The sequence below is a fragment of the Biomphalaria glabrata genome, chromosome 2 (genome assembly GCF_947242115.1).
Source record: "Biomphalaria glabrata chromosome 2, xgBioGlab47.1, whole genome shotgun sequence".
Taxonomy (NCBI): domain Eukaryota; kingdom Metazoa; phylum Mollusca; class Gastropoda; family Planorbidae; genus Biomphalaria; species Biomphalaria glabrata.
In genome coordinates, this window is record NC_074712.1 from 7987106 (window position 1) to 8223704 (window position 236599).

Genomic DNA, 236599 nt, shown 5'->3' on the forward strand with positions numbered 1-236599 from the left:
CGCACACAGAACCAAACCTCGAGGGCGTGACAGGAGCGCCCGGTAAAAATCATCCCTCGTCACGGCCTGCCAAACGAAGGCGACAAGGCAGTCTAGACAGAGTCGACCTCCTTCGGGACCCGTTCCCTTGTCACCGGAACCACACGACCCTCTTTCAAGAGAGTGTACACACCCACACACAAATGACACAAACAAACAACACACACACACACACATACGTGCACACTCCTGCTAATGGGGGAAAATGGACATGGACAGAAGTCGGAGACGGATATTAGACCAACAAGGTCGACACGGGACTTTGGTTTGCATAGATAAAATGAAGTTTAACCCAGAATAATATCCAGGGGTGGTAATTCAAAAGTGAAAATAGCAGAAGACTAAATCAGGTGATAACATAGGATATAGCTGTTCCCTGTTGACAAAGCTTAAATCTGTCTGTCCACAACGAATCTTGCACACGTTTTTTCCCCCACTTCCCATTCTCGGATCAAGTTGAATCTTTGCACAATTATTCATCGTCGATGACATGAATCAGTGAAGAAAATATATATATTTCTTTAATCAATTAGTGTTTAAAAAAAATGTTGTTTTGTTGTTTAAAAAGGGAGATGACTCTAGCAGCATTGCAGTATGGATATATATATATATATATATATATATATATATATATATATATATATATATATATATATATATATATATATATGGCAGTAATTATGCGGTTCTTTCTCTTATCTAGGCTTTGTTTTTTTGTGTGTGTTTTTTTTAGACCTTTGGGCAGATGATATAAAGCTCTTTCTATGATTTTATGGTCTAGAAGTGTACCCACTACAACGACCAACCATTTTTTTAAATTACTTTCGCAACTAATGCCCTGTATGCGTTGCAGCCGGTTCCGCCCTTAAGAAGTCTAAAATTCCCGAAATTAAAAATTCCGTCATTCGAGACGAATTGGTTCAGAAGCCTGGAACTCAACCTTTCAGCCACTTACGTCCATGAATATTTATAATGTCCTTGCAAGGCCGGATTTACACTTGTCAAGGCCCTAAGCTATTAGAGATATGGGTCTCTCTATATAAGTCGTCTTAATATTGAATGTCAGTACCAAATATTTTTTATTTTAAATTATTTTAAGGATTAAACTGATATATAATTAACAAGCATATAAATCTTCATATATGGCGGGGAAACAAACTATAAATTGCTAGCTTTTTTGGGGTATTCGGTGTATAAAATAACGGACAATGATGATAAGCTTTTTTTTTAAGTTATAATTTTTCATTATTATTTTCTTTTTACACTTTTTAGCCCAAATTTTCTAAGCTCTTTATTTGTAGCTTCATTTCGTTTGTTTTTAGTTGGCAACATTTCAATTCAATTGAGCGTCCTTGACATTGTCTAGTTGCTCGTGAGCATCTTCAATAGCTCGAGTACATTGATCAATCTTTAACTTGAAACTATTATTAGTCATAGGAAACTCACTTGGACTATTTTTTTTTGTCTTGGAGTGGGGGTGGGGGTCGTGCAATATGCTTGATTGACTGTCGTTTGGTTATCTGGGTGGTCCCGGGTACATACCTTGCCCGCTCCCATCCCCAGTCGTCCTGCCTGAGGTTTGGACTAGGAAGTAAGTAGATTGTCCTGAACTCAGAAGGAATATCCGAAGTGTGTAAAACTTCGTACGTTTACAATAGTTAGTGTAAATTATACGTAAATCTTGCACTGGGTCTCTGAAAGTTCTCGAATGCACACTAGTGCGCACCACATTGCATTTCTTGGCACTTATTGAATCTCGGGCTCACGGTGCACTCGCACGAAGTCACACATTTGTCCTATTGTCCGGGTAATAGGAACACTTGAAATTGACGACAAAAAGTCTAGCCTTGACTCACTCCACGATGGACCCGCTATTAGGGACACAAAGCTTTTTTTTAAAAATAAATGGGGAGAGGGGGTTTCGCTTAACCGCCGTGCTATAATCAAATACAAATTTATGGGCTGGTTCGTAAAATAGGGGCTGAAGTGAGTGTGTGTGCGTGGATAACAACGGGTACGGTCGATACGACGCAGGGCGCTGGACACTTGAATGGCTTGAAAGGCGTCTAGGGGGGTTTAAAGCACGGGTTACAATTAAGGGGGGAACGAACGTCGTGGCGCTGGAGTGACTTTCATGCCGACAGATTTTTGTCACCCAACGAGGACGCCCCGTGAGTGGCCAGTGATGCTTTGTCCATAAGAAAAGGGAAGCCACCCAAAAAGAAGAATGGGTTTAGACATATTGAATGATAAGAAGTTAGAAATATGTGCATAAGATTTGGGCAATGGTTTTTAAAGTCAAAGCCAAGTATCAGTTTTAGAATGACAAATTCAAACTTTGCAATGGACTTGACAAATCGCTTTACATTGTAAGCACTATCTTTAACATTGAAACGTAGCCTACCAAGTCTTACTCTTTCTCCCCTAACTGACGATACCAGCGTTGATTCCACCAGAATGTGGTAAATAATTACGGAGAGAAAGAGTTAACGCATTAATAAATAAGCACACAAACACCAACATGAAGTATGAAGAGCCATCTCCACTTTGCAATTAAAATATTTTTTTATAACAACAGCATATCGAGAATGTAACCAAAATAATACAGCATATTACACAAACTCTTAATTACAGCAAAATTTGTTGTCGTTTTTTACAGCTATATTGGAGGCGCGGTGGTTGAGGGGTAAAGCGCTTGGCTTCCGAAACGGGGGTCCCGGATTCGAATCCTGGTGAAGACTGGTACCTGACCTAAATTGGGCTAAACCAAAGGCGGTTGGTCGTTGTGCTGCCCACATGACACCCTCGATAACCGTGGGTCACATAAACAGATGACCTTAACATCTTCTTCCCTATAGCTCGTGGGGTCTAAAAAGTAAACTTTACTAACGGTCATATTGCACAAATCTTGAAATTTGGACACGGTTTAAAAATCTGTTCAGTGAAGCATATTGCACTGAGACTTTAAAATTCGGACAAGTTCAGAAATCTGTACGATGAAGCGTCTGTCATACAGACTTAATGACACAAGAAGAAGTTTTGAAAATGTCTACAGTAAAGAAGATTCCACAGTGACCATGTGAGACAAGATTCGGTTACGAAAAGTGAACAAATATCAATCTGAGTCTTTAAGCCAAAATTAGCTCCGATGAATAAAATCTAAACAAGTATGAGTCTTTAAACCAAAGTAGCTCCAATAGATAAAATTTAAACAAGTATCGATATGAGTCTTTAAGCCAAAACTAGCTCCGATGGATAAAATCTAAACATGCATCGATGTGAGTCTTTAAGCCAACCAAAAAAACTAACTCTAATGAATAGAAAGTGGTGTCAAGAAAGGTGGCTAGACAACCTGAAGCACAAGATCTACTTCCTAAATGAATTCACCAATACATCATGACCTGAAAGAGTGACTAAGGTGTCTGTCTGAACGCCAAGAAGTCAGATATTAAATCAGTGTGTGTGTGTGTGTTTGAGAGAGAAAGGGAGAGAACGACAACTGCAGAGAGAGAGAGAGAGACATAGAAAGAGAGAGACAGAGAGAGAGAGAGAGAGAGAGAGACTGCAAGCGGACACTGTCACAATACTATGATATACATCTTTATAATAACTGTATTGTTTTCTATATTTATTTATGAATGAAAAAAAAACAAACTAAATACGTATTATGACGTCATAAAATTGAGCAGACTATTTGTTGCAGGGGGAGGTAAACAAAGACATTTTTTTTTTACCTTGAAAACAAAGTCGCCAAAACAGGAGATAAACCTTTGGCTTTTTAATTTTATGGCCGCCATATTTGAGCGCGCCAGCTACCTTAGTAACATCACGGTAAGAGAGTCCCGGGTGGAAAAGGGAGACAATTAATATCTCCGGACTTGGGGATTAAGAGAACAGACGTCAAGGCGCGCGCTTTGTGCGCGGGTGATGAAAGTGTCTAAGGAAAGGGGTTATGGGAAGTGCTGTGTGTGTGTGTGGTGGGGGTTGAAGGGATCTATTTGTCAGACCCAACACCTTATGACCGACTTACAGAGACAGGCCTGCAAACAGTCACACTCAAGGACAAACAAAAAGACACATTTTTCACCAACTGTGGTACTTTCAGTGAGCGGGTTGTTGCAATTATTCTTTCCTTAGCGTAGCAATTATAAAGATTTTTTTCCACCGGTTACACCCGCTATTCAGACAACGATTTATCATCGACTTTTTTTTTTAAATCAATATTCCGACACGCCCTAAAATAGCGAGATTGGATTCAAACACCTCTGGTTAGATGAGTAGAATATTGGCTACCGACCAAACAATCGCCGGGAAATTAGTACTAAAGTATTATACCAATCAAACTATCTTAGCGATCAAAATATTGTACCAATCAAAGTTTCCAAACAAAGTATCGTACCAATCTAAATATCTCACCTATCAAATAATCGTACAAAACGAAGTATCGTACTTATCAAAGGATCGTAGCAATCAAAGCACTGTATCAATCAAAGTGACGTACTAATTAAGAATCTTACCAATCAAGTATCGAGCCAAAGTATCGTACCACTCAAATGATAATTAATTTTTTTAATGCATTTATTTATTTTTTTTAAATGTGAATATGTGTATGTGACTTCCTGTGTTTCCTCGCGGTATCACCAAATATTGAAATGAAAATGAGTAGATAAACAATAAGGAGTGGGATTACAATGCCAATGGACGTCCGCAGTGTGTGTATGTGTAGGCGTGGGTCATTACATATAAAAGTAGTTTTTAAAACCGAGCCTACGTTCCACTTTATTGTTAAAGCTGGCATTAAATCATAGGAATGAAATTATGTTTCTTTTTAACTCACACACATATCGATCTATGATTATTGATACTTTTTTCAATCATCCTACAACTCCAATATAGTATCGAAGCATCTCCGGGTTAATTTCCTGCACTTACTTGCAGTGTTGTTAATTCAGAGTTTTTCCCCTTAGATCTGGGTTTCTTTTACTTTTGGAAAGCGCGCCGAGCAAACAGTGGCAACAGTGAAAGTGGTACCGGAAAATAGACTTGTGAAGACAAGACAACAATGCCAAATCTAGATCTTCAACTCCTAGCCAGATAAAGCTAATCTTTCTATGAAGCTAGGGGTGCCCTGAAGATTAGCTGAACACAATCCCACTGGACATGAAGGCGGCAAGTTACTTCCAAAACTGAAAGTGGGCGGAGAGAGGGCGGGAAATTGACTTTTCATATCAGACGAGTTTGCAGATTGTTCAACACACGATATGTTTTGTTCATTTTTAAAACGTTTTGACTTTTGTCTAAATTTTCGGCGAAAAAAAATTGTGTATGATCTTTGGGTTAAACCAAAGAAAAGTATAGCTATGACTTCGATTACCTTTTTCAGGAAAGTGTAGGTCAGTGTGAAATGCTCTTTTTAGCCCAAATGCCAACAACTGAATATATCATCATTATATCAAAGAGCTTCCGTCACGAGTCCTAGAACCGGTAGAACAAAGAAATGTGCGGTATTTCCTCAAACCAAGTAGACCCAACTATGACCTACATATTTTGTCACACTTAAAGCAAACTAAGTAATTATCTGTCCGAGGGGGGGGGGTGAGTTATGTGTGTAAAATGTATGTATCAGGTGTATAATGGCTGTTTAACGCTAGTTCGAAGACTTTTTTTTTTAATATGAAACAAAACAAAGGATAGCCACGTCGCAGCTCTGATGTCACGTACTGTGACGTGGCAACGAGTGGTCTAAACTGCCCACGGGTTACGCGCCGCAGGTCAGTGCTCAGGCCTCCTGAAACGATTGGTTTCGTATGAGATTTTAGATTTAATTTCATACTTAAGACAGACTCACAGCACCAACATGGCGGGGAAAAAAAATGGACATTTAAAAAAAAAAAAACTTCAGAAGAAAAAGAAACTCAGAAGAAAATGAAATGACTAACGGCCCGACTAGACTTTCTAAATTTCCCGCCATTTTCTTGCCCCTGGCTCAGAACGAGTGAAGCCCCGTCTGGCCCAGCTTGTGCGGAGGATTTCTTTCCCCTTGGCGCTACGTGAGGAGGAGCGGCACTGGAGGATTATGGGAGGCCAGGACGAAGACTTTAGTTTAGTTGAAGCTGTCTCCTAGATTGTAGTCTGTGTGTGTGTGTGTGGGTGTGTGTGTGGGTCTGTGTGCGCGAGTTTGGACGTTATGTGAATGGGGCAGCAGGGCAGAAGAGTGGTTTAAACAAAAAAAAAAAAAAGGTCTAAAGGGATACTTCATCCATCACGCTGTGTATTCTCACACTCCTTGTGTGTCCAGTGGTTCATTACATGTATACGTGATGGTCTTGGCCGGGGTGGCTGAGTGGTAAAGCGCTTAGCCTTCTAGGGTTTGAGTCCCGGTGAAGACTGTCATTTTGAGCTTCGCGGATTTTTAGGACGCCCCTGAGTCCACCCAATTCTAAAACACGCTTTTGTTTCATCTCGGTCTTCCTTCTCTGGTATTAATGTAATACTCAAAATTGTTCGGTCGTACGCGTCCATCTTGCCTAGTGATCAAACCGGAAGTCTTCTGAACACTTTGCAACTTACACCGAATTAAAATGCAACGAGCACATATAAACATCTTCAGGAGGAGTGTAGAGCGTGAGGCAGGAGCGAGGGGAGAGAGAGAGAGAAAGAGAGAGAGAGAGAGATTATTTCTATGTGAAGAGATGTAAATTTATTGGACGGAAAGTTGGACGGACGATATTCCGGAGCGGTGATAGGAGACGGAGAAAAGCGGACAAATAGTAGTGTGTGTGGGTGTGTATCGTGTGTGTGTGTGTGTGGGGGGTAAATGTGTGGGAGAAGAGAACAGGACATTGTAAGATCGGTCCAGTAAGACTAGATCCCAGAATTTGTACACACGTGTAGGACCTATACTGCATTTCAGTTATCAACAACTCTAACAAAAATCAAGAACTATAAATGTATCTGTACACCCTTCCTCCCCTCCACACACACACACACCCACACACATTTAACGCATTAACAAGTGATATAATTCAACTATTTCCACGCAGCCTAATGGTATAAGTGTCCAGCCTTTGTCTCTTCAAAGTCTATGTAGAAATGGGACCAGAAGAACAGGCCTATATCTTTTAACTTAAAATAAGTTTAAAACGAATCTACGCCTCTAAGTGTGTATGTGTCTCGGGTCTTGTGTGTAAACAAGATGGCCGAAGCACGATGTTAGCAGACGACAAAAATGTCATAGGGATTAAATTAGCAGTGTGATGTACAGCGTGAGAGTTGTAGTTTATTTTTATTGTCTCCCTTTGTTGGGTTATGGAACGTAGTTTAAAGGCAAAGATTAGTTTTGTAGGTTAGGGGTTAGGGTGCGAAACAAAAATGGTTCAGAAGTGAGAAATCTAAAAAAAAAACAAAAAACTAGAATTTGATTAAACCAAGTAAACGAAAGAAAATACATACATTTGAATCTTTTAGTTGGCAACGGTTATCTTACAATATGGCGTTCTTAGCATTTTTTTAATGTCTAATTATTTTAAAATTTCTCCCCATCTTAGACTTTTCATTTTCAAACATTTTTTTTTCATAGGCTATATTAGATCGCCTCCACATTTCACCATATTGGGTTCTCTTCTTTTTTTGTTTTGTCTCTGCGTTTTTAATGTAAATCGGATATTGAAAATCAAAATTTAATACCAGGAGGAGATCACCACGTCTAACTCAAGCAGGATAGTCTCCCATGCAAAATAAAAACTAAATACATTTTTTTAGTAACATTACGATGCTAGCAAGCGAGAAAAAAAAAACAAGGTTACAAAGACAGTTTGTGTGGAAACACAAACTCAAAATCGGCCCCCCGAAGTGGTCCACTCAGGCAGGTAACAAGGCAGGTTTCAATATTTTCAGAAAGAACATCAGAATGAAATTCTATCAAAGACAAATGGTAGAGAAAATTTAGAAAGAAGGTTGATAGATCTTGTGTGGTGCCCCAGCGGTCCAGCAGACCAAAGGATAGGTGAAAGTGAATGTGAAGTTGGATGTGAACCTGGCCTAATTGATGTCTTATAATGAATATCTAACTGATCTAATTGTTTTGTAAAGGGTCAATCTTATTCAAATCCTCAAGAAAAAATTATTTCCGTAAAAAATAGTTAAGTGTACTATTTCCATAGTGTAGCACTGCAATTCACGAGATAATATGAAAACCTACTTATTAATGTTGTTTTAATTTATGTGCAACTTATATGCATAGTAAATTTTTTTTTCTCTTTAAAAAAAAAAGACAACCTTTTTATGTGTAAATGTAGTAGTTAGTTCACAGAACTTACTTAAATTTGCAATACAAATGTAATAAAAAAAATTTGGCAAAAATCTAACATAATTTGCATAAATATGTTAGATAAATGATTGAAGTATGTGCCCCCTTCTAAAGAGCCTCCTATGTTTGTTACTATTAATAGTGAATAGTTGTAAAAGTGGTGTATTTTTATGAAAAAACTGCTTGCATACGTGATTTAAAAAATTAGATTTTTCGCTTTCAGAAAAGAAAAAAGTAGCCGTTGCATCAGAACTGTGAATGGTCTAAAATATTATGGTGTCAGATTTTCAATATCTTTTCTAGTTTACGAGATCTAAGCGGGACGGACGGACGGACTGATGGACAGACATTCCACACCAAACTAATAGCGTCTTTTCCCCTTTCGGGGGTCGCTAAAAATACTTCAGAAAAAAAAAAGACAATTCCTAGTTTATGAAACAGTTTCTTAAGAGCGACTATTTTTACTCTTAATAACTAATGAATGATAGATGTCAACAAAAATGGAACATGTTTGGTACCCCCATCCGATGACCCCCCCCCCACACACACACACACACGCGTCAATTAATTTATTAAACACTTTAATGAATAGGATGGAAATTCGGAAATACCCGATGACGTCGCCTGTTCAAATTTTAATAATTTTTTTATACATATAATGGTAAAACCAGAGTTTTCCAGCGTCGCTACCAGGTCAGTTTCATAAAGGATCTAAGGATTCGGGAAAGTTATCACGTTATTCACGTTATTCAGAAACGGACTAAACCTTTAATTTGTGGACTTGGTTCTATTTGAGTTTGATGATGAACACAATAAAGGAACATTCTTCGTCCCATATGCTAGGACAAATTTGTACAAATGCTCCTTCTTCCCTAGTGCTATTAGAACATGGAATGGGTTGCCTGAGCTAGCCAGGAAAACCAGTGCCTTGGCAGAGTTTAAGCCATTGGTTAATATGCATGACTGAATGCATGACGCGTAGGACGTAATCATCTTCTTCTTTGAAGTAACGTCTTTATTATATAAGATAAGATAAGATAATCTCATTTCCTGCGAACTCGAAGATGGCCGTGAAGTCCGATTCTGCGTTTTGAAAAGTTGCACTCAAGACGTGTGTCATATTGATTGGGTCTATTGCACTGTTGTCTGCTTCAAGTCTTTAAGCTAATTTTTTTTTCCTCAGTTATCTTCCTTTGCCTCTTGGCCCGAAACGCGATACTGACGGCACCGTGCCATGAGGAGTCATCAAGGGCTAGGATTTCCCAGCCATATGTGTCGCTATCTTATTCCTTTATTATATCACATTATATTTATACTAAGTTTATATCTTTGCTTATACTATTACTTTACTACGTTTAACTCTTGACTTATATTATATCTGTACTAAGGTTATATCTTTACTTAAATTATACCTGTACCAAGGTTATATCTCTGTATTTAAGTATAAGACCTACAAAACAAACTACAGCAATTATCACCGAACAGTTTGCTCTTGAAACCCTGAATTCTTTTTTTTTTTTTTTTCAATCTGATGTAAGGACACGATTAGGAATTAGGCGCGAAAAGATTCTAGTATCATTAAAGGGAGAAGAGTATGGCCTAGCGACAATGACGTGACAATCAGGTAGTTCCGGTTTTCTTCTCAGTCACGTGGGTGTGTTGTTTACATTAATGACCTCATTGAATTCATTGTAATTTAAACATGAAAATAGTCTAGAGCTATACATCTTTAAGTAATAAAAAGTATGTTATAATAATTCACTAATTTTTAAGGTTATTTAGTAGGACTACTAGATCTAGGATAGCACTAAATCTAGATCTACATCTTATCCTAGGAAGATATTGCCATTATTGCCATGTATAAGACCACAGTCACGTGACTTTTTTTTATAAAGTAGGTCAGAGATTCGGAACTACCTCATTGAAAAACATGGCTAGAATTTGATGTGTAACGAAACACAGGAGACTTTTGGCGGCTTAGCGAGACGCAGGTTTTAGTTTCTGAAGGTTTACGGACGTAGATATTAAGTATAAGTATTAAATATTAAGTATAACGCCCTACAACAATTCCCTTTGTTACGTATCAAACATATTCGACATTGTTCCTCAGCTCTTTTTTTTTGTGTGCATTTTTGGCATTTCGCCTGTTCTTTGATTATTTGAGTGTTACCTCCCTTTGAGGCGCCTAACACTTTGAACATCAACATCCAGCTTTAGCAACTGAGTAGAAGAATGGATACCGTAACAGCCAACGAGAAGTCAACGGCTAGCCTGGAAAAAAAAAGCCGTTTTGTTTTTCCACACGTGATCAACCGTTCTCCGTTGTTAATTAATCTACCACCACCGCCCTCACTCCCTCCCTCCTCTCCTTTTAGACATGTTCGCCTGTCAGGGCCTGAACGCTAACCGCTCGCTGTAAGGAGACACCTGTTGGCCGGGCCACCACAGGACGGCGACATTACACCGACCCAGTTATCGAACTTTTTTTTTTTTCTTATCGTGTTGGACTATTTTTCTTTGCCCAGGAACATGTGCGTGTTCACAGGCCGCTTTGCCGTTGCTGTGTTCCCATGCCAAAAGCGCGTGCGTGTGGATGTGTATATCTGCACGCGGTACGTGTGTTTATAACTTGTTTTTTTTTTTTTTTTTTTGTAATTCTTAAGCACTGTTTCAACCGGGGGGGGGGGGGGCACGGAACGAGTTTACGATCGAACATCGTCATTCGCGTATGTAGTGGGGGAGGGTAACTCGGTCTTATTGACCAGTGAGGGGCAACGTAAGAAGCAAGGGGCGTTTTGAGAAGTTAGGGGCGATGTAAGAAGTAAGGGGCGTTTTGAGAAGTTAGGGGCGATGTAAGAAGCAAGGGGCGTTTTATGAAGTTAGGGGCAATGTAAGAAGCAAGGGGCGTTTTGAGAAGTTAGGGGCGATGTAAGAAGCAAGGGGCGTTTTGAGAAGTTAGGGGCAATGTAAGAAGTAAGGGATGTTTTGAGAAGTTAGGGGCAATGTAAGAAGTAAGTGGTGTTTTGAGAAGTTAGGAGCAATGTAAGAAGTAAGTGGTGTTTTGAGAAGTTAGGGGCAATGTAAGAAGTAAGGGATGTTTTGAGAAGTTAGGGGCAATGTAAGAAGTAAGTGGTGTTTTGAGAAGTTAGGGGCAATGTAAGAAGCAAGTGGTGTTTTGAGAAGTTAGGGGCAATGTAAGAAGTAAGTGGTGTTTTGAGAAGTTAGGGGCAATGTAAGAAGTAAGGGATGTTTTGAGAAGTTAGGGGCAATGTAAGAAGTAAGTGGTGTTTTGAGAAGTTAGGGGCGATGTATAAGTAAGTGGTGTTTTGAGAAGTTAGGGGCAATGTAAGAAGTAAGGGGCGTTTTGAGAAGTTAGGGGCAATGTAAGAAGTAAGTGGTGTTTTGAGAAGTTAGGGGCAATGTAAGAAGTAAGTGGTGTTTTGAGAAGTTAGGGGCAATGTAAGAAGTAAGTGGTGTTTTGAGAAGTTAGGGGCAATGTAAGAAGTAAGGGGCGTTTTGAGAAGTTAGGGGCAATGTAAGAAGTAAAGGGCGTTTTGAGAAGTTAGGGGCGATGTAAGAAGTAAGTGGTGTTTTGAGAAGTTAGGGGCAATGTAAGAAGTAAGTGGTGTTTTGAGAAGTTAGGGGCGATGTAAGAAGCAAGGGGCGTTTTGAGAAGTTAGGGGCAATGTAAGAAGTAAGGGGCGTTTTGAGAAGTTAGGGGCAATGTAAGAAGTAAGTGGTGTTTTGAGAAGTTAGGGGCAATGTAAGAAGTAAGTGGTGTTTTGAGAAGTTAGGGGCAATGTAAGAAATAAGGGATGTTTTGAGAAGTTAGGGGCAATGTAAGAAGTAAGTGGTGTTTTGAGAAGTTAGGGGCAATGTAAGAAGTAAGTGGTGTTTTGAAAAGTTAGGGGCAATGTAAGAAGTAAGGGGCGTTTTGAGAAGTTAGGGGCAATGTAAGAAGTAAGTGGTGTTTTGAGAAGTTAGGGGCAATGTAAGAAGTAAGTGGTGTTTTGAGAAGTTAGGGGCAATGTAAGAAGTAAGTGGTGTTTTGAGAAGTTAGGGGCAATGTAAGAAGTAAGGGGCGTTTTGAGAAGTTAGGGGCAATGTAAGAAGCAAGGGGCGTTTTGAGAAGTTAGGGGCAATGTAAGAAGTAAGTGGTGTTTTGAGAAGTTAGGGGCAATGTAAGAAGTAAGGGGCGTTTTGAGAAGTTAGGGGCAATGTAAGAAGTAAGTGGTGTTTTGAGAAGTTAGGGGCGATGTAAGAAGTAACTGGTGTTTTGAGAAGTTAGGGGCAATGTAAGAAGTAAGTGGTGTTTTGAGAAGTTAGGGGCAATGTAAGAAGTAAGTGGTGTTTTGAGAAGTTAGGGGCAATGTAAGAAGTAAGTGGTGTTTTGAGAAGTTAGGGGCAATGTAAGAAGTAAGTGGTGTTTTGAGAAGTTAGAAGCAATGTAAGAAGTAAGTGGTGTTTTGAGAAGTTAGGGGCAATGTAAGAAGCAAGGGGCGTTTTGAGAAGTTAGGGGCGATGTAAGAAGTAAGTGGTGTTTTGAGAAGTTAGGGGCAATGTAAGAAGTAAGGGGTGTTTTGAGAAGTTAGGGGCAATGTAAGAAGCAAGGGGCGTTTTGAGAAGTTAGGGGCGATGTAAGAAGTAAGTGGTGTTTTGAGAAGTTAGGGGCAATGTAAGAAGTAAGGGGTGTTTTGAGAAGTTAGGGGCAATGTAAGAAGCAAGGGGCGTTTTGAGAAGTTAGGGGCAATGTAAGAAGCAAGGGGCGTTTTGAGAAGTTAGGGGCAATGTAAGAAGTAAGTGGTGTTTTGAGAAGTTAGGGGCAATGTAAGAAGTAAGGGGGTGTTTTGAGAAGTTAGGGGCAATGTAAGAAGTAAGTGGTGTTTTGAGAAGTTAGGTGCAATGTAAGAAGTAAGTGGTGTTTTGAAAAGTTAGGGGCAATGTAAGAAGTAAGGGGCGTTTTGAGAAGTTAGGGGCAATGTAAGAAGTAAGTGGTGTTTTGAGAAGTTAGGGGCAATGTAAGAAGTAAGTGGTGTTTTGAGAAGTTAGGGGCAATGTAAGAAGTAAGGGGTGTTTTGAGAAGTTAGGGGCAATGTAAGAAGTAAGGGGCGTTTTGAGAAGTTAGGGGCAATGTAAGAAGCAAGGGGCGTTTTGAGAAGTTAGGGGCAATGTAAGAAGTAAGTGGTGTTTTGAGAAGTTAGGGGCAATGTAAGAAGTAAGGGGCGTTTTGAGAAGTTAGGGGCAATGTAAGAAGTAAGTGGTGTTTTGAGAAGTTAGGGGCGATGTAAGAAGTAACTGGTGTTTTGAGAAGTTAGGGGCAATGTAAGAAGTAACTGGTGTTTTGAGAAGTTAGGGGCAATGTAAGAAGTAAGTTTTGTTTTGAGAAGTTAGGGGCAATGTAAGAAGTAAGTGGTGTTTTGAGAAGTTAGGGGCAATGTAAGAAGTAAGTGGTGTTTTGAGAAGTTAGAAGCAATGTAAGAAGTAATTGGTGTTTTGAGAAGTTAGGGGCAATGTAAGAAGCAAGGGGCGTTTTGAGAAGTTAGGGGCGATGTAAGAAGTAAGTGGTGTTTTGAGAAGTTAGGGGCAATGTAAGAAGAAAGAGGTGTTTTGAGAAGTTAGGGGCAATGTAAGAAGCAAGGGGCGTTTTGAGAAGTTAGGGGCAATGTAAGAAGCAAGGGGCGTTTTGAGAAGTTAGGGGCAATGTAAGAAGTAAGTGGTGTTTTGAGAAGTTAGGGGCAATGTAAGAAGCAAGGGGCGTTTTGAGAAGTTAGGGGCAATGTAAGAAGCAAGGGGCGTTTTAAGAAGTTAGGGGCGATGTAAGAAGTAAGTGGTGTTTTGAGAAGTTAGGGGCAATGTAAGAAGTAAGTGGTGTTTTGAGAAGTTAGGGGCAATGTAAGAAGTAAGTGGTGTTTTGAGAAGTTAGGGGCAATGTAAGAAGTAAGTGGTGTTTTGAGAAGTTAGGGGCAATGTAAGAAGTAAGGGGCGTTTTGAGAAGTTAGGGGCAATGTAAGAAGTAAGTGGTGTTTTTAGAAGTTAGGGGCAATGTAAGAAGTAAGTGGTGTTTTGAGAAGTTAGGGGCAATGTAAGAAGTAAGTGGTGTTTTGAGAAGTTAGGGGCAATGTAAGAAGTAAGTGGTGTTTTGAGAAGTTAGAAGCAATGTAAGAAGTAAGTGGTGTTTTGAGAAGTTAGGGGCAATGTAAGAAGCAAGGGGCGTTTTGAGAAGTTAGGGGCGATGTAAGAAGTAAGTGGTGTTTTGAGAAGTTAGGGGCAATGTAAGAAGTAAGGGGTGTTTTGAGAAGTTAGGGGCAATGTAAGAAGCAAGGGGCGTTTTGAGAAGTTAGGGGCAATGTAAGAAGCAAGGGGCGTTTTATGAAGTTAGGGGCAATGTAAGAAGCAAGGGGCGTTTTGAGAAGTTAGGGGCGATGTAAGAAGCAAGGGGCGTTTTGAGAAGTTAGGGGCAATGTAAGAAGTAAGGGATGTTTTGAGAAGTTAGGGGCAATGTAAGAAGTAAGTGGTGTTTTGAGAAGTTAGGAGCAATGTAAGAAGTAAGTGGTGTTTTGAGAAGTTAGGGGCAATGTAAGAAGTAAGGGATGTTTTGAGAAGTTAGGGGCAATGTAAGAAGTAAGTGGTGTTTTGAGAAGTTAGGGGCAATGTAAGAAGCAAGTGGTGTTTTGAGAAGTTAGGGGCAATGTAAGAAGTAAGTGGTGTTTTGAGAAGTTAGGGGCAATGTAAGAAGTAAGGGATGTTTTGAGAAGTTAGGGGCAATGTAAGAAGTAAGTGGTGTTTTGAGAAGTTAGGGGCGATGTAAGAAGTAAGTGGTGTTTTGAGAAGTTAGGGGCAATGTAAGAAGTAAGTGGTGTTTTGAGAAGTTAGGGGCAATGTAAGAAGTAAGGGGCGTTTTGAGAAGTTAGGGGCAATGTAAGAAGTAAGTGGTGTTTTGAGAAGTTAGGGGCGATGTAAGAAGTAACTGGTGTTTTGAGAAGTTAGGGGCAATGTAAGAAGTAAGTGGTGTTTTGAGAAGTTAGGGGCAATGTAAGAAGTAAGTGGTGTTTTGAGAAGTTAGGGGCAATGTAAGAAGTAAGTGGTGTTTTGAGAAGTTAGGGGCAATGTAAGAAGTAAGTGGTGTTTTGAGAAGTTAGAAGCAATGTAAGAAGTAAGTGGTGTTTTGAGAAGTTAGGGGCAATGTAAGAAGCAAGGGGCGTTTTGAGAAGTTAGGGGCGATGTAAGAAGTAAGTGGTGTTTTGAGAAGTTAGGGGCAATGTAAGAAGTAAGGGGTGTTTTGAGAAGTTAGGGGCAATGTAAGAAGCAAGGGGCGTTTTGAGAAGTTAGGGGCGATGTAAGAAGTAAGTGGTGTTTTGAGAAGTTAGGGGCAATGTAAGAAGTAAGGGGTGTTTTGAGAAGTTAGGGGCAATGTAAGAAGCAAGGGGCGTTTTGAGAAGTTAGGGGCAATGTAAGAAGCAAGGGGCGTTTTGAGAAGTTAGGGGCAATGTAAGAAGTAAGTGGTGTTTTGAGAAGTTAGGGGCAATGTAAGAAGTAAGGGGGTGTTTTGAGAAGTTAGGGGCAATGTAAGAAGTAAGTGGTGTTTTGAGAAGTTAGGTGCAATGTAAGAAGTAAGTGGTGTTTTGAAAAGTTAGGGGCAATGTAAGAAGTAAGGGGCGTTTTGAGAAGTTAGGGGCAATGTAAGAAGTAAGTGGTGTTTTGAGAAGTTAGGGGCAATGTAAGAAGTAAGTGGTGTTTTGAGAAGTTAGGGGCAATGTAAGAAGTAAGGGGTGTTTTAAGAAGTTAGGGGCAATGTAAGAAGTAAGGGGCGTTTTGAGAAGTTAGGGGCAATGTAAGAAGCAAGGGGCGTTTTGAGAAGTTAGGGGCAATGTAAGAAGTAAGTGGTGTTTTGAGAAGTTAGGGGCAATGTAAGAAGTAAGGGGCGTTTTGAGAAGTTAGGGGCAATGTAAGAAGTAAGTGGTGTTTTGAGAAGTTAGGGGCGATGTAAGAAGTAACTGGTGTTTTGAGAAGTTAGGGGCAATGTAAGAAGTAACTGGTGTTTTGAGAAGTTAGGGGCAATGTAAGAAGTAAGTGGTGTTTTGAGAAGTTAGGGGCAATGTAAGAAGTAAGTGGTGTTTTGAGAAGTTAGGGGCAATGTAAGAAGTAAGTGGTGTTTTGAGAAGTTAGAAGCAATGTAAGAAGTAATTGGTGTTTTGAGAAGTTAGGGGCAATGTAAGAAGCAAGGGGCGTTTTGAGAAGTTAGGGGCGATGTAAGAAGTAAGTGGTGTTTTGAGAAGTTAGGGGCAATGTAAGAAGTAAGGGGTGTTTTGAGAAGTTAGGGGCAATGTAAGAAGCAAGGGGCGTTTTGAGAAGTTAGGGGCAATGTAAGAAGCAAGGGGCGTTTTGAGAAGTTAGGGGCAATGTAAGAAGTAAGTGGTGTTTTGAGAAGTTAGGGGCAATGTAAGAAGCAAGGGGCGTTTTGAGAAGTTAGGGGCAATGTAAGAAGCAAGGGGCGTTTTAAGAAGTTAGGGGCGATGTAAGAAGTAAGTGGTGTTTTGAGAAGTTAGGGGCAATGTAAGAAGTAAGTGGTGTTTTGAGAAGTTAGGGGCAATGTAAGAAGTAAGTGGTGTTTTGAGAAGTTAGGGGCAATGTAAGAAGTAAGTGGTGTTTTGAGAAGTTAGGGGCAATGTAAGAAGTAATGGGCGTTTTGAGAAGTTAGGGGCAATGTAAGAAGTAAGTGGTGTTTTTAGAAGTTAGGGGCAATGTAAGAAGTAAGTGGTGTTTTGAGAAGTTAGGGGCAATGTAAGAAGTAAGTGGTGTTTTGAGAAGTTAGGGGCAATGTAAGAAGTAAGTGGTGTTTTGAGAAGTTAGAAGCAATGTAAGAAGTAAGTGGTGTTTTGAGAAGTTAGGGGCAATGTAAGAAGCAAGGGGCGTTTTGAGAAGTTAGGGGCGATGTAAGAAGTAAGTGGTGTTTTGAGAAGTTAGGGGCAATGTAAGAAGTAAGGGGTGTTTTGAGAAGTTAGGGGCAATGTAAGAAGCAAGGGGCGTTTTGAGAAGTTAGGGGCAATGTAAGAAGCAAGGGGCGTTTTGAGAAGTTAGGGGCAATGTAAGAAGTAAGTGGTGTTTTGAGAAGTTAGGGGCAATGTAAGAAGCAAGGGGCGTTTTGAGAAGTTAGGGGCAATGTAAGAAGCAAGGGGCGTTTTGAGAAGTTAGGGGCGATGTAAGAAGTAAGTGGTGTTTTGAGAAGTTAGGGGCAATGTAAGAAGTAAGTGGTGTTTTGAGAAGTTAGGGGCAATGTAAGAAGTAAGTGGTGTTTTGAGAAGTTAGGGGCAATGTAAGAAGTAAGTGGTGTTTTGAGAAGTTAGGGGCAATGTAAGAAGTAAGGGGCGTTTTGAGAAGTTAGGGGCGATGTAAGAAGTAAGTGGTGTTTTGAGAAGTTAGGGGCAATGTAAGAAGTAAGTGGTGTTTTGAGAAGTTAGGGGCAATGTAAGAAGTAAGGGGTGTTTTGAGAAGTTAGGGGCGATGTAAGAAGTAAGTGGTGTTTTGAGAAGTTAGGGGCAATGTAAGAAGTAAGGGGGTGTTTTGAGAAGTTAGGGGCGATGTAAGAAGTAAGGGGTGTTTTGAGAAGTTAGGGGCAATGTAAGAAGTAAGTGGTGTTTTGAGAAGTTAGGGGCGATGTAAGAAGTAAGGGGTGTTTTGAGAAGTTAGGGGCAATGTAAGAAGTAAGTGGTGTTTTGAGAAGTTAGGGGCAATGTAAGAAGTAAGTGGTGTTTTGAGAAGTTAGGGGCAATGTAAGAAGTAAGTGGTGTTTTGAGAAGTTAGGGGCAATGTAAGAAGTAAGGGGGTGTTTTGAGAAGTTAGGGGCAATGTAAGAAGTAAGTGGTGTTTTGAGAAGTTAGGGGCGATGTAAGAAGTAAGTGGTGTTTTGAGAAGTTAGGGGCAATGTAAGAAGTAAGGGGGTGTTTTGAGAAGTTAGGGGCAATGTAAGAAGTAAGTGGTGTTTTGAGAAGTTAGGGGCAATGTAAGAAGTAAGTGGTGTTTTGAGAAGTTAGGGGCGATGTAAGAAGTAAGTGGTGTTTTGAGAAGTTAGGGGCAATGTAAGAAGTAAGGGGGTGTTTTGAGAAGTTAGGGGCGATGTAAGAAGTAAGGGGTGTTTTGAGAAGTTAGGGGCAATGTAAGAAGTAAGTGGTGTTTTGAGAAGTTAGGGGCAATGTAAGAAGTAAGGGGGTGTTTTGAGAAGTTAGGGGCAATGTAAGAAGTAAGTGGTGTTTTGAGAAGTTAGGTGCAATGTAAGAAGTAAGTGGTGTTTTGAGAAGTTAGGGGCGATGTAAGAAGTAAGGGGGTGTTTTGAGAAGTTAGGGGCAATGTAAGAAGTAAGTGGTGTTTTGAGAAGTTAGGGGCAATGTAAGAAGTAAGTGGTGTTTTGAGAAGTTAGGGGCAATGTAAGAAGTAAGGGGGTGTTTTGAGAAGTTAGGGGCAATGTAAGAAGTAAGTGGTGTTTTGAGAAGTTAGGGGCGATGTAAGAAGTAAGTGGTGTTTTGAGAAGTTAGGGGCAATGTAAGAAGTAAGGGGGTGTTTTGAGAAGTTAGGGGCAATGTAAGAAGTAAGTAGTGTTTTGAGAAGTTAGGGGCAATGTAAGAAGTAAGTGGTGTTTTGAGAAGTTAGGGGCAATGTAAGAAGTAAGTGGTTTTTTGAGAAGTTAGGGGCAATGTAAGAAGTAAGGGGGTGTTTTGAGAAGTTAGGGGCGATGTAAGAAGTAAGGGGTGTTTTGAGAAGTTAGGGGCAATGTAAAAAGTAAGGGGGTGTTTTGAGAAGTTAGGGGCGATGTAAGAAGTAAGTGGTGTTTTGAGAAGTTAGGGGCAATGTAAGAAGTAAGTGGTGTTTTGAGAAGTTAGAAGCAATGTAAGAAGTAAGTGGTGTTTTGAGAAGTTAGGGGCAATGTAAGAAGCAAGGGGCGTTTTGAGAAGTTAGGGGCGATGTAAGAAGTAAGTGGTGTTTTGAGAAGTTAGGGGCAATGTAAGAAGTAAGGGGTGTTTTGAGAAGTTAGGGGCAATGTAAGAAGTAAGGGGCGTTTTGAGAAGTTAGGGGCAATGTAAGAAGCAAGGGGCGTTTTGAGAAGTTAGGGGCAATGTAAGAAGTAAGTGGTGTTTTGAGAAGTTAGGGGCAATGTAAGAAGTAAGGGGCGTTTTGAGAAGTTAGGGGCAATGTAAGAAGTAAGTGGTGTTTTAAGAAGTTAGGGGCGATGTAAGAAGTAACTGGTGTTTTGAGAAGTTAGGGGCAATGTAAGAAGTAAGTGGTGTTTTTAGAAGTTAGGGGCAATGTAAGAAGTAAGTGGTGTTTTGAGAAGTTAGGGGCAATGTAAGAAGTAAGTGGTGTTTTGAGAAGTTAGGGGCAATGTAAGAAGTAAGTGGTGTTTTGAGAAGTTAGAAGCAATGTAAGAAGTAAGTGGTGTTTTGAGAAGTTAGGGGCAATGTAAGAAGCAAGGGGCGTTTTGAGAAGTTAGGGGCGATGTAAGAAGTAAGTGGTGTTTTGAGAAGTTAGGGGCAATGTAAGAAGTAAGGGGTGTTTTGAGAAGTTAGGGGCAATGTAAGAAGCAAGGGGCGTTTTGAGAAGTTAGGGGCAATGTAAGAAGCAAGGGGCGTTTTGAGAAGTTAGGGGCAATGTAAGAAGTAAGTGGTGTTTTGAGAAGTTAGGGGCAATGTAAGAAGCAAGGGGCGTTTTGAGAAGTTAGGGGCAATGTAAGAAGTAAGTGGTGTTTTGAGAAGTTAGGGGCAATGTAAGAAGTAAGGGGGTGTTTTGAGAAGTTAGGGGCGATGTAAGAAGTAAGGGGTGTTTTGAGAAGCTAGGGGCAATGTAAAAAGTAAGGGGGTGTTTTGAGAAGTTAGGGGCGATGTAAGAAGTAAGTGGTGTTTTGAGAAGTTAGGGGCAATGTAAGAAGTAAGTGGTGTTTTGAGAAGTTAGAAGCAATGTAAGAAGTAAGTTTTGTTTTGAGAAGTTAGGGGCAATGTAAGAAGCAAGGTGCGTTTTGAGAAGTTAGGGGCAATGTAAGAAGTAAGTGGTGTTTTGAGAAGTTAGAAGCAATGTAAGAAGTAAGTTTTGTTTTGAGAAGTTAGGGGCAATGTAAGAAGCAAGGTGCGTTTTGAGAAGTTAGGGGCGATGTAAGAAGTAAGTGGTGTTTTGAGAAGTTAGGGGCAATGTAAGAAGTAAGTGGTGTTTTGAGAAGTTAGGGGCAATGTAAGAAGCAAGGTGCGTTTTGAGAAGTTAGGGGCAATGTAAGAAGTAAGTGGTGTTTTGAGAAGTTAGGGGCAATGTAAGAAGTAAGGGGGCGATTTGAGAAGTAAGGGGCAAGAAATTAAGAAATGATGGGCTCATATGATCTACATATTATTGATGACTGCATGGCCAAGTGGAAAGCACTTTGAATTGTCACTACGATCTTAAGTTCGAACACTGCTTGTCGTGATCTAGGGACTTATGATTGTCAATGTTGTCTTGCATCATTGCTGTTACATGTCTTGACTAGGACTTTCAACAGATCATTATTTCTTTAAAAAAAAAATCTCTCAATTTGGAAAAAAAATTATTTATTTAATAACGAATCACTCATTTTGTAACCGAATCACTCATTTTGTAGCGAATCAGTCATCGCTCATTTTGCAGTGGACAAAATCAACGCATAAATAAAAATCGTCTCTTGTCGACCATGTGTTCAACTTGTGACAGAAAGCAAGGTGCCCGGCGTACGGAATGGGGAGGAGGGAAGGGGTGGGGGGAGCGCAGTGAAAACGAGAGAAACAAGGTCGGTCATTGTTAAGAGAACATCGATATTTAAATATCGATACCGAGCTGTTGATGTGTGTGTATGGGGGGGGGGGCATAATTTTATAGTATGGGTTTCTTATAATAGAACATACAACGAAATATCGATACTGAGCTGTAGATGGTGGGGGGCATAATGTAATAGTATCGATTCTATATAATAGAATATACAATGAAATATCGATATCGCAACAGTGGTTGAGGGGGAAACATCGTTGGTATAGGCGTAGATACGTAAACTAAAAGTTCCCTTGCGATCTATAGTGCAGATTCTGTGGCCCCCGAGGGTGTCATGTGGCCAGCACAACGACCAACCACCTTTACTTTTTCCCCAACTAATATCAGAGACCCATTAAAGTTGGCTGGACTCAGAGTCGCCCTAAAAATCCTGAAATTCGAAATCCGAGTCATCACTAGGATTCGAACCAGGAAACGCAGTTTGGAAGCCAAGCGCTTTACCACTAAACTACTATGCATAGGAGTAGCATCAATAAATGGGTGACGGGCTGCGTTGTTTTCCCAAACCTCATTTCGGCTCCTCGCTCACCGGGTATTGCTGTCGCAGAAATTTTGAATAACTTCATCACAAGTCATTCTTCTTTCCAATAAAACATAAATAAGAGTCTGAAGCTTTAGTGCTGAAACAAATGATGAAATGTAAATACAACTCACTTCTCAGTATCAGGGTAATTATTGGGAGAAGAAGTTAGAGAAAATTTGGTGAAACCTTGACAAGCCATGAGGAGGAATCGAAATGGTCAACTCAGATGTGTGCCGTTAAGTTGGTCGCTGCTAGTGGTCGCTGCTAGTCGCTGCTAGTGGTCGCTGCTAGTCGCTGCTAGTGGTCGCTGCTAGTCGCTGCTAGTGGTCGCTGTTAGTGGTCGCTGCTAGTCGCTGCTAGTGGTCGCTGCTAGTCGCTGCTAGTGGTCGCTGCTAGTGGTCGCTGCTAGTCGCTGCTAGTCGCTTCTAGTGGTCGCTGCTAGTCGCTGCTAGTGGTCGCTGCTAGTCGCTGCTAGTCGCTTCTAGTGGTCGCTGCTAGTCGCTGCTAGTGGTCGCTGCTAGTGGTCGCTGCTAGTCGCTGCTAGTCGCTGCTAGTGGTCGCTGCTAGTGGTCGCTGCTAGTCGCTGCTAGTCGCTTCTAGTGGTCGCTGCTAGTGGTGGTCGCTGCTAGGCGTATTCTGTACGCTGGATACACTAACAAATCCCGCTTACATTGGCATTGTCCCCATTTATAAATATTGACTATGAAAAAGCATAGGAAAAAAAAAAGGATTTTAAACAATTATCTCTTGTTCTCATCTAGTGCGAGAAGTGCTTAGTTTTTCGAAGCACATGGTTAGAATATCGTAGTGTTTATTAATAATCAGTGAGCTTGGGCTTTTGCTAATATATAATAATAATAATAATAATAATAATATAACGTTCTACCCATTTCCTGTGTCTGACTAGCTCTCGCAACCACCATAATAAAGCTAATCATCTCCCTCCCCTTGTCAAAAAAAAAAAGTAGCCCAACTCCCCAGCTCCTCCTTGACGACCAGCCTTCTGCCCTAACGCCACCCCTGCCTGGGTAGACGTGTTTTGTAGCCATTTTACTGACCCATCTCCTTGTCATCGCCATTTCCGTCGCTGCGACATCGCGAGCGAAGAACGTGTTCACCGCGTGAACTTTGCCATCGATCTGGGCCACTGGAGAGATCGCGCCAAAAAAAAAAACGGGAAAAAAAAAGTAGACCTTATCGAACGATTGTAGAGACTGAGTGAGGATGGAGCGGGGGCAAGTGGGTGGGAACAAAAAAAAAATACAAGCAAGACCAAAATTAAGGTTAATTTGGTCGCAATTTTCCAACCTGGCCCTGCATGGTGGCTGGCAATTAACCAAACTGGTCTCTCAATGAATTGAAAAAAAAGATGAAGGGAAGGGGTGGGGGGTCCAGAAATGAGAGAAAAAAAAAGCTGGATGACGTAAGAGTAAATGAGGATTTCAAAATGGCGGAACATAAGAAATCAAAAGATAAAGATCCATGAGGGTGAAAGGGGTGGGCAGGTGGAGGAATACGGCACACGAGAAAGGGAACCTACTGAGATACAAATATATATATATATATATATATATATATATGTATTTGGTCCCTCCAACCACTTTAACGTATAGACATTAGTAGATTTTTGGACAAATAGAAAATATTGGTTGAACTAAAAACACATGTACCGGAAGCTCTAAATTGGAACCAGTGAAATCTGCCCATGTGGAGTATCACCAGAGAATGCCGACCACGTCCTCCAAAACAGCTCTCTTTACCAAGAGGCCCGTATAAGACACTGGCCCCAAAACACCCCCAATAGAAAGAAAACTATATGGAGAGCTCCCTGATTTGGAAACCGCTGCGCAGTTCATCTCATGTATTGGTCTAGTCATCTGAACACTCCAACATAACAATGAGAACTTAGAAGAAGAGGAAGGTTGAACTAAAGTCTAAATGCTTCTCAGATTATAGATAAGAGATAAGATAAGATAATTTTTATTCGTCCAATCAAATGGAAATTCAGTTTGATTACAGTTGACCATCTCTTTGTACTTATGTACCTCTTCCTAACGAAACAAAAAAAAAACGTTAGTTCCCTCTCCAGCCAAAAGGTTGCCTGAATAAGCCAAGAAAGACAAGGACTTAGTAGAGACTTCGTCACTGATTATAATGCATGACTTTAGATTGACAAATGAAACTTTACTTGTTCGTTTCCCTTCTGTGAGCCCTCGGGGGGGGGGGGGGGGGTCTATAAGGACCACTTTGGGAAACACTGGTCTAGAGCTCTAGATGAAACTGTTGGGGAGGGGCCAAAATATCCTCCTGGCCAAATAATTAGTGAAAGTACAAATCCATCTGAAATTCTGACAAAATGAAATTCGCATTCGCATAGAAAACTAGGCCATAAATTAAATTGTATGTAAAATGCATTAAAAATTTCGGAAGATCATCTACATTTGACCCCCCCCCCCTTTTTTTTTCCCCCGCAGGACCCCGAGGATTGTAGCGGGCTGGGTATGAACCAAGGACCATCGAGACTACCTGAACGACAGTCCAGCGCACATACCGCACGACCAGACAGCCATCCTTATTTATATCAGACAAAATACGGCCGAGCCCCCTCCCAGACCCACCCCCCTTCCGTTATACAACAACGTTGGCACCAGGTCTACACTGTGAGGTAGTTGCCATCCTCCTGAGACGATTGGTTGATGGATATCATGTTGACCCCAAAAATATTTTTAAAAAAATGCTTATCATGTTCTGGGTGGATCACAATAATATCTCGATCAGGGGCGTCATCTGGGCAGCTGCCTTCTAGAATGACTTGTCCGTTTTGTTGCTTCCTCTTAGAAAACAGCACACTTTTTTTTCCTTGGCACAGTCTGCAAAAGAGCTCACAGCTCAGCAGCAATAAAGCTGGCTAGAAGAAGAAGTTGCTTCCTCTAGAAGCAAGGGGATGGCGGCGGACAGGTTTGGAACGCCAGACCATTGAGACTACAGTCCGAAGCGAATACTTCTTTTACAGCTAGACTTTTCAACTTACACAAGACACATTTGTTAGGTGGCAGTCTTTTTCTTTCAATAGTTTGGGGGAGGAGAGGAACTGTAGGGCTACAATAGAACAATCCACCGAATTAAACCAATACAACCTCCTCCCCCCCTTAAGCTATCCCCCTCATTTCTCCCATTGCCTCTAACGAAAAGTTTGTACCCATTGATTCATTTCTCCATTAACTAGGAATTTGATTTTTTTTTTCGTTGTTCCACTCACGAATGAAAAAAAAAACAACAACACTACGTTTTACTCAAATGGGGGGGCCGCTGGCGCCCCCCCCCCTCCACCTCCCACTCCATCTCGACGTTTCTCTCCGCTAATATAAAATAAAACCCCCACTCGCAAACCGTTTGAACCCCGGGGACACGACATTCTTGGTGGGGGGTGTTTCCTTCTCCCGTCCTGGATCATTGTCCCTCGCCGCCTTATTTGCATGCGTTTCCGCGTGGGTGATAGTTCTGAAAGCGAGTCGGGGGACAAAAGCTCAGGGCCCGCATCAATAATGCGCCCTACACTTGTCTCCCGCCGCCCCCTTTCTCTTTTTTTTTTTATATTTTTACTCTAGCCCTCGGTCTGGATTCGGCCCGCTTTTGTCGCGTTTATCTCCCATTTGCACGACCGTCCATTCAGACTGATCCGGTGTCCCCATCGATCTGTGGGGCCGACCGAAGCGAAGGTTGATTGCTTTCACCCTCCCCTCTCTACTTAGCCGTCAATTTCCCCACCCCCTCCTCTCTTTCCGCGCTTCCCCCCTCCCCCTTCATCCTCCGAGCGCACTCATTTCGCCTTTCTTATTAGACGCGGGGCGCTACGATAGAAAGTTCTCCCCCCCCCCCCTCCCAATCCAGTCAGTCTTAATCTCTCTCTCTCCTCCCCCCCCCCCCCACTTCAGCCACAACTTCTACATATTTTTTTTTTTAATTTAAAAAGGTGCCTTCCCAAAACTGGTTCCTGTCGGGTCCAGAGTGAGAGAAGCGCAAGCATGCGTGACACTAGCGGGCAGCTCCCAACGGATCCTCTGCAAATACTTCTTTTTCAATGTTTTTTTTTTCTTCTGTCTCTCTCTGTCTCTCCCCCCCCCCCCTCTCTCTCTCTCCCATTCGGCTCGTCGCCTACAGTGTATAGCAAGGACTTGTTTTCACTCCCCCCCCCCTAAACTTTTGGGATTCCACTCTCCGTCTTCTTTACTTTGGATCCGAAAAAATTGGGCCGGGCTGGGGGGGGGGGGGAGGGTATGACCGGAGGCGAAGAATGTGTGTGTGTGTGTGTAAGTGGAGAGGCTAAGAATTGACGCCTCTTTTTATAATTAAGCTCTTCAAAATAAAAGTGTGCGGAAGGGACAGACAACACAAAATATATAAAAGGTGGTGGGGTGGAAGGCTGAAGGTGGGTCGAAGCTATGTCATAAGTTTTTTTTTTTCTTTTGTCGTTTTTTTTTTTTTTCCTAAGACTGTACGGGTGATGATAGTACTGGGTCTGTGCGTCTGTGAGTGGTGCAACGCGATTGTTCTGATGACATGGTAGGGCACGGAGAAAAGGTCTGGCGAAAGTTGATCCTCCCCCCCCATCCCACCCCCCTTTATCTCCTGTACCATCGACACTACTGCGCCGTGAAGCTGTTTCTCAAAAGTCTTTTCCCACAGAGCATTAAGTAGTTGGTTGCTTAGGATTAAATACAGCTAGACGACATCAATGTAGGCTACCTCCTAGGACCTTGTTTACCTCTCAGGACTTTGTTTACCTCCTAGGACCTTGTTTACCTCTCAGGACTTTGTTTACCTCTCAGGACTTTGTTTACCCCCAAGGATCTTGTTTGCCTCCTAGGACCTTGTTTGCCTCCTAGGACCTTGTTTACCTCTCAGGACCTTGTTTACCTCTCAGGACTTTGTTTGCCTCTCAGTACTTTGTTTACCTCTCAGGACTTTGTTTACCTCCTAGGACCTTGTTTACCTCTCAGGACTTTGTTTACCTCTCAGGACTTTATTTACCTCTCAGGACTTTGTTTACCTCTCAGGACTTTGTTTACCCCTAAGGACCTTGTTTACCTCCTAGACCTTGTTTGCCTCCTAGGACCTTGTTTACCACTCAGGACTTTGTTTACCCCCAAGGATCTTGTTTGCCTCCTAGGACCTTGTTTGCCTCCTAGGACCTTGTTTACCTCTCAGGACTTTGTTTACCCCCAAGGACCTTGTTTACCTCTCAGGACTTTGTTTACCCCCAAGGACCTTGTTTACCTCTTAGGACTTTGTTTACCCCTAAGGACCTTGTTTGCCTCCTAGGACCTTGTTTACCTCCAAGAACCTTGTTAACCTCTCAGGACTTTGTTTACCCCCAAGGACTTCAGGACTTTGTTTATTTGTTTGGTGTATTTTTGACGAAAACTGCTTGCATAGTTGATTTTACAGAATCTAAATTAAATTTTTCGCTTTTTTGGTAAACAAAAATAAGCAGCCGTTGCATCCGAGCATTGAAAGATTTAAAATATCATGATATCGGATTTTCATTACATTTTCTAGTTTTTGAGATCTAAACGGGACGGACAGACAGACAGACCACACAAAACTAATAGCGGCTATTCCCCTTTCGAGGGCCCCTAAAATAAACAACAGCGTACTCAGATCTAGCGGAAAATACCTAGCTCTGGAATCGCTTGAGTGACGGTCCATCGCTTACGGCTAGTCAGATTGAGTTCTGGTCCGTGACGCTAATCCATAGAGTTACGGTCGGCTGCCTTCTCTCAGGCAAAGGTGGGAGCACCAGGCCCGTAAAAATAAATTATCAAGGTGCGCGCGGGCTAGGTAATTAGTGCCGAGAGAGTTATCGAACTTGCCTTATTTTTCAGAGCTGGATAATGAATAGTCACTAGAGCTTTCTTTAAACCCAGAAACAACATTTCCATCTGTGTTCACTTCTTTTAAACCAAATAAAAAAAAAGTTTATTTAAATAAAAAAATTATTTCCCAGAGTACGGCAAATGTCCCTAATATCCAAATGTCTCTACCAGTGTACTTCCCCCCTCCCCCAACAGTCCCCTATACGTGACGACATAATCGATGTGGCCAATAAATCATCACCACCATATAAAGCACCGTGGTCACGTGAGTGAACGTCTCGGGTCGACCGGTCCAGTTGGCACCCTCAACACGCACGCAAAAATATTCACTTTTTTTTTTTTTATTTACCTACACACGTCCGCTAAAATTGGACTGGACGCTTTTTTAAATATTTTTTTTTTTTACTCTTCGTGAGCGGATATGACGTCAACAAATCTATGTCCAATGAAAACATTTCAATGAGTGCATTGTTTTTTAAAGTTATGGAGTTGGAATCAGAGCCGGAGATAAGCATTGAAGACATTGCAGCTGACTGAGCCTCACCCTCAAAACGGGGCTTCCGCTAACTAAAAGAACAATATAATTGAATTTAAAAAAAAAAAAAAAACTTATGTAAGGGAAAGCATTCCACATTTTCAACTATCTCTCAGTAATGTAGAATTTATTTCCGTTTTCCCAATATCGAACAAAAAATAATTAATTACATATTATTAATTGACTACTTGGGCAATTTTTGTAATTGGTTCATGTTTCGTTAGGCTAAAAAATAAATGTGTAAAGTTTCAGCCTGATCCGAGAATGGGTGTGGGAGAATTAACGTGTACAATCATCTAAGGGGACAAAACCCCAAATATTTAGCAATATCTCTTAATACTAAAGGATTCATTTCCCTTTTTGATATCAAACAAAATAATTAATGACCATGGATTAATTGGGTAATTGGCAAAGTTTCTTTTTATTGATTCGTGATTTGTAAGGTACAATAAATAACTGTGTTAAGTTTAAACTAGATCCTAGAATGGGTGTGGAAAAAATAAAAGAGTTTGAAAATGTGTACCAGACAGACAGACTGACAGAGTGAGTTGATAGAAGCTTTGTAGACAAAATAAAAACGTGAAAAATAGGTGAATCAAAAATCAAATTGCATTAATAAGCTTTTATTCCAATGTGTCATTACCTGAATATAAATTAGGTAAACTTTCAGTGGGAGGCGCGGTGGCTGAGCAGTAAAGCGCTGAACTTCCGAACCGGATGTCTCGGGTTCGAATCCTGGTGAAGACTGGGATTTTTACTTTCGGGACCTTCGGGCGCCTCTGAGTCCACCCTGCTCTAATGGGTACCTGACATTAGTAAAGGCGGTTGGTCGTTGTGCTGGCCACATGACACACTCGTTAACCGTAGGTCACAGAAACAGATGACCTTTACATCATCAGCTACATAGATAGCAAGGTCTGAAAAGGGAACTTTACTTACTTCTTTCAGTAACTCTAAACAGGGACTCTGTTTACTTACATCCCAGTGTGATAGACACATTTTAGTCACTAGTTTAATAATGAGGCAGATCTATAGTCAGCCAAAACCATCTCTTGTATCAGAAACTGAACGAGAAACTGAAACGGAAATAGCTGATTTCCCAAACGATTTGTAATGTGATTACCACGGCCATAAATTTGGATAACGCATTTGTCTGGCTTAGAATTGATTTGAACTTAAATTCAAGCGGTCACTTCGACATAAAACTTCCCCCTATAAAACGTCTGCTTCCTGAGTGTGATATTGTAATAAACTTGATATGAAAAACATTCACCTGCGGATAATGACATGGCTTTTGTTTTCCCGTTAAGGCTTATTTGGTTTTAAAGTTGGCACGTAATCTCTTGTTAATTGTGAGCATTTTTAAGCTAAAATATTTTTGGGGGTGGACTTTTTACTGAAACATGCCAGATTTAGTATTCAAAAGAATATATATAATTTGAGTCATCTAATAAAAGGATTTCGTGAGCTGTTAGAATGCTTTTCAATCTTTAAAATGTTCAAGGTTCTGGTGTAAATAGAAAAAAAAGCCTATAAGTACAATTCCTTTTGGATAACAGATATATATACTTATATACTATGTGAAATACTAATCATCAAGCAAGTGCCGGATATTATTAAGTGGACGCCCCTGCCTTCTGCGAGTTTCAATGTAGATCCGCCTAACAACAGCAAAAAAAAAAAAAAAAAAACCCACTTCATATTTATGAAGAAAGAAAAAGAGTATCTGTGAAGCGTGGTCGAGAGGCTAACTACACTTGAACTTGGATTGGCTTGGCTACCTATAATGGGGGGCTCGAGGTTCGACACCCGACTCGAGCAGAGTTGTGTTTACTGAGCGCCTAAAGGCAGCACGGAATACCTTCTCCCAGATACCCCCTGGTGTATGTCGAAGGCGCCGCCTATACCCACTGGTCCATAAATGAGATTTGACCATAGCGCTCTGAGCATGCTATAAGCATGAAAGTAGCGCTATATAAAATAAAAAAAAAAAATTTATTTACTTGTATATTTTATTCTCATTTTCCATATATTTTTGGATCTACTATACATAATTCGTTCAAAATTTGGAGACCCCCCTTCCCCTGTTCTGCTATGACTACGTTTCGCACCACTAGAGACAATGTAAAGCGCACCGTGTGAAACTTGAAATGAACGCAAAGCAAACAATCAGAAGTAGAGAAGAGTATTGATAGAGAGCAAAGCAGACGATCAGAAGAAGAGAGGAGTATTGATAGAGAGCAAAGCAGACGATCAGAAGTAGAGAAGAGTATTGATAGAGAGCAAAGCAGACGATCAGAAGTAGAGAAGAGTATTGATAGAAAGCAAAGCAGACGATCAGAAGTAGAGAAGAGTACTGATAGAAAGCAAAGCAGACGATCAGAAGTACAGAAGAGTATGGATAGAAAGCAAAGCAGACGATCAGAAGTAGAGAAGAGTATTGATAGAAAGCAAAGCAGACGATCAGAAGTAGTGAAGAGTATGGATAGAAAGCACAGCAGACGATCAGGAGTAGAGAAGAGTATGGATAGAAAGCACAGCAGACGATCAGAAGTAGAGAAGAGTATGGATAGAAAGCAAAGCAGACGATCAGAAGTAGAGAAGACTATGGATAGAAAGCAAAGCAGACGATCAGAAGTAGAGAAGAGTATGGATAGAAAGCAAAGCAGACGATCAGAAGTAGAGAAGAGTATGGATAGAAAGCAAAGCAGACGATCAGAAGTAGAGAAGAGTATGGATAGAAAGCAAAGCAGACGATCAGAAGTAGAGAAGAGTATGGATAGAAAGCAAAGCAGACGATCAGAAGTAGAGAAGGGTATGGATAGAAAGCAAAGCAGACGATCAGAAGTACAGAAGAGTATTGATATAAAGGTAAACCACTGTGCAGATAGGCGCTATTATAGGGAAAGCGAGTTGGAGGATGTTGTCTAAAGCATTATTAAGGATGAGGTTGTACATGAGAGGCTGTCTGAAAGCTGTTCACATGGGACTTTTTACATGTTGTTTAAGGATAATGCTGTCTCTAAACTGTTTCAGTCACATGTTCTTTAGGAACTGGCTAAGAAAAAAACACACGAAAGAATGGTGCGCGTACTTTCATATGAAATGTCGCCACGACCATATTTAGATTGAACTACTTTACTTTATAGACTGGGCCAATTATCACGACGCCTGGTACCCGTATTCCGAAACAATAATCCCCCAACCGTGGTGCTCCCCTCGGGTAGTTTCCCGTGTTCTAACCTTAGGTGTGAGGTCTAACTGTAGCTCAAGGCCTCTTTCTACAGAATCTGTTTGGAGAAGGGAATTTTTTTTCTGTACTCCTCTCCTCCTTATTACCCCCCACCCCCTTTTTTTTTTCTTCTTCCCACTCTCAACTGCGAGGCTCAAATTTTAGCACCCTTGACAAGACGAGGTGGATGCACTGGAGCGCATGGCGAGAAAGGGAAAAAGGGAGTTGTGTATGTGTGCGTGTCAAGGGGAAAAGGAATAAAAATGAGTGAGAGAGAGAAGAGAGAGAGGAAGAATTGAGTGAGATTATAAAGAATAGGAGAGAGAGAGAGAGGCAAAAAAAAAAAAAAAAGAAGCCCTTAGAAGGGGGAAAAACTCCGACTTGAGGTGCATTGGTGCAGAATAATTGTCTTTCACGGCTTTCACGCCTGCTGCCTTGAGTTTCTGCCCCGTAGTTGCTTCCCTTCTCGCCGTCCCGCCGTTTTTTTTTTCCCCTCTCCACAGCGAGTGTTCTTTTAGCCACAAGTTAGACAGAGTGTGTGCGCGCAAGTGTGTGTGTGTGTGAACGTTTCAAGAGAGAGAGAGAGAGAGAGAGGCAGGGTAGAGAAATGAACGAGACGGAACAGAGAAGAGAGAAAAAAAAAAGGCGGACCGCCTAGGTTGCACAGCTGTGAAACAGAGAGACTAAAGAAAAAAAAAAATAAGGTGGGGTGGGAGGTTGGGGGGTGGTTCTGGACAGAGGCCAAAAAAGTATTACATTCTTACGCGGAGTCGCGATTCATTCGAGGGAAATTTATTCGGCGCCCCTCTTACATTTTTTTTGTCACCCGTCCGCCCTAACTTCAATCTTCCGTTTTACCACCCTCCCTCAATCCCTATCCCTCCCCCCCCTTTAGCCATTCATTCACTCCGGGATCTGATGCCATAGTCTACAATAACTTCATGTACACGTTCATTTCTCTCTCTCTCTCTCTCTTTCTTTCTCTCTCTTTCTCCCGATCAATTACAGCCACTGCGACCTAGAAGGAGTTAACAAAAAACAACAAAAAAAAAAACATCAGAAAAAGAGAATAGGTCGATTTCATAATACGACTTGACGCTAGAACACTTCTCCACCCCGCCCCAGCTTTTTTCTCCACATTTAAAAAATATGTTGTTTTTTTCTGACACCATTAGGAAAAGTGGCTACTGCGTAGGCCTATAAGGTAAAAAGGCACAAACTTAGATTTTCTCAAAGCAAAAACTTAGATTGTCTCAAAACACAAATCTAGATTGCCTCAAAGTAAAAAACTGGATTATCTCAAGTAAAAAAACAAAACGGATTGTCTAAAAGCAAAAACCTAGATTGATTCAAAGGCAGCTAAAACCTAGATTACTGTGCAAAGATTAAGACTGTACCAAGAGGTAAATCGAATATTGTCTCAGACACAAAGTCTAAAGTTACAAACAGATCTCTGCCTATCACGACCAATCGATATAGCAGGCCTCGACAGTGGCCTGCGAAGTCACGACTTGTGGGCCATTTAGACCTACAGCTCGGCTCAACGTTACAGGTTTTGACGTCAGACCTATGACGTGGCAACGACCTTTGGGTCTCCACTGCCCACAGGTGGATACGTCAGACCTCGGACGTGGCAACGAGCTATTGGTATCCACTGACCATAGGTCATGACGCTACACCTGTGACGTGGCAACGATGTATTGGTACGGCGCCTTCGACATAGGGGTCACGGAGGTCACGATTGGTATCCACTGACCACAGGTCGTGGCGTCAGACCGTTTACGTGGCAACGATCTATTGGTCTCCACTGCCCTATACTATAGACATAAAGTCAATGACATTGTTGTTTATTTGGCTCGAATGAGACAGAGCTACTTCCCTTTATTCTGCCGCATTAATTAAGGCGTATCGTTTTTGTTATTTTCAGGTGGGCACAGTACTGATCTAGAGAGTAAAGCTACTCGTTCACACTGTGTTGTCCATGGGCCAGAAGATGTAAATACCATCTAGTTCTGTAGCGTCGATTCACGAGAGTGTCATGCGGTCAGCATAACGACTTTTACTTTCCTCATCAGATGTCAGGTACCCATTACAGTTGCCTGGATTCATGGGCGTCCTTAACATCACACATGAAATGTGTGTGTGTGTGTCTTAACTTTTTTTTTTTTCAATTTTCTTTCAATTTGAACAAAAGAACAAAATGAAATGATAGCCGTGGAGGCTGTGGTTAAGGCCCTAAGCCCTAAATGAGGTCACTCGTCGAGTCATGTGAAGATCATGTCGCTAGTGGACATTTGGTGTATGGGGAGGGGGGAGGTGGGGGTGCTTTAAGTTGGAGTACCACGTCCTAGTTCTCAATGTCCACTTACGACATTGTCAGCCAGAAGTTAAGACAGTCATCGGCTGACGATTCAATCTACTGTTACGATGATCGCGGGTTTGAATCCTGCCAACCGCCATTCCCCTGTGAATTTCTCAAGTCAAGTCAAGTTCTGCTCCTGAATGACCTAGCTGACCTAAGAGCAATGGGCATAGTGACATCGCTGGTAAAGTAATGCAGGGATTAGATTCCCGGATGTACAAGATTGAGCTTGTCAAAAAAAGAAAGAGGTTATGTCCAACATTGCCATGGTAACATGGTGCGTTTGTGAGAGAGAGACAGAGAGAGAGACAGAAGAGAGAGACAGAGAGAAAGAGAGAGACAGACAGAGAGGGAGAGAGACAGAGAAATGCAGAGAGAGAGAGACAGAGAGAGAAACAGAGAGAAAGACAGCTAGAGAGACAGCGTGAGACATTCAGGGACAGACAGACAGACAGAGAGACCAAAGGATGACAAAAAACACTTAATTTTATGAAACTGACAATCTGACGGAGAATCTCGTTGTCAACACTTTTGACAAAATCACTGTCGTCTATCACTTTCTCTTGATCTCTTTCTCTCTCTCCCATTGTCTCTCTCTCTCTCTCTCTCTTTCTTTATCATACACATAAACTGTTCGCTGCCCATTCCTATTATATTTGTAATAGTGTGTTGTTCGGAGGCGCGGTGGCTGAGCAGTAAAGCGCTTGACTTCTGAACCGGGGGTCCCTGGTTCGAATCCTGGTGAAGACTGGGATTTTAAATTTCGGGATCTTTGGGCGCCTCTGAGTCCACCCAGCTCTGATGGGTACCTGACATTGGTTGGGGAAAGGTAAAGGCGGTTGGTCGTTGTGCTGGTCACATGACACCCATTTCAACCGTAGGCCACAGAAACAGATCATCTATACATCATCTGCCCTATAGACCACGGTATCTGGAAATTTAGGCACCGGATAATTAGGCACCGGATATTTAGGCACCGGAAATTTAGGCACCCGGAAATTTAGGCACCCGGATATTTAGGCACCCGGAAATTTAGGCACCCGGATAATTAGGCACCCGGAAATTTAGGCACCGGATAATTAGGCATTTTTTGACAAGGCGGAAAATTAGGCACCGGATAATTAGGCACTCTTTAATTAGCGACCTTAATTTTGAAAGTAGTTTTAAAATGTTAACGTATATGTTATCCTTAGGCTATGGGCTATTGGTGACGTTATCAAAAAAATAGCAACTATAACGATTCTAACTGAATTTTCATGATATAAAAGAAAAACTGACAAAACGAGGAAAAAATGACAATCGTGAGAATGTGTGGAAAAAATGACTGCGGATTAATAGTCATTATAAAATATAGACCTCACAGGATTCAGGGAAGGGGATGTAGAGTTGATTCTCTTCTCATTGCTTCCTGACCTTAGCCCTTCCCCCTCTACGCACTCCCACTAAAGGAGAGGATTTGTGGCGGGTAGATGTTGAACTAGGTCGTGAAAATGACGCAATGAGTCTCAAGGCTACACACTGGAGTACAGGGCAGGGTACAGCATTGAACATAACTGCTAAAATGGAAGTCTGGAGAAAATTGTCTTCTTATAGTGGGAATGGAAATGAGCAGGGTGGATTTGCGCGCGTTATTTATAGGAATTAAATATGTTGATAAACTAAAGTAGTATATATATTTTATAATAGCATTAATATCTATTATCAACACTCCTTCTTTTATATTGTTAATGGGTAACCCCTTTAGGAAGATCTATTGTGGGAGTGTATAGGTGTGTTACGTCCTTCAAATGTGGTCATTAACTTTTATTGAATGTATAGTTATGTAATATAATATTTATATAAATAGCAATGGAAATCGCAAAACGGCTAGAAATTACGATAAAATATAATGTTTTGAAAATTTTAAAAAAAGTTTATGGAGAAGACAGATGAGTTAAAAATTTAAATATCATTTTTTTTTGGAATATTGGTCTCTTATTAATACTTATTCTGCTTATAGAAGATTGTTGATGTTCCAATTGAACCCCGCCTTCTCTATCATAAACCAAATATATTTACTACAATTTTCGAGAAGGTATGATTCCTCCATTCCTTTTGTGTTCAGTACCTTATACAATTAATTTTTTCTTCAGAATAAAAAAAAAAAAAACGACAAAAAAAGGTTTCATACACTCATTATTAAACACACACACACACACACACACACACATATTAAAAACAACAACAAAAAAAAACAAAACCACTCGTCTCCCTAACTTTCAAAACTGCCAATGAAATATAACTATCTTCATTTCCCTTATATTATTATTTTTATTACTGTTCTTATTATTATGATGGTTTTAACAGAAATGTGTCTACCAAAGTTTTTGGAAGGCCTCTAAAATATAATCCCCAGACTTCCATTTGAACACCTTTGTGTTTCCATACCCTTTAGTCCAGTGTGTAGCCTTCAGATTCACTACGTAACTTTTACGACTAAGTTTACATCTACCTGGGAGAAATCCTCTCATTTAAGTGAGAGTGTGTGCGCCCCCCCCCCCGCCCCGCCCATCCCATTTTAAGAGTACGACCCCTCCTTTTCAACAAGCAGAGGGTGATTGCGATTATATTTATCACCAACACTCCCCGACATTATAAACATATTTTATAATACTTTTTAATCCTAAGTATTTACATTAGTAACTAAATATTTACACAATTTGCATAATCATCAATTAAAAAAAACTCACCAGTCAACCTTAGGGGTTGGTGATGGACGGAAGCAATGAGCGGTAAATCCTCTCTACCTCCCCTCCCCTGAATGCTGTGATGTCTATATTATATAATGACGCAGGAGTCTTTTTTTTTCCACACATTCTCATGATTGTCATTTTCCCCATTTTGTCAGCTTTTCTTTAGTTAGAATCGTTATGGTCGCTATTTTTTTGATAACGTCACCGATAGCCCATAGCCTAAGGATAACATATACGTTAACATTTTAAAACTACTTTCAAAATTAAGGTCGCTAATTAAAGAGTGCCTAATTATCCGGTGCCTAATTTTCCGCCTTGTCAAAAAATGCCTAATTATCCGGTGCCTAAATTTCCGGGTGCCTAATTATCCGGGTGCCTAAATTTCCGGGTGCCTAAATATCCGGGTGCCTAAATTTCCGGGTGCCTAAATATCCGGTGCCTAAATATCCGTAAATACGCGGTGCCTAAATATCCGGTGCCTAAATTTCCTAAAATCATAGACCACAAGGTCTGAAAGGGGAACTTTACTTTTACTTTTTAGTGTGTTGTTCTCTCTTTTGTTAAGCAACCTTTTTGGATGTCCTGTCAAAGGTCGCGCAAATACAAAAAGGGTGAAGTGTTGAAAAAATCTATAGGGAATTGTGTATACATCTACAACGGCAGGACTAGGGCTAACTACTTTAATGGGAGACAACGGTGGACTACATTAGGTGAAACAACGGACAGTTCTGGCCAGGAAACAAACCACAGACCCTCCGTACTGGTCAACTCTGCAAAACATCAATACAGAAGGTCAACAGATTGACTACACTACCATCTCCCCCCCCCCCCCCCCAAAAAAAATGTGTTATTTAATATTAAAAATGTAGGACATGTTGTTGCATCTGAAACATGTATGCATTATTCATCTTTTACAACGCGTTCGTGAAGATGTGACTGTGGCTTAGGTTGATGTTTTAATTTTATTGTATGGCTGCTCTCTCTATTTTCTTTTTGTGTGTGTGTCTTTCTATCTCCAGGTCTCGCGGAGTTAACAACTCCCCCCCTTTCACCCATTGTCCCCCTACTCCTCCTTATATAAACTTGAAACTTTTACCAGCACGCTCAGACATTGGGGGGGGGGGGGCGTTGTTGTTCTTGGGGGGGGGGGGGGGTGTAGGGCTACATGAATGATGTGTGTGTCGTCGCCTGGTCCCACAGTTCGGGTCACATAGATACAGCGCTATATCAAAATCTAAGCTTAATAAAGACAAGTCAAAAGCACAAAACTTCTATAGCCCCCCTCCCCAACCCCGCCTGCCCCATTCCCCCTCCTTTTTTTTTACCACTTCCACATTTCACGTCAAGCGCCCCCCCCCCCCCCACACTAACACGTGTTAAAGATAAATTTGATCTACGTGCCAACGTTCAGCCCCCCCCCCCCTGCTCCTCCCCACCCCCCCAACGAAACTGACGCCACCACTGCAACAACTGCTGCCTAGAATTTCCCCCCTAGCATGCTTTTCAACATGTGTGTAATTGACGCCCCGCACCCTTGGCGGGGGTGGGCATTCGAGGGTAAAGGGGGGGGGGGTTCCATGTCACGCTTACAGCACTGCACACGGGTGGAACACCATTAAGTAGATAATTAGTCTGTGTCACGGTACACTATAGAGCACTGTATCGGACAGGTTCACCCGATATCATTTGGGCAAATCTTTTTTATTTAATGTGGTACATACATAGGCGGAGCATCAAATTATGACTGAAACCTTTTTTTTTTTTTTTTTTAATGATCTGCAGACGACACTGTGAAAAAAATAGGTTATTGTTGAAACCCAGAAGAGCACAGTGCTGGAGATTCTGTGAAAAAATAGGTTTAGGTTCAAACCCAGAAAAAACAACATTACACGACACTGAAGCCATAGGTTATTTTTTAAACCCAGAAGATCACAGAAAACGACACTGAAGCCATAGGTTACGTTTAAATTTAAACCTAGATGAGCACAGTGCGAATGACTGTAAAATTTAAGCTCGGTTTAAACCCAGAAGAATACATTGTTCACACACACAGTAGCCTAAGTTTAAACCCAGAGAAAATGAAATGAAAAAACACGTCTTAATTTTTTCAAATGGCTAGCGAGTAGATGCGGCGATCGTGGGACCTGGGTTCAAAGCTTGTATATATATATATATATTTAACAGTAGGTAGGATAACTAGGTATCTAGTGTGTCGTCCATCAAAATTGTTTGTCAATTTAAACTGTCCCAAACATCTTTTTCTTGACCATTTGTAGGTGTTTTATAAAACTTCTAGGAGGCGCGGTGGCTGAGCTGTAAAGCGCTTGGCTTCCGAACTGGGGGACAGGGGTTCGAATCCTGGTGAAGACATGGATTTTTAACTTCGGTATCTTCGGGCGCCTCTGAGTCTACCCAGCTCTAATGGGTACCTGGCATTATTTTAGGGAAAAGTAAAGGAGGTTGGTCGTTGTGCTGGTAACATGGCACCCTCGTTAACCGTGGGCCACAGAAAACAGATGACCTTTACATCATCTGACCTGTAGACCACAAGGTGTGAAAGGGGAACTTTACTACTACTTTACTTATAAAACTTCTAAGACTCTGGGACTGCGTGCAATTTAATTAAGATGATTACTTTATGTATTTATGTTTTTCAAGCTCCTATACCAGGGGTTATCAACCTGTGGATCGAGACCCCCTTGGGGGTCGATTGACGATTTGCCAGGGGTCGCCTAAGACCATCGAAAAAAAATGGATTGTTATTGTCTATTCTTCTGTTGCTGTGTGTATGTGCGGGGAGGGGGGGGGGGTCGCGGCAGAGTGGGGATTGTAAAAAGGGGTCGCCGAGCCTAAAAGGTTGAGAACCGCTGTCCTATACGATATTTTGTTTTGTTCAAGTCCAGAAGTTTATTGTTTCGCTTACGTGCTATCCTTCTGCATCATCGATTTTTGTTTTTAAATATTCGACACTTGACACCCAGACATGACTTTCCTAGGTTTTTCGTCTCTACTTTGACCCTAACCGGAAAGAAATTCGTGAGCGGCACGCTGGCCAATGTAAGGTACGTGCCTCTTGATAGTATTAGAAACAGCACACACATCGTCAGAGAATCTAGTAAAGTATAACAAAAAACTTTAAAAAAATAAAAACGATGCTTATATTAAGTGTATCAATTAGTTTGGATCAGTCATGTAATTAAATTTGTAATAAGCCTCAGACGACAATGTATAAAAGGAAATAATTAAGCTTATACCACCACTTCAGTCAAGTACTATTTCTTTCCCTTGTTTCAGATACCAAACATAGTAATTTATTACAAATGGTTAATTAACTGATTGGTTATAATTTTTTTTTTTTGATTCTTGTGTTGTCATGTAAAAGAAATAATTGTGTAAAATTTCAGCTTGATCCGAGATTGGGTGTCGGAGAAATAACGTGTACAAACTTTTGGCCAGACAGACACACAGACAGAGTGGGTTGATATAAACTTTGTAAAACATATTTACGACATAAAACGGAAGTATTGACCCCATTATAAGCATCTGAGTATGCTCTGAACATGTCATGTGGGTGACTGGAAATTTAGGCAATTGGTAATTAAGGCACTGGGCATTAAGGAAATATGGGCACCCTGTTTTTTCCTCCAATTTGTTAGCTTTTCTTTTGTATCAGGAAAATGCTGTTAGAAACCGTTATAGTTAGTATTTTTGATAACGCCGCTAACAGCACATGACCTGAGGATAAAATATACGTTACCATTTTAAAATTATTTGTAAAATTAAGGTCGCTATTAAAAGGGTGCCTAATTTTACGCCTGGTCCAAAAAGTTCCCAAATCCCGGGTAACTAAATGGCGCAGTGGTTGATAGGCAAAGCGCTTGGCTTCTGAACCGGGGGTCCTGACTTTTAATTTCGGGATCTTTGGGCGCCTCAGAGTCCACATAGTTCTAATGGATAACCGTGGACCACAGAAACAGACGACCTTTACATCATCTACCCTATAGATCGCATGGCCTGAAAGGGGAACATAAGTAAAACTTACGGCTAGTTTAGCAGGTATAGATGATATAATAATAGAGCTTTGCTATGGTAGAGATTTGATCTAAGCTTTGCTGTTTTTTCTCTTTAATTTGTTTTAGTCCTATGCGAGGCACACAACTATCAGAGGCTGCCTAGTTTGCCTATGCCTAAGGCCGGCCCTGCCCATGTGTACCTATATACTATATAAATTCTATATCATTTAAAATATACTTTTTTTTTTGTTTCTAGATATTTTGTCTTCGGAGAAAACACAAAATAGTCACAACTCTGCTTCTCCCGAGCCAAGAACGACTATTCAATGAAGAAACAAAAAGGGGGAGAGCACCAGGAACACGACGAACGAAAGCCACGACGAGAACGAGGGGCTTGAATAGCAGCGCGGGCCCGGTACGAACAAACACACAGGCAGACACAGGAGCAGACTACACGGAGTAAGGTTCTGCTCCTGGTGCATTTTTCGTCGGGCAAATTTTCCCCTTCTTCAGCACTTACAGGGCTATCATTAATCTACGGAAACCTTGTTGAGTTATATTTGATAACTTTTGTTTTTCTAAACTAGTGAAGAAAGGCAGCCTACATATGTGTAATAAAAACAACAAATAGTGTATAAAATGTTGCGAAAATATCACTGATAATCCCTTCACATCATAAACAACAAGCTACTAATGTAAATTATGCGCTAATTTAAACATTATACCACATTCCCGTATTATCATTGAAGTAGGTGTGAATAGACATCTTAGACATTTTCGAGTGTCTGAATATGCCTACAAGATTATTAACCGATTATTGAATATTAAAGTGGGCACCCCTCCTTGACCTGTTGCGTCAAAATTTCACAATGGACACTGTTTAAGAGACTAATGATTTGTATTTCCATTTTATGAACTATGATCATGGCAGAATCGATTAATAAAGTATAAAAGTTGTTACATCGATACACATAACTATAATATAATTATTTGTAATAAACAACAACAAAGTTATCTATTTCCACAGCGCAAGCAGGAAAGGACATTGAAAAATCCATGTGACATTTTTTTATAACTGTCGTAAACGGATTAATAATAATAATAATGATCATAATAATAATAATGGCTTTTATATAGCGCTACTTTCATGCTTATAGCATGCTCAGAGCGCTATGGTCCAATCTCATTTGTGGACCAGTGGGGTATCTGGGAGGTTTTTCCGTGATGCCTTTAGGCGCTCAGTAAACACAACTCTGCTCGAGTCGGGTGTCGAACCTCGAGCCCCCATCATAGGTAGCATCACACTTGGCCTCTCGACCACGCTTCTCACGATTAATTATTTTAAAATCAGTAGTAAGGTATAAAACGGTAACATTCTCATTCCACTTTCGTCAAAATGTTTGACTATTATGACCATTCGGAGCACCGTAACTTTATTTTTTTTTTCTTCTCTTTCGCCCATTTCCCCTCCCCTAACCCATTCATTCCTGAGATCCAGGTCTCCCCCACGTCTAGCCCACGGCGTGAAGGCCGATTTTTACGGCACACTATCAGCTAACGATCATATTTACGGAGACGGTGGCGAGGTCTCGGCTGTGGAACACCGCGAGGAAAACCTCACGCACTGAAACTAGGGCTTTGGCAAAGGCGGCTTAGGCTCCACACTCCCGAGCGGAAGTTTGAACGCGATGACGACTGCTGCAGGCGAGGGATAACAACATGCTTTCAATGTGGAAGCTAAACAGGGAATGGGCCGGCCCTAGCTAGACGATGACCTCCTTATTAATGACAATCTAATTACTTGTGAAATGTATTTTACTGTTCCGCTTTTACCGGGACACTGTCGCGGAGGTGACGTGGGCCACGATCTGTGGCTAAAAGTGAGGCGGTTCTCTGTTTCGATGGACTACCGGTTAACGAGGGTGTCATGTAGCCAGCACAATAACCACGTCTTAGTGACAGTCGCCTTTAATCACCTGAAATTAATGGATCTATCAGGTTGTGTAAACTCAGGGGAATCTTAATTAAAAATGCCAGTCGTCACCGGGATTTGAATCCAAGACTGCTTGGTTCGGAAGTCGTGCTCTACCACCACGATCATTGTAGTTAAGTGACAAAACTCGATTCTTGATATATATATAATGTTGAAAAGTAAGATGTACATCAAACACTTTTCAACAATGAGAAATTTATTATTGCAAAGATAATGTGTGCTAAATAAAGGCCATGAGGATAAAAAAATAAATAAACTCTTTTTAAGTTTGTTATTGTTTGCATAAATAAACATTGCTGTCATGTACAAACTTATCCGTTATGGTTTAACGCTTATGGGCTCAATATTTTTTTTTCAAAGATATGCAGACATTCTATGTTTTTTTTTTAGACCTTGATATTATCTGTAACCATCAAAGTTTAATCCTATTCCAGTCATTTCTTTTTACAACCGATATAACTAGTCTACTTAAAGTTTTAAAACACCACAATGTGTAATAGCCAGGAACATATCTAGCCAGGGACATGTCTAGCCAGGGACATGTCAAGCCAAGGACATATCTAGCCAGGGACATATCTAGCCAGGGACATATCTAGCCAAGGACATATCTAGCCAGGGACATGTCTAGCCAGGGACATGTCTAGCCAGGGACATATCTAGCCAGGAACATATCTAGCCAGGGACATGTCTAGCCAGGGACATATCTAGCCAAGGACATATCTAGCCAGGGACATATCTAGTCAGGGACATATCTAGCCAAGGACATATCTAGCCAGGGACATGTCTAGCCAGGGACATGTCTAGCCAGGGACATATCTAGCCAGGAACATATCTAGCCAGGGACATGTCTAGCCAGGGACATATCTAATATTAAATTCCTGATGAAATTCCAATGTGTTTATTCCCCACCCCCTTCTTTTTTTTTTTTCATTTTATTTTCTCAAAGTTTAAGTCCTACAGAAAAAAAAATTACTCCATGGGTTATGTTATATTCAGTCAAGACAGTAATGACATCTACCTCACAGTAACTTGACATCTACATGATAGTAAATGGACATCTCCATAAATATTGAAATGCTTGATCTTTCTATACATTTTAGGTTGATATATAGTGTACAAGCACAGGTCTACATGAGAAGAACTTTGTCAAAGAATCTTACTGGTAGTTTCAGAAATCTAGTCAGTCCAAAATTACCGGTGCCTAAATTTTCAGTGCCTGAATTACCAGAAGATAAGCGTTCTGAAAGTTTCCATGGCACAGCGCCTGTCAGTTTTGATGATCTCATCTCGAAAATCTCTTTAAATAAGTGTAATAATCTCTAACTCAAACTACATTACTATGACGTCATTAAATAAACAGCTTAACTTTTTAAAAAAATATTACAGGGTTTCGTTGTGTATAAAGTTAGCAGTGTACAGTTAGGATAGAGTTTTGGTTCTGAGTTTGTAAAAACTATTTTGTTGATGGGAGACTTGAGTAACTTCTTGGCGTTCCGCGATTCTTGCACTGCATTAGTTAGCACAAACTGCTATGTTTAGTGTGTTGATTGGAATCAGTGAACATATGAAAGTAGAAGCATGCGTATGCCCTTTGTAGGACAATGGGAACCCCCCCCCCCCCTGACAGACAGACAGACAGACACACACGCAGGCGCGCACGCTATTCGGAGGAGAGAAACCTAATATCAATTTGACTTTATGTAAATAATGTATTTATGAATGTTTGGGAATGTCAGGACATGACTGTTACAAGTTACAAGGGCTCTTAATACTACGATTGATAGAAATGATGACTTTGAAGATATGACTGATAGAATTGGACTGAGAAGGAGTTAACAGAAAAGCAAATTTACAAGTTATGACTGAGATAAAAAGAAAGTTTTTAAACCTGGGTACTATAGTAGCTGAGTTTTTTTTTTTTTTTTTGGGGGGGGGGTTAAAAAAATATAACAGTATCTAATCATTGTCCGTCTCCGTCATGGACATACTGAGGACCACTGAGGGCCATACTTTTTTTCAAGTGGCTGAGGTGGAAGGGCTTTGTATTCCCCCCCTTGGGTGTCATTAAAATTGGGGAAAAATGAATTGATCTAAAAGATTGCAAGTTATTTATCAAAAATATTTTTGTACCACTTTCTTGTTTGTTGTCTGTTTTGTTGTTTTTTGTGTGCATTCCAACAACTTCTCTCCCTCGGATAACTATGTTGTGTGTTTTGTTGTTTTTTGTGTGCATTCCAACAACTTCTCTCCCTCGGATAACTATAACAACACTTCCTGTTTCAGGCACTTCTGGACTAAAAATTTATGTGAAATTATTATATAAAACTAGTCGAACGGCGGAGTAGCATACGCCGCTATTTTGCAGGGCCAACCTTAGACCACTGCAACCAATGCGACCGCAGTGGGCCCAGCACTTTTATGGGACCCGCACTAATTTTAGGTGTGTAAATTATTAAATTAAACCATTTTATAACTTATAACAGATTTCCCGCGGCCTCCTGTCGATTTAACAGGAGGTCCTGGAAATCTCCTGAAATTGCAAAATATACGAAAAAGTCCTGGAAATATCAGGAAATTATTAAAATCTTTTGAAAACTCATACCAATATTCTGAAATATACAGACGAAAATTGTCTTTTTTTTTTCACTCTTAAATTACCTAGGATAACTCCTTCCGTCCGAGTTGCCAAAATAAAAGAATGATCTTTCCGTTGTGTCCAAACTCTTGAGCGTGCTCTGTCGCTTCGATAGTTACTACAGAGTATGTTACTCCCCCCCCCCCTTTTTTTTTTTAACTTGAGGTAGAAATAAAAATAAAAAAGTGATATTGCAACGGTCCTGCCCTGCTATGTTGTGACTACGTGTTCTCTCCCCCCTCCCCCTTTCTTGTTTTCTCGTGGACTATCCGCAGAGTGATCTTTCCTTTACTCCTTACTACTCGTTGAAACTGTTGAGGGAAGAAGAGAGTTATATATATCAAATGTGACTGAAATCTTGGATCAGAAAGTCGTCCTCTAGAAGTAGCACCAGAAATGACCCAAAGTTGGACTAAACTACAGCAGAAACCTTGCGTCTAAGACGTCACTGAAACCTTGGCTTTGGACTTCGATCCAAACGGGTGATGATATGGCATCCGTTACGAGGGGCGGGAAGGAGAGAGAGAGAAAAAAAAAGACGCAAGGGGGGGTGGGCGTGGCTGAAGCAGGAACAAAGGGATGGGCGGAATCGCCGAGAGGATTGGAGGGAGGGGGGTTGAGGGGGTGGTGGGGGAAGGAAGGAATTAAGAAGGAAAGGGGAGAGTCCGGAGAGAGAGAGAGAGAGAAGAGAAAAAAAAGAAGGCGAGAGAAGTGCGGGGTGGAGGTGGGCGTTCAGCTTAGGAGAGACTGCACGCACAGGGCGATAGACGACGAGGGAAACGGAGAGAGAGACAGAAAGAAAGAAGAGAGAGAGAGATTGTGGTGAGGCACTACGCTGCGGATGCTGTTGACAGGATATTCCCTTGAGCTCCGCCGGCTGATTGGGGCTAATGAAGGCCTATGCCGGTCGTTTTCATCCCAGGCCTCGACCGGTCCTCGGTTCGATTCGAGTGTCCCCGCAGTTCGTGCTTGACTGATAGCCCGCGGCATCTCACGCGATTGGGCTACACTGGAACGAACGGATAATAGAAGGGATGGAGAGACGGACGAAGGGAGAACGAGAGACAAAAATAGAAAAAAGTGAATACAAGAGTGGATTTTTTTCCCCCCTGTTCAACTTTTGCTTTGGAGCACAACACAGACAAATTTAACGTGCCCTGGACCTCGTTAAACCGCCAGCTTAAAAGTTTATACATTCTCTCACCTTTATAACGAATATGAGTTCTGGTTAAAAGCAGACGTCGACATTACATACTGACTCGTTAAGCCGCCAGGCGTTGTCAACTTTTCTCGCCCGATATTGTTGTAATCAATTTTAATCTCATGAATATCTACTTTAGGCGAGTGGCGGCAGAGTGGGGCAGAGTGGCGGCAGAGTGGGGCAGAGTGGCGGCAGAGTGGGGCAGAGTGTAGTGGCGGCAGAGTGGCGGCAGAGTGTGGAGTCGAAAAGTCGAACATATTTACAGTAAGGAACAACTTTGTGTTTTAAGCGACGCTCCAAATGATGCCCGGGCGCCCAGGAGCATTGCTGATGCATAAGAGACAAAAGGAAAAAGGAGAATGCAAGGGACTTGGGTTCAAGCCTATCACTTTGGTTTGAATTGTTTATACAGTTGGCGATATGAAATACATTTTCGTGCTTGGACAGACTTAATAGAATGTTTGATTCTTGGGCTTAATGCTTTGATACTATAAGGTAGTAGTATGCAGAGGCGACCTTAGGGGGTGGCGAGTGGGGCAACAGCACCTTAGGGGGTGGCGAGTGGGGCAACAGCGCCTTAGGGGGTGGCGAGTGGGGTAACAGCGCCTTTGGGGGTGGCGAGTGGGGCAACAGCGCCTTTGGGGGTGGCGAGTGGGGCAACAGCGCCTTTGGGGGTGGCGAGTGGGGCAACAGCGCCTTTGGGGGTGGCGAGTGGGGCAACAGCGCCTTAGGGGGTGGCGAGTGGGGCAACAGCGCCTTAGGGTGTGGCGAGTGGGGCAACAGCGCCTTAGGCTGTGGCGAGTGGGGCAACAGCGCCTTTGGGGGTGGCGAGTGGGGCAACAGCGCCTTTGGGGGTGGCGAGTGGGGCAACAGCGCCTTTGGGGGTGGCGAGTGGGGCAACAGCGCCTTTGGGGGTGGCGAGTGGGGCAACAGCGCCTTTGGGGGTGGCGAGTGGGGCAACAGCGCCTTTGGGGGTGGCGAGTGGGGCAACAGCGCCTTTGGGGGTGGCGAGTGGGGCAACAGCGCCTTAGGGGGTGGCGAGTGGGGCAACAGCGCCTTAGGGGGTGGCGAGTGGGGCAACAGCGCCTTAGGGTGTGGCGAGTGGGGCAACAGCGCCTTAGGGGGTGGCATGTGGGGCAACAGCGCCTTAGGGGGTGGCGAGTGGGGCAACAGCGCCTTAGATAAGGAGAATTTCTTTTCACCGTGTGTCCATTGTACACATATTCGTGCACTGAGATGACACTCGCCCATGGCCCGCGCGCTGCTAAGGCCGCCTCTACTAGTAGGGCACATAGATCTATAGCATATTGAGTCTAGAGGCTAATATCTTCGATGAACATGGCCACAACGGTTTAAGTCCAAACGTCCAAGTCTCCCTATATGTATACATTAGTGACCCCGATCATCATTTCAAAAGTGAATCACGTTTTCTTTCAGACCTTGAGAAGTATAGGGCAGCGTAAATTACTCTGTAAAGAACTTTTCTAAGGCCTATGCTTAACGAGGGTGTCGTGAGGTCAGCACAAAGACCAGCTGCCTCCCCCCCCCCCCCCCCAATTTTCAAAGCTATTGTCAAGGACCCATTTGAGTAGCCGGAACTCGTCCTAAGAGTACCGATGTTTAAAATCCCAATCTTCACGGAGACTCGAACTGAAACCGCGAAGCTTTCTGGTTTAGGCGCCAGTTACTCGCCTTCTCCTGTCAGTGACAGCAGTTCCGCTGGACCCAATATCTGAAGGTAGAAGTTTGACAGGTGGTTAGAGGCTATTTGAGTCGCATGCCATTCGAAGCATTTCGTGAGTAATTGAGAGTTTTTAACTACTTGACTTCCGGTAAAAAAACAACTTTAACTGACCTATACAAGTTGAAAATAACTAAGGATTACAGAGAGAAAGAGAGAGATAGAGAGAGATTTTAAGTCAATAGGTCAGATGAAGTAGGTTAACCAGAGATGATTTTGTTTTTACGATGGCGTTGTGGGACCAGACCAACAACAAAATGCCTAAACTTTTCGTCAGCAATGGAATGTTTTATGACAACAAAAACTGGGTCAGCGCGTGGACAGACTGTTCTCCCTGAAAAAAACAAGAACACATAATAGGTATATATACATATAGTATAAAATAGATCTAATTGGAGACACTAGATTTCTCGTATCTAAGCCTACATACTTATATAAAACAATAACAATATTTACAAAATAATAATAACAACAAATTCCTTCGCTTACTTCAAAACCAACAGATCAAATTAGTGAAATTAAAATGCCAGTTAAAAAAAATGTCTATCAACATTTGTACAACAAATTAACAGCCGACATCGTAGCTTGTCCATCAGATTTGTTGACTCTCTGATGTCTTGCTAGGGAATGGTGTAAGAACGACAACTCCGCATCAGGGGGCATACCAAGGATTCAAGAGTTACGTCCAGTCACAGTGGACGATATTGACTTGTGTTTCTAGAGAGGTAGCGAACTACTGCGCAATGTTAGAGGAACTTTTTCTGTTCAGTAGTGTACATACTAGTGTACCATGTGCGTAGTCGGGGGTGGTGGTTGAACCGAATTGAAATCCCCCCCGCGGAGGGTGGGGCGGGGTGAAATTTAATGAATGTTTTTTTTGCTTCGATTTTGTTTGTTTTAGGCGAGATTTTAATACTAAACCATCATTTGCCCCAGCGCAGCCATATATAATTAATTATATATATATACACTATAAACTATAAACACTATAACCGACCTCTCTTAGCACGCATCTAAGCGGTTGTTACACATGTCTAATATACTGTTCTTATAAACACATAATTTAAAGGCGTCCTTAAAATGGTACCCTCTGTATTTTACTTGGGTAATATTTTGTATTATTAAAAAGTTATACTTTTATTTGATTAATAAAGCCTCCTCCTAAATTTAACATTTATACGATTATGTCACTTTGAACTAAGCTTTTGTCTCAGAGCAAGGGAGTTGTGTTGGGTCAGAAGTTCCCGGATGAAAGTCACTTAAGAATGTACACACACACAAAACAACAAACTATCTACACCTTTTGGCAATCTGGATGGTCACGTGGTAGTCAAGCTCCCCCCCCCCCCAGAGCTGCCGATTCTGAGGTCATCGTCTCGTCCCCTTGTCGAAGCTTAGCTTTTATTCGCCATGATGTCCACCATTTTAATCTCATTAATAATCTTGTCCTTTAGTGCTACCATTATGGCACAGAGGTTTATGCGTCAAATCAAAAAACATGCTTTATGTATTTGTATTGTGTTTTGTATGTTGGGTTTTTTGGCTCATCGGCACAATGCTACATGCATTTTGAATATATAACATATGTCAAATGTAAGGTACGCAATATGTAACATGTAGCAAATATAACATGTATGTAATTTACAAAGGAAAAGCCAAGCATCTATTTCAGACCTTGTGATATATGGGACAAATGATGTAAAGGTCATCTGTGACTTTGACCGATGGTTAACGAGGGTGTTATGTTGTCAGCACAACGACCAATCACCCTTACTTTCTCCAACTAAGATTAGTTATCAATTAAAATTGGGTTGAGTCAGGGATGATTTAAAAATTCCGAAATTCAAAGTCTCAGCTTAACCAGGATTCGAACCCGAGACTCCTCGGTTTGGAAGCCAAGCTTGACCACTCAGCCAACCCGCTAAGCCCTCCGCGTATAACATATAACATAACATATATAACATACAACTTATAACATATAACATATAACATATAACATATAACTTATAACATACAACTTATAACATATAACATATAACTTATAACATATAATATATAACTTATGACATATAACTTATAACATATAACTTATAACATATAATATATAACTTATAACATATAACTTATAACATAACGCAAGATGTATGTAATGCATGTAATATAAAGGCATGTAATATGTAGCACATATAATATGTAACACTTATAATGTGTCATCATCCATCCCAGAGGTGCTACAGCCCATGGAGGGTCCTGGCCTGCTCTAGCACATCTCTCCCATTCTAATCTTTACGTCTCGAGGCTCGGGCTTTTAGTTGTTATAGATCTGCCTCTACGTCATCAAGCCTCATGTAACACGTGTAACATGTAACGTTAGTAGTATGTACAGCATGTGATATCTTACGCAATATGTAGCGAAATTTGCATCACATGTAATATGTAACACAAGTAATATGTAACGCATGCAAAATGTAACGCATGTAATATGTAGATAACATGAAATGACTTCATTCAGAGTCTAATGAAAGAGAGCAGATAGGTTCTCAGGTTCATAGGTTCTCAGGTTCTCAGGTTCATAGGTTCATAGTTTCATAGGTTCTCAGGTTCATAGGTTCTCGGGTTCATAGGTTCTCAGGTTCATAGGTTCTCAGGTTCATAGGTTCTCAGGTTCATAGGTTCTCAGGTTCTCAGGTTCATAGGTTCATAGTTTCATAGGTTCTCAGGTTCATAGGTTCTCGGGTTCATAGGTTCTCAGGTTCATAGGTTCTCAGGTTCATAGGTTCTCAGGTTCTCAGGTTCTCAGGTTCATAGGTTCTCAGGTTCATAGGTTCTCAGGTTCATAGGTTCTCAGGTTCATAGGTTCAATCATGAAATCGAAACTCGTGTTTAGTGAACTCGTTTCTATACATCGAACACGATGTTATCTTGAACTGATCCGTTTGTTCTAGTGAGGTAAATGTTCATAGACACCCCTCTCCCTCAGGTAAATGTTCATAGACACCCCTCTCTCTTTCAAAACGCCCCTCTTTCCTCCATTAGCAGCTTCCTCTTTCCTCTTTCACTGATTTTTACTTTTTTTTTTTTACTCACCAAGCTCTCGTACTCAGATCTTTTATACTAAAGAGTGAGACTTTTTTTTTTTTATCTTTCTCTCTCCCCTCCCCCCTCCTCTCTTTCTCTCTCCTTCCTATTTTCGGGTGATCGATTCTACACTCGCTAGAGATTAGCCTCCGGATTCTTTCTTTTCTGGTTTTTTTTTTAATCCTCCCTCTCGTTTGGTGTGTGTGAGAGGGGAGAAAGATCGTGCGCGCGTGAGTATATGTGTGTGAGTGTGTCTCACGAGACTTCATGGTTTAAATTTTTAATGGCCAGTTTTTACCCAGAACTCTGTGTGGGCTCTCTTTTTTTTCTCTTTTTGTCTCTTTCTCTCTCTCTCTCTCTCTTTTCTCTTTTTGTTCAATAAAATTGAATGTCGGAAAATAGAGGTTGGTGCTGTTTTGTTGGTAGAGCGTTAACTGTTGTCTTCGTAAAGCTATATTTCAATATGGCATCTACTTACATCTACTAGACTAGTAACTAGAGTCCTAGATGTGGTTACTCGGTTCTTACCAGTTGTTAAAATGTTTTACATGTTTCGGATGTTTTACATGTTTCGGATGTTTTACATGTTTCATATGTTTTACATGTTTCATATGTTTTACATGTTTCGGTTGTTTTACATGTTTCGGTTGTTTTACATGTTTCGGTTGTTTTACATGTTTCATATGTTTTACATGTTTCGAATGTTGTACATGTTTCATATGTTTTACATGTTTCGAATGTTTTACATGTTTCATATGTTTTACATGTTTCGAATACTTTACATGTTTCGGTTATTTTACATGTTTCATATGTTTTACATGTTTCTGGTGTTTTACATGTTTCTGGTGTTTTACATGTTTCATATGTTTTACATGTTTCATATGTTTTACATGTTTCATATGTTTTACATGTTTCACATGTTTTACATGTTTCGAATGTTTTACATGTTTCATATGTTTTACATGTTTCGAATGTTTTACATGTTTCGGTTGTTTTAAATGTTTCATATGTTTTACATGTTTCATATGTTTTACATGTTTCATGTTTTACATGTTTCGAATGTTTTACATGTTTCATATGTTTTACATGTTTCGAATGTTTTACATGTTTCGGTTGTTTTACATGTTTCATATGTTTTACATGTTTCTAGTGTTTTACATGTTTCATATGTTTTACATGTTTCGAATGTTTTACATGTTTCGGATGTTTTACATGTTTCGGATGTTTTACATGTTTCATATGTTTTACATGTTTCGAATGTTTTACATGTTTTATATGTTTTACATGTTTCGAATGTTTTACATGTTTCGGTTGTTTTACATGTTTCGGTTGTTTTACATGTTTCATATGTTTTACATGTTTCGAATGTTTTACATGTTTCGGTTGTTTTACATGTTTCGGTTGTTTTACATGTTTCATATGTTTTACATGTTTCATATGTTTTACATGTTTCGGTTGTTTTACATGTTTCGGTTGTTTTACATGTTTCGGTTGTTTTACATGTTTCATATGTTTTACATGTTTCGGTTGTTTTACATGTTTCATATGTTTTACATGTTTCTGGTGTTTTACATGTTTCATATGTTTTACATGTTTCGGATGTTTTACATGTTTCATATGTTTTACATGTTTCTGGTGTTTTACATGTTTCATATGTTTTACATGTTTCTGGTGTTTTACCTATTTCATATTTTACATGTTTCGGGTGTTTTACATGTTTCATATGTTTTACATGTTTCGAATATTTTACATGTTTCGGGTGTTTTACATGTTTCATATGTTTTACATGTTTCTGGTGTTTTACATGTTTCATATGTTTTACATGTTTCGGATGTTTTACATGTTTCGGTTGTTTTACATGTTTCATATGTTTTACATGTTTCGGTTGTTTTACATGTTTCATATGTTTTACATGTTTCTGGTGTTTTACATGTTTCATATGTTTTACATGTTTCGGGTGTTTTACATGTTTCATATGTTTTACATGTTTCGGTTGTTTTACATGTTTCATATGTTTTACATGTTTCGGATGTTTTACATGTTTCATATGTTTTACATGTTTTACATGTTTCATATGTTTTACATGTTTCATATGTTTTACATGTTTCGGATGTTTTACATGTTTCGGATGTTTTACATGTTTCGGGTGTTTTACATGTTTCGGTTGTTTTACATGTTTCATATGTTTTACATGTTTCTGGTGTTTTACATGTTTCATATGTTTTACATGTTTCTGGTGTTTTACATGTTTCATATGTTTTACATGTTTCTGGTGTTTTACATGTTTCATATGTTTTACATGTTTCGGGTGTTTTACATGTTTCATATGTTTTACATGTTTCGAATATTTTACATGTTTCGGGTGTTTTACATGTTTCATATGTTTTACATGTTTCGGGTGTTTTACATGTTTCATATGTTTTACATGTTTCGAATGTTTTACATGTTTCATATGTTTTACATGTTTCGAACGTTTTACATGTTTCGGGTGTTTTACATGTTTCATATGTTTTACATGTTTCGGATGTTTTACATGTTTCGGGTGTTTTACATGTTTCATATGTTTTACATGTTTCGAATGTTTTACATGTTTCGGGTGTTTTACATGTTTCATATGTTTTACATGTTTCGGATGTTTTACATGTTTCGGGTGTTTTACATGTTTCATATGTTTTACATGTTTCATATGTTTAACATGTCTCGAATGTTTTACATGTTTCGAATGTTTTACATGTTTCATATGTTTTACATGTTTCGGGTGTTTTACATGTTTCGAATGTTTTACATGTTTCGAATGTTTTACATGTTTCGAATGTTTTACATGTTTCATATGTTTTACATGTTTCTGGTGTTTTACATGTTTCATATGTTTTACATGTTTCGGATGTTTTACATGTTTCATATGTTTTACATGTTTCTGGTGTTTTACATGTTTCATATGTTTTACATGTTTCTGGTGTTTTACCTATTTCATATGTTTTACATGTTTCGGGTGTTTTACATGTTTCATATGTTTTACATGTTTTGAATATTTTACATGTTTCGGTTGTTTTACATGTTTCATATGTTTTACATGTTTCGGGTGTTTTACATGTTTCATATGTTTTACATGTTTCTGGTGTTTTACATGTTTCATATGTTTTACATGTTTCGGGTGTTTTACATGTTTCATATGTTTTACATGTTTCGGTTGTTTTACATGTTTCATATGTTTTACATGTTTCGGATGTTTTACATGTTTCATATGTTTTACATGTTTCATATGTTTTACATGTTTCATATGTTTTACATGTTTCATATGTTTTACATGTTTCGGATGTTTTACATGTTTCGGATGTTTTACATGTTTCGGGTGTTTTACATGTTTCGGTTGTTTTACATGTTTCATATGTTTTACATGTTTCTGGTGTTTTACATGTTTCATATGTTTTACATGTTTCTGGTGTTTTACATGTTTCATATGTTTTACATGTTTCTGGTGTTTTACATGTTTCATATGTTTTACATGTTTCGGGTGTTTTACATGTTTCATATGTTTTACATGTTTCGAATATTTTACATGTTTCGGGTGTTTTACATGTTTCATATGTTTTACATGTTTCGGGTGTTTTACATGTTTCATATGTTTTTACATGTTTCGAATGTTTTACATGTTTCATATGTTTTACATGTTTCGAACGTTTTACATGTTTCGGGTGTTTTACATGTTTCATATGTTTTACATGTTTCGGATGTTTTACATGTTTCGGGTGTTTTACATGTTTCATATGTTTTACATGTTTCATATGTTTTACATGTCTCGAATGTTTTACATGTTTCGAATGTTTTACATGTTTCATATGTTTTACATGTTTCGGGTGTTTTACATGTTTCGAATGTTTTACATGTTTCGAATGTTTTACATGTTTCATATGTTTTACATATTTCGAATGTTTTACATGTTTCGAATGTTTTACATGTTTCGAATGTTTTACATGTTTCGAATGTTTTACATGTTTCGAATGTTTTACATGTTTCGAATGTTTTACATGTTTCGGATGTTTTACATGTTTCGAATGTTTTACATGTTTCGAATGTTTTACATGTTTCGGATGTTTTACATGTTTCGGATGTTTTACATGTTTCGAATGTTTTACATGTTTCGATAATCTACTTCTTAGTTCAAACCTTTCGCAAGACGGCGGGGAATAGCAGCGGGCAGGGTTTGAACCTGGGACCATTGAGATAAGCAAATGAGAGTCCAGCTGAGACCAATCGTCATCGATGAACCGAAACCAATTGGATGCATGAATACTGACCTGCAATTAGTATTGCCTCTCTGGTCTTGCAATAGTTTTATAACCCCATACACATACACACACTTACCCCATACACATACACGCACTTACCCCATACATACACACACTAACCCCACACACATACACACACTTACCCCACACACATACACGCACTAACCCCACACACATACACGCACTTACCCCATACACATACACGCACTTACCCCACACACATACACACACACACTTACCCCATACACATACACGCACTTACCCCATACACATACACACACTAACCCCACACACATACACACACTAACCCCACACACATACACACACTAACCCCACACACATACACACACTGACCCCACACACATACACGCACTGACCCCACACACATACACACACTGACCCCACACACATACACGCACTGACCCCACACACATACACACACTAACCCCACACACATATACACACTAACCCCACACACATACACACTAACCCCACACACATACACACACTGACCCCACACACATACACGCACTAATCCCACACACATACACACACTGACCCCACACACATACACACACTAACCCCACACACATACACACACTAACCCCACACACAATGAATGAAATTGTTTGTCTTTTTTTTTTTTTTTGGTAGATGACGAAGGCTTCAAGGCCCAGGGAGGGATTTAAAGGCCGACAGGCGCCTCCACAATGCAGGAAAAAAAAAAAGAATTTAGATTAGATTTTTTTTTCTTATTTTTACTTACAAAACTTGAAACCTTACGATTGGCGGTTAAGAGCTATCCGTCTGTAGCGTGATCGTCATATACAAATAAGCCTACAGATCCGGATATACGGCAGGGCCTTACCTTTGACAAACCTTCCACAAACAAAAAAAATATACTTTTTTTTTAAAAATATAATATGACTATTTAATAGTTATGTTGTATAAGGTAATAAGATTATATGCACGAGTATTCTGTTTCTTTCTTCTAATATCTAAAATATGGCAAGCTTTTAGATATAAGTATTATTATTAATAAGTGGATTTTCGTTTAAACTTTCGAAAAAAAAAGCATGGGTCTCCACAGAAATCTCGGCTCGGGGCCTCCATTTACTTTAAATCCGGCCCAAAGGACCTTTGTTTTTATATTTTGGTTCAGCAGGGTTTTCATTATGCATGCCTATTGTATTTTCGTTATAATTGCTCACCCTTGCCGCAGTACATCGTTTAATTTCTTCATGTGTTCATTTGGAGGAAATACATGATACTAACCATACATTGGTTTCTATGGCAAAGTCACGTGATTTGCCTATTGATGACACGGGTTGCTACCAACAAGATGGCGGAAACCGAATAGGCTCGACCTAAAAACATAAGTAAGAGTAATCTTTAGTGGCGAGCTTTGTTGACAAGATTTGAGTCGTAAGCTAAAATCGAGGGACGTCAAGACATGTCCTAGAAACTGGTATCTGGAAATTTAGGCACCGGATATTTAGGCACCGGATATTTAGGCACCCGGAAATTTAGGCACCCGGATATTTAGGCACCCGGAAATTTAGGCACCCGGATAATTAGGCACCCGGAAATTTAGGCACCGGATAATTAGGCACTTTTTGACAAGGCGGAAAATTAGGCACCGGATAATTTGGCACTCTTTAATTAGCGCCCTTATTTTGAAAGTAGTTTTAAAATGTTAACGTATATTTTATCCTTAGGCTATGGGCTATCGGTGACGTTATAAAAAAAAAGAGTAACTATAACGATTCTTACTGAATTTTCATGATATAAAAAAAAAAGCTGACAAAACGAGGAAAAAAATGACAATCGTGAGAATGTGTGGAAAAAATGACTCCGGATTAATAGTCATTATAATATATAGACCTCACAGGATTCAGAGAAGGGGAGGTAGAGTTGATTCTCTTCTCATTGCTTCCTGACCTTAGCCCTTCCTCCTCTACGCACTCCTACTAAAGGAGAGGATTTGTGGCGGGTAGATGTTGAACTAGGTCGTGAAAATGACGCAATGAGTCTCAAGGCTACACACTGGAGTACAGGGAAGGGTACAGCATTGAACATAACTGCTAAAATGGAAATCTGAGAAAATTGTCTTCTTATAGTGGGAATGGAAATGAGCAGGGTGGATTTGCGCGCGTTACTTATAGGAATTAAATATGTTGATACATATTTTATAATACCATTAATATCTATTATCAACACTCCTTCTTTTATATTGTTAATGGGTAACCCCTTTAGGAAGATCTATTGTGGGAGTGTATAGGTGTGTTACGTCCTTTAAATGTGGTCATTAACTTTTATTGAATATATATATATATATATATATATATATATATATATATATATATATATATATATATATATATAATGTAAATGTATGTAATATAATATTTATATAAATTGCAATGGAAATCGCAAAACGGCTAGAAATTACGATAAAATATAATGTTTTGAAAATTAAAAAAAAAGTTTATGGAAAAGACAGATGAGTTAAAAATTTAAATATCATTTTTTCGGAATATTGGTCTCTAATTCATACTTATTCTGCTTATTCTGCTTATAGAAGATTGTTAATTTTCCAATTTAACCCCACCTTCTCTATCATAAACCAAATATATTTACTACAATTTTCTAGAAGGTATGATTCCCCCATTCCTTTTGTGTTCAGTACCTTATACAATTTTTTTTTTTCTTCAGAATGAAAAAAAAAAAAACCAAGACAAAAAAAGGTTTCATACACTCATTATTAAACACACACACACATATGATTAAAAAACAACAACAACAACAAAAACACTCGTTTCCCTAACTTTCAAAAATGCCCAATGAAATTTAACTATCTTCATTTCCCTTATATATATATATATATATATATATATTATTTTTATTACTTTTTTTATTATTATGATGGTTTTAACAGAAATGTGTCTACCAAAGTTTTTGGAAGGCCTCTAAAATATAATCCCCAGACTTCCATTTGAACACCTTTGTGTAGCCTTCAGATTCACTACGTAACTTTTACGACCAAGTTTACATCTACCTGCGAGAAATCCTCTCATTTAAGTGAGAGTGTGTGCGCCCCCCGCCCCGCCCATCCCATTTTAAGAGTACGACCCCTCCCTTTCCCACAAGCAGAGGGCGATTGCGATTATATTTATCACAAACACTCCCCGACATAATAAAAATATTTATAACACTTTTTAATCATAAGAATTTACATTAGTAACTAAATATTCACACAAATTTAATAATCATCCATTAAAAAAACTAGCCATTCAACCTTAGGGGTTGGTGATGGACGGAAGCAATGAGTGGAGAATCATCTCTACTTCCCCTCCCCTGAATCCTGTGATGTCTATATTATATAATGACTCAGGAGTCATTTTTTTTACCACACATTCTCATGATTGTCATTTTCCCCATTCTGTCAGCTTAAGTTAGAATCGTTATAGTTGCTATTTATTATAACGTCACCGATAGCCCATAAATTCAAAATTAAATTCAAAATTAAGGTCGCTAATTGAAGAGTGCCTAATTATCCGGTGCCTAATTTTCCGCCTTGTCAAAAAGTGCCTAATTATCCGGTGCCTAAATTTCCGGGTGCCTTATTATCCGGGTGCCTAAATTTCCGGGTGCCTAAATATCCGGGTGCCTAAATTTCCGGGTGCCTAAATATCCGGTGCCTAAATATCCGTAAATACGCGGTGCCTAAATATCCGGTGCCTAAATTTCCTAAATTCCTAGAAACTGTAGCATAATGTATATTCTTATCTTATTAATTACAGACATTATTTAAAATGAGAAAATAATTACATCCTGTGCCTATACATGAGATAATATTGTCATGCATGTCAATTTCAGACGTAAACTAATTCATTGTTATTCCTGGCTGATTCAAGCTACCTGTCCCATGCTTCAATGCAGCGGTTCTCAACCTTTTAAGCTCCGCGACCCCCTAATACAATTTTCTATTAGGCGGCGACCCCCCCAACCATATTTTTTTTTAGTTCATTGGCTTAGGTAAATGTGATTTAGCTAGTGTTACATTATCTTCACGAAGTGATTAGATCATCACCCTTGAAATATTTCATCCGATGAAAAATAGCCCCACAAAATATATCAATTTCCCGGTGGTCTTAGGCGACGCATGGCAAATTGTCATTTGACCCCCCTATAGGGTCGTGACCCAAAGGTTGAGAACCCCTACTCTAATGCATTAGGAAAGAAGGAGCACTTGTACGAACTAGTCCTAATATATGGAATAACAAATGTGCCTTTAATTTTCTGGGTATTTTATTAGGTTGCGTTTTTGTCTTTGTAAATTATGCTACAGTGTTTATTGCTGGTTTACTTTTAGTAATTGGTCTGGATTTTGAGCGGCCCCTGAAAGGGGAATAGACGCTATTAGTTTTGTATGGACTGTCTGTCCGTCCGTCCGCCCGTCCGTCCATCTCGTTTAGATCTCGTAAACTATAAAATATATTAAAAATTCGACCTCATGATATTTAGATCATTCAAAGTTCGGATGCAACGGCTTTTTTCTTTTCTGAAAGTGAAATTTTAATTTTTAATATCAACAATGCAAGAAGTTTTTTTCATAAAATTAAACCATTTCTACACCTATTCACTATTAATAGTAACAAACACGGGAGTCTAATTAGTAAGGGGGATGACCATATACCATAATTTTAACACATTTATGCAAACGGTTTTAGAAACACAAACTGTCTTTGTAACCTTGTTTTTGTTTAACATTATGCATCCTTACTCCGTCCTAACGCAGGGCAAAACACCTAGTAGTTATATAAGTGTCCTTAAAGCCATTAAGATACACGCATAATAAGCGAAAAACACAACATTTGAACCTAATTCGTTACAGTTACAATGACCTGTGAGCCCCTAAAGTCCCAACCGTTCTCAGGATGTCTGTAATTAGAAAACAAAATCTTTAATTCTGTTAGCTTCTTACGACATGTGTCCTCGGGGCGTTTCTGGTGTGTCGTTAGCCCATGTCTGGATAATCAACCCATACATCAAGTTTTTTTTAAAAATAGCTTGACTGTACATGTCATGGCTATCTAACGCAGGTGGTTGGCGAGAAAAACACCGCAATTTGGATGGGTGGTTGGTGACCATGACGAGCTGGTGGTGTGTGTGTGTGTGGGTGGGGGGAGTTTAAATCCTCCCTATTAAGATATTTTTGTTTTGCGAAGCGTTTAATGTCCAGATCGCAAGGTGTAGACTCTATTTTCGCTGGTCTCTTGTTCCCCCCAGGTGCGGAAGCGATCAGCCGTGGGCTCCTAGCCATCTAAGGAAATTTGAACAGGGTGACCTGTCAAGGGGTCTCGCGACCAGAGGCGTCACAGGTGGACTGAATGAGCGATTAGTGACCGCTAGAGCGGGCGTTGAGGTGGGCCGGGAGGGGGGGGGCGCCTTTTCTTCGCTTTATGAGGTGACCAAATCTCCCAGCGTGACTCGGGGAAAGACTTGAATAGATTGGCAACACGTATTTTTTTTTTTTTTTTGCGGGCAAAAAAAAAAAGGGGGGGGGGTAGAGGTGGATCAGTCGCTTGACCAAGTGTTTTCTAACGGCGCACACTGAATGAGGAGTCACTAGGGGGTTAAACTGTTTTGAAACTGACCGGGGCCGGAGGATAACCAGAAGGCATGTTTGTGGAGAAGTTATGTCCCTTTAGTTTTCTTGTAGAACATTGTGTGTGTCGGTGTGCTGGTTCGCACGTTTAAAAGAGGATAAGAGAGAGAGAGAGAGAGAGAGAGAGAGAGAGAGATGGCAAGAGAGATAAGAAAGATAAAGACAGAGGATTAAGATAAGAGAGAAAGAAAGAAAGAATTCTTATCTTATCTTATAGAATACAGACTTTACTTAAAAAGAAAAGAAGATAATTACGTCCTACGCATTTCATGTGCCAATCTAGTCGTGCATGTTAAATTGTTAATCAATGACTTAAACTCTGCTCAGTCTTTGGTTTTCCTGGCTGATTCAGGCAACCCATTCCATTCTCTAATGGCTCTAGGGAAGAAGGAGCACTTGTAGGAATTTGTCCTAGCATATGAAATAAGAAATGTGCCTCTATCTTGGTGTCTTTCTGAATATTTTATTGGGTTTTGTTTTTCTATTTGTAAATTATGGTTAAGAGTTTTGTGTGTTAATATGTACTTTACTTTTTATTCTTCTGTCACTAAATTTAGTGATTTTACTTATGGTGTTACTCTAATCAACTCGGAATATTCGTTTGTCATAAATCTCACTGCTTTTTTTTTTGTATTAGCTTAAGTTTAACTATGTATTTTTTTTAGTTGAGGGATCCCAAACAGAGGATGCATATTCTAATATTGAATCATGCTTGTAGGTTAATTTTGGAAGTCCTACATAGGTTCATGCTGGAAGTCCTATATAGGCTCATGCTGGAAATCCTATATAGGCTCGTGCTGGAAGTCCTATATAGGCTCATGCTGGAAATCCTATATAGGCTCGTGCTGGAAGTCCTATATAGGTTCATGTTGGAAGTCCTATATAGGCTTATGCTGGTAGGTTCATGTTGGAAGTCCTATAGGTTCATGCTGGTAGGTTGATGTTGGAAGTCCTATATAGGCTAATGCTGAAAGTCCTATATAGGCTCATGTTGGAAGTCCTATATAGGCTTATGCTGGTAGGTTCATGTTGGAAGTCCTATATAGGCTAATGCTGGTAGGTTCATGCTGAAAGTCCTATATAAGCTCATGCTGGTAGCCTCATGCTGAAAGTCCTTTATAGGTTCATGCTGGTAGCTTTATGCTGAAAGTCCTATATAGGCACATGCTGGCAGGCTCTTGTTGGAAGTTCTATATCGGCTCATGCTGGTAGCTTTATGCCGGTGGGTGTATAGATTTATCCTTGCAGGCCTGTATCTTTATACTTTGCGTTAATTCTTGTAGCCCTAGATGTGATTAGCGCTGTCAAGCAGACTACAAACTCTTCTCTTCCCGCCCAATTCCAACCACTGTTTGCATTGTGCTCTCTGATGTATGTTGAATGATGACAGAGTTGATGTTGTATGTTGAGTGCTGATAAAAATGAGGTAGCATATTGTATACGGAGATGCAGCTGTATGTCAAGTGTTGATTTCAATGACGCTGTATGTTGTGTTGATAGAAATGTTGTTGAGAGTTGATGGGACGGCGCTGTATGTTGATAAAGATGATTGTATATTGAGTGTTGACAAAAAATGAAGTAGTATTTTTAGCATGTTAACTTTTGATAAAGATGATCTTGTATGTTGAGCGTCGCTCAAAGATGACGTTGTGTGTACAGAGTTGATAAAGATGATCTTGTATGTTGAGCGTCGCTCAAAGATGACGTTGTATGTACAAAGTTGGTAAATATGATCTTGTATGTTAATTATGGATTCGATGCTGCTGTTATATGTTGATGGAATTGGTAACACAGCAAAATGTCACATTTGTATTCTTGACCTATAAACCCTCTAGATATGTCTGGATCAACTGCGGCACAATGCATTGGCTGAAGGAACAAATCTGCCAGAAGATATTGCAGACTATTGAACCACCTAGATCAGTGGTCCTCATTACTTTTCAATCTGGGGCTATTTGAATTTCCAACATTTATGTCACGGGACGCATCAACTCAGTAAAAAACGATCCTTTACGGCTTCATTGTGTGTGGGCTGAAATTTAGAAGGGGCCGGATAGTATCGCGCCAAGGGTCAGATTTAATCCGCGGGCCGTATCTTGGGCATCACTGACATAGAATCTGATTAGAAATAATCTTTTGGTCAGTAATGAAACGCATTCCATACAAAAAAAAAAAAACAACGAGTTTTATTTCAATTGTCGTCTGCTGTACTGGAATGTTGTTTTCAATGTCGGAGACGCTGCTAAGATATTTGCACAGAGGCGTCGCTAAATATACGCGTAATATGGAAGCCGATCATTCCCGCGGGGATCGCCGTATCATTAACTTGATTGGTAGGATGTTAACAGAAATAGAAAATGCCATGCGGAAATAAAAATAGGCTTTTATCACGAAGAGCTCTAGGGCTTATTTCAAAAAAAGTTTTTTCTCGACCTTAGAGGATTACAACTACGTATAAGTTTTTTTTTAAGTAAGGGACATAACCAATAAAACATTGTTTGCTTTACTTGAAACTTTGTTATGAGCCTTAATTAAAATTTTAGGCCGTTGCATCGACATCGTTTTATTATTGTTGTTTTTGTTTACACGAGGAAGTCATGCTGATAAACTGATATCTTTCCCCTTTTTAAATTTTTTTTGTTTTATTTGTAAGTAAGAGACACAACCAATAAAACCAATAAAACATTGTTTGCTTTACTTGAAACTTTGTTATGAACCTTAATTCCAATTTTAGGCCGTTGCATCGACATCATTGTATTGTCTTTTTTTTTTTTTTTTTTTGGTTTTTGTTTTTACATGGGGAAAGAATGCTGATAAACTGATATCTTTCCCTTTTGTTAAAAAAAAAATTGTTTTATTTGTATTTATCTTCGTACCGTCTTAAAATACACTTGCCATGTTCCGTTTTGTTTCGTTCCTTGTTGATGATGTAAGTCGGTTGATCTAAAATACTGAAAGTAAAATAGGCCTACTTTAGTAAAAAGTAAAGTAAACTTTAGTAGACCTACCCAAAAAAAAAAAAAAGTAAAGTAGGCCAACATTAGGGAAAAAAAAAAAGACTAAATGAAATAGGCTGCATTAGTGTGTGTGTGTATATATATATATAAGTAGGTCTTCGTTTAAAAAAAAAAAGTAAACTAGTATAGTAGGCCTACGTTAGAGAAACACAGAAAGATACATTGAGGATTTTTAGTTAAATTTTAAACACAGTTTATATATTATTTTAAGATCCACACATACACACAAACACACACACACACAAAGAGAAAGCGATATGTAGAAATGTGAGGAAAACGTAGGGAGAGAAACAAAAAAGGGAAGATTGGGAGTGGTGTAAAAAGAATTAAAGTCCAGGACACCATAGTAGGCCTAATAGATCACAGTCGCCTAGTTAATAACACACATTACTTTGTGATGGCTAGAGACTAGACATATTCCAACTTATATATTACTTGGACATATGCATTTAAATTATCAAACACATATAAGGTCTACTTCATTTGTTAAACAATACAGCATTAGGACTTTAGAGATTACCAAAAATTAAACTGTTTTGAAAAATTAGATATGAGACAACAGACTATTCTACTCTATATCTAAGTACCAACCACAAACAACAAGTCTATTCAACTTCATTATGTACATGAGTTTAGGATAAACGAAGAAGTAAATGTTATACAGCCACGGCTTTCGTAGATCTAGTCAAACTTAATGGCTGTGCTTATTTCTTTATTCTCATTAATAGCAGAAAGAGGACAATTCTTTGTTGTTGTTTTTTTTTTGACAACCTCCTCCATGAGACAGACACTTAGACAAACAGACAATGTGAATTTATATGATCATTGTAAAAACACACAAATGAATCAAATGAATAAAAAAAAGATTCGTATTATTTATGACAAATAAATATTCACATTCTAATAAAGTAACACTATTAGTGAAATCACTAAATTTAGAGACACTTCAAGATAAAAGAGGAGGACAAGAGTTAAGTAGCAATAATACACAAAACACTGATGAATAATTTACAAAAAGAAAAAAACAACAACTCAGAAAGACACACAGATAAAGGCACATGTATTATTCCATATGCTAGGACAAATCCGTATAAATGATCCTTGTTCCGCAGTGCCATTACAGAAATGGAACTGGTGATAGGAAAACGACATTAGAGTGTAAGTCACTAGTTAACATGCATGACTAGATCTCCCTCTTTAGAAGTAACCTTTGTATTCAGTGCCGAATTTAAGAGAGTGCAGACCTGGGTCTCCACAAGTAAGGGGCCTACACAAAGGATACAAAAATGTATCCGAATTTTGACGGGTCTGAAACTTTTTTTAAAACTTTTTTTTTTCGCATTTTGCGGCTGGCAAAAATGTGATTAAGACGTGTACGCTTGTAGCATGGTCAGAATAAATAAATACATTTTCAAGATTTACAACAATGCGTCTACCAAGAGCCTTACCCTCAAGAAACTCAAATATATACACCGTTTTACAAAATAAAATATGCATATTATTTTTTTTTACGGAAAGTAACATTAAATTTACAAGAAATCTATTTTCAAAACTTTCGAAAAATTGTAGAGGCGTCCACATACTGCCCAGGGGCCTCTACATACTGCCCCGGGGCCTCTACATAGCCTACTTAAATCCGGCCTTGTAATTTTTAAGATAAGAAAATATTCAGGATTTTTTTAAGGAAGGGAAACAACCAATAAAACACTTTAGGCAGTAATTTAAACCTTGTTGTTCCCCTTCGTTTTAGTTAGAGCGATTCACTGTTGTAATATATGAGAGTGACACCAACCTCGTTTATTTATTTATTTTCAACATTGTGAATGTTGTAAGTAGTATTAGGTTGCTCACAATTCTTCATGTGTAATTGACCATCGTCCACTCCCCTCCACACCATACTTTCTATTTTCAATCTTAATCAAGATGATATTTTGCACAATTATTTCTTGTACCTGACAAAACAAGAATCATTTTAAAAAGTTAACCAATTAATTAATTAATTAACTATTGGTAATTGTTTTGTTTGGTATCAAACAAGAGAAAGAAATTGTACTTGACAGATGTGGTGGTATAAGTTGAATTAATTCCCTTCATACTTTGTGTAGAGAGCGCGTCGCCTAAAAGATCGAAACTAACAATAGACAACTATAAAACATTCTATTTCCACAAGCACTTCGCTGGCACAGTGGTTAATCCATTTACACGAGGAGACTTAAGCATGAGAGCTCGAATTCAAGTCGAACATGATTTTAAAAAGAAATGCATTTAACAAGCGATCACGGCAACATTCACAAGAATCGACAATGAATAATTGAACAAAGTTTCAACTAGATTCGACAATGGGAAGTGGGAGAAACAACGTTATTTAATATTTACTCCAGACAGACAGACAGAAAGACGGAGTTGATATAATTTCAAGGAAAAAAAAACAACATAAAAATAAAACAAAATGCAAAAGACAGACCGTTTAGCACTTTTATGCAAATTATTTCCATTCTCGTGAATGTTAACAAAAAATCAATCAATCAACCAATCAATAAAACAGTCACTATCTTTACCCGTTAAAAAAGGACAATTTAAATATTTGCACTCTCGATTAATTGAATGAAACGAATGACCTATATTTAGAAGAAGATCCGAAAGTTGTCAGAATAGTAAAAAAAACATATACACACCTACTTGTAATAATATAAATCTTATGATTAGCACAAATAAATTAATACCCATTGGTCGATCTTTATTGTCAATGTTATGTAATATAGTTGTTAAAACTTACATTCTTTTTAGTTTTTTTTTTTTTTTTTTAAATCAGAAGATTCTGTTTCATAGACAGGAATTTAAAATTAGAAAATAACGAGTTTGACTTTATGCGTGGTCATAGAACTGTTTCATAAGCATAATTCTCGAATGACTAAAGGGAGGGAAAACATTCTCGTATCAGTATTATACATATATAGATTTTATCTCAGTTATCTCCCGTAGCATACGCAAGCGTGACTTTCCACAATTGCCAAATCTATAAATACAATGGTGTTTCCCCGAAGGGAGTCCCTTAATTTTTAAATGACGTAAGGTGTTTGAAAGGAAGTGTGTAGCATTTAAGCTGCTAGGTTTCTCGAACTATTTCTGAGTTTTTAACGGGAATAAACATATTTAGAAACATATTCAGAAGAAAAAAGGTATACATTAGCACTAACAGTAGTTACAGCAAGCGAAGCCTTTGCTTAACATGTTATCATAACCATATGTTTATCTACAGTTACATTGCCAATGTCCCCAATGCTTTTAGAGCATGGAATGGGTTGCCTGAGTCAGCCAGGAAAGTCAATAACCTGGCAGAATTTAAGGTTAACATGCATGACTAGACTGACCTAGGAACACATAATCATCTTCTTTTTTTAAGTAACGTCTGTATTTTTATAAGATAAGATAAGATAATGTCCTTCAATAAACAGTTAAAAGGAAGGAAGGGTTACTACGGCAAAAAGGAGCTTTGGCTTAAAATATGAAAATGTTCGGATTTCAACCTGTTGCTTACTACATTTACATATTAGGCTATCCAGACGGCTCCCTAACGAGACAGCTGTACATCTCTTAACAAAGACCCAGGGATACACATTTGAGACCAAAAGGAAGTTTACTGCGTAGGACAGACGTTAGGCCTACAACGACAATTTCTTAGCAGTACATAAATTCATTAAAAACAAAAACAAAACAAAAAATCCCCTTCTCTCGACCCACAGATACAAAAGGAAATAATAGAAGCCTGTTGGGCAATGCAATTTTAGCAAAAAATATTTATTGAGATCCAATCTGCGTCATTTTTCTCTTATCATAGTTAACCGTACTCAAAAAGAATTAAAAGAATTATTTTCTGAAATTATTTTCTGAGCTCCGATGACGAACATTTTAGTTAGTTTTTTTTAGTTCCCTCTTTCCGACCTTGTGGTCTATAGGGCAGATGATGTAAAGGTCATCTGATTTTGTGGCCTACGGTTTACGAGGGAGTCATGTAGCCAGCACAATGACCAACCCAACCGCCTTTACTTTTCCCCAACTAATGTCAGGTACCCATTAGAGGTGGGTGGACTCAAAGGCGCTCAAAGATCTTTAAAGAAATTAAGAATCCCAGTCTTCACCAGGATCAGAAGTCAAGCTCTTAACCGCTAGGCCACCGAGCCTCCCCGATGACGAACTACCCAAAGAACTTGCAATCAGAGAGTCCTTTGTAGGTTTTTTTTTTTATTTGTTAGAATCAGAAGTCTAACCACAGATTAAAGTCACACGTTATGGAGCATGAACATTTATCATAGTCATGAAATAATTAATTGTTACAATTATTCTTTAATTATTATTTATCAATTTTACCAGTCTAAAAATGGTATTTTATACATGTATTAGCTAGAGCTCTGGGACCCACCGAGAAAAGATAATGAGAATAGACGCAAAAATAAAGCCGTGAGGTTTATCATAAGTGATTTATTTATTCAACTAACTAAATAAAATTATTTGAAGTAGGCCATTCTAATATATCTACATATGCTTACATTGTTTGGCTTTAATGCACGAATTGTAAGACGAATTTCCTTATGGACAATAAAGATTATATATTATATATCTATATTTACTACTAGAAATCGTCGAAATCGCTAAAATTACACCTAGATCTACATTGGAGGTTTTGAAGGGCAATTACACATTTCAGATATATATAATATATATATATATATATATATATATATATATATATATATATATATATATATATATATATATATATATATATATATATATATATATATATATATATATATATATATCATGGGCGTAGCCAGGGGGGGGTTCTTGGGGTTCAAACCCCCCCCGAAATGAAATCCCCCCCCCCCTTGGGGGGGGGGCGTCGGAATTTAGTGACTGATTTTTTGCTTTGATTTTGTTTATTTTAGGTGAGATTTTAATACTAAACCATCACTTGCCCTAGCACAACCAAAGGGCTTTTGAGTTTAAAACCCCCTACCAGGGGGGTTCGAGTTTAAAAACCCCTACCAGGGGGGTTCGAGTTTAAAAACCCCTACCAGGGGGGTTCGAGTTTAAAACCCCTACCAGAGCGGTTCGAGTTTAAAAACCCCTACTAGGGGTTTTGAGTTTAAAACCCCCTACCAGGGGTTTTGAGTTTTTAACCCCCTACCTGGGGTTTTTGCAGTTAACTCCCCCTCTTCTATAAAACAAAACAAAAAAATGCAAACGAAAATCCCCTAATTCCAAGAGCACAATTAAGGAAGATTTTGATTTTAAAACCCCGTCTAAAATTTACGATAAACCCCCTCTTTAATATAAAAAAAGCAAATTACGCACTCAAAATGCTATGAGCGTTGCCGAAAGGGGTTTTGAGTTTAAACCCCCATTCATAGGGGTTTGGTGCTAAAAATACATCTTCAATATAAAAAAAAAGCAAATTACACACTAAAATTATTTGAGCGTAGCCAAGCCAATCGGGGGTTTTGAGTTTCTTCTACAGATGGCTTTTTTTTTAAAGTTTAAAACCCCTCCAGATGGTTTTAAGTCTAAGATTCCCCTACAGAGCATTTTGAGGTGGAAAACCCCCAACAGAAGATTTTGACGATAAAACTTCTCTTTTCGATATAAAATCTAAAGCAAACTACAGTCACTTAATTCCAAGAGCGTATTCAAGAGAGGTTACACATTTTTACCAGTGGCAGGGCTCCATTAATAAACTGCAGTGAATAGTCATCTGCCGAAATTGAAAAACACTAAATGTGGCTCAACAAAGATGGCTAAGACAGATTTTAGGAGTCAGTTATAGAGATCGGATCTAAATCAAGGAAATCCTATGCCGAACTGGGAGTCGACCCCTTAGTAAGATTGTGAGAGAACGACGCATGAGGTTTGCGGGACATGTTCTCCGACAAAATGAATTACGCATAAGAAAAGTTGCAATGATATCCTAGTACAACTTGACGCCACTCATTCATGGAGGTCCTCATGGTAGGTGGGAAGAGGCTTCAGACATTACCAGTGACAGATTTTTATGGAAACTGCTTGACGTCAAATGCTCCGAACGGCGTGGAGGGTCTAAGTCAGTAAGAATAGCACATTAGGTTTTTGAAATAAAACTTTTTAATAGCATTAAAATGGACTGTAGATACCTCAAAATATGCATTTTGTTGGCTTTCAATACCAGAAATAGTGCTTGGCGGCGGGGCTTCGCCCCGCGATGGGGAGCTCCTGGCGCTCCCCCAGACCCCCTTGCTAGTAATGTCGGGGAGTCCACAATTTTATGGAAACAGCTTGATGGCAAATGCGCCGAACGACGAGGGAGGGTCTAAGTCAGTAAGAATAGCACATTAGGTTTTTGAAATAGAACTTTTTAATAGCAGGAAAATGCACTGTAGATACCTCAGAATATGCATTTTGTTGGTTTTCAATATCAGAAATAGTGATTGGCGGCGGGGCTTCGCCCCGCGCTGGGGGAGCTCCTAGCGCTCCCCCAGACCCCTTTGCTAGTAATGTCGGGGAATCTACAATTTTTTCACTAACTCATGGAAGAACCTATTCTAGGGCACAATAAACGTCTTCCGAAAGAATGAAGGGTCAGAATGTAATACATATAATTTTTTTTTCGCGGGGGGGGGGGGGAGAAAAAAATTCACCCCCCAAAACCCCCCCCCGAAAAAAAATCCTGGCTACGCCCATGATATATATATATATATATATAGTTCGTCCATCGTGGTTCGATGATGACCACTTTGTCATCCAGGGGGCTGAGGGTACATTTCAGATAACACACATAACAGTGAAAAGATTAAAACTTTTTTTCATCTGGGTTTTTCTGGGTATTTACTTGGTAAAGCCTAAAAACCTAGTGCTATCATGGAAGTGACGAGTCGCTCATTTGCATACAGAGGGCAACTTGGTTCATTCAAAGCAACACAGAAAGGAACTCTATGTTTTATTCTATATATTCGTTCTTGATAAAGGATGTTAAATTTTAAATATTTTGTGCGATATGGCTAGCGAAGGGCCCAGGAGACATGGGCACATCAAACTACGTCTGACAGGTAAGAATTAATATTTGTGTTTATTAAGAAGGGATCAAAAGACTCGACACCAATATGATATAACACTACACTACAGAAATATTCCGAATACTCGTCTCTACGAGTGACTAACATTTTTTAGAGTTAAAAATGGCTGCCACTACGAAACTTGTGTGTACTGCCTAAAAATATCTCCAGTTATTTAGACTAAGAGTCAAAGATCTGTGAAATTAAAGTTAAAGACTCTACAGTCTACACTCTATCCTACATCTAGAAGATGCAAGATCTAATTCTAGATTGATCTTTATACTTTATTCTATCTTGTCATTTTCTTTAGATATAGACTAGAATCTATGATTCTATCTAGATCTAGATCTAGAATCTTAATCTCATAAATCATCTGGAATCTAGACTAAGTCCTAAGTTACTAAGACTACTACTTTTCTAGAGTCTATTATCTAGTTAATCTAGTGATGTGACTATTCAGAACTAGTCTAGATCTAGAATTTAGATCTAGATTCTAGATCTATAATAGAATTGAATAGATCCATTTCTAATAGATAATAGTGAATACTATAACTATACTATAGTTACACTATAGTACTATAGTATAGTTATAAAATAATAGATCTAGATTCTAGGGTCTAATAAGACTAATACAATAAAAATAATGTAGAATTATAGTTATAGTATAGAAATCTAGATTATTAGATATCTGTAATAGATCAATGCTTAAAATGATTATGATAGTAGATTCTAGAAGAAGGTGATTAAATGAACTTATCAGTTTTGGACCAGATCTGGTTGTAAAGATGTGATGTAAGGATTTAAAATTTAATGTGTATCTAGTTTCCTTACAATCACTAATCACATGAATAGATTTTATTTCAAGAATTCTAATGCAAGCCAAATGCTTCTTAAGCTAAATGGACCATCATGATAATCAACCACTTATTCTGACTGAATTCTAAAATACTGAAGCAAATCTTATACAGTCAAGTTACACCATCCACTTATTAGAACCAAAAAGATCTTACGTCGATGTAGTTCAGTTAACTGGATTCCGAAGCAAATTTTATTATACCGTCAGGTTACACCATCCACTTATTAGGACCAAAAAGATTTTCAGTTAACTGGATGCCACTGTAATTTTAGAGTCTGTTGAAAGCGCCAGTAATGCTTTAATCTTCCAGGGACATCCATAGGGCTAAAGATAATGTTATAGTTTTATTTTCCTTGCTTTATAAAATTTGGTTGAGAAATTCAAGGTAGTTATAGATCTTGATGACATCAGCTTTAAGTTATAGTGGTGCTACTCAGGATTCATGGACTCATATTCTTTCAGATCAGGGAGTGTAGTACTGCCAATCGGTGCATCTAGTCTATGTTTAAAAATAATTTGTGAGCCTATTTTAACTTAAATAAGAAGTTAACAAAATTTTAGTCTGCTTTTGAGAATTAACTAGCAGGAATCTCTAAAGATGAAAAGAGAAATAAGATTAAAACCATGTAGTTGCTAGTCATGCATGAAGGCAATGTATTTCTCAATAATTTATGGTTTACTTTATCTTCCTATTTAGAATGAGTTGGGATTTAAAGGACATGGTTTCCTTCCTCTTTTTTTTTTTTTCTTCTTTGTTCTCATTTTACATGTCGGAAGGTTCAGATCAGTAATCCTATATCTGAGATGAACCGCACAGTGATTTGCAGATCAGGCAGTTTTCCGTAGGGTTTCCTTTAAATTTAATACAGCTTGGGGTGATGTGAGGAAAATGGTTTACAAGTTATGTCCGAGAATCTAGAAAGTCTGTTAAAAAGCTAATATAGATCTTTTATAATATAAAGTCTCTAATTAACAGATATAACTAGCTTAACAATTGGAACTGTATAGGATGTAAAAATATTAGTTTTGGAAAGAAAGATAAGTTAGTAAATATGCACCATAATTATATGTATGCAATATATATATATAATAAATATATATATATATATATATGCAAGTTACAAAAGTCGTCATTCACATTTCTTTAAATTGTGCATGAAGTAAATATTTATGTTTTCTATGTTTGTGGATTTTCATGAAAGTTATTATTATAAAATTATTAGATTCTAAGATTTCTTGTGCAAGGGGAAGTACTTAAGCGCTTAAGTCTGAGCCAGAGGCTGGAAAAGTGTGAGGAGCCAAGTTAGACACATTGAAAGTTAAACCTAATGATTACAGACAGTTAAACCTAATGATCGCATATCATTAAACCTAATGATTGCAGACAGTTAAACCTAATAATTATAGACATTTAAAGACAAATTTATATACAGAAAGTTAAACACAATTAACACATTGAATACAGACAAACACATTGAGGCAGTTTATCAAAATTATTACAACATTTAACACAATGAATGCTGACAGTAAAAAGCAATTAACACAGTTAAACACATTGAATTCAGACAGTTAAACACAATGATTAAAGACAATACAGACAGTTAAACAAAATGATCACAGACTTAAACACATTAAATGCAGACAGTTAAACACATTGTCATAAACAATTAATAGCTAGTACACTATTAATCCTATGAAATATCTATAGGCCTGCTGCATGATTTTGCACTAAAAAAAATTTTTATGCCTAGATCATGATTTTTTTGTTTAAAACTATGTGTTTATAGATCTAATATGAACCATTTTCAATGTGATTGCGTTTAGGAAGCTAGTTATAGTAGCTCTAGGTCAAGATAAAAGCTTCATTCAACACTCTCTGTAGTATGAGTCACTGTTCGAATTTTGGTCCTTGAGTGGGCTTTCTAGTAAGCATTATTTGCGAGTACAAAGCCAAAGTCGGATCAATAGCACAGCCATAGATGAATAGGGTTAAAGGGTGAGTACAGCTTTGTCCCCCCCCCCCCCCAGCCCCAGTGGCCTAAAATCCATTCAGCGGTTGCAAGCCAAATCTTGCAACCAAATCTCGCGCTATCCACTTGCTTTGTCTCTTAAGTATGAATGATGATTGGAAATCAGCGGAAGAGAGACATTTCGTGTTGCCATTAGTGGATGGAACGGGTTGCCTGAATCAGCCAGAAACCAGTAACTTAGTAGAGTTTAAAAGTTTGTAATTGACACACGTGTCTAGGACTAAATGAAGGCAGGATACACTTAGTAAGGGATAACCTTTTTTTTTTTTTACCTTTTTTTTTTTAAAGGAACGTCTTTAAGTTTAAGCTTACACTTTGTTTTCAAACATATATAGCCTACTCAATTTGAAAGACAAGAGAACTTGCTCAATACGTCTTATGGTATAATTTGAGTCAAATAGTTGTTAGATAGTTCATGTACGTAGGAGTATTATAAAAGGCGTCTCCTATACGTCACTCTTCGTAATATAATTTGTCAAGCTCACCAAGACAACAAGCTGTATTGCTTTACATTTATTCTACTAATCAGTGGAAGCTTGCTGTAAAGCTAAAAAAAAAAATGGTCCTAAAACCATGACTAGCTAGACTACGCAATCAAAAGCATTTAGAGTATTCTGGAATCTATTTGGCGAAGGTAGTTTCTAAAAAGAGGATGATTGGAGTATTGAACTAGCCACTACCAATCTTGTCAATGTTTATGTACACTTTTGTTTACGCTTACTTGGTGATCTACTTCTATATGGGGCCAAGTGTAAACATTGTGTTTACTTATGTAGACGTAGATCTTGTAATTTTGTATAATTTTCATTTCCCTGTTGGTCACTATATGTCCTGAATACATTTTCTTACCAGCGGTACACGTTTTAAAGTGGAGTTTTCTCACTGTTTAGTTTGATGTTACTAAATGTAAACATGCTTATTACGTTGTATGGCCTTCTGTATGTACACCAATCGCTATCGCAGTAATCAAATCACGTGAGCAAACACAATTTACATAATTATAGCGTGTGCGTGTCTACCAAAGCAGAATGACGGAAACGACTGAAAGTAAAAAATCAAGTTTTTTTTTTCTCATTGGCTGTTGTGTTTATTGTGTGTATGTTCCAGGTAGGAGCCCCATTTCCTGTGGTGAGACTAGAGCACGTTGCATTCACAGCGTGCAATCATCCAGATTATGTCTGTCCAAGTTGTTCCGCCACACACAAGAGAAGGGGGTGTGGTGTGTTCATTTCAATCTAAGTCAATAGAAATAGATAGGTTTCAGATCAGCGGATTTCAATCTAAGTCAATAGAAATAGATAGGTTTCAGATCAGCGGTGTGGTTTCTAAAAGAGTGTGTGTTTGTATACTACGGCGCCGTGTGAACCAGAATTAGTATGAAGAGTAAATGCAGTGGAGTTCAATGAATTATGGGGGGAATATCGTCTGCAACAAGCATCCATTGCCTCCCTTCTTGGCACATCCCACGGACACTGGACACATGATTGTAGAGTCAATATAAGCTTGGTCATCTGGAACACGTGAAAGTTTTTACACACTTATTGGAGGCATGATGTAAAGAAACGTGAAGGTCTTTTTGCACAAGTCTTTTGATGATGCATTGTTGTTTTTTTTTTCCTCGCCAGAATCGAACCCTGTCACTAACGATCGTTCCAAAGCCACCCACTCCTGTTTCCTTTCCCAGGACGTTCTTGAAATGTCTAAGTCACGTGACCTTAGTTTGGGACTGTTACAAGACTTGGGGCAGTGTCTCTTTACACGCTAGGCCAATGAGAAGGCGGTCTTCCATTGGCGGGAATGAAAGCTTTCTGTCTGAGCTCGGCACAAGCTCCAATGTCTACTTTTTAGAGAACCACTCTAACGAAATGATTGTTCTTGAGCTATTTAACAAAAATCGATGGTTGAAATTAAACTTTATTTTGTCTTTCTGGTGGTTGGAACTAGACTTTGTTCAGTCCTTCTGGTGGTTGGAACTAGACTTTGTTCAGTCCTTCTGGTGGTTGGAACTAGACTTTGTTCAGTCCTTCTGGTGGTTGGAACTAGACTTTGTTCAGTCCTTCTGGTGGTTGGAACTAGACTTTGTTCAGTCTTTCTGGTGGTTGGAACTAGACTTTGTTCAGTCCTTCTGGTGGTTGGAACTAGACTTTGTTCAGTCCTTCTGGTGGTTGGAACTAGACTTTGTTCAGTCCTTCTGGTGGTTGGAACTAGACTTTGTTCAGTCCTTCTGGTGGTTGGAACTAGACTTTGTTCAGTCTTTCTGGTGGTTGGAACTAGATTTTGTTCAGTCCTTCTGGTGGTTGGAACTAGACTTTGTTCAGTCCTTCTGGTGGTTGGAACTAGACTTTGTTCAGTCTTTCTGGTGGTTGGAACTAGATTTTGTTCAGTCCTTCTGGTGGTTGGAACTAGACTTTGTTCAGTCCTTCAGGTGGTTGGAACTAGACTATATCTTGTCTTTGTGTTCAAGTTTGAGATCAAACATTTATGCTTCGATAGTTCTGCCATATCATTTACCTCAGAAATATTAAACCTAGATTAAATCTAGATTTTCTTGATTCAGTAACACGGCTCCTGACTATAGCATCTGAGAATAGTTGGGCTACACGAATTGCTCTTCTGGATTTACATATTACCAACTACATCGGCAGAATGATGATCACATCACGAATCTTTGTGTTGCTGGTTAATGACTATAAAAAGTCGTATCTACATTTCCAGCGTTAATGTGCTTGTAAAGTGCAAAGTTCAACTGATTTGGTATCCAGCCTCGATGTGAATGTAGCTGTCACACCAAACCTCCTGTATTAATCCAAAGTCTCTGGAATTTATGAATGATGTGCTCCACTAGTATGCACATCTATTTATAAATTTTGATCTGTTGAAATCGTATGCATGGCCTTGTGGGCCATGACTTCTTCAGGCGAGGTAACGTGATATTTATTACTTGGGATTCGCAGTAGGTATTGTGGGTAATGTTTGGAACAACTGGTTCCAAGTTCTAATTCAATCTGGTTATTTCACGAGTCACCGGGTTTATATATATATATATATATATATATATGCCAGATTCTATGTCTACAACGGTATTATTTAGTGATTGGTTCACTGTTTTTTTTTAGAGGGGTGTGTGTGTGTTTCTATGGTGACGCTGGGAAGAGGTTAGCGATTGGTTGTGAATGATGCAAGATAGGTGGCAGTGTCGTCATTGGTTTTAGGGCAGACGACTCCTGAACGTGAGACTGGAAGGTTGTGTTATTGTAGTGAATTCGATTTTGTTTAAAAGTATTACTAAAGTCTACTACATTTATTTGACCTCGTATCACCTAGATGTTATCCATAGTGTAAAAAAACAGTTATATTTAGTATTGTTTACGAAGAAGTTACACAACTCATTATCACCTAGATGTTATCCATAGTGTAAAAAAAACAGTTATATTTAGTATTGTTTACGAAGAAGTTACACAACTCATTGAAGTTTTATTAGTTAAGATATAATGCGCCTACATCGGTTTAGTTGTCTACCAGCAGTTTGGCGCTACAAGTCAACGACCGTTAACAAGGGGGGATTTATACATAGAGACATCTAGGTCTGTAGTCTAACACGCTAGAAGCTAATCAACTAGGAGTAGCAGATACCGTAAGTTGGTCTGGCTCGGTGGTCTGCTACTGACTGAAGTGTGGGTGTGTATACAACTGTGTATGCATGTGTGACTACGTGGTGTGAACTAGTGTGAAGACATGGGGTCAAGAATGTGGTGTGGGAGGGGAGGGACTCAAGACTGCCCCTACTGCCATTTAATGAATGAACTGACAATCAGGTCATTTCACTTAGCGCTCCGGTGTTGACGTTTCTCTACTTCACGTATATTTTGTTACCAAGCTGCTGCTGTTGCTGTTTTTTTTTTCTTCAGAATCAAGTTTATTACAAACTCAATCCGTCTGTCTGTCTGGGTGGAATTTCGTTACACTTTATTTCTCCAACTTCCCATTCTCTGGTCAAGATAAAACGTTGCACAGTTTAGTCCTTCTCGACGAGAACACATGAATCATAAAGTTCATCAGTCATCAGTCATAATTAATTGATTTTGTTTTATGTAGAAAATGTATTCAACTTAGGGGACAATTAGGTCGTTCGCAAACAATTTTGAACGAACAATAGACTATAAACGTTTCATTTTATAAGTACTTGAGTAGCTCATTGGCTAACATGTCGGCTTTCATGGATGCTTTAGAGTCTAGACCTTGAATTTGAATTCAGACGCGAGCAACTTTTTTTGATTAATTTGTTTTTGAAAAGGCAGCACGGAAACCTTCTTCCAGATACCCCGTTCCAGTCTATAAAAAGTGATTGGACCAAAGCGCACTGTACATGCTACAAGCATGGGCATTTCGCTAAATAAAAACAATGTAAATATTTCCATTCGCCCAAATTAATTTTTAGTCTCGATGTCTTCAAAATTAATGGCAGGATTGATTTAAAATAATTGATTCAATTTCACTCGATACAAGTCTTTTTTTTCCTCTTCATTTTACTTGTTTATAATTTGTATACGCTTTGTAATTTCCATTGAACTTTATTAAAGGTATTGTAACGCTGACAATATGTCGTACGTTTGGTCTAGATCTGTTTGCAAATTAAAGTGTTCTGGAACTAATCCTATTCTGTCATGATATTACTCTTTACAGCTCCTTTACTTCGACTTGGTTAAATTGATAAAACACCTTATCATTATTCTCTTGTGTCATTCACCCCCTTTGGCAATCAGGGTTGTACATTGTGAACGGTATTTCAACTGCATTGTATTTTCTGTCTCTCCTCAATGTCTGGGTCGTTGATAAAGCCTTTGATCAGCCCCGTGAGTCGTTGGGTGCTGATGATCACATCAATCTTGTGTTTGTGTTTCCACGTTTTAGTGGTCTCCTCGCTATCTGCCTTGACCCATGTTAGATAAATATAAACTATACATTGAACATTAATAAATACAAACAAATCTAAATCATGGCATCTACAAATGCAGGGGTTCTCAACCTGTGGGTCGCGACCCCCCTAGGGGGGTCGATTGACGATTTACCAGGGGTCGCCTAAGACCATCGAAAATATGGATTGTAATTTTCTATTCTTCTATTGCTGCATGTGTGTGTGTGGAAGGGGTCGCAACAGAGTGAGGGGTTGTAAAAAGGGGTCGCCGAGCATAAAAGGTTGAGAACCGCTGTACTAATGGAATAGTTTTTCGGTTTCAATAGTTTTTTTTTTTTTTTGTCGGCGGGACATTTTGGTGTGGGGACTAAATTATTGATCAATCTGGTGTAATGAACCTAGTGGGACGCCACTGGAAGATTAGATTACGCCACTGCTGGGGTTTGATTTATTAATTTCAAGTGCGAGTGAAATGGGTTTTATTACAAGTGAAAGGCACCTGACTTATTGATGGGTTCGTCTCCATTGGGGTCGTGTGAAGGGATCGTTAGGCTTGTCTCTACTTTCCTCTATGTCCTCCCCAATTTGTCCTCTTTCTACTCGTAGCGCCCGGTTTTGGAGTAGAAGTTTTGCTGGAGCCCTTGTTTGATGCGGGATTGTCACGACCCGGGGCTTAGAGGTTGTAGTGATACGTCTGACTCGTACCCCCTCCCGACATAGGTTAAATGTTTGTCTGACTTTAGTCACTTTGCCCTAATGACCTTTAAAGAGACTTTTTTAATTTTTTTTCTTCACGTTTCTACCATTTCTAATGTACTAACTTATTAATCATACTTAATTCTCCTATTCTATTGTTGGTTAGTTTACGAGGGAAGCTAGGAAAAATGTTAACTTAATCGAGTGGGAATCTCAATGTACATCTTGTCTAGAGACAACATTTCTCATGATGTTCAAATCACTTATGACACCTCATATTCTTCTTTTAATGTCTAGTTTAATGGTATATCTTCATTTTTTTTTAGATTAAGTAGTAAATTTTTTTTATTTTAGAGTTTAATCTCTAAAAGTAGACCATTTAATTGAAACAGAAGAATGCTTCTGAGACAGAAATCTTTTAACATCCGAAACCTAAAATGGAACTTTAATATTAGTGCTACGTAAAATTGCATAATCATTTTGTAATATTTGTGTGGATTATTTCTGCTAACATAATATCTGTTACATTTAAGAAAAAAAAGCAAATAAATTAAGAGCTAATTCAGTGTTTCCCAAGGTGCTTCTAAAGACATTGCTGAATTCATACTTTCCAATGAGCTGTATCTTCAGTTAGATTTAAAGTCTGCGGTGTGAAGTAGTCTAAACTATTGCGTGACTCCTTTGTCGAGGAAACTGCATCGCCATAGTACACTTGTGACATCTAGGAAACAATTGACAAGACTTGACTTTAGCAACCTTTAATGAGACGGGAAGTACTATCAACCTTTAATGAGACGGGAAGTAAAGCTAGTATCATAACAACACTCTTAAGTAGGTCAAGTACTGACACATATATTCATACGTAAACTTACACACACCGTCACGACATTTTTGGCCGATTGAAAACTTTCTGATATAGATTTTTTGAATGGTACATTATGAAAGAGATTTGTTCTCCCCAATTAACTAGGTGTTAAACACGAACTAATTCTTTTCAAAAGTGTTCGTTGGTAGTGACGAGGAGCACGGGATATCATTCTGCTCAATTCTCTTTAACATTTCGTCTAATTTACAGTCCCACCATAGAGCAGGTTCAGTTCGATGATGGGGAGACATGTGGATGGCAGAGATTCTAATCTTTTTAATATATGGACGTACAATCTCGGGAGTATCTAAAAACAAAAAAAAAAAAAATAAATAATGGAAGATCACTAGCTGTCTTTGAAAATGCGAATGTGTCTTTAGCGACCATACTTATTTTGTTCTCCATATAGTAGAAAGTAAAGGCGGTTGGTCGTTGTGCTGGCCACATGACAACCTCCTTGGCCACAGAAACAGACGACCCTTACATCATCTGCCCTATAGATCGCAAGGTCTGAAAGGGGAATTTTACTGTAGAGGCCTAAAGAAGCATAGGCCTGTAGAAAACAAATCAAATGTGCAAATAAAAACAATCGTGCCCGGTCTATATATTTCTATGTCTATGGTCAAGTAACATTAGACGTGAAAATCCAGAGTTCACATATGGAATTATTTCACACACATTACAAGCTCGTTGTTGGGTTAACATTAGTTCTATTTATAGTCTCAGGGTTCTACGTCTGTCCTAGGTTGTGCCTACAGACGTCATGTCGTCTCGGCTTTTCGTCCGCGCGCCAAGTTAACATCCGAGACTTTGTCGCTGGTACTAGAGCTGTCCCCACCACTTTCCCCACACTGAGAAGATTGGGGTCTATCAAAGTGCACGTCATGGTTCAGAAACGGTGACAATGAAAAAACTGAACACTGAAACGTCAGCAGGACACGAATCACTCCATACCATTTCGGCAGTTGTCACTGTTGGCGCCTTAGACAGGGCCTCTTCGTTAGTTACGCCTCAGACAGCTGCCCAGTCGGCCGCAGTCTAGATTCGCTCCACAAATTAAAATCCGCGGATGTTGTGGAATTATTAAGTTGAGATATTTGTCTCCGAAGCTGTTGACAGCGATGTTAAAAGTGTTTCTTGCAGTCCGTGAACTAACCCACTTGTTGATACACAGGCTCTTGCATTTCTTTGGACTGGTTTTGAGATGATTATTGTGTTTAAAACGGTGAGAAAAACAAACAAAAACTCTAAATAGATCAGTTGGATACGTGTTTCCTGTTGGTTGTGTTCATGGGATACAGTCCAGTTAGTGACGTTCCCTTTGCAGACCTGGCGATCTCTAGAGCAGATGAGGTTAAGGTTTCTTTGGCCAACGGTTAACGAGTAGGCTGTCGTGTGGCCAGCACAACGACCAACTAGCCCCCAACTAAAGTCAGATACCCATTGGGTTTGGTTGAACTCAGGGGCGCCCTGAAAATCTCGACATTCAAAACCTTAGTCTTCACCGAGATTCGAACCCAGGCGCTTAACCACTTAGTTACCGCCCCCCCCCTCCAGTTAGTTCATGTACTTAAGTACTGCTTGAACAGACTGCTGCTGTTCACGCCTGGTTGTATTTATATTTATTCAAGTTGTACATTGAAGCTTCAATTTTTGTTTAATTGACCCCCCCCCCCTTTATTTTTTTTAAAAAAAAAAGGTCAGCACAGGTTCGAGTTTAACCTTCTGCCAACGAGTACAGAACATGTTTAATATGACGTCTGTTTCCGCTACTTTCACCCCCCCCCCCCGCAATTACTGTACCCCCCCCCCCCCTTTCCCTTTTCTTTCCAACTTCTGTCCATCGACATCTTTCTGCACATCTGCTGTCAGTGGTGGACTGGGCTGTACTCTCCCCAGCATTTTGGTTTCGATTTGATTTTGATTTTAGGCACATCGGCACAATTTAGGCCATGCCGTGCCTTCCCATCATTTGGGCTAAACGTCAGTTTCATTCATACATAAACCACAAGAGTGTTCTTACTCTTTTTTATGTGAAATGAAGAGTTACTGTACCAATGATTCGATACACATCTCAAGACATGGGGAAAGTTGGCTAAGAATGTTCAATGCTGATAACACCGACTACTAGCGAAGTGCCAGGACTGAATTACTTTGACCTCTAAACACCAAAATCATAGGCTGTGGTTGTGGCCTTTCAAAGGCCAGTTCGCTCCCAAGTCTTCTGCTAGCATTGCTCTTCAGTGGTGACATTGCCTGTCATCCAGTGCGTCTATAGTTGTATGTTCTACAGACCTGTGTTCTGATTGTACACGGGTGTTATCTACATTCCGTCCGTGTTGTCCTAGTCTACATAGATTCTCCGTGATTGTCTCCCATTCTTCAGTTCCTTTTGTTTGGACTGACTTGAGACAGAAGACTTGTGTTTTGTCATGAAACTCACAGATTTTGAAAGTCTTTAAACCTCTCAGGCCTACCGATACTTATTGGTTTTGTGTTTGAATGTCTCACATTTGACACCATTTTTTAAAAATTATCCCATTGGTTTTTATAATGTGCAGTGCACTGTTCTGTTTCTACTGATGAAATATTTGTATATTGGCTGTTGTAATCGTTAATGTTGGTATTGAATTGTACAACTCAGTACGGCGAATCACATTACAAATAATAATACATTTTTTTTACGTGGTTCATATCGTAATAGATTTTTTTCCAACACTCCCCCCCCCCCCCCCCGACACAGAACGCATTAAATGAGGCGTCATGCACACTGTCCAAGTTTCCCTAACACTCTTTTAAAGTGTGAATGACTAGAATGCATTTACTGTCTGTGGTGAACAAAGTCCAGATTTGGTGCATGAGAAACTCGCTCAGACATCACGTGTGATGCTTCGCGCCAACTTAACATGTGGGATATTTGACCTTGGTATTGCTCAGATATTTGACCTTGGTATTGCTCACTCTTTCGGTTTATCCCAATCACTTTTATTATTTTTTTCAAACTAAGAGTGGCAGCACTCAATAAAACAAAATCATCCCGATGTGTGTCAATATAATGCAAAGAAATATCTGAATCGATGATGGCAGCCCTTTACTTGAAGATACTTATCGGATGTCCCACGGATGTCGATGGATCGTTGATGAATCACAACTGGATTCTTGGCGACGTACCATTGTGGCGACGCACCAGTGTGTCGCCTGTCAAGCACACTGTTATGACGAGTCTTTTGTATTCTATGTTATGTATTTCCCACGTTGTCTATCCAATACTGGTTGAAGTGTCTAGCTGTGATTAATGGTGTACAGAGAGACAGTATGTCGCACCCAATCAAATCAGTTGAAGTGTGGTCGGGACACGAAACGTTGAGTGCAGTGGCACCATGTTCAATAGAGTTGACGCTCGTTCCTGATCGCATAACTACGTGGCTTCATCAATCGGACGTCAGTGGAGGCAATTCAGATTCGTAGTGCGGGGCAAGGTACTTTATTGGCGTGCACCCACCTCCCCCCATTTTACACAAACATCAAATAGAAATATAGGCTTTAAAATAAAAAAAATATTTAATAATAATATCATACAAATAACCTTAGAATGTATTACCTAACTAAAAAATCTATAATAATATTTTTTAGGCGCCTCTGCGTGTGCCCCCCCCCCCGAAAGGTTGCGCCCGGGGCATCGTGCCCTTCCTTCTCTACGTCTCTAAAGGCGTACTAGATTTAGCTGACTTTCTTGGAATCTTCGCCCATTTAAAGGCCTACTTGTCTACTTTGAACAGATGATGGCCGAAACGTTCGTTGCTTTGTGGAAAGTGTTACTAAACCTATCGCATAACAAATGGAATTACAATACAGAACCATCTAACAACTCAGAATTGCAGGGCCGAGTGTGGATTCACTTATGGTTGATGTACTAGTGTTTTCTTTTTTTTTTTTTTTTCTTTTTTCCAAAAAGTCTTGTGTAGCATCAATGTTGTCAAAAAGTATATTGGAAACATACCATAGAATAACGTTACTGCTGGGAGTGTAGATTAACCCCACTGTCTTCGCCACGGGATTACGATTTTTACCACTAAGTCATGAAGTCGTGGAGCTAACGTGGTGAGTGGCTTACATTTCATCTGCACCTGAAAGGACCTGAGAGCTTTGTGCCGGGCTCCTTTACGAAATTGACCCGGACCCTGAAACTAAAAAAAGCCGTGGGGTCCATATCAACGGTTTCAAAGTTCTGACTTGCTGTGAGAAGCGCCCTCTTTCCCCCCCCCCCCATTACAAAAGTGATGTCACTACTCACACGTCTTTGCACAGAATATTTCCCAAATGATCCCCGGGGGCTGACTTTTGTTTTGTCCTCCAAAATTCGGTGGTTGCTTTCAGTGTTTTGTTTTTTTTCGTTTAGCTTGAGAGGATAACTCCTGCATGCTCCACCCCAAAGAAAATATAGTTCTTGAATATGTTGTCACGGGACTGTCTAACGCAGACCTAAAGCAGCAAACAAGCAAATGATAAAATATTTCTTTTTTTAAAAACAAAACTTATTTAAGGGGAAAAAACAGCTAATTACTGCCATTTATCTGCATATGGCAGGGGGTTAGCTTCCTTTCTGCTATATGAAACAAAATTAATTAATTAGTACTAATTGATTAACTAATTGGTTAATTTTTTAATTCATTCGTTTATTGTAATCGGCAATGAATAATTATCCACTATGTCAACTTGATCCGAGTATGGGAAGTGGGAGAAAGAACGTGTCAAAACGTAAAAAAGGGGATTAAATCCATATATACATCCACATCTCTCATTAAGTAGCATTTACTCTCCTTATTTCGATATCAACTAAATAATTAATCACCAATAATTAATTAACGGATTGGTTTTTTTTTTCTATTGATTTATGTCTTGTCAGGTACACAATGACTAGTTGTGCTAATTTTCAACTTGATCCGAGAATAGGAAACGGAAAACAAAAACATGTTTCATCTTTTTACCAGGCAGAGTGAGTTAAAATAAGTTTATACATAAATATGTGTGTGACTTCAGTTCTGTTACGAAGTCCTGTTGTAGTGGAACTCGTAAGCCATGCGGTAGATTCAACATTTCAAACGTCTGAAATGGCTGGCTCCTAAGTTACCAAAGACCGGGAAACATGCAATCGCAATGCCTCCGAATCCCAGTCTTCAATCCGATTTCAAAGCGCTGTATTTTTATTCTTTTCATAGACTCGAATTCTCTCCCTTTTGAAACCCACATGACTTCAGCTGTTTTTGGTACTTTTGTGGTGACTTTGTTGAAATGAATGTCTTGTATTATGACATAATCTGATGCGCTTGTTGAGTCTACACGTCGGAGGAAATGGAGAGTACGAAGGAAGGGAATGGGAGAGGTGTTCTGTGTGTGTGTGTGTGCATCTTCCTTCATATATCACATCAAGTTTCTCTTTCACACCTTGCCATCTATAGGGCAGGTTAGGTAAAGAACATCTGTTTCTGTGACCGACGAGGGTGACATGTGGCCAGCACAACGACCAACCGCCTTTACTTTGCCCAATTATTATCATGTACTCGTCAAAGTACCGGAATTCGTACCCGAGACCCTTCGGTGCGGACACCAGGCGCTTTATACTCTGCCACCACGCCATTGATTTCCTTGACTGGAGTGTAATTTTGAAAACAAACAATAACAATTGTCTCCCTTTGTTGAATTAAATCTCGCTATATGAAGTGATCCCCAACAGTTGAAGCATTGCTCTGACTTGAAACGTCTTGATGGATCAAACATCTGTTTTAATTCACACCAATATATATCCGTTTCTATCCTTTCGACATTGACAGTTACCCTTTTTTTTACCGTTTTTTTTTTAAATTATTTTCTTGGTTTCTTTAGTTTTGAATAGGAGTTTGTATCCTGTTTCAAACTGTCAATGGACTAAACTTGTGTGATGGATCATTGTCACTTTGTAATTGTGGTGAGACAACAAATGCCTTTCGTTTTCGCTTGAAAGACTTGACACTGTCAGTGCATTTATGTGTCGGCAACACAAGAAACTGTATTTGACGAGACCAGTTCAAAATAGGCCATTCCCGTGAAGGGGTCACCTCGCTCCGTGCTTGACCCTGCAAGCCAATGTCTGTGGACTCCTAAATCCATTCCCTGTCTGTCTTCCGGCCTAGTCGTTGACCTAGATATTGATCTCGTGGGTGAAGACGCAATCTTTTTTTTTTTTCTCTATTGACATTTTTGTGAAGATGGCCAAACAAAGGGAACTGACTCTTCATTCAATCCACTACGTTGAACATGACATTATAATAATAAAGTCCAAAATGTGGAAATATAATCATAATGGAAGAATGTCCGGCTTTGTGTATCTTTGTCAATATGTGTTGGAAATGATCCTTCCACTTAAACATAATGGTGAATAACATATACTGACTCCATTTCTATATCAACTACTCGTTTCAACTATTTCAACTATTCGGTACAAAAGGTCATCAAGATTTATCCGCCATCTGCTTTCTATTAAAAAACATCTTCAATAATTATCGACACTGCAGTTTCCACTATTTCATAACGTTTTAAAAAAAAACATTACGTTTGGAAATGAAGCGACGTTGAATATCACTTAACCGTCCTGTAATATCAGATGATTGTTGTTCACAGATTCCACAGACACATAGACCAGAAGGATCTTCTGCAAAGCTGTCACATCTTTAAGAAATCTTGTTAGAAGTTCCATTTTACTCGAACGAATGTCCTACTGTGCCAGATATCGAGCTCATGATTGTATAACGCAGACATAAACCATCTTCTGGGGCTTATTTAATGACAACTTCTGTGTATCCCACTTTAAAATGCTTTGAGGGTGACTTTTTTTTTTTAAGGGTTGGATGAATTGTCGTGTACAATGTCAGAGAAGAAATCCTATTACTATTGTATTCTAAAGAAAGAGAAGAAGCCATCTTGAAAGAAGCCATCTTGAGCTCGTGACGAAAAAAAAAAACAGCTTGAAAAGCCGTGAGACAAAAAAAGTATTTGGAATGAATCAAATGAGGGTCACACGAAATAGGAATGTAATTTCTTGAGGCTTGACTTAGCTAGCTCAGCTGCACGGACTATTGGCCCAGCGTGTGTAATTGTGCTGGTTTTAATCCAGTCGTTTCTATCTATGCATTAAGTGCTTCAGTTGTCTATTCTCACACGACCACTGGCTGTTTAGACTGGTACATGTCCCACTACCGCTTGGTGAGCTATGCGAGTACAGCTGTGGTCAGTCGAGTCTAGCTGAGGATTAAGTAGGTGTTAGTGGTCAGCACGAGGGATGTGACGGTCTTGGTCGGACTTTTGTATAAAGGGGCGTCATTCTGTTTCTCTTTCACTGACACTTCGCCCTCCTTACATTCCCTACTACTGCCCCCCCCCCGTGTTATATTCCTATCCCCCCGTCTCTCTCTTTCTTGCGTCCATTGGTGGTCACTAGTTTCTATGGGGGAGGGGGGTGTTACTTTAATTCTCGCCCCGGTGTCGTTTTGTGAAATAGTTTTTGTCTTCGTCACTCGCCTCGGAAACTCGTGTGTGGAGAGTGGGAGGGTGTGTGTGTGTGTGTTTGAGGAGGTTAGGAATTCAGTGATATTGATTGATAAATGTCTTGACTCAGAATCCTCCACCCCCCCCCCTTCCTTTTTCCATTCAAGCCTTGCCATTGACCTTCACCGTCTTCTTTCTTGTCACCCGAGAATCCTATTTCCGGATCCGCCCATACCCCCCCCCCCCAATTTTCTTTTAGCATGTGTGTGCGATAGTGTGTGTGTGAGAGAGAAAAGAAAGTAAAAGAAATGATTAAGTGAATGAAAGACTGTAATGTGTTGTTGGTTGGAGAACAGTCTTCTTGAACTGATTCTAGGCCCAACCGTTACTAACATTGCATCTTCCAATGTATGTCTGCACATACAACATACATGGGTGTACATAGTCAACATTGCATATGTGTACATACTGATCATAGTCCAGTATTGTATTGATGAAATCTCCCACATGTCATCATACAACAATTTCTAAAACTCTGCTTGGTAAGTCCAGAATACATGTACCGTATACTGGTGATGGAGACTCAGTTAAGCTTTGTATTGAACCGAAATAATCAGACCAATGTGCTTTAGAGCAATGACATTTACATGTAAATAAACCTTGTGTTCATGTCCATAATTGGAAACAAATTCTCAGTGTCCCGAATGACTTGACTGTCTCATGAAGACAGAGTGTTATCACATCGGGAAGTAACTTTTTTTTTTAGTACAAACCATGGAAAGTAAACTAGAGAAAGGAAATTCCAGCCGTTATGAAATACACAAATCTTGATCATTGTATAGACTTAGAGAGCATATTATTAGGGAGTCGTAGGCCTTCCCGTCCAATGCGGCGTATTTGGACGGCAAGCTCTCGTAACAAAGTTCGGCCATAGGGGACTTCGGACTTCCACAGCATCTTCCAAGTCCACATATTTTAATTCGTCTAAGAAGGTGTGACGCCATTGTTATACGTGGACAGCCTTGCTTTCGCTCTCCTTTCGGCTTCCATGTTCGGGTTGATTTTGGTCAATGTGTTTTGTCTTGTCTGCAGAGCACAAGGTCTTAAAAAAAAAATGGTAAAAATAGTTTTTCAACATTAAATTGACCAAGATTATATTAGAGATTTGATACTGTGCTTTAATAAACATTATGTGTTGTTAACATAGAGGTTAGCCCCCCCCCTTTTTTTTTTCTTTCAAATTTAATAATCTGGCTAGTTAGCATGAGCATAAAGCCTTTTTTTTTTTACCTTTTCCCTGGACCGCATTAAAAGAGCATGCGCCTTGCTAGGATTACGTTGTCCTGATATATGTTTGGATGTTATTGATGTGATATAAAAGTTAGGTAAATATTCCAATAAAAATGAACACAGCCAAGCATCCAAGATATACACAAGAATCTAAATAAATAAAAAAGAAATTATCTTTAAAATAAAATGAAACTTTAGGTAAAGGTCATTTTGAACTTTAAAAATTCCAGTCTGTCAGCAAGTGTTACTAGGTTTTTTTTTTTTTTTTTAGCTGTTATCTTGTTGTTTATCGAAGTTTGGGCATTTCATGGAACAAGTTCGAGAGAAAAATATTTTGCGCAGTTTATTTTGTAATATATGGACTCAAACCAATCTTGGATAACGTGATTGGTCTTTGTTACTGACACTGACACTGTTAGAAAAACCGACTTTCCACCAAAATAAACATTTCCTAGTTACCCCAAGACCTAGGGATAAAGTCATCCGTTGACAGTTCAGTTGTGTTTGCAGGTGTCAAATCGTTTACTGGCATGGCCTGTATGGTACTGTGGAAATGTTTCTGAGAATGGGCGATGTACTTTTTTTTTTTTTTTTTACAAGAAACCAACACGTGATTCTGGGAACCCGTCTCTTCGTGATAAAATAAGGATAGAATGAAAGCCTAGCGAGCTTAAATTGCTGACTTGGAAATGTACACAAGTTTGAGGATATTTTTGCGCTTTTAATTATTAGCGGCCCCCGAAAGGGGAAAAGACGCTATTAGTTTTGTGTGAAATGTCTGTCCGTCCGTCCGTCCCGTTTAGATCTCGTAAACTAGAAAAGATAGTGAAAATCCGACATCATAATATTTTAGTCCATTCAAAGTTCTGATGCAACGGCTACTGATTATTAATAGTAACAAACACGGGAGGCTTTTCAATAGGGGAGATACATATTTACCATATTTTAAACACATTTATGCAAATGGTTTTGACTTTTTGTTAAATTTTTTTTTTTTACATTTGTATTGCTACGTTATGTAAGTTCTGGTCAACTAACTACTACATAAACCAAAAATAATGTTTAGTTTTTTTTAAGAGAAAAAAATCTATTTAGTATGTATATAAGTTGGACATAATTTAAAACAACAATTAATAAAGTAGGTTTTCATATTATCTCGTGAACTGCAGTGATACACTGCTATTACAGAACACCTAACTAAAGGAACATGCCTTTTTTTTGATGATTTGAATAAGAGATTGACCCTTTAAAAAACAATTAGATCAATTAGATACTCATTATAAGACATCAGTTAGGCCAGGTTGACATCTAACTTCACATTCACCTATCCCTTGGTTTGCTGGACCTTTGGGGCACCACACAAGATCTGTCAACATTATTTCTCCATTCTTCTCTGTCATTTGTCTTTGATAGAATTTTATTCTGATGTTCTTTCTGAAAATATTGATACCTGCCTTTTTACCTGCCTGGGTGGACCACTTAGGGTGGCCGATTTTAAGTTTGTGTTTCCACACAGACTGTCTTTGTAACCTTGTTTGTCACATTGGCACACTTTGGGCCAGGTCGTGCTTATGTTTTTGCTGCTTTGAAAGGGCTACTAGATAAAATGATGTTAAAATGAATGGCTCCGAGACTAGCGGCTTAAGAGAAAAACGCTGGTGCTGTAATGTGTCGGACGTCCTGGTGAGCCCTCGTCTTGCCAACACTGTCTCCGAGTCCTCATTCTCATCATATAGATGTGTTTTCATTTGATGGCATTGTTTGAGATTCTAAAATAAACAAAGGGCCAAATTGACCCGTCTACCTTGTTGATACATTTGTACCGATACATTTTTTTGAACAAAGTTTATATCAACTCTATTTGTCTGGTAAATAGTTTGAACATTTTTTTTCTTCCATTTCCCATTCTCGGATCAAGTTGCAAATTTGCACTATTATTCATTAAACCTGATAAGATATGAATCAATAAAAAAATACAATTAGTTAATACATTGCTGGCGATTAATTATTTTGTTTGATTTTCAAATAAGGGGAATAAATGCTACTTAATGAGAGATGTTGGCTATATAGATATCTATATGGATTTAGTCACCTTATTACGTTTCGACATTTTTTCCCCACTTCCAATTCTCGGATGTTGAAATTTTGTTTAAGTATTCATAGTCGATATCAATACACGAATCAATCAAAAAATTAACCCATTTGTTAATCATTGAGTACTAATTAATTAATTTTGTTTTATACACATTTTATAAAATTGTTTAATATCCTTGAGTCAAGGGGAAAGCTGTTGGAAAGTGACGGTTGTTCTTAAAAGTACTTAAGTCTCTTCTAGCTACAAGAACGTTTCTGTCGGGGTGAAGGATGGTGTCAAACTTAGTTCAGGTTGACGTGGTTCTGTTTCCCCCTGGATACTCTCAAGACTAATTAAAACTGAAGGCAATTACCGCGATGCCAAGTCACGTGGTCACCTGACATCATATTAGCAGTTAGCAATTTTAGGGTGTAGGATGTATCGAAGTGAAGAAGGATTACACACCAGTGGTTCTAAAACTTTTTTTGACAGAACTCCAAGTGAAAATGGAATTTACACATTTCCATGTTTATTAAAAACCAGTTTTTAGATAAGCTCGTAGTGAGCTGCATTGCTGTATGAGGTACCAGAACATATCGCTTTTGTATGTCACAACATATCGCTTTTTATGTTTTAATGCATCACAACATAACAGCAGAGGCTCACACGCTATCAACAGCTCAGTCACTGCCTTTCTTAGATTTTAGATGGGTTCCGTCTTTGTAGTCGAGTTTGATCGCAAAAACTAGACTCTTCTTTAACGATACGCTGGGAGGCAATGACTTTCTTTTTTTTTTTTTTTGTGTTAGTACTGATAGTGTTCCCGACTGTCGTGTTATTTAGTGAGTTTTGTCCTGATTGTTAGTGCAGTAAGATAGATGCTCTCATTATCGCCACTGTTTTCTTTCATTCCCAGTGCTTTGTGCCAAGAATATTGCCAAGAAAGATTTCTTTCGTAAGTACCTTCCCCTATTGCATTAAATCAAGCGTGTGAGTGTGTGTATATATAAATATATATATGGATATATAAGCTCAGATTTTGTATATTTTCTTTAAAAATTTTGATAGAATTTATTAGTATTCTAATTATTGTCATTGAACTAATTATCATAGCATCTTCTTCTGATTTACATGGGCGCTAAAATAGATCAGGTTCAAAATACTGAAAACATTTTTGGCGTGTTTCTACGATGGTAGGTTTGAAAGAATGTGATAGACGGTTAGGGAGACAGCTGCACACTACGGTCTGTTTAATAGCCACGAACTCTCGGCTAGCATTGGGACCAGGTGAAATGAAACTTTTATGTCATTCCAGGGCTGCCTGACCCTTTCGCCAAGATCACAGTTGATGGCTCTGGACAGTGCCACTCCACAGACGTATGTAAGAACACGCTTGACCCCAAATGGAACCAGCACTACGATCTGTGAGTACCCAATAACCTTGACAGCTTTATGTCGCCCCCCCCCCCCAACCCTGGCATGGTTAACATCATTGGTAGTGCTAAATATGAAAGTAGTTGCTAGTTATGCTAAAAAGATTGGAGGCTTCAGATCTGAATAACATATGTGGATTGTTGATATTTCCTTTAATTAATAGATATTTGTTCTTTTGTCTATCCGTCAATACCGAAATCTATCTATCTATCTATCTATCTATCTATCTATCTATCTATCTATCTATCTATCTATCTATCTATCTATCTATCTATCTATCTATCTATCTATCTATCTATCTACCTACCTACCTACCTACCTACCTACCTATCTATCTATCTATCTATCTATCTATCTATCTATCTATCTATCTATCTATCTATCTATCTATCTATCTATCTATCTATCTATCTATCTATCTATCTATCTATCTATTTTGTCTGTCTGTCTGCCTGTCTGTCTGTCTGTCTATAATTATATATATCTATAATCATATCATCTCTCTCTCTCTCTGTCTCTCTCTCTATTTATAAAACCGTTAGCGCAAAGAAAAAAGAAAAGGTAAGTGGCTCTTTACCCAAGGGAATTTCATTGTTTTCTCCCCTGACATGTATAGAGCGACAGGTGGTCCATTCATCTTTACAGAGAACTGATTGAAGAGTTGTTCCTGTGGAAGCTTGCAAGAGTAGTCAGAGGATAACAAGCGCACGATGGACGAAGAAAAATGATAGAAAGAGGGAGGCTAGGGGAGGATTACATACCGCAATGGGAGGTGGTGGGTTGGGGTGGGCTGGGGTGGAGAGGCACAGCACATGTTTTGTGTTGCTACGTTCTGGTCAAAGTCCTGTTTGATTGTCTGCTCTGGTCATGGCGATGGTTTATGGTGATGTGTTACGTGGCCCCCGAAATGTTCGCCATACTTGGCCAGCCTCTTCTATTTGTGACACCTCCGTTTCAGTGCATTCATTTCTGGACTTATGATTCTTGACTTCCGCTTGACTGGTACGTACATTGTAGTTTAACATTTCCATTTGAGACTTTGTAGACATCTAGCGGATGATGCAAACCTTAGTTGTATCTGTGTCCAACTTTCAGCTAGATTATCACGTGTCAGTGCAATGACCAACAGACTTAACCTTCCACAGCAAATGTCGTGCACTAAGACTTTGTGGGCGCCCGAAGTTATTTCCCAGCCATCAAAATCGAGCCTGAGATCTTCGGTTGGTAGGTCGAGGGCTCTACCACTCAGCCACTACTCCCACATCTACGTACATAATAAAGCGGGTTTGACTTTTATTGTGTTTTATCCTCTGAAGTTCGGTTCTTGCCTTCATCGGTTTTTAGTTTAGCTTGAGAGGATAATTGCTACATAGCCCCACCCCGAAGAAAATGTTATTCTCGAAGATGTTGTCACGTGACTGTCTTAACGCAGACCTAAAGGAACAAAAAAAAAATTGTAACTCTAGTTCTATTACGAAGTCATGTAGTTAGAAGAACTCGTAAGCCATGATGTAGATTCAGATGTCTGTAATAGCTGGCTCCTTAGTTACCAAACGACCGGGAAAATCGAATGAAGGATGAGTGCAGTGCTTCATCTGACTAGACAAACCCAGTTGCGACCTGCATATTTTTTCCACACTTGATGCAGACAAAGCCGTTGTCCGCCGGGGGTCTATTTAAATTTTCTTTACTTATTTTTGCGATTTTCATTTGCTTTCCTCTGGGCTTCAAATGTAGTGCCCGTGGCCTTCGTGAGATCTCTCTTCTGGCTCTTCCAGAAGCCTTCTGCTGCCAGCACTTTCCTCCATGTTAGCGAGGGCGAAACGGGGCCTGAGAAAATATAGCACCTAATCCAACAAAGGCTAACACTTGTTCATGTCTGTCTAATGGTTTGGCTGCTTAACTTCATCGTGTTTTTTTTGAGGTGACGCTGTAAGACTAATGACTCTGTAGCAACGTTTTGAAACCACTTCTGTGTAACGAAAGTACGAGTTAGCACCAGGTTGGTGGGAAGACCGTGTTGTTTCAAATAATACGCATGTCTCTGAATCTCAGCGGACACAGTGTAAATACTTTACAAGCATAGTCAGAGAAATGTTTTCCATTAATTCTATGAACATCATCAACAACAACAACAAACATCGTATGAGTTATGACATATTCGGCTGTAAACAAACACGATAGTTTTTGTTACAAACTCGTAGGCGCCCCCCCTCCTCCTCGCACCTGTTAAAGGGACTGTAATGGCTCTCCAGTTGAATGTTTTATAGTAGTAATAGCCAGCATTGATATAACGCTGTTAGAATCATAGCTGGCTGTGTGAGTATATGAGTGATGTGTTCGTGTTTGTATATATATTGATTTTGTTACAGTAGAAGTGGACTGTTGTAGTGAAACTAATTGTTCATTAGCTTCAACCAATGAAAGTATCTTGTCTTAAGGGCAATGGGAAAACAATATTTATATATCTAAAAGCCTTTCGATTTGAATAAAGCTTACCTACACAAAAGTAGAGACAGATTTAAACATACTTCATTTCTGTGCTAAAACAAAGCATACTAGCACCGAATATCTTCGATTTGATTAAATAAACAAACAATAATACATAAACACTAAACCACCGAACATCAATTTATACTTAGAAAAAACAAAACCTAATGAAATACTCAGAAAGACACAAAGATAGACTCACATTTCTTATTCCAAATGCTAGGACAAATTCGTATAAGTGCTCCTTCTTTCCTAGTACCATTAGAGGCTGGAATGGGTTGCCTGAATCAGTCAGGAAAACCATCGACTTGGCAGAGTTTAAGTCACTGATTTACATTTATGATAAGATTGACACATGTAATGTGTAGGGCGTAATTATCTTATTTTTTTAAATAGCGTCTGCAATCTATTTAAGAGCCCACTGAAGACATGCTAGTAGCCATGGCTATATTTATTCTTCAGCTATGAAAGTGTAGGGATATCTTCGTATCCAAAGTTCTTACATACTTGTACAGTATACTTGTAAAGACCGCTTTGGACCTTACAAAATGGTACAGTCACCTACTCGGCAATACTTGTTTAGTCCTAGTGGTGTCTTCTCTTGTCGCTGTCTGTCGCCCAGCCTGGGGGGTAGGGAAGGGGGGGATGACCTGCAGTTCATCCGGTCTGGCTCACCATGGAGTGTACGTGTATCAACAAGCACTTGTCTCTCGCGACCAGACGTCGTCCCACTATTGAAGAGTGGACTGACATGTGGAGCATGGACAACATATAGACAATATATAGACAACATATAGACAACATATAGACAACATCTACATCTATCTGACCATGTTTTGGCAGGAAGAGAGAGAACAAAAAAAAATAGGGGGAAATAAAGGCCTGGGTTTAGTGGCTGTGTTTCTTTGTTGTCCGAATTCAATGAATTATTTCCATGATTACGTCATACTATAATAGACTTAGTCATACCGGCAGTCATAAGTAATGAAACACAAAGTGTTTCTTCTATTCTGTATGAAAGATGTAGGTATCGGTTCTTTGCCACTTCACTGTGAACATTGGAAATCTGTTTTGCCTGCCTTATGTTCCGCACGAACTGTTTTTGTGTCCAACGCTTGCTTGATCATATAAACGTTGTTTTGTTCTTGTTTGACCAAGCTTGTATCAACTCACTCGGTCTGTGAGAAATGTTTGACACTTGTTCTTCTCCCACTTCCCATTCTCAGATCAAGTTTTAACATTTTCACAAGAATTCACGAATCAATAAAAAAAAAACGGATTAATTAATTTCATTTTGTATTGAAAAGTATTATCACTGTCCAATCGCATCAAGGCCGGCTATTGTCATGCCGGGGCCGCTCCTGTTCACTTCGTGAAGTGGTGGGAAGAAACTCTGGGATCAATACGGCCTGAAATGTTCCATGTGTTGGCTGTCAATATCGGATGTAGACCAGAGAAATAGCGAAGAAAGAGTTGCTCGAATTCCTATCTACTGTGTTGTCACTTATTGATCCAATCAAACATTTTCATAGCGAGTGATAGTACAGTAAAGGTCGTAGGTTCGGTTCTTTACAAAATTGATTTAGGAGTTTGTGTGGCTAGTTGGCCGAGGAATATGTACTCAGAAATGTTGGCGCAGCAGCAAGGCTCGATTCCCGCCTTAGTCTGTGACAAACTTTTTGAAGAACTTTGTATTTGGAGTTTTCTAGTAATAGGAGAGATGTTGACACACTTAATGACCTGGTCTCTTGTCGAGTAAAACATAAAGGCCGTATATTCTGAAACATATGGGCCGTATGTTTTGAAAGTTTTCCCTCAAACGTATGTGTGTATGTATTATAGATAAGCACATTGTATTATGATATATGTGTTTTTTTATGGATAAATCCAGTGGACATGTGAATCACACGGCTTCGTTCACTGCGTCTTGTTTAGACTTGCAGATGTCACCCAGCTCACTAGTAGTATCTATTTATAACCGACACGCTCTGATTGCGAGATGTCTGTGGCCTCCCAGACGAAACGTGTGTTAACCTGGAACGAGGGGGGGGGGGGCGACTGCAAAGTGCGGGTGAGAAATTTCTCTTACCCTTCCTTTACTGAGGCATTGGGTCACTCTCACTTTTTTTGAAGGGCTTCCCAACATCGGGGGGGGGGGGGGGGGCAAACGACTGCTGACGCGTAGCCGACGGAAAATTTCGAAACATTGTAAGAATTGAAGGTAGGCTATATGTATCTTCTTATCTTATATAATACAGACGTTTTTTTTCAAAATGAAGATGGTTACGTCCTACGCGTCATGCATCTAGTCATGCATGTTAACCAACGACTTGAATTCTGCCAAGTCATTGATTCCCCTGGCTGGCTCAGGCAACCCATTCCATGCTCTAATAGCACTAGGAATAAAAATCTAAATCGTTTGACCAATCTTGATAATCACAAAAGATCCAGAACTACTGAATTATAGACATCACAGAAGATCTAGACTCTAGTCTAGAGCTACAGACACCACAAAGGATCTAGAGCTACAGACATCACAAAGGATCTAGAGCTATAGACATCACAAAGGATCTAGACCTACAGACACCACAAAGGATCTAGAGCTACAGACATCACAAAGGATCTAGAGCTATAGACATCACAAAGGATCTAGACCTACATACACCACAAAGGATCTAGAGCTACAGACACCACAAAGGATCTAGAGCTACAGACATTACAAAGGATCTAGAGCTACAGACATCACAAAGGATCTAGAGCTACAGACATCACAAAGGATCTAGAGCTACAGACACCACAAAGGATCTAGAGCTACAGACATCACAAAAGATCTAGAGCTACAGACATCACAAAGGATCTAGAGCTACAGACATCACAAAGGATCTAGACCTACATACACCACAAAGGATCTAGAGCTACAGACACCACAAAGGATCTAGAGCTACAGACATCACAAAAGATCTAGAGCTACAGACATCACAAAGGATCTAGAGCTACAGACATCACAAAAGATCTAGAGCTATAGACATCACAAAGGGTATAGAGCTACAGACATCACAAAGGATCTAAAGCTACCGACCTCTCTCTCCATTGCACGTCTGATAATGTTTACAGCTATGTTCCCACGTCCCTGCGTACAGTGTATCACCTTGACCTTCAGACCGTAACTCATTCTATATTTAGCTGGCATTCTTCTATCCACTCGACTTCCTATTGGCTCAACTTAAAGCATTTTATCTGAATGGAATGATAATTGTGGGTTGTAGAGTTTACTAGATCTATATCTCTCTGATTCATAGTAGACTGGTCCCAGGTCTCACACTGTGAAACTGTCGGGTCATCCCAACACTAGACTTTTGTTCAATTTAATTTAGTGTGACAATAACTGTAGTGACAGCCTTGTTATTCCACTTGGACACTATCCATGGCGTCAAGATACCGCCATTGTACAAACCTGTTCAATCAATGAAACACTCACTTACTGGATTCGCGTCTCTACCACTTGTTCTGACCCTTGATATTATAGATGACGTGGGTCTGATAATACATAGTATTGTTGTGAAGTTCGTTCATTAGGCGCCAGTCCTTTACAAGTAGTCAGATGAGGAATGGTATAAACAATGTTCGTTATTTGATTACTAGAGTCTAACTTTAAGGCACATGACTAACTTAATGTTTAAGAAATCAACATTGATGATAATACTAGCTCTCTCTCTCTATATATTCCTTATAAACTGGAACCACTGACTGATTCATTTAGGTACGTATGTATGTTTCAATAGATCTCAGCAACCGCCGTACGGATTTCGTACACAGGTTTCTTTTACCTCTTATGTGCTCGCCAAGAAACGGCTTTGGCAAATTTGCATCCTGAATGCCTAAATTCGCGAAAAAAAACCTCAAGCTTTTATTAACACCTTTGTCATTTATTTTCGTTATTTCCCCAAAATGGCGCATTCTATATATAAAGCTTAAATACAAATACCACAAAAATAAGGCTTCTGTATTTTGAAAGGATATTTTCTTTCTTTTCCCTAATTGAACTTATGTTCGTATTTGCCTAATGTCATATTGTAATGTCATTTTTCCGCTTCCTTTTAAATACGTTAAAGTATAGAACAATACTTAACATGAAAAGGATAGATGTGTGCATGTGTGCAGGGTTTAAACCTGTAACCCCCCAGACCACTGTCTAGAGTCAGGGCCGGTCTTAGGCCACTGCAACCTATGCGGACGCAGTGGCTCCCGCACTTTCATAGGCCCCGCACAAATTCTAGGTGTAAATTATTAAAATAAACCCTTTTAACTTATTATTAAAGGGTTTCTGGAATTCTCCTGAATCTGTAAAATATACTAAAAAGTCATAAAAATCCCCTGAAATTATTAAAGTCTTCTGAAAACTAATGCAAATTTCCTTAAAAACAGACAAAATTGTCATTTCTGGGTGTCATTCAATATGGAAAACGCCAAACCTACTAGCAATTTGAAAAAAAAAAACAGCATTGTCAGCTTTCATTTTATGTAATGTAATTTAATGTAATAATAAGGCGAATTTTAACTAAAACAAGAATTTTAAATTCTTAATTTACTTTAATAGTCACTGGCATACAAATATAGATCTAAATCTATCTCGACCTCTTAAAATAAAAATAAAAGCAATATTTTGCTAGTCGATAGTAAATCTAAAATCAGATCTGAATGTCTATCAGCTTTTTGTTGAAAAGCTACTATCTACTTATAAAGCTAATTTGACAGTGATTTTGTACTTAGTAAAGTATGAATAAAATGCAAAGACGAATTTATTTTCTAATACAAAATCTAAATTTTCACTTAATATCCTTATCACAACCCAGAATAGGCCCCGCGCAATCCGTTTTGCATATGGCCCCACAATCTGTAGGAGCGGCCCTGTCTAGAGTGTGTACTACATGACCAGGCAGCCATCTTTGAATGTTAATAAACTGCTCTTTGTTCCTCAATAGCATCTACAGTAAACTATTTTGTTTGTTATTGTCCAGGTACGTGGGCCACAAAGACTCCATCACAATCAGCGTGTGGAACCACAAGAAGATCCACAAGAAACAGGGCGCAGGTTTCCTTGGCTGTGTCAAGATCATGTCCAACGCCATCCAGCAGCTAAAGGACACAGGATGTAAGTTTTGTGAAGTAATTAGTATCCATGTAGTCATTCAATAGTGTCTTGATATTGTATCAATGCAGATTAACCTAGAATTCCTGAGGGCTCGACCAGGCTTGGCTTGCAAACTTTGTCCTTTCAAAGGTTGGACAAATGCCATGGGTGGTCTCATTGACTGTAAAGGATGAATTTAAAATATGCATAAGATTCCACGTCGATGTTGGCGGACAAAGGAGGCACCTGTGACCTTTCATTCATAGAGCCTGGACTAAGGGGACACCTATCTTTCACATGTGCTGGACAAAGAGGGAACCTATCATTCACAGGGCCCGGAGAAAGGCAGTAAAACATTGAAACTTTGTAACAGTGGTGAAACATTCAAAATTTATTATAGCTGTAAAACATTCAAACTTTATAATAGTGGTGAAAAATAGAAACTTTATAAAAGGGGTGAAACATTCAAAATTTATAATGGCTGCAAAGCATTCTAATTTTATAATAGCAGTGAAACAGTCAAACTTTATAATAGCAATAAAACAATAAAACTTTATAATAGTGGTGAAACATTAAAACTTTATAATATCAGTGAAATATTCAAACTTTTGGAGGTATTTGGTTAGGCAGCTATCAGCACCCCTATGAAAGTCAAGGGACAGCTGAGAGGATTAGATTAGATTAGATTAGAGTTCTTCTACACCAAATTTATCATTATTCTAGAGTCTTTTTAGAATTAGATCTTTAGATAATAATCTATTATCTAGGCTCAAGACCCAAGACTAATAAGTAAGCTAATTAACTAGATCTATAAGAAGTTAAAAAACAACAACACATCTATACTTGATTTAGTGAATGCAATCTAAGCTGCTATTAGTTAGAAGATCTAACCTCAGCTTTCTCCTAGATAACTTGATCAGGTTCTAGTCTGGTAAGATCTACTCTGTTGGCCAATAAATATACAAATATTAGATCATTTATTTATAACAGAGTTAACTTTTAACATAGTGATAGCCAAATTTGATTTATAATTGAAGCACACAATACTAAATACTATAGATAGAACACTTTAAGCACGATGTATACAAATGAATTTAGGGATAGGCTTGCAAGGTCATTAGAATAGACCTAAAGAAACCATTTTGTTCTATCTAGTAGAAGTCAAATATTTCTGTACTTGTCACTTTCAAAATTTCACCTGAAATTATTTTCAAATCAATCCATTGTTCCACTACTCTGAGTGCCTAATCTCATTCTCTAAAAAACCAAGTGTAATTATGTCTTGAATTTTAATTAGATCTCTTGTGACGAACTAGTTAATTTGTATCTCTATGATGACTAGGTGTATAAGAGTGAAAAATTGATACCAATATAGAATGCATATAAATTATATATGAATGGGTGAATTTATATAAGTAAAAGCAGTTTAAGTTAAAGCCGAGTATTTATAGTTTTTTTGTTTGTGTATTAAAAGAAAATACTTCAATAGATATATACAATTTTTTTATTCTGCTAAAATAGCGGTAATTTATGTGGTGAAAGCACAAGTACTAGCATGCTTACAGGTTTATTGGAGCTGTTCCCCCCCCCCCCCCCCTTCCTCCCTTTGTAGGCATAAATTTAACTTAACCTGATTTTGGCATAAGTATTATTTTAATTCACCATTATTTTTTATAATTTTAAAATTTCAAAACTTAAAATAATATTGCTCCATATAAATTTAGTCCATAAACCTAGTCCTAGATATAGTCATTTTGGTCAAATTTGGACCAAACATTTTTTGGTTACATTTCTGTAATAAAGACATTGATTTTGTAAAGGACAACAGCCTACAAGAAATAAAATAAAAATAAAAAAAAAAAAGCACAAAAAAAGACAACTCTCATTCACTATAATATTTTGAAAGCTTGCTGTTTTTTATTTGTATTTTTTACCATTTTGGATTAGAGTTCATAAATGTGAACATTCGATTAATGTCTATTTCACTCTCCCTTCTTATATACGAACCACATCTTAGCCGAGAATCATGTAGAAAAACAGAAGGGAGATAATTATACGTATCCAGGTTTCTAACATTTTCCGATAACTGCCCTTTGTAACCGTAGCCCTTCTTGAGGTTGTCGGATGTTTCTAAAAATAATACCTGACATCGTCTTGATGCAACTCGTCTTGATGCAACTCGCCCCTTCTCCTCTTACGGACATTCAATGTGGGGAAATGTTGCACTGGAATAGTGTTTGTTTTCTTGACGACACTGACATCATCTTTAAATTAAACACCGTGGGAATCATTCAGTGGTACAAGTGTCGCTGTTTCTATTTTTAACCACTTTTCGCGTTGGGGGGAAGGGGGGACAATTACATGTGTGTATGAGCTTCATTCATTGACACCGTTTTGACCATGACTTTGGGGGGGGGGGGGTAAATGAAGAGATGACAGATTAGACAATCTACTTTTCAATGCATTATAAAGTTGATGTGACCAACAGTCAACTATTTTTACAAAGGTTTCTGTCAACTCACTCTGTATGTTTGTCTGTCTGGTTAAAGTTCGTACACTTTATTTTTTCATTCCCCAATCCTTCGATAAAGTTTAAACTTTGCACAATTGTTCATTGGCATATACAAAACTTGAATCAATAATACACAATAATTAATTATTGGTTATTTATTATTTTGTTTGATACCAACAAGGGAAATAAATTCTTCAGTATTCTTAGATTCGGCTAAATATGTAAGTTTACATCCCCTTAGAGAATTGAACACTATATTTCTCCCACATCCATTCTCGGATTTTAGTTGAATCTTTAAACAATTATTTATTGTACCTTAAAAAAACAAAACATGAATCAATTAAAAAATCTACCAATTAGTCAATAAATTATTGATAATTAATTATTTTATTTGATATTAAATAAAAGGGAAATACCTTCTACATTAATGATATACATGTGAGTAGTTATTTCCCTTAGCTTAGCTTTTTAAAAATATCTTTTTTTCTTGTGTGTTGGTAGAATCTACTATACACTGAGCTTCAGAACTTGACCTTGCTGGCACCTTACTCAGTAGCTTTTTCTTGTTGTAGCTGAGAGCTTTGAAAGGGGCCAATGCTCTCCTTCCATCTCTTCCCTTGTCCTCTATACGGTAGATGCCTTGTGAGTGGATACTGTTATGTGTAGCTGTTTTCCTTCATTGTGTATGAATAAGAAACTCCATTTAAAAAGCACTAGTTTCCTAAATTTGTCAGAGAACAGAAGAGCAAAAAAAAAAAAGTCAGGCACCCTTTTGGGCAGACCACGAGTAGGGTAGCTTGATGGCTTCTTCTTCTTCTTCTTCCTTGTTCTCATTGTTATGTTGCAGCGTTCAGATGATTAGACAAATGTATGAGATGAACTGCGCAGTGGTTTCCAAATCAGGGAGCTCTCCATATAGTTTTCTTTCTAAATCGATGTTTTGGGGCCAGTGCATTGTTCGGGCCTTTTTGGTAAAGAATGCTGTTTTGAAGGACACTGTCAGCATTCTCTGGTGACACTCCACATGGGCAGATTTCATTAGTTCCAATTTTGAGCTTCTGGTACATATGTTGTCTCATTCTGTTGTGCCCGGTCCTGAGTCGAAAGATTAGACGTTGATCTTGTCGGGTGGCTCGATGACGTAGAGACAGATCTACAACAGCTAAAAGTCCGGGCATGGAGACGTAAAGCCCAGGATAGATCAGAATGGAGAGATGTGCCAGAGCAGGCCAGAGCTCTCCATTGGCTCTAGCGCCTTTGGGATGGATGGAAGTTTCATAGATTGATTCAGATTTAGAGCTCAGGTAGTTAGGTGTACTGATGATATCGTCATGTTTTCTTGATAAGTAGATCTATTTTTAAAACCAAACGTGTTGTTAATTCTGTCTGCAGTTAATTTTTTTAATGCAGTTATGCCCCTTTGGCTTGTTTTCGCTAAGACTTGAAATACTTAATCGTCTAATTATCAGAGTTATCGTTCATGAGACAAGAACATTCTCATGATCAGCGTATCTAATCTAAACCCAGTTGTTGTTGTTTTTTTTTTGTTAGTCAAGTTAACTGCACCTGCCAGCCCAATGATCATGGATTGAATATTCAAGGATGTCCCAGCTCATGGGTTGAGAAGCCCTGCATTCGACACTCACCCCTCTGTGGATCTAATCCTACCGTACAACCTTCGCTCACTTCCTCTGTTTAAAGTCAAGTTAACTGCACCTGCCAGCCTAATGATCATGGATTGAATATTCAAGGATGTCCCAGCTCATGGGTTGAGAAGCCCTGCATTCGACACTCACCCTTCTGTGGCTCTAATCCTACGGTACAACCTTCGCTCACTTCCTCTGTTTAACAGTCACTAATTGATCCACGGCGCACAACTCTCGCTGCTTGTCAAATTGATTTTGTGCGAGCACGATCATCGCCCCCTGTGTGTTTCTCTCAGCTGGTTTCATTTATCCCTGGCCAGTGTCAGTTTTTGCAATGAATAATTGACTTCTGCTTCTGTAAGGCTCGGAGAGTCTTAAACAAACGTGGCTGTAGGAATAGAAGAGTCCATGCAGCAATTACAAAATATATATCCGCACGTTAAATAGACACTACCTAGACTGTCATTGTCGCGTGACTAAGAGACTGGCTCTCTGATCACACAGTTTGTTTGTTTGTTGTTTTTTTTTTTTGCTAATTAATTATAGTCCAAAGTTACTTCCTTTAATTTGTTCTTCCGTTTTTACCGGTAGAATTCGGGATGTGATAGGGGTGGATTGAAATGTTTACATCTGTACCAGTTCTTCTTCTGTTTCTTCCTCTTGAGATGTTCTCTTGCCATGCACGATAGTCTTGAAGGGGGAAAACAGTTCATTGTTGTCTCCTTAATGTAGCCGGTAGAGTAACTCTTATATGCAACAGACTATTCTTAGGTAGAGTCAGGTTCAACAAGAGAGATGTCTAGAAAGCCTGCTAGCTGTCCAAGATCACAATTAGATATACAGCTGTTTCTTTGACTTTGCAAAGTTTCTTATACTGTTTCTTTTTTGTCTGCTAGAACAGCTCTGCTCATGTTTTCTTTTATTAAAAAGGAGATGGAGTCTTATCGTTGAGATTGTTCTTGAAGAAGAGGTATACTCCAGTGCTTCTTGCGGCGTGTACTTCCACTACTAGACCCCAGTACTTCTTGTGGCGACTACTTCCTCTAAAAGACTCCAGTGCTTCTTGTGGCGAGTACTTCCTCTAAAAGACTCCAGTGCTTCTTGTGGCGAGTACTTCCTCTAAAAGACCCCAGTAATTCTTGTGGCGAGTACTTCCTCTAAAAGACCCCCGTACTTCTTGTGGCGAGTACTTCCTCTAAAAAGACCACAGTACTTCTTGTGGCGAGTACTTCCTCTAAAAGACTCCAGTACTTCTTGTGGCGAGTACTTCCTCTAAAAAGACCACAGTACTTCTTGTGGCGAGTACTTCCACTACTAGACCCCAGTATCTCTAGAGATAACTATCGTCTTTACATTATCAGCTTTTGACGATCACATCAAATTATGATGTGTTATTATAATTGCAAACATCAACAGTATTCAAAGGAAATCCACAATAGTTCATTTTTCAGTGCTACTGTTAGTTCCCTGAAGACTTTCCTATGCGTGGCAGGTCTGCTATGCCTGTGTTTTTATTTAAAAAAAATAGTTTTGATAGAGTGCTAATGCATTTTCATAACTGTCCCATAATGATAATTTTATTTACATTTTTTTTTGCCATTAGTTAAAAAAAAGAACATACAACTTTAAAATCAATTCCTGCTTTAGGTTCAAACAATAGAGTAAACCGAACAGTTATCTTTAATATGTCATTGAAACAGTAAGAACACGAAAATTGGCTAGCATGTAGCTCGAACCCACTACATTCGCTTTTTAAGCGTGACACACTATCATCTTAGCCTCGTACCCACTACATTCGCTTTCTTAAGCGCGACACACTATCATCTTAGCCTCGAACTCACTACATTCACTTTTTAAGCGCGACACACTATCATCTTAGCCTCGAACTCACTACATTCACTTTTTAAGCGCGACACACTATCATCTTAGCCTCGTACCCACTACATTCGCTTTCTTAAGCGCGACACACTATCATCTTAGCCCCGAGCCCAATGCATTCGCGGGTTTTTAAGCGCGACACACTATCATCTTAGTCCCGAGCCCAATGCATTCGCGGTATTTAAAGCGCGACACACTATCATCTTAATTAAACAGCAGTACTACGTTTTGCGAAGTTGTAGCTTGATTCAGTGTTTGACTTTAGTCTTTGGTGTCTATTGACCAGCTCCCTTCCACTTGTTTGTGACTGTAAAGAATGTGTGAGCTAGTAAAAGGAATTGAGAAAAAACAACAAAGTGACCGCTGACTCTATCATTGAATATCAAACAGAATCTGTTGTTGTGTAGGCATTTAAAAAAAAGCTTCATTTGCTTCCCTGTGGATTAAGGTTGTTACGAACTGTCGATAAAAGTCATCGATATTAGTCAAATCATATTAACATCACTCTAACATTAACATTATCAAAAGCCATTTAGTAACGCCTGTTTTCCTCAGAGGAGCGTTATTGATCTGGGAAAGTCAATCCTGTTGTTTAACGATCTGGAATATTGTAATCGAACTGCCGTTCACTATTTGGGGGGGACAGCGATCACAGCAGTTTCATTGAGACTTTGTATTTGAAGTTGATCAATAAACTTTTTTTTTTAATGAAAAAAATCTTGGAAAGAATTCAAACCAAATGGTTGTCAATATGAGATTTTGGTTGTTTCCGAGTCTTTCGCATCTCGGAGTCTATGACGTCATACGTGATATTTGTGTAGTCGTTTTGTCTTCCTGGTATTTAACGAATAGTTGATATGAAGGAAATCGTTCTTGTCATCCTCATTGTGAGAATGTCCATGTCCAAATCGTTGACATCGGCGGAACTGATCTGAGGTTAAAATCTCTTGATTTTGCTGCGTTACTCTAAAGATTCGTTCAACAGGGCGAATTGAGGATTTTTTTTTTGGTAAAGATTGGCTTAATATAGAGATGGCGATCTTTCCGCCCCCCCCCCCCCACATTGAGCCCCTCTTGTACAACTAAATAAGCTACGCCACTGAGTAAACGAAGGATCAATGATATCATCTGATACTGTTGGATGTGAAGAGATTACAGGTGCGCCTTCTTCCTTCATTTCCATGTCAATAAACTCACGAGAAATGGAGATTTCAGACACATTAAAAAAAAAATTATTTCCATGCCAAACCAAAACCTAGTGAAATACTCATCTTGGTTATGTACCTTGTAAAAACAAAAAATAGGTTCTCGCTACCAAATGAACTTAGGTAAACATATTTTTTTAACTCTTTCCCTCCTCATTGATGATATCATCGTTGATTTGACCTCATTAATTTAAATTAATATGTTTTAGTTTATAAATTTCATTTTGTGTTATATAAAATCAAACATTTTCTGATAACAAACAACAAAGCTATTGAAGCTTAATCATAACAGGGTAGAGAAATAGTAATGAGCGAAATGAAGAATTTGCGTCGAAACGTAGAAAAATAATGACGGAGAGAAAGAGTTAATCTCAACCTAAGGGGTCAGTCTACGTTATGGGGTGTAGTGGTCGAGTGGTAAAGCGCTTGGCTTTCAAACCGAGAGGTCCCGGTTTCTAATCTCGGTGAAGACGAGATTTTTAATTTCTGGATTTTAAGGAGACCCCTGAGTCCAACTTTGACTTTAGTTAGGGAAAGTAAAGGCGGTTGGTTCGTTTAGCTGGCCACGTGACACCCGTTGGGTAAAGCAACAGATGACCTCTACATCATCTGCCCCACAGATCACAAGGTCTTTTTTTTTTTTTTTTTTTTACTTCGTTAGGTTTGGTCAAACTTCTGACGCTTGTTTTCCTTCAGACGTCATCCATTCGTATCACTGGACATCAGGCAGAATTTCAGTATTCCGAAAACTAGAAAGTCGCACAAGAACACTTCAGACAGATATTCACAGATCCTGTTACACATTTGATTTTGTTGAGTTCTTGGCATTCACTGGCCAAGTTCATTCTTCTTCACAGATCTAGATCTCACCAAAAAAAAACAAAAAAACATTAACACGTGAGATAGCGTTCACTAAACTAATGGGAACAAGCTGTTTCCTACTACGCTATTTGTGCTGCTCAAGAAACCAAGGCTTTCTCAAGTCTCCACCTAGTTTCTTTCCTTTTTTTTTAATATAGATCTTAGCATTAAAGGAATAAGTGGGACATTCTAGATTAGATGAATGGGAGATGTATTTAGGGTTTTAGGAGCGAGAAAGATAGGAGTTTGGGAAAAGGGGGCAGAAGGGGTTGAACAGCAAGGCAGGTAGGAAACTCTTGGCCGGGTTTTACCGATAGCTGGGCACGGCGCCAAATGGCACGTGCCTGTTTCTAGAATCCTACGTCACCGGGAGATAGCTGTGAAACCAGACCGTAGTAGATGGAATTTGAAATGGAGTGGGGAAATAGAGAGAAATTAGAGACTGAAGTGAAGGGTGCGGTTAGTAGATGTTGAAGACAGATTAGGTGAGTGGTTCGATACGGAGGAAGGGCGCATGCAACAATAGGGAAGTACTGACCGAGCATACAACTGGAGTGAATTTTCGGCTCATGCAACATTAGTGAAGTACTGACTGAGCATACAACTGGAGTGAATTTTCGGCTCATGCAACATTAGTGAAGTACTGACTGAGCATACAACTGGAGTGAATTTTCGGCTCATGCAACATTAGTGAAGTACTGACTGAGCATACAACTGGAGTGAATTTTCGGCTCATGCAACATTAGTGAAGTACTGCACATCCAACTGGAGTGAATTTTCGGCTCATGCAACATTAGTGAAGTACTGACTGAGCATACAACTGGAGTGAATTTTCGGCTCATGCAACATTAGTGAAGTACTGCACATCCAACTGGAGTGAATTTTCGGCTCATGCAACATTAGTGAAGTACTGACTGAGCATACAACTGGAGTGAATTTTCGGCTCATGCAACATTAGTGAAGTACTGACTGAGCATACAACTGGAGTGAATTTTCGGCTCATGCAACATTAGTGAAGTACTGACTGAGCATACAACTGGAGTGAATTTTCGGCTCATGCAACATTAGTGAAGTACGCTGTCATATAATAACAGTGAAGGGCTTCTCATTCATCAGTCCATAGCAGGCTGAACATTTTCACTAGTGATTTGAGGCAGTCTTGTCCTAGATACTCTATTGATTCATAAGTGTACTCTGCAGTAAGAGTTCCTTGTGTTAACTTATGCAGTAAATGCCTAAGTTCTGCCAAAATAAATGAGTTTTTTTTTTTGTAATCGACATTTTGGTTCTGACGATAATTTATAAAACACAAGCCTTTTAAAAATAAACACTGTTCTGTTTTTTTTTTCACTTTATATATAGAGAATACGTTCACCCCATCCCCACTCCAAAAAAAAAATAAATGTGTACTTATTTGTACAATTTCATGAAGGCATATTGCAAACTATGAATGACTGCCTGGTCGTGTGCTACGTGCTTGGGGCATGTCGTCTCAATTGCCCCCGCGTTCCAACCCCGCTGTCCGCAATCCCTCGCCTTCCTGTGGAAGGTTTGGTCGAGGATGTCATTATCTTCCATTCTGAAGGAACATTTGAAACATGTAGCGTCTAGAACACAAAGTGTGAAAGGTCAGATGGATACCTGAGGACCATGATATTGACACACTTCAGCCACCCCCCATAAATTAAAGGTTAGGTTTGCGAAACTAAACCATTAATCGTTTGTTCGTTGTTGTTTTTTTTTTTTGTAGTTTGAGGTTTTATAAATGAAATAAACCATTTTCGTGTGCTGTTTGGTTCTATCATTGTTTCATTTTATTTTTGGTCAGTATTAAAACACACACACACACTGTTAGTGATATTTACACAATAATTACACAACAAACTTAAATCTCAAATCTGATGGGCACAAATGAATATTTTTGCTTTAACACAAATACACATACAAAACATAGATATGTATCATTCTTTATAAAGACCTAATAGAATGAACATGTACAACGTGACGTCTTCTCGTTCCATGACCTTTGAACTAAGGTGAACAAAATATTGACTTGAACTTCTATTGGTCACACTATTCCAGAGGCGTAGTGAGCAAAACGTGCGCCCGGGCCGCGGTACATTATTGCCCCCCCCTCCCATTTCCATGAACATCACATAGAAATATAGGCTGCGTGTGGCACCCCGATGAGGGTGGCGCCCGGGGCATCGTGCCCCCCCTTGCCCACCCTTACTTCGCCTCTGCACTATTCTCTTGCTGATCACAGCTGTTTCACAGCGTCACTTTGTGAATCTGCTTGTCAGAATAGCAGAATAAATAGCAAGAGCACTTTAAACAAAGACCCGTTTCTAGCTAAACCCATCTTGTTGACTTTTTATTCATGCTGTGTTTCTATTGATATCTACAATGTCTGACAATGTATCTATTAACTAGCTCTCTGAGACCTAGCCCAGGTAGAGTACAAGAAAACATACACAACTGGAGAATAAATCTGCCATTTCCAATTATCACGCTTGAGGCCTGGAGGAAGAGAGCGCTGTATTTAGATCTAGGATACTTTATCCACCCTCCGTGTTGTAGCCCTAGTCGGAGTGAAGGCTCTTAACGTTGACTTAGCATGGCTTTTGTACATCAAAGGTTCTCCAACATTGCGGAGAAGAGTCTATATCGACATTCTCAGTATTTTGGAGGGCTCAGATAAGTTGTCCAATATATGAGATGAACTGGACAATGGTTTCCACACCAGGCAGCTCTCCATACAGTTTTTATTCTATAGGGGTGTTTTTGGGGGCCAATGTCTTGTTTTCGATGGAAATGCATTTTTGTTGGAGATGGTCGACATTATCTGGGGACACTCCACAAGGGCAAAGTTTGGGCCCAATTTTCGGCTTTCGGAGCATCGGTTGTTTCATTCTGTTTTGTTGTCACTTGATAATGACATAGATTATTGTTGAATAAAATTAGGTGCCTTTTTTTTTAGGTGTAGATGTCTAGATAAATGAAACAAGTTAATGAACCTTTAACTCTTTCTCTCCGCAATTATTTACCACATTCTGGTGGAATCAACGCTGGTATCGTCAGTTAGGAGAGAAAGAGTTAAGGGTCAGCGTAACACAAATTCATTGAGTTCTAGAGTTAATACTTAATTTGAGATATTCATTTCTACTAAGCGACACACCAAAAAAAAAAACAAACAACACAACTAAAAACTATTGGGGAGTCTTAATTAACTATAACGGTTGAACAAAAAGACTCATCGGTGGGATCTAGATCTAGTAGATTCTAGTTCATTCGTGACAACGGTCACGGAGTTTTGTATAGTTTATGTGTTGTCTTTGACTTGTAAGACTAGACATTATTATTTTTTTTAGACGTTTTGGTTCGTCTGATTTGTTACTGAATATACAGGCCGGTGATGCTGCTACTAGATATATAGGCCAGTGATGTTGCTGCTAGATATATAGGCCGGTGGTTTCGTTACTAGATATATAGGCCGGTGATGTTGGTACTAGATATATAGGCGGTGATGTTGGTATTAAATATATAGGCCGGTGATTTTGCTACTAGATATATAGGCCGGTGATGTTGCTACTATATATATATATATATATATATATATATATATATATATATATATATATATATATATATATATAGGCCGGTGATGTTGTTACTAGATATATAGGCAGGGGATGTTGTTACTAGATATATAGGTCGGTGATGAAACTGCAGTCACTTTGAGCTAGAGTTTGATCTGCGAAATGATCGAGATAGAAAAAAAATGCTTATTTTTACTTCGGTGTCTTAGTTTCATCAACCTTTTCATATTGACGTTAGAAGTCCCAGTTGAGACTACGTAGTAAACAAGTGACATTCTGATAAAGCTAGAGAGAGAGAGAGAGAGAGAGAGAGGTAAAGGAGAGTGTACGTAAACCTCTACCCCCTCCCCCCTTTTTTTTACACTGTGCCCTTTTGTGCACGAAAGGTACCAGAAATAAGGCACCCAGCAAAACCGAAAAATAAAAAGTTATGCTTGATCAGCTCAACATGCTTGCAGGATTGCATGTGGCACGACACGTGATGACGTTTGGCACGGTGTGTCGGGGTGTAAGGTGATAGGGCCGGCCTTAGGTGATTGGAGGCCCTAGTCAGAGTAAATTGAGTAGCCCCAAACGAAAATGTAAAATAAACAACAAAAAAAATATAATCACGCCATTTATTAACAACGTGTCCGTCTCGAAATCAATCAATATGTCTTCGACTCATTCTTTAGTGCTAATTGAAGATGACCATAAGCCTGACATCTTTCCAATGGCAGCCGATATGCTGACTGTCCTCTGCATGGCTTGAACCTGATTCTCCCGGGATCGTGTTCAGGACTTTTTCCTGCCAATTCGTTGACCACCTCTTTTAAAGCCATCTGCTTTTTTTTTTTTGCCTTAAGATAAACCAGACTCGTACTAACATATTTTCATCAAGAGATCTTCTAACATTGCTAGTCAAGCAACTAAATCTAAATTTTCGTTAATAAAACCTTGGAGCTAGTCCAGCAGACATAGAACCTTAGAGCTAGTCCAGCAGACATAGAACCATAGAGTTTTACTACGTTTGAGATTTGATCCAAGTTTCGCTGTTATCTGATTATTTTTTTTTTAGTTCTATGCGAGGCCCCCACCAATCGGAGGCCCTTGGCGGCTGTCTAGTTTGCCTATGCCTAGGGCGGCCCTGAAGGTGAGCAGATCAATTCACAGGGTTTCTTTAGCACTTCCTCTTGCAAAAAAAAATGTTTTTATGTTTTGTGTTGTGTTATATATATAAATATTACTTACTTGATATCGGTATCAGTTCGCACAGTAATGTTTCATATTGCTCTTTCTATAAAAAAAACAACACTCCTGTTTAACATACAACCCTCTTTGATTCTCGATCCAAAATGCGCATTCAGTTTAATTTCCCCAGTGTGTTCTCTATATTGTTGAGAGCGATCTACGAGACGCAAACATATAGATCTACATCTAATAGATCTGGATCTAAAACTGTTTGAAATGTTTTAGAATTCAGTAGTCACTTGGAATCGTTGGGTATGAAATGTTGATCTTGTGAGGGAAACACAGAGAGTTTGTAGAGTATCGGCGTCTCTGCTGTAATCGATTTCCTCTACCGTACTAGATCTGGTGTGACGTCACGTAGGTAAAGGTCACCGGGTCATCATGTAGTAAATTACTCACACACGAGCTACTCACACCGATAGGCGAGGCCAGGACATTGTCAGTTAGTCTCTCTCTCTCTCTCCCTTCTCTCTCTCTCTCTCTCTCTCTCTCTCTGCCTCTCAATGAACCCTCCAAACGTAAAGCCTACGTGGGTTGATGTGAGAGACTACGGCGACGTGAGAGACAGAAGGGGAAGAGAACTCCCCCCCCCCTTTTTTTTTTTACCTGCCCTGAGAGTTGGGTCTTCTCCCCTCGTTGTCTGAGCTCGTTTAGTGACCTGCTTAGTTCACGTACACTTCGGGAAAAAAAAAAAAGAGGCAGCAAATTTTGTTTTTTCTTTGAGGATTAGTTCGTCGTCTTTTTCTAGTGTTCATCTTACGGATACAATCGTTCCTGTTTCTTGTTCTAGGCAACTGGCCTATCATGTTTTGATTTCCCAGCACCTTAGATGGTTGTCGTTTAACAAAAGTTTCACAACTAACCTTCCGAATAGAGAGTTTTGGGATTTACAGTTCTATAGCACTTAGTGAAACAAGACCTTGTTTGACTTGTGCTTATTGTGTTACTATTATGTTGTCTAGTTAAACACATTTTGATGTGGTATTATCACCAACAACCAATTTGGATACATTTATATTTCACCACCTTTTGATCAGTAATTGTGCTGCATATTTTAATTGATTGGTCTGGATTTCTAGCGACATTTATAAATTAATAAGTGAAAGTGTTTTGTATGCTATTATTTCATCGCTTGTAAACAGGCCATGTTGTCACTGCGTTGAAATGGTTCTGGAAAGCACACTGTCCGGCTCCTCCCCACCTCAAGTACGTAACTACAGCCGATTCATTGTGGAGACCACCCCGCCATGTTCTCCCAGGATACGGACCAACCTGCGCATGGCCACGTCCGTGCCCTGCAACTTGAACCACCTGGCGGTGTCCGCCTCCACGCCGTTGGTGCTGTTCGGGCCTCCGAACCCTTCGTCTTTCATGGCCCGCAGGTCGTGCTCCAGGGTGGCCTCTACGTCCTCGACAGCCGGGACGTCGTCGGATAATGATGATGACGATCCGTGTCCCGGCTCTCCGGTCAGTTCCGACGGTGCCACGTTCGTCACCACGAGTGTGGTGCAAAGCGTCGGCGCCCCCAGGTACTCTACGGTGGCCTCACATGACGTCAACATGGGCTCTGATCACAGTGACCACGAGGTGGACAGGAGCGGCGACGAGCAGAACGACAACGTGGTGTCCACGCACGCCCCCATTATGTTTTCCAAGCGCACCCCTCTCCAGCCGTCGTATACGCTTCCCTTGACCCCATCGTCACCCCTTTCCACGCTCCCACATTCGCCCTTACACTCGTCACACCACTCCCCGCTCCATTACTATCGGCGTAACCACACGTGGGCGCCCATTTCGACCCAGGTCCTCTCTCAGCGCCCCTTGACCAGCCTGACCAATAATATCACATTCAGTTCCAGGTCCATGTCCAACAATTCCATCAACATTCTTCCCGCCAGCAGTCAGGCCACGGCTTGTAGCAGCCAGGCCACGGCTTGTAGCAGCCAGGCCACGAATGGTAGCAGCCAGGCCACGACCTGTAGCAGCCAGGCCACGAATGGTAGCACCCAGTCCTCAACAGGGGCTCCCCTTTCAAACGGTACACTTATCCAGTTCAGACAAGGGCGCCGACTAAGTCTCCCTCATGTTTGTGTTTCAGTTCAAAGACTTGACCTTCAGCGCCAGAACTCTGAGGACAATGATGCCGTTCGCGGGCAGATTGTGATCAGCCTCATCTCCAGGGACAGGGGAAACGCAGGCCCCGGGCAGCAAGTGCCTGACTCCTCCAGCAGCTCACCTTCAATACCTTATGACCCGAACGAGTTGCCTGAAGGGTAAGTACAGTGTTTGCTTTGTGTGTGTGTGTGTGTGTGTGTGTGCGGCATGCGCGCGCATCTGCTTGTCTCTCGTGTCAACAGTTATGTGCTCATATGAAGGCAGTCATCTGTTTTAGACCCTGCCACTATCATATGTGTGTTGTCTGGGGAGGGGGGGGGGCGCCAATTCAATGCCCTTTCCACAAACTGTAATGACTTAGATGTGTTCATTGGCGTACTATGGTATAACATTGATTCCCTCCCCCTCCCCCGCATTTTGTGTGTGTGTGTGTACGCCTATTCCTCACGACTACACCGACCCTTATAAAGAGAGAGAGTTCAAATCTTTTTGTAACTTTACAAAAAAAAAGTTTTAGTTTAAAGGCTAAAAATAGCCGAACTTTAACATTTGCCTAACATTTACGTAACTCGTCTGCTATTGGAACAGGGAGGTGTTCATTGTCTTAATTCTATGCTTCACATCCGCTCTCGAGTCTATAGTCTTGGGGAAGTTTCGAGCCCCGGACGCAAGGGGGGAGGGGGAATCACTGTTTACGCAGGTTCAAGTCATCTTGGTAAACACATCTCTGGACTTGGAGGGGGCGGTGTTGGCCTGGAGAGGGGGGGGGGTAACATATACACTTGTAAGTATTTAAATACATCGGCGGATCACGTAAGTGGGTCCGAATGTGGTGTCTGGCTGGTAGGTGTCGACACAAGAGCTCGGGATGTTGTGATAGCTCTTCCGAATATTGACCTAAGCATTGCTACTTCCTAAGTGAATTGAAACCATGATGATGATGACATCTGATAGCTCTGTATTAAGACTGCTCGGTAATAGACTCTTTGTTTCACAGTAACACTATTATAAAGAAATACACTTGAATGTAGAGGCAGGCTTCAAAGCTATCAGTCCACTGTCCTTCTCTGAAATATGCTTCGTCCATCTGTTGTTATCGGTCTTTGACTTGTAGCACCAAACTGCCGGTAGACAACTAAACCGTATTAGGCGCAGGCTTATTATATTTTAACTTGTAAAACTTGAAAGAATTTGAACAAAACTAACTATAACTTTTGAACTATACAAAATTGAGATAAAATGAAATCAATTTAGTAGACGTTTGTAATAATATAAAGTGGTATTTTGAACAACCTCTAACTCACAATAACACTTCTTTTCAGTCTCACGTTCTGGAGTCGTCTGTCCTAACTAAGACCGCTGACGACAATGCTACTTATCTTGCATCATTCACAACCAATCGCTAACCTCTTCCTACCGTCACCATAGAAACACACACACTCCATTACACCATCGCGGTTCGATGATGACCACTTTTGTCGTCCAGGGGACCGAGGGCTCTGCACTGGGGTTTTGTGCCTCCTCATGCGGCTGGATCGAGACCTATGTGAGCCCAGAACGTTCGGCTGCACACTGTGAAATTAGTCTTACCTAGCGAGATGTAGCGTGAATGTATTATGCGTGATAGTAAGCACCCGTAGCAATGTCATGGCGACATCTGTCTGTCTCCAGTTCATTTGTTTGTCAAACTGTTCCACCCCTTCACTTGTGTTTGTGTTCAACTGATGACAGGCCATTAACATTTGTGTGTAAGATTGTTGGTGTCCTCGTGAGTACTCGACAACTAAGTCATAGATCAGTTTTGAGAAACGTTAAAGTTCCTGCTTCACTTTGTCTAAAACCTTTTAAATTGTGTGAACACTTTGTCACGTGGTTTTACATCAGCCCCATAGTACAGCCTCACTTCAGACCAACCTCTCTTCATAACTGCCTCAATTCATACCAACTTCTCTTCATAACAGCCTCAATTCATTACAGCCTCACTTAATACCAACTTCTCTTCATAACAGCCTCAATTCATTACAGCCTCACTTAATACCAACCTTTCTTCATAACAGCCTCGATTCATTACAGCCTCACTTTATATCAACCTCTCTTCATAACAGCCTCAATTCATTACAGCCTCACTTCATACCAACCTCTCTTCAAAACAGCCTCAATTCATTACAGCCTCACTTCATACCAACCTCTCTTCAAAACAGCCTCAATTCATTACAGCCTCACTTCATACCAACCTCTCTTCAAAACAGCCTCAATTCATTACAGCCTCACTTCATACCAACCTCTCTTCAAAACAGCCTCAATTCATTACAGCCTCACTTCATACCAACCTCTCTTCATAACAGCCTCAATTCATTACGCTTATTTCATACTACTATGATGCAGTACTTAGCTTTGTTGATAATGTAGTCGCTTTCAACTTAACATGTGCCCCGAAAGTTGTTTTGTCTTTTCGCTTGTTTTCAAACTCATAGTTCATTTGTTTTTACCAGGTATGACACGATTGGGAATGAGTTATTTGTTTCGTACATAGGGGAAGTTTTGACTTGGAGACAATGACGCCACTAGTACAAACTAGACGAGGTTTGGAGGAGAAATAGCGAAATATCACCCGTTATAAACAGAAGACTTCTTGACTGCTTTAGAGACAATGAGCTTTTTATCAACGTAGAGATTTAGCTTGACGACATTCGACGTTTCCCTACTATTAAACTTCTTGTTCGACATTATCAGCGTCGACTACCTCATAGTGTTGGCCTTTCGCTTATGTTATTGAAGTTCGTGATGTGAGTGTTATCTTCGTTTGACTTATCTGCATAATACACAACGTGGAAGCGCCTGGCAATATCAAGTGTATGATTGCTTTAAGCTAGAAATTGATAATATTAGTGTAGACATGAGCTAGTAGCCTAGCACTGCCAGAGAACTATTCAATGAAAATAAGTGTCCACTGAAGAATTTTCAAACCATCAGACATGTCTTCAGCATAGTCTGTTTTGGACAGTTACAGGAGTTCATTTTATCTTTTTTTTGTCTCCTGTTCTTCTACCAGTGAAAGCAGCACTCTAACTCAGTAGTGCTTGTAGCAAGCTCGTCTATTGATGTCTGGTCACACTCTGGTGTTTGGTCGTGAGACTGTGGACTATTTCTTTGGTTTGAAATCAAACAATCTTTATTCTCTCCGTTTTTATTTCACTCACTTTAAGGACGAAGCCATCCCGCCCTACTCTCTGGGGCACGATGTGGCCCTAAAGTGTGCCGATGTGCCAAAAAACTCAAAAATTCAAACCCGCCCTCGTCTATCTAGAGATGTATCCGCCTTATCCTGAGATTTGTTCCCGAAATAGTGCTGAACTGTCTATTCAGTGGTGACTCTCTAGCCACAGATGTTAGCGTGAGTCCAGGGTGAAGCTAAACATTTCATCACGTGTGTCTGTGTTTGCGGAAGTACAACTCCCCTCCACGGGTATGCTGGGAAAGAAAATGTCTGACTACTGGCACTTATCTTTCCCGTGTGTCAAGAACGGCTATCGTAAATGTTCTTCGGGCAGACGAAAATTAATCTTTAAATGACCTGTCACCACCACCTTGAGTTTGTCTTGGTCACTTTTCACCACATTGCACCAGTTCTTCTTTTCAACCCTGCTCTTCATCTCCTGACTTAACAATTCATTGAGCCGTCACAAAATCAAAAGCCTTTACCCCATACGACAAACAAAGAGCAATGCTGCCACGCTGAAGTTAGAACCTCGTTTTCCCAAGTCAGTTCTTCATGCTACTCTCTTGTGGAGTTTGACCTATTAGTTGATGTTGAGAGTCCATGTTTTAATTACGGGTTCTGCCTTCGCTCATTTGCTCCGCCTCCCCAGGCGAAGAACTTTGTTACAACTAGATCACTATTGTTATGTATTCTGACTTAGCAGTTTAAGCGTCAGGCCTCGTCGTGGCTTGATAAACAAGACAAAATACAAACTTGCGTTATTGAAGACCATGGAGTTCGCATTTTAAGGTCACCAAGATGTATATTTTCAGCATAGCACGGGGCTAGTTTGATGACTAGATGACTGAGACTACAGTTCTAACGAAGTACGGGCCTAGTTTGATGACTAGATGACTGAGACTATAGTTCCAGTGATTCCCATGAAATAGAGAGAACATTGCTTTGTATATTTCTACAAACATCATGATATTCTATTGTTGCCCTGGCTCACGCTGTGAATGAAAACGATCATCTTATGAATATGCGTGTGTGTGTGACGTCATACAGAGCTATTCTCTAATCAAATGCGTTTGTCTCTTGTTATACGACCAATAAACTGAGCTATGGGAGGCCCCGAGGCTAATTCAATATTGGCCATGAAAGTAAAGCTAGCCTGTCTAGTCGGTATACTCTACATCGACTCTACAGCTAGACGGCGTTGTCATTAAGTATGCAACAAACCTGAACTATTCTTCAAATCACCTTTGTTTCTAAAAAAATCTTTTTTTTCATTATACTAATGAATTCAAAATGTTATTTGTACACTATGTAAATAGCATGTAGATCTCTACCCCTTTCAGACCTTGCGATCTATGGGGTATATGGTTTACAGGTCTTATACACAATGAATACACCTTCAATACATATCGGCTGTCTAATGTTCTGGATGAGGAGGAAAGAAGAGACAATCAGACACACTATTCGTCTACTAAGTCTGTTCACGAGACTAGTCTTTGGTCAGTTGGTCAGGTCTTGGTAAAACGACCTTCATATGTAACCGAATGTGTAAATACGACCGACTGCGGCCAACCGTCATAGGAAGCCTCAACACTGGCTTGTGACATCACACCCTGTGGGTAGTTTAGACCAATAGCGTGCTGCCACGTCACAGGTCGTCTGTCGTCACTTTGTTTTTACAAAGGCTTACGAAGTTTGTTAAATATTATCTTTTTTTTTTTTTTTTTTTTTTTTGATACTTTTTCCCCCCTTTGACATAAATGAATATTCGTAACACTGTTACACACGAAATATTCTGGGAGATGGTCGGGGGCAAGTTTTAACCTCGTCTCAACGTGTTTATTGTTATACAACATTCCGCCTGCCTGCGCTAAATATGGAACTCTATTTCTGTTCCTTTGGGAGCCCGAGTGTTTAAGTATGTGCCAAGATTAAAGTCGTCATTAACGTCTTGTGTTTATCTGTTAAGTCTTGATAGAAACACTGCTAGCTGGGCCAAGCTTCTTCCACAGCTTGACGCTTTTACACGGGCCTCACGGCAGTCGTGTCGACCATAGATTCTTAGGAGATGATCTATTTAACGCCATTTTTTTTTTGTCTAGGTTCTTCAAATTTGTGGTTTGATACTAACATAGATAGGTTTCAAGTATAAATGATTTATTTGCCTTGACGAGCGATCTCACCTTAATATCACCAAGGCACTTCTTTCTATATTTTTTTTTGTTTTCGTTTTGTAGACTCTTGAGAGAATTTTGATTTACTTTGACTTGGACTGTGTTATGGGCGACTGGTTGGAACTGTAACATGGATTTTGTTTATCGTCGACGAAACTTTGCGGAGTTATCCGCCGTTTTATATCAAGAATTTCTCTCGGGCTATTAATGCTGAAACACTCACTGTGACGTATTAATATAGAATTAAAAGACAATTGTCAATCGGGCTTGAATAGGAAGCAAACACACGACTTCATTTTGAATTCTTCTTCTTCATTCTCTTTTGAATTCTTCTTCTTCTTTTTCTTTTGAATTCTTCTTCTTCTTCTTCATTCTCTTTTGAATTCTTCTTCTTTGTCCTTTTTTGAATTCTAAAGATGAATTTTTGACATTGTCTGCTTGACCAACGTAATGACGAGTTAGTCAATGAATCAGGTGATGGCCAGTGACTTCATCCTCTGACCAGTGTAGTCTGCTGCTCACGTTGGACAGAGACAGTATCTAGTTGACCAACGTTTAGTGTGTCCAAGGGGTCTCTTTGTTGAATGATTTGGACCAAGTTTGAGAAGTAGACACACACACACACTCTTCTCTCGTTCCTCTCTCCTCCATCATTATGTGAGGGGCCGCCCGCTTCTCGCTGTTTCAAGTTCAGCTCTTGATCTAAGAATAACTGTACACCCATGGCATAGTTTAGCCAGCGACTTACCTTTGGAACGTTCTGGTTCTACCTTTTGTGTTGGCTTTCTGGAGTTCCTACTCACTGACATCATCTCCCAGAAATAAATGGTTGGAGCTGAGCACGTTCTGTTGGGAGTTGGGAGGGGAGGGAGTCGCCACGTCTTTCGAAGCAATCAATTCATTAAAAAATAACTCGCTTTATTTTTTTAAATAAACTTTGAGATGTCGAGTCAAAAAATAACTGGGTTGAATTGTTTCCAGTGAATTGGCTTGCTAAACACATAACGTTGTACCAGCCTGGCTACTAGCTGTCCAATGTAGAGTACATAATTGTAACAGCCTCCATAAATAGTCTATGTAAGCGTCTGGAACACCAACCTACCGATGAAGTGTAAGCAACTACTTCACGGGGAGGATTCAGTGTCTTGAAGAACTACGGGACGTACACTTTTTTTTTCCCCTTTCTAATTCTTTAACAGACTATACAAAAGTAACACCATCGACTTTTTTGTTCCTCTCAGTATTTCAAACAAGATTTCAGTTTATTTGAAAATAGCCCTGGCAGGATTTGAGAACGTAGTGTAGACTTACTAAAATGACGAGGTGGCTGCTGGTCCTAGATCTAGTCCACTCGTTCCAGTTCTGTGTCAATGCCAGTTCGCAACTTGATAAGACAACGTAAAGGCGAGTCCAGAAGTTTGATGTATTTCATAACAAAGTTTCATCTTCAGCGGACAAAGTGGCGTCTAGTTGGTAGCACCAAATCTGTATCTCTGAAAACCTGTGTACACTCTAATGGCACGTTCCTAAAACTGTCACCTCATCAGTTTCTCTCTTACACTCAAGTGCCTCTGTTCTAGATTATCTTCTTCTTCGTACTGTATAGTGTATCGTAAACTCCTACCAGTGTATGCTTATAACGTCACTGTATACAGTCATAATCAGATTCGTGATAATGTGACTAGATGAAGCTTTAGGAGTAGACTTATTACTGTAGTAGTTAGCTAGTGTTACTTGTTAGCAGTTTGACACTATTGTCAGGCCCTGTGATAATGCAGTGCTTTCTCCAACCTTTCGACACACGAAACTTAAATTTTAACAAACATTTTAAATTTTAACAAACATTTTAAATTTTAACAAACATTTAAACGTGAAACAATGACCTACATCTAGACATACAACAATGATGTGACTTCAGTCTAGACATAAATAATAATGATAATAATACTAAATAGCTTTTATATAGCGCAACTTCCATGCTTATAACCCTCTCAGAGAGCTAAGGTCTCATGTGTGGACCAGTGTGGGGTATCTGGGAGGTTTCCCATGCTGCCTCAGTAAACACAATTCTTGCTCGAGTCGGGTGTCGAACCTCGAGCCCATCGATAGGCAGACAAGCCAAACTCAAGCGTACAGTCTCTCGACCACACATCCCATAAATCAATAATCTGACGTGCGTGAAACAATCATGTGAATTAAATCCAGACCTGGAACAATCCCATAAATCTCCTAGTCACGTTACCAGCGGCTACTATGTCTGCATGATGGTTGATGGATGTTAAATGCCACTGCTAGTCGACAGTTTGGGGACTATGGCCACTGGGAGGTGCAGACACTTTTTATCGCGAATTACTCAAAAACAGTTTAAGCCTGTCAGTGAAATTGTTTCCTTTTTTTTTTGTTTTTGGCTATAAGGTCAAGGTCTGAAATGTGGGACATGATAATTTAATGTCTGCTTTGTCAAAGGGCGTTCTACTTTTTTTTTTGAGGTCATACAAAAGGGCAAACGAAACCTTAAATAGGGGGTGGGGGTCAATAGAAATGTTTCTAAACGCCCAATTGTAATTTCAGCGTGACAGCAATCTGACATTTTTAATTTTTCGAATGAGGATGGAGAACATGGAATAGAGAAATTTTTATATATAGGACCCTGTATAAAGACATCAATGTGTTAAATTATATCAAGTTATTAGTTATCCTGGCTGACCCAAGCAACCCATTCCTTGCTTTAATAGCACTAGGGAAGAAAGACTATTCGAACAAATTTGTCCTAGCAAATGGAACAAGGAATGTTCCTTTGTCTTTGTGTCTTTCTGAGTATTTCATTAGGTTCAAACATAATACGCCTACAGTGGTTTAGTTTTCCACCAGCAGTTTGGTGCTACAAGTCAACGGCATTAACAGCACTTAGATTTTATCGTCCTTTCATTGAAAGTGGCCATACATTTTTGTCTTTCTCTTACTGGCTGGAACTCTTTGTTTTTGACCAATTTCATTAAGTATCTGATGAATCGATTCTTTGAGGTTTTGATCTTGTGAAGCAAATGTTGCATGGATGTTACAGACTTCATAGGGAGATGAAACGAAGATTGCAAGAGGATGTTTGTGTGTGAGAGAGAGAGAGAGAGAGAGAGAGAGAGTAATACGTATGTGACAATTAGAGAGATGGGAAAGCATACCTCCCAAACCATGTGACTTGATGGTCTCCCCTGTATTCATTGATTGCCTTACATCCGTACAACTAATTAGTTCCTGAACCTGGGCGTGAGCTCTCCTATCACGTGATCAATGTCTGTCGAATTTCAATTTGTTTGTACTACAGTCCAGACTATTTGTTACTTCACAACCTCCACTGCCAGTGAGTCACTAGCCTCCAAGCTGATTTACGGCAATTAGTTTTGTGTTCATAATCTTGTGTGTGTGTGTGTTTTGGAAAAAATGAAGTCTTTAACCCTTTCCTCCCCCCCCAGGTCTCCCTAATAGTTTGTAAAGTCTTTTAACTCTTTCTCTCCTGATTGACGATACCATCGTTGATTTGGCCCCATTACATTAACTTAATTTTTGGGGTTGTTAACTTTAATTTGTGTTGTATAAAAAGGGTATACATTGATCTTTACTAGTTATACAATTTTCTTATTAAAAGAAAACTATTATTGAAGTGTAACCCTAACAGGCTAGTGAAATACAAATGGGAAAAATTAATAATTCCTTCTGAACATGGAAAATAATTGCGGAGAGATTTAAAAAAAAAAGTGTTGACTGGCTTGGAGCCATTTCTTTGAACATATTTAGCTTCAAATAATTTTTTTCGTTAAAAAGTATTAAACCCTAATGGTTTTAAGTTTAGTAGAAGATAATTGGAAAATAATTGACTTGACATTCATAAATTGTTTGCTACAAATTCATAGTGCGCATATCTGTTTCTGTAGCGCAGTAATGAAACTGTATCAAGTTATTTAATCGGGGAGAAAAGGATTGGGAGTATGTTGAGAGACTAGTCGTACTTCTCTTTCTCTCTCTCCCCCCCCCCCTTTTTTTTTTTAAAGGGAGGGAGTTTTATATATTGAAGAGGTAGCACTAATAGTTTTCCCCATGTTATACTGTTATTCAGTTATAAATGACGAGAAACGCTAAAATTTAAAAAAATATGGCTAATCCAAATTTGGATGTTTGTAAACTCGATCTATATGCAGGTCAGTGCGTGCGGTCACCTGGCCGAGTAGCTATGAGGGTTTTTTTTTATTTTTGGTTGTAGAATTAGATATAGGCCTAGTCTAAGCCGCCTGCTGATGGTCGTGTCCTGTAAGAAAGGAATGTGTTTAACATGCTTGTAAAGTGGCTTTCATTTCTCAAGGAATGCGCAAAATGCACTTGCGTGCTGTCTAAATAGAAGTCTGTCTGTTAGTAATAGTTAGTGCACATGGGGGCCCCAGAAGTCGATGTTTACACTACGTTCATTGTCTGGGGGACAAGAGCTGGCTGCATCTCTTTGAAGACTTGCATCAGAGCCGAGTTCAGAACTCTCATGGGCCAAGAAGTGCGGAGAGCATTTCGGCGTAGTGTATGCACAAGTGGGCTACACCTAGGGCTGGATGGAAGGTGGATCTGTAAGTCACGTGTTATTAGCAGACGACTGCACTAACCTATGTGAATGTGATGTTTGGAAAGTTGGTCACGATTGTATATCACTAGGCCTAAATTGTATACAGGGAAATATTTGATTTTTACGTAGACAGACATACTACTCTGTAAAGTACATCTTAATAAAAATCTACGTGCTGATAAACCCTTTGAAATGTGCGTGGTATATAGCAGAAGCATTTGTTGAAATACTTGTTCATTTAGAGAATCTAGACCTAGTTTTGTTTTGCAAGTGTCTAAGTTAATATGTTTGTTGTTTTTAATCTTACATTTTTTGTTGGTAATATCAGTTAACTCTTTCTCTCCGTAATTATTTACCACATTCTGGTGGAATAAACGTTGGTATCATCAGTTAGGAGAGAAAGAGTTAACACACATACATGAGATACATTAGCACATAGAGTCTAGTCTGATGTAGTCATGTTTCAGAACGTAGGATGAGAGAGAGAGAGAGATGTGGAGGAAAAGAGATGAAAAAAAAAAAAAGGGGTGGGGGGAGGGGGAGAAGTTGGTGTGAGAAAGAAACGTCTATAGAATTCAAAGTGCTAGGTTTATATCTGTATTGGCTCTGAAAATTAATGAAGTGTATCTCTGCAGGTAGTTCTGTGTCACGTCAGGTGTAGGCAGTCAAAACAAACAGTTCAATTTCCCTCTCAATGCAACCAACGAAGAAACATTTTTTTTTCAAAACCTGGCTGTGGTTCTTTTTGCTCCAGCTTCTAGGAACTCTGTCACTACCCTCTATCTCAGTGATGGGCAAACTATGGCCCGTGGGCCAAATCCGGTCCCCTGAAAAGCTTTATCCGGCCTGCGCTTTAAAAAAAAAATAATTAGAAATAAACAATTTCATTCACAATGTAGGAATTCAAGTTTTCAATACTCGATAAAGCATTAGAATAATAGTGTGAATTTTAATTTCTATGAACCATTGGAATAATAGTGTGAATTTTAATTTCTATGCTTCACACAAAGTAGTTGTCCCATGAGTAGAGCTCATGAATGGCCTAATCTTAATTTTGTGTTGTTGTTGTTTTTTTTTAGCACGCTCTGGTCCATCTAGCAACTAATGGGTACCTGACATTAATTGGGGAAAAGCTAAATCGGTTGTTTACTGTGCTGGCCATCTGATACCCTCGTTAATCTTGGACCACAGAAACTGCCGACATCCACATCATTTACCGCTTAAATTGCAAAATCTGAGAGGGTACATTCACATTTTGCAAAGCTCTGTTTGTCTAGCAAAAAGTTTGTACATGTTATTCCTCCCACACCCAATCTCGGATCAAGCGGAAATTTTGCCAGTTATTTCTTTTACCTGACAACACAAGAATCAGTTTTTAAAAAATTAACCAATTAGTTAATAAACTATCGGTAATTAATTATTTTGTTTGGTATCTAGAACAAGGGAAAGAAATTATACTATGTCAGAAATAGATTGATGGATGAACTTCTCTGTTAACTTTTAATAATAACCTAACCAAATTAAGAAACAAATTAAGAACTTTTTACAAAGCACTCCTAGCTGGGCATTAGTTAAATTTTGATATCATTCAATCTAATACTAAATTTCTGTATTTTTATAATTAAAGAAATTAGCGGCCCGCCAAAAGTTTTCATTTAACTTGTGTCCTGCTCCTCAAACAATAAGCCCATCACTGTTTTATCTATTACAGTGTGGCCTCACTATTTCCTTCTTGATTCAACTAGTTTGTACCACTGGGCATTGAGCCACCCCCAAGAGTTCTCTAGTGGACTTGTGAATCAATGGAACATTTTAGTCATGGTTTTCACTATGATTACTTACTAACCCTCTGGTGCTGTCAGATTCAGCACAATGACACACACACACACAATAACATGATGTTTCTGTGTGACATGCATCACCCTCTCCACACCCCCCTCCCCAAGCTCCCCCAGTTACACTTAAATTAAACATGACACAACACACCTGATTTAAATGTGACACACACTTGACACGAAGCTCAAGCCTATTCTGCTCCTGTGATAAGTCATGTAATAAGCAACACTAGGGGGGAAATAGTTTTTCCAAGAGAAGACAGTTCCAACTTAGAAGCAAATATTTTTTTCTTTTTCTGTCAAGAACTTATCTTTTGTTTTCTTTCGAAGGAAATCAATGAACAAAAATTGATATACATCTAATCAGTTTGGTGGAGTGTGGGGGGGGGGGGGTGCAGTTGATCAATGTCTGTGTTTATAGTGTTGGCCATCCCAATCTCTATGTTTATACATTTTGGGGATCTCTGTGTTTACTCTGTATGGCGTTGCTATGTCTGTGTTTACATGCTTTGCAAAGCTAGCACTGCACAAGCTTCTTCATTTTGTAGTTTCCTTTCATGTACATCTTGTTTCTAGGTTTATTTAGAAATCATTTCTGTGTTTCTTTGGCTGTTTCCTGAACACTTTGTTGCTTTAATGCATTGTTTAGAGCCAAATCCCAAAAGCATCAAGAGTCTTTACATTTGAGCAGGGTTAGGTTTGTTAGCATTTTATGTTTGTTGATGGGGCCTAGAATGAGGGAGAGAATCTTGATTCCACATGGCAAGAATGCTTCTTGAACCATTATAGTTAAAACAATGAATATAAAAAATTATTGCATGTGTTTTGTTCCTTCAGAATTTGTGAATATTATTCAAATTTCTAAAACCACAATAATAATAATAATGCTTGTCTTCGAGTCCAAAGATTAGTGAGGCACACCGTATTTCTTATGGCTGCGCAGCCCCAGCTGTGACCTACATATTATGCCACATCCAGGGCAAGCATAACCATTGACCACAGGTGGTCGATTTAGATTTTTTCTTCGTCGTCTGCGTTTGTCCTCGGCAGCAGACTTTCTTTTGGTCTCAAATGTGTATCCCGTGGCCTTCGTGAGTAACCTCCAGCTGTCTCGTTCCGACGCCGCTTGCAGCCAGGTGCTCTCTTCTATGTCAACCAAGGAAAGTTGACACCTAAGCTGGTCTTTGAAGCGTTTCTGTGGGGCGCCTCTGTTACGTCGACCACCTTTTAGCTCACCACAATAATCTTTTAGATGAATATAAATAAGGTGACTAAGTAGCTTACTCGTTTGTTATAAGCCTATACATATAATGTGTAATAATTGTTGGTCTTGTTAATGTACAGACTGTTTGCTTTTGTATAAAGCTTATATCAACCCTGTCTGTCTGTCTGTTTGAACGCATTATTTCTCCAGCACAATATCTCCAATCAAGCTGAAATGCTGCTTAACTATTTCTTTTACCTGACAACACAAGAATCAATTTGAAAAAATAACCAATTAGTTAATTAACTACTGGTAATTAATTATTTTGTTTTGGTATCTCAAACAAGGAAAAAAATTTTACTTGACTGAAGTGGGGGTATAAGCTGAATTATTTCCCTTTATAGGTCACAGCTCTAAATTGAAACAAAGTATATATAACTGTACAACCTTCTCTTGTCATAAGTCCTCACTATCAGAGTGGTTAGCACGATGGCTGAAGAGGCATGAGCCACAAGTTCAAATCAAGGTCTCCCCCACCCCCTCGCTTTTATTTTCTAAATGCTTTTAAAAGCAGATTCTGTTAAAAATCCACCCCGATATCCCTTTCTCTACGCCCCCCCCCCTCAATTTTCCCAACTGGTCCAGATAAGTGATGGCGTATTAGGAAAGCCAAAAGCATGAAAAAGCCCTTAACAAAAACAATTTGTAAAAATCTTTCTACTCACATAGGTTTATTATTGCTAGTCTAAATCGGTTACAAATTTAATTACAAGACTGATCCAAACTAATTGCTACAACTACACAAAACATAATCTTTGTTTTTTAAAAAAAAAAGCATTCATTGTATTTTGCTTGATTAAACTTTTGTTTGTATATTTTGTGTCAATACAGGTGGGAGGAGAGAAGAGGTACCAATGGGCGTGTCCATTATGTCAATCATGTCACAAGGTCTACCCAGTGGGATCGTCCAACAAAGTGAGTAGCATTGTTCTGTATCAGCTTCCTAATGCAGTAACCACACGCCACAATCACCCAGTCCCTGCAGTCACTGTACACAATCATCACCCAATGCAGTAACCACACGCCACAATCACCCAGTCCCTGCAGTCACTATACACAATCATCACCCAATGCCGTAACCATAGACACCATTTCAGCACAATTTACTACCATCACAGTGCAGTAATGTACCATCATCACACATTGCAGTAACTGTATACCATGTTCACCCAGTGCAGTAATATTCCATCATCACAATCATGGTAACCGTACATTATCTTCACCAAGTAGGCAGAAACAATGCACTACCATCACCCAGCACAATAGCAATATACAATCAACCACCACATAAAACTGTACCTCATGATCACCCTCTGCAGTAACCATATACCATCATCGTAACTTGCTGATGACTATTTTTTTTTTGTTTTAAATGCAGTAACTATTCACCACCATTTACCCAGAGCAGACACAGTCAATTAATTACCTTCCCCCCCTCCCCAGGTGTTCACTGTGGATGAATCTCCAGCCCCTGTTCAGTTTCTTCTCAGCCAATATTTAGGGAGCTGCAAGGGCTGCCTCTAAACAAACCTGTCATGTTTATCTACCTGTACACTTCACACTCAGCCCTGGTTACCTGGCTGACTGAATGGAGGGATTTCTTTTCTTCTAAGCTGACTTGCTAGACCTGGTGGTTTCTGGCAAGATTCATCATCTGGCTACCCACTTTTTGTTTGTATTTGTCCTCTTTTGTTTTGCAGGTTACATTTATTAAGAGATGTTCACCAGCCATAGATTTAAATGTGGAGATTTGCTTACCCCAAAGCATCCATTTTTAAATACAATTAATGCCTGGATAGGAAGGCAGAAAAGTTGCCAGTAGCAAGGACAAAGTTGACTGCATCATGGGATTGATTGATTGTTCTTGAAAGGGGGGGGGGGGCATTGCTTAAACAGTGTCCAGACCTAACAGGCAATCAGCCTTGTAGATACTAGAACTAGACACATACACATTGTATACAGCATGTTTAAAACAACACATGATTTTATTGTGTTTCCCTTGATGTCAGTGTAACTGTCAATCGATCAACGTCATGGTGAAATAGCAAAATGATGTCTTAGATAATAGTTTGTTGGTGATGGGAATGTTTGATGTGGTGGGATAGAATTCAACTCATATTTTGTGGATGATTGACATCTCTTAATTATATTAATCAGTTGTCAAAACTAGACGCACATTCTATGGGATTTAATACTATATGTACAAACATTTCTCATACTTTTTTGACCCAGGACCCCTAAATATAGTCAAAACTTGCCAGTGTGAAAAAGCTACATACATTTGTTTAAGTAGAAATGTCAAAGAAAACATATTTTGTTGAAAGAGTGTTTGTAAATAGCAATCACAAATTCCATGAGCACATATTTCTAGTTGGTTTCTTTGATTTGTCGAGGTTCATTAGGCACTGAATCCACATTCTAGGAAATAAGAAGACTGGAAAGCAGTCAACTATTCTGTATAATGACTTACAATGAAGGATAGAAAATTGGAAGTTTTGTTTTTGAAACCAAAATTGGTGGTATACTTGTTTAAACATTGATTTTAAGTTTCTCGTTCATGGATATTTCAATAAGCTGTATTAGAATGGATTAATCTGTGATTGAAGGCTCATTATCCAGTCAGGAATATTCAAGTGAAAATGTCTTCAAATCTTTGGTTTAAGTCGTCATAGAATAGTTCATAATAGACATATTAAACACTAGTGAATGGCATGTTGATTATTATTCAAATTATCCAATCAGATAAAATGGATTTTTAAGAGGACATTATTTTAGTTGTATACAATTTTCACCTTTTTTTCACACCCCCTTTGCAGGGTCTGTTGAACAAAGTTTGAGAACCACTGTATCATTTCTTGATACTTGATTGTTATTTTATGCTTTATTATGTTGAAACGTTTTTTCTTCCATGTATTACTGGGTTAATTGGTTCTATCTCTGTTCTTGACAGACCTGCTACCGAAACTTCCAGACCTGTCAGCATGGTGGGTACTCCACGCACTGGTGGAGGGGACTCTATGTCATCACCAGCATCCAGTGCCAGCCTGTCTAGTAGCCGGGCTGGTGGTCATATGTCCTCTCACAGCAGCAGTACCAGCCTGACCAACAGAGACAACAGGGACAACCTCTCTGTCAGCAGTGGCATTAGCGGAGGTGGTGGTGGTGGTGGTGGTGGTGGTGGTGGTGGTGGTAGCTCAAACATGGGTGGAGGCGGAGGTGGAGGCAGCAACAGTATCTCTGGAGACAGTTCCACCACTAGCAGCAGCAACAATAACAACAACACAACTTCCGTCCATCACTTTGTGCGGCGACGGTCTACTCGGCACAGGAATTATATGAGCCGGGCCCAACTTCATGATGCTGTGGAATTACCAGATGGTTATGGTAAGTTGCGTTTTAAGCTATCAGATGATCTATCTCATGCTATTATTAACATAAATCTACTGATTTCCATAATGGAAATGTGATATGTGGGTGGCCTTGCTTAGTCTAAAAGATATTCTTATTTGGAAACTTTGATTTTTTCTTTTAGTGTTAGCAGAAGCATAAACCCATACAAAAATGTCTAAAAAAGAAAGTAGTTATTACAACTTTTTTTTTTGTTGGACTATATTTCCTTTAGTTTGTCATTTATGCAAGTTTGATTTTTCTCTTGCATATTTATTGTTAAGTCTCTCATTTTTGCTCTTATAAATCTCTGTGTAGCCACAACCAACTCAGAAGATAAACTCAAGTGGCATTGTGCTTTATTAACTATATTAAGTAACTAGTGAACTTTATACAATGGCATCACTGAAACACTGGACTGTTCAATAACTGAATTGAAACACTGGACTTAATTACTGAAGTGAAGTGAAACTTTAATGTTTAACTTTTTCCTAATACAGTTTATGAAAAAAGCTTCTTCAGATCTGTAGAAAAATCACCAGTCTATCACCAGTTCATTTAAGAAGGTCACTTCATGGGCTACTCCATTCTATGTATACAAAACAGTACTTTTCCAAATCTCCATTCATTCGTCATACTTAATCATCCAGAGTATGCTGGCCTCGGTCACATGTGCTGGCCTCTGTCACATGTGTTGGCCTCGGTCACATGTGTTGGTCTCAGTCACATACCTCCCGTCAGTTTGTTTAATAGAATATTGAGTCTAAAAGCTGACAGTGTTTTCCTCATTCTACTCTTCACTAAAAGATATGATCTCAGTTGTCTTAATAATACACCATACTTGCCAAATTTAATCTTAGTCTTTGCACTTCTACTGAATCTGAATATTTCACCTGTTTTGATTACTTAATGTACTCTTAAAATGTACTCTTGACACACATCTGCTTAGCATGTCAACATGCTGTAGTCTTGTCAAACGTATGACAGGTCAAAATGTATTCTCAAAACAATCATTTTTTAGTCAGATAAAAATAATATGAACTCATTTCTTATTTTTTATTAAGTAGAGCAAAGAACCACGCAGCAAGGTCAAGTCTATTTCTTGCACACCAGGACAGGTGTGAGCACATGGCATGATCCTCGGGTCCCAAGGTGAGTCATGAGAATAGTATGTGGTGTACATGCAGAATGGTAATGAAATGAATCGTCATTGAATTAGTAGGTTCTGTATGTAACATATCTAGTGTCTTATTAATGTTGCCAGGAAGGACGATCACTTAAATTATTTGATTATTTCAGCATGATTGTCAATCTTTTTGTGTTGTTTTTCAATTTAGAATTAATGATGATTTAACTAAATGGTCAGTTTAGCCCCATCCCCAGTAGGTTACCAATTTATGAATGGTAGTTAAAATTTTTGTATACAAGTTAATTCCATCCTTGAAGAAAAACCATGCCCTGCTAACAACTTTTCTCCAGGGACTAGTTGACCTGGTTGTAGACTCTCCTTGACTTTATCAAATAATTAGCTTTCTTTCTCGTCAAGTAGCTCGTAGAGTTCAGGCTGACCCTTCTATTTTGTTTGGCTAGATTTTTCATTCTCTGTTCATACCCTCTGACATAGTATTCCCTGCATGAGATTGAGACATTCACTTTCATGTTGAGTAAAGCTAAGAGATGTTGGAATAGTAGAAAAGTTACCACTGGCAAGAGTCTAAGTGAAACTCTACATTGGTTAGAAATAGAACACTGTCATTGGCTACAGATCAGGATTCTAACAAGAAAAACAAAGTATTCAGGGAAACTATGTTTTAAGTCTGGATCTAATCTTTTCAGAATAATTCAACTACTGTCTTCTATGAGTCTACCTTTTGTTTTTTCTACTTTTCTTCATTCCTACACATCATTGGTTGCACCGAGTTATTGTAAGGCCTCTCTAGAGATAGGGGGCTTGATGTACACACCTTTGTATTTTCCCCTGAAACTGTGACCATGAGCAGGTACAGTGGTTGAGCCTAAAGCGCTTGGCTTCCGAACCAAGGGTCTCTGGTTCGAATCCTGGTGAAGACTGGGATTTTTAATTTCAAGATCTTTAGGCTCCCCTGAGTCCGCCCAGCTCTAATGGGTGCCTGACGTTTGTTGAGGAAAAGTTAGGGCGGTTGGTCATTGTGCTGGTCACATGACCTTTACATCATCTGCCCTATAGACCACAAGGTCTGACATTTTGTTCATTTCTTATGTTTGTGAGTCAAAGAGGATGTCACATGAGTCTTACTTAATACTACATTCAATCTCTTCAGGCAAGTGGAGCTGAGAGAAGAAGATCTGGGCCCACTGCCCGAGGGCTGGGAGATAAGGAGGACCAGCAGCGGTAGAGTGTACTATGTGGACCACAATAACAGGACCACCCAGTTCACTGACCCAAGGTTGTCACAGAATTTACACCTTTTGCAGGAGAAAATGTGAGTCTTTAAATTGACCCATGTCTTATATCAACTCACGCTGTCCATCTGTCTGTCTGTGTGGTACAGTTCTTTTTTTGTTTTCTCCCACACCTATTCTCAGATCAAGTTAAAACTTGACAGAATTATTTGTACAATTGTACCTAACAAAACATGAATCACTACAAAAAAAAACAACAACAATCAGCTAATTAATTATTGGTAATTCATTATTTTGATTGGTATTGAGAAAGGGAAATAAAATGTTACTTATTGAGAGATGTGACTGTTTATGTGGAGATATTTCCCTTATTATGTTTTGTTCATTGTTCATTCTGGGATCAAGTTAAAATTTTGCATAATTATTCATAGTCGAGCACAGTACATAAATCAATAAAAGAATTAACCAATTAGTTGATAAATTAGTGGTATTTAATAAATGTTGTTTTATAAAGAAAAGGGAGCTTATTCCTGCAGTATTAAGATATATTCAAATTTTTTTTTCAGTTATTTTCCTCAGATAAGCTTTGTTTTCAAAAAAGTTTTTTTTAGAGATATATTCAAGATGGAATTACCTTTTAGATTCATTTCGACCTTAAGACTAGTTACATGTTGAAAGGTTATTTTTAGACTTACATGAAAATTATTCTATTAGTAACAGTATCTTCTTCAATGGCTCTTATTAATTTTGGTACACATCCAGGATTTTGTTCTATTTTGAAGTTAGGAAGTGTGATATCTGTGATAATCACCTCCCATTTATTGAACCTTTTTAAATTACATTTTGCACTGGTGATCATGTACAGCTTCCTGTATTGTCTCTCCCAGGAAACCTCCAGTGGTGGATAAAGAAAATGAGCAGCCCAATCTTCCTAAGTACAAACGTGATTTGGTCCAGAAACTCAAAGTTTTAAAACAGGAATTGACTGCACTTCAGCCCCAAACTGGCCACTGTCGACTAGAGGTCAGCAGGGAGGAAGTTTTTGAGGTATTCTTCATTTTCTTTTTCACCAATTCTTTTGTCAAGCTTGCCATGTGGAATCAAAGTTGTCAAAATTAGCTTGTGTACAGCCTTAAATGACTTATGAAAAAATTAAAAGTAAATTTCTTAAGTGTCAAAATGTCATCAGAAAAAAAATGGATTCACTTTCTTTTTAATTGTATTTACTTACAAAAAATATTAAAAGAAGATACTGTCAGACAAAATTTCTTTTCAATTATTGAGATTAAGCTCAGCTGATGAGATGTACTTGAGCTTTTAGCTTCATTTTACTATTCACTATAACTCATCATTTTTAACAAAGGGATTGTTATGAAAACAAAGGGGCTTAAGTTTTTTTTTTTAGACCTGTGGGGCAGATGATGTAAAACTTTTGTTTCACGAGAGTGTCATGTGGCCTGCACAGTGCTGACTGCCTTTTCTCCTCCAAGTAATGTCAGATAACCCATTAGATTAAGGACATCCTAAGAATCCTCTAGTTAAAAATCTCAATATTCACTTGGATTTGAACTCATACCTCCAGGCTCAGAAGCCACCTCTGTGTCACCATGACCCATTTCTTCTTTTGTTGTAATTATGATAAGAGTTGAGTCCAAGACTCTTGGAACATTGAGTCATGGATTCTCTCCCTTACATACAGCTTATCTGAACCAATGTCTGCGAGGAATTCAAGCAGATGTAGTTACCTGGCTCTTATCCCTAGAAGATCATGTTAAGGCAAGGCCAAAGGAAATTTCCCATATTCATTCTCTGTACCACTGCAGGTATCTGTCATAAAATGGCCCCTTGAGTATTGGTGTGTTGATAGCGACATGATTGTTGGGGCTTTCTTCCATCCCTGTCAGTGCAATGGACTTGATCCTTAGGCACATCAATGGGGGTTTTGTTTTGCTTCCTTATTGGCCAAATCATCTCTGCTAATGCCTGTTTCCACAAGGCTTAGTAGCATTGCCTAGGCCTGCATGACCCAATGTGCTTAAATAAAGTTTGGGTAAAGCTTTTTTTACTTTAACTCAATAGTTAATGGTCTAACTAATGTGTATATTTCAGGACTCCTATCGACATGTCATGAAGATGCGCTCCAAAGATTTAAGAAAAAGATTAATGGTGAAATTCAAAGGGGAAGAAGGTTTGGATTATGGAGGTGTAGCCAGGTGAGTTGGACATCCCTTTTTTCATTAATGAACTGATCTTTAACTATAGTTGGATAGTATAAGATCTTATGGTGTAAGAGAGAGAGTTGTAAAATAGTTGTAAGATACCCAAGTACTAACTTTGTTTCTATTTGTATATTTCCTAGAGAATGGTTCTACCTGCTGTCTCATGAAATGTTGAATCCATACTATGGACTGTTTCAGTATTCAAGGGATGACATCTACACTCTACAGATAAACCCAGACTCTGGGGTCAACCCTGTAAGTTAAAGACCTTCCTAACATTAATGTACCCAATAAAAAAAATAAATCCAGCTACAAGATTTACTAGTTACAAATAAACCCAGTGTACTTATTATTTGAGTTTAAATAAACCTAGACTCTGAGGTGAAGTAAAATGCATTCAAACTTTGAGATATGCTTGTTTCAATAAGTTTTTAGTTTATGTCCTAGACATGAAGAAACCATAGCATTAGTTGTACACTTGAGCATGAAGGCCATTGCAGGTTCTCATTGAGCTGATACAAAGCAGTTTCAATTTGCATAGCATGTCATCACTGGTGTAGAGTGATCCCTTGAGTGCTGGAGGACTACTCCAGGCTTCCAAATGCTGTCTATACACTTTTTCCTTTGAAATACACCTGTGAGTGGATTGAGCAACACTTGATGACTGGCTAGATAAAAATAATGATCTCCGCAAAGGATCAGAATCAAGACAGTAGTTTTATGTACTGCTGGGCTGATGTAGTAGATAATCAAGTCTTGTCTGACTGCCAACTGCTTTAATTATACTGGATCCAGTACACTGTGTTTACAGGGAGGAACATTTGACTGCCAAAACTGATATTGTACATTGCGTTTTGCTTGGTAGCTTTTTCTCACCAGCTGACTAGTTTCTGTGTTTCAAGTTACATATTCAGTAAAGTTTTCTGTGTAGCAAACATTGGTTTGGGTTCTAAATGCTAACTCTGACTAAAAGACTTTATTCTTATTCATTTATTGGGATTAAGAGAGAGAGAAAGCTCATGATGGCCATTAAGATCTGATCTAAGAAGTTTTATGAATGAAGTTGAATTGTGGTTTTAAAATGTAAACATTATTTGTTTTGTTTTCAACTAAAGATGATGTGAATGATGTAAATATATTATGTTACTTTCTGTCTTGAGTGAATATTGATGATTGCTATTCTATGAAATTCACTGACGTTGATTTATTCCATAAGAATTGAGGCAGAAACTGATATGGCTAAACAGGCCAATTGTGGAGATGCAGATTTTGCCACAGTCCTTGAATGAAAATGTTTTTGTGTTAGAGCTTTCCCTTTCTTCTGTCCAAAGCCTTCTGACCTCTGCAGTGGTCTAATCAGCTCACACAATCTATGTTGCTCAGTTCACATATTTTCCCATTTCAAGAAGACATATCTACAGATTAGCAATTGGCATCAGGTTCCTTAGCTTGTTTAGTTGTGCAAATATACTAGTGGGATGAAATGTGTTGCATTACTCTCTATATCACTGTTTTTCTACAACTCAAACTAGTCCAATGGAAGAGTAAGTGAACACTATGTTTCTTGTAAGAATGTAAGTTGAAGCATTGTAACTATTTCTTTAAAGTGTTGACTATTGAAAGGGAAAATAGAGGGAAAAAAAAGAGGGTGGTTAAGAGAGTGAGAACTTCAGTTTTCTTTATGTTTGATTGTAAAGTAAAGGTTTCACAATTTATTCATTTCCCTAATGTCTTAGAACTAGGATACTTAGGTTAATTTTGAATCATGTATGTAGAGTCTGAAGAACATCTGTTTCAGAAAGTGAAGAACAGTGGTCATTGGAGATTTTGATTTTTTTAGTTGTTAAAAAATTTTAATTTTTTTTTTTTTGTCCACCTAGGAACACTTGTCCTATTTTCATTTCGTTGGACGAGTGATTGGCATGGCCATTTTCCACAGTCATTACTTGGATGGAGGATTTACCATGCCATTTTACAAGCAGCTTTTGGGAAAACCAGTGACGTTGGATGATCTTGAGAGTGTTGACCCTTACTTACACCGTAGCTTGTGCTGGATGCTGTAAATATCTTCACTATTCTTTTGTGTTGATGTTCTGTGATGTCATTTGTACACTATGTTGATGTTCTGTGATGTCATTGTCATTAGTGAATTATGCTGATGTTCTGTCATGTCATTGTTATTTGTGAATTATGTTGATGTTCTGTCATGTCATTGTCATTAGTGAATTATGCTGATGTTCTGTCATGTCATTTGTGAATTATGTTAATGTTCTGTCGTGTCATTGTCATTTGTGAATTATGTTGATGTTCTGTCATGTCATTGTTTAGTCACAATAACTTTGTGCTTAAATTCAGCATTATACTTACATGATATTCTAGTACTTCTTGTGTGTAACCAATGAGTCTTGATGAGTTGTTTCCCTTGTCCATGGTCTAGAGAGAACAACATTGAGAATGTATTGGATCATACTTTCTCTGTGGAGCACAATGCCTTTGGTTGTATGACAGAGCATGAGCTGAAACCTGGAGGCAAGGAGATCAAAGTGACAGAAGACAACAAGAAAGAATATGTCAAGTGAGTCTCTGACTGATAGCATTAGAGGAGCACACAAGAGAAAATAACATTAGATGCATTTATATTTTTTTTACATTAAAGGGACTGACACAACCAGTCACAGATCATGGTATTAGTTGCTAATGGCCTATTCAGTTCTTATCTATTTTGACTTGCATTTTTACGACTCCCATTCCTAGCCTTGAAACAAGCGACCAGATTTTTACTTTCACTTTTTTTGTTTCATATTTGAACTATTCACCTGGTCATTTTCTTTTCTCAAACTGTATTACTTTATCACATTTATCATTTCATCACATCTACATTGAAAAAAAAATAAAATTATTTAAGATTTAATTTAGATTTTCAGCTTTTTGTGTTTATCCTTAAAATTCAAATACACCCCCCCCCACACCCCCTGAAAATTCTCTTTTCAGACTCTATGTCCAATGGAGATTTATGCGTGGAATAGAAGCTCAGTTTTTGTCTTTACAGAAAGGATTCAATGAAATCATTCCTCAGCATTTACTGCGGTCCTTTGATGAAAGAGAATTAGAAGTAAGTCTCCTCTACATAGGTTGTCAACAAAGTGCCCAGGGCATAAAATATTCGACTCATAAAGATTTCCCACTACATTCACCACTCTTTAGTTCATGTTTTTTATTGGTTTTATATAGCAAATCTTTCATGGTGCAACATGCTCAGTGCACTATGGTCCAATCTCTTTTGTGGAAGGGGGTATCTAGGAGAAGGTTTCTGTGCTACCTATAGATGCTAAGCAAACTCAGCTCAAGCTCCATGATAGGTAGCCAAATGGTTTATACCACACATCCTACACTTTGTATCAGATAACACAATTTATTGCTTACATTTATACATTTTATTTTTGAGCCCGTCCAGTTGAGCTGATACATTTAAGATATTTTTGAAGCCTAAAAGTTAATGTTTCGGAATCTGCACGTCTGCCTCAATTTAAGAATTGTATGATCATAATGAAAAGATTTGTGATATGAAGTCATATTGCCAGGGTAGCCCTACCTGACCACCTTATCCAAATGTCAAACAATTTTCAAAGTATTTTTCCTTTTAGCTTTTGCAGTTAGTAACATTAGTTACCTTTTTTTTGAAACACTCTTGCAGCTAATGATTGGTGGTCTGGGTAAGATAGACCTAGACGACTGGAAGAAACACACTCGGCTCAAGCACTGTACCGCAGAGACTAACATTGTACGCTGGTTCTGGAGGGCGGTGGACAACTTTGATGATGAGATGAGGGCCAGGCTTTTACAGTTTGTCACAGGCAGTTCCAGGGTTCCACTCCAGGGATTTAAAGCTTTACAAGGTAACTAGATAACTGTTCCGAAAGTTACATACTGTGTACAGATTCTTTGTATATTTAAACAATAGACTTAAGCCTTTATGTATATTTAAACAATAGACTTAAGCCTTTAATGTGAATGCATGGAATAAGTCTTTTAGTGATGATAAAATCAATTGGGCAGTAAGGGATGATTATATGCCTACTTACCATTCAGCCTTTTGTTAGTCATAAATCAATCATGCTTTGATTTTTTATTTTTAAAAATATGAGTGATTTAAAAAGAGATATTCTCCAAAAAAAAAAAAAAAAGTTATTTAATAAATTTAAATTTTGCTGAATTAAATCGCTAAATGATTACAAAATCTTAGCGACAATGACACAAGATAATTACTACACTTATAAACAGCTAGTGGAAACGTTTGATGAACAGAAAATTTAAAAGCTTCTTATTGTCTGTTTCAGGTTCTACTGGTGCGGCTGGTCCGCGGTTGTTCACCATTCACCAAGTGGACATTTGTACAGATAACTTACCTAAGGCTCACACATGGTGAGTGGTTTGTCTGCCTGGTTATCTGCTGAGGTTTAGTCTTTTAAATGTCACCTGTTTATAGTGACATTCCTTTCAGATTTTTACAGCCAGGGGGAAGAGAATCTGTTGCCAATTAAGTTCTTGTAAAAAAAATCTTCCATTTTCTAATGTAACAGAGAAACTATAAACTAACTATAAAACAATGCAATAGGTTTCTATAAAACAAATAGACATTCCAGAAGATATGTAAGTGCCCAAGCTTGTGACACAGATTGCACTCCCTTTCCCAGTTAAGACCTGAGTCCACCTTTAAACTATTGTTATTCATACCCTTCTTTGAATGCCCAATTTTAATTGACCTCATTACCACAACAACCCATCACAACCAACAAATAACTAAGCTTCTTTACCTTGGCACAAGACTTCATATGAGCTTACAGTTCAGCAGCAACCAGCTGGCTAGATGAAGAAGATAATTGCAAACAGATAATGTTGAATAAATTGTAGACTTTAATCTCAAATAACAAAGTTGCTCTGTTTTTAGTATTTGTTAAGCTTTAGACTTATCACTTGGGTTTCACCAGAAATTAGTCTCATTGAGATGTGGTCTCATAGTATCATTAGGATGCTATCAACATTTTATTGTCTTAGTATCATTAGGATGTTCTGAACATGTTCTAATGTTTTCTTTTCCTTGTCTGTATTTCAGTTTCAATCGTCTTGATATTCCGCCCTATGAAAACTTTGAGAAGTTTCTCTCCAAATTGACTTGTGCCGTGGAGGAGACTTGTGGTTTTGCTGTGGAGTAAAAGTGTTCCTCACAACAAGGAGGGAAATGGCAGAAGTTGTGGCCATGACTCAAGCTTAGAGATTTTCGGATTAGTATTTGCTGTGAACTCAACTCCAGATGGACAAAGTAAGGCACGTGCATGTGGAAACAAGCAGAAGTTTAAAATTCTGTGCAGCGTCTGTGAGCTAAACATTACTGGATTGTCATCTAGCTGGATACACACATTGCTCACACAAGGCCTGTGCTGCTTGGAATGAATGCTCACTCTTTTTGCTTCTTTTGAATATTTCACTCAAGTGCAATTTTGTTCTTTCCTTGTTCTCCCCCCGCCCCCCCCCCCTCTCCAGCCACATACCCACCGCCTGACAAATTGTTTTAGTGTGGTGTGTAGGTCAGAGGTGTGATGGTTCACTTCTTGAAGTTTTTAAGTTATTGAATTCTTAGATTTCCCCCCCTTGAATGATCACGTTGCAGTGACTTGTTAACCCCCCTCCAGACATTCTCTGACCTCACCAAGAGTTGTCTACTCTTCTGTGTTGGTGACACAAACATGTTTTCCCATTCTTGCCGCAGCTAATAGCTTGAAAAGCCTGAAGTGGACAAGGAGAATGGGCTAGTTAAGACTCAGCAAGCTGAAAGATAATATTTCCATTTTCCAAGCATCTCATCCCTTCATCTCGTCAGAGGTTTTAGATTTCAGATTTCCTTGGCAGCCTTCAGATACAACATAAACTTGTTCTAGCATCAGAACTGATTGGTTTCTTTTTAATTCAGTGTAGATATAAAATGTTTTAATTTGGATTTCCTGTATGCATCACATTTTTAAAAATCTATTATTACAGAGAGAAGAAATATTTTGTTTAGAAATGGAAACATCATGTTCATAATATTATTTGATGTGGGGATACAAGTTCTATGAGGTATCAAGTTGATGTTTCAGTTACCATGATGTCTATTTGTTTATTTATGAATTTATTTTGTTGATGAAATAGTCACTGTCTACTGTGCCATGTGTGTGTGTGTACAAGACACACAATCTACTATCTTACATATATGTACGACACACAATCTACTGTACGTGTGTGTGTGTAAGTCACACAGTCAATTATGTTACCTGTGTGATTTGAAAGTAAGTAATTGTAACTGCCATTGTCAACAGTTTATTGTATGATTTGTATATTTAATCTATTTTATGTACTAAGCATTACATTTTATATACATATATATATATATATATATATAAATACACTGAGAGTGTGTGTACATAATTGAATACACTTGACTTGTAGTTCTCTAGCTGTGTAACATACTGTGTGTCTGCGACTGTGTGTTGATCTCAACTCTGACCTCCTTTATAAGTAGGTTACAGACAATGGACTTTCATGTTTTTTTTTTAGTCTTACCTCACAATGACTACTTAAGGTTTGGTTCTTGCTCTAGGCTTGACTGCATCATAACCTCACCATGTAGTTGTTTGTCATTATCATTGTGTCTGAAGTAACAAATAGTTGGCCACCTTCAGTAAAACCATGCCTGAGCATGAGCTAAGGTCTTAATGCTGTTGCAGTTTTCTCTTCACCAAGCTGGTGCAGTACACTTTGGGAGGAGCAGCTCTTCAGTTTCTTACAGAATGTAGCATTGCTTGCTGCAAGCTGCTTAATGACCACCAGCACCTGATTCTTCTCCAGAATTGAATATCCTGCAGGGCTTTATCAAGTTTATACCCAGGACAGTCAATTGAATCCTGCAGGGCTTTATCAAGTTTATCAGGACAGTCAAAGTTGAAATAGAATTCACAGTTTTCTTGCTCTTAGATTAGTAGCCAGCCAAAGCTGTTTTGTATTTAGGTACCAGTTATCACCTTTGCTCATGTTCTCCCGTCACTGATAGCAGTTCCGCTGGAACTATGTATTTTTGTTTAGGTATTAAAGCAGTCACCAGAGTGAGCGAATACACTAGACTCTTAGTTGTAGAAGGTGATTACAGTTTGATTACTTTTATGGAAAGGGGGGGGGGGAGAGAGAAGAATCAATTTTGTATGCTATGAGTTTGTATTTTTTGAGAATTTGTATTTTTAGAAAGATGACAATTGTTAAAACATAAATCTTAGCTCAGTTACTTTGAAGCTGGAGCACAGGATAGAAATCAATGAATTATAAGTCCCAAGATTTGTTACCAATCTGCTAAGTAGAACTGTTCTAGTCAACAAATCAATACTTTTGTTATCCCATCAATATTACCAGAACAGAAAAATGAAATGGGAAAAGCTCTTACTCTAGGCTCAGTTCTAACTGTGGATGTACCTTGACATTGACCATGTAGCTACTAATGATTGGGTTAATCTGAAGACTTCCATCTTTCTGTTGTTGTTCTGTATTTTAAAAGACTTTGTGTTGTGTTGGTTTAAAAACAGTCTGATTGTCTCAACTATTAATGTAAGTTCTACAAATAATGAATCAGTTCATCCACTAGACTCATTTTTTTTAGGTAGTTGTCAGTTTTCTATTTTTAAAAACAGTAAAGTATACCTTTCAAACCTTGTGATCTGTAGAGCAGATGATGTTAAGGTCATCTGTTTCTATGCCCAATGGTTAACGAGGGTGTTATGACCAGCACAGCGATCAACCACTTTACTTTCCCCAACTAATGTCTGCTTATCTTTAGAGCTGGGTGAACTCAATGGCGCATTTAAAATCCCATTCTTCTCAGAGATTCAAAGTCTGGACCCCCTCAGATCAGAAGCCAAGCGCTTTACCACTCTGCCACCATGTCCTTATATAAAAGTATATCCATAATATTTGTTTCTTTTTTACAAAAACATTTGTTCCAATATATCATGTTATTTGAACTACAGAGATCTTATCAAGCATAATGTTAGGGCCTACAAATAGTTTGTTTGAAATCAAGTAGAGATAGAATGATAATGAACTCATGGCTGGACACTTAACACTTTGGCCTAGCTTTTAACAAGGCTATGTATGCAGTTGGTCAGAGAACCAATCAGAGTGTAATATACTGGCTTTTTGTTAACTGAGATCAACTGTTCTGACATAATATCACAGAGCAAATGTATTTCACTAACATTGTTTTCCACTGATAGCTTGCTAGATTTCTAGACATAGTGCAATTCATCCCACCAATCTTTTCTGGACAAACTTTGGTTCCACATTCATCAATAAGTGCATAGACATCAGTTCAATTTTTTTTTTGGTTCAGATGTTTTCATGTAGTCTAGAATTCCTTGTTTGTCTTAACTAGCATGTATGACTTGAAGACATGATCACATGACTAGTAGTAAATGAAAAGTTTGTCTGTAGTCCTACCTACTATAGTAGTTGGTTGATACTGGCTGAGCTGAGGATTAATGTGTGGTAGATGTGTTTCTCTCAGTTTGTCTGTGAGTTGATGTTTTCTAGTCTGAATGGTGCACACATTGTATAATGGTGTCCCTTGATGACAGTGTTAGTATTTGTTAAAGGAAGATGTTGACCCTGGGTGTTAGAGGGTATTTGTTGAAGAGAAATGTTCCCCTTAATATCAGTGTTAGAGAGTATTTGTTGAAGAGAAATGTTCCCCTTAATATCAGTGTTAGAGAGTATTTGTTAAAGGAAGATGCTGCCCCTGTTCCCTTTTAAGTAATGAAACCTAATTGTTTTTTCTTCTCCACCCAGTCAGGTCTGCCTCTAGTTCATCTCAAGTGGATAAAAAAAACTTGGTTCATTGTTAATAAAGAAATCAATTTGTGTCTAATTGTGTGTGATGTGGTGAGACTGAGTCACTCCTTGAGCCTTTATTTATATAAGATAGCCTCCATGTATTGATACTGAGACTCCTATTCTTTTTGTGTACACAGGATTATGTACAAACTGTTGACTTTATTTGTTGAGATAATGTTGTGGGGAGATTGATGTCAGAATGTGCTGGTTCATTTGATTGTAATGTTTTAGTCTGATCCAAACCTCAGACAAGAATTGAATTATTAAAAGTACCGGTATGAAGACTTGCCTTTCTTTCTCTCTTGTGCAGTTTAGTGTTCACAAAATCAGATTCTCAGCATCTGAGTGTTTAATTAAGGCAGAATCATCGGACATTGGGGGGGGGGGGGGTTTAACATGAGTTCAGATTCAAAGACTAATGGTTAATTTTATCTTTTTTTTAAATTAAAACTAAATGATACTGTTCAATAGACTTAACATTTCAAGTTGTTTCCTAGAGCAAAGTGTTTGAACTGTTCCTGCCCCACAGCGCATTTTTGAATAACATAGTAAAAAAAAACATGGCTAAAAAATTAAAAATGTTTTCAGAAGAAAAGAAAACAATCTAACACATTTTAAACAAGTAAAAGATTAAAAACAATATTTAAAAAAAAAAAAAAGAATGCTTATATTGAGTGAAATGGCATAACTTAGATTGAATTAATCCTAACTGTAACACAATTGCAGAAGTCAGTGATTAGTTACTCTCCTGGATTGGCAACATTTACATGTCTCCTGTCTTGCATGTTGACAAACCATTTGGGAGGAAGAGCACCAGCGCAGTCGCTGCCATCTCTCTCATTATCTCCTGTTGGCCTAGTACTGTTTCCATATAATACAAAACCAATAAATTTTGACTAATTGAATAACTAAGGTTAATTTTATAATCGACTCATGTGTTATCTAGGGCAATGAATTATTGTGCAAAGTTTCTTTTATTCCAAGAATGGGTTAGATTTTGACCAGACAGATGCAGTGAGCTGATATAAGCTTGGTAAAAAATGACATTGAACAGATAAGTGTTATTATCTTCAGAGTTTTTAATGTTTGGAAAACCTGCAGATGTTTTAACTTAGAGCTGCATTGAGACATTTTTAAAAACAATTCAATGATAAATTTGTATTAAATGAGAACAACATAAGTAGTTAAAGACAAAATTTATTCAATTTACATCATTGAAAATAGAGGATGAAAGACTGCAGAGGCTGCCATAATCCATGATGAAACTTAAAATCAAATTACATGAAAGAAAAATATTATGTTGTGCATAGATTAAATCAAGGGAGAGAAGCGGTATGTTAAACCTGATGTCACATATAAAACTATAAAAAAAACAACATTGTGATGTCAAGCATATTTACATGGGTATCAACAAACTAGCAAAAACAACAGCATTATTCGTTAAGTAAAGTAGCGAATAAATATATTTAATAGCCCATATAAAACTAATGGTTTTGAAATTATTTTTTTTTAGTCTTATTATACCAAAGCAGATTGAGATTGGTAGACTGCATGGTCCTAACAATTTTCACATCTTGTCAACAATGCCCTAATTAGTTTCTAGTATTTGTATACTATAATTAATTTGACCCAATAGATCAACAAGTCAGTGAAGACTCAGACCCTATGATCTTATTTTCATGCAAAAACTATGGCTCACTATAAATTAGTGAAGTAATTTCTAGAACTCAGGGGACTCAAGTCATATTCTTTATTATTTCATAGAAAGTGGCAGAGTGGTGAAACGCTAGCCATCTCATTTAAGTTTCAATTAGACATTTTTTGTTAATGAGAACATTCAATGGAGCTAAGGTGTGTTTCCCATAGCAAGGGAAAAACTAAAAACTATTATCAATACCCGTCTCACAAACCCCTTATGTTTACAATGTGAACCAGACTGACATGGAGAAATAAACTATTAAAATCGTCATCAAAGACATAAATGTATGATAATGTGACAAAACATTTATATGTGTTGAATTCAAAATATGTTTAGCACCAAGTCTGGATAAGGTAAAACTAAGTCCTAGTCACAGAAATCTGATCTTAGCTCAATGTTTGCTCCATTTCTCTAATGTTTGGAAAATAGAGGGGAAAAAAAAGAGTGCGTTTTAGGGAAATGGGACAAAACTGTTAAGTAGTTTGTAATTGACATTTCTTTTATGGTGCATTAAACAGTTTAAAAAAGAAACATTGGTATAGTTAGTGGAGCATCAAATCTGTGACCACTTAAGAAATTGTGCTATATGATAGTTTTTTTCAATGTTAGATATAATGCTTTTATTTTCACATTGTTTTTTTGTTTGGATAGGAGAATCTTTTTGCAAAGATTAAAAGATATGACAAAGCCAATGGTATAAAATATAAAATCACTGTCCATGATATATATATATATATATATATATTAATTCATGAGGTATACAGTATTTCCAATGGCTACACAGCCCCAACTGTGACCTACATATTTTGCCACATGCAGCACAGGCATAACCATTGTCCACCAGTGGTCGATGTAGATTTTATTTTCGCCACCTACGTCTGTCCTTGGCAGCAGATTTTCTTTTGGTCTCAAATGTGTATCCAGCTGCCTTTGTAAGTGACCTCCAGCTGTCTCGTTCTAAAGCTGCATGCTTTCTTCTATGTCAGTTAAGGCAAGTTGGCAAATAAGCTGGTGTTTAAAGCGTTTCCGTGGGGCACCTCAGTTACGTTTACTACCTTTCAGCTTACCAAAAAAAAAAGACTGCTTTTGGCACATATGTAGACAAACACATACATATAAGATTCCTGTCTGGAAAGACAATACATACACCCTGATGAATCACTGATGACTTTTTCTTGATATTCAATTAATAACAAAACCAATGAGATTGTATCTTTGCAAAAAAAAAAAATAACATGCATCTGAATTATATAGGTTAGGTCATGTAGCATAAATGACAAAATTGAAATAGTCCAATAACTGTGATTTTCTAAATGTTTATGATTAATATAATTTTATGTAGGAATCAAGTATATAGAAAAATTAGGGTCTTGCTAAGAAATGCTTTAAAAAAAAATAGAAAAGATTTCTATCTAAATAGTTTAGTGTTTATCCCTATGTAAGCCATTCTCAGACTAGTAACCAGTTTTATTATAAATTAATAATTAATTAAAAACTAACCCGCTTTCATAAAACATGTATATATATTGATAAAAAAATTGCATTTTAATAAGATGAACTAATTATTCTGAAATGAAATGGGTAAAACAAAAAAACATTTAGAACTTTCACATTTTTAAAATAGCAATGAATGCATGATCAATGAATGTTTTTGAATAGCATAAGAAAATACACAATAAAAGTATACATTCATAGAAACAATAATTGTTTTTTTAGCATTTCAGTGAAATAATAAGTTATACATTTTAGACATTTCATTTACAGCTTTAATATTTATCACAAACCATCAATATATATACTGTTCCTTTTTTTTTTTGGCAAGCCTGATTGATATTAAAGTAGAGTAGAAAGACAATTTTAAGAAAACAAAAAAATCTATAAAAATGTTGCATATTTATTAACTTCAATAAAACAGTGATGTAGAAGAAATGGTTATGTTAACCAGCAGACTAGGAAAACTTGGACATAGACAAACCAGTAAAATGAAATGTATTAAAAGCTTTTAGACAACATTTATAATGAAAGCATTTTTAATACAGATGAACAAAAGGTCCATTTGACCCCTTGATGACTTACTGACTAGTGTTGAAAAAAAAAAAGGTATGGTACCAGTACCAGGGGGAGAGGGCAGGCTAAAGAAACAAGAAATCATCAGTGAATAAATGTGCCTGACTCTAGGCTACACCCCAAGGAGGACAAAAAGGTGCAGGGGGAAACTGGTCACAAGAAACTTAAGGAGTTTCAATGCAAGACTGTGGGACCTGCATCCACATGCAATGTTAGATTTTAAAAAAGTAAATTACAAATTAGGAAAATAAGTCAAGTAAGTTTGAATATTAATTAATTATTATGTATGAGGAAAAAAAATTGATGGGGGAAAACATCAAGTGAATGAGGACACCTGAACACTAAATATAATGATACAGAAACCAACTCACTCATGATTGAAACTAGTTTGACAATTGTTACAAATAATCATTAAAAAAGTAAATTACATTTTTTACAATTATTTTTTTAAAAATTATAAAAAATAAATTACATTTAATATTCAACAATGTTTCTATAAAAACAATTATTGCAATGCAGGGTGAATTTACATTTTACTGATTCTAGAAATTTATGCAGAGTGAATTTACTGATTCTATAAATGTATGCAGAGTGTATGCAGAGTGAATTGAATGATTCTATAAATGTCTGGTGCTTGCCTAACCAAATTTTGTGTGTTTGAAACAGAACAAATTGCATGGTTGAAGAAAAAAGGACTTTCTACATAACAGTTATAAAAGTCTAGGTCTGATGGTGGAGGTTTCAGAATCCAATTAGAACTCTTTTGTTACTTTATCAATTTAATTGCTAACTACACATTTAAAAAACCTAGAAACTTTGATTAAAATGTAGGAAATACATTTAATACAATCAGAAACTAAAAGCTATCTAATTAAAATAATTAATTAATTATATACAATTGTGGCATAAATTTTATACTTTTATAATGGATTGTGTAGTATTTATAAAAGTTTGCAGTAAAATGTACTTCTCAATGCAACTATTTTGTGCACTTGGCAAGTATTCACTAAAAATTCAATATTTTAACCTGAACTGTTCTTTTCATAAGAGCCATTAATCTTAATTCAGATCACAAAAAGATAATACAAATTATCACATCAACAGCAATCAAACATTTCACCAATTTGTGATATATTTTCACAAGTTGAGTTTGTCGTCAATGTGTAAAGAGAAACCCTGTGCGATTAACTCAAAAGAATCTAGCTCATGCAGTGGTTGCATCGTATGTTTGAGGGATGTAGTTCCTCCCTGCCAGCTGGTCCAAGGCATGAGAGACGGTGTTGGGGAAGTGGTCAAACACCATTTTGTTGCTGATGACTATCTTGTCAAAACATTGAGCCTCTGACCACACAGCAAAGTACTGAGGGTCTCCTGAACATGGCAAACTGTGGAGAAACAGAAATAGATGAAACGTGAACACAGCAAAGTATTGAGGGTCTCCTGAACATGGCAAACTGTGGAGAAACAGAAATGGATGAAACATGAACACAGCAAAGTATTGAGGGTCTCCTGAACATGGCAAACTGTGGAGAAACAGAAATGGATGAAACATGAACACAGCAAAGTACTGAGGGTCTCCTGAACACAGCAAAGTACTGAGGGTCTCCTGAACATGGCAAACTGTGGAGAAACAGAAATGGATGAAACGTGAACACAGCTTAGTACCAGGAGTCTCTGAATGTAGCAGGATTATAAAAAAAGATGAAAGACACCAGCAACGATTATGTAATTGACTAGTTTTGAAAACCAAATTAGGGGGGAAATAACAAATTTAAATAAATAATAAAGTGGCGGCACACAAATTTATGTAGCCTACTTTTAATAATACATAGACCATTAAAAATAAAAACAACTTAGATCATTTTAAAAATTCATAGACAACTAAAAATACATTTCATTAATTACATATTAAAGGAGAATAATTGTAATTAACTCAGAAAGACAAAGATATTTTGTACAAATATTTTTTTTCTAGATAACCTTAGACTATAACTTGGTCACACATTAGAGTGTATGAGGTCAATGCCCCAAAATGCAAGAAAGATTTATTTCAAATGGTGGGATAGCAGAATTAACAAAAAAAACTATTTCTTTTCTTTAACATAAAGATTAGATTGATAACCAGTTACTTAGGTCTATATGTTGTACTGAAGAATTTAACGTGTCAGTTGTATTTGTGCTAGTTCAATTCATTCCTTATAATAAAAGATTGTTTCCCATTCACCAATGAAGACACTTTGTACTATAAAAATGTTTCCCAGTCTGTCCAGTTTTACCTGGCATCATTCATCTCCAGGACATGTAAGATCTGACCAGCAGGATGTAATGGCCACTGCGTTTTCTTGACCTCTTCCAATTGTAATTCTGCATCACGCAATGCCTCCTAGAAGAATTTGAGTTTTAAACAAAATTGTTTAATAATCCATTTTATTTTATAACAAAAAAGATCTAAGGGCTATTTATATATATATATATATATATATCTAAATACGGGTTTCATTCATATCTAAATATGGGTTTGATTTCAATCTCAGAAAAAGGAGACAGCTTAAATAAATCTTTAAAGGAAGATAACTGAGAATAATGATGACAAAAAATGCACTCATAATATAGAGCATTCTCAGCACTAGAGATATTTTAACTAAGAGGGAAACATGTTCTAACTAAGAGGGAAACATGTTCTAACTAAGAGGCAAAGAAGCAAAGATGCTCTTCTAGGAGGCAGAAATGTTCTTACTAATAGGAGGCAGAGGTGTTTTGACTAGGATTGTGCTATTGAACTATCTGGTTTGATAAATGTTGTTTTTAAAATTTATATACATATAACATTTAGACTTCTCTAAAAAAAAAAAAATTGGCAAAACTCGCACTGTTAGCTTACTTATAAAAAAACAAAACAATTAAACTACTTTGACGTTTCAGGTTGACTTCATCAATGGAACCAGGATTCCCTTATATTTAAAGCATATTTTAAACATAGATTTGTGAAATGTTTTATACGTTCCCAGTATTCCTTCAGATTTCAAGATAATTATATCCTAGCCCAAACCTCATGCGGGACAACTTTAAAATGGCTGGGTTGGAAAATGAGACCATTGAGACCACCGAACAACAGTCCAGGGTGCAAATCACATGACAAGGCAGCCATGGTTCTAAATCAACTCTAAAAACTAAACAGTGTTTCTCAACAAACACATAGAGACTCACATGTGTTTCCAATTAAAATATAATTGTGTAGACACTTCTCTAGCTCTAATAGACTTCATTTATCCTGAACACAATACTTTTAATTTGCAAAGTCAAGAAGAAATAAAACAACTTAAGACTTTCATTAGTAGACACCAAAACATAGACTTGAATATAAAACAATGACAGACTAGGATATATACATATGCCATAACAAATGCATACAGAAAAAACTGCTTATAATTGCAAAGCTGCAGGCAAGTTTTAATTAGATGATTAACATTCGTAGGCAAATAAGCAGAATGTTTTAAAAAAAAGGTTTAAACTTGCTTTTTTTTGTGTGTGTAGTCGCTGAATGAACTCTTTATGTTGTGTCTGTTGTATTTATGTGTATTTTTCTGTTGTGTTGTCTTTATATGAGAAAAGAGTCCTTGTAATCACAACAAATTTCCGTAAGGATCAATAAAACAGTCTTAGTCTTTTTGTACTACACGTTTCAGATGTTTCTTCAGATTTGAAGGTAATTAACATCATATCCGAAACCTTCCACAGGATGATCAGGGGAACGGTAGAGTATAGGGTTTGAACCCAGGACCATCGTGACCATGGAATGACAGTTCAGAGCTTAAGTTACCTACATATATATTTAGTTGCTTATATATTTTAGTTTGTATTAATCAATGTGTGTATACATATATATTAGATATAGAGTCAATATGTGTGTGTATGTATATATGCTCTCAGAAAACTTAAAACAATTACGTGTAGGGTAAGACAGAGCCTTGACAAGTTTTGTTGGCTAACCAGCGACTTAACTCATAGGTGATCCACAGTCTAAGGACCTCAGTTATGGGTACATAGATAGGGAACTGTTGTTTTTTTTTGTTGATTTCTTGGAAAGGTATATTGACATTGAACTCATTAAAAAAAAAAAAAAAAGAGTCTGAAGTTGAAACCAATGGACAATCTAAAATGGAATAACGAAACAAATACTGTATAATGTTCACTTGGCTCTTTTGAAGGACCTTAACATTTTCTTTCTTTGTTTTGTCCCCAATGTAATACTTTATAAATATTGAATTAAAAGAAGAAGAAAAAAAAAGAATTACATGCTTGTTTATATAGAAGAATATTTAGAATACGTTGCTGTTAGCTGTTAAGTAAAAGGCAATACACATTCACAAGGTTACATTTGGCTCAATTCTAAATAGTAAATAAATGAAGAAAATACTTTTTGAGTTGTCTAAAGATTTAGAACCAGAGGAAATACAAACATACAACTAGTACATGTGAAAAGTGCATGCTCTGGGGGAAACAACAATACCAGTATGCAACATTTAAAGAGAAAAAGAAAAGTGCTACACACAGGGCTGGGGAGTTACGAAATTATTTTTGAAATAAGCTTGGTTAAGTGACACTGACAACAACAACCAATTGTTACGATGTGGTAAGCACAATGACTAGCAAGACTTCCTTCTTGGCCTTAGTCCTAATCAGCTTTTGTTTAATTCACTCCAGACATTTGTTGAGGCTGGATAGCAAGTTCTGATGCCGTAGTTTAAGTTATTTAAAAATTAAAGGTAGCCATTTGTAGGTGATATGATGTAAAGCCTATCTGTTTCTGTGGCCGAGGGTTAACAAGGATGTCATGTGGCCAGTAGAACAAACTACCTTCGCTTCACCAATGTAAGTCAGGCACCCATTAGACTTGGGTGGACCCAGCGGCAACTAAACATCCTGAAGTACAAAATCACTGGGATTCCAACGTAAGATCCCTCCGTTTGGGGGCCAATGGCTTTACCACTCAACCACCAAGTGTCAATGATAGTTTAGAGGTAGATAAACTTCTATTTGAGGTTTGCAAGAATCTTTGAGAGTCCACCAAATTTTACTTAAAACAAATCTCAGGAGTGAACTAACAGTTGATTTTGCCTAATGTTAGCCCATGAATGGTAACTAAACAATTTTGAACCGATGTGGTTCTTAATGGTTCACTCCTAGTGGTACAATCAAGTGGTTTATACAGAATGTAAAATAACCTTGCCATGAATGACTTTAAAATGTATTGGAATAGCATAAATTGAACAGCTGGGTCATTACATCACAAAAATGAGAATATTTTCTAATTAACATTTAAAAGGCTTGGATTAAGTGGAACCCAGCATGAAAACAAATTATGAATGAATAGAAAAAAGTAAAGAGTGTACTGGTCATGGCTGAGATTTTAGGCTGTAAGGAACTGTAGACAGCTTCAGGAGACTAGACTATTAATTCAACAATAGCCTTGAAACTTAGATAAGTTAAAAATTCTAAAAAAGTGTATTGTAATGAAACAAATATTCTTTTATTATTTACTTTGATACCAATGTATTTTTCTTATGGTGAGAATTCATCAAAAATCTTTACATTGGGTTATAAACATATGCAGCTAAAGCTAAAAAAGAGATTCAAATTTGTAAAAAAAAATGTTCTTAAAAATTAATGTATTTAACTAAAATTATTGTGACAAAAAAAACACACATAAATAAAAGATACCCAACAGACCTGTATTGTTTTGCCCTGAAAACAAAAAAACAAAAGTAGAAAAACATAATAGTGATGACTGGATGCGAGACACAGGCAGAGAAGTTTTTTAACAATAACTTTTAATTGTGACTGACATACTTATTTTTAAACAGATTTCAACTACCACTTTTAATCTACAGAAACAGCTTTTGTTATAGGACAGAGGTTGCTAACTATTTAATTATCATTTCTTTGTTTTCTGAATTTAACCATTTCAACCATTTTGTGTTCAACATATTATATCTTCAGGGCCTGTTGAATGCATGTTTCAGGTTCTGACTGAAAGGAGGCTCTTGTGGTATTTTTTCCACTTCAGCAGATTGCAGGCTTGCATGAACAACTTCAAGTCATGGCAGTTTTAAAAAGGACTTTCTTATCTTTCTTATATTACAGACATTACTTCACAAAATATGATAATTACGTTCTACGCATTTCATGTGTTTATCTAGTCATGAATGTTAATCAATGACTTAAACTCTGCTTAGTCGTTGGTTTTCCTGGCTGATTCAGGCAACATATTCCATTCTCTGATGACACTAGGGAAGAAGTCTTGTCCATTTCAAATCTCTGATTTTAATTTGTCAACTGGAAGGATGTGCCCAGACTTTCTTAAGTAAATTTTTGATGACTCATTTTGTAGGGAAGAAAGAAAACACACTTCTTTTCTTTGCATTACTAGAAGGAAGATGTGTCAGCATGCAACTTTAGAATGTTCCATTTGATGGTAGTTCTTACTATGAGCTTTATGGTTACAAATTAAGGTGTCAAAAGAAATTGGTTGACAGATAGTTGAGAGATTGGTTGAAAGATTGTCATAAGAACAGTCCTTCATCTAGCCACTACAGACCAGAACACACAAAATTAACAAGACAACAAGTTACTAGATCACCATAGTAATCCAGTCTTGTCCATTTTAAATCACTCATTTTAATTTGTCCCCAAATAGCATGTGTCCTAACCATGCACCCTCTAAAATATAAGAAACTAACACACTCATAACTCTACAACTACAACACAAATTTTATAAAACAATTTTTATTCCATGTAAGAAAAGAAAATCTCAAAGTACTTTACAGAATAGTTGTGCATTCAGTAAAAGAACTTTTTGGCCTATAAACACAACTATTTGTTCTGAGTCAAAAACTTAAGCCTTTTATAATGCGTATCATTGGCGTAGGAGAGAAATGTGATATGACGCTGCATACAAAATATGTGTAGTAAGTAGAGCACAAACAATGGCATTCGACAAATAGAGATAAACTTTATTTAGAAGAGAGTTAAAGATAGAAACTGAAAATATGAATGATCTTCAGACCAATGCATTTTGTTTCTATTTCAATGTATGAAAAGTGATGACATAGAAAATAGCGCTAGCCACAACAATAGAATAAAATGATCTTTATCAGGTCAAATGCCATATTGTGGTTGCAAAGTGTAGCGAATGACTAATTAGATACAATAATTTAGGCATTAATACTATTTATAAAACTAATACTCACCTGTAACAAAGAACTTCTCTCTTCAGAGTATTTACTCTGAGACTGAGTCGGTTGCAAATGTCTCCCACTGGTCTCCTGAGATGGACCAATACAACAAACCAATCTCCAGCAGCCAGAAGCTAGAATTCTGTACTGTTGGAAGAATAAATATCAAGCTTGTTAACAACTAGGCTGTGGAATGAAACTCAAAACTGAAACATATGGAGAGAGTCAGAAAGAGTGCTTTACATTGCTCTGTGTTCTTTTTTAAAATTATTTCTTTGAAGGAATATTCTAAGGTTATTGTTTGAATAAAACTACCTTTCAATCTACGAGCAAGGAGCGCTGTAATTTGCAGTATCAAATGGGTTAAAAGTGTCCTAACACTCATGCTAATCATCATCATGTTCACCGCTGACAGATGCATTCAGATATAGTGATATCGATGGAATAAATATAATATATATATTTATTGGTGGCCTATTCACCCCAAGGCAGCTCAAAGTGAAATTAATATCTAAATCAGAAACAATCAGGTGCTGGTTATTTGCTGACTGCTGTGCTTGCTCCAAAACTATGTGAAAGCCTTCAACATTGCAGAAAACTGCAGTGCAAAGCCCTCAGCCCCCTGGATAATGAAAGTGGGTCAATATCATACAATGATGGATGAACTATAAACAAGCAGGAAGGACATTTCATTTTTTTTTTTAATTTTCTGAAGCCATTTAATAATTGAGTTGATTTTGACTCAAAAAAATGCAAGAGACTTCAACTCAATAGAAGTTTTAATTTGTAAAAAATAGTCATTTGTATCTTTTTATAACATAGAAAAATAAAGGGCATAGTAACTTAACATTTGTAATCTAAGAAATCTTTGCATATCTAGATTATTAACATCTACATAGACATTTCTCCAATGTTTTTTAATCTAACATTTATTTGTTATTAAGAGAAAAACAATCACTCAATAAGTTGTATGAAGGAGGTTTTGTCTTTTAAAAAAAAAAAGTATTTTTAATGTTTTTCTTGTTAACTAATTATTATCTTATAGTATTGTGTTGAAACTAATGCAGAAATAAAAACCCAATGTTACAAATAGTGTCTAAAAAAATTGCTTTTATTGTTTCTTTTCCAAACAGTTCCAAGCATGACATTCACATGTAGATCTAGTTTTTCATTTAAGCATGTTTGTAGAAGAAGTGAGAAAAGTATTTTTTTTATATTTTTGTATGAGCAATGACTTGAGTTATTTAAAAGTAAGTCAGAACTCACTTTTGGTTTGTTAGTCTCACACAGGGCCTTCAGTATTTTCACTTTCAGATCAACAAGAGTGTACATGCCCAATCTGGGCACAAGATCTTTGCCAACTACAACTGAACATACAAAATCCTGGGTAAACTTGCTCGCATTGGTGCTATAATGCAAAGGGAGAAAAAAAGAACATTAAATAAATTATGAACGAATAAAAAAAAAATTCAGTATTGAACTTGGACAAACAAAAATGACATTCATTTTAAAATTGAATAGCTGTTGAACATTGTCACTGAGCAGCAAACATTTAAGCTACACATAAGACTTTACAATCAATTTGATTTCAGAATTTCATTTTAAAATGGTAGAAATCTTGAGAAATGATGCAGACACTACGAGAAAGCAAATAACTTGGTTTTCAATATTTAAAAAAAAAAAAGAATGTAGTCTGCTGAAGTGAGAAGTGTTGGTCTAATTACCCTCCCCACTCTCTCATTTTATAGCTTTTAATAAATCATATCTTCCTGTTGTTTGCTGGGACTAACACCCAGATGGATAACACATTTTTACTTAAATACACTGGCTGAGTTGGTTTTAGATAAGAGTTATCTTACCTCATGAGTCCCCCTGGTGGAGAGAATGAGAAACACATAAGGTGAGGGTACTTTGGTCGAAGAAGAACAGCCAATATGGCTGCCACACCTGCACCTAGGCTGTGACCAGTGATGACCAGCCCTGCTCCATCCTATTCACAATGATAAATATTAAATGATAATTATCTCATGCGGCAAAAAAAAAATACAACTTAGACTTATTGTTTTAAAAGAAAAGCAATTTTTATTTTTTCTTAAGTTTTGATCTACAAAAAGATTTCCTCTTAGCTTTAGCTGTCTTCCAAAAACTACTGGGCAAACAAGTCTATCAGCCTGGAGATCAAGATCCACCTCCCAAAAAAATCATCATCCCAGCAGTCACCTAAGCTTGCGAGACTTGGAAGACATCCATAAAGGTTGAAAAGAAACTAAATGTGGCTGAGCAGCAATGGCTGAGAAGGACCTTAGTAATAACATATGGAGATCCTGTCACCAAAAGAGAACTCCTGGGGGAAATAGTGACTGAACATTGTAAGAGATTCGGGTAACATATCTTTTGGATTAAACATGTTTATTAAAATCAGCCAAAGCATGGAAGTCGCAAAGCAGAAAGTGAAAACAAGGCCATCCATATATAACATGGCATCACACCGTTTTAGAAGACATAAAATCTATGGGCACCAGCTGGAAAGAAGCTTGTGGAAGTCACCTATGAAGTTCTATAGAATCGCATGTATAAAAACATATTACACCTAACTGTTGAAAGTCAAGTAATAATTGAACTAAATCGGTCAGATATGCGGTAACAAAATCAGGAAATTACTGAGCATTTTATAGATACTGAAGAAAAGAAATTTAGAACTATACTTGAATAAAAGTTAAGTTTTATCTTTTGTGTCTGTACTAATGGCTGAAGGATGTTTTTTCAAAGAACTATTAATCATAGGATATAAAAGTAAATTATTTTAGGCTTTATGCCTTTGCAACACTAGGCATTTACTTTTTTTTTTCAAACAACTTAAAATAAGAGAGAAATTTAAACTCAGAAACTGAGAACTACTACTGACATGTAATTTGGAGAATGCTGTTTCCAAAAGATTGAGAGACTCAAGCTGTGACTTGATGTAGTTGGCGCAGTCTAACATGGCAGCATGGCAGTAGCTGTCCCTGACCCCTGGGATGTCAAGGTCAGCACCTTTAGCTGACAAATCAGTCACTGCATCCTGTTGAGGTGAAAAACATTGCATTTTTATCCTCATTGAAAAACAAATATCTGGCAATACTGCTCAGTGAAGGGTATTATGTTAAACAGTCCAATTGGGGAATGGAAGAGCTCAATCTGGGAATGGAAGAGCTAAATCTGGGAATGGAAGAGCCTCAGACTTCAAGATATTCTGAGAAGTAAAGACAGTACTGAGTGAAGGGGACAACAAAGCTACAACCTACATCGAGGTTACCCCCTCCCTCCACCTAAAACAGCCGATTATATAAACAGATTTGGCCAAGTGAATATTTAGTGTACAAACAAGATATTAATGATCATTGTCATTTTTTGTTTATTAATGTCCCTCCCCAATCAAAATTTTGATGACATACCTGAAGTGATAAAGTTCCACGGATGCTAACTACCACTGTGTTTTTTTCTCTGTCCAGTGCCACATAGAAGGGAACTTGTTTGAACTATAAATAAACAGTTTTCAGAACAAATCAAACAAAGCAATTAAAACATTCACATTCAGTGCTGTTTTGTACATGAATTAGATGTGTTTTCAAAACTATTTAAGTGTGTGGTCCAAAATTAAAATAAGGGAGGAGCTCATTAGTAGACCAGAGTCAATGGAGAAACTCATCAGTAGACCAGAGTCAATGTGTGAGAAGTACAACTCTCTTCTTTCACTCTCTCTTCTTGATGAGAGACTTTGACTAAGGTATCAGGCCTTCAGTTTAAGAAATACACATTTGGTCAACCACGCCTACAGATGAATATAATACATACCTATTCTACTAAACGCTCAAGAAATGGTACCTCATTTATATAATGCAATTATTAGTATACATTTTATTATGCCTAATTTTACATAGCTTAACAATGCATACAAGAAACACTTCTCTTTGTAGTATACAATTATTAGCATACATTTTATATTTTATGCCTAATTTTTATGCCTAAGAATGCTTAAAAGAAATGATGTTAGATTAATACTAAGCAACTGCAAGTATAAATTTTAGCACTTAGAAACAATTGTAGAGTATAATTTTAAGATATCTGACCTGATTTTTAAATGTGACATAGACCAAGTCATTTTGCTTCAATCCTGATAATTTTTTAATGGCTGCAGAGTTGCACTGACATATATTATCTTTGAAAACATTATTTGACTTCCGCAAGCATGAACAGCATCTAAAAACAGGGAATCATTGGAAAAGACAAAAGTATAAAATTATGCATGCGGAACAAACTAACATTAGCACTTTAAAATATTTCTCTATTTTACATAGATTATCTTTATATTCAATAACGGATACAAAGTACAGAACAAGTGTTGATCACTAAAGTATGAAAACTAGAGAGGCCTAACAATGTCTTTGTACCAATTTCTTTGAAACAATTCAGACTAATTAACTTATATATCATAAGAGAAGAAGATAATTACATCCTAAGTGATGAATTAAGGACTAATTAAGCACCAGCAAATTATTTCAGCTCTAATTTCAAGAAAGAGTTGGTTGAAGTGTGATTACTTTTCTACAAATGAACAAAACATGTTTGTGTGATAATACTTGAAAGAAAAAAATATTTATATTTACACAGTCCACAACAAAGAAATCACAACTATTTAGGTTTGAGCTAGTAAATAAAAAAAGACAAAAAGTCTAAAGATAAATATCATTATAATATGTAGGAAACATACAGGATTAGATTTTTTAGTCAAAAGTCAAACTCAACAAAAACTGGATGTACAGTGGCAGCACATGAGGGGAAAAAAAGGAAAGAGAGGATTGGATGATTCCAAACATTGGAAGGAAAGTTAAAAAAATAAATTTCTTTAGTTAAACTTAGACATTGCTAAAACATTCCTCCCCACAATGCACCACCAGTCTGTACATACAATTCAAAGCCATCTAAAAACTGAATCACCCAAAATGTATTGGATGAGTTTTGTTTAGTGGTTAAAACTATTGCAAAATTTCTTCTTATTCCTCTCTTCTAACTAAGGGAAATAAATACTGTGACAAACAAAAACAACTAAAGAGTACAAGTCTTTTCAGCTAAAAAAAAAATTGTCCCACCTAAATGGTGAAAAAAATTTCATTGTTCTGAAGAATTCTAACAGATCATTCCTATAAACATTTCCCCTGCTAAAGAAATAAACATATTGTGAGCTATTTTTGTTTTGTTTCTATTTGTTTCTATTTAATTAAATTTTGTTTTTATACTTGAAGATTGACAAAGTTCAATCAAATATCAAAGAGAGCTAACCTGCAATGGAAACAAAGCCCACAAAGTCCAGTAAAGAAATGCTCATACATGTAAAAGGGCCAGCCGTAGCTTCCCATGGCATACTTCATGTAGTGAGCCATGTTGAAAATCTGAAAGCACAGCATGTCATATTTTATTTTTTCTTGGACAACTATGACAGCAAACTTTTTTTTCTCTTAAAGTTGTGACAGTTACGAAAACTTCCTTTCTTTTCATTAAATTTAAATACTTCTAGCATTAACTATTTATTTAAACAAGATTATTTGTTTATTTCACTTTTGGAATAGGAATTCTAATTCATAGTGCAGTAAATTGAGCATTCTGTGTGTGTGTGTTTTATAATTCTGCGTATGTGTTTTATAATTTGTGAATTAGAATCCTAGTCTCCTAAAAAACTGGTTCACCCAGACACACTTTAAAAGACCAAAGGAAGCCTTACAAATCATCAATTTAAAACATAACTTCCATCAGAACTAGTTTGTCAGTAATTTGCTTTACCTATTATAACCTCAGATCTATAGGGCAAATGATGTAAAGGTCATCTTTTTCTGTGACCATGTTAACAAGGGTGTCATGTGGCCATCACAAGGACCAACAGCCTTTACTTTTCCCAAACTAGTGTAAGGAACCCTTTGGAGCTGGTTGGACTCAGGAGGCGTCCTAAAATTCCCAAATTAAAAATCCCAGTCTTCAATAGGATTTGAGCCTGGGACTTCTGGTGCAGAAGCCAAGTGCTTTACCACTCAGCCACCATGCCTACTCAACCTATTAGAGAATATCACTTTTTTTTTTATTTCATACCCATAATACACTCTAAAGCAACCTTCACACTTGAACTTAAACAACTGAACTCATTCACAATTTACCATAATAATATTTTTAAGTCAAAAACTATTTGCCATATGTGAAAGCTTACAGTCATCCAGCTCTTAGGCTGGGGTAGACTTGGCTCAAGTTGAGAGGAAGTTGACTGAATTTCAGAGGCATCATTCGATGTGACCACTACCCTTAGTTGACCATCTGAATGTACTTGTTTTTCTTGCACTAGGATGAGCCCAGCAGCAATGTCTGTTGGGACTAAATCTAAATCCTTAAATGAAGGGAATTTAAGAAGGTTTTTTTTATTATTTACACAAACAAAATGTCTATCAAGCTCTCTGGACTGAGACAAAGAAATGCAAGATTGAAAGAAGATGTTACTTGTATTCACCTAAAATATTTTTTAAACTGGTTTGTGATCAGAAACTAAAAATGTATAAAACACAAACTTAAGTTTATTTACAAAACAAACAAAACATTATAGAAAAAAAAAATAATACTTTTTAAAAACAAAGCTTATCTAAGTGAAAGAGCCACTAATAACTGCCATTTACTTAAAATTACAGGGTTTAGCTGCTATATAAAATGAAATTACTTATTTAATACTAAATGATTAACCAATCTGTTAATTTTTGGATTGATTCATGTGTTGTCATTGACTATGAATAATTATGCAAAATTTCAACTTGATCCCAGAATGGAAAGTGAGAGAAAAAACTTGTCATAATGTTAAAAGGGGGATAAATCCATATATACATCCACATCTCTCATTAAATAGCATTTATTCCGCTTATTTTTGATATCAAACAAAATAAGTAATCCTCAACAATTAATTAACTAATTGGTTAAAAAAAAATTTTGATTCATTTCTTGTCAGGTTCAATGAATAATTGTACAAAGTTTCAAATTGATCTGAGAATGGGAAATGGGAGAAAAAACATGTTCAGTTTTTTACCAGACAGACAGACAGATTGAGTTGATATAAGCTTTGTAAAAAGGAATAGAATGGATAAGCTTAATTAACCTTCAAGCAGAAGACTAAATGTTGTGGTGTCAAAGAAATGTGGTGACGCTGTAGTCTTCATAAGAATAGATCAAGCAGTGGGATCAATGGATTTCTGCACTAATGAGTTCATATCAAAGTTCTCAGCACTACTTTAGTTTTAGATTGCAATAAAACTAGAGAAAAAAAACTCTTCTTCTTGGGATATATGAAAAAACAACAAGATATTTACTTTAAAAAAATCTGCTACAATTTTTCCAATCTCTGCAAAAGCTGCCCCCATGTCCTCCCTGTGAGCAACACAACAGCACAGTAGTCGACACCTGGATATAAAATGAAAACAAGAAATACAAATGCATTAGTGAAACCAAGTTTTCCTTGATTAAACCCAAATAAAAAATAAACAATCAAATTTTTTTTGTGAAGTGCATCCTTCATGCTGTAGATGTTGCATTCTCTAAGAGATTGGCTGAGAGACAGAGCTTGGCTACCTATCAAAGAGGATCAAGTTAGAAACCCATCTTGAGTTAAGTTTGTTTTCGATGAGTGCTTTAAGGCAACTTATCCCAATGGTCTAAAAGAAATTGGACCAAATGACACTGAGCATGAAACTTATCCCAATGGTCTAAAAGAGATTGGGCCAAATGACACTGAGCATAAAACTTATCCTAATGGTCTAAAGGAGATTGGACCAAATGACACTGAGCCTGAAGGGACTAGAAACATGAGAAGCACTAAATGTCAATGTGAACAAAGAGAGAGTGATGTGTATTGTTGTAGAAGATATTAATTAGAGTAGCCTAGGAAGTTAATTGTAGTTCAGATAGGTCGAGAGATTTCTTGTCATTCTAATAAGATATTGGGTGGGTGACAGTCAGATATTTTCTGTGTCCTGAAGAATTAATGTGTTTTGTACCTGCCCCCTTTGTTAATTGAACAGGTGGACATTCAAGTGTACATGTAGACCAAAAATGTATATCAAGCCTTGATTTTGTGATAATTAGTTGCAATTTGTAGTGGGAAGTTAGAATTTGAACAGAAAGTAGGAGAATAAAGATCTTTATAGTAAAAAACTACTTGTATTAATAAGAATTGAAACTGCTACAGAGTTAGACTTGTCTTTGCTGTTGTTATTCAACAATAAACTAAAATAGTAAAGCATCAATAATCAAAGAACTCAACTATACAAAAAAAAATAAAAATTTGTTGTTAAACTAGTAATTCTATAAAATATTTTGATCATAATAGTATTATATTATAACAAAAAATGTAAAGACTTATAAATTACTTTTATGATTATTATTATCATTATTACAATTGTTAGCATTAGAAGGCTGTGATTATGTTAGTTGCACAATAAGCATAGTCAACTGTTATTGCAATCATCCTAATTGTGAATCTGCCCTGCCATTCTGGAGAAAATTTAGCCTTGAGTGTAATAATTTTCTTTTTCTGAAGAACTTCTTATAACGCTCTTTGTTATGAACATCTACAATTAGAATGATAGCAAATAGTAATATCATGAATAGTGTATTGTTATCCAGCCTCTTGTTTCAAAGTTATGTAGAAAAAGAAATCTAAATAAAAAAAAACAGAACAGGAAAAAAAAAAGAGAAAAAACCTTATGCTACATGAGACTAGATAGCCAATACAAAACAGAATACAAACAAAACAAATAAGTAAATACCTTTTTTCCCAGACTTCACTTGGGGATATCGTAACGTCGTAAACCTCCCTTCCACCATCTTCCAGGGAAGTTAAATTTCGCTTCTTCAAAGAGCCCATTGGATCAAACGCCACAGCAATAGCAATGAATGTAAAGAAGCCAATAATCCAGGAACAAATCACTGCAGCCCTGGCTGTCCAGTAGACTGACCGAGAGCAGGTGTAATCATGACCAAATGCCCAATAAGTCGATATACAAAGCCACACAGCCTCAGACACATACATGAATATTTTGGTATAGAGCACCCGCTGTATATTTCTTCTAGGCCATGGGTTTTTAATTGTACCCTGAAAACAAATTTATGACATTGTTGAAACACTATGTCAGAATTTTTTTGTTGTTTACTTTAAAAATGAGTTCTGGTGATTTCATCAAGCTGTTAGAGTTTAAATTGTGCAAGTCCCAAAAGATCTATTAAAAATTGCACATTTTAATATTATGTATGCATTTTGATTGTTTCATGAAATAATTAAGCTACAAAATAATGGAATAAAAATAGAAAAAAAGAAAACTTTTGTTAGTCTTAACAAGGAAACTGATGGAGGAAAACATAGTTGTTACTACTGAAGCATCCAATGAACAAATCAATATTTATGTGCTTTAAAACTTTAAAAAAAATTAAAACTTCAAGCTATTTACAACTGTTTATTAAAAGGTCAGAGTTAAATGAATTTTGGAAGCAAGTGCATGGTCACACAATTCCAGCTTTATTTCATATTCAATTCAGACTAAAAATGTTGACCTGGCTTTTGGCATTAAACAAAGAAAAACTTTTTTCCTACACTCCTTCATTTGAAAGAAAGTAAGAAATTCAGTCCGACTTATTAATTAACTTAAAATGAAGTTATACAAATGTAGAAACTGTATTGTGCACTTTGAAAAAGAAAATGTTAACAACACAATTTGAATCACTCAGCAACGAGTTGAGTGAATCAATCACTGAGAATTTATTAGTAATTGAATAATTTAAATCATAGTGAAAACCTGTATGAACTCAAACATTTTAAGCCAAGGTTGTTGTTTTTTCTGTAAGCATCATCAATGTTGGCTTCCTTTCTATTTTTTTAATAGCATGTACAAAACAAAGACAAACTAACACACACACATTTATGAAAATTAAAAGCATTTCTCAAGCAATGTGTGTCTCCTATGGGGGCTGGGGAGTCATGGTTTTGTTAGGCAATTTAAAACCGTACTTTCTAACTACCAAGTCTTGATGGTCATAAAATAAAGTTCATTTGGGGAGCAGTCTTTTTGAACTTGCAGTGCCTACAATTTGTTTCAGTTCAGCTCAGAACTTGGAGAACTCAGTCAAAAAAAGAACTATTTAAAGAGTTGACCAACTAGTATTTTTCTTGCATGGTCTATGAATCTAATGTGTTAACATGCTGAGAGGTGACAATTGACAAGTCAAGTTTTTTGTTTGTTTCATACTTGATTGGGATATTCTTAGAAACACCATGCAGCTCAATATCATCATCATCATCATCAAACTCCATTAGAGTGAGGGCTTGAGAAGCTCAAATCCTCTCTCGCAAAAGCCCTGGACAGAAACCCTGCTGTCTTGCGTAGTGCATAAATGTCGCCATACAGGTCGAGAATTTTGGGTTTCCCAGACCTGTCGAGACAGAGATCAGCAAGTCTGGGGCAGTCAAACAGAATATGAGGCATGGTTTCCTCTTCTTCCCCGCAGCGGGGGCACCGTGAATCAAAATTTGTCCATAGCAGCGAGAAATATGAGCCAACAGGACAGTGGCCTGTCCTGCACTGTGCTATAATAGCTTGCTCAGGTCTGGACAGCCTCCACCACGGGGAAGTGCGGTCAGGGCGCCTCATGCGCTCCCAGACTCCACAGGCTTTTTGGGACTTGTCCCAGCACTCAAACCACTTTTCCATTTCTGTTTTTTTGTATTATAGCCAGGGCTTGATGAAAGCTTACAGTCTGTTCAGTGGGTGGAATTTGCCCTCCCTGGTGGGCCAATGAGTCTGCAATTGTGTTGTCATCATCAGCATAAACATGGATGGCTTCCTGATCATGTGGTATGAACTCTGAACTGTCAACTCGATGGGCACAATGCTGCCTACCACCATCCCCTGCTGTCCTGCAGGAGGTTAGTGGTTAAAATGTAATCATTTTCAATTCTGAAGGAACATAGGAAGCATGTAAAACAAAACAACATCATGTTTGAAGCTACAATACATTATATTGAAATGTGCACCCTGACCTGCATACTAATCCGTAGTAAGATGATCACAATAATTATCTCTATGCCATTCAGCACAGTGGCCCCTATGTAGAAAGACTTTAGGTCATGACCATGAAGACATTCAAATCCACTTTGGTGAGCTGATAGAATAACAATCAATACTATTTCCCTGCAAACAGAAAAAATGCAATTATGGAGAAATGACGATGGGTAAAAAAAAAATACTGTATAGGCCTAAAAAGCTTTTTTTTTTTTCTTAGTAAACAAGAAGTTTTTATTAGCATTTTTAAATTGAATTTAAAACACATTAAATTTGTTTCCTTTACTGAAAACACTAAACATAACATAGTCATTTAGACTAGTGAAGTAGGTCAGCAAAAAACAACAACAAAATAACAACAAAATATATTCTATGTCTATATGTTGGGAGTGGCACAATGACCATTTGTGTAAACAAATATATTGACGAGCAGAAACAAAAAATATATCAAAGAATAATTGGAGGAAAAGTCAAGAATCAATGTTATTTCTAGGAAGTCTATAGACAGAGCAAGATGTCAAAAGTTTGTTGGAAGTTCATTGTTCATTGAATTTTTAATGTGCATGCACGCACATCTGCACACACACTTAGTAAACAAGAAGTTTTTATTAGCATTTTTAAATTGAATTTAAAACACATTAGTAAATTTGTTTCCTTTACTGAAAACACTAAACATAACATAGTCATTTAGACTAGTGAAGTAGGTCAGCAAAAAACAACAACAACAAAATATATTCTATGTCTATATGTTGGGAGTGGCACAATGACCATTTGTGTAAACAAATATATTGACGAGCAGAAACAAAAAATATATCAAAGAATAATTGGAGGAAAAGTCAAGAATCAATGTTATTTCTAGGAAGTCTATAGACAGAGCAAGATGTCAAAAGTTTGATGTAAGTTCATTGTTCATTGAATTTTGAATGTGCATGCACGCACATCTGCACACACACACACAAATGTACATAGTAAGTAGAAGTAAAGTATCCATTACAGACCTTGCAATCTATAGGGCAAATAATGTAAAGCTCATCTGTTTCTTTCATGTATATATATTAAGATTGAGTGCAGTGCTTCACATGACTACACAAACCAGGTTTAAGTTATGCAATGAATTTTTTTTTCATTGGTTTTTTTTTTTAGGGCTTTTGTACCCTAGAAAAGGTCTTTTTGAAGTTAGTTGAATGACCTACTCCTAGCCAGCTAGGGGAGTATAAAGGAGCACTGTGAGCTTCCTCAGCAGGGTCTGGCGCCAAGCACTTTTTATTGTACTAGGGACTTCAAAAATGCATTTTTGAGGCCTCTACAGAGCAATATCCTGCTATTCTTCAAACAAAAAAGTGCAGGTTAAATATCAAATGTTCTATTCACTGCACTTTATTAATGGGGGCTGGTAGGAAAACAGATCAATGTGTACAATATTTTATCACGGGTAGGGTTAACTCCAAATTGCACCATCGCTATGCTCATGTGGTAGTTTTGCTGTTGTTTGTATTGAGGGGGAGTGGGAGGTTGAAATCACCTCCCTACTGGAATTCGGTAAAACTAGTTTGCTTAAATCTCAACCCCCTTCCCTCCCTCCAAATAGCTACACTCATGGAATTTTGTAAAAAAAAAAATTAAAAAAAAATGAAGTTCTTCTTTCAGGTCAGGGAAGATGATGCCAAGGTCATCTGTTTCTGTGGCCCATGGTTAATGAGGTTGTCATGTGGCCAGCACAATGACAACCCCCTTTAATTTTCCACAACTTACATCAGGTAACCATTAGAGCTGGATGAACTCAGAGGTGCCCTAAAATCCCAAAATTAAAAATCCCAATCTTCAACAGGATTTTGCCTGGTTGTGCGGTATACACGCTGGAATGTCCCGGGTTGATACCCTGCCGCTGCCATCCCTCGTCGTTCTGCTGGAGGTTAGGACTAGGAAGTAAAATCTATGAAGGAACATCCAAAACATGTAAAACATTTTACAAACAAGAGTAAGTAATTATCATGTCTGATGTTACTATTACTAGTCAATATCTATGTAAAGTATGTAACACTAGATGATTAGATCTATCATGTGACTGTCATCTATGTTACACTATCATTCTCTATGTAGAGTATTAGATCTAGTATTAATTAGATCTACTGATCTAGAGTGTCTTGATCTACTACTGTCACTACATTGTAATATCTTCTTATATTAATACAGACGTTGTAATTCAAAAAAGAAGATGATTATGTCCTACTCGTCATGCATTTAGTCATGCATATTAACCAATGACCTAAATTCTGCCAAGTCACTGGTTTTCCTGGCTAGCTCAGGCAACCCATTCCATGCTCTAATAGCGCTAGGGAAGAAGGAGCATTAGTACAAATTTGTTCTATCATATGGAACAAGGAATGTGCCTTTATCTTTGTGTCTTTCTGAGTTTTTATTAAATTTTGTTTTTGTATATGAAGATTATGGTTCAGTGTTTTATGTATAATTGCTACTTTACTTTTAAGACTTCTGTCCTGAAGGCTTTCTAAATTTAGTGATTGTACTAAAGTGTTACTCTAGTCAAATGTAATTGATCATTTGTTATGAATCTCACTGCTCTATTTTGTGTCTGTTCCAGTTTCTTAATGTTTTCTTGTGTTGAGTGGTCACAAACAGAGGATGCATATTCTATTATTAATAATTTATTGGCCTAACCAAGGTTAAATAACATTTTAATTTTATGTTCTTATTTGAATTATAGAAATTTCTTTTAATAAACCCTAATGCTTTGTTTAATTTTTTGATAGCTTTATCAATATGGGGATTCCATGACAGTTTTTCATTTATTATAACACCTAGGTATTTTGCGTTTTTATTCTGTGTTACTGGAATTAAATATTAGATCTAATTTGTTTTAGTTTGTTTTGTTTTTTTGTTACTCTTTATAACTGACATTTTTCTGGGTGGAAAGACATGCTCCAAAATTGCTACAACTACAAGTACCACTACTATACTATAACAGTTAATCGAGTTAGTGAGTTACCTTAGCGTAGGCTAAATTAACTTATAAGACTTATTAAATTAAGACCATTACCGTGATTACGTTTATTATTGGTTTAATAAGTTATTAAAAAATTAAATTAAAATTATTTTTTTTAAATACTAAAATACTCTACCAAGCTATACGTGTTAATCCTTCTCCAAAGCTTGGATATACAAAGTCATCACTGGCTATGGCCCATCGCCTACCAAATAAAATAAGGCCCGGCATTTGTATTTTATTAAATACTTTGTACCCAAACTTGTAGATCGACTGTTGACAAGCGAATGTTGATTTTCTTGAAGATAACACAAGCAACCATCTTGAGTTTAAAGTGGGTCATATTTTAGTAATGTGACATTTTTTATTTTTAGTTTTTGGTGAATTCTTAACCTCCGGGATTATCCCAAAATAGATAAATAAATAAACCGGAAACCGAATTATACACTTTCGTTATTAATTATTTGATGTCTAGGATTTCAAACCACGCATTTATTTTATTCTATTCGACTAGAATAGAACTAGTTTAGATCTGGATTTCAGCAATGATCTAGTCATTCTAGTGGACGATCATACCTCAATATCTATAAATATGATCTAGATCTAGAGATCACATCGATATATTATTATAGTCACATTGGTGACAGTCATTTAGATTTACTTGAGTCTGAGTAACTTTACTTTTTAGACTTTTACACGTCTTTGACGTCTTTGTCTTTAGTATTAATTTATTAAACTATTATTACTATTAGTAAATTAGTATTACTATTAATGAGTATTACACTATTAGTATTAGAATCTAGTATTTAATAATAGATCTATAGTATAAATATAAATTAGAAATCTATATAATTAATATAAATATACTAAGATCTATCATCATCATGTCTATCATATGTCAATTTAAACTAAAGTAGATCAAGATAGGTAGTTGTAGACTCTACTAGGTATTGTGATTGTTACCTGATTGAATTTTTTTTTCTAGATTCCATTAATTTAACTTCGGAATTTTCAAGAATTAAAATGACCTCTACAGTGAAAAACTACGCTAATCTGATGCCTTTGCTGAAAAAAAGAGGTTTCATCAATATCATTCAAAATCAAGATACCTTCCTCAACGATTATGGACCCGCAGGGACACTTCTGAGACATAATATTCTTAAACAATGGTGTGTTGGACAGATATTCCGATAATTTCAGACTTTTTTTACTCACATTTACTACATACAGATTCTATCCCAAATTTACAGATTCTATTTTGCTTCCGCTTCATAAGAGAAAATAATTTCTTTTTTCGTATTATTTTGTGTTAATCTTGTCGAGCATATTGATTTGATACCTAAGTCGTCGGTTCTCCTGCTGATTCAAGTTCCATGCTCTAATGGTAGTAGGGAAAAAGCAGCACTTGTGCAAATTCATTAGCTAAAACTAGGTCTATCTCATAAATAGCAGAAAGATGACAATTATTTTTTGACAACCTCCTCCATGATATTGGTACATAAAGATCTTTTTCAAAGATTCTAGAAAGAAACCTGTTATTCAGCTCCATAAGATCCCATGATTGTGTTATTTTTACAAAGCTTACAAATATCAACTCTGTCTGTCTTGTAAAAAGTTTGTACATGTTATTTCTCCCACACCCAATTTCGGATGAAGCTGAAATTTTGCACAGTTATTTACCAACTAGTTAATTAACTATTGGTAATTAATAATTCTGTTTGGTATCTCAAACAAGGGAAAGAAATTTTACTTGTCTGAAGTGGTGGTATAAGCTGAATTAGTCCCCTTTATAGGTCATTGTCTGAGGCTTGGTGAAAACAAACATGAAATAGGAACAATAGATTACTATACAATATTCCATGTTAATACGTTCCGTGTTGGCTTGAGAAGACTTTAGTCCACGAGTTTGAATTCAAATAAATTCCTTTCTTTTTAAATGTATTTAAAAAAGCCATCACCCAGATATCCCGTTCTTTCTCTCCCCCCCCCCCCCTTTTTTTTTTTCCAACTGGTCCAGACAGTGATAGGATCATAGCATATTTAGAACGCTAAAAGCATGAAATTGCGCTAAAGATAAACAATTTGTAAAAAAATATTTCTAATCGCACAGTTTTATTATTGTTAGTCTAGATATATCCGTCCTGAGTTTGAATCCTAGTGAAGACTGACATTTTTAATTTTGGGATCTTTGGGCGCCTTTGAGTCCACCCAGCTCTAATGGGTACTACCTGACATTAGTTAAGGAAAGTAAAGGTTGTTGGTCGTTGTGCTGGCCACATAACACCCTCATTAACCGTAGGCTATAGAAACAGATGACCTTTACATCATCTGCCCTATAGACCACAAAGTCTGAAAGGGGAACTTTTTTTTCTTTTAGATATATCACAAATTTGATTACATGACTGATCTAAACTAATTGATATGTTTAATGTAAGTTTTGTGATTTAATAATTATTTTTTTAAAATTTTGCTTGTTTATCATTCCTGATCAATGCACCGTGGTCAAAAGAGAGACACTGAGAGTCATTTTGTTGCAAAGTATAATTTTGAAGAAATTGTTGTTTGCTACTTCAGCTGAAAAATATGTTGCTATGTATAGTAGTTATATAGCCTTTGATTTGCTGACATATTTAATCAAATACATAACAAACCTAGTTCTTAAAGGTTGTAACTTTTTTGTTCTCCTTTCTAAGTCTTTGTACTAGTTTTAGTCCTACTAATAGTATGACGCTATCTAATACCCAAACATGGAAAAGGCCTGGAGAGTCAACCCTGGGATCCATTGACCCTTAGACAGTTTGCAGCACACAGTAATACACCCTGGAGGATTCTGTGCTCTGCTAATCTCAAACCGTATTAGGTACAAGTCATTCCTTTGGACATATCAGCTGTGGGAAGATGGGGAAACTGTTGTGTGGGTAATATCATTTCAACCATAGCTTATCTTTTCATTTCTATGAGATGAACCATATTCACTCCGTGACTGATGGGGGCAAATGAGATTAGTTCCCAGCTTGACCAGTAACTTTTCAGTTTTTATCAAATTTTATGTCACCTGAAGAACTTGAGCTATGATCACACTCTGCTTATTGTTAATAAATTTATTTTGTTCAAATGTCTCTCTTATTGACTTTATCTAGCTAGAGAGTTGTACAAAATGCAATGTTCCACATAATCAAGAGTTCTTCTATTAAATCATTCTAATTTTAGATACAAACAATGTGAGTACCAGTAAGAAAAGTAAAAAAAAAAACAATAGTTAATAATAATAATTTTATTTATAAAGCGCTGTTAACAAACAAAATGTAGGCTCAAGGCAACAGAGAAATTTATTTCTTTTTATAAGCTTTCAGTAGCCATGTCTTTCTAGACCCAAAACTAGAGTTTTGCATGTATGAGATGTCTAAGATAGTGAAATCTTTGTAATTTAGGCCTTTCCCAGAATACAGGATACAAAAAAAGTAAATAGAATCATTTAATAATTTTGAAAATCTCACTAACTAAATATTATTATTAACTTTCATATTCAATATCTCTAAAAGATTTTGAAAAATATACCCAATAGGCATTTTTGTAGTAGTTTTTAGGATAATGTAGTCTAGTAAACACAATATTACATAAATTTAGACATTAAATCTCTCTTTTCTCCTGGCAAGTGGATGTGACAAAAGGACAACAAACAATGTAATAAATAAATAATGTATTGTACTTATCTGTTATTGACTTGTTCTCATAAGTTTTTGTTGTTGTTTTTTTTCATTCAGGTGGGATACAATGGTAAATCAACAAAGTAATGTATTTCCTATGGAAAATATGTTAACAGTAGCTTTGAAACAAGCTAATGTGGGTCAAGGAGATGTAAGGTAACTATCTATACAATTGTTCCCGTTACTGGCACTTACTTTCTAACATAGACTTTATCACTTCTGTATTAATAATTTTATTATCTTTTTTTCTTTCATTATTTGCAAACACATATAGATTGTTTAAAAAAAAATATTCTGTAAAATGAGTAGGGTCTTAGAAGATCATTTCTTTTTTCATAATTCTATTATTATACGAATTAAAAAATGTTTATAAATGTACATCTTCAAATTTAAATAAGATTTTGTGTTTTAACATTTATACCTAGTAAAAGTAAAATAAAGTTCCCCTTTAAAACTATGTGATCTTTAAGGCACATAATGTAAAGGTCATCTTTTTCTGTGGCCCACAGTTAACGAGGGTGTCTTGTGGCTAGCTCAACGACCAACCGTCTTTATTTCTCCCCAACTAATGTTAGGTATCCATCTAATAGGTACCCATCCATTAGAACTGGGTTGACTCATAGGGACCCTCACGATCCCGAAATTCAAAAAATATTTTGTATTTTAACATTTATATGTACCAATACTTTATACCCACATTAGAAGTTAATGCATTTTTTAATCAACCCTTTAATGTCTTATTGTTTTTAAGTATGCATATTGAATTAAAAATATTTATAATTTTTTAATACTGTTTTCTTTACAGTTGTATTGAAAGAAACAATAATACATATCAAGAATTACTTATGCCAGGTATTATAATGACTTGAATTTTAAATTGTATTATTAGTAACTCTTCCTTACTCTTCCTCTTTCCTCAGGAAACAAAAATTTTTAAAAAGTTTTATCTTTTTTTTTTCTTTGATTTCTTATACAACACTTGAAATCGTTTACTTTTTTAACTAACTCTAGATTACAAATCCAAGTACTTACAAGTATTAAAGTTGACAAACTATCGACTACCTTTTTCAATCACTAGTGTTAGGTCAACTTTGTCTGCCAGGACACCAGCTATGACTTCTGAGATACAGAGTCAGTCTGACTTGAAGGAATTTCTTTTGGGGTAAATATTTTATGAAATTATGAACCAATTTATCAATTAGCTTGTTAGTTTCAAACATTCATTCAGACATAAAGGCTTTTATGTTCTGGCCCAAATCTGTTGGTCATAGGAGATGGCAGGGTTTAAACCCATGACCATCAGAATGACAGTCAAAGCACAAACCACAAAATCAGTAGGGAGTTTTAACAGCATTAATAAAAATCTGAAATGTTTATCAAAAGATAGTAGTTTCTGTATAAACCTTGGTTCATTTTAATACAATGTTTCATTGTATCTAGTTGTTTTGCTGCTGGTAACCAGGTTAACATGAAGGTCTTTTTCATCTGGTCCACATTATCAGATTGGGTGTTGACTGTTGATATAGAGAATACAAGACTTGTTTTATTTATTTAATTAGAAAAAAATTAACTTGTTCAACTGGATGGGTTTCTAGTGTAGATATTGCTCTGTGTGAAGAATTAACCTGTTAGCTGAAATACCATTAGTTCTCTGCCTAAGATAAATATTTATAGCCTCAATATTGTGCATGCTGTATATGTCTAATTCAACCCTTAATTCTGTACAGAAGCTAGCTAGCTAAAAGCTGTTTAGAAGAAAGTTGGTATGCTAACCTGAGATTCAATATTGATTTGATTCTAAGTATTCAAGTCATTTCTTTTGGGAGCCAGGCAGTAACCTGTTTGACTTCTGAACTGAGGGGTCTCAAGACTTCTGAGGGGTCTCAAGACTTCTGAACTGAGGGGTATCAAGACTTCTGAACTGAGGAGTCTCAAGACTTCTGAACTGAGGGGTATCAAGACTTTTGAACTGAGGGGTCTCAAGACTTCTGAACTGAGAGGTATCAAGACTTCTGATCTGAGGGGGTCTCAAGACTTCTGAACTGAGGGTATCAAGACTTTTGAACTGAGGGGTCTCAAGACTTCTGAACTGAGGGGTATCAAGACTTCTGACCTGAGGATGTCTCAAGACTTCTGAACTGAGGGGGTCTCAAGACTTCTGAACTGAAGGGTATCAAGACTTCTGAACTGAGGGGTATCAAGACTTCTGAACTGAGGGGTCTCAAGACTTCTGAACTGAGGGGTCTCAAGACTTCTGAACTGAGGGGTCTCAAGATTTCTGAACTGAGGGGGTCTCAAGACTTCTGAAATGAGGGGTATCAAGACTTCTGAACTGAGGGGTCTCAAGACTTCTGAACTGAGGGGTCTCAAGACTTCTGAACTGAGGGGTCTCAAGACTTCTGAACTGAGGGGGTCTCAAGACTTCTGAACTGAGGGGTCTCAAGATTTCTGAACTGAGGGGTATCAAGACTTCTGAACTGAGGGGTATCAAGACTTCTGAACTGAGGGGTCTCAAGACTTCTGAACTGAGGGGGTCTCAAGACTTCTGAACTGAGGGGTCTCAAGATTTCTGAACTGAGGGGTATCAAGACTTCTGAACTGAGGGGTCTCAAGACTTCTGTACTGAGGGGTCTCAAGACTTCTGAACTGAGGGGTCTCAAGACTTCTTAACTAAGGTGTCTCAAGACTTCTGAACTGATGGGTCTCAAAACTTTTGAATTAAGGAATCTCAAGACTTCTGAACTAAGGGATCTCAAGTTTGAATCTATCTCCGCTCTGAATAAACCTAAAATTTTGAGGACATTGATGAATTCACCAAAATCTTATTATACCCAACATTTTGGTTAGTAAAAGCAATCGACTATTGTGCTGACTTTATGAAATCCTCTAAAAACCTTGCCAACAGGAGCTGATAACTTTTGCATCATTTGTCCCAAAGATATTATCAAGCTCTAATAAAAAAAACTAACTTCTGAAACTTAAAAACTTATTAACGTCTCATTTGCACTTATTGTGAAATACATAAGAACACAAATGCTTTAATATTTACATCTACAGAGATTGTAATAGAACCAGACTTCTGCTTCAGAATTTTATTCTTCCTTCCAGTAGAAACAAAACTTTTGATTTCTGGCTACATCTGAGATTATCTTGGTGGAAAAATGTAAGTGAACTTTTGTTTCTTGTTTTAGCATCTAGTAAATACTAGCTTGCTGATCATTTGTGTAGGCCTACTCTAGTAGATTACACTAAGTCTAGAGGGCCTTTGTAGAATTGGGCTTAAACCACTGAGTACTTTCTACAATACTAATGCTCCTTTTGTTAGAAGTCCTGAAACTGACTAGAGGTAATTTTATTGGAGCTTTGGGACTTAAAATAGGCTCTTCAGTCTTCAGAAAGCAACCATATTCATACTTGACAGTAGACTAATTACCATATTCATACATTATGGCTGACTGCCTGGTCATATGGCATGCGCTCTTGGCTGTTGTTCCATGGTCATTATCGTCCTTGGTTCAAACCCTGTTCGCTATCATGCCCTGCCGAAGGTTTGGGCTAGGATGTAATTACCTGTATTTCAAGTCTGATGGATCATCAGAAAACTTTCAAAACATGACACTAGAAAAACTTACCATTTTCATGCATGACTTAGGAAAGCTGATCAATTACAAGCACAAGATACTCTGGACTAATGTTCTAAATCTGACTTAGAATTAGGTCCTCCCGTGCCGTTCGGCACATTGGGCGGCAAGCTGTCTCCACAAAGATCTGTCACTGGCAATGTCTGAAACCTCCTCCCACCTGGTGTCCACTGTTCTGAGGTCCTCCATGAAGGTGTGGCGCCAAGTTATACGAGGACGTCCCTGTTTGCGCTTTCTTCGTATTGGGCTCCATATCATCCCAACTCTTGGTATGCGTAGTTCATTTTGCGGGACATGTTCTCCGACAAAATGTTCTCAATCAATTTAGGAGAAATATTTTTTAAAGCGAAATACATAAGAAGAATCTGTCATTCAGTCATTTAAAGTGCTTCCTTTCACACACAAAAAAATGGTCTGCTGGTCCTTCTTCCTCTGTGGGTTGCTTCTATGTTGTACTTCCAAGTCTGATCATTTTAATGGGATTCTCATGCAATGTAATTCTTTCTTTAACTCTTTAGAAAGTAACATAGATGTTAAAAATTTATGGAAAGAAAACAACAAAGGTTAAAAAATACAGGACTACATAAAAAAAGAAAGGGGATACAATAAAATGTTAAGATATTCATAAAACTATACCCTATTGACAAGTTTATCAACACTGTCAGTTTTATAAATTAAAAAATATGTTGGTACAAGTTCAACAATATCTTTTGATGTAATATTTTTGTGTGGTGTTGTGTTGTTTTTATTTTTTTATTTTATTTAACTAGCTAGTCCATTTGTGCATTTTATTGTTGTGAATTTAAGAAAATAAAAAGCTTTATAAAATTTTACTACCATCCACAGTTTTCTAATAAGCCTGCCGATTTTCATGTCAGCTCAGAGAATTCCAAAAATAGCCAGACTGGCAGCAATGAGAATGGTACTGAGAATGGAATGAGTCCAAAGTGTATTAATATAGTCTATCACTTCCCATGGGGAATGGAGACAATTGAAAAAGTGCATAGCTTGGGAGACCAGCCTTTTCAAGATCCCAGCAATGTTGAACAGGAGAAATATAAAGTAAGTGTTATAAATTTTGTTGTCCTTACATTATCTCCTGTTACAGGCTAGCAATACATTAATACATTTATTAAAATAAATAAATACATACATATTTGTACATACACAGTACATAAATGCAAAAAAAAATAAATTTGAATACTATTCCACTTACTAGCTTAATTATTTATGAGATATTCAAACATTAAAATTGTTATTCATAATTAGCTTTGGAATGTCAGAATAGCATGGATAATTAGTTTCTTACTGATGTCTGAAATATTTGTTCTTACAGGGTTTAGTCACTGGCAAGGAGCCCAGCCTACCTCACTGTATTGTCTGTGACACAAACCTGGAGACTGCCACAGCTGCTCTTTTAGTGGACAGCTATTATGAGCGGCGGATGACCTCTACTGACAGCACAACCAGACCTAGTATGGTATGAATGTTGTATTGTTTACATTTTGTCTTTTTGTTTGTTGATTTGTCAAATTTTTGAAAGAATACCAAGTCATGATTCATACCTTTTAGTATAAACTGTGTTTCAATTTCCATAATGGTTTCTGTTCTATTTAAATGTTTGCTGATTATAAAATCTGTTTAAAAAAATGTGTTTGCTTTATTAAAGCAAAAAAATGCCAATAATAATTTCCTATTTCTAGCTCAACTTTAACTATTTGTTGAAGAAATAATAGATTCACTATTTCTAGACTGAAGCATTTAGTTGTGCCATGCCTTGTCACCATCTTGTATGTCATTTTTTCTAATTATTTAGTTAATAGATGAAATCCTGAGTCTATAAGGTAAATTATCTAAATTGTGAATCAATTATGCATACACAGGTTTTTTATTTTGTAAATTATTTTTATTTTTTTCTAAGCCTAACAGAAAGGTATGATTATTTAATTTCCTAAACAGGAAAATATACTCAACCAATTGTGATTGGTATAATTCACAAGATTTCTACACTGGAGTAAATTGTAATAAATTTTTCACTGCTAGAAAATCTCACTCTGTTTGAATTTTGATATATCTCAACTGTTCTATTCCTCGTCTAGGTATTGAAGCTGCACTCCCAAATAAGTCCATTTCAAATTGCAATAGCTGTCAGTAATACATCAACAAGGCCAAGTGAGTTGCGTCATGTGTGCCACCATTTAGAGAAAGATTTCAAGAGAAATGGAGTGTCATTATTCAATATATCTGAACAAGGTAGCACATTAGAGGCCCATTTTAAAAGGTGATTTTTTTTTTTAAACATTACTCACATTTATTTTTAAATCATAGATCATCATTTTTCTTAAAACTAAGTTTACTCCTTTGTTGTCATCCATTAGAAATGATCAGCTAGGCATCCATTACACCATCATTGTTAGTGACAGTACCATCAGTGAAGGTTTGATCAGTACTAGACACAGAGATACACAAATTCAGGTATGGCTCTATGTTAAAGATATTCCTTCCTCTTAGAAGCTTACTACTCTGTATGTTCGAGTCTTCCATAAGCTCAATACTGTATAAAACTTAAAATATTAGTTACTTTTTAGTGGTTCAACCAAATCTCTACTCTAAAAAGAATATATCTAGCAGGGGAAAGAATTTACTGAATTCAATTTCTACAGCTCAGTTTAATGACATTTCTCTTTCATTATTTATTTATGGTTTGTCTCAAAATTTAATGGCAGTATTAATCTCTTAATGAACAGATAGCACCTAGAGATTTCTTGCACATTGCAACTTGCTTAAAGTCATTTCATATTTTTATTAAACAGTGTTAATGAAACCTACAATTTCAAAATTTATATGAGATTGCGTGTCAATTAGTTATGCGCCAGGAGGCCCATTGACTCCGTTTCAGCCTGCTTTTCTTTCTGGGTATGCTTCCAAAGCCTTAGATCAGCCAAGATCATCTGCAAGGCAGCAGTTGTCTCTCTTAGATGAATTACCATCCCTAGTTAATGAGTTTCATCTACCCGGGTTTAGAGTTTAAGCATAATATCGCTTTTTACAATCATTTCCCTGGAATTCTGAGATGTTTTAAGTGAATATCCTAACCACTGAAACATCCCACCTCATCCTCCAGGACTGCAAACCAGTTGGTCCATGGCTGTTTATTTGATATTCACAGCAAAACCTTGTATCTAAGGGTCTTTCTTCCTATCCACCACCTGGGTACATGCTTGGTAGAAGATGGTAGCTTCCCCAATCGAGAACAAAGAAGAAAAAAAAATGTGTATCATGATACAATCTTAAATTGATATTTTAGCCTTTAAGGAGTTCTAGTCATTGAGCAAGATAGCCAATGTTTTTCTTATGAATTTTAGAATGCGTTTTCTACTTAAATTATCTTATCATAATTTTTTTTCCTCAAAATTCTGGAGGATGTATTCTCTTCCAATTTTGCTTATAAGTAATCCAGAGATGCTTGAAATCTAATCTGATTGTGAAATTGAATTTACTAATAATTTATTAATAAACAATGTGTTTATATTAGACAGCTTTCATGGGTGTGAATATTACTGCAAGGGAAGAATACCCTTGCTCTTTTTCCAGATTAGAGACATTTTCTGGATCAGAGCAGCCAAAAGAATTGTTGAGTATTCTGAAGAAAATAGTATCCTGGTTCTGTATTGTCATCTTTCAGATTAACTTCTGAGTTAACTTTCATAAGTTTAATTTGCCCATAGAAAGTGGAATATGACACCCCTGACTTAGTAATACCTAAAATTTAGTGTCACATACCATATCTGTGTTAACAATGAATACAAGGCAGCCAAAGGAATTGTTGAGTATTCAGAATAACATATTATCCTTGAGTTTGAGTTTAGGCACATCAGCACAATTTAGGCCATGTCATGCCTGTTATCCTTTAAGGATCACTCTCCCTTTACATAACAAGGGCTAAATTCTATATAGTTAAATCATTAAAAACAAGGTCTATTCACAGTTAAAATTGTAAAGGTAGTAAAAATTTAATAATTTGGTAAAAATCTTATGTAAATATTATATGTTCACAATTCAAAAATCAGATCTTTGTAGACAACCCCACCTCCCAGACAAAGCCCAGTACCTTCCCAGGGTCAACATTGTCGAATAGTGATTTAAGGTGTATGTTCTAAAAAAATTCTCCCTGACATCCTGGTATTTGGGGCAATCAATGAGAATATGTTCCACGGTGAGGCGAGAGTCACAGTACTCACAAAGTGGGGGCTACTCTCTCTTCAGCACAAAAGAGTGCGTGATGTAGGTGTGGCCAATCCTAAGTCTGGACATGGTTGTGCTACCACGCCTTGTCAGACCCTTAGATCTGTGCTGCCACAATCTGCCTGAGTTTGTTGTGAGTCTCAGCCTCCCATCGGTCCTGCCACTCTCGATAGGTGGCAGAGGCAATACTTTGTCTCAGGTCCGAGCAGGGAATTTTGCCCATAGAAACTGGAATATGACACCCCTAACTTCCTGAGAAATACCTAAAATTTAGTGTCACATACCATATCTGTGTTAACAATGAATATAAGGCAGCCAAAGGAATTGTTGAGTATTCAGAAGAAAATATTATCCTTGTTATGTCATCTTTCAGATTAACTTGCTTTCATAAGTTTATTTTGCCCATAGAAAGTGGAATATGACACCCCTGACTTCATGCGTAATCCCTAAAATTTAGTGTTACATACAATATCTGTGTTAACAATGAATATGAGGATTGATAATTTTTTTTTCAGAAATCAAGCCATATAGGAACAGTTGTAGAAGATATAAAAAGAAATCTCAGTGCCAGGTTGGAGCATCACTCTTAATGCCTACCAGTATATTTACATGATGTGTGTGTGTTGAGAATGTTTTTTTTCCCCCTTGGAGTTGTTTGGGATGTAATGCAAGAGTCACCCCTAAATGTAACTCCTTTGGTTGTCAGTTGACATTTGTTTTTAATGTTAAGTTTTATTTACTGCTATATATTTTTATTTCTCTGGAATGTTTGTTGATCAATACTTGCAGTTAATGCTTAATTCTTTGTTACTGATCTATTGCATAGTATATAAAATAATGAATTCATATTTTAAAATGTACTGATTCAAAGTATTGTGTAATATTGTCAAATATCAACAATTTTGAGATATCTTCTAATTGTACAATAACTTGACATTTGATACATTGAAATAAAGGAGAAACATTTTTTTTCTGTTAGTTTGAGTTTTTGGCACATCTGCACAATTTAGGTCATGTAGTGCCCATAATCCTTCAAGGGTTACTCTCCCTTTATATCAAAAGAGCTAAATATATTTATACAGTCAGGTCATTAAAAGCAAATGTCTATTGACAGTTAGGATAGTAAAAATTTATTAATTTAATTTATTACTGAAATAGATGTATTCCTTATCACATTGTTGATGCCCATAATTCTGCTTTAAGGGAAACTCTGATTGTTTTTAAAGTTGAGTTATTTAAATTCTGCTTAAAAAGTAATAGTAAACATTTTAATTTTTTTTTATTTAAATGCTTAGGAACATTTATATTTAATAAATTTGTAAATTTTTGACACTTCCCTCAACAATACTGAAAACAAATCTGTATTGCTTATTTTTACAGTGGTCATTAGGCTTAGTGACAGCCTAGTCCATAGCTATGATAGCCACTGGTACAGTTATATAGATCTAAAAGCATTAGGATAACCAACTTGAGAAGAAAAAAAAATTCACCCACACCCCTCCCTATCCCAAAAAGTAAATAGATCGTATGTCCAACTGATTCTAACAAACTGGTCAGTGTAAGTTTAGCCTAGAACTTTAGTAGGACGACGACCACGTGATAGTGTTTGTTGTATGTTTAGTGGTCGGACAAGAAAATACACACTGACATGGTTAGTCAAGCAAGAGTCTACCGTTTTGTTCTTTGCTTACAAGACATAGATTCTATATCTTTTAAAAGATAGTAAACTTTACTACTGTATGGCTTTCCATTACTCAGTAAATCATTTCAAATGGAGGTAGACATTTTTGTAAAGATTTTAATGGAAGGGGGCAAAAATAAACATCCTTTTTCATTGTGCAACAATGTTCATAACACACCTTTCATAGGTATATGGTGCCGAAACATGTAATAGATTACATCATCCAGTCGGTATTACCGAAATTTAGGTCTACATCTACAAGATCTTCTCAAAGTACTATAATAACTAACTCTAGGGGAAAAAAGGCATTTTCATTCCCTGCTGCAATAGTAAACAAGCTGCAAGTCCCACTGATGTTAACAACCTGGTCAGATCTACGTAGGCTATACATTTAGGCCATTCTGACTTATGGATGTGCAGAAATAGTATTATTGACAGTGAAAAGAAAATCTTCACCAGCGGACTATGGTTATGCTTGCCCTGGATATGACAAAATATGTAGGTCACAGCTGGGGCTGCATAGCCACAGGAAATACTGCATTCCTTAACCTTTGGACTTGAAGACAAGCCTTATTATTGAAAATAAAAAGAAAAGAATATATTCTTTAAGGTAATTTACAACTCGTCAAAACCATTGGAGTTTCCATAAAATAACTTTTTCACTAAAAAAAATATCTTCAATTCATGCAGTGATTTTCATTTGTGGGTGGTCACCTTATGCAAAGAGCTAAACAGCATCTTAAGAGAAATTTTTTTTATTCTATTTGACGCATGCCAAAAACAAAAAAAGCCAAAGGAAAAGAAAACCACTTAATGTTAGTAAAAAAAAAAAAAAAAAATGTCAAAAAAGAATGTGTAATATATGAATAGTTTAATTGTACATCATAGAACAGCATGGTTTCAATACTTGGCAGTACTAGGACAGAATTCAAAAACTGAAGGAGACAAACAAAAAAAGGATAAAAGCACAAATAGTTTTAACACTAGCATCACACATTTAATACTTTCAGAACCATGCACACAACTAGTTTCTATATACATGATGATTTCAATAGCCACAAGTGAATTGTAAATACCAGTCTATATAGTTGTTACAAGCTTGCAGTCTGTGGGGTCATTTCATAAATTAAGAAAAACATGCAGCTGATTTCCTGTCTACAATGTGATAAAATGGTGTGGATGCAAAGAGTGTCTATAGTGTGTGTGAAATATAACAGGCTCAAACCTTGTGACAAGTTTTGATATTTCAGCTCAGCAGTTTCCATAATTTGGAAAACAGCTGTGTTATGTTAGGCAATAGGCAACATTTACACCAAAGTAATAATGACCAAGGACGGCCCTATTGATGCGCTTTTTATGGCAAGACAATCTTTAAAAAAAACATGAGACTTCTGATGATCTAAATATGGCTTCCATCTACAAAGGTATTAAATACTAATGACAGTACAGATTTATTCATATTAAATTGTATTAATCATAATGCAAGAAAAAAAAAAAAAAAAAGTAAAAAAAAAAAAATATGTATATATGTACAAAGAGAATGAAACTTAACAGCATTCTAGTTCAAAATAAATACCTCAAATGGTAAATGTATTGAAATGAAGCTAAATTCCATTTCAAGCATCAACACCCTCAATAAAAGTGTTCTTTATATTTATAGCACACAATTCACATATATCACCAAATAAAGTTCACAAATATCACCAACAGGAAACATTACATTAGTCAATCATTCACTCTGTAAGGATTCAAAACAAACTAAAAATCATTCATAATACAGATTAAGGATCACTAATCCTAGGAAGTTGTGTTAGATAATCCATACTCAATTCCCAACTTAGGTTTTAGTCCAATTAAAAAAAACAAAATTAAACCAGCAGCATGCTTTGTTCTAAGTTAGTCATCCAATAAATAAAACAGACACGACCCTCAATTCACATTCTATGTCATGACAAGCCTTTCTTGTTATAGCATTCACAGGTCTTACCAATGTAGTTCATATATCAAGCAAGGCACACCTTCCAAAATGGTTAAACAACCAAAACACTATGCACGATTGTTATTACAACATCACTGTAAATAAAAATTTAAAAAATGACGAACATATCTAGTATTGTTTAGGTAGAAAACTAAAGACACTGTTTCATTTGATGCACTTTATTTTAATCAATAATTACTTTGATCACCCTATTTATTCTCACAGAGAACCTGATGGGCAATACATGTACGCTGACAACTCTGAGGCAAACAATGATGCAGATGGTGAAACATAGCTTTTTTTTTTTTAAAATAAGTACATAAACAAGCAAGTAAATAAAGTACTTCAATAAATGAATGATTATTTTAAAGGAAATTTAATGGCCTAAGAAAATATTTTTCCCACAAATGAATTTCTTATAAAGGAAAAATATCGAAGATATGAAAAAAAAAAAAAAATTCATATTGATAGAATGAAAATGTTAACTAAATATATCTGACACACAAGTGAATAATAAAAGTTCTTTTTATAGCATTGAATTTGATTGTCGATGAAAAACTGGTTCTTCTTCTAAACAAAATTGAGATTTGCTTTACACATTTCTATTGATACTTTTAATACAAATTTGCTTAATAATCAGTTAATTTAATTAGATAACCATGACGTTATATTAATGAATAAAACAAACGTCTTTTTGCTGTAAAATAAATCACCACTCTTCCCATAACAAGTGATCTAAAACAAAAAAAAACTAAACAACAAACAACCCTTATCCAATAAACGTTCCATAGAGAGAAAAATATCCTCTGTGATGACTACATACAGTTACTTGAATGAACATGACTCAATCTTTTACTTGGTCTCATACAATATTTATGCCGGTAAGGTGATCCGCTTTCCTTTCAATACTGCAGAAAGAACAAGAATTTATTTTAGTTACTTTGATATTTTAAAACCATATCATTTTTGTCTTGCAATAATTGCACATGTCTTCCCCTGTAGTTAAAATGTCAACATGAAAATAGCAATTGATATTGTTTTTAAAAAAATATTGTTTCTAAGATTGGTTGTTATTAACTGTATGCTACTGATAGTCTAGAAGAAAAATATTTTTTCAGGTTTATTAAAAAAAAAATATTCAGAATTTTCTAATTGTATATTATCTAAAATTAAGAAAAAAATAAAAAATAAAAGGCAAGCTTGGACCATCACCTAAACAGAACTTCTAGAGGTAAATAATATATTTAAATGACATTGCAGAACATTAATATAGAATGCATAATCCGAGCAATAACTATGTATTAAAAAATTTTAGTTGACCATTGCCCTTCTAATTAATTCACTTAAAAAAAAAATGGTATCTAACACTGAGAGCAGTTTGACAAAAGTTTTACTGATATGCAAAACATGCAGTCAACCTCCCCCCCGTCCCATGCAAACTAAGACATTTGTTAAAGCCACCACTGAAGGACACAATTCTAGAAGTACTTGGATACATTTATTTTTACATTTGCTACAACCAGGGGATACAATTAATTCTCATTCAACATCACTGAAAACATGGATAGTGTGTGAACTTTATTTCTTTTTTTTAGAAACCTAGATATGTATTAAGATAATAAAATGTTATTCCTATATACAAGAACCTGGGAATATAATTTTCACACAATAGCCACTCATTGCCTCTTTTTAACAGTGATTTAATGTGAGAACACAATTCATTCTTGTTTACTACCCAATGTCCTCAATACATCAAATATGTATTGAAACATAACATGTTTCCTAAGTATAGGAGTTTCAATAGATCACGAAACTACCAATACATCAAATATGTATTAAAACATAACATGTTTCCTAAGTATAGGAGTTTCAATAGATGATGAAACATATTTAACTGAACAGGACAATTACTATTTCAAACATGCCAAAGTACTTAAAGAACACAGCCCTTCTTAAATAAAAGGTTTAATATGTGTGGCAAGCAAATTGACTACTGTGTTATCTTTATTAAACATGATCCATCTACCAGGCATAACTCACTGGTGTTAACAAGATCAAATATTAAGTAACAACTGATTAGGATGATTGACATTTCATACTAATAGTATTTTGAAAGGCAGTCCCTTACAAAATGTGTTTTAAACTGAAGCATTCTAGTTTTCACACATATCTTGGCTAATTTTGTGCTAAATATTCCTACAAATTATAATCAGACTAACATTTCTTCTTCAAGTAATGATTTATTAGTCTAAAGGTTTTCAAACAAAACTCAAGCAATAAAAATGAAAGAAAATTATTTTAGATGCTTAGCAATTGTAAATAATACAAAGATTTCTGGAACACAGGCAAACTAAGAAAAAAAAAAAGGCGGGTAGGGGCTCAATTTCTCTCCCATTAAAAGAATGTTTATCCAGACAGTTTACAGTAAGTATGGAGTAACTTACCCTGACTCCTTGCCAAAACCTAAATAAAGATTTAGGTCTTTATTTGTTTCTAAGATTTATTTTTTTTAAAAGACAATTTCAACTGTGACCATTGATATAATGTTGATAACTTTTCTGAGTGGAATGTTAGGTATTTATTTAACTTAAAATTTTATCCCAGAAGAAAAAAATGTTTAATTAAAAAAAGACCTAAATCTTTAAATTGCTTATTAACTATAAATGCCTAGTTTTCCTATTTGCAATGCACATAAGCACAGTAACACTGAAATATGGCTTACCTTTTGTGATGTACAAGTAGAAGAAGTCACAGTACAGAATAGTCTGTACACAACCGGCAACTACGGCTATTAAGTCAAAGAATCCTTCGAAATAGTATCGGTAAACCCAGTTCAGTATGTACAGGGCTCTGTAGGATCCTGGAAACAATATCAATACAAGTTCAATACATTGTCACCATGTAATTTTTGCAATAATTTTAATATGAATGTATACAAGATCATGAAGCTTGTACACTATACCTAGATATTTTAAAAAGTATTTAATACCTATTATCGCTTTTTACATTATGTCACAAATAAATACTAAGGAACAGCATTCTTAAAACCTACCCTACAGATACATTCTGGTTGTTTCTATTCTAGAAAGAGTAATTTTATTTCTATACTATACAGTTAAAATAAGTTGGCTCTAAAGTAAAACAACCCAATTTAGTTTATAATTGAATTTACTTTTTAAAAAAAAAGTAAAACAACCCAATTTAGTTGTCAGAGAATATTAAAAATAAATTTCGCCAATCTAGTTCAGCATTTCATTATAAAAAGTCCAGCTGTTACCTAGAGCAAATAAATAGTGTGATGTAATTGTCTCAGCTTCACCAGTTTTGCTCATCATAAAGAGCTGAGGTAAAATAGCCACTGACTCAAGGTAAATAGAGAAGGTCCAGAGAATCTGTGAAACAAACAATTACTATTAATAGCTACTTCAGCTAAATGATAGATTGTATTTATTAAATAGAGAAGAGAGACGTATGACTGAGAGGAATAAATTAGCTACCAATAAAGTGGGCTCGAGTTTGAATTCCAACTGAGTTGTGTTTACTGAGCAGCATGGAAACATCCGAGATACCCCCCTACCAGCACCCACAGGTCCATAAGAGATCGAACCAAAGCACACTTAGCATTCTATTGCATGAAAGATGTGCTACTGGTATATAAAAATAAATTTAAGATGAGATAGATTCATCAATATTAAAATAAAACAGCAATAACGAATCATACATTGCAGATTTGTTTCTTTCAAAATATCGTTAATAGTAGCAGACTGTTAACTTCAACTTTGTCATATTCATAAAATTCTCTATTAAATTTGATAACTTGAATCTTACCTCAAGTGGACTAAATTCATGATTAACCAAGAAAGCTAATCCTCCAACAGGAATCACAAGGAATTCAACTCGGAAAGTATCATGGTTAGAGTCGTAAGTTGCTCTAAACTTGAAGTACATGAGATAAACAGTCAATAAAGATGTTGAAATGAAGAATATTTTCATGACAGAGTTGTAGACAGAAACGAAGCTTGTAAAGAGATCCAGATAACGTGATGCAAACACCAGTGCAAAAAGTATTTGACTTTTTCCAGAGATACCTAAATATAAAAAGGAATCGTAAAAATATTATTCATGTAACATTTTAAAACAGGGCTGTGTTGGCTGAGTGGTAAAAATCTTGGCTTTTTGAGGGGGTCTCAGGTTTGAATTTTGGTGAAGACTGGCATTTTTAATTCCAGGATTTTTAGAAACACCCCTCAGCCCACCCAACTCTAATGGCATGGGTACCTGACATTTGTTGGGGAAAGTAAAAATGATTGTTATGCTGGTTCCTACAACCTTGTTAACCGTTGGCCATAGAAACAGATGACCTTTAACTTTAAATCATCTAACCTATTATAGATCACTAAGTCTGAATGGGGAACTTTACTATTTTTTTAAAATTGTAAAATAGAGACTAAAACTAAAACCCGAGCAGAATGCAATCTTGATAAAAGTACAACTAGGATCAGAGTAAACAGACTTGAAGTAGAGTAGAGAAGCTAGACTACTAGACTAAATCTATTCTAGATAGACTCAAGAGTAGTTTATTTAATCCCGACATTACATGAACACTTGTTTTTGTAGTCGTTACATCTTTATTTTGATATTTAACATGAAACTAGCATGCTATATAATAAGCTTGTCCATTTTCCAATGATTCTAACCCAATTTCCTTCCATTTAGCTTCTTTTTATGTAAGAAAATTTTTTTTTCAAATTTGTAAGTCAGGTTGTTCTTTTTTCCTTTGTTACCAGGATGACTAGGATACCTAGGATTAAGACTATATTTATTCTATATTTTTTTATTGGCTAAGTCTATGCTAATGAGCCTGGCAATATTTATTCTGTTTTTGGAGCTGATTTATTTGATTTATAAGCCAAGTTGTTTGATTCCATACAAAAAAAAATTAATATGGTGTTTGAATTAAATTACGATTTTCTTACCAAAACTTATTTCAAACAGCCAGTTTTGGAAATCAATATTAATGATCTTATATTATATTTGTTGTTTTTTTTGTGGTTGTTGATTTTTATAGAGAATAAATAGGCAAATGTTTGGAGTGAGCTTGGTACATTGAATGAAGTTTAATGCCTAGATCTAGAATTCTAGACCTACTAGATAGATCTAGATTTATACCTATAGAGAGAATATAGAGGATTCAGCTATTTAGGCAAGAATGGCTCTCCTAACCTGTACTATACTACAAAAGATCATCTGTATTAGAAATGTATTAAATGAATAAACAAAAAATACAAACATTCAACACACATCTAATCATGCAAACATAAAATAAATCTAAAAGTCTGTGTAGAAGTCAATATCCCAGTGACCTAGTAAAATAAGTGTGTTCATATTTTTATTTTTTGTGTTCGTATTTATGCATAATTTGAAAAACATCTTAATGATTTCATGTGAGGGGCTATGCCTGGGGATCTTAAAATTTAGTTAATGTTAATATAGAATTAAAATCTGAGTTTATTGATGCCTAAATATAGAGACTGTCTAAAATAAATTATAGTGTCCGGAATCAGATAATGTGGGTCAAATTTATCTGAATTAAATGAAACACATGGCCTCTTTGACCTTAAATTTAAATATAATAACAAATATAGGTTAGGGGTACAAATATAAGTATTATAAGTAGTCATCCTAATTCTCTTTAAACTAAAGATTTTGATACTTCATTTTCTTTTCTATGTTGAACCATTGTCAAATAATGCGCTGACAAAGTCAAACTTTGAAATTTTGGCCTATCTATAGACTATAGGTGTCCGAATAGTATAAAATGTAACTATAAACTACTCCATAATCTAGATTTAGACTTTACTAGACTTTAGATCTAATCTAGTCTAGATTTCTAGATAGAGTCTGTTATTACACTTAGTAACACTATAACAACAATGACACAATCATAAAATTCAAATGTATTAATAGTACTATTACATTTAATGATGTATAAATAATAATTATAATAATTATATGATTCATTATTCAATAGACTGAATAAAAACAAGGAATTATTGAAAATAGTGTAACTGTATACTATAGTTAAGAGTAATAGAGTGTGAACGTAACTTGTAATCATACCCTAATAATGATAATGTCATGATGAAGTGAAGACAGAAAGACGACAGCCGCCAGAGTCGGTGGCAGAACTGACGAACTGTTACTAGTCTAGTCTTACTGTCTTGGTCTAGTGTTACTTTTAGTTTTACTTAGTCTTATCTAATATGATAGATCTAAATATCTCTAGTTTAAGTTTAACCTGGTTTAGCACTTTCTTTACTTCTTTAGCCTAAACTAAACTTTAGGTAGGCTATCTTGACTTTACCGTTACGCTTAGGAGGGTACTTTTAGATTGTGAAGTTAATAATTTTACCTGCACATGATCGAGTTTTCCACATCTTTAGCAATAGTAAAATTATTGCTAAAAGATGGGACATATCACCGATAAGTCGAAAGATATTCATTTTATTGTTTATCAGCTAACCAGTCGTCTATTTTAGTAAACTTCCACGTTCTTACGGTTCTGATGAGGACGTGGCGCGCAAGGAATTGTTGGTAGGGATGTAACACGATATTAGGTCAACGTACTTGATTAAGATCTTAATTTGAAATACCGATTCTTTAAAATGTGAGAACAATTTGTTTTAAAAGTCGCATAAACCTTAGATTTTGATGTAATAAAATAATTTTCTTAATAAACTTTATTGTTATTATTTTATCTTTCGCCTGATTGTATAAAATAAGCATATTATCTCTTCTAACACGAATATTTATAAAGTAGTCGATTAAAAAGTATTGTATCTATCACAATAAATGAGGAGATAACTTCTTGCCAACAAATCCATGTGTACGGAAGTTAATGTAAGATCTTTTACCATGCCATAACAATAACGTAATGATAATGTGAATCACAAAAATACAAATGACCATTATACTCAACAAATAGATCTATTCGTTAAGAAATCAATTTCTTTATAAGAAAGAACAGACAGCTGCAAATTATGTTATCTATTTCCAAATAAAGAACATTTGGGGCATTCAAGGGAATAGTGGAGAGGCCAAATGTTGAAAAACAAACATGGTTACAAAAAACATGGTTACACGTACATTTGTATTGCTAATGTAATGTAGTTTGTGTGGAAACTCAAAATCGGCCCTCCGAAGTGGTCCACACAGCTAGGTAAAAAGAAAGGTTTCAATATTTTTAGAAAGAACATCAGAATGAAATTCTATCAAAGACAAATGACAGAGAAGAATGGAGAAAGAAGGTTGACATCTTGTGTGGTGCCCCAGCGGTCCAGCAGACCAAAGGATTTGTGAATGTGAAGTTAAATATGAACCTGACATAACTGATGTCTTGTAATGAATATCTAATTGATCTAATTGTTTTGTAAAGGGTCAGTCTCTTATTCAAATCCTTAAGAAAAAAAAAACATTTCCGTAAAAAAAAATTATAAAAAAATTCCTTAGTGGTTAAGTGTTCTATAGTTATTTTGCAACACTGCAGTTTACGCGATAATATAAAAAACTACGTATTAATTGTTGCTTTAATTTATGTCCAACTTATATGCATACTAAATAGATTTTTTCCCTTTAAAAAAAGTAAACATTTTTTTTTTGTAAATGTAGAAGGCCTAGTTAGTATAACAGAACTTACTTAACTTAGCAATACAAATGTAAAAAAAATATTTTTTGACAAAAATTCTAAAACCATTTGCATATATATATATATGGGAAATTGATACCTTCCCTACTAAAGAGCCTCACCTCTTTATTACTATTAATAGTGAATAGTTGTAAAAGTGGTGTATTTTTATGAAAAAACTGCTTGCATTAGTGATTTAGAAAACTAGATTTTTCGCTTTCGGAAAAGAAAAAAATAGCCGTAGCATAAAAAATTTGAATGGTCTAAAATATTATGATATCGGATTTTCACTATCTTTTCTAGTTTTCGAGGTCTAAACGGGACGAACTGACGGACAGACATTCCATACAAAACTAATAGCGTCTTTTCCCCTTTGTGATAATGTTTGTATTGCGTCATTGTTTGTTGTGAATGTTTTATGAGAAATGTGACGAAATAAAAAAGATAGTCTTCTATGTCTACTTGTAGGCCTATAAACACAAAGTCTGTTGTTATTATTATTATTGTAGTTATTAATTAATGTCGACAGTATTATATAAAGTGTTATCACGCCTCAAGGAGGTTAATGCAAGTGCTATAAAGATACTCTCAAGAGCTCCTTCAAGGAGTGCGATAACGACATTCACGACTGGCAAGCACTAGCTCTTGATCGCTCCTCATGGCGTGAAGCTGTGAGTCTTGGAGTCTCGAGATTTGAAGCAAGAAGAGTGGCCATAGTGAAAGAGCGCCGAACCAAAAAAAAAGCTGAGAGAAGAAGCAACTGCAACTGACCAAACCTACCCATGCCACGTATGCGGCAGGCTTTTTAAAGCGAGGATTGGACTTTACGGTCAAAGTCGAGTCCATAGGATATGAAAAATGTGTTCATCTTAGATCACGAAGGAGGAGCTATATATCACGCCACAGCTTGCCGCGCCACTTTGGGTGTTTCGTGTTAAGACAAAATTGAAAAATCAAGCTGCTCATCTGCACCTGCCAATACAATCAAAAGAAAGCCCTCATCATTGTTCATGATTACATACCAGAAGTAGAAAGAAGGATGAAAACGCTGCAAAGTTTGGTGATTACCTATGCCCAACCAGTGACCGTAGGCCTATGTATCAAGGATTGATCTCTTTAGTCACATGAGAAATTGCCAAGGAAAGAGATCATCTCTATAGAGATACCACAAGAAATTGTAGATCTTTACTAGAAATCATTAAATGAGAGAATGTCTTTGTAGCTCCAGTGATGTCTACTTTGTGAACGCCTAGCCATTGAGTCTTTGGGAAGTCGAACATGTTCACAATGTGCCCACCACACGGTGGAAACCTTCAACACTTTTATAAATGCAGTGCCGTGGCTAGCCTTTATCTTCGAAATCGAACTAGGATCTTATGATAAGTATTCAGACAAAACATTTGCTTTTCTTTTTTACCGCATTTTAATAAGTATCCCAGTTGTTTCTTCTTCTGAGTTTTCTTATTCTTAATCAATTTAAAAAAAAAAAAAACATTTCTACATATGAGATGAACTGCTCAGTGGTTTCCAAATCAGCCAGCTCTTTTTTTTTTTTTTTTTTTCTTAAATGGTGTTAGGGGCTAGCATCTTATTTGTGACTCTCGGTAGGATTATAGTGTGCACTATACAGTTTGAAGGTATTGTTGATAGCTTAAATTTCTCTCGAAACACTCATAATGGCCACGTTACGCTAGTTCGAATTTTCTGCTTCCGGAAAATGTTAAACTTAAAAAAAAAAATTCCTATTAGATCTATTAGCTTATCGTGGGTTGCGGGTGAAAGAAAAAAAAAACTTGGACAGGTATTTTTCAAAACGGCTCTATCGATTTTCCTAGAAATTTGAAAGCTGTATCGCCTGTATGAATATCTTTGGTGAAAATGTGCTTTGGGAAAAAAATGGCGACTCTGGTGTGACCATTTATGATTTTTTTTTCAAAATATAATCATCTTAAAATTAAATTTGTCTTTGTTTTTTTTTAACCACAGCTTCAACGGTAATTACCACACACGACTCAAGTATTTCTTTTTTTTTTTTTTTTTGTGTCGGCAATGAGCTAATAAACAAATAGACCTTGGATGAAAGTCCTATGACGAGTGTAAAATTGCAACAAAGGACTCTAAAATGTGGTGTCCAGTGCGCACGTATTCTGACCAGCCCGTTCCCCCTTCCACTTGATATTAGAGGAACATTGGAATATTCCAATCATCCAATGACAATTCTGATACGGGGTATTTTTTAAAAAAAAGTTACGTAAAACCACACCTCAATACAAGAAACTCGAGCTTATAGTGATGGCGACCTGCAAAGCAGATTTCCTTGCTTTCGGACTCTGGTGAAAGGATTGGGATGCCCAGCTCCTGTCTTAGTTTTAGCACAATAACCGAGATTTAAAAAAAAATTTTTAGACGTAGACTATATTGATCTATAATGCATATTGTTAGACACCTAGTTTATAGTATTAGTTATTGAGGGACGCACCATAGAAGACGTATATTGAACAGGGACTAGTGACGTATGGGATATTTTGGGTTAGAGATTGGAAAAGCAGTTAGCGATAGAATTCTCTAGGGTAAAGACGTGTTCTATTTGACAGAGACTTTTACTGTGGCCTTTTCTTGGAATAAATATCTTATGAATTGTTCATCAGTGTTGACCACATTTCTTCACTCGTTAAATAGATTGTCTTGTTTATTCTGTATTGTTGATCAACTACATTGAATACACCCGAACAATAAAACTCAAACGCTTGCAGAGTAATTGATTGAAATTCAACAGTCATCTATAGTTGACCTCAAGACAGTCTGAACAAGGCCATCACAGTGGCGACCCCGAACCTCGAAGCCGAACCTCGAACCGGACTTCGAAGCTGAACGTTTGCTCAGGGAAAGGGTCGTGCACTCGAAGATAAAGAAGTTTCATCGGAGTACGGCTGAACACATCATCATCGCAGAGTGACTTTGTTTTTAAGCTAAATCGCCAGTTCCACAAGCAGCCGTCGCCTGCCCGATCGTACGTTCAACGAGCCGTTAACTCAGGGTGACCTTCATCAGGATAGTGATCATCTCAACGTCTGGTCTACTCAACGCTTATATTATCAACGCCATATCTTCGTATGCTGAATCGACCTGAAGACAGAGGAACCGTTCACTCATAACGTTCATTTTAAGGATATATTTTAATGTTAGATATTTGTATGCACTAGGAGCTATGGCGACATTCTTGTATCCCTGCGAATCTTGGGCGCTAACTGAAGAAGTAGAGAGGAGAATCTTAGACATGGAATCGAGATGCTATAGAATAGTATAGAAGGATCCTAGGTATCGCCTACAAAAAGTCCGCAAAATAAATGAGGAAATTCAAAGAGGATCACAATGGGCTCCACGATGACATGCTGATCACAGAGAGCTCAAACTCAAACGGTAAGCCTATAGCCATCTTACTTAATCCTTTGCACTCCCAGGGTAGCATAGGGCCGCAACCACACCTCTCCACCAAACTCGGTTCTGAGCAGCTTTCTTCATCTGCTCCCGTGTCATTCCAGTACCCTCAGCTTCAATGATGACTGACCTCTTCCAGGTTTGCTTGGGTCTGCCCACTTTCCTTGTGGGTTCCAGTCAAGTGCCTGCCTATAGCCATCACAAGGTCCTTATTAGGGCTCGCATAGACTTAATTCGAGCAGAGACCAGTATCAGGGAAAGAGGAAAAGGCAGACAGAGTAAGCGATCCGATGGGAAGACATCAAAGAATGGACGGGTCTATCATTGAAAGAGACAGGCTTTACTATAGTCAAGGCGTGAGAGTAATGGATAAAGACGGCCAACAAATAATGTGTGTAGCCAAAACAGTCCAACAGATATGGTGATTGGCGAAGGCATATGAAGGAGGATATATATAAATCAGTGATGCCCAACCTTATTCGACCTGCGGGCCATTTTAATTTCGGACACTCGTGTCGCGGGCCACATGACCGAAAGGGTTCAAAAACGAAATGAAATCGGCCTGGATTAAAAACTTACAGTATTTAATGAGACATTGGGAGTTTTTCTTTTTTTGACGCGTCTGAAAATGGCTTCATTTCTCTACTTAAAATGTGAGCAACATGGTAGCTACAATATTACCACCGACTTATTTTCTTGTCGCTTTTTTGGTATATATTCTCATCAATCCCCCAATCTCTAGATGTAGATTAAGAATCTTTTATTCGCGGCTCAAATCAAGAATGCCGTAGCCTTATATTTATTTCATGATGCCGTTATTCGTGTTGATTTTTTGAAATAGCCACACTTTCTTTACCAAACAAATATGTTGATTTATTATCATGTTCCACAAAAAAAGTAAAGACCAGTTCACTTTTCCCGGTAGATTCTACATTCAGAGTCCCATTTCATGAACGCACGAATGTTAAAAGTGAAGCACTAACGTAGGAAAAAAATGCATTTTTAATTTTTTTTTAATGAAGGGGAGATTTTGCACTGTCTGCCTACGTTTCAGCGGGCCGGATCAGGCCCACGGGCCGTATTTTGGGCATCACTGATATAAGTAATAATAAGGATATAACTAATAATTAAAGTATTATACAAGCTGATACTACGTTTGAAACCCCCTTATAAAGAGAGAGCCCATCAGTTATAGCATTCACGTCTGTCTGCATTATAACGCCCCCTCCTCCACACACACACACACTACTTTTAAGTTCAGTGAAATACCTCTCCGCCAAAACACATTTTTTGGCCCTTGTACATTCAGTGGAACAACCAGCATTACAATAACATCACATGATTTGGCATCCTCCAATAAAAAGACCTCATTTTCAACCACGAACTTTTATACCACTTTCTTTTTTTTTTTTCATCCCTCAAATGAAAGACCAGTAGGCCTAAAGAACCAGTAATAAACAAAGCGTACAATAAATTTGAATCACCCGTTGTATCCTATCCTTCTTCTAATCCTAGTCGTTCTAAATTGTTCTACACATTATTATTACCTAAGGTCTTTATACATTTTAAACTGTAGTAATTTTCCTCTCTCTCTCTCTCTCACACACACGATGTCATACAGATGTTTCGTCTTCTTTGTAAAAACACATTTGATAATCACGTGATCTTATAAGGATGATCCCATTATAACGTTCACTCTGACAATTATAATATTTAGACCTAGAGGAGAATTAGATTTAAGATCTAGAACTAGATCTGTGTAGAATTAAACATAATAAAGAAAACTTGAATGAAAGAAAGTTACGCACCTAAAAAAAAAAAGTGTTAATAAGTTAATAAGTGCTTAAAACAGAAGAAATATAGGCCTACATTTGTAGGTCTACTTGAGACATTTAATATGTAGGCTTTAAAAAACACACATCGGGTCGAAATTGCGAATAAAAAATCAAATCATTTTTAAAAATTTAACCGATAGTGAACAGTAATATCATGTTTAAATGTTCGTATTTTATCGTCCATGGCATTGGGGGAAATAGTTATTATGATATCTATTCGAGGCTTTTGGCTTTTGAACACAGCTTCCTCGTTCATATGCTAGGACACGTTTTTACAAATGCTTCTTCTTTCCCAGGGCTATTATCTTATCTAATCTTATATAATACAGACGTTACTTCAAAAAAGAAGATGATTACGTCCTACGCGTCATGCATTTAGTCATGCATATTAACCAATGACTTAAATTCTGCCAAGTCACTGGTTTTCCTGGCTAGCTCAGGCAAACCATTCCATGCTCTAATAGCACTAGGGAAGAAGGAGTATTTGTACAAATTTGTCCTAGCATATGGGACGAGGAATGTGCCTTTATCTTTGTGTCTTTCAGAGTATTTTATTAAATTTTGTTTTTGTATTTGAAGATTATGGTTCAGTGTTTTATGTATTATTGCTACTTTACTTTTGAGCCTTCTGTCCTGAAGGCTTTCTAAATTTAGTGATTTTACTAAAGGTGTTACTCTAGTCAAATGTGAATATTCGTTTGTTATGAATCGCACTGCTCTATTTTGTGTCTGTTCTAGTTTCTTAATGTTTTCTTGAGTTGAGGGGTCCCAAACAGAGGATGCATATTCTATTATTGGCCTAACCAAGGTTAAATAACATTTTAGTTTTATGTTCTTATTTGATTTATAGAAATTTCTTTTAATAAATCCTAATGCTTTGTTTGATTTTTTTTTTGTAGTTTCATCAATATGTGGATTCCATGACAGTTTTTCATTTATTATAACACCTAGGTATTTTGCGTTTTTAGTCTGTGTTACTGGTTTTACATGAATAAGATAAGTGGAATTAATTTGTTTTAGTTTTTTTGTTACTCTTAACAACTGACATTTTTCTGGGTGGAAAGACATGCTCCAATTTGATTCCCATTTCTGTAATTCATCTAATTCTCTTTGTAAAATATCTGTGTCTTGTGTTGTTTTTATTGTTCTATATATTATGCAATCGTCTGCAAATAATCTGACTTTTGTTCCTGAAGTAATGCAATTTGGTAAATCATTTATGTAAATTAAAAATAGTAGTGGACCCAAGACTGTTCCTTAGAGCAAGGAATGGGTTGCCTGAGCCGGCCAGGAAAACCAGTGACTTGGCAGAATTTAACTCTTTTACTCCTAACTGACGATACCAACGTTGTTTTGATCCTATGAAATTAAATTAATTTTTGGTTTTAAAAACTTTAATTTTTGTTACATAAAAAGAGCATACATTCTTTTATAATTATATACCTAATATAATATTTCCTGATTACATGCTAAAAAGTTATTGAAGTTTAGTCATAACAGGGTATAATTAATTAGTATAATAGTGAAACACAAATGAGCAAAATACATAATTGCATCGGAACCTGGAAAATAATTACGGAGAGAAAAAGTTAAGTCATTGGTTAACATGCATGACTTTATTTTTTTTAAAGTAATGTCAGTATTATATAAGATAATTTAAGAGTGATCAGGACCAAGAATTTTATATTGATCTAGTAGATGTGTGTATGTAGGGAAAATATGTAGTCCAGTGACTCAAAATTCAGGCAAATGACTATAAAATCAAACGAACCGTAGCATAATGTTTGTACTTTGCATTTAGCAAAACGTAAACAAAAGTAGTTACTTACGCGTGCTTTTTAATAGCTAGATTAAGTCTATTTAATATGGGAAAGAAAAAGGTAAAGAGTCTTCTCTCTTTAGAATTTTTAATAACAATAGTATAAAAAGAAAAGTTATAGCCTATTTGTCACTTATTTAAGACACACCCAGTGTATTAACTTAGGATCTATAGAGTAATAATGAGTATCAAAATAACCAATTATCGACACTCAGACACTGTCACACTCACTACTAACTACTAGATCTAGATCTAGCTTACTAACTACTAGATCTACACTTAGTAAAGTTAGTAACAATAGTCACTAGACTAGTTGTCACTAGCCTTCACTTTTCTAGGAAGAGACGGAGGACTGACTCGAAGTTATTATTTTATAATACGTAAACTATTAGTATTACCATAATATTATTAATATAATACATTTTATACTACGTTTTTATAAATTATATCACATATATTTGATTATTTGATATATGATTGAATCATTTTATTAATTTTAATATTAGATCTAGATCTAGTTCTAATTTAATTTTAAAACACACATAGATTTCATAGATCTAAAATCTAAAATATTCTAAAAGTCACTAGATTCACTAGAATGACTAGAATTGATATTGACTAGATCTATAATCTATAGACTATACTATCAGTATCATAATCATCTAGATCTAGTCTAGTAACTAGTTGTAATTAATTCAAATTTAATAAGTGACTAGATCTAGTAAGTCACTAAGTCTAAGTCAGTCTAAGTCAGTAAGTGTGACAAAAGTCACTAAATAGACAAAAGTGTCGAAAGTATTTGTTTTTTTTTTAATCATTCACGGTCATTCATAGTCATACTAATAGTAGTAATAAAATTAGTATTATTTGACAAATAAAATACTTCAATTTTTTTGAAAAATTTATTTTGTCTTATAAATCTTATCTTTATAAAATACAGATTACAGACGTTACTTTAAAAAAAATGTTTATAAAATAAATGTATATAAATATATTTTATAATTAAATATATAATATAAATAATAAATATATTTCCCTTATATTTTTATTATTTGCCTTTTCCCACAAGCTTAAATTACATATTTAAATACTGATACAGCAATTTCTTATCATTCTTTTCATGCTCCATATCTCCCTTCTATGTATGTGACTGACAATGACATCATGGCAATGGTGTTGAACCTTTCTCTCTTTATAAAATTTCATTTTTTTTTTACTTATACAGTGTTCAGCCGATTAAAAGATTTAGTGGAAGGGAGATTATGTTTCCATGGTGTCCATGCTGTCAGAGATGAACTGTAATTTTTTTTTTCCCAAATCAACCCATCCCATCTATGTCACTAGGCCACTCATCACAAGGCTATTGGTCAGACCAGCTGTGGCCTATCTATGTATGACCTTGTACGTGGCGATCAATATTTGGTTGTCTTCTACTTCCCCTCCCCCTATAGAGTAAATTATTTGTACATTAAAGCAGTTGTTTTTTTATATGGCTTCCAAAGCCATTCTTGGCATGCTCTACATTTACATATTTGTGAAGTGGGGCGTATTGGCACAGCCGTTTTTGCTGCTGTGATTATTTTGACAACTGACAATTGGGCACTAAGTGTTTTTGTCACATTAATGTTCAATTCATTACCGGGTATGCCTTTTAAAACAATGACACTTATCCTTGTTTGTATGCATGTTTATATACAAACATACTTGTTATGTGAAGAACAATATAGTTGTTTTTGTCTTTTACATTTTTTGCTTAGTGTAATTATTGTTTGGTCACTGAACATCCTAATGTTGTGTGGGTTTTAATATGGCCAAAAAAAAAAAAAGGGAAACAGTGATAATAAAGCAATGCAATTTTTTTCATGCAAAAAAAAGAAAGGTTTAATTGGAGGCGGAAAGGGGGGTTATACTAAATATATTTAGTAGCATAATAGTATAGTGAAAATTATTGATATAGATTAGCATCTTTAGATTGACTTATCTATATCTTCAATCAAGGTTTTTAAAAATTTCAGCCTAAAGCATTATTAATATATTAAAAATACTTATTAATATAGAGTCTAGCAAAGCTTGAATGTCAAATGCAGATAATGACAGGTCACCCCATTTTTATTTTTACTTCAGTTTAATTTAAAACCTAGGCATAAATTTAAAAAAAAATAATTATTTTCAAGGGCAAGAAGGGAAAGGCAGCTCGAAATGCTCAAGCAGGACAGACAGGTAATGATAAAGAAGAGGAAATCTACCTTAAAGCCCCACACTCCTTTGTGTTTCACAGAGGACATGTAGGCAGAACGATCAAAGACCTTGTTCTAGATGTCAGGAAAATCATGGAGCCATATACAGCTTCTAGTCTAAGGGTAGGTTGTGACTCTTAGTTAACATTTTGAAAAGCTTTAAATGGCATATATTGACAATTCTAGATGGCTATACTTTCTGCTGATAGTTTACAGCTTATATAAGACATCTATTTTGTTTGTGAAAAATAATCCACTAAATAGTTAATTTTAGGTAAGATGTTCATGTAAAGGAAGAAACATTCACTTAAATCTTTTATAATTGCTTTTGGCATGTATGAAGGTATGTTCTCCACAGATGAGCTTTTGAATATTTCTTTAGATTCAATTTACAATTTTGTCATGCTCTTTTTCTGCCCTCCTGACTTGAGTGCACAGGTTGACTGTGACAAACAGTAAAGTATTAGATAATGAATATTCTAGGCATATTATTCTTTAACTGTTGGCAATCTATTTCAGGTCCGGAAGAAGAACGTGATGAAGGACTTTTTGACAATAGCAGGTCCTCTCCATGTGACCCATTTTATTGTTTTTACTAAAACAGACATAGCAACGTACATGAAACTGATCTGCATACCTCGGGGTCCAACGCTGACATTCAAAATTAATGAATTCAGCTTGTCAAAGGATACTTTATCCTATCAGAAACATCCTGATGTAGACTCCACTCTCTTTGTAAACCACGCTGTTCTGGTGACCAACATCCCATCAGATTCAATGGAGAATAAGTTGATGAATGTGACATTTAAAAACCTGTTCCCCTCAATCAACCCAAACACAGTATGTAATTATTAATTTTTTTCCTCTATAATGGCTTTTTTAAATCTTGGGGTAATAGACAGCTATGTTTAATAACCTGTCATAAGTGTGATGTAATTTCAGTTGGCAATTAAGGGATATTTCAGTATGTTGTGAGATACAATATAGCTGAGTATATGAGTATTATTTAGTAAGAATAAACCAGCCTTGAAAGCATGAACCAACAGAGTCTCTTGTTATAAAGTAAGAAGAAGACCAAGCAAATGACTCCTAGCATAAGATATCTTGCTACATCTCCCAGTTATACCCCAATGCTAAAAGTGAAAGAATGATATCAAGTTTAAATTACTCCGACAGTCTCAAGAAACTTGTAACTTCAAACAAAACTGAGCTAAAAATTGAAAGAAATATCGCTGACTTGTTATGGCCATGACAAAGTAATTCAGATCAGAGTAAAAAAGTTTATATTTCAGTTGATTTTAAAAGAATATTATTTATATATGACTTTTACCAAACTTAATGACAGTCTCTTATTATTTCTAGTGAACATACTTATTTATTTGGTCTATCCAGAGGTGCCTAGGAAATGGGTAGTGCATCATGTGTAGCTTCTTCAGCTTCCTGAACTTTATTCTAATAATAAAACATTCAATGTGAAAAAAAACAACAACACTGCAACAGATCTGTGTCATGGTTTGAAATGTTAAAAGCTACACACTTTTGAAGCAGTCTATATGTGGGCAAAATTTGGAGCCTTTTTAAATGGGATTTGAGAATAACAATTTTTGTAAATCATACATTTCAAACCAAAAGTTAAGTTAGATCAAAAGGACAATGAGTAAAAGTATCTAAAGTGCTGTGATAAAAAATCTTATTTTTTATTCTTAAATTATTCTCTTTTCAGTATATATACAACAAACATTAACATTTTCTGAAACCAAATTGAAAGGGAGAGGGAAATGACCAAGTAGTCCTCCAATGTGTGTTTCTAGCATTTTAGTTAGTTATTTACTTTCTCGGTTCTGAAATTAAAATTACCTCCAGACTATATACCTCTAGATGCATTGTATAAAATATGCAGATGATATTTCAATTCTCTTCATATGTATTACTTTTTTCTTTTAAATACACTAAACAAAATGCTTGATTAGATCCTTCATATTGAGAAAATAAAAAAAAACATAATGACAATATCTGTTACCTTAGTACCGGTAGCAGATTTTATTTTATAGGGATTTGAAATTAATTTAAAGAGGTTTAGTGAAAATCCACCACCATCTCAAGTTGTTGTTTTTTTTACTTACATTAAAATTAGATAGCAATCAACTTTTTATTCATGTTTTTTTGCTTTATAATCTTTATTGTTTGTCTTCTTTTTAGGTCAAGTTGAATAACATGAGAAGGGCAGTACTGGTCAATTATGACCCAGAGAGCAAGTCAGTTGATATTAGACACTAGTAAGTGTTTTTTCCTTAATTTTGTTCAGGAAAATAATCAGGCTAAAAAGTATTAGTTTTCCTCACATTTGAAAAGAAGTTTCTTGTTCTGTGTTTGTCCTAGTAGACATTTGTGAAAATATGGGGAAGGGGGGGGGGTAACAGTTGCAGAGGTCACTGTGTAAATAGAGATAAACTTAGTTCTCACATTTCTCATTACATTGCTTTATTTTGGGCTGATATAAATCTTTTGCTTGGTTGGTTGGTTATAAAACTTTTGGTTCAATTGACATATTATATTAATTAGAAAATGAACTCAGTGATTTCTATAGTGTTTTAGTGAGAGTAAAAAATTCTACATTCTATGTTACTATGTAACTGAAATCCCTACTGGAGTTAACTGTGTTTTCATACCAGCCACAATGACCCTTTTCACAAAGGATAATGTCAAAATATATCTGCAACCCCCACATTTATGGTCAACGAAAATGTCATGACAGCCACATTGGACATGCTTCAGAAAGCTACCTGATTACTTTATGAAGATCTGCTTGATCTATTGGTTTTAAATTTAACAAGGGTGTTATGTGGCCAGCACAATGACCAACTGTCTATACTTTCCCCAACTTAAGTCAGGTCCTTATTTGGGTGGTGTCATGGGCCTCCTAAAAATCCGGAAATGCAAAACTGAGTGTTCACTGAGCTTCGAACTGGGGACCTCTATGTTTGGAAGCCAAGCAGTTTTTAAATAGCCACTGTCTTTTTTTCCCCTTGTTTGTTTAAGTTTAAAAAAAAATTTTTTTTTCAAGATATATTAAACACTTTTCGTCGTAAGCTAATCAATTAAAATTTCTGAAATCTATTTCCTTGTTAAAAACATGGAACTCAATTTTAGAACCACACTAAGATGATTAACTACTTTCCTTTTAGTTCCATGAAAGTTGTCCCTACTGGTGTGAGCAAAGCTGTAAAAAAACTGATGCGAACAAAATTGCCAGATCTTGGTCACCATCAGGACATTGCTGACCTTTTCCTGGATAAGTAAGTTTTAGCACTACATTCTTGTTGGTAAAGTTACCTACTAAATTCAAAAGGCCATTTATTTATTACGTTGAATAATATTTCCAAAAGTCTCTACGTGACAAAATATTAAATCAGAGTGGACAACAACCACAAAGAGGAGTGGCTCAACTAATGGGCAACAGGAAACACAGGCAGAGCCATGTACAAAGAAATGAACATGCCTAACAAACTGGACAGTATTAACTTCCTCCCCCGCAAAGAACAATCTACAATCTTCCAACTAAGGACAGGACACATGCCTCTATTAAATTACCATTTCAATAAAATAAATCCCCCCTTTGTAGACACTGTGCCCACCCTTATGAATCCGTAAACCATATCCTATTTGAATGCCCCTTCCTAATCCACCTTAGGCAGACCCTACTACCACTCCAGCCCAACATAATGAACACCCTGTACGGCAGTGCTGAACAACGGAAGAAAACAGCACACTATTTTTCCTTAGCACAGTCTGCAAAAGAGCTGACAGCTCAGCAGTAAAAAGCTGGCTAGAAAAAGAAGAAGAGTGGACCAACTGTTCTTCTCAAATCTTTATTAGAATGTATGCTAAGACCTTTTGGTTTATAACTTTTATAAGACATAACAAAGTTAACTATTTCATATCAAGAGCAATTCTTTTTTTGGTAATTAATTTAGAATAGCCCTTTTTTATCATATAATCATGCTATTGAGCATTTGACTTTATTTTAAAATGTACATCTGATTATAGTTTGTTTTTTTTGTTATCAAAAGATTTTTTTAATATCAATGAACAAATGTCCAAGTTTATTTCTGTTCTACCAGAGGCTTGTCAGACAGCGAAGGTGAGCAAGATGGACCTAATAATATGGTCACCGTTCTCCAAAATGTCAAAGACAGGGGAGTGACAAAAAATGCTGTGAACGCGATAAGGTATATAAATAGCACATTTTTAAAATATTTTTAAAAGTCTATTCTGTAGCATTTTATGTCTCATGAGATGATCTTTTCCTTTTAAGTTCTCTACTGCAACAGTTAAACCAGTTAGGTCGTACATTCTTATATTTCGTCACTATTTCTTAAAAAAATTAAATTGCTTCTAGTGTTCAATGCATATTAATATTATTGTTAATTTTAGAGTGTGCATTGTATTCATTTGAAAAGAAGTTACTTGTGATATGTTTGTCCATGTAGACTTTACTTAATAGTCAGTCCATCAGATTGTGTGGTTAGCAGGAAAATGTTGTGGTCAAAGAATTAAAATAAATAAAATGAAAATAAACAAATGAAAAAAATATCTTCGTAAAAAAAAACTTTTATTATTATTAATCTTACATAATGTTACTCAAACTCAACTAGTTGTTAAATTTAGAAAAAATGCTCATGTTTGTTGTTTACTTAATTTAAATGCTATGTTTTTTGTGTACTTTACCTAAATAAGTAAAATATGTCAATATACATGAAAGTCATCTATTGTTGTGTAAAATGACAATCGCTCACCATTCCCTCATTTCAAATTCTCTCTTGCACCTCAGTTTTTTTTTTAATCATCATCATCATCATATATCCCTTGACTTTTGTCGTAGGGGTGCTGTGACAGTTCATGTAACCAAATCCCTCCACGTTTCCCAGTCAGCAGCTGTTCTTAGCAGGATAGAGACCCTGGTCCATTCTTTGACGCTATCCAGCTGGCTTTTCTTTTTGAAAATATTTCTTGAACCTACAATTTTGTGAAAGTAGATACCATCTCATGCCATATCAAATTCTTTCTAACAGATGATGAATCAATATAATTTCTGATTTACTAATGTGTCTAATGGCTTTTATGGCTAAGTAAAATAATTCTGCTAGAAAGATATGTGACACTAGGTAGTTAATAAAAGTTAAACTTTATCTACATTATCTTTCGTTTTTATTGAAACAATTTTGTCTAATAAAACACATGGACTTCAGTATATAAAACATTAGACTTAGAAATAAAAAAATATTTTATTTAGAATCAATACATCTGACTGAAATGGAATAGATAATGATTTTTAATAACCCTGGTTAAGTGTTGCATATACTAGTGTGGATTTAGTTTGAATTTTCAGTTTTCACAAATTTCTGGTGTTTTTTTTCCCACTTATAATTTTGACATTTTCAGATTAAAAGAAATAGGTCCCAGGCTGACTCTTCAGTTGGTTAAGATTGAGGAGGGCTTCGAAGCTGGAAACATCCTCTTTCATTCCCTCATAACCAAAACTCCAGAGGAACTGGAAGCCCTCAAACTAATGCGGAAAAGCAAAGAGTAAGTGTTGTCAAAATGTAGATTTGTCATGCCTGTCCATTAACAATAGCAACAGTTAGGCTAAACTGTTTTTTTTTTTTTTTCATTTTAAATATTATTTTCATTAAACATTAATTAAAATTGATTGACTACAAAAAAAGATTTGCAAATTTTTTTATTTTATTTTTGTTATCTTGTTCTGATATCTAATGTTTTCATTGGTAGGCTTATTTTATTTTAACTAATGATAGTAAAACAATAACACACCAAAATCACTGATATGTAAAAAAGTATAATACTAGTCTCTAGTAGATATTTTAAATATTAACAGATTAAAACCTATTATAGGTAATGATTCTCTTTGATAAAGTTTTATTACTTCCATTGTATTGGTAAAAAATTTGAATGTTGTGACTGGTCACTGTGCCTTTTCATGTTGTTTCTGACTGGTCTGTTATTTTTTGTTACTTTTTAGTTTAGTTGTCCTTTGACCCCCAACCAATCAGTTAAGAAATACGTTGACAGAGATGGTTGTAATTGTATGTGAAAAAGATTTGACCAAGGAATGTAGATCTATGCCTGAATTTGGCATAGCTGACCTTCAAAATGTGAAGGGCTGTTGTACTAAACTTATGTTTTGTTTTTCATTAGAAAAGAAAAGTTGGCCAGGAAGCAGAAACAAGAGGCTAACATAAAAAAAAAGCTAGAAGCCAAAGAGGAACACATCAAAAAATCCCTTGAGGGTATGAAGAAGAAAAAAAAGCTGGAGGGTGAAACAGAGGAGACAGAAAAAGTCACCAACAGTGACAAAGAAAGTGTGGCTGATTCAGGTATTTTATGGAGAAATTTTTTTAGAAATTCTTTTATTTTATGTTTAGCTGTCCGACCCAGTAACTTAATTAAAAATTGGTGAATTACTTCAGTTCTTTCGTATACACATTTTCTTTAAGTTATTTTTTAATCACTAACTTGCTCTCTTATATGTGTAAAGTCCAGATTTCAAACAGTTTAAAATTTTTCCTCAGATGACGACACACATTATTACAAAGAGGAGGTTGGAGAGGCACCTGATCCAGGTAAGATGTCACAGCCAATGCTTTATTCTGTATGTTTGATTGTTTAAATTAACTTTCAAGAAATATGGTACCTGGACTTTTAAAAAGCAACATTGTCATAAATTTATTTTAAAAACATTTACATAGCTAACTTGACCACCCATGAATGTAATAAACTAGTATATATCTAGATAGTGTGTTATCTAGAAGGTGTCTAAACTAGATGAGGAAAGTTCTACATATTGCAACCCCCAAAAAAAGTCTCCTTTTTTTTCCCCTTTATATAAATATGTTTAATTGCCCTACTGTGTGAATTGGGATATCTGAAGAGAGCCAAACAAATCAATACCAAGAACTTAACTGTAAATATGTAAATAATATGATGGCAGTTAAATTGAAGACTAGTAATTAGGCTTTCAGTGATTAGATTTACAGGGTTTATGAGATGAACATAATAGGGTAAATGATAGAATTAAAAATTTGTGTAGATAAGTTTTTTTTAAATTAAAGCTTTTTAAGTCTTGATAATTTTTGCTAAATATGTGCTTCTCTTAGCAGCCAAGATTTCCTCATTTTGAACCTTTTAAGTTTTCTAGTTTGAGGGTAGTCATGCCTGCACATACAGAGCAGTGACTGGATTTGACTTAGTGGTTCTTTGTAAATCTAATAACTTAAAAATGGTTGTCTATGATGTTGATTCTATTGAAATGAATGTAAGATCTAAAACTAAATGAATGAATTTTATTATTTGCTTGTATGCAGCTTTTGTGCATGTTTTTCATCTCATTGCTAGTATATGGTGAGCCAGTTGTTGAGTTGGTTAAGTGCTTGGGTCTTAGGAGGCCTGGATTCAAAGATGTGGATCTAACATTTGTTGAGGGATAATTAAAGTAGTCGGCCGTTGTGATGGGCACATGACAAAAAATCCATAAAACAAAAGTGAAATTTACATGATTTGTTGGTCTTCATGGACATGTAACTCTTTAAAAAATATATTAAAAAAATAAGGAGATATATTTAGCAATATTTTTTTTTTTCATTTTAGAAATGTTTACACAATCAAGGAAACGTAAACAGAGCAGATCTGATGGCCCCACATCTGATGGCCCCACTGCTAAACAGCCCAAACACAACACCAGCTCAAAGGCCACACACAAAACCAAGTCTACCAATAATAAGCAATCAAAGTTTTCTCTAAAAATTCAACATAATAGAAGAGAGAAAAAGAAAGGTTTTAGAGTTCAGAAGACGAAGAAAATTAATAAAAGATAATGAAATGAATTCAGTGTGAACTTTATTTTATTGTGTTGGATTAAAAAAACAATTTTGCTACCAATAAATCATAATAATGACCTTGTTGACATTGTTCCTGTTTTGAGTGGGATGTTGGGTAGATCACCTCCACATTGTACAACAAAGTATTGTGTGTAAAAACAAAAATATCTGTATATGGCCTAGAGCAGTATGTAGTTATAAGTTTTCAAAACCAAGTGACATTGTTTCCTATACTTCTCTCTATAAATGCTATATTAATAAATTTTAACTAGTCAACCAGCGGCATAGCATTCGTCGCTATTTTGCAGGGCCGGCCTTAGGCCACTACAACCTATGCAACCGCAGTGGGCCCAGCACTTTCATAGGACCTGCTCTAATTCTATGTGTATAAATTATTAAATTAAACCATTTTATTATTTAAAACAGATTTCCCAGACCCTCCTGTCGGTTTACAAGGAGCTCCTGGAAATCTCCAGAAATTGCAAAAAATACGAAAAAGTCCTTAAAATATATGGAAATATATAGACGAAAATTGTCATTTTATGGTGTCATTCAATATGGAAAACGCCAATCCTACGCACGATAAATAAAAACGGCATTATGCATAAGCGTAATTGTGTCATCTGGTGGAAGAAGCTTCTCGCGCCTCAAACTAATGAAGAATTACTTGAGGTCAACAAATCTTCTAAAGATAGATTGAAATATTTGGTAATTCTTGCTATTGAGCGTGATCTATGTAGGAAACAGAATTATTATAATATACTGTATGACTTGGCTACACGCAAGGCTCGTAAAGCAATTATGTTCGTAGTAAAGAAATAATAAAATGCATAGACGAATTTATTTTCTAATACAAACTCTTTAAATTTCACTTATTGTCTGCTTCCCTACCCAAACTTGGCCCTGTGATGGGTGAATACAGAGTAGATTATTTCTTTTCCTCCCCCGCCCTCTTTTTTTTCCCGCTAAAACTATGTGGGGTAGAAATAAAAAAGGAGTGATCTTTCCATGACTTGTCGGTCACAACGGTTAGGTCCAGCCCTGCTTTATTGTGTCTTGTGGATACTATTTGTTCTCCCCCCACATTTTTTTTTTTACTACGCAGAAATAAGAGAGTGACCTTTCCTTTACTTCTCGTCCTAACTCTTGAGGGAAGAGGAGAATTATATATATAGATTATATTTACATAAATAAATATATAAGCATCATATATTTCCCTCTAATAATTTCAATACAATTTTGTCATTAAAAAAAAGTGCTATGATACAGTGAATTGTTTCAATGTGATAGTCAATGGGAGGAAATATGGTCTCTGACTTAGAGGCAGTGAATTATATACTAAGTGTATAAGAAATATATCCCAAAAACAACAATTTCATTTAGTTACAGAAAAGAAAATATTTATACATAAGTAAAAAAAAAATGTACTTATATGACAATTAGGCACCGGTATGTAATAGAGAGTAGATTAAAATGTGAACAATAGATTCACAAAAATTATTAACACATGCTTTTTTTCTAAGAAAAAAAAAATTGATAACAAAATGTCAACAAATTGATCACAGTGTAAGATGAACAGCACCTTTAAAATCAGATCAATACATGACTGCTAGAATGTCAGCTGATAGGTCATGTGATGGATGTAGTGGTCATGGCAAAGGAAAGTTTTGTTTCTAAGGTACATCACTGGCACAGGTTCCAACAAAATTCAAAGCTAGCACAGCTAAACATAACTGTGAATAATAACCTGAAAAGGAAAAAAAAAACAACATAAAAGATTACTGAAATATATATGTTATTTTTGTCATTGTGATGAAATTTAATAAAAAAAAAAAAGATACCTTTTCTGGCAACTCTATTTGGCTTTCTTCATTTTCTGCTTCTGGAAGTAATGGTACATTGTCATGAGGGAAAAAACTCTTGGTTAAGACAACTGGATCCTGCCACTTGGATACAGAAGTAAGCTCCCTTAGACTTAAGTCGTGAAGATAGTTTTCCAGTTTGTAGTTATGCCCATATCTGTGAAAAAGTGACATAAATGTTGAGAAAAACAACAACTTATCTTATAAACAGAATTCCTTCAAAAGAGAACATAATTATGTCCTACAAGTATCCATGTTTCAATCTTGTCAACCATGTCAGAGACTTAAACTCTGCTAAGTCTTTGGTTTTCCTGGCTGATCCAGGCAACCCATTCCATGCCCTAATGGGACTTTGGAAGAAAACTGTTCCATGCCCTAAATGCACTCTGTACGACTTTGTCCTAGCATATGGAATAAGAAAAGTACCTTTAATTTTTTCCTAGCATTAAATTTTTTTTATTAGGTTGTGCTTTTGTATTTGTAAGTTATGGTGCAGTATTTTATGCATAATTGCTACTTTACTCTAGTCTTCTGCCTTGAAGTGTCAAAATTTGGTGATTTTAACTAATGGTCTATTTTGCACCTGTTCTCGTTTCTTTATTTTTTTCTCTTTTCCCAAGCTACTTTATTTGTTGACAGCTATTTGCTGAAATTACTATTTCCACACTTTCTTAAAATTGAAAAACAAAAAAAGACTAAACCTTTTTTTATGGTAGAGCCAGAAGAATTGACAAAATAGAATTGTCTGAACACATCCTGCTGTAAAAGCAATGGGGTCCCAATAACCTTCATATTTATAGCGATAGATCCAATTGCCTATATAAAGTGCTCTGTACAATCCTGAAACATGAATGCAAAACAGAAACATGAAGCATCAGAAATGTCTGACACGACAAAAGAAATCTTGAAGAACACAATAAATAATAATTGTTAAACGTAGCAAGGTTCATGAATTCAGCATGACAGATAAAGAATCAACATAGAACAGGGTTGCCCAAAAACAGCCTGCAGACCGCATCCGTCCCACGATGTGGTGGTATACAGCCTGTTGAAACATCGGCGCAAAGTGCAGAAAATCACAAAGAATGTGGAAAACTTATTTTGCCCAATAATTTCCTCTAAATATTTCTTCGATGCATTTCATTTTTCGGTAAGTGGTATTCTAAAATTCAAATTATTTTTTTTATTGTAAGAAAACACATTTTTTGTTGTTTTCAGCTACATGAGTAAACAGTTATTTTCCATTGTGTCTTGAAGTGGTCATGTCCTTTACATCATGTGTGGTTGGCAAAGAGCATCCATTCTGTTTTTGGGTTGTCTTCTTTTCATATCAATGCGCATGGTACTGCGCCATTCAGCCTCTGTGCATTAATGAAATGAGGTGGCAGAGGAAAACAAAAGTTGACCCGGGATGTAGAAACGTCCAGATCTTTACTTTTAGTGATAACTAACTAAGCAGTTCAAAATTAAGTTTGTTAGTTTTTAAAAAAAACATACCAAAAGCAAAGAGGTAATACAAATTGATTGTTTCAGCTTTGCCTGTCTTCATCATCATAAACAGCTGAGGGACAATGGCCACGGCTTCCAAGTAGATAGAAAATGTCCATAGTACCTGTATAGATATATTTAAAGTGAGCTCAAAGAATAATGCATTTCAGGCACAAGGAAATGTGAGTCAGAATTGAAAGGGAGAGGAGGGGAAGTTGCCCCCCAAAAAGAGGAAAGGTTTCCCCTCCTGGGTACACCAGTCATTTTAGCCCCTGGAATATGTATAATTTTTTATTATTATTATTATACAAATAAACAAGAAAAAAAAAAAAATACTTTAAAAAAAAAAAGCAAAGCTTATATTAAGTGTAATTGTATTGTATGTTTTAAGGCCAGTTTCTTTTTTTTTTTTTTTTTTGGGCGTCTTGATAAAGTATGCAGCTTTGGATGACATGGTTGACATTCTCTGATGACACTTCACAGGGGCACCTGAACATGTGTTTTTTCATTGTGTTGGAGGCGAAAAATTAATCGTTGATCATTTCAGGATAGTTTGTAATATGCATCATTTTTTGCTGAAATTAGGATGAGAAATGGTTCTTTTTTTTTAGGCTCATACTACTCTCAAAAGCTATTGTAAACTATTCCACTCTCAATACGGACTGGATATATATGAAGAAAAAAAGAAACAAATAAAATAAAATTACTATATTAGTTTTGTAAGCCTTATTATCAAGACCATACAATGTTTCAAATGTACTAGATATTACAGAGTTATCTAAAACTAAACTTTGCAGGAGAATTTTTAAAAATTGAGACGTCTACGAATAAATTATGCAAATACATAAATATAGTTTAAATAAAAATAGTTTTTTTTTTAGCTTTTCTGTAGATATTTTACATCATTTAGCCTAAATACTGTACCTCAAAAATGCTGAATTCATGATTAACAAAAAGAGCAAGACCTCCAACAGGAATCAAGAGAATTTCAACACGAAATGAATCATCGCTGTAGTTAAATGTTGTCCTGAACTTGATATATATGAGGCACACAGTTAGCCATGATGTCACAATAAACACTACTTTTAAGATACTGTTATAGTAAGAGACAAAGTAATAGAACAAGTCCAAGTAACGTGTCACATACACAAGGGCAAACAGAATTTGACTTTTTCCAGAGATACCTGAAACATTATATTAGGCACAAGTTGCAACACAGAAATAAAAATCCTAGTACTTTAAAGCATTTTTATCTGGGCAATAAGATTGAAGGGTAAGAGCTAAATCAAATATTTCCAAACAGCATTTTCTAGGCTGGCAGGTGAACAAACAGCACAAATAATAACTGAGATCAGTTTTACTGCAATAATTCCTAATTATGTTGGACAGTTTGCCCAATTTCCTTTTTTTTTTTAGTGATACAGGTGAGGGGGCTTGGTGGCTCAGTGGTTAAGTGATTGGCTTCTGAACCTGGGGTCCTTGGTTTGAATCTTGGTGAAGACAAGCATTTTGAATTTCAGGATTCGTTTGGCAGTTCTGAGTCCACCCAACTTTTTAGTGCCACGTGACACCCTGTTTGTTAGACGTTGGCCAAAGAAAAAGATGATCTTAACATCATCTGCTCTATACTATCACAATGTCTGAAAGGGGAACTTAGTGATACCAGTATCTTAGTTAGATTTATTAATTCTAGTTTATTAACTTTTTCTAATCAACTTATTAACAATTAATTTTTCTATATAAAGGGCAGTTAATGTTGTTATTTATAAAAATATTCTTTTAAAAATGATTACATTCTATTCATGTCTTTGTAATTCTTTTTTGTTAAAGATTTACCATGTGTTAATTCAATGGTTTAAAAATATGGATGGCTGCCTAGTCATGCGGTTTCTATGCTGGTTGTCTCGATGGTTCCGGGTCATAATCTGCAAGCTGTCATCCCCTGTCAGTGTCGTCCTACGGGAGGTTTGGGCCAGGACGTAGATTGTCTTTAACTTTGAAGGAAAATTCGAAACATGTAAAAACCTTTTATCTGACTAGTTCAAGTAACCCGTTCCAAATTGAAATAGTATAGCATTATTATTCAAAGCCCTAGAGAAGCAAAGAACCAATCACTTTGTCCACAACTGATGGATGTACTGGGGTGTACTTATAATTCCTTTAGGAATTCAAATTCAGACCTCATTCCTGAAATAGATCTTCTAGATTGGTACCCAGTACAAGATGTTTTAATATTTAATTGGTGTTTACGTAATTCTGATGTATTTGTACTTAGATTAGATATTTAAATCATTAGATATACTTATATTAGCCATATTTATACAAAGTTTTACGAGGGTTTTGTTTAAGTTGAATTTTAAAAATTGACTCAGCACATGCAAAGCATCCTTATAGATATACCGGTAGTTTAAAGGTTTTGTCTATTTTGTGTGTGTGAGTCTTTTTTTTAATTTCTTTTTTAAACATTATGTGTAATTGTTGGGGAGAAGCTAAAAGAACCTAGAACTAATTGTGCTTGTGTGTGTTTACTAATAGAATTCATTTATTATATATATGTAGGCCTATATAATAAGTATCTATATATTACCGGTATATACTTCTCTTCATGACTCAACAGTTTGGACACCAAGAAGTAATGGAAAGATCATTCTTTTATTTCTGCAAGTCAGACTAGAGTTACCCCACGTAACTTTAGCGGCAAAAAAAAATAGGTGGGGAGAACAAGTAGTATTCACCTGTCACTAAATAGCAGGACGGACTTAACCATTGTGACCAAGAAGTCATGGAAAGATCACTCTTTTACTTCTGCAAATCGGACTAGAGTCACCCCACGTAAATTTAGCAGCGGAAAAAAAAGAGGGCGAAAAAAAAAGGGGGAGGGGAGAACAAGTCATCAAGCCTGAATTCACAGTTACTAAATAGCAGGGCCGGACTTAACCATTGTGGGGCCCAATGCGAAACGGTTTTCGCTGGGCCAAGTTTGGGTATGGATATGGATAATAATTACATACAGAATTACTTTTTGAGCCTTGCCTGTAACGTAGTCATACAGTATATCATTAAAATTCTATTTCCTACATAGATCACGCTCAATAGCAAGAATTACCAAATATTTCAATCTATCTACGAGAATTGTTGACCTTAAATAATTCTTCATTAATTTGAATCTTGAGAAGCTTCTTTCACTAGATCCCACAATTACAGGTATTGCATTCCATTTTGTTTTATCACGCATAGGATTGGCGTTTTCTATATTAAATGACACCCCAAAATGACAATTTTTGTTTATATATTTCAGGAGATTTGTATGAGTTCTCAAAAGATTTTAATAATTTCCGGAGATTTCCAGGACTTTTTCATATATTTTGCAATTAAAGGTGATTTCCAGGAGCTCCTGGTAAATCAGCAGGCCACGAGAAATCTGTTATAAGTTCTAAAAAGGTTTAATTTAATAATTTATACACCTAGAATTAGCGCTGGTCCTATGAAAGTGCAGGGCCCACTGCGGTCGCATAGTTTGCAGTGGTCTAAGGCAGGCCCTGCTAAATAGCGGCGTATGCTATGCAGTGGGTCGACTAAATATTATTATATAATTACAATATATTATAGTTATAGATCTAGATCTATATAATATAGAGTTAATAGAGCTCTAGAAATTACCCTTATTTAAGTAAATTAAATTACCTGTACATGATTTAGTTTTCCAAATTTTTATTATTAGGAACATGATAGCAAGAAGGTGTGTCATATCAGCAACAATTCGTATGACATTCATTTCCAAAAAAAAATCTAGATCCAGAGTCTAGATCTTCTTAATATTAGTATTAGTTAGAATCTAGATCTAGACTAGAATAAAATAATAATATAATTAGCTCTCTCTATATATAATATAAATTAATATATATATATATATATATACTTATAGAAGTTATAGTCTTATAGTCTAGACTCTACTCTTAGTAACTCTTCTCTAGATCTACTCTACATTCAATTAAATTAAAGACAATTTCAATCATCAGTAACTGAGTCTCATTGACAGTTGATTACATCAGTCAGCATCTCGTCTGTTATGTCAATAGAGATCTAGATATATATCTTATCTAGAGACTAAAGTATAGACAATATCCTGAACTTGAACAGATCTAGATCCGCATTCCTCCTTAAACTTAATTAATCTTCTGACACGAAGACAGGCCTTATATTATTACTAGAATTTAGGCAATATACAATGTATTGAATATATTACTCGTGGCCTGCGGGTCTTAATTCGCGTATCACTGTCGATATATATAGATCTAGATCTAGTCACTGAGAGTGTTTTGGAAACAATTAAACGAAATAATAATGCTATAAGTCAGCGGTTCTCAACTTTTTTTTTAGCTCGGCGACCCCTTTTTACAAATCCCCATTCTGCGGCGACCCCCCTCCCTTTCTACCAACACCAAAGCTTTTATCGTTCATAAGCATAAGTAACTGTTCATTCTGTTATAAAATGGAAATCTCCTATATGTATTTGATATGCATTGCCAAAGCTTAATGTTTAATCACGAATATTCACGAAAAAGTTTGAAATGATATTCTTCAAATAGATATTTCTCCTAATCATTAAATTTTAAATAAATGAATTTTAATCTTTCAGACGTGCGTCTATTTACTTGTATATTTCTTATTCACCTTATCCATGTTGCAGACTTAGATGAAAATTTTGAATTGCATTACTGACAGTGGTGTAGCTAGGGTGTTTGATGCCCAGTGCGGCATCTCCTCATGATGCCCCCACCCCCACCTCGGATATAAAACAGCGAAATATGTTATTATACGTTAACAAAATATACTAAAAATAAATATTACATGCATTCTTGGTTGCAAAACTATAAAACTATCAATAATTTTATCGAAATCTATGCTTTCCACCAATAGCCAAATTTGTGAAACGCATTTTTTTTCATCGTTGATTTTTCAACGTCTATCTGTATTAATTCTTGATCAATAATTAAGTCTGAAAAACTTCGCACGCATATAGCCACACTTACCGCAATAGTTAGAAATATATAAAAATCTGATAATGCTACCTGAAGAGAATCTTGGACATCATTCTTTTTCTCTCAAAGCAGAATCTGGCATTCAATAGGCATCATGAATATTTAGAATTAAATCATCTAGTGAATCATCTAGTGGCATTCTAGCTGATATCTTTTTATTATTTTTTTAAATTCAAGATTTCAAACATGTCCTTGTTTGAGAAGTTCAAAGATTTCTGAAGACTGCAACAAGCTGTTGAATCCTCTTTCGCTTCAGACAACATTTGTTTTTGTCAAAGTTGCAATGAGCACTATCGATATTGATTTCAATCCATGTGCCCCAGAAGAAAGTGGGCTTGTAAAAGTGCGTTGCCTTGAGAGCTTTAAACAAATCTAGTAAATTTGATTCAAGTTTCTCTACAACTTACATTTAATTTATGAAAAAACTTCGGAGATGAACAGAGTGTCAAAATAAATAAATGTTTAAATCAAATACAGTAGTTTACGTTTGTTTATGCATGCACAACGTGTGCAGGTTTTACTGAGAAATGTTGCGTTCAGTTTGATGCCCCTCATCACTTAATGCCCTGTGCGGCCCTCACCACCCGGAAAGGCTAGCTACGCCACTGCTGTTTAGAAAACTTGATGGTAAAAGGTAGTTGTCTATTGTCTATGATTTAAAAAAAAAAAAAAAAAAAACCAAATCTCTTACTGATGACAGACTTAATGTCTTTTTTGAAGGATTGTATCTCTGAACAATATTTGGTAATATCATCTGGGTACGATGAGACTAAAAGCGTGGTGGCAAGATAGAACTCTTTTTCGTTTGAAATGAAACTGATCACAAAAGACTGAAACATGTTGACAATAATTTTTTATGCCCATAAAATCTGTCACGTAATTGCTGGCTAGAGCACCATTGAGGACCACCTAGTAGGGCACATTTTTTGGAGTGTCCCAGAGACTTTGCTCTTTCTATTGGATGTATAAGAAACACCCATTGTCAGGACTGAGTTCTGTTCAGCCTGGGTCTCCTGTTTACTGTAGAGGAGAAGGGGGGCAATTCAGGTTGTTGACTTCAAAACTGTTATTGTTTTGGGTTGTTTTTACTTGGTGAGATGTTTTTGTTGAATATAATGTAACTCATAATAAGGCAGTGTGTTTTTGTTCCTAGTCCAGGACAGTTGGACTTTTGGATATAGATATAGTCTAAGTGTAGACTCTAATCATTTTTCTGTGTTGTCACTATTCAGTCTATGGAGTATTAAGCTGGTCTATTTTTAATCGATACTGGATATTTCAAATGTCTTAACTGATTCTGTATTATACTGCAGATAATGTAATTAAACATGTTATATGTCGGTGAATTGGCATTCTGAATCTTATTTTGTCGTTGTATGTGTCGTTATGGTATTGCCCAGGACTTGGGTACATTTAGTATGACACATACGTTTATTAGAGAGAAAATGAGACTTGACACCCATCTTGATATGCTGTGAGCCTTAAACACATTCAATTTTTTTTTACCAAGCCATAGAAAGCTGAAACTTATTGAATCATTGAAGACCAAGTTAAAGTTATGATTAGCAATCAACATAGTGCTCAAGCGGATGCTTTGGTTGGCGCAATGCTTGATCGCACTGTCCACTTATATTAGAAGAGCCATCATCATAGCCTTGACCTTACATTTTTAGCGGCCCCCGTAAGGGGAAAAAGCCGCTATTAGGTTTGTGCAAAATGTCCGTCTGTCCGTCTGTCCGTCTGTCCGTCTGTCACACTCAGATCTCGAAAACTAGAAGAGATATGAAAAATATTATTTCATCATTAAATCCGGCTTGAAAAGTTTAGGTGCAACGGCTACTTTTGGTTTTCTAAAAGCAAACCGTTTAATTTATAAAATTAATTATGCAAGCGATTTTTTCATAAAAATACACCAATTCTAAAACAATTACGTAAATGTAAGGGAGGCAATGTTACAATATGCTAACAAAGATGGACAATTTTTGTGTATTTTCAGTATCACTAAGTCAAATATATTTTTAAAATGTACAGGAAATGTTTAAAACAAATACAAATAATAGTTAAAGTCGTTTTTTCTGGTCAACTAGCTGCTAAAATTAAAAGAAACAATTTCTGTTTGTTTATAAAGGCTAATAATGCACTTTGTATGTAAATATCACGCACATTTTTTTAAATGGACTTTTTATGCAGCGATTTTCGTGCAGTAGCGTAACGTCGCAACATGATCAGGTGCTAAACCAATTCCTTAAACTTTTTTTAAAAATCAGATTTTATTTATTTTTTGTTTAGTGCCCACATCCGAATAAAAGAAGCTTATTTTTGTGCGTTTTGTCTGTTGGTCGGTCTGTCCGTCACGATTAGATTTAAAAAACTAGAACTCTAAAAGCTATTGAAAATCTGATTTACCCTTTAATGTTCCTCCCATAACATCTCAATAGTTTTAAGTATCTAAAATTGATTGTTCCGGATTTTTTTGTGCAAAACTAATCAACGCCAACAAATGTTTGTTTGCTCTTCTAACTTATATTACATTCAATTTCCATGCTTAAACGTTGCAAAAACACATTATCAATAATATGTTGTTCCGTTTTTTATATAAATAGCATATTAATGCTAAATCATAATCTCTATACTGACTTATATTTCATTAAGTGTAAAAATGTTCCGGATATTGTTTTATAAAACATGAATTATGCCTAATGATTGTTTGAAATCGCATAAGGCTTTTAAAAAAAGTAATTTACTAGAATTGATTACTGAAAATTACTTTTTAGACATTTAATTTTCTTGTATAAACATAACATAGAAGTTTTGTAATCGATAAAGAAAGTTCCTGATTTTGTTTCTTACAAATCGTTGCCAGAAATTTCCGAATTTATTAAAAAATCTACTAACGCCAAATAATTGTTTGAACTCCCTCTTCTAATTAATAAACAAATAATCTTCTCATTTACGAAATAATGTTTTTACGGATTTTTATGAAAAATATTTTAACTCACTACTCTCTTACAGTACATTTAACTTTCTACCTAAAACATTAAAAAATCTAATTATCGTTAATATTATGTTCCGATTTTTAAGGAAAACAGAATCCAAACACCAAAGTAAGGTATGAAAATCTCTCCACGTGGCTGTAGTACATCTAATTTTTATACGAGACCATCCAAAAAATTTAATTAACGGTATTACATTTATCTGAAATTCTCTATTTCTTTTACTATTTATACAAACATCCGGAACAATCTATTATATAAACTTTTCAATTGTGTTCATACCTAAAAATTATTGCGATGTTTTGAAACGTAAAATAAAGGTTAATCAATTTTTAATAACTTTTAGTTGTTTTTTTTATATCAAGATAACGGACAGACCGACTGACAGACAAAACGCAAAAACAATGTGGCTTTGATCCTTTTTAAATAATATCTATTAGAACTCAGTGCACCAATGTCTATGAACCCTCGTTAAATATCTCGAGTAAATAAAGACATTTTTTTTTTTGGTACCGGTACTAGCCTATTGTGAGGTAATGGAATTTTTTTTTCTTTGACGTCATATGAATGGACTCTTTAAATGTAATGTTAAAAGAACGCACTCAGTGCACCAATGTCTATTAACCCTCGAAAAAATTGCTTGTATTAATGAAAACATATTTTAGTCTAACTAAGCCGTGTGACGTAGTGTTTTTTTTTTCCTTTGACGTCACATGGAATGATTTCTTTAAATGAAATGCTAAAAGAACGCACTCGGTGCACCAATGTCTATGAACACTCGAGAAATGGCTCGTGTTGATAAAGGTGATTTTTAGTCTAGCTAGGCCTTGTGACGTAGTGTTTTTTTTTCCTTTGACGTCACATGGAATGAATTCTTTAAATGAAATGCTAAAAGAACGCACTCGGTGCACCAATGTCTATGAACACTCGATAAAAGGCTCGTAATGATGAAGGCGATTTTTATTCTAGCTAGGCCGTGTGACGTAGTGTTTTTTTTCCTTTGACGTCATATGGAATGAATTCTTTAAATGAAATGCTTAAAGAACGCACTCGGTGCACCAAAGTCTATGAACACTCGATAAATGGCTCTTATAGTTGAAGGCGATTTTTAGTCTAGCTAGGCCGTGTGACGTAGTGTTTTTTTTCCCTCTGACGTTATATGGAATTAATTCTTCAAATGAAATGAAAAAAGAACTCGGTATAGTAATGTTTATTAAGCCTCGTTATGTGACTCGCGTTTAAAAAAGGAATGATATCTTGATTTAGATCTAATCTAGATTTTTTAAACTAGATCTAGATTTTTATTACAGTATATCTAGATCTGGATTTATATTCTAATTAAAATTATTTTAGAGTCTAGATCTAGAATTTCTAGATCTAGTTTAGACTAAAATAGACTAGATTAAGATGTAGAATTTCAATTTCTAAACTTAAAGTGTAAAAAAAAAGTGTAGATTTTCATTTCCAAACGTTTTGATCAATATTGTAATGTTTTAATATACTAAAACTAATCTACTATTTTTTTTATTAAATTTAAATTTACGGCAAATGAATCTTTGAAACATTATTACTTTTGACCATCGGATGGCTGCCTGGTCGTGCGGTTTGCGCGCTGGACTGTCGTTCAGATTTATGGATGGCCCAGGGTTCAAACCCTGCCCGCTCCCATCCCCCGTCGTCCTGCGGGAGGTTTGGACTAGGAAGTAATTATCTTCAACTCTGAAGGAACATCCGAAACGTGTAAAACATTTTACATCAAAATTAAATCACCTCTTGAATATTATTTGCGAATATGCAGATCCGACAGGGATCCGACTTCGACGGGGGCCGCCTCTGAGTTTGTGTAACACAAACTCTCTTTGTAATCTTGTTTTTTAATGAATAGGGTGATTTTTCAGAACTTGGTGTATTTGTTCAGCCAACTCTGCACACTTTTGATTCTCACAAATATGAAATCCTATCAATGGTTTTATAAACGTACAGTTATAGAAACAAACCTCACCAGCAGGGGACAGTGTGATTAGAACTCAATTAGGACTAACCATTATTACAATAAATCTGCTTAAAGCAGTTCCTAACACCAAAGCTGTCCAAGCCACTGGTACACAGACTCTAGCTGAAAACAAAGATTTTTGTTTTGAAGTTAAATACAAAGTTTGGTATACCATTTAGGATGTTTGAAGGAGCTTTTTTTTTTTTTTTTTTTTTAAAAAAAAATTAGCTTTTACCAACGTTTGTTTAGTGTCATCTCCTAGAGCTCATGTGGGCCCCAATTGGTCATTGTCATGGGCCCAAACGCAATGATTCCCTTTGCACTTAGGTTGCTACGCCACAGGCTATGGGCTCCTAATGGTCGTGGGCCCGGGTTCAATGAACCTCTTTGAGCCATGGATGCTACGCCACTGGATAGATATCCTCATTTTGACAGTTTCAAAACTAAAAGAACTATTATTGATCTAGACTAGCTCTACACTAGATCAAATAAATTTGTCAAAAATGTTAAACTTTTGTGGAAACCTCCGTCACGTGAACGTTGCTAAATCTATAAAAGAGAAAGCAGACTGTGGATCCGTAAGCGTCAATGACTTTATAAGGCAACGAACGTGACAGTAGAAGTGTTTTAAAAGTTTGTTTTTTAAATTTAATATTTGCCCCATCATAAATTTGAAATTGAATATTTGCCCCTACCATAGATTTTTACATTCACCTTCCTTAAATCTATTTAAACTAATTTATAAAAAAAAAAAAAAAAGTGGCCGAGTGGTTAAACACTACATTTGCGAACTGAGGGGCCCCGGGATCGTATCTCCGTGAAGAATAAGTTTTTAATTTTGGGCACACTTGAGTCCACTCAACGATATTAGGCCTATTACATTAGTTGGGAAAAGTAAAGTGGTTGTTCGATGCGCTGGCCACATGCCACCCTCGTTAACCGTCGACCATAGAAACAGATGACCTTCAAGTCTGCAAGTTCCAAAATGGGTAGACCTACTTCACTCTACTATTAAAAAAAAAAACAAAAACATTTGATATATTTACAGCACACACCTGTATTCTCTGTTGCACATAGCAATTCTTAAACAAGTAAAATAAAACAAAAATATTTTTTTTTAAAAAGCTTATATTGAGTGAAATTGCATCAGTTATTTTCTTGAAGCAGTCAATTTTAAATAGACTTTAATAGTTCTAGAATAACAATAATAAATATGTGCGATTGGAAATAGTTATTGCTATTATTTTTTGTTATCGCAACTTTCATGCTTATAACAGCTCAGTGCGCAATGGCCAAATCCCTTTTGTGGACCAGTTTGATGGGGAGGGGAGCGTGGGGTATCTAGGAGAAGGTTTCCGTACTGCTTGTTCAAAAGCTAAAGTTGCTCAAGTCTCTAATTCCTCCATGATGGAAGGCCGACGTGTTAGCCATTCAGCTATTCAAGCACTTATTAAATTTTATAGTTTCAAATATTTAGCGAATCACACAAGGCTGACCTCTCCTTTGTTTACTACATTTTCTATACAATACAAAATTAATTAATTTCGACTAATTAATAACCAATTGGATATCCTTTTGATTGGTTCATGTGTGTCATCGACAATGAATATTTGTACAAAGTTTCACCTTTTTCGAGAATGACAGATAAGATAAATAACGCATAGAAGATTTCGGACAGACAGACAGATTGCGTGAAACGATAAACTTAGGAAAATAGAACTCCTGATGTGTACACAGTTTTGATGTTTTTTTTTCAGGTAAAAAAAAAATGATTGACTGGTTCTGAAATATTATACTTCCGAGTCCAAAGATTAAGGAGATGTGCACTACTTCACATAGCTACGCATGATCAGTTACATATTTTGCTGCATCCAACGTAGACATAAACCGTTGTTCAAAAATGGACAAATAACTTCATCACATTGCATCGAGTAGTTGAACAAAAAAAAGATTTTCGTATAGGCCTATGGCGGAAAAACTATAATAGAACTATAAATAAAACTATAAATAGACGTTTTGGTGTATCATTTATATATAGCAAGGGGTGTATGGGGTTCTGTAGGAGGAGTAGTACCTCTGTCAACTGGGCAGTCGGGCTCTCTGAGCAGCTTATTTTTTGATCTTGGTCTCCACTCAGAGCCCAGCTGTCACCTGTGGCTCCAAGCAGTTGTCTGCATGCGGCAACGGCCACACCCTGGCAAACCGTCTCGTTTGACGGGCCAAACCAGGTGAGGGTCAGCCAGAGCCAGTATCTGGTGCAACTATGGTCTCTGTCCACCACCAGCCTGTGAAGTATAGTTGCGGCTGCATGGCGCTCAAGTCGAATTGGACTACCAGGGCCATCAGGCGTCATCTAGCAAACGCCGTGAAACGTTTTGGAGCACTGTGGGACATGTAGAGCACACTGGTCATCCACTGCACCCCAAACCAGCTCCAGTTGTCTGGACTCTGTTCTGCCACTAGATCCAGCTGGCAAGGGGCGAGAGAGTGAGGCTGATGCAGCGCAAATCTCCCTCACTTTAATAAATTTTCATCGCGCAAGCCACATTCTCATCTCCCATGTTCATCAATCAAAAAAGCCCAGCAGCGATAGGCAAGTGGCGAAGTGGCAGGTGTGGATTTTTACCAAGCTTACCCATGCCACGTATGCTGCCGGCTTTTTAAAGCGAGGATTGGACTTTACAGTCATCTTCGAGTCCATAGGAAATGAGAAATGTGCTCATCTTCGATTACGAAGGAGGAGCTATACATATATATATAGCAAAAGGGACGATGATAAGTTAATGTTGTAAACCAGTTCCTCAGTTACTAATATTTTATTTTCTTACTGTGGGTAGTTTAGACCAATAGCTCGTTGTCACATCGCAGGTTTGTACGACGTAGTACACCCCTCCCCCCGCACGCTTTTATACAGATGTAAAAACACATTTGATAATAATGAGTTAAGGATAATCCCTCACAGTCACTCTGACAACTATCTAACCTAAAGATCTAGTTCTGTGAAGAAAATATACATAATAAAAAAATTCGAATGAAAGTTACGTAACAAAATAAAACAAAAACAAAACAAAATAAAACGTGTTAATAAGTGCTTAAAGCTGAAGGAATTATTGTTTTGTACTTTAGATATTAAATATCGGCTTTCAAATACATATTTTGTAAAAATTGCGAATAAAAATATATTTTTTTTGGTAAATTTAACTGGTGCGGTTTCGATCTTGAAAATGACTTAGTTGTCCTAGGCTTAAAAACAGATTCAAATTACGTATTATTAAACTCTACTTCTTCTGCGTTCTCATTATCACGTTGAAGGGTTCATATTATTATTTCTTCTATGATCTCATTAACATATTAATGGGCTCAGATAACTAGTCGTAGGCCTATATCTGTATAGTTGTTTCCAGATCAGGAAGCTCCCCATACAGTTTTTGAAGTTTTGAACTTTAGGGTGGTTTTGGGGCCAGTATATTGTTCAGGGTCTCCATAAAGTATACAGCTTTTGTGGTCATGGTTAGCGTTCTTTGATGACACTCCACAGGGGCATGTTTCGTTAGTTTCACATTTCAGATCAGTGTGACAAAGTATTGTTGTAACTCTCTAAGGCAGGCACTCAACGAAAGACAGGTTGACAAGAGTAAACGATGTATTTATTTATGATAAATGCAAATGAAGCATCGACAAATGGTTCGGGTAATACTAACTAGTTAGACTTGGACTTCTGCTATAAAGTCACATGGAGTAATATGTCTAAGTTCTAAGAGTCCTACTTTATACCAGAACACAGAACAGACCACCGACACACTTCCCAGTGTCGCTCCAGGTCTCCCAAACAGTTTCCTAGTATCACACAGGACAGCACTCAGCACCAGACTGTTCAGACTCCCATGACTTCTAGCCGGCTTCCTAACAGTCTTTCTTGTTTACGTTCACTAGTGCGCTGGTGCGCACCTCAAGCACTGGTGCAAGGTTGGGTTACAACAGTATATTTATAAATGAAAATCAAAACCTAACACTTAATTTATCCGACATTTCCAAGAACATTGTCAAAACATTTTCTTTGCGTCAGCATGAGATTTGTTGCAAATAGCGGTAGGCCTTTTGGTTTTATTTCATAGAGTTAATTTTTTTGTAGCACTCAATTTATCAGTCATTCTATCAAATCTTACTTTGTTTCAGCAGTAAAATCTACTTAAATTAACACCACAACAGGCCCCAACACAGATGTCTGTAAAACTGTATTTACATTTCGAGTTATTCTTAGTCGCCAATAAAAGTCTGTTACTGATACTATTTGAATACTAGGCTGCAATAACCAGGGCCGGATTTACGGGAGGGCAGGTGGGGCTACAGCTCAAGGGATTCTACAAGAAAGGGGCCTCCACAAAAGAGATAAGAGTATATCTAAATTTCGACGGGTGAAAAAAAACTTTTTTCCTCAACGTTTTTACGGCTGGCAAAAATGTAATTAAGAAGTGTACGCGTGTTGCATGCTGGGAATAAGCAAATGCAAATGCAGTTAGTTTACGACAGTGAGTCAACCATGAGCCTTACTCAAGTTACTCTCCACAACACACAAATATACAATGTTTAAACTAAAATATGCATATTATTTTTTTTTAAAGGAAAGTAATATTGAATTTACAAGAACCCTATTTCTTTCTTCTAAAATATAGCATGCTTATAAATATAAGTATTTTCATTCATAAGAGAATCTTTATTAAAGCTTTGGAAAAATTTTAGGGTGCCTCCACAAAAAATCCTGCCTCCACGTACTAAAGTCCGGCCCCGGCAATAACTGCTTGTACTAGCATTTAAATCCATAAAGCTTTCTCACATATAATTATTGCTGCATCTAGATCTACGTCTAACAATCATTGTTGATTTATAAAACATGAAAGAAATCTAGAAAAACAAAATCAATATGTTCTGATCACAGGAACTAGCAGAAGGCATTTCTTTTACTTCTGCTGAGGTTCTGTTAGATTATTATTATTTGTATTTATGTACAAAAGGGAGGGAAACACATATTTAGAGATGAACGATTATTAATTTAACTAAAAGAAATAACAACATAGAAAGTTATGTGACAATTTGCCCTACATTGTTTTTGTAGTGTTGTTATACTTGTAATTTGTAGTTCTAAACAATTTGCAATGTCGACGCAATCTTGTAAATGCCAATTTGTGTTATTAGACTTTAAAAAGTCTTGAAACAAAATAATCGAGGGAACCATGTAATTGCTGATGACACTAAAGAGTACATAACTTCCAGATTGCACTAAACTTAACTCTTACAAGTGTTTCTACAGAAGCTTTGCTTCAAGTGTTTTGCCATTAACATACAATACACCTGTATTATTATTTCAAATTATACAGTTCTGGTGATATTTATTGACAGTATTATTTAGACAGTATTTACATTATTATTAAAACGTTATTGATCGGTTGTACTTCTATTCATCTTGAAAGAATGATCAATGCAGGCCATATTTAAAACTCTTTTCAACAATGATAAACAGAGATAGTAGATTGTTGAAACAATGACGTTTAACCAGGAGCAGGGGAAAAATCCGCTTACAGCTTAATCCTGTTCAATTTTTTAAATAACTAACTATATATTTCACTAGTAAATCATTCACCAAGAACATTTTTTAAAATTTGTTTTAAGCGCGGATTCAGTCGTCTGCTTTGTGATGTCTAGCAGCCGACAGACTGAGATTCTAAGTTACTTCGAATCTGTTATAGTTGTGACAGTGAACAGGGTTGGCCTGAGTACCGTCCTTGGCATCACAGGAGTCGTGTCCAATGTCTTCAACGTGTGTGTGTTTTTCAAGCAAGGCTTGCAAGTCTCCATGAACGTAAATTTCTTTGTCTTGTCCTCTGTTGACGTTCTGCGTTCTCTCAACTACATATGGATGGCCGTCTGCGCCAACCCTGACATTGACAAGCTTGATACGGACTTCCGGTTTCAGGATGTGCAGTATTTAATCAATGGGTGGGTCAGCAGCAATCTTGCGAGGAGCGCGATGTTCATTGTAGCATTCATGAGTTTCCAAAGGTACATCTCCATATACAAGCCTATGTCCGTTGAACAGGTCTTCACACCCATGAGATCTGTATTCGTACTTATTTTCATACTTCTGATGAATAGTATCGTCGTTTTGCCCATATGTGTTTCGGTCTACTTCGACTGGAGCTTTAATTTGGATAAAAACCGAACCATGTTAGGATTAGTGTATAGAAACGGAAGTTCCGAGGCCTGGGGACTATCTTTTACCATGCATGCAGTATTAAATGCTCTACCCTTATCCACAATCGTCATTTTCACCTTCTTACTAATTCTGCAAATAGAATTCAGGTCCAAATGGAGACAGAATACCTTGGTCAAGGACCAGCATCAAGCTATTAGTAACAGGGATAAGAGAACGTCAAAGATAGTCACATTTATGGCAATATTCCTCATCGTGTCTTGCACACCTATCATAGTCCTATCATTGGCAACAACCATTGTGCCAGATTTTAGCGCTGGTGGAAAACAGGCCAATTTATATTTCGCCGTCTGGTCTTTTGCCTTTTTGTCCGGAGTCATTGGTGCAAATATAAATATTTTTATTTATTACAAATTGAGTTCTAAATATAGAGAAATCTTTCTCAAGATGTTTAATTTTTGTCCCAGAAAACCAAAAATTTCTACGAAGAAACAGGCCTACTGATGGGATATCGAGCCCCAGCGGCAAGCAGTTAAACTTTTTGTTTTTAAGTTGAGGAGTTTAATTACACCGTAACTTATACACGTTTTCTAGATCTTTTTTTTTTGTGCCTGATCTAGCTCTAAATATGCTATTTCTATAGTTTGTCATCATTTCCATATCTAGACACTAGATTAAGTCTTTATGTATGGCCATGGCCATCCCGTATAAGCACACACTCTTTATTTTTTGACCCCGTCAATAGCACACTAACACACCTTCATACATCTTTTTGTTTTTGTGAATGGTGGGAAAAATTATCTATCGATTTGTCTTTACAAGTTGTTATTGTTTTTTTTAATAATGTTTACTTCGTAATTTAAATGTATACAATAAAGGAATATGACATTCGATTTTATACCTTTGTACCCACACAGATATACAATCGCATTTATGACCGCGCTCAAGAGAGTGCAAGTCAGTGTTTTATTAAAAAAAATCCTTTTGTGTCTTTAAACATTTGTATTTCGCCTTAAAAAAAAAACGTAGGCCTAATAAGAAAGAAAAGATTGATTTTGGAGAATTTTTCGCTGGTAGCTTGGAATGTGAAAACTGATTATTTCTTCCAAGCATATGGTAGGCAATAATTTAAAAGTTCTTTTTTTTTTTTTTGTTTTTAGCTAAGAACAACCCAAAGACGTTCAGATGGATAGTAAAAGACCTGATCGCACATTCTCCATGATGGCGAGAAAAAAACGAACAATAGATTGAAACATAATGAAAATGTAGGCCTAGGTCTTGTTGGCTGTTGAACTGAACACTAAAGCATAGACCTTTGCTGTAGTATGGTTCCATGATTAAATCGTTATCACGAAATATGGGAAGTCGTAAAGACTAAAGATAGTTTATTTTTTAAAGTATATAAAAAAAAAAAGAGTTCACATGATCATATGGTGATAATTTTAGGTTTTAATTAGATATAGTTAGGATTGAAATGTTATGCGAATTATTTTTTAAAATAAGAATGTTGGTTCCGTGTACAGCCTAGATCTGGTCAATTGGTCTATTAAGTCTACAGTTGTAACTCAGCAACTACGACTCATTGCATGTCAAATTACAATTAGAAAAGTTAGGTATAGGACACGCGTGGTGATACCCAGAAAATTTTGTGTCACAGCCTGGTTGTTGTTGTAGGCGTGATAACGCGAATGTCGTGTGTATTGTAGGTACCTCTTCTGGTACTAATATAATGTTCTTCTTAACTAAATACTTTCTTTCACGCACTAGATTTGCAAGTGCGTAATAACACTAGTATACTAAAGTCTCCAACGACAACATTTAGAATTATTGATAAACACACTGGTAGCAGACATACATTTTATTACACATAATAATTCACAAAAGATATTGGCAACTTAAGCCATCACAAAATGTAATCCAATGAAAAGAACAGCATACTACATAATAATTACTCAATGCTCATACAATATACCTAAGGAGATAATAAGGCTCTTCTATCTACCAGAGTCCATGGTAAAATGAGGTGTCCACCTCGTGGTCAGTCCCCGACCAGGAGAAAAATCTCGTGGTGTTAGCACGGAATAGTTCAGTGACTACTAGTCACCAAATATTACAGGGGTTCTAAAACTGATACATCACATACGCCCCTTCCCATGGAAAAGATTTTTGACAAAAAATCTTTGACAAAAGCACATATCATAGTAATATCCTATGCATATGTCTAGTAGCTTAATTAATCATGTCAAGCTTGATCTAATTAATCACCTTAATAGTACTTTATTAATCATACATAATTATAGATGTCATGTAATTCATTTCAACTATGAATAGTTGCACATAATTGACAAATATATTGTTCAACTTTCAAAATGTTTGTTTAGAAAAATATACATTAGTTTGCTTACATCTATTATACAAGTATGTTATTGAAAAAATATCAATACAATTAGAAGATTTAGTCTCCTGAAATAAAGTTAAATAATAATAATAGATCCTTTATTTACAAATATACTGAAATATTTTGCGTGAGCATGTTTAATAGCTATGTGCTCATTCTGTTAACATACATTGACATCTCAAATGTTAAGAAAAAAATTTAGTTATTTTACATCCAATTATTTATATAATATAACACCAATAATGTGTATCATTTAACACACTAAGTAAATTTATTGAAGTAGTTCTCAATAGAGTATACATACATCTAATTTGTGTTCAGTATTCATTATATCACTTTAAGTTCTGTCACCATTATACAAAGTTACAGTGACATTGTCTATAATTGTTGTTAATAGCACACATATGTGGTATTTACAGTACAATAGCATAAAAAATGACAACATTCAAGTGTGTGCCACTTGGAAAAAAATCAACAATATTTACATTTGTGAGTTGTTTTTGAAAAAAGAAAAAAAATTTTTTAGGTCAACAGGTCAAGTAGTTTACTGTTGTTTACAATGTGCTTGTTTACATTACTGTGTTTACTAATCACAAATTATAAGCACATCTAGTTATTATGAAATTCTATATTATTATTAAATTGTGCTAAGTAAATATAGCGTACAATTAATTAAGAAATGATAGTACAATAGCATCAATGAAAAAATGAAAAAAAAAAAGAAAAAAAAATGTCATCATGACCCACTGAAATGGTACAAGTGTAACAAAAATATGTCATGACCTAGTTACATCATAGCAAGAAAAAATGTCAGGTTGACCTGATTGAAAAATGTCAGGTTGCTTGTGATTATATTGTGAAATTACTCAGAATACTTTGACTGATATGTACAATATCGTTGTCCTCATTTGTATCTATTTCATGATCTACCTGTCTTGATAAAAAATCAGCTAATACATTTTCATGACCAGGTATACTTTGTAGGTCAAACTTGTAATCAAATAAAATGAGTGACCATCTATTTATTCTGTTATTCTTTAGTTCTTTTCTTTTAAGTGCTAACAATGGTTTATAGTCACATTTAATTGTAAAGAATCTTCCTAGCAAGTAGTGTTTTAGTTTGACTATGCTCCATACTATAGCTAATAGTTCTTTTTCTATAATTGAATATTTTCTTTCTGCTTTAGAGCGTCGTGCTGATAACGCGAATGTCGTGGGTTCGATCCCCATACTGGCCACCATATGTCACAGCCTGGTTGTTGTTGTAGGCGTGATAACGCGAATGTCGTGTGTATTGTAGGTACCTCTTCTGGTACTAATATAATAATCTTCTTAACTAAATACTTTCTTACACGCACTAGATTTGCAAGTGCGTAATAACACTAGTATACTAAAGTCTCCAACGACAACATTTAGAATTATTGCAGACATACATTTTATTACACATAATAATTCACAAAAGATATTGGCAACTTAAGCCATCACAAAATGTAATCCAATGAAAAGAACAGCATACTACATAATAATTACTCAATGCTCATACAATATACCTAAGGAGATAATAAGGCTCCTCTATCTACCAGAGTCCATGGTAAACTGAGGTGTCCACCTCGTGGTCAGTCCCCGACCAGGAGAAAAATCTCGTGGTGTTAGCACGGAATAGTTCAGTGACTACTAGTCACCAAATATTACAGGGGTTCTAAAACTGATACATGACATTTTGTCATTAAAATTTCCCTGGTAATTTGTCGACCGTAGAATAATAGATCAAAGCATACAACACATTTCAGCAATAATGCAAAAATAGTAATAAAGAGAAGCTATACTTTTATGAAAAGTAAACTTGATTGGAAAAGCTGCCCACCCTTTTTAAACAAACTACCATTTAAAGATGCTTTACTAATTGTAAAGATTAGAAGTAGTTATACTAACTTCCCGGTAGAACTAGGCCGTCGCAATAGGACGAATTATGAAGATAGAATAGGAAATAGGTGATTCTTTTCATTATCTGCTAGTTTGTGAGCATTTTAAATTATACAGAATAAGATTAGTATTCCAGGCCCAAATGTTAAACAATTAGCTGAACTGTTAAACTCTAGATGTGAAAATAATGAAAAACCTCAGTGTATTCAAAAAGTTAATTCTGCATTTATTTCAAAAGTTAAATCCTGCTATAGAATTTTATATTGTTATTTTTACTATATACATATATATTTGGATACATTAACTGATAGTCTGTGTGTCTATGCATTTTACGTCTCGAGGGATGATCTTTTTCCTTTCCTTTATTATTTAACTAAAGAGACCAATCCTTGATACAGAGCTGCGGTCACAGGCTGGGCATCTGTAATCACCAGACTATATTATGTTAGAGCACTTTCACACTTCTTTCTACTTATAGTGTGTATGCCATCTGCAATCCAGGACCCTTTCTTTATGTGGGTCTATCCAGTGCCTCTTTTCCCCAACTGTTAGTGTCGAACTTTAAGAGCTTCATGTCGCGTTTGCATACATCAGTATATCTTAAAAGTGGGCGACCAGCGGCTTTCCTGCTTTCTATTAGATCACCCATACAGAAAGTCTTGTGGGAGTCAACCTTGTGGCATTCTGTGAACGTGGCCAAGCCAGCCAAGGCGTCTGCTGCTGATACCTGATAGTATGCAAAATAAAATAAAATAGGAAGGCGTAACAGATGTGCTAACTTGAAGGGTTTCGAAGACCAAATGAGTCTTCCTGACCTAACAGAATGTTTGCTTACTTCAGTTACCTTTAAAATCAACAACAGTCCCTTCGATTTAATCGGTAAATACATACAATAGTGCAAATAGTACACTATGTAAAATAGTGAAAGATGATACGATGCTCAAGAAGTGGAAAGGTATGCAGCTAATTGAAAGAAATATATCGAAAAGTTTGTGTTGTTAGCATAGCTGTCAACTACTGAACATTCAAACCCCACCAAATTCAATCCATTAGTTTCCGAAGGAATCTTTTGGGCGTACTGTTTATAAGAAAACCGTTTGACAAGCACCTCTATAAGAGAGAATAAACATTATACGTAGCTACAATGAACATGATTATGACCTTCAAAAAAGAATAAAGTAAAAATATAAATTTTAACTTTATTTTAATTTTCACAAAGCTTAATTCAACTCGCTATGTCTGTCTGTCTGTCTGTCTGGTTCAATTTTTTTTTATTACTCCCACTGTCTATTTTCAGATCAAGTTGAAACTTTGCACAATTATTCATTGTTCCTAAAAAATATGCATCAAATAAAAACTACTAATGAATTAATTATTTAGTGGTAATTAATTTAGTTCGATATTGATTAAGGGAAATACATCATACAGTATTGAAATATATGAATACAACTACACAGTTCTTCCCCTTAAATAACTTTTTAAAAAATATTTTTTTCCTCATAATATGCTTATTTAAAAAAAATGCTTTTATTAAATAAAATGTTTACTTGTTGAGAAAGTTGTTATTTGTTTAGAAATTGTATTATTTCTTTGAAAACATATAGAATATATAAACTTTTGAGCGTATGCTAGGTAAACTAAGTCAAATGTAATGATTTTTCAAGGTGAGGGCTACAAAACTCACCTTTACTATTTAACTATTTCAAAATATGTAGAATCTTCACGGCTTAACATCGTCATTGAATCTGTTGCCAGGAATCTTCGTTTTCAGAAGCTAACAATGCCCTTTATGGACCACGTAAGCTTCTGAAAACAAAATTAATTGCATATTTTTTTTTAATCACAGAAGTCAATCCGATAATAATAGTTCTCACTTTATAGCAAGTTTATAAGTAATTAGTTCAAATAAAACATTTCTTATTCAATTT

General features: G+C 36.8%; 9 protein-coding genes across 20 annotated transcripts; 6 read left to right on the plus strand and 3 right to left on the minus strand.

Annotated features, from left to right (window-relative positions):
* The first annotated feature begins 30494 nt into the window (after positions 1-30494).
* Positions 30495-47505, plus strand: LOC129924391 (ATP-dependent RNA helicase glh-2-like). Its single transcript, XM_056018605.1, has 2 exons — positions 30495-30968; positions 46768-47505. Exons 1-2 carry the CDS (start codon positions 30495-30497, stop codon positions 47503-47505), a joined length of 1212 nt encoding a protein of 403 aa, XP_055874580.1.
* A 23462-nt stretch (positions 47506-70967) lies between these two features.
* On the plus strand, positions 70968-145767 carry LOC106055015 (E3 ubiquitin-protein ligase SMURF2-like). 4 transcript variants are annotated; one of them, XM_056018930.1, is made up of 18 exons: positions 70968-71140; positions 92310-92348; positions 92709-92817; positions 100336-100469; positions 115478-115652; positions 129419-129502; positions 131538-131971; positions 133039-133126; positions 134275-134436; positions 135244-135403; positions 136466-136569; positions 136716-136830; positions 138456-138634; positions 139013-139150; positions 139567-139687; positions 140270-140471; positions 140913-140997; positions 141689-145767. In XM_056018930.1, exons 1-18 carry the CDS (start codon positions 71089-71091, stop codon positions 141786-141788), a joined length of 2481 nt encoding a protein of 826 aa, XP_055874905.1. In that variant the 5' UTR covers positions 70968-71088; the 3' UTR covers positions 141789-145767. The 4 variants fall into 4 exon arrangements, with proteins under 4 accessions (XP_055874905.1, XP_055874906.1, XP_055874908.1 ...); XM_056018931.1 differs by having other exon boundaries at positions 133042-133126; XM_056018933.1 differs by lacking the exons at positions 70968-71140; positions 92310-92348; positions 92709-92817 and adding an exon at positions 93693-93829.
* Positions 74021-82175, plus strand: LOC129924463 (uncharacterized). Its single transcript, XM_056018934.1, has 2 exons — positions 74021-75289; positions 75335-82175. Exon 2 carries the CDS (start codon positions 75625-75627, stop codon positions 76555-76557), a length of 933 nt encoding a protein of 310 aa, XP_055874909.1. The 5' UTR covers positions 74021-75289; positions 75335-75624; the 3' UTR covers positions 76558-82175.
* An 899-nt stretch (positions 145768-146666) lies between the features above and the next one.
* On the minus strand, positions 146667-170948 carry LOC106054933 (diacylglycerol lipase-beta-like). 3 transcript variants are annotated; one of them, XM_056018935.1, is made up of 16 exons: positions 170741-170948; positions 167579-167729; positions 165315-165640; positions 163860-163950; positions 162722-162895; positions 161806-161915; positions 161616-161684; positions 160596-160725; positions 159921-160004; positions 159392-159547; positions 158346-158476; positions 157753-157894; positions 156502-156633; positions 154982-154996; positions 151528-151634; positions 146667-150636 (listed from the first exon to the last, which is right to left on the minus strand). In XM_056018935.1, exons 1-16 carry the CDS (start codon positions 170833-170835, stop codon positions 150456-150458), a joined length of 2094 nt encoding a protein of 697 aa, XP_055874910.1. In that variant the 5' UTR covers positions 170836-170948; the 3' UTR covers positions 146667-150455. The 3 variants fall into 3 exon arrangements, with proteins under 3 accessions (XP_055874910.1, XP_055874912.1, XP_055874911.1); XM_056018937.1 differs by lacking the exon at positions 161616-161684; XM_056018936.1 differs by lacking the exon at positions 154982-154996.
* On the plus strand, positions 170493-183169 carry LOC106062168 (DNA polymerase subunit gamma-2, mitochondrial-like). Of its 2 annotated transcripts, none has more exons than XM_056018939.1 (11): positions 170493-170594; positions 171590-171773; positions 174369-174467; positions 175117-175163; positions 175323-175473; positions 177369-177474; positions 178799-179014; positions 179289-179432; positions 180052-180233; positions 180331-180427; positions 182713-183169. In XM_056018939.1, the coding sequence occupies exons 2-11, from the start codon at positions 171628-171630 to the stop codon at positions 182785-182787; spliced, it is 1263 nt and encodes a 420-aa protein (XP_055874914.1). In that variant the 5' UTR covers positions 170493-170594; positions 171590-171627; the 3' UTR covers positions 182788-183169. The 2 variants fall into 2 exon arrangements, with proteins under 2 accessions (XP_055874914.1, XP_055874913.1); XM_056018938.1 differs by lacking the exon at positions 170493-170594 and adding an exon at positions 171052-171275.
* Positions 183170-184734: 1565 nt separating this feature from the next.
* On the minus strand, positions 184735-192456 carry LOC106066325 (ER lumen protein-retaining receptor 2). Of its 2 annotated transcripts, XM_013225315.2 has the most exons (6): positions 192269-192456; positions 189685-189944; positions 189134-189248; positions 188579-188716; positions 188301-188319; positions 184735-186764 (listed from the first exon to the last, which is right to left on the minus strand). In XM_013225315.2, exons 1-6 carry the CDS (start codon positions 192357-192359, stop codon positions 186719-186721), a joined length of 669 nt encoding a protein of 222 aa, XP_013080769.1. In that variant the 5' UTR covers positions 192360-192456; the 3' UTR covers positions 184735-186718. The 2 variants fall into 2 exon arrangements, with proteins under 2 accessions (XP_013080769.1, XP_013080770.1); XM_013225316.2 differs by lacking the exon at positions 188301-188319 and having other exon boundaries at positions 192269-192454.
* Positions 192457-192693: 237 nt separating this feature from the next.
* On the plus strand, positions 192694-210770 carry LOC106061281 (suppressor of SWI4 1 homolog). Of its 2 annotated transcripts, none has more exons than XM_056018940.1 (10): positions 192694-192756; positions 202807-202992; positions 203389-203709; positions 205069-205145; positions 206055-206165; positions 206991-207098; positions 208312-208455; positions 209086-209264; positions 209460-209510; positions 210535-210770. In XM_056018940.1, exons 1-10 carry the CDS (start codon positions 192739-192741, stop codon positions 210759-210761), a joined length of 1422 nt encoding a protein of 473 aa, XP_055874915.1. In that variant the 5' UTR covers positions 192694-192738; the 3' UTR covers positions 210762-210770. The 2 variants fall into 2 exon arrangements, with proteins under 2 accessions (XP_055874915.1, XP_055874916.1); XM_056018941.1 differs by lacking the exon at positions 192694-192756 and adding an exon at positions 200563-200693.
* Positions 210767-218451, minus strand: LOC106070069 (ER lumen protein-retaining receptor 2-like). Of its 4 annotated transcripts, none has more exons than XM_056018945.1 (7): positions 218361-218451; positions 217799-217960; positions 215039-215298; positions 214124-214238; positions 213328-213466; positions 212606-212783; positions 210767-212511 (listed from the first exon to the last, which is right to left on the minus strand). In XM_056018945.1, the coding sequence occupies exons 2-7, from the start codon at positions 217887-217889 to the stop codon at positions 212488-212490; spliced, it is 807 nt and encodes a 268-aa protein (XP_055874920.1). In that variant the 5' UTR covers positions 217890-217960; positions 218361-218451; the 3' UTR covers positions 210767-212487. The 4 variants fall into 4 exon arrangements, with proteins under 4 accessions (XP_055874920.1, XP_055874917.1, XP_055874919.1 ...); XM_056018942.1 differs by lacking the exon at positions 218361-218451 and adding an exon at positions 218100-218354; XM_056018944.1 differs by lacking the exon at positions 218361-218451 and adding an exon at positions 218162-218351.
* An 11383-nt stretch (positions 218452-229834) lies between these two features.
* Positions 229835-230854, plus strand: LOC106051602 (uncharacterized). The gene has a single exon (XM_013206805.2). It carries the CDS (start codon positions 229835-229837, stop codon positions 230852-230854), a length of 1020 nt encoding a protein of 339 aa, XP_013062259.2.
* The last annotated feature ends 5745 nt before the right edge of the window (positions 230855-236599 follow it).

Excerpts from the sequence above, each read along its gene's own strand:
- LOC129924391 (XM_056018605.1), top strand. The coding sequence starts at position 30,495 with ATGGATAGAAAGCAAAGCAGACGATCAGAAGTAGAGAAGAGTATTGAT. Across the intron at positions 30,969-46,767 it reads AGAAGAGTATTGATATAAAG|TATGCAGAGGCGACCTTAGG; the intron begins GTAAACCACTGT and ends ATAAGGTAGTAG.
- LOC106055015 (XM_056018930.1), top strand. The coding sequence starts at position 71,089 with ATGGCTAGCGAAGGGCCCAGGAGACATGGGCACATCAAACTACGTCTG. Across the intron at positions 133,127-134,274 it reads CATGATCCTCGGGTCCCAAG|GCAAGTGGAGCTGAGAGAAG; the intron begins GTGAGTCATGAG and ends CAATCTCTTCAG. Across the intron at positions 140,472-140,912 it reads GGGATTTAAAGCTTTACAAG|GTTCTACTGGTGCGGCTGGT; the intron begins GTAACTAGATAA and ends TGTCTGTTTCAG.
- LOC129924463 (XM_056018934.1), top strand. The coding sequence starts at position 75,625 with ATGATGCATTGTTGTTTTTTTTTTCCTCGCCAGAATCGAACCCTGTCA.
- LOC106054933 (XM_056018935.1), bottom strand. The coding sequence starts at position 170,835 with ATGCCGGGCCTTATTTTATTTGGTAGGCGATGGGCCATAGCCAGTGAT. Across the intron at positions 165,641-167,578 it reads TACTACGGATTAGTATGCAG|GGTACAATTAAAAACCCATG; the intron begins GTCAGGGTGCAC and ends ATTTGTTTTCAG. Across the intron at positions 157,895-158,345 it reads CCACCAGGGGGACTCATGAG|CACCAATGCGAGCAAGTTTA; the intron begins GTAAGATAACTC and ends TTTGCATTATAG.
- LOC106062168 (XM_056018939.1), top strand. The coding sequence starts at position 171,628 with ATGACCTCTACAGTGAAAAACTACGCTAATCTGATGCCTTTGCTGAAA. Across the intron at positions 179,433-180,051 it reads GCACAACCAGACCTAGTATG|GTATTGAAGCTGCACTCCCA; the intron begins GTATGAATGTTG and ends TTCCTCGTCTAG. Across the intron at positions 180,428-182,712 it reads ACAGAGATACACAAATTCAG|AAATCAAGCCATATAGGAAC; the intron begins GTATGGCTCTAT and ends TTTTTTTTTCAG.
- LOC106066325 (XM_013225315.2), bottom strand. The coding sequence starts at position 192,359 with ATGAATATCTTTCGACTTATCGGTGATATGTCCCATCTTTTAGCAATA. Across the intron at positions 189,249-189,684 it reads ATGAATTTAGTCCACTTGAG|ATTCTCTGGACCTTCTCTAT; the intron begins GTAAGATTCAAG and ends TTTGTTTCACAG. Across the intron at positions 188,717-189,133 it reads ACACTATTTATTTGCTCTAG|GATCCTACAGAGCCCTGTAC; the intron begins GTAACAGCTGGA and ends TATTGTTTCCAG.
- LOC106061281 (XM_056018940.1), top strand. Across the intron at positions 202,993-203,388 it reads ATACAGCTTCTAGTCTAAGG|GTCCGGAAGAAGAACGTGAT; the intron begins GTAGGTTGTGAC and ends AATCTATTTCAG. Across the intron at positions 208,456-209,085 it reads CTAATGCGGAAAAGCAAAGA|AAAAGAAAAGTTGGCCAGGA; the intron begins GTAAGTGTTGTC and ends GTTTTTCATTAG.
- LOC106070069 (XM_056018945.1), bottom strand. The coding sequence starts at position 217,889 with ATGAATGTCATACGAATTGTTGCTGATATGACACACCTTCTTGCTATC. Across the intron at positions 215,299-217,798 it reads GAAAACTAAATCATGTACAG|GTATCTCTGGAAAAAGTCAA; the intron begins GTAATTTAATTT and ends ATAATGTTTCAG. Across the intron at positions 213,467-214,123 it reads GTATTACCTCTTTGCTTTTG|GATTGTACAGAGCACTTTAT; the intron begins GTATGTTTTTTT and ends TTCATGTTTCAG.
- LOC106051602 (XM_013206805.2), top strand. The coding sequence starts at position 229,835 with ATGTCTAGCAGCCGACAGACTGAGATTCTAAGTTACTTCGAATCTGTT.